At 41.9% G+C, this 256,209-nt stretch overlaps 8 protein-coding genes and 3 long non-coding RNA genes across 19 annotated transcripts; 5 read left to right on the plus strand and 6 right to left on the minus strand.

The window, feature by feature from the left end:
* Positions 1–77,708: 77,708 nt before the first annotated feature.
* On the minus strand, positions 77,709–88,029 carry wnt11 (wingless-type MMTV integration site family, member 11). 2 transcript variants are annotated; one of them, XM_026183045.2, is made up of 6 exons: positions 87,782–88,029; positions 86,025–86,220; positions 83,600–83,844; positions 81,475–81,752; positions 81,089–81,381; positions 77,709–78,733 (listed from the first exon to the last, which is right to left on the minus strand). In XM_026183045.2, the coding sequence occupies exons 2-6, from the start codon at positions 86,105–86,107 to the stop codon at positions 78,559–78,561; spliced, it is 1,074 nt and encodes a 357-aa protein (XP_026038830.1). In that variant the 5' UTR covers positions 86,108–86,220; positions 87,782–88,029; the 3' UTR covers positions 77,709–78,558. The 2 variants fall into 2 exon arrangements, with proteins under 2 accessions (XP_026038830.1, XP_026038831.1); XM_026183046.2 differs by lacking the exon at positions 87,782–88,029 and adding an exon at positions 86,614–86,754.
* A 6,086-nt stretch (positions 88,030–94,115) lies between these two features.
* On the minus strand, positions 94,116–107,365 carry LOC113030498 (uncharacterized). Its single transcript, XM_026182004.2, has 11 exons — positions 106,996–107,365; positions 105,179–105,299; positions 104,443–104,550; positions 104,305–104,341; positions 102,384–104,188; positions 102,252–102,282; positions 98,670–100,438; positions 98,533–98,581; positions 96,641–98,439; positions 96,403–96,439; positions 94,116–96,284 (listed from the first exon to the last, which is right to left on the minus strand). The coding sequence occupies exons 1-11, from the start codon at positions 107,088–107,090 to the stop codon at positions 94,750–94,752; spliced, it is 7,386 nt and encodes a 2,461-aa protein (XP_026037789.1). The 5' UTR covers positions 107,091–107,365; the 3' UTR covers positions 94,116–94,749.
* Positions 107,366–108,560: 1,195 nt separating this feature from the next.
* Positions 108,561–114,956, minus strand: thap12a (THAP domain containing 12a). The gene is made up of 5 exons (XM_026181758.2): positions 114,771–114,956; positions 113,846–113,963; positions 113,589–113,687; positions 110,797–110,833; positions 108,561–110,668 (listed from the first exon to the last, which is right to left on the minus strand). Exons 1-5 carry the CDS (start codon positions 114,854–114,856, stop codon positions 108,852–108,854), a joined length of 2,157 nt encoding a protein of 718 aa, XP_026037543.1. The 5' UTR covers positions 114,857–114,956; the 3' UTR covers positions 108,561–108,851.
* A 949-nt stretch (positions 114,957–115,905) lies between these two features.
* Positions 115,906–118,581, plus strand: LOC113030361 (uncharacterized). Its single transcript, XM_026181761.2, has 7 exons — positions 115,906–115,982; positions 116,251–116,331; positions 116,421–117,106; positions 117,195–117,513; positions 117,604–117,664; positions 117,741–117,996; positions 118,092–118,581. Exons 2-7 carry the CDS (start codon positions 116,290–116,292, stop codon positions 118,354–118,356), a joined length of 1,629 nt encoding a protein of 542 aa, XP_026037546.2. The 5' UTR covers positions 115,906–115,982; positions 116,251–116,289; the 3' UTR covers positions 118,357–118,581.
* A 441-nt stretch (positions 118,582–119,022) lies between these two features.
* Positions 119,023–125,987, minus strand: stt3a (STT3 oligosaccharyltransferase complex catalytic subunit A). 2 transcript variants are annotated; one of them, XM_026181759.2, is made up of 18 exons: positions 125,877–125,987; positions 125,045–125,165; positions 124,890–124,950; positions 124,679–124,800; positions 124,417–124,562; positions 123,870–123,960; positions 123,595–123,701; positions 123,345–123,509; positions 123,007–123,187; positions 122,767–122,922; positions 122,587–122,678; positions 122,187–122,342; positions 120,915–121,103; positions 120,667–120,783; positions 120,488–120,590; positions 120,107–120,295; positions 119,831–119,946; positions 119,023–119,382 (listed from the first exon to the last, which is right to left on the minus strand). In XM_026181759.2, exons 2-18 carry the CDS (start codon positions 125,130–125,132, stop codon positions 119,344–119,346), a joined length of 2,118 nt encoding a protein of 705 aa, XP_026037544.1. In that variant the 5' UTR covers positions 125,133–125,165; positions 125,877–125,987; the 3' UTR covers positions 119,023–119,343. The 2 variants fall into 2 exon arrangements, with proteins under 2 accessions (XP_026037544.1, XP_026037545.1); XM_026181760.2 differs by lacking the exon at positions 125,877–125,987 and adding an exon at positions 125,715–125,868.
* Positions 125,988–126,526: 539 nt separating this feature from the next.
* On the minus strand, positions 126,527–138,004 carry ei24 (EI24 autophagy associated transmembrane protein). Its single transcript, XM_026182450.2, has 11 exons — positions 137,832–138,004; positions 136,609–136,745; positions 135,070–135,215; positions 134,800–134,860; positions 134,590–134,656; positions 134,380–134,504; positions 132,115–132,234; positions 131,904–132,015; positions 131,383–131,494; positions 128,020–128,094; positions 126,527–127,936 (listed from the first exon to the last, which is right to left on the minus strand). The coding sequence occupies exons 2-11, from the start codon at positions 136,648–136,650 to the stop codon at positions 127,774–127,776; spliced, it is 1,023 nt and encodes a 340-aa protein (XP_026038235.2). The 5' UTR covers positions 136,651–136,745; positions 137,832–138,004; the 3' UTR covers positions 126,527–127,773.
* A 2,232-nt stretch (positions 138,005–140,236) lies between these two features.
* Positions 140,237–150,626, plus strand: LOC113030966 (beta-galactosidase-1-like protein 2). 4 transcript variants are annotated; one of them, XM_026182776.2, is made up of 19 exons: positions 140,237–140,392; positions 140,800–140,985; positions 141,073–141,141; positions 141,532–141,627; positions 141,974–142,082; positions 142,165–142,257; positions 142,339–142,420; positions 142,486–142,550; positions 142,637–142,721; positions 143,581–143,718; positions 143,898–143,981; positions 144,051–144,166; positions 144,261–144,407; positions 147,100–147,171; positions 147,290–147,368; positions 147,472–147,559; positions 147,643–147,754; positions 148,657–148,773; positions 150,383–150,626. In XM_026182776.2, the coding sequence occupies exons 1-19, from the start codon at positions 140,301–140,303 to the stop codon at positions 150,467–150,469; spliced, it is 1,917 nt and encodes a 638-aa protein (XP_026038561.1). In that variant the 5' UTR covers positions 140,237–140,300; the 3' UTR covers positions 150,470–150,626. The 4 variants fall into 4 exon arrangements, 3 of the variants coding, with proteins under 3 accessions (XP_026038561.1, XP_026038562.1, XP_026038560.1); XM_026182777.2 differs by having other exon boundaries at positions 144,054–144,166; XR_013911637.1 differs by having other exon boundaries at positions 143,898–144,166; positions 147,100–147,166.
* Positions 150,627–150,936: 310 nt separating this feature from the next.
* On the minus strand, positions 150,937–214,023 carry b3gat1b (beta-1,3-glucuronyltransferase 1 (glucuronosyltransferase P) b). Of its 4 annotated transcripts, none has more exons than XM_026181861.2 (7): positions 213,647–214,023; positions 177,462–177,567; positions 166,209–166,351; positions 164,705–165,216; positions 163,383–163,679; positions 162,932–163,037; positions 150,937–152,369 (listed from the first exon to the last, which is right to left on the minus strand). In XM_026181861.2, exons 3-6 carry the CDS (start codon positions 166,318–166,320, stop codon positions 162,951–162,953), a joined length of 1,008 nt encoding a protein of 335 aa, XP_026037646.1. In that variant the 5' UTR covers positions 166,321–166,351; positions 177,462–177,567; positions 213,647–214,023; the 3' UTR covers positions 150,937–152,369; positions 162,932–162,950. The 4 variants fall into 4 exon arrangements, with proteins under 4 accessions (XP_026037646.1, XP_026037644.1, XP_080163092.1 ...); XM_026181859.2 differs by having other exon boundaries at positions 177,467–177,567; positions 213,647–214,022; XM_080306966.1 differs by lacking the exon at positions 213,647–214,023 and adding an exon at positions 196,744–196,965 and having other exon boundaries at positions 177,467–177,567.
* LOC145431341 (uncharacterized) lies at positions 190,281–191,223 on the plus strand. Its single transcript, XR_013911638.1, has 2 exons — positions 190,281–190,435; positions 190,966–191,223. It is a non-coding gene; the product is annotated as an uncharacterized LOC145431341 (long non-coding RNA).
* On the plus strand, positions 199,986–200,788 carry LOC145431631 (uncharacterized). The gene is made up of 2 exons (XR_013911972.1): positions 199,986–200,548; positions 200,627–200,788. It is a non-coding gene; the product is annotated as an uncharacterized LOC145431631 (long non-coding RNA).
* A 34,494-nt stretch (positions 214,024–248,517) lies between the features above and the next one.
* Positions 248,518–249,111, plus strand: LOC113030861 (uncharacterized). Its single transcript, XR_003273662.2, has 2 exons — positions 248,518–248,909; positions 249,003–249,111. It is a non-coding gene; the product is annotated as an uncharacterized LOC113030861 (long non-coding RNA).
* The last annotated feature ends 7,098 nt before the right edge of the window (positions 249,112–256,209 follow it).

Consider the following 256,209-nt stretch of genomic DNA (forward strand, 5'->3'; position numbering starts at 1 on the left):
GTCATTCACCCTCCCTTTGTCAGTCCTAGGTCTCACTGATACTCTGTATCATTGTCATGACCTGTTTCCCATCACACAGTAGGCTCCGTGTCATTAATCCTGACACACTACACCTCAGACATGATGAGATTTTTCTATATTAGTTTATGGAAAGCTGTGGAAAAGGTCGCACATTATGTGGATCAATCCTCTCCTGAGAAGCTAAAAGTTTACATTTCTCAGTTAAATTGTTTATTTTTAAGCAGCGATTCCTCTGAAGAGAAGTTAAATCTACAAGGAATAGTTCAAAATGAAACCATCGTTCATAAGTCATAAATCACACCTTTTTTTAGCTTCATACACTCAGCTGTGCTCGGCCTAGCTGTGGATGATTAATGTTAGCGAGTGTTAGCAAACCTTGTTATGTGACGGGTGTTGATTCAGGTGACCAACACAAACCAGCCTCTCAGCACCAAGGTAACTGCTTTCCTACGGCCTTTATAACAATATAAAACATCCTTCTGTCACCTGATGGTTTGGTGAACTTTGCTTAAAACAACGTCAACATACTTTTACTCACATTTTTACGATGTTATTTTAGCATTTTCACATCCAAAAGCTTTAGAGTCTGAAATTTTGGTTGAACAGGGGTGTCAGGCTTAGCTTTACGTTGGAAAACAGGTGATTAAAAAAGTTAAACTAAATAACAACAGCAGTTGCCTCAAGGTGCTTTATATTGTGAACCAAGGCACTACAATAATACAGAAAAAACTCCCAAAATCAGACAACCTCCTAGTGATGAGCACTTTGTGACAGTGGGGAAAAACTCTTTTAACACTCGAGCCAAACCAACTTTATGTATAAAGTGCTTTAAAAACAGCAAGTGCTGAGAAAGTGCTTAACATAACATAAAAATAAAGTAAAATAACAAGAGGACCCTCCCTGAACCGGAGGGTCAGCCATCTGCTATGACTGCAGTTAATTGTTGTTGATGCATGTCTCTTAATTTTTAGCAGCCTGCATGCGACAGAAATTAAAACAAAAAAGAAAAGAAAGAGAAAATAAGATGCAGCTCACCTGGAACAAACAATCAAACAATAGTTTTGTGAAAAACTAAGAAGTCAAACACGACACAGCAAAACATTCAATTCAGTTTATTTATACAGCTCAAAATCACAACAACAGTCGCCTCAAGGGGCTTTATATTGTAAGGTCGACCCTATTATAGCACATACAGAGAAAAACCCAACAATCATATGACCCCCTATGAGCACGCACTTTGGCGACAGTGGGAAGGAAAAACTCCCTTTTAACAGGAAGAAACCTCCAGCAGAACCAGGCTCAGGGAGGGGCGGGGCCATCTGCTGTGATTGGTTGGGGTGAGAGAAGGAAGACAGGATAAAGACATGCTGTGGAAGAGAGACAGAGATTAGTAACAGATATGATTCAGTGCAGAGAGGTCTGTTAACACATAGGGAGTGAAGAAGAAACACCCAGTGCATCATGGGAATCCCCCAGCAGCCTACACCTTTTGCAGCATAACTAAGGGAGGATTCATGACTCCACGGTTCCTCACAGAGTTACTGGAGGCCAAGATAAGAGTAAGAATCTGGTTAGATACCATATTTCTAAGATTTTCATGGCAGAGTACAATAACATCAGTTTGATCTGAATTCTGTTCTTTGACAACAGAAACTGTCTCATTGTAAATGGATACACAGTCTCCTCTTCACACCCTGTAAATACTGAAGCATCTCTTTGTGTTTCAGTCTCTGGTAAGTAGCCTGGAGATGCAGTGGAGCTGTGTGATATGTGCACAAGGGGTATACTGCTATGCAGACTATGTACAGTATTCAGTGTTGGCTGTATTACTGAAGAGCCTGCATCCAAAGTCTTTAACTCTGAGGTTAACATTTGCACAAAGACATTTCATTGGTTAGTGAGCTGAGACCTCATACAGCGACTGTAACTCTTTAGCTGGCCGAGAGTCACAATATAGCTATTAGGGGACTGCGTTACAAGACAGCAGGGAAATGCAGCGGTTCCGGTGTCCTGGCTGAGAGCTAAGGCCAGTACCGAGTGGATTTGCTCATCTCGGCCTGTCCTGGGTCTGGACCCGGCTGGTCAAACTGGTTCTAGCCCGCTTCAGCTGTTTAAGCCATCTAAGAAACAAAACTGGCTGGATGAAATCCCAGTCATCGCTCCAGTTTTTACAGCAGTAAAGCTTCACTCCCCTCTATCACTCACAGTGTTTTCCTTTTAAAACGCAAGCCCAAATCTTTCCCAGCCATTCACCAAAGCCTGACTTTTATGAGGCTGACTTATTCTCTCCACATGGTCCAGTTGAACGCCTTAATGAAACGCAGTAGTGTCCAGCTGATTTCACTGCAGCAATATCAACTTTGGGATTCGGGGTGCTGTGAGTGCATAATTCTGAGTAAAAAAATAATATCACAATGAGCATGACAGATTTACTGTGGACTTGTGAAATGAAAGCCAATCGCTGAGAACTGATGTCATCGTGCTCATATGTGCATTTCATTGTAAATTCATTCTTGTTGACATTGTGGTTCCCTACAATTACCTTCACATCTTTTGAATGACGTAACTGACACCTGACATGCAGAGGAAGACACAATGAGCCTCAGTAACAGTCCCCCTACAGCTAACAACAGGATACAATAGGTAAAAACATATCACAGCACGGAGGGGAAGATTAGATTTTAGCCAGGTGATCATTTCGGCTTTTGAGGCATTGTGCTGTGTATGATGTACCTGTTCAGAAATAGGTGTTCTTGCAGGATAACATCATGTTTGCTCCTCTCTGACAGGAGAGGGATTCCCTTTCTCTGCATGCCTTTAAGGTACAGCCGTGCATTCGTTCATGATTCTAACCTTGCGACTAAATATACTCCACGATGCTCCCTGTGTCTGTGTTACTAAGTGAACCTCGGTGGTTTCATTAGCCTGTTGCTTAGCACTAATTAATAGATATGCATTCATATTCATTGGATATATGCAGTTTATGGCAGCAGCTCACTAACCAAGCAGTTTTCTTTACCTGCTAATGTAGTGCTGAACTAAACTAAAATGTTGAAGCCTGGGAAAGACGTCGCTGTGGAGATATTTATTTTTAATACACTGCCAGTGAAAAGTTTGGACACGCCTTCTTTTCTTTATTTTCATGACTATTTACTAAGATCACTTTGGCATTCTCTCGATGAGCTTCGTCACCTGAAATGGTTTTCCAACATCCGTGAAGGAGTTCCCAGAGATGCTGAGCACTTTTGCCTTCACTTTGTGCTCCATCCCAATCCATCTCCACTGGGTTTAGGTCAGGTGTGACTGTGGAGGCCAGGCCATCAGGTGCAGCACTCCATCACTCTGCTTCTTGGTCAAATAGCCCTGACACAGCCTGCAGGTGTGTTTGGGGTCATTGTCCTGTTGAAGAATAAATGATGGGACGCATCTGGCTACAGGATGCTGTGGTAGCCATGCTGGCTCAGGTTGACTTCAATTTTGAATAAATCCCCAACAGTATCACCAGCAAAGCCCACTCCTGCTGACTCAGATGAATTTATCCTCAGCAGCAGAGGCGACTCTTGGTCTTCCTTTTCTTTTCCACTTTCATTGCAGCACTTGATGGTTTTTGCGACTGCACTTGGGGACACACAAATAGGGCTGTCAGCTGTGTACCAACCTGACTTCTGCACAACACAACTGATGGTTGCAACTCCATTAAGAAGACAAGAAATTCCACAAATAAACCCTGACAGGCACACGTCATGAAGCTCACTGAGAGAAGGCCGAGGATTTGCAGCACTGTCAAAGCAAAGGGCTACTTTGAGGAATCTGAAATGTGAGACATTTTAAGAGTTACCATTTTTTTCTTTCCAGCATAATTCCATATATCTTGCTTGATATATTTAATGTCTTCAGCATGTATCTACAATGAGAAGTTGTGTCCAGACTTTCAACTGGTCCATGATTCCACCATACCCATTCACATAGTAGCATGTAAGTGTATATATATATATATATAAGTTAAAGACACCACTGTACATATAAAAGACATAAAAACCTGAACAATCAGACTGTGTGCACTTGGTGACAGTGGGATAGAAAAACCTCTTATAACAGGAAGAAACTCCTGGCAGAACCAGGCTCAGGGAGGGGCGGGGTCAGGTCTGCGGAGGAAGACGGCGTGGAATGAAGTAAGTGTGGACCCAAACGCAGACGACGGAGATGAAGGTGGATGCTGAACAAAAAACGAAAAGAAAACGCAGGGAGAGACACACAGAGGGTAACGAGGAAATGCGTAACAGAAGGGAGACACAGCTGAACCAAGTCTGAGGAGACGACACAGGGAGCACGCAAAACTCGTTTCGAAACACTATCCTTTGTTTAGTTTACTTTTTCTTTACTTTACAAATTAACAAACTGACATCACATTAGAGTCACGCAGGTTTTACTACAACACAAGCACTGCTTTATATTTATCTCTAACAGAGATAGAACTGGTAAACGTTATAACTCCTAAACATCACCTATATAACATTTAGCTCAGAGCGCTGCTGCGCCTCAGCAAAGCCCCGCAGAGCTTCTGGCATAACTATATGTGCTAACTGTGAAATACTGAATTTTCTCACAAGTATTCAAATAAAAGAAAATACGCCTGCACCCTGCAAAATCTGACAGGTTTAGGGTGTCGTTTAAAAGGTCACTAGCCAAAAGTTACAGCTCCAGGGAGTATACTGCTCCTGGAATATGTTACTGATGGGCAACAGACCTGAGTCGTGTACATTTTTTTATGTCATTTTGGCATGGACTGAAAGTCAGGTCCTACACAACTGTTAATCAGCTTTACGGATTTTATCCCCAAAACAACCCTTAAACAAGTCACACGCAAGTCATAGTGTCAGTTTTACCACGCGTGTCCTTTCAGGGCACTGCAAAGCCATGCTACCTTTCAAGTATTGAAAACACATGTTGTGCGAACTTGTATCATTACCATGTTGGCTTTAAAGGTAACAGAAAAATCACTGTATTTAATTCAGTTTCCAGTGTGTCTGGAGAGGCTCCTGCAACCTACATTCATTTCATTTTTAATGGCCAGCAAGCAGCAAAACAAACCAGAAATCAAATAAAAAACACACGTACCCACTTCTGTTACTACACACAATATGAATAAAAAGCACATGAGCTCTAACTTAGTAACCAGCTTTAAAAGGACAAAAACGTCACTGCCTCTGATGTGGAGCTTGATCACCGGCATTATTCTTCAGCACTTTATTCCTCAGCAGGCCTCAGCGCCACGGTGCTGCACTTAGCAAGCAGGTGCGTCTTCGAAACTGAAGTACAGCTCTTTGAACTGCTCATTGTCACACCAGCACAATTTAGTTTCTCACCCTGAAGCTGCTCTTGACCTTTTCACCCAAAATTCCAGAAGATACAAAAAAATCACTGATGTCAGGGTGTCCTCTCTCACAAACTGAGCCATTGTTGTTAAAAAACTGATTTGCAAAATTCTGTGGTTATATTGTTTGTTGCAACAACAAAACTGATCTGGACCGGTAAAAATGCTGCAGCAAGCGTCCTGACAGGGACTAGAAAGAGAGCAGATTTCTCCTGTTTTGGCTTCCTGTTAAATCCAGAATTCAAAATCCTGCTCCTCACATACAAGCAGTGTTGGTCAAGTTACTTGAAAAAAGTAATCAGTAACTAATTACTGATTACTTCCCCCAAAAAGTAATCCCGTTACTTTACTGATTACTTATTTTCAAAAGTAATTAATTACTTAGTTACTTTTTAAAAACACGATTTACAACCTGAAGAGGTGATAAAGCGATAGATCTTTCAGCCCAATTCTACTTTTTCTGCATAATCCATCATACAAAATGTAATTAAATGGAAAAGTCTCTTTTTAAAACTTGTTTTATTAGTTTTAACCTTTTAACTTTATGCATCAAGCAAAAATTTAATTATCTGCAACATTCTCTGACTTGAATAAATTAGTTTAACATTTAAACCTATTTTCTGCACATTCCAGCACATAAAATAAAATATTTTTTGTGTTTACACTCAGTCTTTCAAATAGATGCAAGTAAAACACAGCAGAAAATAAATAAAGTCAAAGACTCAGCAGTCCTGTTGCTCTATTTTCACCTGTAAAGCAGGAGCAGGGTAGGCGGAGGTTTACCCTGGTGCAGGTGTGCCGCGGTCAGTGGAAGAATCCGTGAGTTTCTCTGTGAGTTTCCCATTACGTCGTAGCTACTCGGTGCTTGCTTGGAAGTTTAGGGGTTTTTTCACTGTAAAAAGAAGTTTTCTTCCCACGCACAGCGGACACTAATGTTTTTGTCACTTTTTATGGAATCAAACTCAAAGTAAGGTCAGTACTTCCACGCTTTAAACGCTGCACGCTCATACTCTCTCCCGCACTCTATATGTGATCCACTGTTGATCTGCACACAGCTGTTGTCACCAACGTCGCACTCGCTTACGTCACTGTCGTGAGACATTCTCGCAAAAAAATCACGGTTTTAGTAACGCAGTAACGCAGCGTTCCTACGGGAAAGTAACGGTAATCTAATTACCGTTTTTGCAATAGTAATACCTTACTTTACTAGTTACTTGTAAAAAGTACAAGTTACGCGTTACTGCCCATCTCTGCATACAAGGTCTTAAATAATCAGGCCCCATCTGATCTTAATGACCTTGTAGTACCATATCACCCTATTAGAGCACTTCGCTCTCGCTCTGCAGGCCTACTTGTTGTTCCTAGAGTATTTAAAAGTAGAATGGGAGGCAGAGCCTTCAGTTTTCAGGCCCCTCTTCTGTGGAACCAGCTTCCAGTTTGGATTCAGGAGACAGACACTATCTCTACTTTTAAGATTAGGCTTCAAACTTTCCTTTTTGCTAAAGCATATAGTTAGGGCTGGACCAGGTGACCCTGAATCCTCCCTTAGTTATGCTGCAATAGACGTAGGCTGCCGGGGGATTCCCATGATGCATTGAGTTTTTCCTTTCCAGTCACCTTTCTCACTCACTATGTGTTAACAGACCTCTCTGCATTGAATCATATCTGTTATTAACCTCTGTCTCTCTTCCACAGCATGTCTTTATCCTGTCTTCCTTCTCTCACCTCAACCAATCACAGCAGATGGCCCCGCCCCTCCCTGAGCCTGGTTCTGCTAGAGGTTTCTTCCTGTTAAAAGGGAGTTTTTCCTTCCCACTGTCGCCAAAGTGCTTGCTCATAGGGGGTCATATGATTGTTGGGCTTTTCTCTTTATGTGCTATAATAGGGTCGACCTTACAATATCAAGCACCTTGAGGCGACCGTGATTTGATGCTGTATAAATAAAATTGAATTGAATTGAAAATGATGAAATGATGTTACTACTATCACGACTGTATGAGCTCGTGTCCTCTTAACTGTATGCATAACAGCCTGGCTACACTGACAAATGAGACAAAATTGCCGTACATACAATCCACATTACTGCTTCATAGAGCTCTAGTTTATTTCTAGTTCACCATGATAACCTTGACACAAACCACAGGGGTAAAGCCGTGGCTGCTTTGCTCATGCAGTCAAAAGCACGTTAGAACACGTGTAGATGAACTTTTATGAATCATTTTTATGAAACACAGTCTGAAATCCTCGTGTTGGTAATAATGTTTGGTCAGGATCAACACTGCAGCTGACCAATCACATTGTTATGATGTCATTTTGTTTCTTGAAAATACAATTCACAGTTTTTTTTAAATTTTGTAGTTTTAATATTCCTGGATGAAGTATCTTGTTAGGTAACTGAACATCCAGCATTTTGGGTTTGTCCCAACCCAAGTGTGCATGGGAACATCAAAACCGAGAGCAAAGCCACATCTTAGCTGTGCAAACACATCCGATAATGGGACACACATGGCTGCTGCCACTGATAATCACTAAAATCCGGCTTTTTATAAGGAAATCTTCAAGGTTGTTAAATTGGCTCAATGTTCTCCTCACTAATCACCTCGTCATGTGGGTAATTGTCTCATCTTGAACATCACAGGTGCGCCCGGTCTTTAGGACCTAGCGGCATTTATGCACATCTGATGTTCATTGCCCCCCTGGTAGGACTGGCTACACAAAAGAGGCAAGAAGAAGTGAAAAAGACGGAGTGAGAGAAATGAAAACTGTGAGAGAGCCACTCGAGTGTTGAGGAGGTGACATTTCCATTGAGGGAATATCCACCCAGCAGGTGGGACCGTCTCTCCTGTTGGCGGCACTCAAAGCCTCAGCACGCCTGGAAACAGTGACTGATTTAACCAGAACAAAGCCTCTGAAATCCTCTTCTCATCCGCCCCGTCTAAACCTACTTGCACACAGTCTTCTGTAATAATAATTCCACGTTCAGGGACATTATTATCTCACCACCATCGCTTCCTAAAGCTGAGAGCTCATGTAAGATATGTATCTGGTGGTCACATTTTCAGCTAAACCGTTCATCAGCCTGTCAAGTTCATTTCTGACAAACTGTCTCTGTTCCTCCTCTCAAACTTGCCAAAGCTCTGTGCGGAAACACAGTTCAACATTTTTAAGTCATTCTGGGAGAACTCCCAGTACTTCACCTTGGAGTGAAAACTCTGAGAATTCAGTGGGGAATAGTAAAACCTACTGGTGGTGAAACTCTAGTAACAGGGCTGAACGCTTAACACCCTTGTTAACAATTTCAGCATGTTACAGGAACAAACACAGTAAATGTCTGTTTATTAGGAGCAAATAAGAGGAAAAAGATCACTTCACACCAGCAGGGTTTAAGTAATTATTATTAAAATGATTGTTATGCTGAAATGACTGTTTGCTGTCATGCATGTTGTCATCGAAGTAATTCATAAGATTCAGGAACGAATAAGGCGATCCTAAAAGCTGCGACTGAAGTTTGGATAAAAGTTTTGCAGCTTTGTCAACAGAGCCCGTGATACATCCAAGCGCTCATTCTCCAAATGTAGCGTCAAAAGGACCTTTCACAGTCATGTGTTATGTTAAAATGGTAAACACTTTCTCATTGGCACGTTGTGTTTTTTCCACATCTGCAAACTCCTGAAGGTTTGCTAAGGTCAGAGTATTTTTTTTCAGGTTTTAACTGGATTCTCTTTCTGTAGATCACGTCGCTGGGCTCGTGAAGTGAGCCAGTTGAGCTGAACTAGAACATAGTATAATAAGAAAACTGCATTAGCACAGTATCTGCAGCTGTGCGCAGCTCTGTGCATGTCCCCAAGTCTGTTTGTGGTGTCTGCCACCTCTTACAGAAACAGCTTTATAACCTTCTCTAAGATCATTGCTGACATCTTCCCTCCAACACAACACAACAACCTTGCTGCAGACCAGCAAACGTCCGGCACTTGCTGATGATCAGTTAATCAAGTGCATTTGACTAGCAGATTAAGGTTGCATTTAGCTCATTTTAAGACACGCTAAGGACCCAATTATTTTTATTGTGTCCCGATGCATAAAACCTTAGAATTTAAATTGCGTGTGCTTTCTTTTTACCACCACTGTAAATCCAGAAAATCTTTCCAGGGTGAAGATTTTCACCCTGAAAGGAGTTTTTCTAAAGTTCTGTTTGAGCCCGTTTATGTATGAAAGAAAGGCCAAAGCGCCCAAGAACAGTACCAGCACCATGAACTGAATGATAGCCAGCACATGCAGCCTTTTAAGCCTTTACAAGCTTGAAATTTCCTTTTTCTTTTTTTCCGGAAAGAGCCAGTGTGACCGGTGGGCGAGACTAACATAATTCCCAAAGGTTGTTGTGTTGTGTTGTGCTCGGCCTCTTGTGTCGGCCCACGGTTGGCATCCTTCTCTCATCATTTGTCACATTAGGACTGGATTCATTTTGTTTGTTTTCTCCCTCTAAAAATTTAGTTTTATTTTAATGAATGCATAAAAAAAATCTTGGAAACTGTTTGTATTCCATAAAAATGTCACTTAACTTGCCAGAGGCCATTTATTTTTGCTAAACTAGAGAGGAGGAAACGCATTATGCACAGCTTGGCTCTAATAACAATAAATCACAAGGTGGATTTGCAGACAATAAAACTGGATGTGTGTGTTTCATGGCTGCAAAAGTTTGAGTATATAGTGAAACAATACTCGTTACTCTCTCATTGCCTTCACTTTAGTTCATCCACCACAGAAATCCTTTGGCTTAATGTCACAAACACATTTTTATTACTCTGTCAGTTCCTTTCAGTCAAAATGAGCCCGTTTAATGCTTTTCAATAAACCTTTTCATGGCAGAATTTTGTATTTGTACCAGCGCAAGTGCAGTTAATGGTATTATACTGTGTCCCTGTAATCAGGGACTGTGAAAAGCTGGAACTCAGGCGTTACTGGAATACTCCGGTGCCACGTCCACATCTCTGGTTCGGTGTAGTAGCTTAAACAGCATAAAGTTCCTTTAAGTGTCTGAGTGCATACATCAGGTCATCAGGGGATACTTTGTTGCACCTTGTCCCACTGCAGCCGGATGAGAGAAAATGTAAAAAGAAAAGCGATTTGGCACATTTGCAACATCATATGGAAGAAACAGGAGAAAACCTGGGAGAATTTCCATTGGCTCAACAATAAATGTTTTATAGTTCCATATGTTTATTGTCAGCTCTAACGTCCCAGCAACAACTATGCAGTAGTTGTGTCGCAGTAACATTATGATAAAAATGAATTATCGTACCTTTTGTTGAAGAAACAAGCAAGCGAAAAACATCATCCAATAACTATTCTGGCATACGCTATAATTATAGTATCAAAATGTTATGGAAATTGTACTATTTCCAGTACGACTGAAATAAAATACTGTTATTTGTCTGTGTAAAATAAACAAAAGGGTGTTTGTATTTGAAATGTAAGCAATGCAGTGAAAACAAGAAGCACTTTACTAAACCGCCACCAAAGCAGCTCTGGGCAGTTTTAAAGCAGTCGTACTGGGTTCTGGATTATTTAAAACTTACTTTAAGAAGACAGCAGTGCAGCAAAAACAACAGGCTTTTTTAATTTGAGCTAAATGTCTTCATTTTTTTTTATATGGATATAGTACATGCATAGCACTCATGTCATTGTTTAGTCAGATTTGTTCAAATGTGTGTAAAAAATATCAAGTAAAAAATATTTTTGCAAGTTTATTGCATTTAAAAAAAATCATACTCATTCAGGAATATTGTAAATGGCTACAACCTGTTACTGTCATGTATATAACAAAGTCATCATTTATACTCGTGGCACCACATTCCTGTTACCTGTTGTCATTTTAAATAGCTTTATGTATCCTTTTTATCACTTTGATCTTCACATCAATCTATTGATGTAACGAAATATTTTTAATCCTTATATGGTCGTTTCTACATGTTGACAGTACACACAACGCTAAAATCATAATTTACAACTTAAAGTTGGTTTTTTTGCCCATCAAGTTGACCTTAAAGACTTTGGTGGATTTCAGTGGTTTGTTAACATCGCCCCACTCGACAGACCTACAAGGTTTTTATTCAAAACCTTTCAAGCTGTCATGTTTACAGACACAATGATGACACACAAACGCTACAAAAACATTCGTTTTGGAGCTAACAATAAAGAGCAACAATATACTATACTATAATATAATATATATTTATTAGTTTTCACAGAATTATTACTAATAATACTGTGAAAACAGTATCTGAGGCTACAAATGAGTCAGTATTATTGAATTATTCTCCTGTTAAATGATTGTAAAAGTAACCAATGTAACTAAAGAGAAATCTAAAAGGAGCAAATCAAAGACTGAGACAAGACGCAACATTAATCATCTAATTTTACTTTTACTTTGTCAGGACATAGAGGACATATTTCCATTTGCAGGAAAGTCTTTTATATACATACTTTCTATATTAATAATGTGGATTTGACGTAGCGGGCCACATTAACTTTTTCTAAGTATAGTTTTAAAAATATGCTTCAAGGATATTCCTACATATGTCAACTTTAGGTGTGGAAAACCTGGAATTATCCCAATACAACAATTTAAACCACGACTGTGCCGTGACATTTGTAGACCTAACATACTTTCCAGATATTTCTAGCAGAATTTTGATGAAAATGTCATCATTCAATGACTTTAACTCAATTTAAATGTTCGTCTTCCTGTCCACCGATGCAAGTGGTCACCTACTCGCATACATCTATGCCTCAAATTAGTTAGGTATTAGTTAATGGTAGTGCAAAATGAAACAGGACCCCCCTCTCCTCCCAACACGACACAGCTGATTGACAGAATCAGCTGAAATAAACAGAAACAGTCGTATATCCAGAGTAAGAGTTTTAAACAACTAGTATTAATGTTTAATGAATAACAGCATCTTTTATTACACACTACATCCTTCTGTTTTTCTTGTGTACCTTTTAAGTGGTCGAACTCTAATTATATTACTGTAGGAAAGTCAAGTGCTAGTGACAGATAGATGAAATTTCAGAGTTCCAGCAAATTGTTCACAGACATAAAGTATTAGAGTTTATAGAGCCAAACACTCCTAACCAGACTGATTTTCTCCTGTGGGGCTTTTATTTAGTGCTGAAATTTATGTGGGTCAAACAGAATCATCAATTCAATTTTATTTATACAGCGCCAAATCACAACAACAGTCGCCTCAAGGTGCTTTATACTGTAAGGTAGATCCTACAACACAATAATTCCACCTGAAATATGAGGAAACATTTATAGACGCTTTGGATTATGACGATTTCTGATTATTAGTAAAATATGGAATCTGATTGTTGTTTAACAACAATTTTAAACAAAACCGAATTAATAGCACACAGCTGTACTTTTCATATCTGTATTAAACATTGAGTAATAATGTGCACAAATGATGACGGGAAATTTTTAGAAGCGACCACTGAGTCCACAGATCTCAGGCTCAAAGGGAGAGAGTTCCACAATCTGGGGGCCACAGTTACAAAAGCTTTGTCGCCTTTTGCTTTCAGCCTCGTGTGTTGGACAGCAAGCAAGCCCTGGTCACATGACCTCAGGGACCTGCTGGGAATGTATTTATGTAAAAGTTCACTTATGTTGGTGCTTGTCCATGCAGAGCCCTGAAAGTCAAGGTCAAAACCTTAAAGTGGATTCTGAATTTAACGGGGAGCCAGTGCAGCTGAATCAGCAGGGGTGTGACATGGGAAAACTCGGAGGACTTGGTCAGAAGCTTTGCAGCAGCGTTCTGAACAACTTGCAGATGCTCCAAAGAGGCTTTACATAAACAAGTAAACAAAGAATTACAATAGTCCAGACGAGATGAAACAAATGCATGAATGACAATTTCTAATTCTAATTCATGTCAGCATAGGTGGACTTTTAAACTGAAAGTGTAATATTTGGGATGAATCGCAGACATGCTGTAATGTTGGCATAGCATGCAAGTGCAAGAGTACCTGACAATAATGGCAATAATGATAAAGATTAACGTTTGGTGAGCTGGTTCATTGTGTTTCAGGGGTTCACTTAGAACTCAGCAGGTAACCCTGAGATCAGATGAGTGCAGGAGACATCACGTGTCTTTTGACCTCACGCGTTTTTCATTTCTTTGTGATTATCCGACCTCTGTTTCCACCCCACCGTAAATCTATTGCTCAACAATACAAACAAGTAATTCATTAAAAATCATCAGCCTTTATCTGTTGCTCACCAAGTTTTGATCTTTAGTTTTGTATGATTTTTTTTCCTTAATATGAAACAAGTAATCTATTATCACAACAACATTTGTTGCCAGTGTTGCCAGTGGTTGATGGTAAAGATAAAGAAAAATGATCAAAAGACACATGAAATAATTATCCTGAGACGTTCCAGTCTTTTCCCCTCGCGTGTTGGATTGATGTGCGTCTGGTGAGAGGCAGGCTTTCATTTGTGAGCGTGAGCCAACATACTTGATATCTGTTAGTGAAGTCAGACGTGAAAAAAACGTCTTGTGTTTGTCTAATATACAGTGTAAGCAGAAATGACTAGAACATGCTTTTCTGTTCTGGTCATTGCTGTAGGTCCAGGTTTTATGGCTTTCTTAGCTTTTTCTAGCCGAAGTCTGTTTGTATTCATAAATCTGGATGAGATATATTAAGTGATTTTACAGACTACACACATTTTATTATCAACAGGTAACTACAAGCCCCGAGGCACCCGAGGGAGATACATTTAGGCAACGTGAGATAAAAGTTGGAGCTGGAAAATACAGCTGCTTCAAAAAATTATAAGGACACTGGAGCATTAAATATCTGTGGTTCTGTTTGCATTTAATAGCACTGCTCCTGAGTCCAGACTTAAACTAGCCTCAGCCTTCTGACTGTTTCACTGCGTGTTTTCAGCTACACTGTAAGAGCAACATTTTTGTCATCATCACCATCTGGTTCTAGTAAAAAAACAGATTTAATTTAAATAGTCTCTTTTTCCCTTGCAAGAATTATCCCACATGCAACTTGTTCACCTCTAGCAGTAACTACTGCTAGAGTTAGCTAACAAACCTACGAGGCAAGATTAATGACATAAGAAGCTACGTCAAGCTTAAAGCTTTGTTTCTTTATCTGGCAAAGCTGCTGTGGTGACTTAGGCTGAACACATCAGCTGTTAACAGCAGGTTATATTACATGTTTGGGTGTAAAATCAACTGTAAGCAGATTCTTGCATTATGAGCAGCACAGCATCATATCACTACCTGAGGGCACCTGTGTCTGCGCCATCTGCTTCTGGGTAACAAAAAAAAAAACAGCGTGCTGATTGGCTGAGCTAACATGAAATTTTGAAAAAAAAATACCTTGAATTTTGAACTTATCAACTCAAAATTTTGAGTTATGAATAACATTTTTTCACAGTGGTGGAAATGTACTTATGTTATGAGTGACATTGCTGAGACATGCTGGACTGGAGTCTAATCTGCTGCTGACATTTTTGTACTTTAAGGATCGCAGTTACTAGAACACACACTACAAAGTACCCATTCAATCAATGAAATCGATTTGATTTTGATCTGTGTGAAGAAAAATCCAAGCAGTTTCCACATCTGATCTAATACGCCCCAAAGGACAGTAAGATTTCATATTTTAAATGTATCCAGTTTAATGTTTCAGATCTCCAGCCATCAAGTTGACGATTAAATCCCAAGATTAACAGTTTTATTCAGCCTTGTCTTGTCTTATTTCCAACAGTGTTGCTGCTTTATCTCTATGTTCTTTATCAACAGTTTGTAAACATTATCTGATAGCATCTCTGATTGGACAGTTACAGTTGGGGTTTTACTTCTTGTTGAGTTCAACTGTGTTGAATGTTGCTTGTAGCATAGTCAGGTGTGTCAGGCGTGGTAGGTTACAGGTACTGAATGGGAATGTTTAACACTGTTTCTTAGTCAAATCCACACTCTTAATGATGACAGTTACAGACAGATCATGGGACGTCTTCTCTTCTTTAGATTTTGTCAAAGAAAACCTCATTATCACAGCTCATGACTAAAGATGACCGTTTTTACTTCACTGACTTTCTGTGATTTAAAATTACGCTGTAAAGTTAGCACCAGTTGGTCCTTTAATCATTTTTATTGCTCTCATTGACTCTCCCTTTAATCTATAATTGTATAAAATAACATAGTTATGCAAATACGAAACAAAAGCTAAGCTCCAATGGACAGTCAGTCTGCTCAGTAAAAGGTAGTTTTGTATAAAGAGGACAGCATTTCAGAGCTATGGCAGAGAAATACTCCCCTACTGTGAGACACAGTGAGGATTACTTTGGTTCCAGGCACTGGGTGTTATTCTGGAGGGCCTCTCGGTCCAGTGCTGCAGCGAGGCAAAGAAACACGGCTGGCCTCTGTTTTGAGGACCCTTCCAGAAATCTGTTCCTGGGCTCCAGCTCTGTAGCCGCTCTGACAAACAGCCGTCACCACTCAGACCTTCACCAACCAACTTCCTCTTGAGATGAACCCAATCAAATTTAGGCCTATTAATATTCTTATCTAAGTAAGGGAAAGCATGTTTACATCAGGGGTGTGACTTTATAGCTTTTCAGGAGCAGAAGCCAAAGTGAAAGTGAATCAGTGTCTCGCTGGTGTCTTTAAAGTTATTTCTCAGCTGTTTGAAACAAGAATAGTTAGAATTCTAGAAATACTGAGGTTAAGCCACAGACAGAAGCTGAAGACGTTCTTTAGAGGAAACTATCCTGTGGAAATGCTTACGAAACCATTTCTAACTATATTTTCCAGGAAGTCCTTAAAATAAGCTTTTGATTGATGATTTGATTTCTCTACAACAGTCTCAGTTGTTTCAAAGCCATCTCCGCTGAAGACTTTCAGCTAAAAGTAGTTATTTGTATACAGTATGCAAAGCTCACAAATGCTGGCACGAGCCCAGCGTGTACATGTTTTTTTAATCTTAAATTTAAAGCGTTGGTCCTGCGTCTGTGAACTAGATTTATGTAGCCAAAAATCCAAATACCTCCCAAATTCCTGTCAGCCCATGTGATAGTTAAACACTGGTTTGCCTGTTGTTTCTTGCAAGTAAGTAATGTTGAGCAAATGTAATAAATTTGTGAGGGAAACAAAGTCAGCCAAAGCAACAGTAACAGTACTGAGGCTGCTGTGTCATGAAAAGCCGAGATTAATGTGAGATTAATAATTCACAACGTGAGGAAAGAATGTAGCGATTCCTGGCTCAGCTCAGACAATCCTCTGCAAAATAAAAACCACCAACCGCGTCCAAATTTTTATCAACAACACTCTGTATTACCATATGTTGTGCAACAGACATGTTTTTCCACACCCATACAGATCACAGCTGTAGGTTAAGTCTTGTTCGATAGCTGCATGTATCTGCCCCGTGTTTGGCGTTTCTGCTGTTAAACCAGTAGTCCATTACTGGCCCTTGAAATGGATACCCAGCCTCTTCTATCATGAAATAGTGGGATTACGCTATTAACATTGCACTCATTACCGGTTTAACACTGAAATCAGACACGGTATCAAAGTCTTTCTGTAATACGAAGAATGACATATTAGGTAATATCATCTTACCTAAGCTTAAGAAAAGCACGTAACAAATCCTTTTAAGGTGTTATTATGTTATTGTATTTTTCATTAGAGATGTCTGATAGTGTTTTGTGTAATTATCCAACCTTCTAGGGGAAAAGTAGTATATTTTTTGGAGATTGCTCTGTTCTGGAAATGTTTTCCATTTGCCCTCTGGGCTTCGTTATTGTTGGCTGGGTCTATGCAAAAAATGACTTTTATACTGTTGGTATAACATATATGTTTGAGAGAAAATGCAAAGTTTTGTGATAACCCTATTTATGTTGCTAACTATGTGTAGCTCTTGGAACTTCGATGATTGATGAGTCAACACTTTGGTCTGGACTGAAGTATGAGGACATTTAGAGACATTCGGTGAAGCTTGCTGACTTGGGTGACCTCCTTAATGCTGGATGAACATTCAAAAAGAATGTAAATATTTGTTTCTCATGTGCACTCTCTTTTCACCCAGCACCAGCTCAAAACTTTCATTTTCAATACTCAGAATCTTACCTGAAAAACATTTTGAAAATTCTAAGCTGTGCTTCATCTTTTGTGGTAGTTACAACATAGCATGATAATGCACCAAAATAAGGATTTATTCTATTCTATGAACATATGTGCATACTCACCAGCAGGAGCTTGGGCTTCTCCTTCCTGTCATACACTTTATCTGGTCTTTAAGTCTGACATCATCAGCTGTGTCTGGACCCAAACTCCGCTTCAGGTCCCAAAGTCAAACGAACACTGCGGCATCACTGAGAGTTACAAACTGTCTAAATTCTTTCATCTTTAATAAAATGATCAGCGTTGCTGATTTACCAGGTGTAACAATTAAGTTTAACATCCAGGCATCCATGAAAACAAAATTTAACAGAGTTAATAATTTAAAATTCTGTTGCTTACTTTTAAAATTACTAATAACACAGGACCAAGCTATCTTAAGGAACTCTTAAACTCATATGCTCCTGCGAGGGCTTTAAGATCATCCTCACAGTTATTGTTGGTTCAGCCCAGATCTCGTTTGAAGTCTAGAGGTGATCGAGCGTTTGCTCTAGCTGCACCTGAGCTGTGGAACAATCTCCCGATTGGCATCCGGGCGTCTGATTCTATTCAATCTTTTAAATCACGGCTTAAAACATATCTGTTTGAACTTGCTTTTTCTACCAGTTAAATCCTGGCCTTGTTTGCAGTGAGTTATTCTATTAGTTTTTCTGTTTGTCTTGCGTTGTCTATGTTCTCTATCACTGTGTTTGATGGTACAGCTTTACTTTGCTATAGCTATGTGCTATAGTTTACTCTTATTAGTGGTTTTTACCTGTGAACATAATTCCACACTTATATGACTCTGATGTTATAGTGTTAATTGTTTTATTGTTTTATTCTTTTATGTAAAGCACTTTGGCATGCCCTTGGCTTTAAAATGTGCTCTATAAATAAAGATTGTTGTTGTTGTTGTTGTTGTTAAAAGTTAGCAGGAAGTTAGCTCGCTAGCTTCCTGCTAAACATGATATAGCTTGTTCTGACTGAGAGATTTCTGAAAAATTCAAACGTACAGCTCTGCTATCACTTCCAACATAAATGAAGACAGAAAACTAAACAGCAGTGACGTTTGTAGGGTTACTGAAGTTGGGCTAGCTGGTATATAATGATGTGCTACATGATCGCTAGCGACACAGCTATGTTAGCATAGCATAAACACAGTGAAGCTGGAGGATGAACGCTAACAATTTTCCACTGGATAAAAGTTAACGTGAGGGTTCCTGATGGTTAGAGACAAATGCAATGGCATGGCAGGATGCTGTAAACGGACCAAACTTCAGTCAGGAGAACAACTGAGATAATCCATCCACAATACGAGGTTAGTCATTAATATACTGCTGCATGGGCTGGGCTGTAGCTACATTGTAAGGTTTTAAAAACTGAGCTTTAAAACGAATAGCGGTAATAAAAACCGAGAGAAGCCGACAGTGATCACTGACTGTTTTTAGGGGCTTGTTGACATTAAATACAACAAGATAAAAAGCATTAAAACATGTTAAAAACACAACAGCCTTACTAAACGCAGTTTGGACCCGGAAGCAGGATTCGTCACGTCAACAGTTAAAGAGCAGATAGCAGCATCTGCTGCCAGCTGCTTCTAAAAGCATTCAGGACAATGGAGGGACGGGTTGCTGTAGAACCCCAACAAACATGCCCATAGTGGGTATCTGTGGGTGAACTGTAGGGTTTATTCCATGTGGGGTAGCCCACAGCAATTTTGACATTGTGGGCCCCTAAAAGCACACGTGCTGTATGTGCTGTCTATGATGAGATAAGCTGTGTAAGCCAACACCAACAGGCAATATTGTTCTGTTGTGTGACAAAGGCTGGGCTGAATGCTATCAGGAGCTCCAACACAACACGAGGCTTAGCTATAGAAAAGAAGTATAGAGGAGACAGCACTTGAATAAGTCCTGCAGCTGTTACAAAGCATGTAAAACATGCTGGAATAGCTGGCTGAACTGAAATCACTTTTCAAAGCTTGAAATTTATTTTGCAACCCCTAAACAGTGTAACAGGGTCTGTTCCAGTGATAAATTGGATAAATGTCACTTTAATTTATATCAGCAGTGCAACAGATTTCATTATCTATCAAGAGCACGTTAAAGTGAGTGTAGACTGATTAACTGACTACCCACACGTACGTCACACACTGGCTGTAAAATAGCACTGGACCATTTTAAAGTGTGATTAGTGTCTAACGAGGAGATTGATTCAGTTCAGACTGCATGTCCACTGAGTGGACACATTAAATCATGAAGAGTCTCCAGATTAAGGCTCCTGTCAAAAAACTGTCTTGCTCGCAAAAATAAATTCATACTTTTTATATGTTCACTTCTGATTGAACCTTTAGAAAACGAATAAGCAGGTCAGAGTCAATATTTCGGACCTTACATTAAAAGGGATAGCTCAGTAGGTAGAGTGGTTGCCCCATGATCGGAAGGTCGGAGGTTTGAATCCACTGACCAGCTACCCCGAGGTACCCCTAAGCAAGGTACCGTCCCTACACACTGCTCCCCGGGTGTTGCTTTGGTGGCTGCCCACTGCTTCACTGGGTGAATGGGTTAAATGCAGAGGAGTAATTTCCCTATGGGGACTAACACATACACATGACATTAAGCAGAGCAGGTTAGTGGAGATGTTCTGCTTGGAGGAATAGCACTGCTTCGGAGCCCTATGCATTATTTGCCATTTAATGTATGATCAAATCTTGAGAATAGGGCACAATATTGTCCTGTTGCCAGATGTATGTAAAAGTGGTCTATGTCTGAATGACATGTCATCACTTTAAAAAGCAGGATCACATAAACATTCTAAGTTCACACAATCGATCACTCTGTGTTCCGAAAAGGTCGTTTTTCCCATCTAGTTATTGCTGGATTACAGTGACCAATCAATATCTTAGCTATCATGTACAATGCTAATCATGTCAGATGTGCGTGTGAGGTTTTCACTTTCTTTTGGTGGTCACTATGTTTTCCTGTTGAACTAAAGCATGAATTTACAGGACACAGTGCAAAAGGAGAATTAGTTTCCAATCTAAGTATTACTAAATGATCTTTTGGATAAAAGGCCACAGTGTTTGGCTTGTAAATCTCTGCTCTACAGGGTTGACTCACATGTACTTTTTAACTGCAAAAATGTAAAATGTGAGCTGGAATTGCTCCTGTATCTGTAAAAGTAACCATCAGTGAAAATTTAAAGCTTTGGATCCCGCTTAGGAACATGAAAACCTCAGCCTTACAGGGAATTTGGAGCTTTGATGGGAGGACCCAATAAATAAAGGAAATGTTTGCAGAGTTTAAAGGAGACACACTACAGAGTAGGAAGAGCGGACTGCAGAGTCACGAGACTTGGAGAGAAGACTAGCGAGTAGTGCGGTGCTCTGAACGGATAATTGGAGGTGAGCTTCCCTCCCTCCAAGACATCTACAGGAAGCGCTGCCTGAGGAAAGCGGGGAGGATCATCAAGGACTCCAGTCACCCCAGCCATAAACTGTTCAGACTGCTTCCATCAGGAAGGAGGTTCTGCAGCATCCGGTCCCGTACCAGCAGACTGAGAGACAGCTTTTTCCATCAGGCCATCAGACTGCTGAACACGTCATAGACACCTCAGCTTCACTACTGGAACTTCAACATTATGCACTCCACACTGTATATAAATGCCACTTGTTTTGCACATATTCAACTCTGTATATTTTATATATTTTATTATTATTATTATTTTTATTTATTTATTTTTTTTATTTATTTATTTTTTTTACTATTTAATTTGTAAAAATGTGTATACACACACACACACACACACACACACACACGTAGGAAAATATTTAGTATACACATCCAGAAATGCATACACTATTATATATTGTACATATATTTATTAGTTTCAGGTTGGCCATTCTTGTATTTTGCTCGTTTGTGTTGTTGTGTTTGCACATCTCTGTTGCTTGTGGGGCTCGCACACAAGAATTTCACTCGCATGTGCTGTGCCAGTGTGCCTGCACATGTGATGTGACAATAAAAAGTGATTTGATTTGATTTGATTTGATTTGAAGACTAACTCCAGCCCTGCTCCCAGAACCAGTAACATCTATACTGTGTGCACAGCTAATCTAAAGTTCATGTAGCTTAATGAAGACAAACATGCATTTATGGCCAGTATCAATGTATTTTACACAATATGGCATATTTTCTTTTCCTTTTCCCATCATGATCAAACCTTTGTTGAACCTCTAGTTAAGCTGTTAGTAGCTCTACAGACAAGATGAAAGCCCCCGTATTAGGTTACACGCCGAGTCATCCATCAGCTGAGGTAAGTTATTTGTTGTTTGTGGACTGAATGGTTCTTGGCAGAGGAGGGGGAGTGCAGGTATGTGGATTCCTCTGGAGGCGGCAGCTGGGAGCAGCCTAACAGCACTGCTGCAGATGAGATGGATGAGATAGAAGCTGAAACACAGGTCTAGTTAAAGAGCGGAGTGATGAGGGTGGGGTTGGGCTGAATGCTCTACTTTGAGAGCCCCAAGGGGCTGGGGCATTGATCTAGAGATGTTTCCTTCAGGCTCCTCATATCTCCTATCTGACTAATATTGACTTTGCCAGATTTATATCTCTGTCTTCTGATGTTTTGTTGGCTTTAGCTATGTCAACTTTGACCCTCATTTCCCTCCACTTTTTATTGGAGGCATATGTGGATACATCATCGGTATTGGTAATCCTTCTACGTAGGAAACAATCCAGCTGTTCCAGTTATGGTCTTTACGAGTTCAAGGCTAACTGAATTAGCACGAAGACACATGACTTTGTTCAAGATGGGCTTCAAATGGACTGAACTTTTACCTGTAGTTCCTCAGTGTGGCAGGAACTCAAATTACATCTGCGAAAACATCAGATCTAGTTTTGGTACATTGAAGTTCTCTGGTGGAGTGTGTGGATAAAAAACGAGTTAGCCAGCAAAACTTAAACTGTAAAAAAAAAAAAAAGGTGACTTATTGCACAATTGAGGATGTTAAAGTGGAAGAGGAATGCCTCGCTTATTTGATGCAGGGAAGTATTATATTACAGGCACACAAATACAGCCAAGATGGTGTGCAGTACTGGGCAATGGGTCAAACATTTCTAGAGTATGAAAATGCTCCATCTGATCACCTCTGTGAAAATCTTTGTAGTGAAGCAACATTTCCAGGACTGGATTCTGCAGTTCTGTGCACATCTTCTTCCACATCGTTTGTGGTGTGAAGGGAACAACGGTCAAGTTCAATTTGACATGCTGCTTTCTCGTATTTGAAAAGAAATGGCACACCAGAAGGCACTACAAAGGGTGATTAACACCGCCCAGAACATCATTGGGCGCTCCCTGCCTCACTAAAGACCAAAATAGACTCAAGGACAGTTTTTGCCCTAATCTGATCTGATTAGCTCCTTTTTTTCCACACACAAACACGTATATTTTTCTGTATGCATGTTGATTCTGATACCTGCTTGCCTTTCTTTCAGCAGCGATGTAGGACAGTACTCCAGTTTTGTTGTACTATTGTACAAAGTAGGATTTTGCAATAAAGTTTTAATTTATTTTAAATAGTAGCTAGCTGTTCATATTCTACTATGCAGTAATTTTGCTTCATAACTGATATATGGACTCAGTTTGGTAATAACTGAAACAATTAAATTTGATTGGAGCATCAAGAATGTGTGCTTTCATCAACACACAGGCATCCTAAAAACAGCCTACGAGTCCTCATCCTGAGTAAGAAGAGAACGAAATGTTCCTCTGTTGTTGCAGAAGCAAGCAGCTTGTTTGCATTCGCTATTGTGTTGTAACAAAGCTTGTTTGGTAACTGGAATCTTTTTAAAAATCTGTGTGGCTAATAAAAAATGATCAGCAGCTGTCACAGCATAAATCATTGGAAGATTAATAATGCACAAGGGTTAAAGCGGGATCAGATGTAATCTAATGCTGAGCTCTCCTTACCTTTAAAAATGAAGTCCCATCTTCCTTGTCGGTCTTCTTTTTCTTGCATCTTTTATCACCTCAGTATTGCACATACTGGGAAACGCAGCGACTGTAAAGTTAGCTGCTGGCTAGTACACATATTCTGTGACAAAAACAATTTGTTTCATGATATTTTCTGAGTTTTTTTAAAAGCTGAATTTGAAATTACCTGCAACTTAAAACACAGCCCAGTTATGCTCTGTCCTCTTCTGTAGTGCTAGCTAAATTCTGCTAAATTAGCTTGTCTTAGCATAAAGACCTGCTGTCCAAACTCTTCTTCAGGTCCCAAACTCAAACAAACACATCACTGAGAGTTTCATCTTTAATGAAATGATTAGTGTGGCTGCTCTACCAGGTGTAACAAAGTTTAACATCCATGCATCTGTAAAAAATATGATTTATTTAGTTTAACAGAGTTAGAAGCTTACTGAAGAGGAATAGGGCCACTGTCAGGCTTTAATCCCAAAATTCTGAGATTAAACTAAGACTTTAATACTGTTTTCTCAGAATTCTGAGATTAATGTCAGAGTTCTGAGAAAACAGTCAGAATTCTTACTTTATTATATTCAGAGTGCCGGTGAGAACCCGTACAGACCTGGGCAGAACATGCAAAGCTCCAAACAGAAAGGCGCAGGTAAAATGGTGCCATGAGGCAACAGTGCTGAACACCTATGCTGTCTAAAAGTTAAATAAAAAAACACAAAATAAATATCAATATATTTTTGATTATTTATTCTGTACAAATATTGCAAGTTCATAAATCACAATGTTGAACAATTTCTTTGAGCTAAACCATGACGAAGCTGATCATCTGATGAGCAACAATTCATCCCTTTATTCCTAATAACAGAAATCCCCAGTCAAACACTCTCCTTTGTGAGCCAGTTCCTGTAGGCCAACATGTAACTCCATGCGGGTGTGCGTGCGTGCAAAGATCCCTGTAACCTGCGCTGACCGCCCTATGGTTGTCCTGAGGCGACGGATGCAGTACTTGCTGTAAAAGCCACGATAGACAACATGTCACCATAATCCCACTTACAAAAGAGCTAAGAATAGAAGCCAAGTGGATACTGGAGATGGACACGAACAATGGTGAAGATGGGGGGAAATGTGCCCCAGTAGAGACAATGATTCATTTTATGGCTCGACATAGCTACATCATCCCGATTGCTTACCTTTACAGCACACCTTAAAAGCTCCCTTACATTCGTAGCCTCCAGTCAGATCCTGGTTTCCTGTGAATAACAGGGATTTGTGCAGTGACTGTGTCTGAGGGATAATCTTAAAGTTGGCTCTTCTATTCTGCCTGTCCGTTTTCTTTTAGGATGGATGTTATTGTCGCTGCTTGCCAGATGTCAGTACTTGAGTCGAAGCCCCCTGCTTGTTAAGCAGCTCAAAGAACACGAAAACCAACTGATATGTGCACCACGGCCGGCAGGCTTGGCTGATTGTAGGGTCAAAATTTTTTCTGACCTCTTTGGACCCTTAACAAATGGCTCCCAAGGCGTTGGGGCAGCAGTCATATCCGATGTGCTGCTCCGTCCATGCAAGACACATGTGCTACAACTTAAGTCTGAGGAATAAATCATCTTGTATGAGGGGAATAAGGAGGATTTCACATTAACCCCTGAATGCCTTGTACTCACATGGGATATCCTCCTGGCTACAGGGATAAATAACATCCAGGGAGCCCTATAAACTCTTACACAGCTGAGGATTTATTCTTCTTGAATTCCGCTTGCTGAATGGTAACGAGATCAGCCGTCCTGCAGGGTAAGAGGTAGACATGAATGTCAAGTGACGTCAGTTCAGCCGGACAACAATGCAAACCGCAAAGGCCCGAGGTGTAACACCATACTACCTGCCTGCCAGTCCCAAACATCTTTCAAGGTGGGGACTGCCTTTTGCACCAAAAAGAAATAAATCAGCTGTCAGGCTGGCAGCTACGAGGTGTGAAATACTAAGCTGAGAAAAAAAAGCCAAGGCAAAGATAAAGTCAAATTTAAAAGGGGCGGCGGGGTTCAAAATTCACCCAGGTGCAATGTGGGAAAACCATGAGGCTCCTTTTCCTGGTTGCCCAGGATGTGTTTGAGCAGAAGATGTATGTGACCCTCGGATTTTAATACCTCTCCATATATATACGCTGCTGCACAAAGGCAGGGGGCATGTGAAGTAGCTCTGAAATGCCTCTCTGTAAAGCTTTTCCATCTGCTGCTGTAACTTTAACTGCATCCCATCAACCACGGCGCTCAGCAGCCTGTCACTGCCGAGGCAGCAGCGTTTAAGAGCTGTCACATTGTACGCACGCAGCTCTCGCTATGTGGCTGTCGCTTTATCAGACAGGTACAGAGAAAACGCTGGGAAGAGAAGGAAGGAATGTAGAAAAGGAACAAATGCCTTAAAGAACTTAAAATGGACAGAACCAAAAGAAAGGAAACAAAGAAATAAATAAGAGGGACGGCACAGCTGGAAAAGGGGAAAAACAAGTACTGAAAGAAGACAGAATGAGGAAAAGGAATATACTGAATGCAAGAAGGGAGATAAATACTGAATACATTAAAGAAAGACAGGCTGAATACCTTTTTATGCTCGGCTACTTTTTGACGAGCAAACGCAGACTGTTTTCCCTCATTGATTTACTCTTCTCCTACTTAATTAAAAACCTGCAAACACGTCCGTCTCCCCTCCCCAGAGCATATAAATTTGGCCTCATTGTATAGAAGAACTCTTCCCTCCCCTGTGGTTGAACGCAGCGAGCAGAGTTTCTCTGTTTCTCAGACTAACAGCTTCTGGCATCTCCAGACAGGAATTCCTCCTTGCCCCTGTGATCGCAGCAGGCTGGGATTTCGACACGGAGGGAGCTGCAGAGAAGCATGTTATTATTATTTTTGTAGACGCAGAGTTCTGCGGCTCCGCATCCCTGATCCCTCTGTGCAGAGGGTTAAGCTTTGACAAACTCTAGCTTGAAATTCTTCGGCCACGTGCACATTAGCATGCATTAGTGGCATCTAAGCTCCTTCGGTCACCCCCAGGTGGTGCCGTACAGGCCGATCAATGCGACCGCAACCACGATATCACAGCTTGGCTGTTTCTGCGCCTGTTGCTGAAAATCCACAGGACTGAGGAAGAGAAACTCGGGGACATGAACACTGCAGCCGTGCATGAGGTGTGTGTGGCCTGGCTCTCTGTCTCCCACACACCACCCCCGCCATGACCGGTTGCTTAGCCAGGAAGGTGACCATGAACTAATAACAGCATACTCCCTCATACAAACACACGCTCATCCCAGGTGGGTCACAGCTGCTGAAGAAACCATTTGCTCCAAAAATACCAGCACTGACACAGGGAGGAAAACAAAAAAGCAAATTAATAAAGTCCTCCGCCCCCCGTCTTTATTTAGTGCCGCCGGCCACGGCTGGAGTTTTCCCATCCTGTGAGACTTCCTTCAGAGGCTACCTCACATTACTTTTTAAAAACCATTTCTCAACATTATGAGCTGAGCCGCTCCTGCTGTGAGGAAGAAGATGAAGCCCTGCAGCTCTGCAGCAACGCTCTTACTTCACTGCTCACTTATTGAAGAACAGCGTCGGTGCAGCTGCTATCTCATCGGCCAAGAGAGCTCTCGCTGGTTTTACGAACATGAAGAATGGGAGATTGTATCGGTGTAAAACAGGGGAGTGGGGAAATTAATGGTTTTTCAGCCATACACTGAGAACAGCGGGATTTTCCACTGTGGGAATGCATGGTGGGCTTAGTCGTAATACAGTGTAATGAGATCTAAGAGGGACCCTTGAGTGTGAAGGGGGCTGTCCACACTGCAGACTGGCTTCATGGACTGCTAGAAAGGTGAGATCAGGCTGGCACCACAAGTCAACAAGTGGAAAGCATGTGTGGGAGTGTGCGTGTGTGTCCTACAGGGAGTGTGTGGCATAGCAGAGCATCCCATATTTTAATTAAAACAGAATTGATCACCTTTATGGTTACAAGTGGGAAAATGTTGCAAATTTTTGGACTTTTTTGCTCTGCTGTAAACACCAATAAAACAGCTTTTTATGTGCACATTCACATAATGTACTGTACACACACACACACACACACACACACACACACACACACACACACACACACACACACACACACACACACACACACACACACACACACACACACACACACACACACACACACGAATAGCCAATAGCAGTGTTCCTCAATGAGAATGGCTACTACATGCCAGAGGGTATTTATGGAGGGAGCTGGTACACACACATAAACACACACCCACTCAAAAGGACATTAAAGCTCGGAGCTTAGTGTTAATTAGAGGTCATTCCAGTGACAGCTGGCAAAGGCCACACCGGGCTGTAGCTAGAGGAGAGGGATAAAACATAAAGCAAGCGCTCCTCTTGGAATATGTAGAATGCTGAGCAATATCTGCAAAGTAAACAAGCACCTTGCAACCACGAGGAATGGCTTTGTAAACAGGATCTCCCCTCCAACACCTGGTTTGCACTAAGGCCTGCTGTCAATATGCAACTTCATTTGCTTTCTGGTATAAAAAGGAAATGACAATGGCTGCCTGTAACTTAGTTTGTTATACCATCTCCTCTGGATGGTTATGACCTGTGCGATTTTTAACCCTGGGCAGTTGGAGCAGTCCGAGGGGTTATGTAAAGTAGCTCCACGCCATGAGGTGTAGAACGTTTACTCACAGCCGACCCGTCTCCAAGAAACGTAGCTTACACTTCATTTGTGATACGAAGCGCCAGAAAGAAGACACACGATGAAGAAATATTGATTCTTTTTCTTCTTCTTATCCAATTCAGAATCTCTCTGTGTGCCTATCAGCACTGTCAGAGGGCAAGAAGCAGGGTACACCCAGGTCAGCAGTCTGGGACAGACAACCATTCACACCTGTGGTCAGTGTAGAAGTTTAGTCCACACAAAAAGGCCCCACATTAGATTTAAGCCAGGACCTTCTAGCTATGAGGAAGCACTGCTAACCACCACACCATCTACCACAAACACCTCACAGACAATCCAGTGACTGTCATAACTGTCAATCATTCACTTAATCAATAAAAAAAGCGGAGAATGTCGATCCACAGAACATGCTCTTTGGCAAGAAACAAGTTATTTCCCATGAATAAGGAATTCTTAGTAATTCCAGGTCCTAGTAAGTATATATATATATATATATATATATATATATATATATATATATGTAATATCTGTTTTACACAGATGTCTGAGCAGTAAGTAGAAGCAATAGTTTTTAGCAACCCATTGTGTGCAGTCTAACTTTCCCTCACAGACAAATAATGGTTTTCTAAGTAGAGCGTCAGAGCCTATAAAACGTGAATGCCTTTTCAGCAGGTCATCCATTGGCAGAGTGTTTTATAGTCTTCTTCCTGTTCCAGATTTTCACAGCCAGTTCCTGCCTACTTCATTACACTTTCATTGTGCTCCCTTGTATGTAGTCATTAAGTCTTGAGAACAACTCTGGTTTGTCCAGTATTTCTTCTCTATGTGCAGATTAGCCATTTATTTTTACATACATTTACTTTAGGAGCAAACGAGAACATGCAGCGTATCACTGACTGGCTACAAATTAGGCAGCTAGTGTATGCTAATAAAGAGCTGCGTTGTACTCATCCTGTAAACCTTTTATTACACATTTCTAGCACTCTTGAGAGTCTTGGAAACAGATTAGCTACATTTCTGGCTAATTTCAGTGCGTACTATAACTCTTTTTTCCCAAGTTGTGTTTTGGTATTCAGTAGCTCCAAAGGAAATATATGACCATCTTACAATAAAATGCGTGCTATGCTGATTATCAGGCTATGTTTGGGTGTCTGTGTATGCAGCATGCACTTATTTTGGTGAAATACCAGCTGGAAGATGGTTTGCTTAACTTCTGAGGTCCATCACTGAAAGGTGGCTATACTCCCTCGTTAATGCAGAAATACTGATAATGGCTACCTAAGTTTAAATTTTGTAAACAAACTCAGTATACAGAAGTGAAACTACTCTTAAAACGATTGGTCTAAAATGAAGCTGCTCTTGAAGCCTTCTTTCAGCAGTTTTACAAAATGCTGTCCGCAGACTCGTGGTCAGAAGTGACGAAAACAAGAACAGCACTGCGACTCAGCCCCCAAGGCCGGCGACCAAGGGGCAGACCAAAAAGGCGATGGATGGACCGAGTCAAAGACGACGTGAAGAAGATCGGCGCCAACCTGAACGACGCCCTTGATCGTGCTGAATGGAGGCGGCTTTGCAGAAAATCGGACCCTGCAGAGCGAGAAAAACGCTAGGAGGAAGAAGTCCGGAGGGTGCTGAAGCTTCTCCTGTTTATTTACTGCGTCTTATAAACTCAGTAAAACGGAGGTCTATATCTAATGTTATTCTGGGACTTTTGAGCAGTATACATGTTTTTGGTCAATGTTTGCTTGGTTCCAGACCTCTGACTCTCCATCAACGGTTCAAATTTTGTCAAACAATTCAAACAATGTCTGCTCAGTCTGCATATCAGACTGCGTCAGCATCAGATTTGGGCTGTAATTCCAGTGGACCTTGGAAACCTTCTGAATACTTTAGGAACATTTCTGGCTTCTTCATCCTCATTTAGAAATGCAGCCAAATCAGATTGTAGTTGGAACCAGAGAAGCATGATCACTATTGAGACCATACGCATATTTGGAGGGTCTAATAACTTTAAAAGTGTTATACAGATGTTTATTTCAATATTTGAGATTTTATGGTGGGTGCTAGCATTTTTATGGATTTAAAAAACAACAAAAACAATTCCTCTGGTGGCTTTGGCTTAGATAAGTGTGGTGAAAGGTGAGCGAAAGGTGAGCTCTTTCCTTACACGGCAAGTATTGAACATTGTGCCAAAAAATTAGACATTTAACGAATAATAATGACTCAACTTTGAACAGCACTCACAGTGACAGGTGAACTGATCCTATATGCATTTCTATGTCGAGCACCTCTGATGAGGGTCAAACTGGAATCCGATGTTCACCGACGTCAGAGGTTCTCTAACATAACACATCCTTTGGCTTGTTCTCTGGATTCAGTACTCAATGTCTTTCAAAAGTACTCTAAAGAAAAACCCGTCCGCAGCTCTGAGCACTTACAATAGACCTTTCAGATCAGAGTAGACTGCAAAGTAACAGAAGACAAAAAAACTCCCTGCTGTGGACAGCTGGGTGTTTGAATGTCATTTACCTCGGGACGAGCACCATCAGAAGGTAGCAGATCTGGTATAATGCTCAGTTGACCAGTCTGCCTGTAAACCTTGGATCTTGGCTTTTCTGCAGATGCTGCTGTGAGCAAACAGTATTTCCTGATGACAGAGCTGAACCAGGGCTGGTGATTAATGTCTTTGACGTCCTAAATGTTTCACAGGGCCATTTTTAACACGTTCATGAATTACACACATTCATTATTAAGCAGCCTTTTTACCTGCCTGAAACCAAAAGCTATCGATCGACTCCAGACACCACAGTATCCTGTTGTCACATGACCCCAGGTTTAGTGTTTTTACTGCATGATCCAAATTAGTTTTAGAAATTCGTCACTTTTACAGATCTGACCTCACAGCTTGAGATCCTCGGGTCTTATCAGCTCCAGAAGCCTTTGGTGAAAGCTAAAAGGGACAGAGGAGCTACCACTGTGGCCTCTGGGCTCCAGAACAGCCTTTTCTTTATTTATAGAAAACCTTCCCTTATATCTGGATGAATTTTAAATATACGATTTCACAGTTTAAGTTCTTTTTGAGTTTATCAACTTTTTAAAGCCCTTTTCATTAGACAGCCCTTTATTTAGAACAAGCTGCAGTATTTTTAGTCCCAGTGTAGCCCTCATTTACTCAATACCATTAAATAAATGGGCTTTGGGTTCTTTTTCTAGTGTACTCTCGTACAATGTTTTAAATTAACTTCTCTTTTGTTTCTGGGATCAATGAAGCTTATTCCTTAACAGTAGCACTACACGCGAAAATTAACACTAGTGTCTATAGTGCAGTAAATCATGTCATACACCATGTAAAGTAGAGCATTGCAACCCTCCTTTAATTTACCAAACAATGAAAACAAGAAAATAATAAAATGGCAGATTTCAGTATTCAGGCAAACCAAAAACACACACAGCAATTTACCCACTGTACACAGAATCTCCACACATACAGTGTAAACCACCAGTGATAAAACAATTATAGTCCCAAACTAAACCTAAAGCCGGCAGAGATAAACCCTACGTTGCAGGCCTGTATTGCTCCAGTATAAATCCAAAACGATCTCCCAACCGGAAGTTCTTCACTCAACGAGCAAAAAATAAATAAATAAACTCAGTACCTTGTGAAACGTGCAATTCCCACCAGCTTAATCCAGGTAACAAGTTGTCTTCAGCTCCGTCAGAAACACTCCGCTCTGAATGCAGTAGCACAAAGATGAGGAAGGTCCGTGATCTCCACGTGCTCCACAAGCTACCTGTTTTAGCTTCCCACGTTGCCAGAGGTACTCTGAGTGACGCGGGCACTCAGAGTGACTATCTGGGGTGTGTCTGTCGTTATCCAGTTCGGTAACGATCCTCTGCAGCTTGTTACGTTCCACAACTATAGCGAAACGGCAGCCTACAGTAGTCCTTATTAGCGAACGGCTGGGTTAGCCTCACTTTAACTTAATGCGTGCACAGCCGCAAGAAACAAAGCACACAGTCCAGCAGACTCACGCTGAAACTTTACGTGTTATGTCACTAGCTTACCGACACTGTGACTTATCTGTCCGAAAAGTCAAAACACACTTACTCTTAGTACATAAAAACAAGGTAACTTCTCCGGATGCTCCGTGTAACTCACGCACCACCGCCCTCTCTTCTCGCGCTCTCGTCTCTTTTTCCCTTTTCCTTCTCCACCCTGTGTTACCTTCACCGACCTTATCCCCGTAGGAAATTACAGTTCTCACAAACAATTCACAAGAAAAGAAAGATAACTTATTTTAAACAATGCAAACATGTTTTTAATAATTTTACATGAACTTTTACCTTTTTAATAAACAAGAAAATTTAAATAAATGAACTCTTTGATATTTATATTCTCAGACTTCACTTATCTTTTACTATTTATGCATCTTTTAAACCCGGGTTACACCCTCCCCCCACTAAATGTCTGGTGTCCTCAACAGACTACCAAGGAACTACAAGAACTTGGGAAGTAGGATGACCTTTTTACATACTCTGGCTCTTGGTCTTTGCCTATAGTGATAACAACCCCTCTATGTATAATAGTGATAGGCTGATCTTTAGCTTTTCCTGGCTCATCATAGGTTAAACGAACTACTGGTTTAATCTGTCTCTTAGGCCTTAGTTTAGGAGTGTCACCCAACAAATTACGGTGTGTATTTGGTTTCTGAGTTTTGGCAGACCGGGCTGTTATGGGATCCAGATCAGGTTCTGGGGCAGAATCTTGATCATCTTCTTCATTTTGGTCAGACTCCTCCTGAATATCCACCATGTGGTCGGGCTCAGTCTCACTGTCCCGATTAACGTCTTCATCCTCCAGTGGCAGTTCCTCCTTTTCACTGCGCTGATCAGAATCCGTTTCATCACTGACGTCATCCTGGTCTCCTGCACAATCCTCTTGTGGCACTGCTTGAGATCTAAGAGCCTGTCTTAATGCTTCTCTCACTCTTTCTTGAGTGTAGTAGTATCTCTGAGGCTCATAGTATTCACTTTCTGAGGACGAATCAGAATCCTGTGACAGCTGAGGGTCAGACGCAACTGTGGCCTGCTTTGGTTTCTTGCCCTTTGGTTTTTGTCTGTCACAACAGTTATTGCCTTCTTCAGGGATTGGCAATTTCACATGTTGGCCAATAGGAAGGATATGGTCTCTGTGGATTGTTTTCAGACGACCACTCCCATTCTCTTTCTTTAGTTGGTAGACAGGAAGGTTGGGCATTTTTCCAACAACTTGGTAAGGTATTGGACTCCATCTTGTTTGCAACTTGTGCTTCCCTTTGAGACCCCAGTTCTTTAGTAGGACTCTGTCTCCTATCTCTAGAGACTGGAAACAAACTCTCTTGTCATAGCCCTTTTTGTTCTTCTGATGGACTTTGTCTGCCGTCTCGGATGATACGGAGTAGTGCGCGACTTCCGTATCCCCATGTTCTTCAACAAGTCTTTGATCAGACGACTCTCAAAGTCTCGCCCCTGGTCTGAATGGATACGAGCCGGAAGACCATAGTGGACGAAAAACTTATCCACTAGGATTTTGGCCACTGTTTGAGACATCTGATTCTTGGTCGGGAATGCCTGGGCGTAGCGCGTGAAGTGATCTGTGACCACTAAAACATTTCTCATGCCCTTGGAATCCGTCTCCATTGAGAGAAAGTCAATGCACACCAGATCCATAGGTCCACTGCTGGAGATCTGGTGAAGCGGTGCGGCTCTCTGGGCAGGAGTCTTGCGTGTTATGCATTCACCACAACTTTTGATATGGTCCTCAGTGTCTTGCAACATTCTGGGCCAGTAGAACCTTCGACGGAGTAAATCCAGAGTTCTCTCTATGCCGAGGTGTCCTGAGTCATTGTGTACTGATCTCAACACAACATCATGATACACCTTTGGCAGGACTAGCTGATGGACCTCCTCCCCTGAGTGACGTTTGGTGATGCGATAGAGCAGACCGTCACTCAGCAGGGTCAGCTTATCTTTCTCTCTTTTTAGGAGCGACAGCTCCGGTGTGTTGCCTGTCCATAAATTCTGTTGAACAGCTTTGACCGCTGGACCAATGACTGGATCCTCTTTCTGTGCCTTAGCGAGATCAGCTTTTGAGACGTGTTCCAGTGACTGTAACTCCATTGTAAGAGGAAATGCATAGATGTCAGGGATGCATTCCGGGGAAGCCCCGGTTTGGTCGACACATCTGGTGGGACACCCTGGGCTTTCTGAAACTTGTACTCTTTTGCAGATGGATTTAACAGCTGCCTCTGGTATAGTCTCCCATTCAGCATCAGTGTCAAAGTTTCTGGAGAGGATGTCTGCATCTATGTTATGCTTGCCTGGTCTGTAATGGACATCAAAGTCATACGTGGACAAAGCAGCTAACCATCTGTGTCCCACGGCATTGAGCTTTGCCGTAGACAGAACATAAGTCAAGGGGTTATTATCTGTTCGCACTGTAAAGCGCGCCTGTTACGTTTCGGTGTTGTCAGTGTGTTGTTTTTGGCGTGACTGTTATGTGTTTCCTGTTTACTTTGAAAGTCTGTGTTATCTTAGTGTTTTCAGTTTACGTTTCCCTGTCTCGTCAGTTCTAATTTGCCCCAGCTGTGTTTCCCTCCTGTTGTCCATTTTCCTGATTGCTCCCTCTATGTATTTAAACCCTGTGTTTCAGTGTGTCATGTTCGCGATCTCCCCCGTGTTGTAAATAGTTTGGTGTTTTGTTGTAAATAAATAGTTTGTTGTAAATAGCTGTAAATAGATTTGTCGATACTTTCGTTTTGGGATTTTGGTGGTGAGCTTTAGTGGGGTTTTTTGTGTGTGTGTGTTTTTTTTTTCTTTATTTTTACTTTTTTCGTGTTGCACTCCGGTTGCCTAGGCCGGGGTGTAACAGCGCCCCATACAGATAGTCATGAAAGCGATCAACCACAGCCCACTTTAATGACAGGAACTCCAGCTGATGTATGGGGTACCTCTTCTCAGCCTGACTTAACTTCCTGCTGGCAAATGCAACTGGCCTTAGGTCCCCTTCTTGTAGCTGGTATAGGACAGCCCCCAATCCTTTGAAGCTTGCGTCCACGTGGAGCTCATAGGGCTTGGTAGGATCAGCGAAGGCTAATACCGGTGCATGGGTTAGGCAGTGGATGATCTGCTGAAAGGCTTTGCTGCAGGCGTCATCCCACCGATCTCCGAAGGGTTCTGACTCTTTCAAGTAGGACTTGTTGATGTCTGGACTCTTTTTCTTGCTCTTTTGTGTCGGAGCATAACCTTTGGTCAGTTCAGTGAGAGGTCTCACAATGGCAGCATAGTTAGCAATGAATCGCCTATAGTATCCGCAGAAACCTAAGAACGATCTCAGAGTCTTTAGGTCGTGGGGCTGAGGCCAGGTGGTAACAGCCTCAATCTTCTGCTGATCAGGAGAGACACCTTGGGCAGACACAATATGCCCGAGGTACTTCACCTGTGGCTGACAAAACTGGCATTTGTCCAGGGAGATCTTTAGTCCTGCTTCTCCAAGACGATCTAGGACTTTAATGAGCCGCTCTTCGTGTTCCTCCAGCGACTTTCCGAAAACAATCAGGTCGTCCAAGTAAACCAGGACTTGGAGGAGGTTCATGTCTCCGACTGTTTTTTCCATTAGACGCTGGAAAGTCGCAGGTGCTCCTGTTATTCCCTGCGGCATTCTCTCAAATTGGAAAAAGCCTAGGGGACAGATGAACGCCGTCTTCTCTTTATCTTCCTCTGCCATTGGAATCTGGTAGTATCCACTACGCAGATCCAGCACTGTGAACCATTTGCTCCCAGACAAAGAATCCAGTGCTTCGTCAATGCAGGGGGTCGTGTACTGGTCTGGCACGGTCCGACTGTTAAGGAGCCTGTAGTCTATGCACATCCGTATGGTGCCATTTTTCTTTCTAACTATTACAATTGGTGAGGCATAGGGGCTACGGGATTCTTTAATGATGCCGGCACAGAGTAACTCTTGCAGATGTTTTCTTACATCCTCTATGTCTGCAGGTGCCAGTCGACGTGATCTTTGCCAAAAAGGTCTTGTGTCAGCCAGGCGGATGGTGTGCTCCACCTCTTTTGCAAGGCCAACGTCCCATTCATGGACTGAGAGGACGTGGGAGCGTTCCGCTAGTTTCTGTCTAAGCCGGCTCTTCCACTCTTCAGGCACAGGAGAGTCACCAAAGTCGATCTGGCTGCTGTCAAATGCTGTCGTCTCTGGTTCTTTGTTTGGCATGGAGATGACGCTTTCGGTGCGATAAAGGTGACCCATGACGGTTCCAACCGGGATAATGGTTTCCCTGGCGGACTGGTTCTGCACCAGGATCCTGAAGCTGTTAACTTGTACCGCATTGGCGGGCACAACCATGGGTTGAAGCAGGACATCACCCGGCAGAGGAGCTAAGGGAGAAGAGTCAAACATCAAGATCTCTTTGCCAACTGTCTGCTGAAAATGAACTTTGCAGGTTATTTGCAAGTCTTTTCCAGGGGGTAAGGACAAGGGATTTGAACCCTGCCAAGTCACACAGCCAACCTGGTCATCTTGAGAGCCTAGGGTGATGGAGTCTGTGAAAGTGGGTAGCGACTCCCTGTGAATTTGGATGCCCAGGCTTTTGGTTATGTCACGCCCCTCTTTTCTGCATTCCTGCACCAAATTGCGGACATGGCTGGTGTTAGTGCCAACAATGACAGGAATCTGCTCTTCTTTTGGGCTTGGACAGATCAGGGCAAGGACAGGTACTGTGTGTTTGGTGCCAGTCACTTCAGCCGGGTACTCAACATCTACCACAACATAGCCAAGGTAGGGGTAACTGACATTGGACTCACTTAAACCCCAAATGTTGAGACCGGTGACTGGATGCACTGGGGTGGAAGGCAGATGGGCTTTGTACCAGGACTCGAATATTATGGTGACCTGTGATCCACTGTCAAATAAGGCATTACAGGGCTGTCCATTCACTTTAAGTGGCACAATACTTGGGGGCCCAATCAGTCCCTCCGGAATTCCAGCTGGGGTGGGAGAAGTCAGAAGACCCTGCTTGACATGACAGTCAGTGTCAGGGGCATTACTTGTTGAAGTACTTGAACTTTCTTTCAGTGTCTTGACAGTTTGGATGAGCTTTCGAATAACTTTGCTCTGCTTTTCAGGATTTTGACACTTTGCGACAAAATGTCCCTTTTCCCCACAACGGTAACAGAACTGCTCATCCAAAGGCGTTCTGTTCTGGTAAGGGGGTCCTTGTCTTTGAGTTAGCCTCTACTGCTGCCATGGTAGCCAGTTTTAAAGAGGAGTCCGGAACAGTATCTCTTTGGGCTACTTTCTGCTGCAGTCTTTTCACTTGTTTTTTCAAAGCAGCCAGTTCCTTGGTGTCACTGGGCTCACTTGACTGCACTGAGGACGGGCCTTTCTCTTTGACATCAGGGGACTTAGTCATGCAGGTGGCTAACTTGGCCTTAAGCTCTTTAACTTCAGCTTTGAGACTTTGTATTTCTGTATTGTCAGTCCCTAAAGGTTTTGTCTGCACATGCTGGACTGAGGTATTGAGTTTCCTCCTTGATGCCTCATACTCTTCCTCTGTGCGAATCTCACTTAAGAGTTGGAGGAAAGTTGGGGGTTTGGACTTTCTCTCTCTCAGGCACAGATTAATTAGCATGAGATCGGAAACAACAGCCCCTCTCAGGAGTTGTTCTAGGCGAGCTTTGTCTTTGCTAGAAGCTGGAAATCCTCCTCTCTGAACAACTTTACTGAGGGCCCTCTCCAGACGCCTCAGAAAATCAGACAGTTTTTCACTTGATTGTTGCTGCATTAAGCGGAAAGCAAAATAGAGATCATCCCCAGACTCAGCACTGCCAAAGGTGCTTTCCAAAGCCTCCAGGTATTCAACAGGGCCCGCCTCAGGGTCTGACTCACGGACCGATTTGGCAATCTCCAACGCCGGCCCCTTTAAACTTTCCATCAGCCTGCGCCTTTTCTCCTTGTCTGTACAGTCACTTTCCTCTACCATGAGCCATGCCTGCTCAAGCCAATGGTCAAAGGGGTCTTCACTAGGGGGAACTGGTAAGTTCCCTGAAAACAGCCTCAAACGCCGATAACCACCTTCAGCTTGTGGTTTACGTGCCTTCTCCAAAAAAAAAAATCACCAACCGCTTGCAAGACAGACTCAGTGGAGTTTATGGAAGGATCAGAGCTGGGCTGCGGAGGAGCAAAGCTGAGAAATAAGCTTTGTATGTCTTCCATAGTCCTACCCTCAGTGTCTAAGAGACTCTTCAACTTCACAGCAAAATCATCACGAGCTGCACATTCATTAAGAGTCACTATCGGCCATCTCTCACCACTGTGCTGGTCCAGCACTTCCTTGGGTGCATTATCTTTAGGTATACTTTGTTTGCACTCGCAGAGAACCATTAGGCAGCTCAAGGGGGTGTGGAACAAGCGCCCTCTAACCCGGACTCGTCCTAGACACTTAATAGTCTCCAAGGTTTCTTCTATCTGGGCTATTTCCACTTCTTCTGGAACCAGAACCAAGAGTGCTTTAGCTTCCTCCAAACCTTCACCCCGACACCACCTCTTCAGCTCTGCAGCGAGCCCGGTGTGGTCTGCCATACTCATAATAGCCAAAAATACTAAGAAGTGTAAACTAGCTACTGTAGGTTAACTTTTAATTTATGTAGCGGCGGATGTGTAAAGCTGGCCCACATTCACGTAATGTAACGTTTGTGCTTTTGTTTTGGTAACTTCCTGTGGGACCGGAAGTGAATGTTTTAACGGTAAACGGCTTGATGTGCAGAAAGACGGAAGAAGGTGAAAAATTAATGCTAACGGAGAAAAGGGAGAGAGGGATATAGTTAAATTGTACAAAGACAAATGGTTCTAGCTACAGTCGACAGGGGAACAAGGTTTGTAATGTATAAGATTTAATTTGAGCAAGTTGAAATGCATAATATGTATTATATAGTTTAATAGATAACGGTTAGACCAGCGTAATGAGCGGTTAAGATGCTGTACATGAATAATATGGTAATTGTTTCATTTGTTTGTCTAGCTCTTACGTTGGTTCGTTGTCTGATACACGGCAAGGAATAATAAAGGTCATTCAACAACCATCAGTTCTGGCCTTCTCAGTTCGACTGGATGCTACAGTAAGAGCTTGACCGCCGCCATTTTGCTACACCACGAGGGCTCAAGGTTTAACGGCAATTCCCACAACGTCCAGCAGATGGCAGAAGCAGGTCAGAGAACAAAACGGCGAAAGGCATAAGGAAAATAAAGTTAAAATGGAGGATTCAGAAGAAGACATTAATGAACAGTTTGCAAACAAAGAACAAATATTAAATGAGCCACAAGATAAAGCTCAAAGTAACTCTGCGATTCCAAGGCGTTCAGAAAGAGCCAAGGTGCCAACCGAAAAAATGCTAACTTATCAGAAAGAAGAGATAAGTAAAAAAGAAAAAAGACTATTAACTCTTTATGAACACTGGAAAATACGAGTGCGAGAAACAAGAGAAAGATTAAAGTTGGACATTTCAGAGAAAGAAATGGCAGATCTTGCAGATGATGTAGAGCAAAGAAAAGATGAACTGCTAAAGCTGTACACTGAAATGAGAAGTCACATTGCACCTTCATCAGACATACGAAGAAAAACCGATGCATGTGAAGCAGTTACTCATGACATCGTGAAAGTCATCCTGGAAAGAATAAGCGGTGTAGATGGAGATTTTGATGGAGAATATGAAAGAAAACGTCTACGCAGACTATTAGAACATGATTATGCCCAATCCATCTATGGTTCAACTGCAGCATTGAAACGTAGCCAACTGTCTTCAGCCTCACATCTTGCTTCAAAACGAGCAGAGGCAGCAGCAGAACTAGCAGCAAAGGAGGCAGAGTACAAGATTGTACAAGAGGAACAAAGACAGAAGGAAAAGATAAAGGCTCTAGAAGAGGAGCATAAGAAACAAATGGCAGTTCAAACATCAGAGTTGGAACGCCTGAAAGCCGAAAGGGAGGTGGAAGCCGCTTGCGCCAGGTTGGACGCCTACAACAGAGAGTTGTCGCAACTTGATGATGCATATTCAGTTAAGATGGAAAAGGTGAACCCAGAGCACACACCCAAACACACTGTACCATCATACTCCATACCGGCGCCAACAACCCCTCCTAGTGTCAGCCAGCTTGCACAGGCGGTACAAGACAGCATAAGAATAAATAGACTCCCCACGCCAGAACCAACGATGTTTAGTGGTGAGCCAATAAAATTTATTGAATGGAAATCCACTTTCATGTCACTTATTGAACAAACTGGCATGTCAGCAGCAGATAAACTGTACTATCTGAAAAGGTATGTAACTGGCTCAGCTCGCAAGTGCCTTGAAGGGACTTTCTTCAGAAATGATGAAGAAGCGTATAACGATGCTTGGGCAAAGTTAAACCAAAGGTATGGCCAGCCTTTCGTGCTACAAAGGGCATTTAGAGAGAAGTTATCTAGTTGGCCTAAAATACAGTCGAGAGATGCTGATGGGCTAAGGAACTTTGCTGATTTTGTGAATGCATGCACACTTGCTATGCCTCACGTGAAAGGACTGCAAATACTCAATGACTGTGAAGAAAATCAGAAACTGTTGTGTTTATCCAGTCTGGCAATTTATGCCAGACTGGATAAACACAAGATGGAACAGGCATGTAACAAAGATACTCATGGGCGGTGGTGAATTCCCCAGCTTTAGTGAATTTGCCTCCTTTCTCTGCAAAGAGATGCAAAGACTAAAATATACAACAGTTTTTCATGCACACTGTGCCAAGAGTTGCATCCACTTATAAAGTGCCCAAACTTTCTGCAAATGACCCTGGAAATGAAAAAGAAACATGTAAAGGACAATAAACATTGTTATGGTTGTTTAAAGCAAGGTCATAGTGCTAAGGACTGCAAACGGCGCCTCACTTGTGAAACCTGCTCTAAGAGACACCCGACCTGTCTTCACGACGAGAACTACAGCATTAGTCTGCAAAGAGAAAAGCAAGCTCAAGTGAGTATAGACAACGCAACACAAGGGAACTCACCTGAAAGTGCAACAGCCATGGCGTTAAATGTCGCTAGAGCAGAACACACAGTCAGCACCTCCATGATAGTCCCAGTATGGGTCTCAACGGCTGCTAATCCACAAAGGGAAAAACTAGTCTATGCGCTACTAGACACGCAGAGCGACACTGTTTTTATAGATCAGGATGTAACACAGAAACTGCAAGCAAATGTGTGCCCTGTGAAACTCAGACTTACCACAATGATGGGTAAAAATGCAGTAGTAAGCAGCGGAAAGGTGTGTGATCTTCTAGTGAGAGGTTACAATTCAGCAACTGTGCTAAGGCTCCCAACTGCTTACACAAAGGACTACATACCTGCAAATAGAGAACACATACCAACATGTGACACGGCAAAACTGTGGAGTCATTTGTCGTCCATTGTAGATGAGATCCCACCGCTCCTCAGTTGTGAGGTGAGTCTCCTGATAGGTTATACTTGTCCCCAAGCTCTGGCGCCTAGACAAGTACTCTTAGGTAAAGACAATGAGCCATATGCCATCCAAACTGATTTAGGATGGAGCATAGTTGGCAACTCAGTGCCATGCAGTGCATCAGAGACAACAAGGAGTCTCTGTCACAGAATAACTGTTAAAGAAATGCCTCCATGTACTCCCGCAGATGCAATACGTGCACTAGAAAGGGACTTTAAAGAAAACGAAATAAACGAAAAGACGGTGTCTCAAGACGACCTTAGGTTTCTTGAGAAACTTGAACAAGGCATAACACAAGCAGAAAAGGGACATTATGAAATGCCATTGCCATTTAAAGAAAGGCTACAAATGCCAGATAACAGACAACTCGCCGAGAGCAGACTCAATCAGCTCACATGTAAACCAATGCGTGATGAAAAATACAAAAGAGACTATGTCACATACATGAATGACATTATACAAAGGGGTGATGCCAAAGAGATTGATGATAATGGACCTGAAGGCGAGACACAAAACAATACTACACCACAGCAATGGTTCTATGTACCGACGAGTGAAAACCCCGCTGACATAACATCAAGGAGCACATCAGTAGCGGAACTGCTATCATCAAACTGGCTCACAGGCCCTCAGTTCTTATGCGAAAAGAAGTTAAACCTTCCAACTAAAGAGTCTATTGAACTTTTGGTGGGAGATCCAGAGGTGAGAAACGTGCAAACACTCAACAGCCAAACTACAGAACACAGAAGTCTCTGTGACCGTCTCACAAGGTTCTCATCCTGGTCACACGCTGTCAGTGCCATAGCACGTCTCAAACGTTTCCTACTCAGAGACAAATCAAAGTCACTCAGCACTGTAACTGAAAGACAAAACGCTGAAATGGTGATTATCAAAAACCTACAAGGACTAACATTTTCAGATGAGATAAAGACATTAAGCAAAGGAAAGGCACTACATGAGAGCAACAAAATTTACAAGTTGGATCCTTTCTTGGACGAAGACAATGTGCTCAAGGTGGGAGGAAGGCTACAACACTCATCGCTTCCTAACACATTCAAACATCCAACTGTCATTCCAAGAGACCATCATACTACAAAACTCATAATCGCTCACTGTCACGAAAGAATAAATCATCAAGGAAAGAGCTTCACAATGAACGAAATACGGTCCAGCGGTTATTGGATTCCCAAGCTAAGTCAAACAGTATCAGACTACATCCGTCAGTGTGTGACATGTCGGAGACTAAGGAGAGCTGTGGAAGGACAAAAAATGAAAGATCTCCCCACAGAAAGAGTCGAGCATTCTCCGCCTTTCACATACTGTGGTATGGATGTTTTCGGCCCGTTCCTAACCAAACAAGCAAGAAAAGAAAACAAAAGGTACGCTCTCCTTTTCACTTGTTTCTATTTACGAGCAGTACACGTAGAAATGTTAGAAGACCTGACTACGGACGCTTTCATTAATGGACTAAGGTGCTTTATAGCTCTGAGAGGCTCTGTCAGACAAATAAAATGTGATCGAGGTACTAACTTTGTAGGTGCCAAAAATGAACTGTGTGCAGCACTGAATGAAATAGACACTGAAAAACTGACAATCTTTCTATCTGAGAAACAATGTGAATTCGTGTTTAACACACCCCATGCTAGCCACGCAGGTGGAGTATGGGAACGACAAATTCGGACTGTGAGAAACGTCCTCAACGCCACACTCGCTCTCGCAAAGAGACGACTCACCGATTCATCGCTCAGAACCTTTCTCTATGAAGCAGCTGCAATAGTAAACAGCCGCCCATTGACGACAGACAATCTCAATGATCCAAACAGTTTGAAACCAATAACTCCAAATCATCTCCTAACTATGAAGACCACAACAGCCTTGCCTCCTCCAGGACAGTTTGTTAAAGAGGATCTGTACGCCCGGAAGCAATGGCGTCAGGTGCAATACCTAACGGAGCAATTTTGGAGCAGATGGAAGGGAGAATATCTGCACAACATCAGGGTCCGGCAGAGATGGCATGTTGTTAAAAGGAATATGCAAGTAGGTGACATAGTGATGGACAAGGAAGAAATACTGCCACGATCCCAATGGAGACTTGGTAGGGTTGTGGACACCATAACAGACGAAGATGGACTTGTGAGAAAGGTCAAAGTAACCTTTGCAGACAGAAACCTTAGTAAAAAGGGTGAACGTTTGCATAAGATGTCTACAGTGGAACGCCCAGTTCATAAGTTGGTTCTACTGCTGGAAAGTTGTGAAAAACAAGATGCACTAAGCAGTTAAAATGCGATGAGAATTTGTTGTTGCATATACAAAGGTATTATCATTGTTAAGTTACCTGTTTAGAAATTATTTGTGTTTTATTTGTTTGTAACAGCAAATAATTTGGTGGGAGTGTAGCGGCGGATGTGTAAAGCTGGCCCACATTCACGTAATGTAACGTTTGTGCTTTTGTTTTGGTAACTTCCTGTGGGACCGGAAGTGAATGTTTTTAACGGTAAACGGCTTGATGTGCAGAAAGACGGAAGAAGGTGAAAAATTAATGCTAACGGAGAAAAGGGAGAGAGGGATATAGTTAAATTGTACGAAGACAAATGATTCTAGCTACAGAACAAGAACAAGGTTTGTAATGTATAAGATTTAATTTGAGCAAGTTGAAATGCATAATATGTATTATATAGTTTAATAGATAACGGTTAGACCAGCGTAATGAGCGGTTAAGATGCTGTACATGAATAATATGGTAATTGTTTCATTTGTTTGTCTAGCTCTTACGTTGGTTCGTTGTCTGATACACGGCAAGGAATAATAAAGGTCATTCAACAACCATCAGTTCTGGCCTTCTCAGTTCGACTGGATGCTACAATTTTTTTTTTTTTTTTTTTAGTGTGTGGCTCTGTTAATACTTCTATGAGACCCAAAAACATCCCAGCGGTGCCTCCATTTATGTAGCCCTCATTTACTCAATACCATTAAATAAATGGGCTTTGGGTTCTTTTTCTAGTGTACTCTCGTACAATGTTTTAAATTAACTTCTCTTTTGTTTCTGGGATCAATGAAGCTTATTCCTTAACAGTAGCACTACACGCGAAAATTAACACTAGTGTCTATAGTGCAGTAAATCATGTCATACACCATGTAAAGTAGAGCATTGCAACCCTCCTTTAATTTACCAAACAATGAAAACAAGAAAATAATAAAATGGCAGATTTCAGTATTCAGGCAAACCAAAAACACACACAGCAATTTACCCACTGTACACAGAATCTCCACACATACAGTGTAAACCACCAGTGATAAAACAATTATAGTCCCAAACTAAACCTAAAGCCGGCAGAGATAAACCCTACGTTGCAGGCCTGTATTGCTCCAGTATAAATCCAAAACGATCTCCCAACCGGAAGTTCTTCACTCAACGAGCAAAAAATAAATAAATAAACTCAGTACCTTGTGAAACGTGCAATTCCCACCAGCTTAATCCAGGTAACAAGTTGTCTTCAGCTCCGTCAGAAACACTCCGCTCTGAATGCAGTAGCACAAAGATGAGGAAGGTCCGTGATCTCCACGTGCTCCACAAGCTACCTGTTTTAGCTTCCCACGTTGCCAGAGGTACTCTGAGTGACGCGGGCACTCAGAGTGACTATCTGGGGTGTGTCCGTCGTTATCCAGTTCGGTAACGATCCTCTGCAGCTTGTTACGTTCCACAACTATAGCGAAACGGCAGCCTACAGTAGTCCTTATTAGCGAACGGCTGGGTTAGCCTCACTTTAACTTAATGCGTGCACAGCCGCAAGAAACAAAGCACACAGTCCAGCAGACTCACGCTGAAACTTTACGTGTTATGTCACTAGCTTACCGACACTGTGACTTATCTGTCCGAAAAGTCAAAACACACTTACTCTTAGTACATAAAAACAAGGTAACTTCTCCGGATGCTCCGTGTAACTCACGCACCACCGCCCTCTCTTCTCGCGCTCTCGTCTCTTTTTCCCTTTTCCTTCTCCACCCTGTGTTACCTTCACCGACCTTATCCCCGTAGGAAATTACAGTTCTCACAAACAATTCACAAGAAAAGAAAGATAACTTATTTTAAACAATGCAAACATGTTTTTAATAATTTTACATGAACTTTTACCTTTTTAATAAACAAGAAAATTTAAATAAATGAACTCTTTGATATTTATATTCTCAGACTTCACTTATCTTTTACTATTTATGCATCTTTTAAACCCGGGTTACACCAGTATATGAAAAGTTATGGGGCACAACATTTTTATAATCTGTGAAAATGACTCTCTGGTGTAGCTCTGTGCTAGACTTTCCACTCTTTAGCATCTCTCTGCTCTTTTAAACGGTCCCTCTGAAGCAGTTTTTTCTTTCTATTTGTAATGCGCCTCTTCAACAGAAAGCGGTGTCACATGACGCTTGCCATGGGGGACCAGCAGCGGGAAAGAGAAGAGATCACGTCTGGATTTGACCTGCAACGGTGCCTGAGAAAGAACAGACCCACTGTCACTCAGACTGTGGTCCTTTTCCTGATTGTTACCCCACTCGTCCTCCTGCATAGTAAAGGCTGTCTCCAAACATTCAAGGGTGACATTACACTTCTTTATCTCCTTGTCACTTCAGTTAGAAACAAAAATAAACTGAGCTCAAGTAGTCCAAACATGACAGCAGAGAGCGGATGCCGAGTAGCGGTGTCTTCATGCCTACGTCCATTAAAATAGTCCAAGTATTTTGTGCCAAAAATAATTGTGTCCCACATTTGCACCGTGTTGGTTCATGTGTAAAACACACTGATACACATCATGATGTTGGAACCAGCCAAAAGCAGCTACTGTAGCCTAAGGAAGGAATGACATCATGAATCATGGTCTTATTCTCTGTCCTGCTGAGACGTTGATGAAAAGTTTTGTAATACTTTTATATCAGTGCTAGGCAGTGTTGGGGAGTAACGGAGTACATGTACCGCCGTTACGTATTTAAAATACAAACTATGAGTAACTGTATTCCGTTACAGTTACCATTTAAAAAGGTGGTATTTAGAATACAGTTACTTTGCTGAAGTAAAGGGATTACATGGCGGTCTTTTCCTGTTTCATATGTTAGGCTACGCCCTCTCTATGTTTGGTAATTCCACGCCGTTGGAAACCCAAACAAAACATTAAGAGGCTCAAATGCCCGTGTCTCAATCTAATAATCTCATCTCACAATGACGTGAAGAAATATTTTTTAAAATGATTTAACCTGAAGGCAACAGGCAGAGTGTTACAGGCATCGCCCTAAAGCATGCAGCCTGATGGGCAGTGTAGTCCGTGCTGCAGGGAGAATGGACTGCCATACCCGTGATGTGTCTGTGAGCAAGGAGGGAGAAAAAGGAAAAGTAGGAGCTGGAAGCATGTAAATATAATAATAACCACTGCAGCCAAACAGAGAGCCTGACCAGTCCAGCTGTAAGTAAGCTGTTAAGACTCGACTGTACGCTGTGTTCGTGTTTTCCTCTGAAACAATAAGTCCCGTTGGAGCAGTCTTTCAACGCCTCTCTCTGTCTCTCGCTAGCAAAGTCGACCCAGACAACAAAGTAAAGCTAGTTTTCAGCTACGAGCCGACACGAACCCGACGTATCAGCCAGAGGTCCCTTTACTACGGTTCGGAGCCGCGGACCTGTTTTATATACGCGAGGAATAGTTTTCTACACGAGATCGCTGCAAAAAGTGCAGCCTTACCTAATGTCCACCTACTGTTACTCATTTATATTAAGATTTAAACATCTAGTTGGTGTTGGTGTGGAGAGTAACCTTCAGTAACAGTAATAAATCACACAGCAATAGGACATTCATGTAGCTGTAAAAAGCTTAATAATATATTAAGTAATCCAAAGTATTCAGAATACGTTACTCTCAGTGAGTAACGTAACAGAATACGTTACAAAATACATTTTGGGGCATGTAATCTGTAATCTGTAGTGGAATACATTTTAAAAGTAACTTTCCCAACACTGGTGCTAGGACTATAACGCTGGAGCCGAGAGGTCGTGAGAATTAAAAGTACAGGCTCTGAAGTTTTGAGTCTGTTTCCGTGAGTACAAAAAAAGCTCTGTTTTCTGTTGTAATACAGATTATTCAGGGGCTAAAGTGGTGTTTGACAGGAGGGAAGCCTGAGTTCGGTGCAGTACTATGAGCCGTACGAGTCACAGTGATTTCTATTGTGAGCCCAAGTCATCTCCAGGAAGATGTAAGCGAATGTTTCGCGCGTGGTGTCGCTGGTTTCCATTATCACCTTAAATTTAATTTGATGTCTTTAAAACAAGATGTCTGCAACACTTGAAGTAACTTAACATTGATCATGAACACCACGGCTGCTCGGCACCAGCCCAGCAAAGTGCATCGCTGTAAACTTCAACACAATACTGCAAACTAACCAGAGTGCAACAAACATGCAACCTTTGAATAACACAAACTTCATGTTTTAGAAATTGTGCTGCAGGATTTCACAATATCAAAAAAACTTAACATTAAGCATATTTATAGATACAATATCTTTCAGGAATAAAAAACAAACTCCAAAAGCACAATACTGTCACGGCTGCCGAGGCGAGCCGTGTGGAGTTGGAAAAAGGACCCAAGAGCAAGCAGTGTATGAAAAGATTAGTGGAGTTTATTTACAAGGTGTCAGTGGCAGGAACAGAAAACGAATAATGAGACAAACTAACGGAAACCTAAACTGGGAAAACTAAAGAGCAACTAGAAATCCACAGGACACGGGGTGAAAGGCAGAGAGACGCAGACTGACGGAGGATACAAAAACGCAGAGAGACACAGATGAATGCAGAAAAGCGCGGCCTTACATGGAGTAATACAGACGAACCGGCAACAGGCAAGAGAACACACAGGGCTTAAATACACACACCAGTAATCAGGGGATAAGAGACAGGAGGGCAACACAGCTGGGAGAAATCAGAGCTGACGGGACAGGGGAAATGTAAACTGAACACACTCACATCAGACATGAACCTTCAGAATAAAACAGGAAATTAACAGACAGAGAACCAGACAGGACACTGAACTTGACAGGCAGACTCATGAGCAGACACAATAACACCATGGACAGACAGAGGGAACACAGAGAAGTGGGAGCAGGCAGGCAAAGAACAGAAACCTAACAAATGGCAAAATAACAACAGAATACACACTCTGAATGAACAAAAGCATAAGGAAACACAAAACACTGAGTCCTCAGACTCAGGACCATGACAAATACATATAAGCTTTAAACTTCCAATTCATCAAATGTAACTGAGCAGTCACTGCCTTTCAAAATGATGGCTCCTCCCTGTTTTCTGTCTTTCTTTCATTTTCGTCATTCTCAGTGAAGTTGTCTTCACTCTTTTCACTCCCTGGGAAATTCAGCAGGTTTACCTTTAGCCTTTACCTTTCTCTTTCTGAGCGTTTTTGCTGTCGCCATCTAGTTTTAAAACATTGTAAAATGATAGGCTTATGTAAAGTTTTGCAACCAGAGTCATCATCTCCAGCTGGCATTAAAATCATGCAGGTTAAAGACGCTTTTCACACCATGAAGCTGCCCATAAAAAAAATCCTGTTTTGGTAGACGTTTGGAGCTAACGACGCCGGGCTAATGAAGGTGGATTAATGAGTGTGAAAAACAAAAGCTGTACCTTATAATAATGAAAGATTATTTTCACTTTTTACACTGAGGAGTGAATCTGCAGCTTAATGCTGTAGTGGTGGAGGGGTCAAAACAGCACACAGTAATGCAGACCTGCAACAAGGGCCGACCCCTGGAGCTCAAATATTAAGCATGAAAGGTGCTACTAGAGCAGGTGTAGGCAACTCCAGGCCTCGAGTGCCGGTGTCCTGCAGGTTTTAGATCGCACCCTGGGTTAACACACCTGAATCAAATGATTAGTTCATTACCAGGCCTCTGGAGAACTTCAAGACATGCTGAGGAGTCATTTAGCCCTTTAAATCAGCTGTGATGGATCATGGACACATCTAAAACCTGCAGGACACCGGCACTCGAGGCCTGGAGTTGCCTACCCCTGTACTAGAGGATTGCTCCAAAAGTGAGTCGATCCCCGTAGACTCTCATGTTCAAATGTCTACAGCACTAAAAAGCTCAAAGAACACTGGTGGGATAGTAGATAGATAACATAACATCTGATAACATGGGCTGATACGAATCATTTACCTGGATAATTGAAATAGCAGCAGGGCCAAGTTGATCAAGCTGTGCCCTGCAGCTCGCAGTCTGATAGGCTTCACCCGCTACTGTAGTCGTTCTTCACTGACTAATCTTATGCTTACAGTGTGCAAAGGAACATCATGGAAGTTGGTCCTTCCATTTTTGGTGAGTGAAATTCTACAATTTTTCTAGTCCACTATTTAACAATAATTATTCTATATGCGTGTCTTATACCCTTGAACCATATCAGTTAACTCTTGGCTGGAGAAATAGTCATAGTCACCTTTTATAGTATATATGGGCAGCTGTAGCATCAGAGAGGGGAGATTTTGCAGCTTACATAAACTGTACATTGAGATGGGTGGAGAATGTGGGTGGGTGTGACGCAGTGCATGAACTAATTTTTGCACCATTTATGCAAAAGTTATGAAAAGGTGGCTTCTGCATGTCCTGTACCTGCATCATCCCAAATGACGGGAACGCACGCCCCACCTGCCACAGAAATGTCACACGTGTCCCGTGACAGCTCACTCTACCTGTGGCAGAAAAGTGATGGAGTCATTATTCCAGGCGGAGCTCTACAGGCTGCTCTGCTCCTGCTTCCTCCATCCGCACAGAGCCGCAGGCTGCACTCTGAGTCGGGCAGCTTTAAATCACAGGAGATTTTCTGGGCTGAGCTGTACTGTGTCCTCCTTCAGAGCAGACCACGTACATTTGGACAAGGATGAATTAGACTATTATTAATTATCCAGCACACAGGTCACGGGCTCCATAAATAACGGATGACTGACAGGCAGATTTTAACCAGGGAAACAGGCAGGGTCTTGTGAACTTTAAGAAATCTGGATTATGAGGATATTGCTTCAGTGAAGTATTTTTTAAAGACATAATGAAAAATCCTTCAATTCAAGTCTGCGATGTTTTCTTTGTCTGGAGACGTTTTACTTTTTAAAACTTTTTCCTGTAGTTATCCCAAAAATACTTTCATATTGATAATAGTACATACTCATTTACATTAAATATTTAAAGGGCTGATTTCACAGGGTCATCAGGGTACAGCAGCACCATTCAAAGGTGAACATACTTTAGTGAATGGCTCGCTTGTTTGGAATTTTTTAGTCGAAATTTGCGGCAGGCAGCGCGATCACGCAAAATCCTGTAATTTTAAAGGTATGCTTCAAAAAATAACTGCTACAAAGCGTCCATCAAATTCGATCTCTGACAGCGTCTCAGTGTTTTTGCTCCAAACCTAGCCTGGCCCTGCTCTGGTTTTGTGTTTCCCACCCACCAAGGCAAATAGAAGGCGTGTGGGACATCAAAGAGCCAACACGCCCCCGGGGCACGGAGGGGCCAAAGCACGTCTGAGTTCAGGCAGCGTTTCACCCATACAAATCACCTCCTGATTATATCAGTCTTATCTTTCTGCATCCAGCCCGTCACTCATTTCTTAAAAAAGATAGCGATGACAGTGAGGTCGGGTTGTCCATAAAACGCTACACAGTAGGACACAAATAAACCCAGATATCCGTTTGTTGACTTGGTTCAGGCCATGATTTGTGTGCCTGCTTCTGGTCAGCGCAAGTCAAATATGAGGTCAGTACTATATTTTGAATCTGCAGCCTCCTTTTCAATAGCTCCGGAGCAGTGACAGGGCTTTCCGCCACACATTCAGCGCTAGGAGTCAAATAAACAAATAATTCCATCCTTGTTACCTCAAGGTGCTCATCGTTATACATGTTTAGTGAGGGAAGATTACAGTTTTAATAAGCGCGAGAGGAGAAGGCCTGTTGGCCACCCTGTGTCAAAACATTTATACAGCATGCAAAAAGCCCTGTGGTTTCTCCTGCGGTCAGTGGAGAAAGAGCTGATTTTTATTTCTAGTCTCGAGCCGCAGTGCCTCAGTCCTTCCAGGGCAGGACAGTGGGAGCATTTAGCGGAAGAGCCACACGGCTCAGACATGCGTATGACTGCGTGCACGTGCGGTGGGATGTTTCAAACTCGGAGCAGAGAAGGTGAAACACCTGCACAATGTCATCCTTGTCCCGTCTCGCTCACTGATGCAGTTTAATTCAGCGTGCAGCTCGGGAATAAACTGAGCCTTTAGGTAGAAAAACAAGAACATGATAAGCCATTAGAGTAGGACCGAGTCTGTTTAGGCTTCCTTGTCTCTTTCACCTCACCCCGACCAGTTACAGTGGATAGTTGCCTCCCACGAGCCTGATTCTGATTCATGGAGGGCTGCGTGATTGTTGAGGTGACTGTTGTGAATTGGCAATACAAATATAATATACAAATGAAATTAAACTGAGTCCACATTTCTTTCTTTCGTGCAAGTTTTATTTTTTTTAAACAGCTTGGGTTCATTTGTTTGTAGTTTCTGGACGTTATTCTCTGCTCAGAAAAGAATTTCTCTGGGAACAGGATGAAATCATGTCTAATGCAGAGCACTCACAAATGGAAAAATCAAGACAAAGATTCCCAGGAATGCCAGTGCAGCTGATCCTCAGGGGTCACGGTAAAACAGGTCTATGAGTACTGCCTTAAAATATTCTTGTAAATAAGAATACAACCCTTGTTCCTCTCACCCTGACCTGCTCGTGGTAGCTGAGCTGCCCTGAGCCTGGTTCTGCTGCAGGCTTCTTCCTGTTAAAGGAGAGTTCTTCCTTCCTACCTTTCTTAATATTGCCGAGCGTTTGCTCGCACACTGTGAAGGGCCTTGAGCTGACTGTTGTTGTGAGTTAGCTGTAAATAAATACAATTAAAAGTGAATTATACATTAAAAATTCATTAAAAATATCAAATTCAATGCACACCAGCACCAGAAACTTCACTTTTTCCCAGAATGAAATATTAAATTTGGATGAGCTCTAATGCAAGAACTCGTATTTATACTCCTACAGGCTGAGTTTGGATGGGTGGTCGCAGTCATCTTGTGGCTTACTTAAAAGGACAGCAGGTCACTTATCACATATAACAGTTCACAGTGATCTGCTGATCCGTGTTCACAAACAGGTGAGAATCATTAAGCTGTGATGGAAAAAAACGGACTGTTTGATGCAGCCTAAACCTCAAGCTAGCTAAAACGATGTCCACATTCCCCTGAAGTGAGTACATGCAGTACTTGGACGACTATTTTTATTTTCAGTACAAGATGAGCTGAAAATGTTTAGAACCGACTACCTCAAAAACCTTTTGTTACACAGTTGATTGACAGCTGTTTATAACAAGCAAACTGCAACCAAATGAGATTTCTGGGTTTCAGCTGAGTGCGAAGTGTGTTTCCTTGCAATCTTTTAGGGGTTGGATTGCACTAATTACAGAAGATCTCATTCAAACAGTTATTCGTCAGCAAGCTGACAGCTCATGCTTGGATTTGGGGTCCGTGCCAGTAGACTTGGCAGCTTAATTGCTAGTAAATGAGTACAAGGATCTGGAATTGTTTCTACTCTGTGTGGTTGAGCAGTAAATTTCATGCATGAATCATTATATCTCCAAATCTAATAAAACTTTCTGACAAGAACACTATTGGTCACAGACTGAAGAGGCTACACTGAGGCAAGTCAACCTTTAAAGACTCCCAACAAAAACAAAGCGTTTTTGCTGTGATTTGGTTACTATGTTGCCATATTTGCAGTTTTGCTCTCATATTCAGCGTCTCGTGGATGTTGAATTTCGCAGCTTGGCTAGTACGATAAGCAGTTGTGAGGAAAAGATGATGAGCAGACATTAAGCACAGTAGCTCCCAGCTCTGGTGGCTATTAGCCAGCAGCTCCCCACCAGTCATTCTGACAGGCTGTGTTTAGCAGTCATTCCTTTAGTCAGAGAAAAGCATCTCAGCATTTTCTCAAAGGAAGCGTCTTACAAAAATGGAAAAAGAGAAAAAGAGAAAGCCTCGACAAACAAACAGAAACATATATGTCTGTTGTCCAGAAAGAGATCGCAAGAAAAATGAACCAGAACAGATAAAACCCAAGACGTTTACTATCCCGCCAGCTCGTTTTGTCTCCGTGGGAATGAGCTGAACATTGACACCAAATGGGAATTCTGGAGCTGTTAAATGTCTGCAAAGGCAAAAATGTTTTGAAATCTGATGCTCTGCCCTCCTACAAAGAAACAGGCACCGCAGTTTCACGCATCCGTGGCTTTGACTTCATAGGATACTGCTTTATGGTCATTAGTAGGATGTTTTTTTCCATGCTGGAAACGATTAGCAAAGTCTGTTGTAGCTCTTTTCCAGGCCAAAAAAGACGATGTCAGAAACAAAGCATTTGCGGAAGAACGGCAGAAACGTGAGCGCCACAGAAAAGCTCCGCGCTCGCCATGTGCTGGCAGCCATTTTGGGTGCAACTGCAGCGCTGTGACCCGATAGGCCCTTTATGTGGCAGCCATTTTGACATACCATAGTAGGATAAACACAGGTGTGATCGATCGCTTTCATTATGCTCGTGTGTGAAAACCATTTTAGCGTGAGGCCATAATTAATGATATTAATTACAGCCGTGTTTACAGCGCGGTGATATGTGAAAACGGCCTTTTGCACACGTTGTGCTGACACTGTGACGTGCAAATTAGGTCGTAATGTTGACAGTAATTTAAAATAAAGTCTTTTGAAAGTTGGTTCATAAATCTCTGAAAGCACTGATGGAAGTTTAATGAAAAATAACAGCTATTAATATATAAATGAAACAACATACAAGAATGTACTGAACGAAAACTGAAAACATTGGGACACTGAACACTCAGACATCTACTATTCAGTTTACCTGCACTGCTAGAAGTACATGGAAGTACTGAGAAAGTTGTGATACAAATGTCAGTAAGCGTGTCCATTCGAATGATCTTCTCTGTGGTATTAAATGCTCTTAACAATCCTTAAACTCAACTTGGTTGGACTCTGTTCAAATCTGGAGAGACACCAAAGAAAAGCACGATGCAATTTTATATTTGGGATTTTTTTCTTCGGAGATGTTCCTGGAGCTGTCTCACTATTGTCCAAGTTTGTTTAAAATGGTTTCCAGCTGTGAGGATCCTCTTTTCTTCTGTTGCGCATTGCATTGTGGGAAAATCAAGTCTATCAGCTCCCTCGAAAAATAAGCGTATTCATTGTGTTTGCTGACATCCTTCAGGATAGGTTCTCTGCTGGTTTTGCAGTCTTAGACCGTTTTTTATTAAACTTTCACATCAGTTAAGACGCAATAGAGGAGGCTTGTTAACAGATTTTTGCTGAATGTTCAGTGCATGACTCTCAGACATTTCAATGTGTTTCCATATAAAACGTCTTCAAAGCGCTCACTGAAACGCAGTAAAGAGCGCTCTGCTTTGCTCACTTTCACAGAACGTCCAATCAAAGCCTCCATTACTGCAGTTAATCTGTTTCCTGTAAAGTCGTGGCAAAGACGTTACGGGATGAATAACACTTAAGGGCGACATCTCTTGCTGAGAGCTTACAAATAACTCCTGAATGAGACTAGATAATCCCACGCAGCTCTCCTGCTTCGCTTCACGGGGAGACATTGTGAAGATGCTTCTGTAGATTCCTCCGACCAGCAGCAGGGGAGGGTTGGCTGCAGCATGGGGTACAGAGGCACACAGGAGCGGCTGCAAATGTAATCCACAGTAGCTAAAGAGGCCACATAGAGTCTAAACTGATAAGACTGTCTTGGGGCTAACGACAGGCCACAGCAGGTACCCGTCCCATCCATTTCCCTGTAATAAAGCCTAACTTACAGCCTGGTCCCCTGAGGCTTCAAAGAAAGAGTCGGTTAAGTCAGGGCAACCCTGCTGAGGGTCACAGGAGCTGAGAAGAAACAAAGTTGCAAACCGAAGAAGGTGGTTGACTGAGTGTTTGACTGCTCGTCTATCTATCGGTCTGCAAATGACACCTGTGATATATGCGTCTCTGACCAGTCTCGTGGAGCTGATGGCCAAGGTACAAAGAAGCCATGTGGTGCTCCAGAGGTCAAGGAGGGATATCAGGAGGCCAGCTGCCCCCTGACCCCATGCCTCTAGAGGAGGGCTACAGGCCATTCAGCTCTTGGCAGCATGTGCTCACTCTGACGACTGCCGTGAGAAATAACAGGAGCAATTTTTTAGATGCTGCACAAACTGCCCCCTCGAGCCAAATATATCAGCAGGGAGAGGATATTCAAACTATGACTTCAATAGAAACAGACAACTTCACGCCTTCAATTACAAGAAACATTTGTGGAAACTTGGATCATCATGTCATGCGTGATAAGATGTTGTTTTGACTGAATCGGACCCACATATGAATCTAGAAATTGGATGGCGGCGTTGCTCTTTTCACCACTTTGTTCCAGATTGAAATATCTCATCATGCATTACCATGAAATTTGTTGCAGATATTGAAATTTCCTAGCGGAGGAATTCTACTGGATTGGCCATCCACTCTTATTTTGTTTTATTAAAATCCCTGAACAATTATAGGATGGATTGCTGTGCTGTTTGGTACAAATATACATGTTCTCTGGATGAAAGTGGCAGTAATTTAACATTTCATTTAGCACCATTATTAAGTCATTTTTTGAGTTTGATTCATTGTTAAACACTGTTTATGCCTAAACACACACAGTTAATGACAATTCCATCAGTCTCTATTATGCAGTACTTTAACCTCTGGGACTGAAAAACAAAGCCAGATCCAATAAGCAAAAACTGCAGTTCCTGCAGTCTCCACTTGAGGCTCCATAAAGATCCCCTGTGTTAAAAGTGGGTTGATCTGATATCCTCGTGTTGGTGTAGTTCCCAGATCATCATACTAAATGTTGTTCCAGGATCAACATTGCAAGTGACCAATCAGAATGTTGTGACGTCATACTTTTGCGACTTCGGGAAAAACCGGCGTAAAACAAAAAACTGTACTAAAGCTGCGTGAAACCGCCTCTGTCCGCCGATCAACGGACCCTAACCCTAACCGTAACCCTTTAATAAACAGTAAGCAGAATCGATATTGTCCTTGCAACATTGGAATTTCATAAATGCACGAATGGCTTGGCGCGCAAAAGAATAACGTCACAACAATGTGATTGGTCACTTGCAATGTTGAACCTGGAACAACATTTTCATGATGGTCTGGGAACAACACCAACACGAGGATATCAGATCATCCGTTAAAAGTGCGTGTTGTAGTCTGGAACAAAAATGGTTTGGACTGAGATTTCTCACATGATGTCGTGTGCACATTGCTCACAACTTCTCCACCATATTGGATGTGACCACCACTGGTTGCATGTTTTTCCCCAGCAATAAACTGATCCGACTGCGTGGCTGTGGAGGAATACTTGTTTTCCTCACCAATGGTGGTTGCCAGATTGCCGCCCAAGGACCAGTCTGCATGACAGGGGTCTTTATTGAGTTGATCCTGCACTGTCATCACGACTGTCACACGCCACAGTCTGTGGTTAGTGCTCCCTTGCCTTCTTTCATATCAACTGTACTCATTTATTTGATATTGTAAGGCCTGTTGTAAGTTCGGGAGCACAGGGTGGGGCGCTTGATTGATGGGCGTACCGACACAGTGGACTGTAGCTGTTAGCAGACTTCATTTTTAACATTAGCATGCCAAACTATGATGAACAAAAACATTTTTCCTGGATGTTAGCATGCGTATGTTACAATGCTGCTAGAATAGTATTAGTTTTATTGGTACAATAAATCTTTGTCTCTCCATTTTCAACTGTGTATTTATCGAGCTTTTTAATTCACGGGGGGAAAAACGCTTATATCTCCATCAACACTGTAGCAAGATTGCAATTACACCATGAAATTATAACGCAGCGTTGCTCTGAAAAATAAACAGAGAAATAAGCCACAGAGACGAGTCAAACTCTGCGAGGTAGCATGTATGCACCACCTTTATCACTGCAATGTGATTTATAACACATCATTTGGAGTGTGTAATTAGGACCTGTAAATTTGCTTAGAAAACACTGACTGCTTGTATCTGTGCGCAGATTAACTCCTGCAGGGTGCCTCGGGCAGTGGGTCTGAACCCTGATAGCAGCAGCTCCCCCACAGGGACACCAGATAGCACAACACAGCACCTCACAACAGGACTATCAAGAGGATCAACAGCTTTGGGGAAGAGTAACAATTAAGCACTGAGTGAAAATCTAGCATGGTGGGCACCGCAGGCCAAGCAAACATGCCTGGGAAACCGCTCCCTCATATGGAACCGTACTGGGTTTTATGATTTGAGCCAGTTTCTGTGATTTTAGTTCACGGGGGACCAGTAAAGCGCTTTGTAAAAATTCACAGAGTTTATGCAAGTGAAATTCTCTTGGCCAGCAACTCTTTCTCATCAGTTTTCCCAAGTTCTTGATGCACCTTAAACCACAGGTTAGACATGGAGGGGAAAAAGGTGAGAAAGAAGAAGATAAAGCAAAGTGTGTGGAGATAATCTGGTTCACATAGCAGAGCTGAGCTTAGTAACACAGACTGGCTGCGTTCACGCTGGACTGGGCGGACTTTGACTCGCAGCTTTGGATCACATTCAGGAGGAAGAAATGCATGCTGATGTCAGACAATAGAAGATCGGAGATCAGCAAAATGTTTGACCCTTCTGTCCGATGGACTTAAACACCTGCTGGCAGATGCTGACAGTTTCAGTTTATCTCTGCTTTGAGAGTGAAGCATTGCCATCATACGACCCTGTCCTCTGATCACAGCAGGATAAACAAATCCTTCCTAATTGTCAGTTCTGGGTGTTCTGACTCACAGAGCCCAACAGTTCTCTGCTAATAAGTGATATAACAAATGGAAAGTCATAAAAAAGGCTTTAGCACAAAAAGGAAAGCAAATTAGGACAATTCAGAAGCAGCAGAGACAAATTACATCCTTGTGAAAACACTCGGTTGTTGACAAAAGTATTAACTGGAACTGCTTCAGGTGAGAAACAGCAAACGATGTGAATGGCGCAGTGACAGCAACAGCGGTGGCTGAAATGAAGGCTGTGAGATTTTTTTCTGCAGGTGTTGCTCTTTTCTTTGTCGTCTGTGATTGTTGCTGTTCGTGTTAATCTCACATTTCCTCCCTTATTATTATAATGAAACCACTGCTGCAGCTGTTTCTGGAGAAATAAAAACATATCAAGAGGACCACAGGACTTCTCCCAAGAAAGACTGTTCAGGCATGTTTAGCAAAGCAAATATAAAAGGTTTCATGCACAGAACGACGGCTGATTCATCAACATTTTGACTTCAAATTGCCTGAAATTATTGCTTCCAGCTCCAAGATGTCAGCTGTGCCGGCTTGTATCGTGCCAGGGGATTGCACCTATTGTCTGTATTTGCATTTATCAGTGACCAGTGTGCTGCAGAGGAATGCTTTTGGGGGCAGGGGCCATCACCACAGACCTGCCTGACCTCCGCAGCTCACTCCAGTAGGTCAGATTGGCCTTCACCCCGTAATCCCACAACAACAGGGAGCAGCAGAGACAGCTCAGCTTCTATAATGGCCAGAAACTCCCTGCAGGGACGGCCTCCAATAAAATCTCTTTGTTCCCTAGTGAGCGCTACATCTCAGGTCCTCATCAGTGCTTTGGTTTGGGGATTTCAAGAGAAACTAAATACCCCGTGGCCGCTTTCTCCGCATGTTGTCAGAGGAGGGAAGGTAGGATTGGAGCGAGGAGATGCAGATTTATTACGCTGCTCACAGAGTCCTGACTGAGTTTATTAAAGCAGAGACCTCGGCCAGAGAAACAGACTTTACTTTCATGTCTGCCTCACTTTCATTATCGTCATCTTCATTATTATGGTTATTAGTTTTGACGCTGTGCTTTTGTTCCAAGTGTCATTATTTATTATTAGTAGTATTATAGTATTTTCATTCTCATTAAACATCTTCAGTGACGACATGTTTTTCATGTTTTTAATTGTTGGGATCAGGAGTAGATGTTCATGCTGACATAGAATAAATCATTAATATCAAAGTGCTGCACTGAAAGCACACAGATGTTATTGTGATATTAAAAATATATCACAATCAGTGATTGAAACCTAGAATGATTACAAACATTAAAATAGGTGAATAGTTAAGGGACAAACTCAGAGCCTGTATATCAAAGATGGCTTCACCCTCAGACTTCACTAACTGATTGGTTAATGAAGTGTAATTGCAAAGCCTCAAGCTTTCACCCTTCTTATCTTGGTCATTTGAAACTAAACATGAGTGCCTGAGGAACTGAGGAATGCTTTGAACTGAAAAAACTATAATTACTGGTTTTGGTCAAGCAGTAACCTGTTAGGTTGAAAGTGCTGATGTGAAAGTTTTAAAAAGTGCAGTCCTTCCCGTGGCCTCTCGAGGCAGGACAGTTATACTAGATAAACAAGTGAGCAGCCTCAGTGGGAACTGGATGGACTTGATATTGACTTTAGGTTGTGGCAAGATAAGACTTAGCAGGACAGTAGGGGTGCAATGATACACAAAATTCACGGTTCGGTGCAGTTCGATACTTTGGTGTCACGGTTCGATATTTTTTCGATACAAAAAAATGTTCATGCCTTTTTAATTTGTCATTTATTAAAATTATAAATTTATATTTTAACTCAAAAGTACAGTTTTTAAATTTAATGTTGCTGAAACAACAAAGTAATAAAATAATAAATCTATCTGATGGAGAAATCCCTCATCTTTGGAAAAGAGAGTTTATTACAGAGAAATGGCTCTTTCAAAATAAAAGCTATACTATACGCTTCTTCTGGGCTATATTCTCAGCAGCATATTAAACATATCAGGTCTCCATAAGGAGAATCCTGTGCTAACGGCTGTCTAAATGACTCGGGTAAAGTTTGTAGCATGCGTGCTTGTTGTTTTTGTCTGCTTCCACTTGTCTTTGCACTAGGATGCTGTCGGAGTAAATGTGCAGTCATATTCGTTGTGTTCCCACTAGTGCTGTCAGCGTTAATCTCGTTGAAATGACGTTAACGCCACAACACGGCAAATCTCCATTAACGAGCTACCGCGGATCGCCCCGTGCGTGGGGCTGGACGGCCAACACGTTAACGAGCTAACTGCACTAACGCACTAGCTCCCACCCATGTAATTAAGCATTGCGTGGCACATCCAACATACTGTTTTACTTTAGTCCATGACGCGCTTACCTTCAGGGTCATACGTCACATGAAAACCAAAATAATTCCAAACGCCAGATCTGAATGAGGGTGGGGGAGGTTCAGTTTGCCATGTTGCAACGAGCTTAACTTCTGTCTCGCTAGCTTGCGCTGCGCTCAGTGGATCTGCGCTCGACTACTCCGCCTAGGCTGCACTGTCGAGCGCAGATCCACTGAGCGCTCAACACAGGCAGCATCGTCAGAAGGAAAGTTGATAAAATAAATGAAAAATGTTGTATTGTTCGATACATATGCGTACCGAACCGAAAGCACTGTATCGAACGGTTCAATATCGATACGAGTATCGTTGCACCCCTACAGGACAGCTATTCGGCTTTTGCGAATTGCAGTCACTGAACTGGAACTGTAGTGTTCCTCCTTTTAGGAACACGGAGAACCATTCGACTAATAATGGTCCGCTGTGTGCAAACCTTACAAGAAGTTTGTGTTTCTTTTTTGTCGAGTGTTGCGTTTTATCATTACGTAGCCATAATTAGCAGGTGTCTGTGCCAATACCCCTGTACAGTTTACAGTTTGCGTGTGTTAGCTGATATATTAGGCTTCCACTCACATCGGATATCTGGCTCAAAACTTCTAATATGGCCTGAGGAGTAATGTTGTGTATTCACAATGAAGAGTCCAAACCAATAACTTGTGTCACTGTGGCCACATCCATCCTTTATATACAGTCTATGGTGCTGATGCAGCATCAGTCAGATTTCAAAGCCAAAAACATGATACTTCAGTAACAATAGTCCCTTTCTTTAATAAGAGTGCGTAAGGGCAGCTAGCTCACCTATTTCACCGCTCAGTTGTTATATTTACATGTATCAAAACTGGACAAACTAGTCTTGCTGTGTGGTCTGAAGTTCTTTTTAAAAAACTGTTATTTCACCTTCCTGCTGTTAAAAAATCCGATAATTCCTCAAAGGTAGTAAAGTTTGTAACCATGAGTGATGGCTTCTCTGTGTGACGTGAGATTTTGAATCGGTGGTTTGTTTGTTTGTTGCCATAGAAATGAAAGATGAGTGTTTATAGCTGAATACCAGAGGTCTGGCTTATCAGCCGTAGAGTTTGGTAGACAACGTTCAGCAACCCCCTAATCATTCTTGAAAACCCTTCGGCAGCACTTTGAAAACCGCTTTGATTGAACAGCATGGATTATAATAACTGTTCTTGTGCTGAGTGCTGCTATCCTGCAGTGATACCCTGGATATCTAAATATGATTCACATGACTATAATCAAAACCTCGAGTATCACTTTATTTGAAACGTCTTCCAGACTGCCAACGCTCTCTGCTTTCATTATAATAGGGGACTAAACACAAAGGAAACCTGCCAAATTCCATTTGTTAATGATTCTTCAGATGAATCTGTTTACAGCTATTGGATACCTCAGCATGTGAAACAGGAGAGGCCAGCAGAAAAACAATGGAGAGAGTAAATATTTGATCCATCTTTCTTCTCTGCTGTGTCTAGCTGTCATTACAAATAGAGGGTGAGATTCAAAAGATTGCATGCCTTGGGTGTATAATGACTCATAAACAGCTTGTGTGAGAAATGAAATATGGTTTTAATTGAAGTATAAATGTTTATGACAGTATGAGAAACATCAAAGCCATAACTTAGACTCTGTGTATGGCTGTGGTTGCTATCAGAGACTGCTAATAATGTTTACCTGAGTTGATGACCAAATTTTCATTGTTGCCTTTTTCAAGCAAGCAAACACATCTTTTTGAATGACTGTCTGTCAGTAGAGTGTGTCTCAACATCCACTTCTCATTATTCAGGTCATTTTCCATTCAAAGGGGGAAAGCGGGTTACAGAATGCAACCCCGCAAGCACAGAGAAACACATAAACAGCAAGCACCGGTGCACAGCAGCAAGTTGCAGCTTTGCACTGAACTTTTGCACCGCGATTCGGTAAAGGCGCAGAACAGAACGTATCTTTGTTCATTCATGCATATGCTTAATAACCGATCTCATAATCTTGTGAATTCAGTGTTCTGTAATCACTTCAACTAAAGCTCGGAGCTTGTATGCCTCCGAGTTGAACTCATTTTTTTTTGGGGGGGGGGGATGATTTGTCTTTCAAATCTTTTCGAAAACAAACCCCTCCACTCAGAATGTGCTCTGCTTATTGTTACCTGGATGCTCGAGCAGTGCAGAATGATTTATGCTCAGAGTTTAACAGCAAAACGCTGCACACACACACACACACACACACACACACACACACACACACACACACACACACACACACACACACACACACAGGCTAACATGGAATAGAGCATTACTAATGAGTCATTGTTTGTTAACAGTAAATCACTACAGCGGTGCATCAGTAACAAATACAGTTTGTTACTGATGTCTATTATAGAGTGAAACTGGGTCCAGTTCAGCTCAGGTGACAGTGACTGATCGATCGAGGACTTTGTGTGTTTGCGTTGTGCTAATTTATCAGATAAGCACACAGAAGGATGTAAGTTAGTTTGACAATTGCCAGTCGGACCCGCTTCACCCAGTAAGGCTTGTGCTTAGCGCCGCTGTGCTCTGCCTCAACGTCGCTGGCATCCATCTGTCTGAAAATTCTGCGCACGTGTAAACCTTGAACATGAGAAGGAGTAGATGTAATCCTAAAAATATTTTTCTAACAAAGTAATTGCACAACATATATACCGGACAGAAACATTACTCAAAGCAGAATGTGACTGCACGTGTTAAAGCGCAAATGTGAACGAATGCACTGCATTAATTTCATCAAGTAAATATATATAAATACTTTCAAATTGCTTATTCTAAACACTGAAATAATTAGATCATTAACAGAATATTTGTCTGTCATTTTTCATATCATATTAAACTATCAAATTCAAAACTCTTGCTGGATGTCTCCCTCTGTAATAATAAAGTCAGCTTAAAAAAGTCAGAGTCAAAGATGCCAAACCAAAGCGGATCAGTCATTGATTTTTTTTCCAATCAATAATTTTTAATCAGTGATTGGCCATGAAACATTCCCACTGTTATCTGTAAAAGGCTTTAAGACACAGCTTATACAGATAACATAGAGGCAGGGGTCTCAAACTCGCGGCCCGGGGGCCACTCGCGGCCCACGTCACCCCTACTTGCGGTCTGTATATTGACATGAAAAAATAAAACGCAATTTGACCCTTGAAGCTATTTTTTCTGTTTGCTGTTGAATGCAATGTTAAAATCAATTCTTTAAAAAGCAAAAAATGATTTAATATGAAGACGATATGAGCGGAGAGCACAAACATGCTGAGGGATTGTCTGTGTTAGTTCAGTGTGAGAGTCACAAACTCATGACTACACTTATGTCTGCATTTTGATTTTGTTAAATCTGAATTTTTGGAGTTTTGTCTTGTTATATAATATTTTAAATAAAAACAAAAAAATATTTTTGGGTTTTTTCTTGTTTTTTTTGTACTACCTGAACGCTAAAGTGGCCCTCCAGTGAGATGACAGTGTCAGCAGTGGCCCACAGCTCAAGCTTCTGTGTTACAGAATACTCTAATGACTTTTGAGCTGAAACTATTCTTTTTCTCTTTCAAAGTGCTCCGCAAATTAAAGGATGATGGTATTTAATGTTAAGACCAAAAAAAAGAGGGTGTGCTGCAATTATAGGAGCATCTGGACACTTTGCATCACACAGAGAACATACCTGAGCAAACACACGAGGCTGCGTGTTATCTCTACTGATGTTTGTCATTTTGATGATTACAAGCACATGTAGGGTTTAAACACACCCGAGGGAAGTGAACATGCTCCTCTGTGTCCCGGTGTGACATCCTATTCCACACTTCCACATGGATACTGAACCGAATAGGATTCAAGCAGCCTTTCTTTCTACTTCCCCTTCGGCCCAGTGTGAGTTTCTGGCATCGATCACGACTTTTTATTCCCAGAAGTGTGTGGACTTGTTTCCATTAGCATGTGGAAAAGCAAGTAATCTCAGTAGCATCAGTAACGTTGGAATATGCTGCTTATTTTAATGCGATAAGCTAACTGTGCCATAGAAAACTCCACTGTTGTTCGTCTAAATAGATCAAATAAGTTATGGAGGTGTAGGGCTGTGCATGCAGGTGGTGTGTTCTGGATTTTATTGCATCCAGCTGTTGCTTAACAATAACAGTTTCTCACCATAACTGGGACAATGGCTTGCAGAAAGATTATTTCTACCTTATGAGCTTTTAATGAGCAGCTCCCAATCAAGAGCTGAACATATGAAAGTGGAGACAACGCAGCACAAATCAGGATTTCGGAGTTCAAAAACTGGCTATGGTATGCTGGTAGCTATTTCTGTTTCAACATATTTATCGCCACAGTCGTGTAACGTCTAATTGTAATTGTAAGCAGCCACTTTTCGAGTGAGCCGCGCTGAGCGCTGGCCCAGGCGCACTCATTCATTTCTGGCTTCTGTGGACGACATGTGCATTTCAATTTGGATAAAACGTGAGCTACACGTTTATCTGTTCTGCGTGTTTTAAGAAGCACTGCTTCACGCAGTGTGTGTGTGTGTGTGTGTGTGTGTGTGTGTGTGTGTGTGTGTGTGTGTGTGTGTGTGTGTTATTTATTTCAAGAGTCAGAAATAACCCATTTTCCATGTAACCGCTAAACTCTTCTCCAAAGCTCGCTTCTCCTCACCACAGCAAGTCAGCCAGTCTGTTCCAGGATGTCCACTCTGAGTCACGGAGCAACACGGAGCTCGGCTTTGATATCACACGTAATGTCAACCTTTTGTCAAAGCAGTGGACTGTGTTACACATATATATACATTTGTACTGTACGCAATGTCTACTACTGTTTGACTCCTCAGATGATCATTTAATTAGCTACTCTGGGTGTTGTATAGCAAATAAATGTAAGTTTAGAGAAAAGAATAATAACATTTTGTCCTAATACATTCAACCACACTGTGTGTACCTACATTAATATTTACTCATTGTCACTCTTTGTTGGTGGTGTCAGCTTCCTTGTGTTTACAGTAAATAAAAACAAATAAATGTAACTGATGGATTATTAAAGCATTTTAATAGCATGAAAATTGTGTTTTTTCATATTATTTTCTTACTAATCTTAATACAAAATGTTTAGTATCTTAGAGGGCTCTGACCAAAGTCACTTAAGATTTGCTTCTTTTTTTTCATAGTTTTTGGTGAAACACAAGTGAAGCAACAATCATAAGGTAATAATTTCCATTTTAAAAGTAATGCTTCCCACTGCTGGCAGGCTGCAGGCAGGCAGAGCGCAGCCAGAGGGATTAGAGCCACTGTAAGCAAGAGAAAGGGCAGAGGGGTGCACAGGAAATGATCATTGCCCCATGGAGGCAAGTAGCACCAGACAAGCTGCAGCAACCCAGGCCTGAGGGAAACAAGGAAAGTGCAAGGTCAGTAGAGCGTTTAAAGAACGAAAATAACTACAAGAGAAACACGCAGAGACGTACACGAGAAAGTGGAAAGATTCAGAGCAAAGATTCTCCTCATAGGAGTTTCTTCATGACCTGAACACTAACGTTCAATTTTTAAACCCTAGAAATAACATCATCCTCTGGTCTGTATATGAGGTCAGGCGGGGAGACTGGTGCATAGGTACTCATAATAAATCATTTGTGTTAGGGATGGCTGCTCAAACACATTGCTCTGGCATGCAGAGAAGGAGGAAGTATGCTAGTTTGATTCCCTGGCATATCGCTCCATGTAGAACCAAGGTGTTTTCTGACTCACTGAGCTTTTATTAAGAGCAGCTGCAGCTCTGAAGGTGGTAATTGATTCTGGCAGAAGGACTATGGCAGTTAGAGCAGCATCTAAAAGTAAACAAGTGCTAATGTGGAATTTCTTCCGTGGCCACTGAAAGCATCAGCGCCATTCTAATAACAGAAGATCGAGAGAACGTCTGCGGGTTGTTTTAGTCCAGTTTCAGCTTCAGACAGACAGAGTATGAAGAGCAGACGACACTGAAAGCAGCTGATTGCCATCTATCAAATGGAATATAAGAAATAAACAAGCAAAGATGCAGCTCGAGATTCCAAATGTGCAGACATGTTTCCTCCCAGCCAGGGCCAGCAGTGATTAAAGCACAAAGCCATGCAGGGTCTTTCATGTGGGGACCATCTCATGTGCCCCTCTCAGCTTCAAGGCCAAAACTTCTTTTTTACGCTGACTGGCAGCCGCTCAGACAGATAATTTTTCCCTCCAACCATAAGGTTAAACTCGTGATGAAAAGTGTCGTTGCAGATAATTGGTTTCTCTTGTCCCTGTGCTGCCACAGCTGAAGTGCTTCAGCACCCCTGGTCTTGTTTGGCAGACAGAAGGACAAATCTGAGAGCAATTGAGGTTTTGCCACTTTCCAGGATTACGGCCCAAAGAAGATTTCCGACCTTCTTCTTCTTCTCGGAATCTATTTACCTTCGGCAAAAATCACTCACTTGCAGTTAAGCAGGAATGATATTCGTTGCCAAGGTTTGAGGCGCAGATGTTTGAATCTAATTTTACAAATTGAACAAATGCACACTGACACAGCAACAGCTGAAAGACTAAAGGAGAATTCAGGATCAATGGAAAAAAACTGACCGACTCTACGTTCCAGACTGAGGATGGCATAAGGGAGTACTGATATCAAGATTTCTGCTTTTAGATGCATTTCAAATGGTCTCCAGTCCTCTGTTAATCAGCTTTTATTAAAGCGGTTCAAGTAGCATCTGTGCTTTGACCTTCACCCCAATAGAAACCAGCCCACTGAAAGTGTGCACACATGTGAGAGTGTGTGACAGAGACAGCTCAAAGGACATATGCAAAAGCAACAACCTTTAACAATTTCCATTCCTGAAAACCACACTCACACCAGCGCACATCCAAAACGCTGCCAGAGTTAAGAATGTAAACACACCGATTAAAAGTCTGGCAAAGACGATCAGATAGACCAAAGGCGTATCTGTGAGATATTGCAAGGATGAATGATTCCGAGATTCATTCCAGGGTCCTCATCAAAGCACCCTCAAGTGTTCGAGCCAAAATAGAGCTGGACACGCAGCTGCACCTCGTTGAGCAGTTGGGCTGATTTAATCTTTGCTAAAACATGATCTAATTTAAAACTAATGTGAGTCTTGTGTGGTCGAACTGCGGCACATCTTCAGACAATCAGACTGATAAGAAAAAGTGACCTTTGAGAGGAAAGGAAAACATTGGAGAGGTGGTGGAGGGACCTCTCAGGGCAGGATGCCTCCTTTCTGTTCTCTCTGCTCATCTAGTTTGACATCTTTAATTAACTCGGTAAAAAAAAATGCATGCATGGCCTCCCAGTGAGCACTCAGTTCAAAGTGGCACCTCAACACCGCTGGCCCTGTGTCCAACTGTCACAGCCAGTGATTGGTGAGCAGCAGTAATTGTACCACGCTGGCATGAAAGCTCACAGGAAATCCCTCCAACAAAACGCCCGCCAGGCTGGAATGTTGGCACTGCGCTGGTACTCGGATCTCTCAGACCGAGCTGAGCTCGAGGGCCATGTGATGCAGCGAGGAATGCCGGAGGCCGACGTCGGGTCAAAAAGGGGAGACGGAGGGTCAGTGTTTGGAGGACAGCGGTGGGGAAACCGCAGAAGTTAGCAGAAGATTTTGAAAGAGGATTTGGGGCCAGCAGTCGAGGCTGTAGTGTTAATCCACAGCTGGCCGGCTGAAGAGAAGTGTGAGGACGCCTGTGCTGAGGGGGCCATCCATCACTGTGAAGTGCTCTGAGTCTTTTCTGTCAAACGCACTTAAGGCGTGAGGGATAGTCCACTTTGACGGTTTTCAGAGGTACACAACAAGAGGCTCATGTAAATCCCCTCTCATTTCAAACCGAGTAACTGAAAAGAAAGTAAAAGTCACACGCTTTTTAGCTGATTACATTTTATCAGATGGTAGATTTCATTCTTTATTTAAACTATTAAACTTTATTTAACTAGTTAAACTTTATTTAACTAACCAAACGATTGAGAAACTTGCAGAAAAAAGCACTCATGAAAGTAGTCATTTATACGAACACCAACATCATGTTGTGAAATAATGTGCCATGTTTATGCAAACAGAGCTGCTTGTTTCAGTGTGAGCACCATGACATAGAAATCTGTCAAAATCAGGCAAAAGCATCTACCGTCGGTCTCCATGAGCATGGCTGCCTAACCTGGACAGCTGTGAACTGTGGAGAGAAGATTGCAATTCAGATTCTTCGGGGAACAGATCCGTGTAGGAATGTGCTCTATCAGACCTCACTGACAATAATCTGTCTCTACCTCGGAGAAAAGAGGGAAAAAAGGAAAATGACAGAACTGGAAAACCAGAGGAAACAATCTGTCACGCGTCTTCATCTCAATTTGCCAAAGTTAAATGGTGTGATGGGAGGAGGCAGGGGTGCTGTAATAATAAACACAACACATGACAAATCTGTACACCGTTTATGACAAGCTGCGCAATCACACGTGCAAACCTCGACTGAGAAGACGGTGTTAATCAGACATCTGCGAGCTGCGGGCCGTTCCACACAGCGGAAAGTCGGCGTGTTCACGGGGTGCAGGTTCAGCGGCGAGAGAAAAGGCTTCCTTCATCATTTACTCAGCATTGGATAAACTTTGCTGCACAGAGCTAATTTACTGGCTGCAGATTCAGAATTCTGCTCTTTAGTCTGTTTAGAATTAATAAAGAGTTCTCTTATCTTAAAGATATGAATACACGCTCACACACACACAGCTACAAACTCCACACAGGGCTGCTCCAGCTGTGCCCTTTCCAAAAGTCACACAATGCCCCGAAAGGCCAAGTGTTTGTTTCACTCTGTAGAATTAATGAGAGCATCAGTTCCTGCCACCTCCATCCTCCGCATGGACCGACTGCGCCCAGCTCCCGCTCTGCCTGGGCTTTGAAAGCAAGAAGTAAATATTAGGACTTGACTATTTAGAAAGAGCTGGAAATGTGCAGCCTGCTGGGCCACGAGAGGGGCAGCGGGAGGAAAGAGGAGCGAGCGGCTCCGCTGGCAGAACATCTGAATTGTGCTCCCCAGCAGGACGTGACAGAGATGGGTGCTAATCGCTTTGACCCTTCACACCAAGTCGCTCCTCGTAATGGCACTCTGGTTACTCCTCTTCAAATACAGATTAGTCTTCCCTTACTTACTCCTCACCCCGCTCGCCCCGTACCTAATGCCTTTGCTCATTTCAAGTATCTTAGGAAGCAGATGTTCGCCGCAGCAATCACAAACCTCACTTCCCACCAGTCAGTGCGTGCAGAAGACGTACACATCATTTTCACATCAGTAACATCACATCACGTCTTCCACATAAATGACATTTATTGTGCTGCTGCTGTATGTGTTTCCTTCATTGTTGTGTGTTGACGTGGACTGAATTGGACCTTACTGAGAATATGATGTATATGAGTGTGAAAACACAACCTACTTGTGTTCACACACATGTTACACTGTATGCGTGTCTAATGTGGGCTGGAAGTACTCAGTGCTGTCCTGTACTTACTAACACTGCAGTCTTATGTGTTCCAAATGTGGTTTGTGTGATTAGATTCGCGGTGCATCTTGAATGTATTCGCACTCCTATTTTTAGCTGTGCGGTTGTCATCGGGTCCATGTCTAAACAGGTTCGCGTAGACTGCCGTGAAGCTCTTTGTGTAGTTTTAATGAGCATCGACACAAGATTGTAAGGCCACACACAAGCAGTGTTGATAAAACTAGCCAGGATGTATCAGGGGAGGTGAGGCTTTAGTGTAGCAGCCTGTTCTTGCCTGGCTACATCACTGCGTAGTTTTACAGCCGAGCCCAGGGTTCAGCCCAGTCTCAGGACTACTGTTGCTGAGGTCTCTAGCTCAGAGATGCCACAGCAGAGTCTTTCAAACAACAAAGAAAAACTTTGAATTGTCAAAAGAAGAAGAAGAAGCTGTTCAGGATATTAACCAGGGGTTAGTAACATACTGGTAGGACACGTGTTTGCTGCAACATTGTTAGAAGGTGGCTTTAGGTGGCTCTGTGGTGTAGTGGTTAACCAGTTCACCGTACACATGAGAGAGTCCCACTGTGAGACCAGCAGGAAACACAATCCTGGTCCCAAGCCCAGATAAACACATGAGGAAGGGCATCTGGCATAAAATATGTGGGTGCATCCACTGTGGCAACCAAACGAACCTTCTTTACTCTCAGAGGATATTTTCAGCCATCGCATATGTCAGATATTACATCAATTTGGCGAGGATGGTGTTTCACAAATACAGAGAGCACTGTAACTTCCTTGTCAGTTATATGCTTTAACAAATAAACACAAGTGAAATGAATATAGATATTATGTATATATATCCTGGAACTAATAAAGCACAGCAATAGATCGGCTGTAGTCCCAGCAGATGGATCACCGGATACCCATCTAAGTATCCACGGGGTGGCTGGTAGCTCAGGTGGTAGAGCAGGGCACCTACTAACCGGAAGGTTGGTGGTTTGATCCCCGTCTGCATGGCTGTAATGTGCTTTGAGTGCTCAAAGTAGAACATGTAAAAGAACCAGGCCATTTGGCAAACCTCACCATCACCACCTTCAGCCATGGCTGCTGTCCTCTGTGGTCGCGTTTTAACTGCAACTACAGCTTCTGTTTGTCATGCATGTGAAAGAAAAGACCTATGTTGCCATATACACACTACTGCAGATTAAACTAACCATTAGCTTAGATAACTAAGACTTAGCTGTCTTAGTTACACAAGTCTAGGCAATATTTTAGAGATATTGTACAATGAATGAAGGCCACCTTTATTTGCTTGCATGCTGAAGGACATGTCCCGATCAAAAATGACTCAGGAGGCCACGGTAATGCCAGTGAGTGTTATAGTAAGTGTCTCTAATATGTCTGTGGCCGTTCAAAGACTTTTCAGTAGCAGATTATTAATAATCGATGCTGGTTTCCACCTTGCTATTTCTTTAGCTGAACAATTTTTGCTCTTTTCCCACAATGCATGTCACCAATCAGACAATTCACAACTCAAATCAGTGCTGCAAACAGTGCTAATCACATATAATGGCTTTGCTGGCTGCCCTTCCTTCTCAGTCCTCTGCCAGATAAATGGTATTACCTCATACAGCCCGAGAAATATGGAAGCAATTAAAGCAAGCGGGTAATCTGGCTACCACTCAAAATTACCCTTATGTTACAAATGAAGGGGAGGCTGAAATAAATATGCGTGTATATAAAGTTGATTCCCTCAACACATCTATTGGTTTTTCTTCTGGTTAAAAAGAAAAAGAAAAGTTGTCCTTCAAATGAAAGCTCAAGATGAAAGATTTGCGAGGGCAAAAGATTGATTTACTGTGACGCGCTTGAACTGCAGCAAGAGAAGAAACGTCTGAATTATTTGCCTCGGCCATTTATTTGAGCAACTTGAGAGAACGGCTGCATTTTTAACTGCATGCCAGGCTCACATGGTTTATCTGCTTTAAGGCAAAGCTGTGCGTATGGATGAACGTACAGTTTTAGCAGTTGGGCCTGAACTCGTCCTCGTGCTCTAGTGGTCGCTCGGGTTGATGAAATACTTTAACGAAGCTGAACGGTGATCGTCAACCTCCTAAATTTTCTGATGCAAAAAAACAAAACAAACCTCAAAGAAAAATGAATTCAACCTTTGGGCCACAGTCACAATGAGAGTGGAATATTTGCTCAAAATAAACAGCACCCACATCTGTTTTCAATATATCAGTATATATGACAAACAAAGTCCTTTCCCAACAATATCCACTTGTGCATTTATTTTATAAAACTGGACACTGAAACAAAGAAACACAAAAGCTGTGCGGCACTTCAGATGAACATCCACAAATCAGCACCAAGTGGGACACTTAGTTTATCCCAAATGTTTTGAATCCATCCACTTTTTTCGTTTTTTTAAAACCGCTTATCAAACTAGCGTTGCAGTAGGAGGTGAGGAGGCGGGGTACACCCGGGACAGGTTGCCAGTCCGTTTTGTTTTGAATTTTTCTGTCATAAAGTCTCTGTCCTGTCTGTCAGAAATATGAAAACTGAGCCATAAAAAACCAAGTCTGGACATCTGGCAAACACATCCGAAAACAGAGAAAATATAATTGTCCTCCTCGCTTCCTTTGCATAAACCGACTGATGAAAAAGAATCCAAATCTCTTGCATAACCTCACCTTTGTCCCCATGTTTTCTATTATATCCACTCCCTCTCTGTTCTACATATAACAAGTTTCCTTTGATGCGCTTATATGACATCATTCAACTCGGTGTGACAGCTGCCCGTTAAATTAGGATACAGACGAATCCTTCATGCAGGGTGATGAAACGCCTCGCACAGGCGATCGGCCTGATAACTTATCTGCGGCTGGTGTGTGTGTGTGTGTGTGTGTGTGTGTGTGTGTGTGTGTGTGTGTGTGTGTGTGTGTGTGTGTGTGTGTGTGTGTGTGTGTGTGTGTGTGCCAGGCAGCTGATCTCGGCACTGCTGGCTAGGTGAATGTCTTTCATTAGTTCTTTCAATCTGGCCTCAAACGGTGGGAGGTTTTATGTCGGCCGCTGGCTAAAATATCCTCAACCATACTGTCCACATACAGCCGGCCTCACAGGGCACACACTTATCGTGCAAAGCACACCTCAGAAAGTGCCATTAAAGTCGTCTTTACATTTGTGATCCTGAATTCTTTCCATGAATCATATGCCGAGAGTTTACATAGTTTAACTCAGCCAGACACTGGGTAAACACGGCGGTGTTTCACTGATCTTCATGTGAATAAAGCTGCAACGCTCTCCTCTTTAACCCCTCTCAGTAATGTTAGCTGTTTCTTTCTCGGGGTTTGTTGACTCCTCGACCGAGGGCACAGCCTGCTCCGTTGGCCCCCCAGACAGATTTACCGTGATTACACGGACCAGTGTTTACTTTTCCCAGCATACTTAGCCGGCTGTTTCTTTTATTCATATTAATTCACTCTCGCTCGTTCCCTCTCCACGGCTCCCATCGTCTGTCCTGTCTCTGGTAGCTTTTACTGAAGCTCTGCCATCCAGATCAGAGCTGATTCATTATCTTTATGTTGAGATTATGAAAGTTTATAGTTTATCTGTTTCAGGGTTTTAAAATCCTGTTTAGTCTGAATATTACAGGAAATTTGTAGTTAAATGAACAACATGCCGTTTAGCTTTGGTAGTGTGGTTCTACTCTTACAGACGGTTTTTTACTTTATAGCAAAGTAAAAGTTCTTTGACATAATGTGCCAGGCTCTTGGAGATTACTCGTTTACTATGTTTGTGTGTTAAATCATAGGCTCAGTGTGACGCACTGTGATTCATAACAGGAAAATAATATGCGCTGGAGCCCGGCTTCTTTCTGAATAAATCCAAAGAGTTAAAAGAAATAAAGTTACAAGAGAGAACTGATATTATAAAGTTACACAAATAAAACACGAATAAAACGTCTCCTAGTTAAACTAGGAGATGAACCAAAATAAATGAAAATAAATAACTGATTTTATTTATTTTGTTCACTCTACGTTTCTTATATACTATTTCATGGTATATATGTGTGTTTTGATTAAACACATATGTTGGCCAGGATACTCGGAAAAGCAGTTTTTATCTTGGGCCCCGTTTGCTGCTCAGATGACGCTTAAACACTTTTTTTTTCTAAAACTCAAAGGGAAGGGGTTGTTTTTGCTACCAATAATAACCTATAATATCCACACTAATATACACAGAAAAGAAAACCTAAGCCAATTAGCACATGAACCTTTAAAAAGCCTATAAACAGACCTTTAAATGACCTTTAAACAGCTCAATAATACAGGAATAAAAACATATTATATTTTTTATTATTAGTATTATTTCTGCAGTGGAATCCAAAATCTTCACTTGCATTCACGTAATGTTCTTCTGTGACCTCCTGCCGCTGTCACTGTCTGTTTCTCAGCTACTCATATGGAAAAGAAATAGAAAAGACTTATAACAGACTTGCATCAGATGTGGCCTACTTCATATAGTGAATCATGTAAGGCTTAATATGATTTACTCATGAAAGTGGCCACTTTCTCATTACTTTCATATATTGTTTTAGGAAGTATCCAAAACATACAAGTTTCATTTATATAATTTTTCAAGGGATCTTATATCTGTTTTCACTCTTGTATGTTTTTCATACAAGTTTCACACAAGACAGATACAAACTTTATAAGATTTATATATATCTTTTCCATATGGGAGTAACTGGGTTGTTGTTATCTAGAAAGGCGCTTGCTTTGCATGATCTGCTATCTCCCAGCAACATGCCTGAGGACACGGACACACACACACACACACACACACACACACACACACACACACACACACACACACACACACACACACACACACACACACACACACACACACACACAAATGGCCTTTAACAGCACAAACTGCTGGGTTCCTTTTAAAGGCTGGAGGCTGAGGGTGGGGGTGGGGTCCTCAAAAGTCCATTTACAGTACGGGTCAGTACATCTCAAAGCCTTTACCACTCCAGCCAAATTCTTTGTTCCCCCCCATTCACAGCTAGTTATCTGGACTGCAGGCTGCACAAAAGCCAATTGGCATTATATTGTCCGGACTGACATTAACCCCTGATATTTCCACTGCTCTCTGTTAGAGTCCCCTTTTCCTTCTCTATTACCAGGCAATTCCCACAGAGCGAGAGGTCAGACCAACCGTGGAGAGATACTTAGATACTCTGACAACAACAGAAAGAAAGAAAAGAAAAGAAACATAAACTGCAGCAGCGATTAGTTCCGTTTTATCTTTGGCATCGTTTCGGACACAAAAGTGCTTAACGGGCCGGATGAAGGTGGGCCAGAACAAGCAGCTCATTCACGTCCAGTTTACTCACACGCTCACTCTTCTGCTCCGCCACATCTTTATGCAAACGGATGAAACAACTGAATAATAACTGATAACCACGGGCTCACAATTGCCGCGACACACTGAGGCAACATGAAATTTTTTAGCATGTGTCTAAGTGAGATACTTCCATAGGGTTAGCGAAAGGTCAGCCGAATAGTTGCACGGCTTAACGATAACAATAGTTGTTCACGGGGTCAGTTGGCTGCTAGCTCCAGCCTTTGCACACTAAAGCAGGTCAGAGTAAAGGCCTATCTAATCTTTAGACGTGTGGTGCACATACTCTTACGTCAGTATTTCATAACTATGTGTTTTAGGAGAATTTCTCAACTTCACATAAACATTGAAGTCACTTTTACAAAACTGTTAAACATGACCTTTTTTTAAATGCATTCAAATACTCGGGTTGCATCCTCTGCAGGAATGTCTCGTCCTCTGTGGAAGCTTCACTCGGCAGGTGAGGCTTCACATTTCTGCAGCGTTGAACTCGGTGACAGATGGCGGTGGGTGGGCTCGCAACCTATTCTCTCTAAATGCCAGGCTGAGGAATGCCATTGACTGAAGGGTCCTCGGGGCTGTTGTGTGCAGATAGAGCAGACCCCCGCTCACCTGAGCATAGCGCATCTTCCCTGCCCCCAACCAAAAGTTTGCAGTACCACCGCCGGTCACCGACTTTAGACTGTTCCTGCAGAACAGCAACCTCTGATCAAATGTTTGTATGTGTGAGACTTCTTAGGAGTTTGTTGTTCAGTCACTACCCTGAGTCACACTGTCAACATGCGTCATCTTTGGTTCTCTGCTGAAACACTAAAGAGGTTTGTGTCTTCAGGGCTCTTGGCTTTCGATCCAGAGTCACATTTCTCCTCATTACCTGAAATAGAAGTGGCTAATCAACTCTTCTTAACCTGCCAAGAATGAAGCTAAATTAAGAGGACAGCTCTGAAAGGAGGACAGCGTCATAAAAGAACCACTAAAATCTAAATGACTGCTGATAACATTCCCTTCAGCCTCACTTTTCCAGAGTATGCAGGGCTGTTTTGGCAGTTTCTCTGTGTATCCACAGGCTAGGGTCAAGTAGTGTTACAGCTTGAGTGAGCGCGCTGCTCGGCGCTGCAACATATCATGTGAGCGCCCAGCGTGGACTCGACGTCGTCCACGGCTATTTCTGTCAGTGTAAAATCATGAGAACCGCTTTATCCAACACAAGGCTGGTCAGAGGGTAATGTCCCTGCACAGCACTGAGTCTGTTCCCTCTAACAGGGCGGCAGGCTGCCTATATGTTCAAACTGAATTAGATTAGTCTTTTTTTAAAGACGCCATGTTTGCGCGTTGGAGGTCTGGGCCTCAGACAGATGAGTGTTTGACTGCTGAAGCTGTGGTAGGAGTGACAAAAATCCTTTTGCAATGGCCTTTGTGAGGAGGTGGAATGTCCAAACAAACAGTTTCCCAGGGTTTGGGTAATTCAGAGAGGGATCCCAATAGGCTGTTGAACTCTGCAACTCATTACTGACTGAGCTGAGCTGATTTACAATCACTGCACAATATGATTTGTGGTTAACTGGCATTTTATGACCTTTTGGAGTTGAAGTGAGCTACACCTAAATTTGCTCAGCGTAAAACTAATTACTCTATCTAATGAGTCTTGAAAAAACAAATACAGTATCCAAGTAAAGATGATAGTGAAGATCATTTAATTATTTTATAAATACTTCTTTCTTTATTTCAGTATACAAAATAACAGTATGTACATCCACACAAAAGTGGTTTACAAAAATCCATGAGTTCAGCTCATATGCTCTGAAAAATAGAATATATTTGGAATTGCCTGCATGTCAGACAAAAATGAGATAATGCACCATTTCAGAAAGTCCTCTCAATCCACAGGGATGCATCCATGTCACGATCCACACGGGATACATGCCGTGAGTCCAAACCATCAACTGCAGATATGTTCCGTGAATGAAAAATGCTCAAGTTCCCTTTATGTTGCTTTTCTTCCTCTATAGTCCATTGCTGAAGAGGAAAAAAGTTGGAAAAGTACCTAAAAAAAGGATGGATCCACGGGAACCCTTCGATTTCTGTGGATTAAAGCCAAACGTAAGCCTTTGTCTAGTCGGGAGAGAAGGCGACGTTCTCTCCTCCAGCATCGAATCCAATATTGTTTCTTTTTATTAGAGATAGAATGAAATAGACTTGGACCCAGTAGCCCTGTTTGGGGGATTTATAATCATTAATAAGAGAAAGAAATTACCCAGGAGGACGGCGCTCTTCGCATGAACTGACTGGCACTGTCTCCACACTCCAGGTTTGTGAAGCGCAAAAGCTCAGAAGCCCAGTTGGTAGTTCGGGGATTTTGGTGGGAAACAAAAATGACACTGACACAAGAAGGGACCGCTTCTCACTGAGAGACGCGTGCTAAAGCTTAAGACAGAAGTAAGCCTTCTCTGTATTTTTAGTGCTTTGGTTAATCGGAAGCCTCGGCCGGCTGGCTGCTGGTCGGGCCGGCAGGTTGGTGAACTCATTTGCAGACGTATCTCTCCACGTTGCGCTCGCACATCTTGCAGGTTACGTAGCAGCACCAGTGATACTTGCAGTGGCAACGCTCCACCAGCTTCTCTGTGTACGCGTTGTAGCCACGGCCGCAGCACATCAGGTCACAGCTGTCACTGCCTGACGAGGTTTTGTTGCACTGCCTGACAGACATGAAAAACATGCAGTTAGACTGTGACTTTAATTTTCCGTTGCAATAGCTGATTTCTGTAGCCGAGGCGAGGACAAAGGAGGCGCATTTTGGAGCGAGCAATCAGCCGTGAAAGCTAAAATATTTCCAGTTCCTGCCCGAGACAATTAAGCTAACAGCTCCATTCTAAAACGTTTTGCACAATCTCGCAGCCTGTCGAGAGTCAACAATAGTCCTTTAAAATGGTTTGACCGAACTCTGCGCTTTAACCTTTGCGCTCTCCTTCTCCCAAACATTTTTTTCTTCCATTTTTTCTTTTTGTTTCCTTGTCTTTGGCCGGTGGATGCTCTGGAGCCTCTCGTTTAGAAGCCCGGGGCATCTTTTAGAATGAGCAGAGAATAGCCCCGCCATAAATCACACCGAGTACACAGGCCTGCCCTCCCTCTCTTTATCTGGCCCTCTTCACATTATTGCTTTGTTTTATGATGGCAAAGTGTTAATGACCAGCAGGGTGAGAGAGCTACCGAGCTAATGGCTGCTGCGCTGCGAGTGAAAGAAGGGGAGGAAGAGGGACAAGAGTCATTGAGAATGCAAGACAGGTTTATGACATCGGTGGGAGCTGCCACCCCGGACAGTTATGTTTTGTCAGAAGTATCTTCTGTGGTTTCACATCTGCTGGTTTAAAGTCATTTGAGACAAAAGCCCAGCCTCTTTCAGGGGACGTGACTCTTTTGCACCGGTGATCACGCTTTATCCATTATTTTACAGAGTGCGGCTCACATTAACTTTGCCTGTCCCAGATTGTCTCAGAGAAAAACTGGCAAACCGTTGCTGCTGCTTTAGTCCAAAGACATGCATGTCAGGTGACTCGAAATTGGCCCTAGATGTAAGTAAAGTCTATAAAATAAAGAATGCAAGTAAATGTGGCTTGTAGTGCAAATCATGTTGAGGGTCACAAAGACTAGAAAAGTGCCTTTAAATGCTCTTTCATTATATATACCTGACCACAGAGCAGCCATGAGGACTCAAGCACAAAAACGCTTAAAGTCAAGCAGCTAAAACGATAAAGAACAAAACAGCTCCTCGACTATGAAGCCGGGAAGCAGGAAAAATCTGCCTACATACTAACAGAAATGATTAATAGGCACACAGGAATGCTTAACAGTTAGCATCAGATCAACACTTAAATTAATAACAACAGCAAAACAGCTGTCTGGTGACTTTGCAGGAGCGCTAATGCTGCAGACTGTGAGGCTGCTGCAGTTATCAGCCTGCCAAAAGGATGCAGCAAGCACAGTGAGTGTCCTTGACATGAAGCATGTCCATGTTTATCTGTACAGTGACATCAGGCTGAAGGACGCATGATTTGCTAGTCACATGCTATATGTGCACACATGTCTGGTGGTCTTATTTATATATTTATATCCTCCATAGCTCATACAGCCAGGATTGTATTCTGGTATAATGGAAGTATTCCAGTCCACAAAACTACATGTGTTCCTGTAAACCAGTGCGCATCTCGTCTCACATACCATAAAAGAGAGGCATGGCACTCCTGAAACCCTGAAATCTGCTGGGGAATTGTGCAACAACAAACATTTTAAAACCTTAAAACAAAAAAAGTCTTTTTGAGAGGCTTTTATAAGCATTCAATGGTCATTGTTCTTTTATCAGTTTAGCTTAAACGACACTTCTGAAAGGACTTGAAGTGAATCTGTGTAAGATCAGGTCTTTACAGCAGGAACTTTATCCTCCTGTACTGTAATTCACAAAGAAATAATGGACCTGAACGGTCTCCAGCAACATACACTAGAGAAATTAAATAAACTTATGTGTGTCTTATTATTCTGGCATCTCTTAGCCCAACCTCTCCCTTTAACTTCTAACAAAGGAGCACCCTCCCTGTCAAATACTGAAGGTGAGCAGTCAAAGTAAATCTTTATCTGTGTGGCGCAATGAAAGATTTCCCTGTTTGTGTGGCCCTCTCAAATCAATATCAGCTATAGTGCCCTCGGCCCTAAGAATAACCACATTCGTATTCATTTCAGATAGCGGGACAAGGACTCCAGTCACAGTGGGCCTTTCAGTGGCACATGCTCAGACACACCACAGACGAGGCTCTCTCAGGGGCAGGCACTTGTTATCAGCCAGCCTGTAAATCAAACACTGCCACCAAGCAGGACAGCACTTGAGTCAACATCCTGGATGAGCGGACATTCAGAGCTGATCATTTCCTCTTTGTCAGCTACATAGCTGTGGTGTTCATTTGACTCATGCTCAGAGAGCTATAATAATCCCCCCCCCCCCCCCCCCCCCCCACACACACACACACACATACGCACAAACTGGTGCATCGTGGCTGTCTTACCTGCCCTGCGTTCCAACAGAGCCCTGTTTTTCATTCCTGGAGCAGAAGTCCGGAGAGCTCTGCAGGTAGACGAGCTCATTGTCCCTCACCGGCCTGATGTCAATGTCTTTGGGCACCAGCTGCTTACGTGTCCCCATGGGCCGGTGAACCACTTTGGTGGCAGACAGGTACTTGGTCTTAAGGTCCATGGCGATATCCCTAAGGTCTTGCAGTCCTTTCCAGCAGGTCCTTATAGAGCAGGATCCAGACACACCGTGGCACTTACACTTCATCACTACTGACTCTCTCAGTACCTAGACATGAAGATGGAGGGAGTTAAACCATGACATACGGGACAGGCAAATATGGAAACGAGTCTGCATTTTTTTCACTCTTCTACTCTGTACCTGTCTGCCAACTTCACTGTTGTGTAGGTGCATCAGTTTGTTGGCGTGAGAGCTTGAGCGCTTCATCTTCATGGGAGCATCAGAGAATTTGGAGCCCATAATCAAACCGTAGTGCAGGTTGTCACCACAGCCGCCCCAGCGATAGCCGGGCTCTGGAATCTCAGCCGGGACGGGACCACACGAGCAAAGCCGCAGATCTCCAGTGGTGCACGCCCGCGCTATGGTGTGGCTGATGGTAGCCGCAGACAGGGCGTAGACGAACGCAGCCTCCCTTGTTCCTGATGGAAACAGAAACAGCAAAGGTGAAAAGGCAAAATATGCCACGTAAAATAGCAGCGCTGACATTCAAAGCAGTTCAAAAGACAACTTTTGCTCTCAAATCAAGTGTTTGGAAATCAGTAACCCTTGTTAGTATGAAACCAGTGATTACACTCCCTATCATCGTCACCAGGCTAAAGACTAGTGCGATGTCATCGGACAGCTTCTTCTTCTCCAAGAGTTTACAAACAAGAAAAATGAAAGTAATAAAACTTAGTGATACTATAATCAAAGAAGTAACCACGAGGTTTTAGGCCTGTGCTTCAGGCTTTCCTTTTAGTAAAGCTAATAGGACATACTGGGTCAGGTGACCCTGACCCTTTATTTTGTTATTCTGCTATAAAGCTCAGGCTGCTGGGGGGATTCCCACGAGTTTATAAGCCTTTACTGCTTGTTAACTTTTCTCTCTGTGTTTTGCCGTTTTCTTCTTGTCCTATTTTTGCCATCTCTTGTAAATAACTCCGAGATAGCTGCTCCTTCCTCACCATATCCCAACAAACTAAATGTGGAGCGCAGAGTATACTTATTTAGAGCAATGTATCACCAAATCTAAGGGTGAGTCTGAAATTTCGATATATCTTCGTGATAATGTGAGCTTCACATGTACTGTGTCGTGCTATCCTCCTGTGAAATTCAAAATAACTGAAAAAAGTAATAAATAAAACCAGAGAATCGCCTTCCACCCACTTCCCCTCATCTCAGTAGTTTTTGTTGTAGCTGGATTTAATTTTCTCTGTGGTAGTGGCCATCGCATTTATGCAGAAATCTGCATACATTCTGACTTTGTGGTGACTTGTGATTTTCTTTTGCACATAGCCAATGAAAATGTGGAGTCTTCTCTCATTATGTGGGACCTCACAAGAAAAAGTACCTTAAAGTCTATTTACACAGACATATAACGCTCAAATTTTCCGTATAATCGTTGCAAGATTATATAATGTAAAATGATTCTTTTAAACAAGACAAAAGAAAAAGACTCATCAGGTTTCTTCTGCATGGCCACCTTCTCTACAGTCTGTGTTCAAGCTCTCTATCTCTCTCTGTCTCAAACATCAGTGGTCATGCTCTAACACAGAGTGAGCGCTGATGTAATTGGTGGTGATGTGCGCACATGGGAAGCACACATGCTATAGGATGGGGGGCAATTGCAAATAAGGGGAAGAAATCACGTATGAGCGTGGGCTGTTAGATCAAAGACAGAGATGAGCCATTTCCTGTTCATTTGGCAAATGGCAGCCATGGCTACCCCTCTCGCCCCATCCAATCCCATCCACACCTGTTGCTGGTTCAAAAATACTTTTAGCAAAATAAAACTGTCACACTGTAAGCAATAGTGCAGCATGAATTTCTTTTTAGGAGATTTCAGAAATAGCGACATAATTTATATATCGCTGAACGTACAGCTCTGCAGGAACACATGCTGGCAGGAAAAGAAAGTCTTTAAACTAAAAATTGTTTACAAAAGGCCAAAATCTGTGTCAGGGGTTATTTTTAGACAGGAACCACATATGCAGCAGACATGTGTATACCTCCCCCGAGCCCGGACGCTTCCTTCTGTTAAAAAGGGAGTTTTTCCTTCCCACTGTCGCCAAGTGCTTGTTCATACGGCACGGCCTGATTGTTGGGGTTTCTCTGTATTATCGTGGGGTCTTTACCTTATAACATAGAGCAGCTTGAGGCAACTGTTGTTGTGATTTGGCTCTCTGTATCAAACTATATAGAATCGTGGGCATAAAACACGAGGAGCATGTTTTTAAAGGCAACAGCCCCTTCTGCCCCGTTCTTCTGTTCGGTTTATAAAGCGTACCTCGGTCGAGGTCTGGTCGGTACTTCGGGGCATCGATGGGTATGTCAATGGAGGAGCAGTTCCAGCGCATGTCGGCGAAAGTCTTCTGACACGTCTTCTTGACTTCTCGAGCAGCTTGGATGATGGTCTGCATGAGTTCCAGGTTGCTGCGACACAGCTGAGCTTGGGAGGACACCATGCCGGGCAGTTGCTTACAGTGCTGGGTCTGGTTGATGTGTAATGATGCGGGAGTATGAGACAGCGCTCTGCGTGGAGTGGAAAGAAGCAGAAACAAAAGCTTTTGTGTCAGCATACATTATTTAGTACTTATTCTTTTCATTGCCATGGTGACGGCAACAAAGGCTTGTTTTATGACTTGTTAAATTATCGCGTTTGTGGAAATGCAGGCACGCCGTGAGTTTTATTTGGAATGGTGTGTAAGCAATTTGAATTCCATGCGCAGGCACAATTCAAGCCCACAGTGAGACACGTTGGCTGTTAACAAACAATTGGAAAACTGCAGCAGATAACGCTCCGGGCAGGGAAACGTTTTTGGCATGCGTTGCAGCAGAAAACCATCTTATCACGGTGAGAATTCCAGAGGAAAGTCAGCTGCAGATTCATAAAATACACGTGACACGTTCTTGGTCTTTGGTTAAAGTGCACGAGAGGCCTCGAGGATATGCCAAAAAATCTAGAAGCCAGATAGAAAATTGTAGATCCCCTTATCGTCTGAGTGTTTCTGCAGGAAGCATTGCCCTCTGTGGCCTCGGTTTGACATAAATCACTATCAAAGGGAGCACATATTTGATTTGAACAATTTACTGGGAATGAATGTGACAGAGGAAGCACAGGTGGAGCAGGTTAGATCTGTGGGATCTGTCCCTTTGCACACTGCTGATTGGTTTGTGAGAACCGAGCAGGGCAGCCTGCACCATGGCCTGTTTTGCATTAGGAGGCCGAGGAGCCGCCGCTCTGTGCCCCATGAAAAGCTGTGACTCCACTGGGCTCGCAGTAACCTGGTGTTGTGCCGGTGTTGTGCCAAAAAGTGATCGTCTGCCAAAAACTGATTTCCGGTATTTGCCAAAAACTGATTGCTCGTATTTAAACTGCTATAAGTAACTTGTTGGACTATAATATGTGAAACATATGTCAAATGCATCCCTCATGGATGATATAAAGTTATCTTGAGCCACAAACAACATTCGTGTAACAAGGTAGAAGCTGCTATCAGTTTTTGGCAGCGACTTTTATATAACCTTTATTTATGCAGTTAAAAAAATCTCATTAACATTAAAAATGTCTTTTGTAAGAGTAAGTTGGCCAAGAGGAAATATTACAATAGTTCAGTAAAAATATTGTAAGTGGGGATAAAGGACCGGATTGGTTATAATGTAAGTACAATAACACAGAGTTATAAAGATACTTGAAACACAGATAATGTTTTAATTCTATATATAAGCCCCCTTTGTAAACCCTGTTCACCAAGTCTATTTACCAATATAAAGATATTACACAGAAAAAAATGACACAGAAACATTGGAAATCAGTTTTTGGCACCCACAGGTGTTTACAGCCGCATCCGTTTGGCATTGCACCTCCGTCCTTATGAAGACTGTAAGACTTCTCACTGGGACTTGGTGCGTGCCATCCCACCGCTCGTTGGCACATCTGCTCAAGCGCTCCCACTATGAGCATTGCAACTTTTCATTCTGATAGGAAGTCACAGATATTTTTGCTACAGCTAAATGCAGACTTTTCCCAGAAGGTCAGAGAAACAAGACAAACACCAAAAAAAGACGGAAAATGTTAACACACAAAGCGACATGAAAACGGTGAAGAAAACCTTCCAGGGTTCGTAAGATTGACGAACATAGATAAAACCTGGATGTCTGTGGACTTGTTCGTTGGGAAGTTATTGTTTGCATGTACCAGAAAGTAGTTGCAATGGTCCTTTCTTTCAGCTTGCACTGCGTCCTTCTGCAGCGAGCTGTTTTTTATGATTTGAGGAAAAAACTGGACAACACGCAGAAAGCAGTGACATCACTGTCTGCGCCACCATGAGGCCTCGCCAGCCCGATTTTATTTCCTGCTCTCTGCCTTTGAATACTGTGGATGGTAAATTAAAACTGAAATATTCATGCAGTCTTTTCTTCTTTTTTCTTACTTAGGCCACATTACAATCAATAACACAAAATAGTTGCTGGCATGGTTTCATACGCTGGAGCACTCATCACCACACATGGACAGAGCTCCCCACCACCGCCACCACCACCAGCAGAAACAGTGCAGGAATGCTGGGGCCCATTTCAAAGCTGCCATGAGCCCTCCCCTCTATGAAACATGCAGCAAAGAGCAGTGTGGTGTATCTTCATGATGTCATCTGTTTTGACGCTCCTTGAAAGCAAAGCGTTGTGTAAAAATGGCAAAACGACAGAATACTTACAGCCATTTGATGCCAGAGCAGACCTGAGACAGCATCAGAGCCGCGATCACACCAAGAGGCAGGACATGAGAGCTGCCCCTCATGGTTGGACAGTAGCTCCGGCTTACGCAGGACACAAAACACAAAAGACTCGATGAACTTCTCGGCTCAGACTCAAAGGTCAGCGCTCACGGCACGATGCCCCTTCTTCTAAACCCTGTGATAAATCACAAAGAAAACATCAGTGACTTAGAGCTGCCGTGATGCGCCAAGCTGAAGCATTTCCAGACTTTTTGTGAAGAGGGAGATGAAAACACTGCGTGTTTGAGTTTTGAAGCAATGATCATAAAAAGGGATGAGATGAGTTTTCTGACAGCAGTCTCACACACGCACAATACCAAAGACAGACAAAATGGAAATGAGTAAGCCTGCGCTTCTTAAGAAAACAGTTTGGCATCAATGTAAGCACTCAAGGACAGGACAGAGAAAATCCATTCAGCTTAAATATGCAGATACACACACTAGAAACTAAAGAAGTCAAAATTATTTCTTGCCTACTTTTGGTTATTTTGGAAAAACCTGGAAAAGACAGTTAATCATTGATACTAACCACAAAGCGCAGGATCATTCCTGATGTGATGTTTAGGGAGATATTTTTTTTTTGGTTCGAGGCAGAAGGAGAACCTTTAATTAAACGCTCTGGAGAAAGTAATATTTTTAATTTTTATATTTAAGATTTTTTAGTTTTTTTGCTCTCTTCGGCTGTAAAAATTGCGGAAAAATCTCAACAATTTAGACTGGCATTAGGAGAACACCAGCGAGGATCAAGGCAGAGATGGGGGGCCAGCGGACAGGGAGCGCGTCACAGGCGTTTATCTGCCCGCTGATTTGAAAGCTCTTTGAAGGCAGCTTAAAGTGAGCGCGTTATCGCTGCAGGTAATAAACGGCTGATAAACGGCGCTCTGTGAAGGCACAGTTCCGCTCCTCGCCGCTCACTGGCCCCTTCAAAATTACACATATTAATTAGCGGTGTGACTAATAACCTTTCAAACGCCTACTTTATGCTCTAAGATTTTTTTTTTAAATCGAATAAAAAAAGTTTCCAGAACAGCGTCGGCCCTTGTTTGCAGTTTGGCGTCAAATGCGTAATTCCCTCTGTCCAGATTTACTTCTGCGGGCCCTGCTGGTTAAAGCGGTCTAAGGGGCAGCTCGTGTTTCTCTCTACGGCTGATAACCTTTTTTTTTTAACTCTCTCTCTCTCTCTCTCTCTCTCTCTCTCTCTCTCACACACACACACACACACACACACACACACACACACACACACACACACACACACACACACACACACGAGCCCCTCATCACGCCGAGATAGGCTAAGCGAGCCAGGGCGCATCGTGGATTATTTAGTCCTTCTTTTCCCCCTCGAACGACTGTGGCCTCTGAAGCTTGGCTACTAACACTCAATGCAAAACAATCATATTTTAATGTAATTAAATCTAATGTCATCTTATCATCAGTCTGTAACGCTGTTAGTCAAATCTCACGACGCACGCTGATGTCGACGTTTTTATATTTTAAACACCAAATTTAAATTTTAATCTGTGCCAGCAAACCAAAGTAACAGGGTTCAATAGTCTTCATATATTTTTAGTAAAAATTCCTCCTGCCGTTTTTTCCCAGCAAAAACTCCCTTCCTCTATTTCTATCCTAAACTTTTACGCACTGAGTTCTCAGACAGCCCGTGGGGCTTTTTCTGCAGCCAAACTGGGGCTCACCTTTGCCGTCGATCTCGGCTTTCCCGTTCAATAAATCAACAGAAGCGGAGAAAAGTCCAGTCCCAGTCTCAGTATCCTTTCAACAGAGCTGTCCGTGGCGCAGTCAGCCAGACGCTTTAGTAAAATCCAGCACGGGGTGGCAGAATAGCTCCGGGCAGGTACGCATGGTGTGTACCACAGCCGTGTCGGTCAGTGAGTGCGAGCGGGACAGAGCAAGGTTGGGCTAGAGGAGAATGAGTGAGTGAGCCTGAATGAGGGCAGACTCAGCTCTAAAGTACCCCTGCCCCACTTTGATCTCACTGCTGATGTCAGACCTGCATTAGCATAAGAAAGCAGTCCAGAGCCGAGCATGCAGGGCTACTGGGAAATGTTGCTGGACTGAAAGTGCTCCGGAACAGGGAGCTGGACTGACTTACAGCGTGTCACTGATGATGAATGGTCCACGCGCTGATCTTATTTTAAAAGCATTTACAGTGTCTCAGGCTTGTCATGCTCCCGACATCCCGGTATTCCTGAAGCTTTTTAAACACAGCCTGTGGCTGCTCATCAAGACCCGCGGAAATATTCTCACCTCAAATATTAGACTTCATATGAACAGATTGTTTGTGGATTCTTATTCTCATGCCACAATCCTGCTCTGTTCTCATGTTTTAAAGTAATAACGTATTTTATTATGACTTATTTATTATATTAAATGTGGTTAAAAATAGAAAGAAATTCAAAAACTGTGTCAAACTGGTGTGTGGACACTTTTATTTTCTATACTTGTCTCATGCTTTGCATCAAAGTCAAGTCACCAACTATACAACAGGGGCATGGCAGGAGAATATCTCTGTTTGGTCCTTCTCTCTTTTTTGTGTTTGTAGTAAATCTTGGAAATAATGGAATAAAGGAAATGTCCTAGCGGTGGACACGCCCTGACGTGAAATATAAATCTTCACTAAAACTTTTAAATTGGAACCAGTGCGAAAGGTAAACGATGCTCTGAATTCACAGTGACAGCTTTTATTTATTAAGAGTGGATCCCATAAAAATGTTACAATATATATACTATAATACAGTGTGACATGATATTGTGGTACTCACACACACACATATGCACACAGACAGAAATGCGCTCCAGCTTATATTATTTGAGAAAAAAAAATCAAATAAAAGCCTCCTAAAGTTACAGCAAGCTTTCCCTCACTGGCTGATTTCCTTAAATCTTAACCACACTGAAAGTGATACGTCGCCGAGCCAGCTGTGGGAAAGTAATGTATAGTTTCCCTGAGACTCTCCTGCACCTCCAACGCCCAGACAAGAAGCCAGTACTGAGCTGTTGTCCAGACCTTGACCTTGCAACTGGTGCAGCTAAGCACGGCTGGCCTGGTGCACTGCAGGGAGCAGCAGGCCAGGTGCTGTCATGCTGTCCTCTGGAGCATTTACAGACCACAACGAGCCCTCTGCCTCTGCTCTCTGTAAAAATTTGTTTGCCAAACAGATCAAGGCATACGATAGCGTTGCATGTATGTATCTTTTTCACGGGACAAAGGTATGCGATCCTCGGTTCCAAGAGAGATTCGATGTGTTTTACATGGCAGTCAACTGTGAATGGGCACGGCGTCGGGGTGTGTGTGGGAGTCGTGGAGCTTCCAGCAGGACCGGGCCCGTCTACAGAGACATTTTACACACAGGCTCTCCATTCCTGAGTTTAAGATCAACACGCCGGCCCTTGATCTCCACATCTTGTCTTCCAAGCAACTCTTCTGACTACAGAAGAGAGCCACTGGAGTTCATGATAGCGAAATAACTCATGTCATATACCAGCAGAGGAATGACAGATAATCTACATCTCAGATGAAAACCAGCTTTACGCAGATAGGGTTACACTTACACGCTCTTTTTTTTAACTGTCACTGTAATCAGCTTTAGACATGCTGGGATCACTGGTGAGCACCAGTGTCTATGGAAATACCTTCTATAATTACAGTTCCCAAAACCGGCATTTGTATGGCACTGTTGTTTAACCCAGTGGTTTGAGCCTGAGCTTGGGAGTTTATTTTCAAATGAGCCAAGCAGCAAATGAGATAAATCCCCTCAGATTACAGTGAAATACTTCAAAAAACCAAAACATGTAAAATGTGCATAAATAGAAAGGGTCATTTATCAGCCCCGGAGAAATATTGTATGTGCAAATTGCACATCGCAGTTTTTGTTTTGCAAAACTTTCACCACAGTGTAAATGTTTGAGTTTTTTCTTTCTTGTTTTTGCTCTGTCGCGGAGTGGCCCGACTCCGGCTCAATAAAGTATTAATGTCTGATGAAGAATGAGTCTCACAGCGCTGGGCCATTGTCTCGTGGATCTCAAGAGGATCGAGCCAATATCGTGAGTCAGGAGGCTCACTGGGGGAAGTGGAATAAGGACACTCGACTTTCACCCAGGAGGATCAGGGGCTGAATGGGTGCAGAGCTGCTATTATGCCTGGGGAAAATATTCCCATGCTGCTGCTGAGTTGCAAAACTAAACCTTCGACCAAGGGCGCAGTGCAAAAGAAAAAAGTTTCATGTTAAAATAAAGCGCAGAATTAAATCACGCGTTCTTAATGTTTCAAGATGATGTAAAATAAGATGAGATCTCTTTGATTTTAGTACAAATGAAAAAGCTCAGTCATGTTTTTATTTTTTAAATCTGGTCCCTTTCATTTTGTCTGTTTGCTAAAATGACAGAAATATGCAAAGCGCTGTGATAAAAACGATAAAGGTTTAACTGATGAGGTGGCCCTATACACATCTGCCTGTTCACCAGTGTAATTGCTCTCACAACAGATAGCATTCCATATTCAAATTCAAACCAGGAGTCTGATTAACAGCATTCATGATGAATGCAATAAAGCCAAAAACTTGAAAGGGAACGTTCAAATGGAAACAGTGAACCGTATCGTTTAGTTTTCATTTTGCCTCTCATCACCAACCAAACACTGAACAGCGCAGGGCTCTGCTCTGACTGACTGTCGACGAATAACGAGAACGGGATGTCAAAGCCTCCTCGGAGGGGTGAAAATCATCCAATCTGACGTGGCGAGAGACCGTGACAGCTTCACATCAGTCAGGTGAAAATCCCATCACTCTGTGGTGTCCCCGCTGTGAAGGCCTGCCAGAGCTCACAGTGGGGCTCACCTCAGAAACGGCGACCTTTGTAAAGTCTGTGCCTCGCAGCACAAACCTGGGCCCACATCTTTCGTTTGCCATGTGTTTACAACCCTGGTCTGTAGTGGGCTTTGAAGACGGGGCCCTTTCATCAAGCGACAGATGGGATGCACTTTTTGAAACATGTCATGTGGTCCTCCAGGAGCGCTCGGACTGCGCTTCAACCACGATGAGCTATGTGTTCGCGAAGCCACCGCACGATCATTCCCGAAATAAATACCATCACTATGGATGCGGTGACCTGAGCTTGGGGCATAAAACTCGCCTACATTATGGGTTAACCATCCAAAGGAGGAGTGGATTCCAGTAATGCAGCTAATCAAACGCATTGCAGGCCTGCCATATCATCAGAACATCATAAATATCAGAGCTAAACGAGTCCAGTTGTGGCACGGAAAAGAGCAAACACGCTCAAATACTTCTTTTTCTCTGCAGTGAGCACAAAACACTGTCACCAAAGATGGAAATGAGAAGATCAGGACAATTAACGATTTCATCACAAATGCCTTTATCCTCTCCCGCTTCACGTTATCCGAGCTATACTTGAACACAGAGCCGCAACCTACAGCTGCGAATTACAATGTGTGTCTATAATCCATTAAAACGTCTCAGGGTCTGTTCTGTTATTTACCGTCTACAGAGCAGCTGCAGGATTTGTCTCCTGACATCACCGCTACAGTCTGACTCGTCCCTGCTCGGCCAGTTCGAGCCATCAATTAAAACGGAGCTCGAAAACGAACAAATGTGGATTCTGTTTTTCGGGGCTTGGGGGGGTTGAGTTCCCCCTTTAGAAAAAGAGACATTTTTCCCCGTGTCGAGGACAGCAGCGCCGCCTCGCACGGATCCTTAATCACTGCGTGTGTGACGCCATCTCAGTGTGTCTGCAGAGGTGCTGCTGAAGAGCAGCAAAAGGTGCTGAGGGCAGAGGGGATTGAAGTGAACCCTGTGGGTGGGGAGATGACTTCAGCAGCTTGGGACGCGCCGTCTCTCCGCCCGCACCCCTCCTGGTAAACAGAAAACCCAAGAGCGATAGAAGAATCACTAGGACAGGCACCAGCCTGGCTGCAGGCCTCCAAACAGCACAATAGATAAATTGTGCAGATACATCTGGTTCTTATGAATATACCCCTTTAGATTGTGGTTGATGGAGGCGTGAGAGCACCAGAGCATCCTTATAAATGATCAAAGCCAACTTCTTCAAGGAATACAAAAGAATTTGAAATTGCGAGCTGTGTGCCCGTTGCTCTGCGGAAACGGTTCAGGGCAAACACCAAGTCGCGCTTTGCGCAGGTTCAGGAAGCGAGCCGACCTGACACGGGTCACTTCAGAGACACAAATGAAGCTTGTGAGCATAGAATCATTATTCATGATCAGAGGATGTCTTCTACAACTTGCTGGTAAAGGAGCACACTCAAGTACAATCCTCCACATATTACTTACTGTCTCAAACAATATAGTTTTACAATGGCAAGTACAGATGAAGTGTTCTTGAAAAATAAAATCAATAAGCTGACATCTGAATAATTCAAACCAAAAGTTTTGCTCTTAGTACAAGAAGGATCTGAATTCTTGCCCCTGCTGCCAATTTTCCCTGAAAGGGAACCTTGAAATAAAATCCACTTAAGCCCTCTGTCTTTCCCCCCAGAGTGCAGTTAAATCCTTGCTGTGTATGGACATAATTACAGAGTGTCACGGATCTTACATCAGCGCAGAACCCTGACTTCCAGCAGGAAACCCGGTCCACGGGTCAATTAAGGCAATAGGATGTGCTCTTTATGCTCAAACGTACGGGCCACACCTGAGAGTAACAGCGTCCAGCTCCACATCCAGCATGTAAATAAATAAAGCGCAGCTTGTAGGAGGTGTACAGCTCACAGGGGAGTGTGGAGAGTTATTGCAAAACAGCATATATACGTGCTGCTGCAGCGAGGCCCTCAAACCCTGTGGCTGGTGGCCCACAGCAGAGGCAGAATCAGCAGCTGAGAGGGGACAGAGAGCCTCCTTACACACCGAGCTGGGCACCGACAATTGGGCCATTGTCAGGGAGACGTGCTGTTCCTGCTCATAGGAAGAATACATGACTATTTAAAAAAAATGTTAGATGATAGAAGCTTTTCATGTCAGCAAACGTGTTTCAATAAGTCACGAAACCTGGAAATGTAGCCACTTTGTCACAGAAACAATCAGACACAGAAGTCATTTAGTCAAATCAAAACACAAACTGAAAATCTGATCAGATCTGAAACAAGCTCTGGTGTTTGTCGGTATAGATTCTGTCAGTAAATAAGCAGGTTCCCAGGAAGACTTGGAATAACCCAGAGGAAATTAAAATATTGTGCAACGCCACTTTAAATTTAGTTTATAATGTGGAGCAACAATATTGCCATTGTTCCAACAGCCAGACAGAAAGTATTAACCTACTGCTCAAACAAAGTCTTAAATGCTAACAGCTACATAACCTTGTTTCTCCAATTTTCAGCGCGGCAGGGTTTTTTTTTTGAAATTTTTGCTTCTTCACCATGTTGGAATTAATAGCAAATAATTGACAAGAAAGTCAGACAATGCCCTGCAGCAGACCTACACAATGCATCTACACTGAAAGCATCACACATTAACCAAAGCGTAGTTGTAACAATGCAGGCAAAGAGCGCCGATTTGCATCACTAGCGGAAAGTAGCCGGCAGTCTCTTACATGCCGAGCGTTGCAGTGCTTTTACTCATAGCTGGAGGACAAACAGAAATTGTGTAACACACATTTACCTGCTGTCCACAGATAACTTAGTGGTTGTATGACCTTAATAACAAACCTCCCTTTAAACCCACATCCTTGTTGATCAGTAAGTGAATCATGCAAGTCACGCTCCACTGAATACAACAGTCTGACCAGCATTTAGCAATCATGGATGTATCATCAAGTAGCTTCAGGAAGAACGCATAGTTATTATAAAACCTGGCTCAGAAGAAAACATACACATTATAACCAACCCCACACATCCCAGCATTCATCAGTCACTTCATACCAGTCAAGTATTTCTGATGGCCCCATTGCGCCATCTTGTGTTAACACACTGATATGGCAACAGGCTTAAAGCAGTTCTTACCTCATGTACAAAGACAGGAAACCACAAGTCCAAGACCCAAAGCATCTTTTTGGAGCATTTTATTACTTTTTTGACAAATATATATGAAGGTTTTCCTATTAAGGAAACATTCTTTCAAAGATAAGTTTACAGCAAATTCATTCCTGCAAAGAGACAGGAAACAGATATGATGGAGCTAACCATTTCTATTTGTGCCCAGTAAAATGCAAGGGTGCAATTTAATCATTAGAATCAACTGATAACAGTGACACAAAAATCAGTATAGTCATTTCTGATAATGAAAAACAAACAAACCCAAAAAACAAGTATTTTTGAATGCCAATGGGACGTCTTTAAACATCCGTGTTATGATTTGGTGGGGTGAATTATTAGTTTTGCATCAAGGCACACAAGCATTGATAACTGTCAGTGGAGCATCATTTGTTTTCTTGATTTTTTTGCCAAGACACTGGTCCCACTTGGCAGTACAGCTGTACAAACTACAGAATAAAAACAAACCAAAAAAGCATAAGATAGGACATTGCATGATTATAACCAAAGGGAATCTCAAAGAATTCGGATCGATAAATGTACACAGCAATATTGAGTTCAGATCTTGGGACCTCCACCTGTGTCGAGTTCTTCAGTATGGTAGGGGGTGACATCGCACTGACTCTCACTGCTCAAATGTGCTAGCCGCTACAGAGGATGCAGCTCAGCGAGGGATCTCTTTTCCTGTTCACAAAACTCCTGTAAACTCCTCCTTCCCTGCCTGAAGTTGCTCTCCCTCCTTGAAAACGGTAAGATGACCTGAAGTCGGAGGAGAGTTTCAATGTTGCTGAAACTTCTAATGTGTGACGTCTTGAGTGTGTCGAGCACAGTAGTTGGAAGATAGCCTGCCAGAGGATCCAGCCATTTCTCCTTCCATGACTTCATCTCAGAGTGAAGGGAGGCCTGATCTGGCAGGTCCTCCTTGTACAGGCGGAACACAAGACCACTAAGAATGCTGGTTTCTACTTTGGACATTGCGTAAGGCACAATCTCCAGACACCTTAAGGTATCCAACACCTTTTCTGCAAAGAGGTCATCGATTTCTGCTATTGAATGCTCTACAATTTTCATGCTTAAAGATTCTTTGTAAAACTCGCTCAACGGCTCGAGGAGCGCTGAATGCAACATCGTAACGTGGAGTTTAGACGCCAGGGCAACAGCTTCCTCAAACCACACTTTGTGATGGCTGTCAAGATCACTCTTCAGTTTACTGAGGGATGCTTTGACATCAGGCAAGTTGTTCACGGCGAGCAACATATCTAAGGGTTTGCCCTGAAGCGACTGGCTTAGCTTTTTTGTAACAACCAAGACGTTCTTCTGCACCACCGTTGACAGAATGAACTCAAAGTTTCTGATTGTGTCAAAGAACTGAGATGCTTGTTGCTGGTTTGAAGTACTGCCCTCCACTTTCAGCTCATTCAAGCACAGCATGATTGCTTCTAGGATATCTACAATCACCTCGTGCATGTCGTGACTCTTCTCCCAGTTCTTCATGAGCCTGTCCCTCAACTCGTTGCCCTTTCCCTCATCGCGCCGGAACACTTGAATGATCACGTCTTCCAGCTTGTTCTGGCGTTTCGCGTCTTCTGTGAGCCAATGCAACAGCTTACCGATGAGAACCGCTCCATCGGCTGCCTCTTCGGCGGGACAAGACCTAGCGAGCCACACGTTGAGAGACAAAGCAGAGCTGACAGTTCTAATGGCATGCGGGTATTTCTTAGCTATCGCTAAACTTACAGCCCTCATCTGAGCTCCCACTTCACCAACACTCAGCGAGGCCTGACCTCTACAGTACTCCATGTTGAGCCCCCACTTCTCCGACAGGGCGTTTTCGATAGCATTCGCAAGGGTGGCTGGGTCTTCGCTAAAGGGGATAAAGGCCAGCGTTTCCTCACACTGGATGTCCTCTTTGTTCAAGTACCTGATGCACAACGGGACATAGAGCTCACCGTCAATTGCAACTGATTGCTCAGTTATAACTGTGAAGAACTGAGAGTCCCAGAGTTCCTTGAGGATTTCTTCACGTAGCTGGGGTTCGTAGAAGGACACGGCTGTTCTCGGTCCTGGAACCATCTCCGGTATCACGTCATCCTCGGCGGATTTCACCTCACCGTCTTTGGCTTTCTCTGCTACACTGGAGCCATCTGACTCTGTTGGGGCTGCTGGTTTTCTTTCAATGGCGGCTATTTAAAAGATAACAAATGTATTCAAATATTAATTAACACACACACACACAAATTTCTACTCTTGGTGTCTGTTAGAACTACTCTACCGATATTTTGTTGCCAATAAAGCACTTACCGCTGTCCAGCCTGTGTTTTTGCAGAAATTCCATTACCTGAAAATAAATGTACAACCATGTGAGTTGTTTGTTGTTTGCAGTTTGTTTGTTTGACTAATGCAGCTATGGCTGCATTAGTCGTTTGAGCTATAAAATAGCAGCTTTTTCCAAACTGGCAAAGAGTCTTGACTTGAACACTTGGTGGGATGAATTAATGGCAGAGCTAGTTAATCAAAATGAAGAGTGTATTAAAGTTACCTGGGACAGGCATGGGCTGCTCTCTGGATCAACCTCCACGCACTTCTCAATGACCTCTGGCAGCCTCGTTAGTGTTGTGCAGTGAGAGAGGAGCATCACATGATCTGTTTTGCTTCCTTTGCATACAGTGTTTCTCAACAGGTCCCTCATCGAATTCAGGGTGGTCTTCATCAGATCACACTCCATACTGACACTAGGCAGGACAGCTACTAGCCTAAGCAGTAAGGTAACAGTTGGATGGCTCTTGGACTCGGGGTGGACTAGCGTTTCAGCGATGGATGTTGGAAGAGCAACATCTTGGTAGTTCTCCCTCCACATGGCTGCCCAGGTGTTGAGCTCTTGTTCGGCAACTTCGGGCTCGGGTAGATCTGTAAGGTAGAGACTGAAAGGCTTGTATGTGGACTCGGACAATACAGGCTGTGGATTGCAAGAAGGCAGCAACGACAGGACTGACAGAGCCTTTAGGTGGCTGTCTGAGAAGCTGTACTTCATTTCATCAATTAGACTTTGCAGAAGAGGGATGCTGAGATTTTCTCTGTAATATATTTCCGGTGATTCATAGCTGTTGGCTTCCTCTGAGAAGCACACTTGCTCCGGAGCGACCCTGGTCGCCAGCTGGAATGCTTGCTCAAACCAAGTGGAGTGCATAGCGCTAACATTTTCTAACATTTTGTTGAGAATCTCTATGACGGAGGGGATTTTTTCCACTTCACAGAGAATATCAGCAGGGTTTCCACAGCGAAAAACAGTGCTACAGTTACGAAGAGGAGCGCACGCGTTCTTCAGTATTACAAGGGTGACGATGTAATCCATATTTCTCAGAGCAGTAGACAAAACTTGCGCATGCATTGATTTGGCACCTGTGGCAGTAGAGCTCACAGCGTCTAGGCAGCTAAGAACACCCTCTAATGTGTCAGCGAGTATGTCAAAGAAGTCCTCCCTCTTTTTCCACCTCGAACAACAGGTTTCTGGAATTTCCTCCAGGGCCTCCCTCGGCATATTTAAAAGCCCGTCGATAGCCTGTGCCAACTGTCTTTCCAAACTCGGAGACTCGTCAAAGAACAGCAGCAGGTCTTCTGTAACATCCAGCATTTTTGCAACCGATGAGCAAGGCACACTTCTCGCCAGCCAATGGGCAAGGCCACAAGACTCACTGGGTGTCACAACACAAAGCGGGTAGCTCCTGAGGAATTCCAAAGACATTTTCTTCAAGCTTTGATAACCTGGGCCCAGCTGCATGAATGCCTGCCCCCGGCACTGCGACATAGGCAAGCTCCAGTCTTCCGTGAGAATCTTTGCAAGGTTGTTCGCTTGTCTATCAACATGGCAGTTTTCATCGAACGGCAGAAAGCCCAGGAGCTCGACTTTTGGAGCCGACTCTCCAACGTACCTCACAAAAACAGGTAGATGGGTCTTGTCACCAATTTTAACAGCCTTGTCTGTGATGAGCGAGAAGAAAGGAGACTCCTGTATTTCTTTCAGTATGACGTCTCTGATTCCATTCATGAGGAGCTTCACCATTTCGTCACTGCCTATAGAAGATGTGTTTTTTCCCTCACATCCAAACCAGTGACACATCCTTAATTCCTGGACAAAAAGTTCTTGGTCTTCTTCTGAGAGCTCACAAAGAGTGCTATTCTTTTTCCCCAGTAGTGCAGCCAGCCGGAAAAGTGTTGCCAGACTCTGACGATTATCACCTTTGCTCCCATTCTCATCTGCCAGTTTCAGCTCGGGCTCCTCCATCTTGTCTGGAGATTGGGGGATTTGGAGCTCCTCAGCCTCCACCTTTATGTATTCAACTAATAAACGAGAAAAAAACAACAACACAGTGACTTTGACAAGTATTAGAAACATGGCAAAAAAAAAACCATAATGTCTCACAGCAACCGTACCTTCCATATTATTTTCAGTGTTCTTGTTGAAGCTCTTGGATTCCTTATCCTGTAAGAATACCGAGGTATATTATTCCAGTGTTCATTAAAGAAACCCAAAATAAAACAAACTCTATTAAAAAAACAGAAGCACATACCAGACAGATACCCTCCAAGGCTTGTGGCGTAACCTTCAAACACTGGGTCACCATGCGGTCCAAGTCTCTGCTGAAGTCCGTGCCCACCTGCAGCAGAGCCAAGCACGGCGACCTATCTTTGGGATTCGTATCCCTCAGGTACTCTTGGAACTTCTTGTGGCGCATTACAACGCCGCAGTCCTCCAGCGCTGTGCTGGGCAGCACCGACATAATCCTCAGCAGTGTGTTGATGTTCCCAAAGTACTGCATGAGCGGCAGGCGTAACGTGTGAAATATGGAGCTCGGGATGGTCACGGACGCCACTTTGGTCTTCCACGTCACTCTCCAACAGCACAGCTCGGTGAAGAAGTTGTCAGCGTCGGGCAGATCGCTGCTGTAGAGGGGCGGCTTTGATTTCAAGCTCTCAAACACGTAACTCACTGTGACCGAGCACGGGACCAGGGACAGGAAGTTCAGAGCTTCTTTGTGGTCTTCTGAGAAATGATCCTTCACAGTATTGATCAGGTTGTCTACCAGTGGCACGCTTAGGCCATCTTTATAATAACCGACCGGCTTTATCATGCTGTCCCGTGGTAAAGAGTTCTCAGGCACTTCAATCTGCACTCTCAGACTCTGTGCCATCGCACAGGCCTCGTCGAACCAGTTCTGGTGAAACACCTTCATGTTTGTTTTCACTCGGTTCAGAGTGGCCACAATACCGCTGATCTGACAAAGCTGGGATGCAGCAGTGAACTGGTCCTTCTGGATACCAGCACTCAGCTCTCTGGTAAAAGAGGACGCGTTCTTCAGCACCACCATGGCGATGATGAAATCAAACTCCATGACCTTGTGGAGAAGTGCTCCAGCTAGTTCCGATACAGACGCTTTCCATCTCTGTGGGTTGTTTTTGACTTTCTCCAGACATTCGACCAGAGGCTCCAGCATCTGCACAAACACCTCGTAAGAGTCGTGCTTCTCTTGCCAACAGGAACAGAACTTGCCCTGCAACTCCTGGACTTTTTCGTAGCTCTCTCTGAGACCAAAGTCTATCACGTGGTCGAGCTGCTTTTCTAGAGCAACGCTACTGCCAAAAAACATCAACACCTCTTCAAATGTATCCAGGGCTCTTTTAACAGCAGGCACTGGGATGGATTTTGACCACCACGTGTTGAAAGAATAGCAGGAGCAGTGTGTGCTTATAGCCAGAGGATACTTCTCTTGCACTTTGCAAGCAAAGGCTTTCAGCTTGTAGGAAACATCACCAGAGCCCAGGTACGCTTGACCTCTGCAATTTTTCAAATCGAGATGCCACTCCATGGTGACTATTCCCATAAGACGCTGTACCATGACATCGCATTCCAGATCCGCCTCGAGGAATCCCATCAGCTCTAAGCGCATGACATCGAAACTGTCCACAAACCGCAGAAAGAGCGGAAGATAGTCTCTCTCGCCCAGCTTCACAACGCGGTCAATAAACAAGGAAAAGAACGAGCTCCCCACCTCCATGATGATTCCCTCCCTGACAACGTTCTCGCACACACTGAGAACTTCTTTCATTTCAGACTTGGTCACGTACTCGACTTCTCCATCCTGAGGAGGACAGGCGTCACCGTGGAGCCTGCTTTGGCTGCTGTATGCAGAGGTCACTGCAGCCTGTAGCGCCGACTTCAGAGCTTCTCTGTCGGTTTCTGCACATTTCATCTCCACAAGCCTGTCTGGATCCATCTCCAGGTTTATGAGCTGCAGTTCTTCCTCAGTGTCCTTCTCTGCGTGGTTTCCAAAGGAAGTCACTGAAACAACAGGAACAATGTTTCTGATTTGATTTTGAAAATTTGAATTTGAAATATAAATGAATGTAATCGGAGTAAAGTTTTACACTTCAACCTCATTGAGTTAGTTTGGAGTTAGGGCTGTGCGATATGACCTAATTTTTTACATCCTGATATAAGACATTTATCGTCCCAACGACGATAAATAATCACAAAAATTTTAATTTTTTTTTTTTTACACTCGACTTGCATGAAGTGTTTTCAGCTGGGCGTCATGTACCTGGCGTCGAGCATACAAACTTATGTCTGAAAAAGCATAGTTTTAACAGCCATTTTCTTTGTGAGTCTTTATTACACGGCGTGCTGCGGGGAAAAAGCGTGCTCTAACGTTTGAGTCTGAGGTTATCTGGAGCACCTGACGGCTCTTTTTTTTGCTTCTCGTCCGTAAACTCTCTCCACACTCTTTCACGTGATTCCTGCATAGGTGGTTGAAGAGGTTTGCTGTGTTTGAGTCTGAGGTGGGGGCCGGCTTCCTGCATAATTTGCAGAGCACAGTTTTCTGGTCCGTGTCAGACTTTTCATAACCAACCCATGTCCGTGCTACAGAGGCAGCCCCTCGTTTAGGAATAAGGTCCTGGTTTGTTTTTACTGGTTTTTCCGTTTGTCATCATTTTAGTTTATTTTGAAAAGACTCAACAGGATCTTCAGCTTTATTGTGAAAGGTTTATGTGGAAAATAAACAAGGGGACGGCGGAGCCACACGCTGGGTTTATCGTCGTTGTTGCTAACGACAACACATAAAAACAGTCGCTTGTCCGTCCGTAGTGTGGTTATTTTAAATATAAGAGAAAGAGAGAACTTTAAGAAATTAATATAGCTGCTGCAGTGACCATCAAAACGATAAAATATTGCCATAAATAGTTTATTTTGTGACACCATGAAACAAACGATAGCGTGATATGAAACGATGTTTTTATATCGTCATCAGATACATATCATCATATCGAACAGGCCTATTTGGAGTCACCAAAGTTAAATAGCAAACAGTTGATTTAATGTGGTTAATTTGTTTTATTACATAATGAGATTACTCTATACTCTAAACCAGCAACCTTTCTTTGTGCTACGGACCAGTTTAATGTCGGTCAATATTTTCACGGACCGGCCTTTAAGGTGTCGCGGATAAATACAACAAAATAAAATGATACAACAAGACAAAAACGCTGGTATTTTGTAAATATAATAATAAATGCGAATTCAGTGTGTAATTGTGTAACTTTATTAGCAGCGCCCTCCTGAAATGCACCAACAACACTGAGAGTAACGTCCTCCTCTCTGCCCCTTAATGCTCTCTGGACGCTATGGTAACGTGTAAATATTTCTTAAATAAGACAACTACACCAGGGGAAAAGACCCAGGGAAAGCGAGTTAATGATAAAAACCCTGAAAACCATAAATTTCACACCTGAGCCACAACTCTCGCAGCCCGGTACCGGTCCGTGACCCGGTGGTTAGGGACCGCTTCTCTAAATGATGGTGTGCATATTTGGCTTACATTGTTGAGTCAGTGACTCGTGTACGTTGCAGTAGTTTCTTGGAGGAGGCCGAGCATGGAGCTGGTTCAAGTGCAGAGGCCAACCATGCTGACCGTATTTTGTTGTGAATAAAGTTCTGTTTAGTTGACTTCTGTTACAGGACCACTTACTTACTTACATTGTGCACAATGAGCACTTTTCCTATATACAGCTGCATTTAACTATATTCAATGGCTGATAAATAATGTGTGAACAACAAGCAGAAAATTATTTCATGATTTGCTTTTTCATAATCTCACCTTGTGGAGGCTTCTCTTTTGTATCATCATCCTGTAACACAAACAGGCACCAATGTGACGTCATGTCAGGATAAATAAACGATCACCACTGATTAAAGTCAGATATGAAATTTGCTCAGCTTATCAACTCACCATTTTCAGCATCAGTAGGATGTCTGGGTGCTTCTGGACATACGAATCCACCATTTGTTCAACACTGAAGTGCACGTCCTGGTTAACGTAGACGTACGCCATGCTGCACTGTCTTTGATCATCTGGCGTGGCTGTCAGGTACGAGTGGCAGCGCTCCAGCACCATGTGGTATTGACCATACACGTCTGCCTCCGCGTTTACGCAGGGAACAGTTCCCAAGACCCTCAGCAAGCTCTGCACGTTCGGGTAAAATCCGATATCTGGAATCTTGAGGGTAGCAAAGACCGTGGTTGGAAGAATCCTGCGCTTGCTCGCGTGCCTCCACTTCACTTCCCAGCAGCCGAGCTCTTCGTAGAACGTGTCGGGCCGCGCGAGGTTGTTCAAGTTGGCGTCTGCTACTTTATCCCTGCGGATGCTGAAATTATGGTCGGCCATGTAAGACGGCACCAACGAGAGCCATCTGAGAATCCTCACCATCTCTGTGCTGAACACTCTCTTCACCTCTGCGACGAGGTACTGCAAGATGGGCCGGCTCAGAGTTTCTCTGTAAAAGTCTTCCAGCGGCGTCTCGGTGGCGTCCCCTTGAGCCATCTCCGGTTTGGTGACCTCCACTCCCAGCTTCTTCGCTCGACCGACTGCGTCTGAAAACCATTTCCTGTGGAATATTGCAAGCTCTTGTTGGTATTTGCTTACCAACTTTAAGGCATTGGAAATTGTGTACTGCAAAGTACTGCTGATGCTAATTATTCCCCTGAGACTTGAGTTGAGTATGCTCACACAGCAGAGGGTGTTCTTCAGAACAACGAGTGTCATAATGAAATTGAAATTCTTCAAAATGGGCTTGAGCTTGGCCATCTGCTCAGCAGTGTCTTCATCTACCTTTGAAATGATCTCATTGATGCAGTTCAGGAATGGCTCAAGAATATCTAGCATGGTCTGGAAGCCATCAGTGCCGTATTCCCAGTTCCCACTAATAGCTGCCTTGATCCTGTCCACTTCCCCTTTTATGTGCCCGTATGTCATCTGGATCTTTCCCTCCAGTCGCTTGCACAGCTCTGGTGTTCTCCTGAGTAACGAGGCCACTTCCTCTACAGTGTCTGCAACCGTCTGGATGGAGGGCACGGGCATGCAGCGAATGATCCATATGTTGAAAGCGTACGGGTCGCTTGGCGACAGCACGACTTGTGGAAACTCCTGCAGAATTCGGCAAGTGAGATCTCGCATTTTCTGACACATGCTACCTGTAACGAGATAAGTGAGTCCTCTGCAGTGCTCCATTCTGAGCCCCCACTTGTTTCGCAGCTCAGACAGGAGCATGTAAAACAGATTCTCTCCATCCATGTCGCACGGCAAGAACCCGACGAGGTGCTTTTGTGGAAACCCAGCTACTGTGACGGACCTGATGAACACCGGGATCTGCTCCTTTCCTTCTATCTTGGTCACATCCTGAAGCAGAATGGAGAAGAACCTTGCCAGCCTGAGGCTGTTCTGGATCTCCTCTCGCATCAGACCTTCGCTGAACTGCAGGATCTCTTTCTTGTCGATCTTTTCCAAACAGACCTGACTGAGCGCCCGCTGACCCCTCGCGCCTCCGATCGGCTCGTCGGCATTGATGTTTGCACCGTTGATGCTGAATCCCGTCAATGCCAGGATTTCCTTAAAGTAGACTTTCAGAGTCTCTTTTGCTTTGGAGGTGGCTGCATCCTCTTGGGTTTGGTTTTCTTTTTGCAGTTCACTTGCTGCGCTGTTCTCTCCACATCCGCTCTCTTCTTTCGTCTCCTCCGTTACTTCTGCGGCTGTGTTTTCTTAAGCATGAGAAGACATACTGATTTCAAAAACACTTATTCAGTCCGTCAGCGTTTACAACACGAGCACATTCGTTAAAATACACGAAAAAAATGAATCGAAGCAGTTACTGTACCTTTTGTCTTTTTCACAGCAGTATCATCCTCTTCTGACTAGTTTGGTGAAATGGATAATTAAACATTTTTAGGATGTTAATGTTTGATTTAAAAAACATTCCAACAAGAGCAATTCAAAGACCTGGACAGACACTTACAGGATCTCTGGCTCGCTTCCTGCTGTAGGTCGACTGATTGTTCGCAGGCCTTGTGACGTCAAATATTGTTGGAACAGCATCTTCCTTTAACACACAACTGGATGAACTCTGACAAAACAAACATGCACACAAACAAAAATATGAAGCATCACACTGATGCATTTCTCTACTATCAAAATGTCAATACAGGGGATTATAACAAAGAAATCAAAATGATCTGACATTTGTAAACAAAGCAGATTTTTGCACTTATAGTTTGAGTGGTGTTGATAAAACTGAAGAATCTTTTATAGTTTTATTAAGTTGCATTATGCTGATTGCACAGATGTGCTTGCAAAAAAGCACTTGTGTTTGACATCAATAAGCTGCACAAACATGGGGATTTTTAATCTCCTGTTGTATGATATCAGGCTGCCCACGTGTACCTAATGAACTGGAATTCTCTACTAGCACCTACTCGCCCCACACCGAGTGTCACCTCAGTGTGGGTGGGGCTGAAAGCCCTGTGACATCATTTGCATACTACATCCTTACAATCCCTCTGGATTCTGTCGGTGGCACAAAAACCTCTGCTTGCTTGGAACCCCGGCTGTGTAGGTACTAAAACAGTACCCGGTACCAGGTTCTACCACCTAATGGAAAAGTCTAAAAACCGAGTAGGTGTTACTGCAAAAGAGCCTTTTGTTTAGTTCGTTGATCTTAACTGAGAGCAATGAGCAGCAGACCCGCTTCTCACCTGGTGAGAGATCATAGACGGCTCAAAGTGCTTTGCACAAAGTCTGTAAAGCTTATGCAGCTGTTCAGGAGGTTCTGAAGCCAAATCTGGACGAAGACAGTTCTCCAACCATTGGTTGCAGCTGCAAAACACAAGAGGACAAAGGTGTCAGTTGTTGGAGGCACAAACAAATACAGAGTAAAACGGACACCAGCGAAACACCGAGCAGAAACAAAAAACCCATAAAAGCCCCCAAACATCATTTGGGTTCTCAAAGCATTGAAATGTCTTAGGATGTACTTAATTATGCGCTGTATCCAAGCACGGCCGTCACCCACCCAACTCCCCTGATGAACTTCACTCACAGTGAGCATAATGAACAGTTTGTCACAGCGCCCAAACCCGCCTCTCTCTCACACACACACACACACACACACACACACACACACACACACACACACACACACACGTATTTGGAAAGCTCTCTTAAGGGGCACAATGAGGTTCATGATTTTATGCATTGTGGTTTAACTGAGGCCATTTCTGGAAGCAGTGGCACACACACACACACACACACACACACGTCGCATAGATTAATGAATTACTTAACGCAGGACAGCAGCTGCTGAAGAGCATTTGGAGTGTAGTGTTTGGGCGCTGTTCCCGTGCTATGCTCAGGCTCACCTAGCTGCTAGGTGATCACAAATAAACTGGGGTCCACCTTGTAGATGTGGCACAGTTCAGATCACCTGGCCTAAGCAGCTCCTGTTTACTTTCACTTCAACGCTGTTCACTGTGAAGCAGAACTATGACTGCACTGCTTGCGTTTTTATGAACACCGAAACTTACAGCCAATGCAGTTTTATTCTTTGGCACTACTGGAACAAATTAAATGAATTAAGTGTGAATGACTGCCATGGCTGATTCACATGCGCTCGTTTCCCTCTGACACAGCCTTATTATTATTCATCTCTACTAAATTGCTTTAGTAGTGCATTATTAGCTGTTTTGACATCAGATGGGCGCTTATTTACACTTAAGCCAAAGCTGAAGGCAAACTCCTTTAAATATGTCTTAGACCTCATGATCTGCTAGTAGGCAGTATTTCCTCTGGCATGGAGGACTTCCTGTCCACAGACACTGTACCTTGATTCAGTCAGCTAGCGTGCATCTGTCACTCAGCCACAGTCCTTATTAATTCTCGAATTTATTTGTAAGTCGGTCAACAGAGCCAGTTATGATTCACGACAACAAAAAGCTAAAAGGACGGACGAGATAACTATTAATTCACAGGGCGATCACGTGGACACTGCTTAAATATTGTAATATTTATACGCTACACAATGAGCTGCGATGGAAAATTACTATGGAAGTGCGCAGCTTTGTGAGCAACAACCAAAACACCACCAAAAGCATTATTAATTACAGGTGTTTTAATTGTGCTAAGCTAACGCGAGTCATTCTCATATTGCCGCACCGCTGGGATGGTAAGTGCTGTGCACTGATGGTGATTTAAATAGAGCACAAAAAAAAGTTTTTAACTAAGGCTTCTCAGCGTGTGTGAAATGACTGAACTTAAAGGAAATTCCCAAAAGGCCGTTTTTCACGTCGGTGTCCGTTTCTGAGGCTGAACGAGTGACCGGAGTGTTATTTCACACGGACTTTTCTTTCAGGAGTAACGTTAAGTCTGCGCCATTTTCCACCGAGTTGTGTCACTATTAGCCAACATGATGTTAGGCTAACGCCAGTGCTAACAGCCTGTAGCCAACACATTTATTCTGCATGCTCAGCGACTCGTTTCTCTAGCTGCATCTCAATGAAATAAGCATAAGTCTTACCGCTCCGGATCCAATGGAAAGCTAAAAAGTGGAGTGGTCTTTTCGGATCCCCGCTGCTGGTAATCACAGTTCGCTGCGGCGCAGCAGTCAGTCATTTTGGATTGCAATGAAGCTAGCAAGCAAGTTAGCTAGCTTAGCTGGCGGTTGCAAGCTGGCAAGCCTACTGTGAGCAAACCTGTAGGACAGTCTACAGAGTCATGCCTTGGGCAAAACCTGCAACCAACACAGTTGACTTTCACTGTTATTCTCGCTTATTGCCTCTTTGCCAGACTAAGAACCTACTAATTCCATGCTTTCAAAAGTTGATGCTGCGTGCTGAGCCAAAGTCGCCAAAAGCGTGTTATCCCATCAACCAGGAACTGAGTGCTGCAATAAAAATATTCACCAGCAGAGGGCAGAATACCATGACCAAAGAGCCTTATTGTCAAGATGACTTACTCCCTATTCTGATGTAGCCTGAAAATGCGCGCAGGAATTAAATAAAAGTAAGGTTTGTTTTGTTGGGATATACAAATAAACGAGGTTTAAATTCACAACTTTTGGCATGGCGTCGTTAAAATCCTCCGTATGCATCAGCTACTGGTACAGTTCAATAAAATGGCATTACACAAACATCAAGCACAGGTGTCGTACTTTTCTTGTTCTAACTGAACACTCTTTGAATTTGACTTGGCGCTTCCTTTTCTTTGAGCACATTTGATTGTTTCTTTCATTTCAGTGAAATACCTCCTGTCTGTGAAACGCCAGACAATTCATTAAATAAAATGTGGAAATAAATCATTTATGAATAGTTTTCCAAAATAAGAATGAATACAAATTTGACATATCTAATAATTTACATTTTTAATTACTCAATTGTTTCTGTGCTGCATCATGAATTAATTCTATCCTTCGACCTTAGCCATCAAAGTAATCAGCCTTTGAATTGGCCGGGACTTGTTTTTTTTCAGTCGGCGTTTGTCAGTTTAAAGTGCAGAGTTTGTCCTTGCATACTCGCTAGTTCCTCTTTGGCAAGTACACTCAAGAGTCCAGACTTCTGAGGACACAGCAGCAGGTTTGATGACTATGGCTCACCTTAAGTATACTTTACTGGCTTTTTACCCTTATAAGTAATATTTACAATGAACATAGCATGTAATTGACCTAATTGTCTTCTTTTAGGTTATATATACAATTCTACAGGCACTCCAGCAAGTTGTTTGGCTATAAAAGAGTCCATCCATCCATCCATCCGCTTACCCTTTTCAGGGTCGCGGGGGGTGCTGGAGCCTAACCCAGCTGTCATAGGGCGAGAGGCGGGGTACACCCTGGACAGGTCGCCAGTCTGTCGCAGGGCCAACACACAGGGACAGACAATCATTCACACATTCACACCTAGTGCCTATTTGGATTTTCCAATTAACCTATCCGCCCATAAAAGAGTCACTGATGTTAAATTATTATGGAGTGAACACTGGGTTTATTTAGAAGAAGGCGATAAAGAACTATGCCAAAATTCTTCTTCTGCTGTTTTAAATGTCCACAGTAAAAGGGGATATGTTCAAGCAAGAAATCACTCGTCTGAATAATTTTATGGCTTTATTTTTTTTAACAAAGAAAATGCATCCAAATTATGGAAACCTGTGTAAGAAAACAAAAACAAAACCTGAACAGCGTTCAGGGCTGCACTCAACGTTCACCAAGCAGCCACGCTGCAGCACAGGAGGCCGTTTTCCTGTAAAGGGAGGGCCGTCATCGGCAAAACAAGATGGTGAACTTGTCATTTTTTCTTCAGTTTCTGGAGCCAGCACAGCGACGCTTGTATGTGTTAGGAAGTATCTAACACCTGTCTCTGCTCCGCTGAGCGTGATTCCCGACTACGACTCCTGCTGCACCTCAAGGTATGTCTTCACGTAGGTATCAGCCAATGAATCCAGATCAAACCTAACATCATAGTTAATGTTCAAAAGAGCAAGGCTTTTGGACTTAAATCTGTCAGGCGTGCTCTCCATGTACATTGTGAAGCGCTTGTATGCCACGTTGCAGTTGTCCTCTAAAGCCAAGGCAGGCAGGACACCGATCAGTCTGAAGACCGCCAGCATGTTTGGGAAGAACTTGACGTCAGCCAGCTGCAGTGTTTCATGGAGACTGGAGGGAAAAGTCTCACCTTTCCCCTTTTTGTTCCATTTAACCCACCAACAGTGCAACTCTGCAGAAAGGGTTCCTGCATTTGGGATGTCATTATTAAATGCCTGCACATTCACCTCTTCGGGCTCTGTGGATTTGTGCTGCTCTATGACAGCAGGGATCAGCGACAGACACCTAAGAAGCTTCAGGTGGTCTTCACAGAAGAGTCGATTCATTTCTCGGATGGTGTGATTCACCACAGGAACAGACAGGTGTTCCTTGTAGTAACTCTCTGGCCGCATGGATCCACATTCTGCCTGATGCTTCCTCAAGAACGACCGAGGAAGCTTCGCTGAAATTTCCATGGTTGCAGCTATGGTAAGAGCCTCATCGTTCCAGAATTCGTGATACACGTCGATGTTGTCAGACACCTCTTTCAGAGAATGCAACACAGCTTTTAAACTGGCTGCAGCTAAATGGGTTTCTGTTGCGTTCCCTTGTATATTTTTCCCAAAGGCTTGGGTGAGCGTCATCACGTTTTTCAGAACAACCAACGCTATCACGAACTCAAAGTCGGTCAGTGCTTTTGAAATCTCTAAAGCGTTTTGTGAGACTTGATCACTCCATTTCATATCTTCATTGTCATGCACGCTGTCTATACAGAGTAGCAGTGCCTCCAGGATATCCACTGCCACTTCAAACGCATCATTTCTTCTGGTCCATCCGGTGCGACAGATCTCTTTCAGTTCGTTGGCTTTCTCCTCGTTGTCAGGGTAGAAAATCGAAATTGCGTTCTCGAGCTCCAGCTGCAGTAACGCTGACTGACCGAAAAAAGACTCAATCTTCTTAAAGGTAAACATGACAAGCTGAACCCCTGACTGAGCCATCCCACTGGCCAGCGACATGTTCAAGGACTGACTGGAGCTCAGTGTGAGCACAGCCCTCGGATGCATCTCCATTAGTTTGGCAGCCAATATTTTTATTTGATTAAAATGCGTCCCTGAGCAGGAGTGAGCTTGTCCTCTACACTTTTCCATATCTAACCCCCATTTGTCAGTCATTTCAGACAGCAGTTTCTCTGCAAGGATATCTCTATCTCCTTCGAAGTTCAAGAATCCGACAAACCTTTCCCTCTGAAAGTTAGACTCGTCCACGTAGCGAACAAAGACAGGGAGCTGCCATTCTCCCGAGATCTTCACTGGATCACCAGTGAGTAAAGAGAAAAAACTGCTTTGTTTAATTTCCTCCACAAGCTTACTGCGGACGAATTTCTCACACACCTCAATCAGCTGATTCAGCTGTTCGGTGGAGCAGCACTCCTTGTTGTCATTGTACCTCTTCTTTAGGACTTCATCTCCACACATGATGCGATTATCTAGCAATGCCTGAAAGCTGCTGGACCCAAGGCCTTGGTCCTTATTATTGGCAGGCCCCATAGGAGGAATGCTTTGCTCTCCCAGCAGGAGAAGGACTTCAAATAATGACTTCAGATACTCTTTGTATTCTTCTTCCTCTGATAACGTCGGGATGTCTTCCTTAGCTGTTGCTGCTTGAGACTTTTTCATTTCTGAAAAAGAAAAGGAAACGCTTGAAGGAAAACTCAACAACTCCTCTGTAACAAATGAGCCTGTGGGATGTTTATAGTGCCATTTTTCATTAATAAATATCTGTGTGTGTGTTGATGTTTCTACTTACTCTTCCTTCCCTTGCTTTCCATTTCATTGTCTTTGGTCTACCAAAAAAGATATAAAAAAAGAGTTAATATATACCACTTAAAATGCCACTGAGATACAATCATAATATACACATGTGGTCAGAAGTTTACAAACATGCATGATTGTTATGGTAATTTTAGGCCTTTAATAATTCTTTTAAAGTGTCCTTTTCCTAAGATGAATAACAGAGTACTTAACTGACTGCCCAGCTTGAGGAGCTTGTGCTAAATAAAAAGCAGTGCCTGTTATTCAGACACGTTTTTAGCTTTAGTGAAGATAACACCAAACAAAAAGAAGGAAACAAAACACTTGCAGCACAATTATATTACAGAAGTCTCCCAGCTTTAGTAGAGTAAGCTATTCACAGTAGAAACCCAGTGAACTAAAGGAAAGAGAGTGTGCATGTTGATGTGTTGATGATATTGCACTGTGGTGTGGCTAAACAGAGTACGATCAACAGCACAGTGATTCCTGACACACATGAGAATGTCTTCCTTCGTGGATAAAAGCAAGGCCCAAAGCCCAGAACTGAACCCTCCTGAATATTTGTGGACTATAGTAGTAAAAAACAGCTCCATGCCAGGAAGCCAACCAGTTCTGCCAAGAGTGATCAAATATTCTACCAGAACTATCCTAGATGCTTGTTAATGACTACCAAAGGCATGTGGTCAAGGTGAAACTTGCTATTTAATCAAATATGTCCAATTTCAAACCTGTGTGAATTAAAGAAAATTCAAAAGAAATTCAAAGTTCTGCACCAAATTCTTGTATTTTCGGAATTCATAACAGATGTATGCTGTAATGAGATGCTTTTTTTTTTTAATATGAAATAAAAAACTATACAGAAACATGAGATATCATGTTTCTGTATAGTTTTTTATTTCATATTTATATCCTGTTCATAGCTTGTACTCACTACAGCCTGTACATACTTATAGTTATAGAATATTCACAACATACTTCATACCGTGTACATTATAACATACCATAATAGACCCATTTCTGTAATATACTTACATATCTATATTATTGCTAATATATATTGTAATATGTCTATATCATGGCTAAAGCACTTCTGGATGGATGCAAACTGCATTTCGTTGCCCTGTACCTGTGACATGTGCAATGACAATAAAGTTGAATTCTATTCTATTCTATTACTACAAGATCCAGATGTTTAATTATGAAATAAGGTATGTGTCCTTTCTCAGCTGTCTTTGTAATGAATATTAAAATCTTTCCTCAATTTTAAAGACATAATGTTAAACATGAATAAAGTCTTCATTTGTGTAATGCTGGTATACATTTTTTGTGATATAAAAAAAGTCATTTTTCGACTTCATTGCTATAACACAGCCATGCGTTTACATTTCATACTGTGCAACCATGAGACAAGCGCAGACATGTCTGAGAGCTGCGTGTCAGCCTCTGTTGATCATTCACTACAAACAAAGCACATTACTTAAAAACACACCATCATATACAAATGACTCCACCGAGCACTGCTGGAGCACAAGAGAGTTACACTCCATAGGACAGGAAGACCAAAAGGCTCATGGAAACTACTGTTGCAGTTAAATGGTGGACATGCAGGGCTTTAAGCAGCTGGTTAAAAAGCTCAGCCCAAGATACAGCATCCTAATCCCAATATTTTCCAGTTTTATTGTGTTACAATATTGTTCAGGCTCCTGAAGAGTTAGACGTTTACTTTAGTTACTGTTTAAGTGTCACGCAGTTATTTTCTACTTAAAATGTGCAGCAAAAAAACTGCCTACGCTTACATTTGTCACTGGATATACTCCTGTGTCTTTATTATTGCACTATAACGGTGCTGTTGGGGCCGTGTGTCAGTAGACTCACATTACAAATTAGGCAGTCTGTCATAACTGACAGTAGTTCAGTGGAAAAGAAGGATGGAAATATCGTGGCTCAAGAGTTGGGAGTTCGCCTTGTAATCGGAAGGTTGCCGGTTCGAGCCCCGGCTCGGACAGTCTCGGTCGTTGTGTCCTTGGGCAAGACACTTCACCCGTTGCCTACTGGTGGTGGTCAGAGGGCCCGGTGGCGCCAGTGTCCGGCAGCCTCGCCTCTGTCAGTGCGCCCCAGGGTGGCTGTGGCTACAATGTAGCTGCCATCACCAGTGTGTGAATGTGTGTGTGAATGGGTGGCTGACTGGATATGTAAAGCGCTTTGGGGTCCTTAGGGACTAGTAAAGCGCTATATAAATACAGGCCATTTACCATATAATTTTGGAGCTGTATTGCTCACTCTTATTGCTCCATACAAGAACTGTTGACTATCTTTTGAACCACGTTGTGTTAAAAATACAGTAGTTATTCATTCTTTTTGGTTTGTATAACATGCAACGGCTACTATTATCTTCACCCCTTATATGCAAACACAAAATGCCTCTCTCACTTTGTGAGAGCACAGAATGACTGCTTTTCCTCTTCCTCTCTTTTTGTGCTGACACACACTAAATGTCACGTGCCCCATGTAACTGCATTTATCTCATTTTGCTTTTGGTAGGCATTTCTGTCACAAATATTCCTCTATTTATCCTCCCATCCACCAAGATGGTTTGCTCGTTTAGTTTTTGGTATGCTCTATATCAAATATATTTTCATGTATATTTATTCTTTTAACTTTGGTGCATTAAAGCCTGAGTATACTGCAAAACCAGAATAGATCATCAATAATTAAAAATGTCTGACTTTATCAGGGATTCGCATCCCTGATGGGAATCCCTGAACACTTCTGATTAATTTAACCCACCGTCGGTTTAGTGCGCTTCGCCTGTCCATTCTGAGGTTGGCTTGACATATCAAAAGCAGTTGGTATGGAATCATCCTTCAGCACTGTACTCTGAGCATCCTGTAACCAAAACACATACGATGACCTCGTTAATGAGGTAAAACCTGAACTACAACAAAAATAAACTGAAACCCCAATTTATTTTTTCAGATTTTATATAAGGACTGAAAACTCCATTGTTTCTTGTAATACGGACAATTTGGACCAATAGTACTTACACTGTCAATCAAAGACGTTTCAAAATGTTTCCCACAAACTCTGTAGTATCTGTACAGGTGCTCTGGTGATCTGTCAATCAGGTCTTGCCTCTGGCATTTTTCAGCCCACTTCTTGGACCTGAAACAAGGAACCAAACTGTGGACAAACTTCAACAGTACTGTATACTAATTAAACAGGATCCTTTATTGCACATTTGCAGATATTAAAATGATACAGAGACTGACTGAATATACAATGTTGAAAAACAGATTTTTATTGAATTTGGAAACAATTGCTAGGTTGGGTTAGAAGTATAGTGACTGTCTTACAAGAGATGCTTTTACAATGTTTTGAATATGAAAGCTATGAATGCACACAGAAGCTTCAGTGCATATAGATCACACAAGGCAATTTTCAAAAGCTTCCAGTAACAAATTCAACGTTATAGCTTTGTGTATTCTCGAGGAACGATGCAGGAGATCGGCAATTAGTTCTTTATTGTATACTAAGTGAACCAACATGCTCTACACAGGATACTGCACATGATACTTCTTTGTGAGACTATATGTCTCACAAACTATAGAAGCTGCTGGTAGAATTCAGACACTAATTAAAGTTTTACAAGGATTGGCCGGTGAGTTTGAACACCTAACTGCCATTGACTCGTTGATATTTACATTTTTAAAACTTTATTTCCTACCCTGCTTAAATCTTGTAACACTGCTTTTACCAAACTGTTATGACAAACCGTGATCTTCCAGATGTGCTTAGCAATATGCAAAAAAGCAAACCTACGAACATTTTTACTACCAAATGCTTTTGAATAAAAACGGTACTAAACAGTTAAATGCAAAGGTTGCAAAAAGCGTGCCATAGTTTCCTCTATAACAAAGTCTCACTTCTTGCTAGCTTGGGGTTACTGTTTGCGATGCTAACATCAGTTACCTTTCTGCATCATTCGGGAACCGGAAGAGGGGCTGAGGGTCAGATTTGCCACTGGGACAGTTCGGCACAGCGCAGTGATTTTGCATTCTATATATTTTACGAAAGAAACCCTTTTTATAAAAATCGTTTTATTTTCAGAGGGTAGCAAAAGAACTGCTAACGTCAATAGCGGAAGCTTAAAAGAGCTTCCGAGTTGTGCTTTCAAAATAAAATACTTTGGGCTAACTGGGTAATAATTCTATATAATTTTATAAAATACTTTTAGTATTTTTAAGAAAAAGATTTTTGTTCCTTATCAACTCAAAAACTACTGTACTTTACAGTTTTCAAGGCTTTTTTAAAACTACTCTATATTTCTAGCTTACGCACAAAAAAGGTTTATGAATTTAAATAGACCTAATGAAAATGCCTAGAACGCGACACATATAAGCAAACAAATAACAAATGCATGGATAAAATTATAAATTGCCGCCTCGGTATGCAATATATGCCATTATGTGCTCATACGACTTTATTCTGAAGGCTGTTATTGAGTAGCTTGACTTGGAAAATAACGTGCATCAAATGAGCGCGCGTTTCTTTTCTGTCCCATAATCCTCAGCGGTCTTTTCAAACTCTGAAAACATGCCGAGGCATAATCCCAAATGTATCTTGTGTTTGTGCTGAGGCGTGGGATCCGTAATATTAATATATCACACACAGTCATTGACTGTTATGCTTATTTTAAAAAGATAATTAGCTTTTATGTACTTGTGCAGAAAACAAAGTTAAAGGCTTGTGAAGACTGACATAAAAGCACCGCTTAATACAGTAGAGGCTTTCATAAGTCACACTCTCGTGTATTCGTTTGTTCCAACTCTATTTCCTGACAGCTGGTGTTTAACTGTCTCGACTTCTTTTTTTAAGGGCAACATTGGGTGTGTATCGGTCAGCACGGACCGGTATTACAGGAATTTTATTTGGGTTCAAACATTTAAACAGAAGGGGGGGATAAAAACCTAAGGGCTGGAAGAATAACGTTATCTGTTGTTCTCGCGCTTAGTTTGGAGATATTTTATTGGTTGGTTTTGGTTTCTCGCGATACAGAGGTGGCCAATTGGAGCGCTGCAGCGCCAAGTCAAATCCTGAAGAAGCAAAACGAGGCGTGTTTTTCCCTCAGATTGAGCTGTGGAGCTGAGGTGGAGGGGTTTCTTGGAAGATTATAACGAAGGGGTAAGTCAGTGTTTCATATATAAGCATTACTTTAGCCCACTATCGGAGACTAACGGCAAATTTTCATTATGTCCAACTTGTATTCTTTAAGGTTATATTAGCTAGCTAACGTTAATTTACGACAGAGTACTGCATATGCGTATTCAACACGTAAAGTGAAGTTTAAGTTCGTCGGTTTTACTAAATTATTGAGTTTCGAGCACTTCGCGTGCAAGATGATGTTAATAACTAATCACGCAGTGTATTCCTTGCTTTGCTCACATTCCAGCATTCCTGACTGATTTAAGCAGTTTTGAGGGGCTACACAATGGAAGTTGCAGTTTCAAGACGGAACCACATCAGTAAGAAAGTAAGCTGACATAACATGACATTTTTTTGAAAGCCCATCTTGAATTTAGAAGATATCATGATGTAATGTTGTTGTTGTTTTTGTAACAGGAAAACAAGGAAAATGCCCAGCCTGCACATGAAAGAAAGTTAATTATAAAAGGAGAGAAAACCTCTGTTGTGCCATTCCAACTGAAAAATGGCCCAAAACAGCAGACCCTACCAAAGAGTCAGCCCCTTAGAGCTAAGGCTAAACAAACTGACACTAGGTCAGTGCCTGAGGCCCAGAAACTGGCACCAGCTGCTGTGTCGTTATCAAGGAATGCTCTAGGAATGTATAAAGGAAAGATTGTCCAGTCAAAAATTGGGTCTATTTGGAAGGCAAGTGCAGGTATGATGGATCCTAACCCATCAGCACTGAAAATGGAGAACCAAAGGCCTGGAAAAATGGCAAGAAGAAGGTCCAAATCTGCTGCTGAGATGCAGAGACATGGTACTCAAAAACCTGCACCAGTGAGGTCCAAGTCTGTGTCTGATGGACCTGCTCAGGTTTCCAAGCCTGCTGCCAGCAGTCGTCGTCCTGCTGGATTCTCCTCTGCTCGCCCGCCTGCAAGAATTATCCCAGCAACACTAACCACTGCTGGCTCTAGAAACACTACTGTGGCTCCCACCAAGGCAGGTGGGACTCACAACCCAAAGACACAGATTTCAGAACCTGACAAGAAGGTCAGCAAGCCTCTTGCCTCAAACACTATCAGTCAATACAGATTTACTATGGAGACTGCAGAAGAGAGAAAGTAAGATGTTCCACACATACATGCGATGTTTGCTATATAACAATTAAAAAAAAAAAAAAAAGGTAATTTATTTGTGTGCTTTCTACAGAGCAAAACTGGCTGAGTGGCTGGCTTCAAAGGGTAAGGCTCTCAAGAGACCAGCCATGTCGACAGCAAAGCCCTCCAAAACCAACGTTTCTACAAAACCTGTCGTCAAACTTCAATCTCAGCCTGCTGCACGCCACATGCCTGAGCCAAGACTGGAAATGTACAACGCTGACACTGCTGTAGGCACTGTTTCCTGTGGAGATACTCAGAGGGCAGGACCAACAGCATCCAGCCAAACTCCAGTGATCATGAACACTACACTAGACCTAGAAACTTCTGATGGGGATCTGTCTGCTGAGTCACAAGACAGAGTGGATGATGTAAGCAGAAATGGAGCATGGTTTCATCCTCTAATTAGCTCGATTAAAATGTATAATATTGAACATCAAAGATCTCCCTTTGTTTTATAGATTGTTGTGAATCTCTGTGATGCCTTGGAGGCCATGGAAACGCCATCGAGATGTAGCAATGGTAAAATAATCAGCATTATGCAGTTCTTTAAATATCTGATGCCTTTGTTTACATATTTGTCATTTGTGTTGATAAGAACTCACAGGTTTGACAGATAAATGCAACAGTGAAATGGAGGACAGCATAAATGAATGTAAAGCGGAGGAACTGAAGATTGACATGCCTGAGGATGCTGGTAAGCAGGTGAAGGATGAAGCAGAAGAAAGCGATGATCAGAAAGTGGAGATGGATTATGTAGAAAGTGATGATGACGACGTGATAGAGACGACTCCAGAGATGGAGGATGCATCAGTGATCAAATACAGCGTGAAAACAACGCCATACTTGCAAAGGTGAGCCGGTCAACTTTGTCTTGCAAATCTATTCAGTTGAGTATTTGAGCCACTTCGTTCTTAACTCTTACAAAATGATTCTCTCAACATTTCAGTGTCAGAAAAACAATTGAAGGCGAGGTCGGCACGAGTGCATCCAGGAGAAAGAGCAACATTAATGATCTCAAGTTTCTGACACCTGTGCGCCGCTCCTCCCGCATCCACAACAAATCCAGCCAGCTGCCCAAGATGCTCGTCGATCACGATCCCTGCGTGTCATCGCTGGCTGAGCTGGTGAAGCTGGATGATAATCCTAACGCCTACATCTACAGAAAGAACACTGCACTCGTCGCAGATCTCCCGGACAAGTCCAGCCTCTAAAGAAACCTATATTTGTACTATTTCTAAGGGGGGGTGTATTCAGCAATGCTTGGTACTCAACCTAATTGACACTTTAAAGATGATTTTAATATTGAATTGTCCTAATATGAAATATTTTACTGTATTTATGTTCATGCTGTCCTGCTTTGTTTCCTTGAATACTAACTTTTCTAAAGTTAACACTTTATGACAATTAAACACTTTTCTGAAGTTGTCTTTAAAAAATGAAGTCTTGAGTGCATCTTTTTATAGAACCTATGTAATGAATTGAAACTGTCTTCCATCTATAAAGTGAGCAAGAGTTAAAATTATAAGTAACCCTACATTCTGGCAGCTAATTGGCTGTTGTTCACTGATGTCGGACCATCACATTTCAGAGCTTCCAGAGTAGCTCATGGATAATTTGTTCCCTGGCAGAAAATGAGTGGGGAGACTAAATCCAATCATTTTCTTGCTTTCCATATGAACCATTACCTGCTCAAGCGTGGTTGGTCAGCAGTAAACTCTACAAACATTTTTGCTCCTAGCCTACTGTTCAAAGCGTGAGAAACAAGAGGATCGGGCAGCCAACAAAACTGATCCAACTGAATATCAACAGCTGACTACAGCCTACACTGCATTTCATTTCAATGACGGGGAAGGAAAAAAAAAAGACACTCAGTTGTATTCCGATTTAATCCCACTTTAATTGACCACATTGTAAAAATTCAACCGCTCACAAATGACCACCTCTTGGCAAAATACACTTCCTAGATCAAACTGGACGTTTTGACATCATCTCCCTCTGATCCCAGATGAGATGTTTCATTATAAACAAAATTTAAAAAATGAAAATCATCTATAAAGAAAAAGGAGACATGTGTGATGCCATTTTCTTCCCCCAAACAAAAGGCATATAAAAAAGGTACTCTTTTCCCGCTCGACTGCTGACCACAGAGGAAGGCGTTCAGTGCGCTTAAAGGCCGTTTTCACTGCTGTCTGTGCGCCTTATGTCCTTGAAAGACCCCGATTGTCCAGATCTTTCACCTAAAGAACAGGAGAACACTTAGCTTAGAAAGTTCTGTTCTGAAACTGATTTTAGATGTTTACACAGTTTAACTTTAAACTGTGGAAAGGTCACTTTATTAAAAAGACAAAAAACAAAAAAAGCCCGTCCTCAAACAAACTAATCTTTGAGTGATTTAAAAGGTAAAATCACAAGAATTTGCATTAATCAGTAAACTTAAGCTTTTATAGTTTAGTCATATAACATTTCATTAAATTAAAAACAATGTTTACTATAATGTAAGATAAGCATGTGAGAAGCTTGATTCAGTTTTAAGCAATAATTCCCCTCATATTCTAATAATCAGAAAAACAAAGTGATAAAAACTGAAATGAGTAAACCTACAATGGAAACAATCTGGAACCAAACACTCAACATGAAAATACAGAACTATAACAACTGTTATAGAGACAAAGTTAGCTTGTTTACCTTGTATATCCTAACCAGCCAGTGCTCTGTTGTGTAAGCCTCCTCCAGTACATCCAGTTCAAAGTCTTTGTTCCCAATCTCGGCATTCCTCACTCTGTCATAACCAGGTGGGCGCTCTGCAAAAGAGGGAACCAGAATTAATCAGAAAAACCACTGGCTGTGTATTTGTTTTGTTTTTTTAATTTCTGAATCACATTCCTCCAGTTGGAATTTAGGAGGCTCATATAAAGTGATAAATAGATCAGACTAGGGGTAGAAGGTACTAGAAGCACTCACTGGCCTCTGTGTAGACCTGGCCAAAGCGGTAGTAACACATCTTGTACATGAGGCAGTTAAGCAGGACTGGCGAGCCCTCGCGGTCCACCCTGAACTCTCCGGTGGGAGTGTAGTAGTCGTGCTCCTTGATATGCTTGCCGGTGTCTGTACTTCCTCCAATACGGACCATCCACAGAAACTTGTTGATGTCTGTCATGCAAACACATACACCAATTAGAAAGGTGCTCATAACCGTCCAAACAGCAATGTCTTACTTCATGTGCTGAATGTTTAATGAGTTGACAAAAAATGGAACTCCTAAAATTCAATTTCACTTATTTAGAAGCTTAAAAACACAACACCTTACATGCTGCACTAGTTATAAAGTATTAGGCGGCGTACCATCTGAAGAGTAGCCCGTCAGCCCTCCAAAGATGACCAGAACATAACTGACGTCGAGCTCTCTCATAATCTCGTAGGCCCTTTCCTCTGTCGATGCCATGGCCTGCAAAAGAAACGGCAGCATGGTCAGCACAGCAGCATTTCATAGACAATTTCACCTTAAAGGTCACCCAGCTCACCTGTCCAACTCTGGAGATGTGAGTATTGTTCCATGTGTTGTTGTCCACTAGAATGGTTCGATTAGCCATGGCAGTTATCTGATATCCGTAATCCCACCATGACATGACTTTGGCATCCTGGATAGGAAAAATAACACTCAGACACGTAGATGGGAAATCTGATCAAACGGCTGTGACTGCTGATCACTCATGACAACGATCTATAGTTTAATGATCAACCTTTTCTTCCTCACGTGGGATTAACTGACCTCAGGTGTGTTGTGGCGGAGCCAGTAGTAGGCCTCTCTGAAGTCATCAAAGATGATGCGGCTGCCGTCACCTCCACGGGCTGACAGGACAATCGATGGAGAGGAGTAGGCTTCGCTGGTCACCCAGGTAGAGTGGAACGTGTACGTGATGAGGAAGAAAGCCATTACCAGAATCATCCCACTGGCAACCTGGTAGGTTTACACAGACCATGTCAACATGCTTTTATATTCATTATTACTACACTTTATTTGGGATCAGGTAGTTTAAAACCAGGAACTGGGCCACTTAACGGGTAATGGAATAAATTGAGGGAGTGTGAAATAAAGAATGGGAGGAGATTTCTCTGATCTTTGAGTTTTGTCTCAAAGGTGAAAACAGCCAAATACTCAAGTGAGAAAGTGTAGAGAGAACCTTCTAAAGTCTCATTTGTGTGTTTAATTCCCTCTAGTGAGTAACGTTGTTGTTGCACTTATAATTTTTGTGGGAGTGTCTGCATTGCTCTGCAGGCACAAGTAAAATGGAGTGCTTATGTTGACTTGGAGCAAACAAATTTTGAACAACATTTACTGACACTGAGACGCACGAAGGAGGAAACACTGAGTCTATACATTTTGTCAACAGCACATCAAGACTGCCAGGATACTAACATTAGCACAAACTAGATGCAATTGCAGCAAATTCCATTTTGTTTTATAGAGGTCTCATCTTTGTGCTGTCAACACACTGAGGTCACACTGCATATTACCATCAAGCAGATCTATCATAGCTGTTGAGATCTGTGTAAATGCATAGTTATATTTCTTGGCAGGTGCAGGTCAGACTGGTGTAGCTTTGCACCCATCGCTACACTGAAAAATCATCTAAATCATGAGGAAGAATCTCAACTAAACACATTTATTTGGTCAAGGTTGTGAACCTTCAACAATGCAGTGTACCTATCCCACAATTGTTTGTAAACCTAACAGTAATTATACAACAATTCACCTTTAAGTGTAGTATCTGTTTCAAGTTGCATGAAATATCAAATACAAGAAGAGAAGAAAAGGTTTGTGTTCTCTTGGACAAGATTTTAAACATGAAAATCAAGACTATAAAACACTGAGCTGAGAGCTTGACAATGATGGATTATTTAAAATAATCAGTAGTTCTTTTTTTTTTGTACAGGTTCAACCTGTCCGAATGCACAGATTTCATGTCACAACACGACCATGGCATAACAAAAGTCACTGTCACCACCTTACACAGCAAGCTTATCCTGTCAGCCAACTCACCTCATTTTTGATTGGGTAGGTGGAATCCTGCTGCTTCTTGCTCTTTTTGTCTGGCCGGCTGACGTCCAAATTCTTCATGTAAGTGGTCAGAACCTGGGACACGCCGATGCCTGACAGGATGCACATGACCGGAGCGAGTACCAGCATCAGACGCACCTGAGGAGGAAACAAGCAGTGCAGTTAAAAAAAACAAAAACAACCAACATATGACACAGACGGGGTGCATACAACATCCTAGACACCATTTCTTGTTTGCTTCGGTTACATTTAATGGTGTAAAAGTGATGCTATCAGGTTGCTTTTAAAATCCCAGAAGCAAACAACTGTCTCAGATGGCATGTGTAACACACACACACACACGTTTACAGAAAATAAAAGAAGGGCATTTAGGCAGCAGTACCATGACAGCTGAGAAGTACATGCTGGTGACGCCGTACATGATGATGAAGATCCTGGCATCCGACAGGTTGTTAAAACAGTAGTACAGACCGACTGTAAGAAGAGAAAGGTAAACTGGAATGAAATATAGAGTGATTACAGAATATTAAGCCAGTGCTACGCTGTGCTTTTGCTGCCTTGCCTGGGAACATGAAGACTAGGAGCTGCAGATCAAAGTAGTATGAGGACCAGGTGGTAGGCTGGTGCTCGGACACAGAGGCGATGATGGGAATATTGTTCTTGGCATAGGAAGGGTCCAGCAAGGAGTAGAAACGCCCGGTCCACGGAGAGATTTTACCTGACAGAAACGTGCTTATCATGTCACGTCAAAAGCTTTTAGAAAGGTTTTCCCATTCATTACTGTTATTGTTAATCCTCTTACCTGTCAGCATGAGAACAGCACCTACAGACAACAGGATAAAGCCCACCAGAGAGATGACGCTCTTGAACAGCACCTCAAATTGCTGAGCATTGAGTTTGCTGCGCAGGTAGTCCACAAAAGCATGGATCTGGCACAGACCAAACACGCCAAAGGCTGCCATGTGCTCCGATGACTGCACCGGCTGGTAAATGAAAAAAGGGAGACAAGGAACTGAACAGTGTGATACAAAGCAAAGTGAAACTTCTCATCATGAGAATATCACTACTTTTTAATCTTTAACAAAAAACCGTCCTGGAAGGAGGGTGTGTCAGGTGATGAAATGAGATTGTTCTTTTTACCTGGAAACCAACAAAAGAGATTTGCATGGAGAGGATGGTGCCCAGGCAGTAGACTGTGCAGTAAGCCACATATATGCGGTGTGAGAATCGGCCTGTGAGCATCAGAACCAGGACGTGGAGGGGAATAAGGTTGATGAGGAACACGTAGCCACCCCAGGAGGAAACCTAAATGCACACAGAGACCATTTCATGACCAAAGTCACCTCGTAATGCACTCAGTACAACATGCAGATCAGCTGCATCTCCTCACCATGTAGAAGTAAGCCAGCGCACACATGGACGACCAATACACTGAGCCTGTTTTCACAGCCTTGATCCACATGTAGTAGGTCAACAGCATGCAGAAGATGGCAATACCTGAGCAGGGAGGATCATTTTCTTATTATACTGTTTTGCACTTTCGGTGTATATCCTCTAATGCTACAGCTTTACTTTCATTATTGACTGAATATATAACATAGTTTACCAGGGAAAAAGCACTTTCTGACTGATGAATAAAATGAGCAGCCACTGAGTTTCTGTTACCTTCATTATCGTAGGAGCCAGCAACAGAACGAGAGATGTAACCAGGTACCACTGCAATCATGGCAGCTGCCAGGAGCCCAGCACCTGCATCCTGAAGAGACAAAAACACACTTAGTTAAAACTAGTGTAGGTTAACACCACAGTCCTGCAATAAAGAGTCTTTACCATGTTCAGTTTTGTTCTAACAGTCTTAAGCCACTTTCACACACTTTCATTTAAGCTCTGTGGGAGCTTAAGTCTGAGAGGGAGAATGGACCCCCTAATGGTCCTCTACCTAATCACATGAGCCAAGGTGTGAAAATGGGTGTGGGTCACAATCAGCCAAGGTTTTGGGTGAGCTCATTGGGAAACCTGGCCCCACCCTATCATGCGATTTCCTGAGGTCAGATGGCCCAGGATGTGAGTAGGAGTTAAGGCGTCTGGGAAGGATCTCAAAACTGGATTATAGATGGCAGACAGTTGGTGTCGTAAACCACCGCCTCTGTTTTCCTGTAACATGATTCTTAATGAACAATGTGTCTGTGTTATAGGGTGATTTTCTTTTTACCTTCAGCTCCTTGGTTAAGTGGTACGTGACTATGGCGGTGAATGAGGAGAACAGGGGAGCCAGGAAGACGCAGACATTACGGATGTCAATTGTGATGTGGAAAAAATGTAGGACATGGTACAGGACAGCAGACGTGATCATCAGTCCTGGAGAAAGAAAACAGAAGCACACCATCATAATTTGACGTGAGCCTTCAAAAACTCACGTAACACACAAACTGCTCCACACGACAGGAGAATCTTACGACAATTTATGGTCTTACCCGGATAAATGGTGCCACCAATGATCCTCCCCAGAGGATACCAAGCCCTGTCATCAAACCAGTTGTGAAACTTATAAAATCCTTCTTCTGCCAAGAAGCGGGTGGTACGGTAGTTGAAGTACCTGGTTGTGACATTAAGGTGAAGGTGAGACAGGACTCTTCAGGAGGAAAAACTATTAATGTAATGAATGATGATGCAGACAGTACTTACGGATCAAACTCATGGATGACACTTTCAAACCTCAACACGGAGAAGAGCCTGGTGGAGAATGCTGAGGAGGGAAAAGAAAGATTACATGGATCATTGTGATGTGTGTGTTGTATAGTGTTGTCCATGCTATCATATTCAGCGAGCAGAGGACTCACAGAGGACAGCGGCCATAGACAGGATCAGTAGCTTCAGCAGCGTGTCCTGTTTCTCATAGGACAAACGCAGGAAGCCCAGCTTGGTCATCTTGGCGAGGTTAGGGAAAGCTACCCGTACTACCTAATGGGAGAAAGACAATGGTTCTAAGCACAATAGAAAAGGCACTACAAATGCACTTTTAGACATATGTTTATGCATGTATAAAAATCCCGCGGAATATGTTTCCAAGTCAGGTTCTAAGAAACAGAATCAGCAATCCAGATGTCAGGAGTTAACTTCCACGTCCAGCCCAACCACATAAGGCCACGCACTAACGTGTGGCGTCACAAAGCAGGAAGTAGACACTCTGGAAACCGTTTGCATGGATTTGTGCCCGTCTATTTCACATGTGCATTAAAAAGGTTTTACGAAAAGTGTCGAACCACTAAGCTCCAACGAGCCCTCATGCTTTCAAGACAGCACCACTATCAGAACGAGCCTCAAGTGCTGACAGCTAACCCACATCACCGAAAGAGCAAATGAACGGCAGCTAATACGGTTAAACCAGATCTCAACAACTGCACATATAAAGTGCATTCAGGCATAGTTGTAGTTTGTGCAGCGTCTTATTGCTAGTTAGCGTCAGGCCGGCTTGCATCCACTTCAAAGTGTGTTAGTTGCTAGGCTAACCTGCTAGCCTCTTTTTAATGAAAACCACAGTCACGCGCCAACTCCCTGGCTTATTTTTTAAAAAGAAGTATCTGCATCTCCTTCATATATAGCAACAGAAAATAAAAACTGGTAGTCCTGGAAAAGCTAACGCTTTTTAATATGTAATCTTCAGACACTTACCCGCTCCGCTCCTGCTACTCACTTTTCACACACAACCCTCACCAAGAGCTAATCCCGCCCCGACTAGAACATACTGCGTGCTTATTGGTTATGTGTCATTCAACGTTTTATTTTCTCGTATCTTATTGGTTCTTTGGATGTCAATCAGATTTTGTTCCTTACCCCGCCGCTGTAGTGTAGTGACGTGTCCTTACCGAGAAAAGAACACAGCCCCCTGTTGGTTGAAAATACTTTCACCTCATTTCGTTGGTGTAGATTCATTCTCATTATTTTTCACGTTGTTTCCTCTTACAAATCAACGTGTTACTTTTGAGTAAAGTTTTTCTTTCTCTCTCTATTAAAATAAAACTGCCCAAAAATAATTAATCCTCCCACTGTATCTTTTGGTGATCAGTTAATCACAGGTCTTTTTTAGCTCAATCAAGTACAAAAGTCCATCTGCATCTGTGTTAAGCCAGTTTTCAAAACATCTCTGATACCTTTCTGTTAGATGCCTGAAACATTTTTTTTTTATCAACCATGAACAATTTGGAGTGTAACCCAAGGACCTAATCTGATTTTCAGTGATATAAATCCTTTATCTATCCTTATCTTTGCAATGCTGAGTTTGAAATGTCGTAGAGAAACAAAAAACACAGAAACACAAGAGCTCAAATATTGAATACTGACCAATTTTATTCAAATTAGAAGTATTACTTTTACAAAACCTCACTCACAAATATCAGTCTGCACAAACACTATGCTCTTCTTACAATAATTGCACACTGTTTAAAATCATGGCCCCGCTCCACATCCACGAGCTCTGATGAGACAAAGGTTGGGGTGGGGTCACTGTGTGGCGCTGGGCTTCTGACTGAACATTCAGGAGGTATTAACATTATGTACAGCACAAATAACCAAACAGCCAATGATATTTGGGGATCAGTTATATTTGCATCAAGCTCTCTTTAAGGTGCAAGGGGCACTACAGCAAGCGAGTCGAGGCTGATCACCCGTCTGTTGTAAAGCTACGAGCTACATGACTCCTTTGTGACAGAGCTTAGCGTTGAAGAGGTCAAAGTAAAGTTAAAGATGCAGCGGTTTGGCAGTGTCGTCTCATCTATCAATACACTAAAAGCTCTAATGAAGCTTGCCCTTTGCCGGTGTAGCCGTGTGTATTGTGACGTTAGACAGCAGAATCCAGACTTTTTATTTTTGGGATGGGACGCAGAGGAACAGTTATGTCAATGCACACAAGTGAATTTCTGGTTGATTTCCGTTACAAAAAGGTCACTCTGCCTTTTAATAGCAGCTCCTGAAACGATGCTTGTACTCTACTGAAAACAAAGCTGTGGGGATTTCAAACTAAAAAGCCTCCCTTTATAACTGTACAAGGTTGCAGACGGGACTGTGAGGAGAGCAGAATTTAATAGAGAAACACGTCCGTGTGCAAGAAAGTGTTGGATCTGTGAGGGAGGAATGTGACTTTTAAGAAAACACACCTGTGCTTTGCTTCTGAACACAAAAAAGCCCCTTCAAAGAGAAAAATATCCTTCTTTAGTCACGTTTGCTTAAAGAAATTAAAACTTTGTGATGTCTTGTGCTGTAATTTATTAAAAGGAGAGTCACTCAAATGGCACATTATGCAAAGAAAGAAAGAAAAGTAAAAAGAAGTCTGGATCTTAGTATTTAAAGTGTTTTGAGTGTGAGGCACAGATCAGTCGATTTTTGTGCCACACAGAAAAGGTGGATAAAAATGAGTAACTGAGGCGGCACAGATTACACAAAAACATGTAAACCCTTTGTCCTGAACCACATGAACCAGCTGAACTCATCTTCATTAAGGGCGATCCTTCTAGAAAAAGAAAAAAAAATTTTTTTTCAGTGAAACCGCTTGTTGGTGACTATCCTATCTCCTTCACTGGGTGGGCAGCAGCCTCTGGCGGGTCGGGGAGGTGTGAGGTGTTGACAGCCTCTCTGTGGAGGCAGATGACGTCAGTGATGACTGCAGGTGGACAGTCTTGTGGAAAAGCTTGTTGCTGATCAGCACGACCAGGGAGAAGAGACGCAGTTGGAAGTGGCTGGAAGAGTGAAATCGACATCAGTCACTTGTGAAATAGATCCTTTTATTTATTGTTCTTACAGTGTGTTGTTGGACACTCACTACAGCTTTGTTGGTGTCTTTGCCTCATTAGCACTGATGATGAACAGAGGGAAAAGGATGGAGAACAAGCAACCGCTGCATAGGAAACAAAGATAGCATTTAAAAACCATTAAAAACAGAGCAGAAGGTCCAAATTCCAGATTCCTCTCTATTAGAAAGTTCTGACATGTTTGTGACCATTCACTATATTTATTTATAACTAATTACTCCTTTGTAATATATTGTAATTATAAATAGTGGAGTTCCTCTCCTTCTCAAAGTGAAGGGGATGAGCAGACTGTTTCCTGATGAAGCTCAGGAAGCTTTAATGAGTGCAGCAGGATGGTGGAGATCTACCAGTCTGTGGTAGCGAGTTACATCTGTTTTGCTGTTATATGCTGGGGAGAAGGGTCAGCAACAGACCCAGAGATGCTGGAACCATCACTGACCAGAATCTGGAGGCGTTTGAGTCAGTGAGGTTTAGGAGGTCGCTGAACAAACTGCTCTCCATCATGGACAGCCCATCTCTATTGCGCACTTCTGAGGCAGCACAGCTCCATCTCCCTCAGAATAATTCAACAGCGTTGCCATAAAGAACACTTCAGGAAATCATTCCTATCATTATCTATAAAACTGTACAGTAACTCCTCCTTGTTACGTGTGAACACACCTGCCAGGCATCAGTGTGGACTCTGATGTTTGCTATTTGTCACTGCCATACTCTGATGGAGATGAGACAGCATAAAGGGTGGAGGTAGAAAACTTGTCCCGGTGGTGCTCAAGAAATAACCCAAAGCTGAACGTCCTTAAAACATAAGAACTCATAATGAACTTCAGGAGACACAGACAGGTCCACCTCTCATTATAAACGCAGAACAGGCGGAATCTGTCTCCACCTTCAGTTTTCTGGGCACGCCACATCTCCGCTGATCTGATCTGGACCCACAACACCAATGCGCTGGTAAAGAAGGCCCAACAGCAGCTGCACTTCCTCCTGTCCTGAGGAAGAATAACCTGGACCAGAAGCTGCTGCTGGCCTTCACCGCTCCTCAGTGGAGAGCGTGCTCTCCTACTGCCTGGGTGTTTGGTACACAGGGGACAATAATGAGAACAGGACGGCTGTACTGAGGGTAATTAACACTGCCCTAAAAATCACTGGCTGCCCTCAGCCACCCCTGGAGGCCATCACCAGATCCTCCTGTCTCAGGAAAACCAGGGCCATCCCACGTGACCCCTTGCACCCCGCCCAACAACTGTTTGACTCGCTGGTCGGCACCTCAGGTCAATCAGGTCCCACACCTCCACTCTCACAAACAGCTTCTTCCCCTGAGCCATTCGGACTGTTAACAAACACTATCCCCCCACCCTCTTCACCAGTCGGAGCCATGGTCTTAGTAACCCCCATCACTCAGGCCACTCACATACGGACTCTCTACTCAGACCAAGTCCTTTGCACCTACTTCTGAGCACTTTGTTCTCCAATATGTGCCTTTCATTAGTTTTGAATATATTTCTGTAGTTTGTGTGTGTGTGTGTGTACACTATATATATATATATATATATATATATATATATATATATATATATATATATATATATATATATATATATATATATATATATATATATATATATATATATATATATACATATATATATATATAGACACACACACACACACACAGTGGGGCAAAAAAGTATTTAGTCAGCCACCGATTGTGCAAGTTCCCCCACTTAAAATGATGACAGAGGTCAGTAATTTGCACCAGAGGTACACTTCAACTGTGAGAGACAGAATGTGAAAAAAAATCCATGAATTCACATGGTAGGATTTGTAAAGAATTTATTCGTAAATCAGGGTGGAAAATAAGTATTTGGTCAATAACAAAAATACAACTCAATACTTTGTAACATAACCTTTGTTGGCAATAACAGAGCTCAAACGTTTACTATAGGTCTTTACCAGGTTTGCACACACAGTAGCTGGTATTTTGGCCCATTCCTCCATGCAGATCTTCTCGAGAGCAGTGATGTTTTGGGGCTGTCGCCGAGCAACACGGACTTTCAACTCCCGCCACAGATTTTCTATGGGGTTGAGGTCTGGAGACTGGCTAGGCCACTCCAGGACTTTCAAATGCTTCTTACGGAGCCACTCCTTTGTTGCCCGGGCGGTGTGTTTTGGATCATTGTCATGTTGGAAGACCCAGCCTCGTTTCATCTTCAAAGTTCTCACTGATGGAAGGAGGTTTTGGCTCAAAATCTCACGATACATGGCCCCATTCATTCTGTCCTTAACACAGATCAGTCGTCCTGTCCCCTTGGCAGAAAAACAGCCCCATAGCATGATGTTTCCACCCCCATGCTTCACAGTAGGTATGGTGTTCTTGGGATGCAACTCAGTATTCTTCGTCCTCCAAACACGACGAGTTGAGTTTATACCAAAAAGTTCTACTTTGGTTTCATATGACCACATGACATTCTCCCAATCCTCTGCTGTATCATCCATGTGCTCTCTGGCAAACTTCAGACGGGCCTGGACATGCACTGGCTTCAGCAGCGGAACACGTCTGGCACTGCGGGATTTGATTCCCTGCCGTTGTAGTGTGTTACTGATGGTGACCTTTGTTACTTTGGTCCCAGCTCTCTGCAGGTCATTCACCAGGTCCCCCCGTGTGGTTCTGGGATCTTTGCTCACCGTTCTCATGATCATTTTGACCCCACGGGATGAGATCTTGTGTGGAGCCCCAGATCGTGGGAGATTATCAGTGGTCTTGTATGTCTTCCATTTTCTGATGATTGCTCCCACAGTTGATTTTTTCACACCAAGCTGCTTGCCTATTGTAGATTCACTCTTCCCAGTCTGGTGCAGGTCTACAATACTTTTCCTGGTGTCCTTCGAAAGCTCTTTGGTCTTGGCCATGGCGGAGTTTGGAGTCTGACTGTTTGAGGCTGTGGACAGGTGTCTTTTATACAGATGATGAGTTCAAACAGGTGCCATTCATACAGGTAACGAGTGGGGGACAGAAAAGCTTCTTACAGAAGACGTTACAGGTCTGTGAGAGCCAGAGATTTTCCTTGTTTGAGGTGACCAAATACTTATTTTCCACCCTGATTTACGAATAAATTCTTTACAAATCCTACCATGTGGATTCATGGATTTTTTTTTCACATTCTGTCTCTCACAGTTGAAGTGTACCTCTGGTGCAAATTACTGACCTCTGTCATCATTTTAAGTGGGGGAACTTGCACAATCGGTGGCTGACTAAATACTTTTTTGCCCCACTGTATATATAAAGTGTAATAAAAAAAACATGACTGGAAAATGGACCACAAACAAAATAATACTTGTAATAATGATCACAAAAAAAATCACGCAGTGTTAACCTGATGATGTATGATGAGGGCATGGCAGTCAGCAGAGCCATGGGTAAGCCGAAGCCAAAGTAATATGGCCAGTTCCTCTCAATGTTGGACAGCCGCTGGTGCATCTCGATGCCTTAGACAAACACAAAAAAAACACATCGTTTAGAGCATAGGTGTCAAACTCTGGCCCGCGGGCCAAATTTGGCCCACAGCCTAATTACATTTGGCCCGCGAAGCCATACCAAATTACTATTAGAGCTGGCCTACTGGTATTATACAGCTAATATATATATTGTTTAGTATTAAGCTTTGCTTGTTCCATATTCAGTTTTTCAGCAAAACTTGTTTGAGTACATAAGAAAAGATTCATTCTTACATCTGGAGGAAGATTTTTTTTTTCAATAAATATTAATGTTAGCCTGCGACTTTGTTCCATTTTGAATTTTGGCCCACTGTGTATTTGAGTTTGACACCCCTGGTTTAGAGGTTCCCATTGAATTCAGATGAGTCTGTGTCTGTATAGAAGCTGACAGAGGACTCACCATGGTTGAACCAGCGATACTCAAAGCAGTACAGGGAGTAGAGCAGAGACATGTGGAGGAGGCTAACCATCTGTCCAATAGCATCGATGGGGAAGAGACTAACGATCATACCCTGGAGGACCACAAAAATACACACAGCGACACTCGTTGGAATAAAGTGAGAAACACAGGCAGCTATGCAGATTTATTTTAAAGAAAGGATAAAATGTACCTGAATGAGGAAGAGCGCCTGGAGGAGGAGGTTAAAAAGCATGTCTGCGATGATCTTACTGACGCTGGGGAATGGCTGAGCTTTACAGCCAGACACTTCAAATGCAAGGTCAGCTATGTCCTATAACACAGAGCAACGTAATGATATCAGTGTCACTGCAGCCAAACAGGACGTATAACTGCTTTTAACTCTGTAATGGACATCTGACCCTGCTGGGGAAATGTTTTCCAGTTCTTATTTTCGAATATCATCCTCTCAAAATAACCACAACAACAAATGTTTGTCAGAAGTTCATCGACAGGTCTGAGGTTTTGTGCTTTGGCATTATCGTGCTGAAAACAGCCCGGTCTTGTTTGACAAAGATGCCCTTTTTTAAGATCTTAATAGAATGCTCATTTCACATTGATTTTCAGCCTTGTATATTGTGCACAAAGACTTGAATTAATAGAGGGAATATTTGAATAATATTATGTGCCATATTATTTTACATCCCATAGTGCTTCTGCTTTCTCCTGTCTCTTCATGTATCACCCTTTCTGCAGCTCTGTGATTGAGCACAGTTGGTTTCCACTTGCTCATCAGAGTCAGGAGTATGAGACCGATGAGAGTCGCCGGCAGCACCAGTGGGCCATTTCTCTGACAGTGTGTGGCACTGTGCTTGTTCCATCAGCCAGAAGAAGGGTGTGTGATTAGCCCTTTCTTGTGGAAGCAGGGTGATTAATCTGTTTTAACCATTAAAAAATACTTTACAATATTTTCGGTTTTCTGTTGTTAGTGTGGTAGTCACAAATTGATTCATATTCAGTTAGATCAAAGACATGATGCACACATGCCACTAGGTTCTGCTGAATCGGTGAGTGCTCTGGAGACCTCTTTCCTTTCCCTGGCTCATCTGCTCCTACGTGTGGAAATCACACCTGATGATGAGCTGGTAGTCTCCTCTGGTGGTCAGCAGTGTGGTGTGTTGGATGTGCTACTTCTGGTGTTGGGTTGATTAAAGTTATTTTTTTAAGCTGTGGGACCCTAGCATAAACCAATCACGACTTTCTTTACTGTGAGAAACATTATTCTGTAACCGTATGGTTGAGTTATTAAAAATCACGACCCCATTCTAACTTACCAGGATGCTCTTTTACACTTACTTATCTCTTGCTAAAGAACATAGTTATGAGGTGCACACAGCATTGCATAACTTCAGGGGTTTTTTATTACAACATTTTTTAGTTTGTAATAGTTGCTTTTATAATTTGCAAATAATCATATTTAGCTTTTATTTCCATTTTACACAATATCCAAATTTGTATTAAAAATAGTTGTACAGGAAGGACACCAAAAATTTAACCTTAGACTGTTTCTGTATAATTAAACGTCACATATGGCCTCATCCATGAATAGAAGCAACATCTGTGTCTACAGCTTCTTTATTAATAAAGCGCTGCAATACCATCTAACAGCTGACTTTATTAAACACCAATGTTCCCTCTAATTTTTCATGTGTCTGAGCGAACACACAAACTCCCTGAGCGGACACTTGGACCACTGTGAGCAACAGCAGACGTGTGCACTTTTTCCGTCAGTTGTTCCGTCTGTCCTGCTCACATCTCCAATGGTTGTACACGTTGTTATTAACGTGGCTTCACTCCACATCAGCCACTTTGCTAAAACACCGGCGTCGGCACATAAGGACGCTGTCATAGCCTGTCAACCACGTTGATTAGCTGCGTATATACGAATGTGAATCGCATTATTGGCTGGATTATGGGATAAGGTGGCATCGTTGTAATCCCATACGGGAGCAGCCAGTCACTCACTGACTAACACTGCAAAACAGAATTGTTAAAGTTTTAATTTTAATTTCAATTCAGGTTAGATTTTTTTTTGTGTGCAACGCAGATTTTCTGTGCGCAGAGACCGTGCCAGCAGTGCGCAATTGTGCACACGCGCAGTTTAGAGGGAACATTATTAAACACCCCTTCTTCTCTGTATCCTCTGTCTTTCTTTACATTTTGGGGCTATTTCTGATGAGAGAGCAGTCTGAACTATTGCAAAGGAAGAGTCAGCAGCCCTTGAGGCAGCGCTGGCTTTATAAATCTCAGCAGCTGACACTGATTCAGTATAGTCTACTGCGCTGTGAGCTAAAGTGGAATGCTACTACAGAAAATCGTACACCAGAAGTAATAACAGTCTCCGATGCCTGAAGGGGACAAAAAAAGTTACCATCTCGTGTGCATGGCGTGGAAGTCTGATTTTAAAGAAGGGCCTGACCTGGAACCAGATGGCATTGACGATCTTGCTGAGGACAAACAAGGGGAGGACCCAGAGAGCACTGAAGACGGACGTCAGGATGAACTCTAACCAGGACCACACACTGCCATGGAGGGAGGGGTCACCTGGAGTAAAAACAGCTTTGTTAATTATCTGCTTCCCGTAACACACCGGAAAACTTGGTCCAGATTGAGCAGCAGCCATACACACCAATGATTTTTGCCGTGAGAGCCTGCAGGAGTGGAATAAACACCCGGTAAAAGAGAAACAGACTGAGCTGAGAAGAGAAAGAGAAATACCTTTGTTATTCTTTAACTTGTGCTTCCCTGCATAGCGTGGTTGTTTAACTTTGGTATTCAGCTTTGATACTTTAGTGGATAATGATGTTTCACATTTGAGGCAGTAACAGTTTAAGCTTACCCAGAACACTCCTCCATTCCAGGCACAGCATTGAAAAATCCTGCTGGCTACTTTGGGATCACTAGAAGAAAAATGAACAACACTAATGTTTCACTTTCGCATGACTTGATTTCATTGCTTCTAAACAAACTCCTGAGAACTGTCAGCGTGCTGCAGTTTGCAGGGTGGATATGATGATGGCCCCAACTAGATAACATATTGTAATTCACACATTATTATATTTACTAGTGAAGAAAACAAAATGCGACCAAAATGTGTTCGGGTGCTTACTTGTCCGGTTTGCGCTCCTCACTCTGTGCCCGTCTCTGTGCCAGGGCCCCGCTGGCCCTTCTCCTCCGCTGCTCTTCCCTTTTCTGCTGGATACGAGCATCCAGCTTGGAGATTGTTCCAATCCCCAATATGGAGTCCTTGATCCCCTGTAGAGCATAAATACAAAAAGAGACAGTCGGAGCATTTCTACAAGTCTTAAATCTTCTCTGTAATGAATGATCCCCGTGAGGTCAGTAAAGAACATTTGACATTATTTCAAAGACAAATATTATTTCTGGAGGCTCTTGAAGTAACCCGGACACGTTCAGGCTGCACAGGTTCAAAGTATGGCTTAATAACACCGTCACTGGAGCCCAGCTGTAGTTACAGTAGTGCCAACTGTGCTTTGCATGGTCATGGCCACACATCTTAATCTTTGAAGTCAAACACTGTCAGTCTCATGGCCATGCAGTCTGGTTTTACCAACATTTGTAAAAGAATGAGTCATTCTAAAGACCTTACTGAATAATGCCTAAACATTGCCAATGATCTGCTGAATCAGTAACTGCAGAGCAACATCCACCTCTGGCATTAACATCAGCTCAAACTGTGTGATGCAAGCTTCATTGCATGCATTTCCATGGGTGAGCTGATGATGTCCTGATTTGACCAATGCCTGGGGTTTTAGGTTTTGTGAAGCCAGCTAATCCACAGAAAACCTGGCTATGATGAACTTGCTTCACAGTAAAGCTCTTTAGAGAAACATATGCAAACATTATTGTGTCTTTGGAGGTTTTGTCTGGTTGAGTTTCTCTTCTTCTTACACTTCAGTCACAGATTCAATTTCTGATGAGTATTTCTATGCACTCAGTGAGTGCTGAAACTGGAAACAACCTCGTGTTTGCACAGATGCATGGACACAGCAGAGGTTTCAACACAGTTTCTGCTGCATGGAGGCACCTCTCTCTGCTCGTTATGTCCCTACTGTGGATCCACATTGTGAATTAGCATGACATTTGTTGAGTAGAGAAGCTGTTCATTTTGGCTCTGCACTGGACCGTTACTGAAGCATTAATGATGTTAAACAGTGTAACTTAAGAGGCAAAAAAGCTCTTTAAACTTAGAGCAAAGTTTCCAAACTTGTGAAATTGTTTTTATTGAATATGACTTGTGTTTCTGTACAAGCAGTTTTTCTGTCCCAGTGACCACTGAAATGATCGCTCGACTTTTATTTAGAAAGAGACTTAAAAATGAGAGTCTGGGCTTATTCCAAGATGTCGGCTGCCAAGTTTCAAAACTGGCTACTCGCAGAACTTTAACATCCAAAACTCTGACACCAAATGGATGGAACATACTATCTACATTAAGATTGCTAAATCATGTGTATGTCACAGAAATCAGTCAGAATTACGATCTTCAGCTCGCTCTTTCTACTGTTTCAACCAGCAGGGCTGAATGGGTCCATTGTTTTGAATGTTTCTGTTTCAGTTTGCATACACTACATACTTGCACATTATGTCATAAATTATTTATGAGTGCAGTGTCTTTGTGTTTGCTAACCGTCGCAACATCGCGGAGGAAAGCCCTGACGCTGTCTGTCATCTCTGCACCAGCTGCAGATCCATCAACTGCAGAAGGAGGGGGGGCTGGTGACCTGGTGGTCCGCTCTCATGGCAGGGAGGGGCTCACCCAGTAACCTGCAACAAACCAAAACCCAAGGAAACAAAGTGAGGGGCTGAATGGAAAACCTTCAACCTTTGAAATGCAGATGCTAACAGCTCTTGCTACTTGCTTTGCTAAGACACACAACTGCTTGAAGACCTATTTTCTTGTGATTTTTGTTAACTCAACTGTCACATAATATTTAATGTTTTTACCTCTTCAATGAATCAGCTACCTGTATAACAAGCTTATCATTTGGCTTTTACAAACAGTAGCCTTTCTAAACCTGGTAGTTTTCCATGCACATCCATAAAAATAAACCTCCATTAGTTTGTGTTTTACATACATCAGAAAAAGCCTTCTAATACTAAGAAAGTTCAACAATACAATGTTTGGCAAATTCTCTCAGAGTTTTGATATTTGGTCACCGTTTTTAGTGTTTCACAAGCTGATGATGATGTAAGTCTTTATTTTAAAAACCATTATCAGCAACATTTGACATATAGATATCTATATCTATATAGATATAGATATATATCTTTCTAAAAATACTTGTCCGCACACTAAACACGTGCTCTTACAGAATACCTAACGAGTTTCATATAGATCACAACTTAATAACTTCTGGACAAAATCTATCAGCATCTAATGCCTTGCTAAGAGAAGCAAAGCTTATGTGCGTTTCATAAACGCTGCTATCGTCTTATTTGTTGCATGGTGACATTATACACCAGCGATGTCCTCTCCTTTGTCTTAAGATGCAAACGTTTGTCCACCTATTGTCTCTGTGCGATACTGTTTTATTCAACGCTAGCAAGCTGACTCAGTGGGTTAGCGCAAAAAAGATGATAACACACACTCAGGCTAACTGGCTCATTGTGGTCTGCTTAAAAATCCTCTAAAACTGGCATAATCTCATATATAGAGTTCAGCATGTTGACTATGGCCCTGTAATCGATGACTTTCGCTTCTTTAGTGTTCAACTAGCTTGTCTGTTTGTGATGCTAGCTAAATTATCGCTCAACAACTAATTTAACTGTAGACTTTTTCTTCCTGATGACGTCCATACAAATGATTAACAGACAGATAGAGCACACATTTAACAAAGGTCTGGTGCTTACCTCATGCGACAGCCACGGTGTTACAATAGCTTGGGAAATTCTTTCTTTCTCTTCCTTAATGTAAACACAACAAACAGCATACAGCCACTGCCAGCAGCTAGGGCCGTGGAAAACAAATTGCGCAAGCTCCAACCTCGAAGGAGCATGGGAAGCGTAGTCCTCAGTACTGGAAGGCGAAGACAGAAAGTGGAGTAAAAGCTCATTAAAATGCTAAGGGGTGTGTCCACTTTATGACGCATGTGTCGAGCATTCATTACGTATTTATAATAAGTTATTAAGACGACAGCGATATTTTATTTTCTATATCTCTGATGTTATATGATTGTGAGAGAAGCTAGATAGCTTTGTTAGCTTTGTTATAAGGTTGCAGAATTAAGTTTTGCTGTGTTGCTATCGGCTCACGATGGAATAAAAGGAAATAAATTTAGAACATATCCACATGCAACTGCAGCAGGTAGTGAATAAAGCAACGATTAGCATGACAAGATAAATGGAATTTTTAAATCTCACACGCAAAGTACGTGGTGTTAGAAAAATGCAGCACAGCTGGGCCTCGGGCTGTATAACAATGAAAGTTAGCATATTCAAATTCACGTGTGTGTTTGAAGTGAGGACGCCTTGGAGAGACCTCATGCAGAGAAAATGTGTGAAAGCCTGGGAACTGACTGAGGAGCAGATAAAGAAAGGTTGAGGTTAGGGGTGGAGGTAAAAGACTAAAAGCTGCAGCACATATGAGCTTGTAATTGAAATGGAGAAGCTGCAGTGGGGCAGAGAAAGAGCAAGCTGCGTTTGAAACGCTGACCTAAAGCTCCTTAAATACCTGCAAAGTGTCTTTTTTTGAAGCACTGACAACTTCAAGGACGAATATAAAGCTAAAGAAGAGGCCTACAGTCAATTATTTAAAAATACTACAACAACAAACATAACTAATGCAAAATGTGTTATGATCAATCTTAAATTCGATTTGATTATTTTAATAAAGCGCCCAAGAACTTTATATAAATTTGGAATGTAAATATGGGAGTTTTATTATAATAACTTGATAAGGAGCCATTTCTATCACAGAGACATAAACAGCATATTGCTTAAAACTGAAAATGCAGTGTTGTCTAGCTGCTCCACCTTTGTAATGATGGTGGGTCCGTGTATAACATATGAACTGTGGCCAGACATCATCTTCTTTTATAAATTAATCCACTGCATACTTTCCTAAAGAAGGGAAAGAAAGAAAGCAATGAAGCAGCATTCCTTAGTTTTTAGAGAATTCCACCAGCTCTTGTGGCCATGCAGATAATTCCAGGTCATGACAATTATTTAGGAACCTTCCTAAATAAAACTCATTAAGAGTTTGAGAAATTTTATGAGTGAGTGTGTTTTCACAGTGGAAGAGAAAGAGCACACCAAAAAGAAAAGGAGGGCAGGTTTACACACGTGACTCTAACAGCTTCTACAGCTGCATATTGAAAATCGACACGACCACTAACCACCACAAAGTTACGTGTGCAGGGCTATTCCGACTATGAAACCAATAGAAACAATTAGCTGTAGCTAGTGGCTCTAACAGCTAACCCTGGTTTGTCTTCCTTTGCTGAGGAGCACAAATAATCATCTTTTCTGTCTTGAAACCAGAGCAGTAGCAACTAAAGTTGAAAAAACGCATCAGGAAAGTATTTACAGGGGTCATAAGATAAGGGATCGAAGCGCCATTTCCCACTTACAAGAGTTGCTGCTTGCTGGCCACTAGCTAAGTCATATATGAGTGTTGTGGTGGTACAGAGCTTGTGGGAACCTGGGTGGATCGTGAGTGGCTGGGAGAGGTTAAGAAATGTACAGGCCTGTGTAGAGTCTATTGGACTACTAATGGCACTTAAAGGTAGGGATAGTAGAGGCAAACAAAGCAAAATACCCCATTTCAACATGTGTCAAGTGAAGAACATGAACTGGGCACCACTGTGGGGTTGTTATGGTCCCCAGCACATGTAGAAATAAGGAGCAACTCCATAGAATGAGTTATGAATGACGAATGAAGGGCAGCAATATGCAATTAGCTCCACACATCTAGACAAGTTTCAAAAGAAGATAAAATAATGAACACTTTGGAGATATGATATAACTTGCCGCATTTCTCGTTATTTTTATATTTTAGATTACTAGACACTATTTTTAAGATGGAAGAAACTTTTTCAGGATTAAATGTTTTCATTTTGTTTGTTGTTTTTTCTGGTAAAGCTCTAAAAAAAGAAGAAAAGAAAAAGGAAGCTGTGTAGTAGTTCTTACAAGCCAAACAATACCGAAGACAAACCCTGCTGCTAATGAGGTGAGTTAGATTTCCATGGCTCCGCGCAGAGGCACTCCCACGAGGCGGTGCACTGTTCAGACCAGCATCATGCGTTCATCTGCACACAGATGCTGCTGTGAACTTAACTCGACTGTTGCTTATGTTGCCAGAAGGGATCTCGCTCTCCATCCATGGTTGTCCTCAGGATAAGAAATGTGCACAAAAGGAAATATGCACTCATCTGCCTGTGCATTGCTGGATTCATCATGTACAGATATCTTGGGTAAGTTCTTAAAATGTTACGTATGTTCCAGTAAGAGGCTGTTGTTTTCCCCTCAATGCAACGATTCAGTTTGATGTAGTTTTCACAGACACACAATTCAAACAGTCTCAATAGTAATATTGTTTGTGTGGCTTCTATAACAGTACAACAGTGTCATTGTATTACACACAGTTTGACGGTTGTCATAAGAAACTTTATTTATTTTGGGAAGTGAATAATAAGAAACTAATGGATGATGAAGAAAATGTAAAAGAAGCTCTTATGAGTTTACTGAAGTCTGATGTCCTCCTGCTCAACTCAAGACATCTGCAAATTCCTGCCAAGCATGTCATGTGGTCAGTTAGAGTACAATAGCCTGTGTTAGGCATTAAGTGACTGTGACACACTGAGTGGAACTCCTCTTCCAGCATGTCGGGAAGGGGGAGGAGGATGAGCCGAAAGGTCGGCTTGTGTGCCAACACGTCCCAGTTCACCCTCGAGGGAGAGCCCTTCCGCATCATTGGGGGATCCATCCACTATTTCCGTGTGCCCAGGGCCTACTGGAGGGACCGCCTGATGAAGATGAAAGCCTGTGGGATTAATACCCTCACTACGTACGAACACTGCTCCAGTGATTGAGTTTAGAATCACAAGCACTGTCACTGCTGAATGTTAACTGTGGGCGCCCTCCATCCTTGCAGATATGTGCCGTGGAATCTGCACCAGCCGGAAAGAGAGGTTTTTAGCTTCCAGACACAGCTGGATTTACAGTAAGGAGAATGTTCTTATATGATTAATCACCACACAGCATCCTTCACACCACCTTCCTAGCTTCTCTAACAATATTACCTGCTCTAAGGTATTTTGGATATATTCTTCATTTTCTCCTCATCATCTAAGTCCTCAGTGCTCAGGGGAGATGCTAGAGGCAGAGAGTCCCACCTGACAACAGCAGCATCTCCATAACAAAAGCAGCTTATCGAGCAATTAACTGCACAGCGATGATAAGCGAAGAGAGAGGTCCTGCCTCTGCCAGTGTTGTTGCCAGGCACTTTTCACACTCACCAAACAATAAGAAATGGAGCCTCACTGTGAGTCTAAACTTTGGGTTTGCACAGGAAAAAGTTGCTTGTTGATTTTCTTTTCTGTTTGGATTTCAGAGCCTATATCAGCCTTGCAGCCGAGATGGAACTGTGGGTGATTTTGCGTCCAGGACCCTACATTTCCTCTGAGCTGGACCTAGGAGGACTGCCGAGGTAGTCACGGTGTTCTCTGTATGTAGGTTTATGTAGAAATTCAGAATTTTTTTGTGTGTATATTCATATGGTATGAAAAGGGACGTTAGTTTAAACTGCAAGTCTGTTCAGTGCCTGTCCTGAGTAAATAGATTTGTATTTAAGTGAATTTAACCGGACAGCACAAGAGTTACTTGATCTAACGCACAAAGTGCCATTTTTGCTTTCTGAATGAAATCAGGGTGGAAGAGTCGCATCTTGTTTAAAGTAAAGGCTTGCTCAGTGTCTCAAGCTTTGTCCAGTATTTTAGACTCACTGTGGCTCTGTTGTTAAGTGTTAACTGAGCATGTTTTCTATGTCTTTGCAGCTGGCTCCTCCAAGACAGCAGCATGAGACTGCGGACGACGCACCCAGGGTTCATTCAGGCTGTCAACACTTTTTTTGACAAGCTGATACCAAAACTGGTTCCATTGCAGGTCAGGCTGGAAACATACCAGCTGAAGCAGAGTCTGTTAATCTTTTTAATTAAAAAAAAAATGCTTGTTTGTGTTTTGCTAGTTCAAGAAAGGAGGTCCAATCATTGCCGTGCAAGTGGAAAACGAGTATGGCTCCTTTGCAAAGGATCAGAGTTACATGCTTTTCATTAAAGAGGTGACTACACATGAAACTTGATGGGATAGAACGGATCAATAGGATTATTTTCACTTCTTCCTTTGTGTTTTATTTTGAAAGGCTCTGCAATCCAGAGGGATCAGCGAACTGCTGCTCACATCAGACAAGCACAAAACGTTAAAGTCTGGGGGTGTGGATGGAGGTATATTAATAATCACACACCTAAACATAAACATGCACACACAGAGTTAACCTAATCTCGTGTAGCCCTCAGGACAGTGAAGCTTCAGAAGCTAAATCAGAGAAACATTCAGGAGCTGACTGCTATCCAGGTGAGTCTCACCTTTCCACATCACTTGTATCCATCACTGATGACAGTAAGGAGATGCAAGCTGACTGTGTGCGTGCTGCTTTTCAGCCCAACAACCCCACCATGGTGATGGATTACTGGACCGGCTGGTATGATATCTGGGGAGAGCTCCACCATGTGCTGCCCCCAGAGGGTAAGGAGGGTTCTCTGTGCTGCTAGTGGCATGTTGCTCCCCTGCTATTCATAATCAGCCTGGGTGGTCTAACAATGGAGTGTCGCTCAAGGGAGTCTTCATAATTCAGCGAGGTGGTAAAAGAAGCGTACACATCCTTCTCTTAGTATCTCTGAAAGCCAATGCTACATAGTGATGTTACATTAGCAAAAAACAGGCATAAAGTGTCTTGTGCAAATTGAATTCTTCTTATATTTTATAAAATGAAAAGAAAAATATTGTGGAAATCATTGCCTGTAGTTATTTTATTAGTCTTTCATTCATTTTTATACATTTGTGTGCAGCTTGTGCAGTGAAATACAAATCGGTCTAAATCTCCTGCTTCAGAAACCAAATTTGGAAATTGAAATCTGTTGGGTTTTTGTCTTATAATTACTGCTTTAAAGCAAATTTGTTTTAAAAACAGTCGTTTACATCAACCAAACCAGTAAACATGGAAAACCTGCTTGTGAAAAGAAATTTGGATACAGAAATCTATACTCTTACTTTACGAATACTTTACTAACCCTTGAAAGAAATGCATATATGAGTAAAACCAATCAAAGGGTAGCGTTATTGTCTGTTTCACTAGTGCTACTCTATCTCCAGTTCCTCTAAACTGCTGTAAATGTGCTTTCTTTCTCACCCCAGTGTAGATTTTTGCATGAGAAATGGCAGCTACATGCCCACAGTGGACATGCAAATGTCAGGGTCATGCTGCTTTTGAATGAGTCACTTAAAGCATTTAAGAAAATGAGTCAGAAGAGTTTCGGGATTCAAAATTTGTATTTGCATGAATCCATTTTTCTAAACACTGTGAACACGTCTCATTTCTTGTCAGATATGGTATCCACTGTAAGGGAAATTCTGAGGAGAGGCATGTCTGTCAACTTGTACATGTTCCACGGAGGATCCAGTTTTGGCTTCATGAGCGGAGCACTCGCCAATCCCTCATACAGAGCTTTAGTCCCCAGCTATGGTTGGTTCCTTTGTACTGTGCTCAGTCTCAAATAGACTCTCATGCAAATTCACAAAGACGTTTGAGTGATTAATAACTGCCGTATGAGAGCTGGAAAATGTCGTGTTCTGTACTGTTGACCTTAACACCCAGCAGGTGGCAGCAAATGACAGTTTTCGCACACTGTTGATGTTCCGCAGATTATGACGCTCCTCTGTCTGAATCTGGGGAATACACTTCAAAGTACCATCTTCTCAGGGATTTACTTTCCCGATACAAAAACAGTAAGAAAAACACGAGATATGCAGCACATTATTTTATTCAGTTACTGACCTCTTTGCCTCTCTGTGCAGCAGGAGGCTCTGACAGTCTCCCGGACATGCCAGTCCTGCATTACAGGGAGGCTTATGAACCAGCCATTATGTACCAGCACCTTTCATTATGGGATGCTTTAAGCTTCACAGAAGGAGTACGTTTATGTGAGATTATCTGTGACGTACGTATCCTGCAATGTAAAGAATTTTGCTTTTCAGACAGTTCAACTGTTTCAATTGTCTCTGCAGCCATTTAAGTCCACCAAACCAGTAAACATGGAAAATCTACCCGTGAACAACAGAAATGGGCAGTCCTATGGCTACACTCTGTATGAGACTATCATCACGAGGGGAGGGCTGTTACAGTCAGGGGACAATGTCAGAGACCGTGCCCTGGTGAGTTAATGCACACTATACATGTGCATGATATTTATCCATAAGCTAATTGCTTAGCTTCCATAATGTGTTTGTAGCTGCTGAAAACAAATTTATTAAAAACAAGGAAGTCATGTCTTACTGCTAAAAGATATATGTCTGTTAAATATGAACTGAACTTTAACTGAACAAACACACACATCCACACATGTGCAATAACACTAAGTGCAATAATCTTTTCTGGCATCGTTGTATTTTTACTCAGTTGTATATAGCATTCGTATTCTATTTTTATCTTATTGTATATTTTTATTCTATTTTATTCTACTGTATATAGTATATTATTTTATTCTATTCTGTACAGCTGTGTACTGTATTTATTCTTATTGTATTCTAATTTTTGCGTCATAACTTTTGCACTGTCCACTTCCTGCTGTGACAAAACAAATTTTCCACATGTGGGACTAATAAAGGTTATCTTATCTTAAACCTAGTGGCATAAGATAGTCAGCATAGAAAAACTGCAAATATGGGAAAACAGCTAACCAGACTCTGTCCAAGGGTTAAAAATATCCTCCTAATAGCTCATTCATTAAACATTTTTGATATTGTTCATAAAATGAACAGCAAATAAATAAATAATAAGAAAAAACCCTGCAAGAACAAAATGATTCCTTCTTGCTGAAAATTTGAACGATCAAATATAAGCAGGAGCCAGAGGACAGTTAACCTAGTTTACATCAGTCACACAGGCCAACAGACAAGTTAACAACCACGCGGCAACTGCTGGTCATTATAAGAAAATTAATATTTCGCAGCCGGCTGTGAGTTGTTAAGCTGTTAAGTATAAGCTATTCATTCCTGAAAAAGACAATCAGTGACTTCATGGTAACCAGTTATCTGAGTGCTGTGATTGCTTTGGTCACTGTTGCCAGGGCCACCTGTAGTTTGTACTGAGATGCCGACTTGTCTGCAGACACTACCTCTGAGTGGTCAGCTAGCACATGTTGGGGAATATACATTTTATACACTTTCCTCTAGAGTTTGCCACTTTAGCCCTGACTGAGGTCTTAGCAGAGCAAAAACACTGGGAAACAGTGACTCTGTCCAGTTCGCTCACTGTTACTCAAGATTACAAAATCTTGTAGTTCCATTAAAGGCACATATTTCAGTTGTGAATTGTTTACCAACAGCTTACTTCAGTTCGATGTCAGAACTGCTTACGTTATTCAACAACTGAACAAATGTGATCAAATGTCACACTGAAGTTATAAACCTAAACTCATCTGTTTGACCATCTTCACAAGTTCTTATGTATTGTTTACAGCTCTCTGCTCGTGGATGTCGTTTCCAGCTTTTTCCTCTCTCACTTTCATTTGTTCCTGCGGGATAGTTGCCCGCTCTGTCTCTACACTTGATGGGCTTCTCTCCCTCACATATTCTCTGGTGAATTTTAAATTCTACCAATTTTCTCAAAGTTAATGTCAGCCACAGCTATATCTGACAGCTCAGGTGCAGCGCAGGATTGAGCCAGAGGAGGACTGCTTTATGACAAACTATTCCACTGTGTAAATCTGAGATTTGTGCTCCTACGGTGTGCAGAAAATCTTCAGACAGTTCATTGTTTTTTCCACAAATAAAAAAAGGATTACAAAATCTTGTAATTCCATTATAGTTCCTGACCTGTCTGGATATTGCAGTTGTGCAAATTACCATTGTTTATATATATATATAACATATAATGCTAGATATTTATTAAAGTAAGCATTAATTGGATCAGTCAAAGCTGAGCACACTGCTAAAACCTTGGCCCTGTCCTCGACCTGCATGCTTGCAGACTCCCTTTCAGTCTATTATTTAATTGAAACCAAACAGAAGTGAACTGAACAGTGTTTTTAGTCACATACATAGAGATCTAAACATCTCTCTGGTAAATAATGTTTAGTGTTCTTCTGCACATCATGCAGGTCCCATGGTTTCAGGTTAATTCAGGGTTATGGTTTATCATAACGCCGCTCTCCTCTGGATAAATCCTGAGGTCCACCTGAGGCTTAGTCCTCAAACTCACACAGTTTTAGCACTTTCACAGATGAGTTCCCCCCAAAGAAAATCATCCTGATTCTTCTTCCTCTTCTTTTCATTTCTCTACATAGTCACACTGTTTTCATAAAGAACCATGTGTACAGCATTAGCTTAAATTGTATTATTTTTGTCAGACTCTCATTCGCTTCTTTTGCACTCCCTCATCAAAGGCCTTTATTTTTAGACACTAATTCGTACACCTCTTGTCAGGTAATTACTAAAATAAGCTGACTGCATCTTTGGATATAAAGATAGCTCACTGTTTGCATCACCATATGATCTTTCCACTTCCATGGACACACTTTTGTAAATGCATCATCATGCTAATTTGCCCTACAGCACTGACACTCGGCCTTTTTGGTAAGCCCTAAAAGAGGGTTTAGCACTGGCCCAGATATTAGTAGATCTGGTTTGAGATATTAAACTGACAGGTTTGACCACTCATGCTGTCTTTACCAGTTTTATTGCATGAAATGCTCTTAGAGTGAGGACCAACCAATTAAACTTCGGCTTAAGTGGATATTTCATTCTTCAAAGAAAAAGGGGTGGAGCGTTGCTCTGGTGCCTTCCAGCAGGACACAGTTTAAACTAAATTACTACAGTTATTTGACACTAATGTTTTTTACTCCAGGTGTTTGTAGACAGAAGCTACATTGGCCTTTTCAAGCGCCAGAGTCTGGAGCTGGCGGTTCCTGATGGTAAGGTATGATATCAAGTTGAACAGTGAAGAGAAAGGCTTCATTCAGTGTGATGGATGCTGGCGAGGCAGCTGTCTGGCTGTTAAAACGATCAAAAAACATAAATGTGATTGATCCCTACAGGGACGTCGTACCTTGAGTTTATTGGTGGAGAACTGTGGACGAGTTCACCAGGGAAGGGAGCTTGACAAGCAACGTAAAGGTGACTGACTGAAATTTTTGCTGTTCATCGCTCTGCCTGCTTTTAAATCACTCAAGCAATCAGTTTGTAGAGGGCAAGCCAATTTCGATTTGTGTTTTTGCAGGACTAGTGGGAGACATTTTATTAAACAATATCCCCTTGAGAGATTTTACAATATACAGCCTGGATATGAAACCCAGCTTCCTTGATAGGTTTGTAGACTTTATTAAATCTAATACGCTGCATATTACTTACTTTTGTCTGTAATAGTGTGTTTGATGTGGCCTTATTTCAGTCTTTATCAAGCACCCTGGAAAAGTCTTTCTGAAACACCCAGCTTCCCTGGATTTTTCATGGGCAGACTGTTTGCATATGGGTATCCAAGTGACACGTTTGTGAAGCTGCCAGTAAGTAAACAGCTATGTTAAAAAATAAGTAAATGACATTTAAATGAACGGAAAAGACTAATCACATTGTTACACCTTGAAATCCAATAAATTAGAAGAAGGAATTCCGATGACTGAAACCTCCTTGTGGAGTAGCAGGTGGAAACTGACTTTTAAATGTCTGTCATTAGGATCTTTTGTGCTCTATCCTGTTGAAGTGTCTGCCTGTGAGTCTTCAGTCTGGAAGAGGGTATAAAAAGCTCTTCAAATTATTTGAAATAACAAAATTAACTGTAAAGAAAATCAAATTACTGCCAGTTCACCGCTGGGTAGCTTGCAGGCATTGATTCAGCTTTGCATTCTTCAGCATCGCCTGAATATACAGTAATGTGAATCCGTTTATCTGAAAAGTGAGCTGAAAGTGGACCTTTTTGAAAGGATAATGATCTGAAGCACATTCGTGAAAGAATGGCTCAGAAAGAAGAAATGGAAGGTCATGCAATGACTTGGTTGAAAATAATAAAACCTTCAGTGTCACTGAAATGTTGAATGGGCATTTAAACCAAGGAGAATCATTTTACAGGGAAGAGAGTTTAGAAAGCAGGTACTGGTGGACGTACACAAAACTCCTACAAGGAGTGCCAATGGGGGCAAAATGAGCTTCTGATACTGTGGGTGTAATTTATTTCATTTTAAACAGAAGTATCTGAGATCTGTTGGTAATCTTATTCAATGAACCACTGAAGAATTATCATTTGTGCTGTCCTTCAAGTACTATAAAACATCTTTTTTCTGCAGCATTTTTAAAATAGTCAAATGTTTCCTCATCTAAATATGTTAAAAACATTCATAAAGAAGCCAGGTGTGTTTATACTTATTTTTTTTAATTTGTTTTAATAAATGTATGTGTCTGGGATCCGCAGGGCTGGGAGAAAGGTGTTGTGTTTATCAATGGGTTGAACCTTGGGCGCTACTGGTCCATTGGCCCCCAGCAGACTCTCTACCTCCCAGGTCCTTTTCTCAATAGTGGAATCAATCAGGTATAACTGTTCAGAAGCAAATGATGAATTATGATGATTGTAGCACTTTGTTAGTCTGTGTGAGCGCCGCTTACAGCTACATCCAGAGTCCGTGGATGCATCCTTCAGGTCGGAGAACAGCTAATTTTAATAAAACGAGCTTGTAGTTTGATATCTGCTGTCACAGTATGATTGTAAACAGCTGTTGTTGGCGTTTGTAATGTTGGTTGAGTTGTTGATCCCAAAAGTTCAAATATGTAAATGTGTTTCACATTTTTTTCTCCTTAGTTTAATTAAGAATTTTAATTATTGCTTTTGTTTCTGTATCTGACAACCGTGACCTGATTTACTGTTAAACTGTTTCAGCCTTTGTGTTTTGTTTTGCTTCATTTCTTTTCTTTTTTTGCTTATATACTAAGTTAGCTTTTGCAATAGTGGCTTTGTATGATTGTTTCCCTGGATGCAAGCGATTATCATTTCATATAAGAATTACAGCAGAAGAACTGAAAGTAATTTAAATAAAAAAGTAGAGCAACACAATTTTTTAGGCTAATATTCTGTTCTAGAATATTTTTTATTCTCATAAATACAAAATGGTACAGCGCTTGTGTCCTTTCTTGTAGGTCTTTAACTACACAGCCAAAGCAGACGTGCTTGCATGCAGTCCTCCAAAAAACCTCCACATAGCTTCATCGATCATTGGCGATGATGCTATGTGGAGGCAGAAAGATGATTGGTTTAAAGGTTTGCTAGAATAGGAAATAGATGACAAAGAATTTCTTAAAAAAGTATAAGACAGAATATAGACTTATGTAAAAGATGGTTGCAGCCACCATGATGTCACCCAGGGATGGATCTGGCTGTGTAGCCATCTGGTCATAACTACTTGAGACTGATAGCAACTGTAGTTTGACTAAAACATGAAGTGTAATAGTTGTTAAAGTGTTGTAATAGTGAAAGTTGTGCCACACAGGTTACAATGTGTCTTATTTTCTCCGTTTCCATATGTTTGCATCTAAAGTGATGGCACAAGGACATACTTCTGATTGGATCACTCCCACTCGTCCCATCTTTCTACACAACTAAATTAGTTCTGATTGGATTTCTCTCTCTCTCTATAATATCTTCATCCCGTTTTAATCATTGATGAAAGAGTCAATAGACATCATCATAGTTTTTGTCCCTGTGACTTTAGCTTTTATGTAGTTATTGTCTTGTTTTTGTCAGAAAAAAGGTTGTTGACTAAAAATATGATGAAAATTATTGGTCTACAAAATTAACACTGCTTACTTGCTCTCTCTTATCTAGTGTTAGACGAGAAGACTGACGATATTAATGTGTTTAAGTTTTCCAAGGCTTCCAATAGCTTAGCCCAGCCTAGGATCACCATAGCTAATTTACATGTTGTTTGTTGTATGTTTCATTCATATTTGCTTGTAAGATGATTTTGTTACCTTCTGGGCGACTCAGGTTAGCCGTTTCCTCCTCTTCACACTCTTTATACTAAATATCTGCTGGCTCTAGCTTTGTAAACTGCTGTACTCTTAATGTATTTTTGTACTATAATTGCAAAAACCAAACAAATCTCTAACACTTGTCTGTGTTTTTTTTTCACACTCAAATAAATTAGGTCATTGTGTTTGAGGAACAAGAGGGAGACTTCAAGGTCCACTTTGAGGATCAGGCTGATCTTGGCATGGCTGCTGACATCCAGTGACCAACATCACGTCACAATTCCAATGTTTGTGTTTATGTGTGTATGTATGTAAAATTTGCATTTCTTTTGTATTACTAGGTGTTTATCATATCAGGAGGAATTGAAATACAGGGAAACAATAAATTCTGTCAAATCCAATAAATTTCACCTACATATATATTGGGGGCTCATTCGGGATTCATTTTGAATATGGCACAGTTTAGTCTGGTAGATTTTATAGCTAATCCTACTTTATAACAGCTTGATGTACGAAGGAAATATGATTTATGTGCAGTTGCCTCACATTTTGAAATCTCTGTGTCTAAATCCATGAAAAGCGAATTTAGAACTCTGGTGAAATGGGCATATACATATATGCACACACACACACACACACACACACACACACACATATATATATATATATATATATAGAGAGAGAGAGAGAGAGAGAGACATGACTCTTTAAATCAAAGACAGAGTCACGATTGTATGGGAGCAGTTTAAACCTATGTACATACAGTACCCTTATTTACAATAAATCTTTACACATACAGCAGAATTATTAAGCAATGATCACGTTCTGTGAATTTACAGTCTTAGAGTAACAATTTTAGGGAGTCTGGCTGTGGCCGGTGTGTCAGATTGTTAAATCTGTATTGCCTATGTGAATATACTTGAGTATGTATCAAGTAGCAGTTACTGCAATCTTAGGTCTGTAAAGCAAAAATCAGCTTCATGAGGCAGTAGTTTGAGCAGCTGTCAAATGAAACACAAGCAACATAGCAGTAGCATCAGACCCTAATCAAGTCAAGTCAAAGTTCAATGTTTCAAATGTCTGCAAATTAACACTGAGAACTGACGGAACTCTTAAAACGATACAAAGTCATACAGAACATTTGCATTCTTAAGTGGTGTTGCTGCAAGTCAGTGGAGTATGAACTCATTACTCGCAAGCCTTCCATCCACGGTGAGAATAATTAGAATGTATAACACAGCTATTTGAAAGAATGCACTTCTGATTTTCAGAGTAATGGCTTTACATTCCATCGACTCTCACACGTACTGTTCACAACTAACATACCAATGCTACAAATTACTCTGAAACAATAAATAACTGCTAAGAAACCTTCACCCAGCGCAGTCTTAATTAGCTTATGAGGAAGTCTTTGAGTTTGACAGGCTAACAGCAATACTGGATCCTCTTTTAAATATGAGTGCATGTCAGCGCTGTTACAGCATGTTAAGCTTGTAGTAAATGAATGCGAGAGAGGACGCTGCTGTTAATAAGCCACTGCTCCATGTTTTTGTGTGCATGTGTGTCTGTGAGCAGTGTGACAGCTCAGTGTGCGCAAATGTATGTTCAAAAGTAGCAGGGCTCCTAATTAGTACTGGGTTCACTGTTGTACAGTACAAAAAGGGGGAGGGCTCAGATCCCATCAGTGCTGTCTAACAGTCGGTGCTGACTCTCTTGAAACAAGGACTTCTTTTATTTCCCTGTGCAGCTCTTTCCCCGACAGCCAGCTTGCATCAAAACAAAAGGGCCCCATTCAGTTCTGATTGGATGGTTGGCTGGTGTTGATGTCGCTCACAAGGCTCTTTATTGCTTGCTGTACCATCTCTTCCTGCAGCTAAGTCATGTGACATCCCTTATCTCAGAGGAGACCTCAGGTGGCAAACTCCTTTCAGTGCTGCTCCAGAACACACCAGTCGTTTTTGTGCAGTTGTGCTTTGATACTCTGTGGTCGCTCAAGCACACATGGCTTTGCTCTGCCTCTTCAACTGGACACGCGTAGCTTCATGCTAAGCTGTGGTGAAATACAGCTGCTGCGTCCTGGTAATACTTTTGACCGTGACTGTTGCTTTTTCGGAGCTCAGGTTGGTTTGAATCCAGGGAGAGCTCAGTAGAAACATTCCTCCCCTGAAACAAAAAAGTTTACACTTAATAAGTGCAATCAGGAAAAAAAGAAAATAAATTATTAGCCATGATAGAGGCCATGTAAAGCTTTATCAATGCAATATGATGTTCAAAATATCATACTCCCAAGTTTCCAGCATGGCAGTAGCATGCAAACTGACTTCCATGTGTCATAATTACAATGCGAAACCTCAGATTTTTAAGTACAGGTTCTGCCAAACACTGTTTGTATATAATCCCTTTAAAAATACAGCAATATAATCTGTGTGCACAGGCTTTAAATGACCTGTTTCTAATATTGTAACTAATTTGTTTTTATAAGTAATCCATAACTTGTCCAATGATCCATGTGAGCCTGCATCCTAGCTGATGTAGGGGAAGAGACAGGCTCAGTGGTCTATCACAGGGCTATGTTGTTTTGCCACTGCATGGAAAAGAATTACCTCGGGGAATTTGTCTGTAGATGCTCGTAAAGAATCATAAATATGACATTAAAATCATGTATAGAATTTACAGGTTTATTTTTATAAACCTGTAATTTTCACAAGTGCAAATGGTTCACATATTAACAAGCGGTAATTAGCAGTCTCCTTTATGTTTGAAAAAGATGGAGATGGCTGATATTATTATGCAAGAATGGCAACGTTCCATCTTTTCTTTTCTTCTTCTCATTAATATATATTAATAATGGTGAAATTATTACCAGATTTGCATATATTTTCAATCGATTTCTTTTTACTGTGTATGCGCCAAATGCTAACATAGCTGTTTCAACAACACCTGAAGGAGTGTTCATTTAAATGCAATAAATTAGGACTTTTGTGGTGCCAGCTAACATTCACCATTTAAATGATTGCTGAATGTTCATCAGCTGATCTTCTTTCTCATTATCTAATCTTGGTTGAAAAAATTATTCTAAAAAGAAAGTTTCACGGGTGTCTGCAATACCATGTCACTGTATGCTGGACAGCCTTCTTAAATGTTGGCTGGACAAACTGTGCTATGCATCAGGGTTTTTGTCACTTTTTCCATTTTAAGGATGGGTTCAGTTAAAGTTTTACAGTCAGCCTTGTTTATGGTTTCTTGCATTAGGTTCCTCTTGTATCTCCTGTGAGAGCCTGTCAGTCCTTTGTATATGTTTCCTGTGTTATGTCCGTGTCTCCCTCTGTGGCTCGTCTCCCTTTCCTGTTCCCATGTTCCCCTCCTTGTGTTTCATTCCATGTCTTCCCTGCCTGTTATGTGCATGCATGTCTGTACTTCCCCCAGTTCCAGTGTCAAGCCTGTGTGTTTTAGTCTGCATCTCAGTATGTTTCCTGTTTTATTCTGACAGTCTCTCATCCAACGTTCATTTTACCTATGTCATTATGTTTATTACAACACTCTGTAGTTGAGGGTTTATCCAGAAGGCTATGCGTGCAGTTTTTCCCCATCTTTTTTTCTCTCAAGATTTTCTCTCATGATACTGCATCTTTATTGTTTATTTCTTTCAGGGACTGTGTTAATCACACAAACAGAAAACATGATTTGTATCAGATTAAGCTACTGACTAATTTATGAGGCTAGCTCAAGCTCTAAATATCACAGGAGAGCTTATGAGACCACAAACTCTCTGCGGGAGCCTCTGAAAGAAAAAGACACAGAAGAACAAGACAAGGAAGAAAAAGGACTTATTGCCACCGACTGTCTCTACATGACTCTTTGCAAAGAAAGACAGACAGCAAATTTATACTATCAAGCTATCTGAACTCGAAACTGAAACTAAATAAAAAAAGAAGAAGCAAAAGTGGCTGCTTTGGCTTTTCACCTAACTCGTTTCAACATTGTGTCTTAAAAATCATATTTATATACAACTACATGTTTATAGTAGAGATGGCACGATACCACTTTTTTATGTCCGATACCGATATCATAAATTTGGATATCTGCCGATACCGATATGAATCCGATATAGTGTTTTTTAATCAACAAAACTGTTTTTTAAATATCTTGCTGCATTTTGTATAAGTTCATACTCAAGTTTAAAACAACAACTACACTAAAGCTATTCTGTTATACCTGTATGCAAAAAAAAAATTTTATAGTTCAGCAATACTGATCAATCTAATAAACTTAAACCTACACCATCCTCCCTATTCTGGTATTTTAAAGAGTACTTAGCGTAAATATTAAGCAACCTAACTAATAGTGTTCCAACTCCCAGCAACAACAAAAATAAATAAATAAAAAATAGGGAACCACCCCTCACGCTCCACCTCATGATGCTTAATCGACGTAATCAACCTTAATTTGATGCAGTGTGGAAAAAAAATGCACAGAAATCAATTATTTTTCAAGAAATATTAAATAGATTCAACATCTTTCTTCAACAAAATTGCAGACTGCACAGATGGTACCTTCCCAAAGGAAAAAGTACTATAGCTTACTAGGGTATATATATATATATATTAGACTTAATAGTTACTATATACAGTAATTGACTTCTATTCATTTTGCATCAAATTAAAACTTTGGGTGTCAGATAATTATTTATTAAAAGCTCGACATTTTAAATGAGAATAAGAAAGAAAAGTATGTATGTTTGTGCCCCCTTTTCCCTGTTCATGCCCTATCGGCCCCCTGGCTAAACTTTGCTAGATCCGCCCCTGCACAGTTACCAGCCGTCAGCTACGTAGAAAAAGATCCTGGTGTAGAAAGTAGAGATAGACCGATCCGATATTACGTATCGGTATCGGTCCGATACTGACCTAAATTACTGGATCGGATATCGGAGAAAAATAAAAAATGTAATCCGATCCATTAAATATCACGAAAGCACCTCACAAAACTTGCCACACGCCGTAACTCACCTCAGAACGTTAGCACTCGGAGCAGTATGCATCACGTGATAGAGCGGCTGTGGCATGCGGGACCTGTCCGTGGTCTGGATAGCATTTGGAGCTTCGCTAGCAACCCGGCATTTCATCTCCGACAAAGTTATCCCGAGAGAAGTAAAGCAAGTGTGTAAGTCCATCTCTGAATGTTTGTAAAGCATTCCTGCATTAAGCTTAACAAGCGATATATGGAGCGACTGCCTCTTCTTGCTGCTACTTCAATCATGAAACTGCTTAACGATCAGCTGATCGGCTTTTCTGTCGTGAGTCTCTCTAGTTTGCTTTTGGCCCACTTTGCACCAGAAAGAGGAAACCAGCGGCTGAACAACAGCAGCACGTTTAAGCTTGATCAGCTGTTGTTAGAATTTATTTATTATTACTTTCTACTCGAGGATCTTTTTCTAAGTAGCTGACGCTGGTAACTGTGCAGGGGCGGATCTAGCAAAGTTTAGCCAGGGGGGCCGATAGGGCATTAACAGGGAAAAGGGGGCACAAAGACATACTTTTCTTTCTTATTCTCATTTAAAATGTCGAGCTTTTAATAAATAATTATCTGACACCCAAAGTTTTAATTTGATGCAAAATAAATAGAAGTCCATTACTGTATATAGTAACTATTAAGTCTAATATATATACCCTAGTAAGCTATAGTACTTTTTCCTTTGGGAAGGTACCATCTGTGCAGTCTGCAATTTTGTTGAAGAAAGATGTTGAATCTATTTAATATTTCTTGAAAAATAATTGATTTCTGTGCATTTTTTTTTCACACTGCATCAAATTAAGGTTGATTACGTCGATTAAGCATCATGAGGTGGAGCGTGAGGGGTGGTTCCCTATTTTTTATTTATTTATTTTTGTTGTTGCTGGGAGTTGGAACCCTATTAGTTAGGCTGCTTAATATTTATGCTAAGTACTCTTTAAAATACCAGAATAGGGAGGATGGTGTAGGTTTAAGTTTATTAGATTGATCAGTATTGCTGAACTATGAAATATTTTTTTTTGCATACAGGTATAACAGAATAGCTTTAGTGTAGTTGTTGTTTTAAACTTGAGTATGAACTTATACAAAATGCAGCAAGATATTTAAAAAAAACAGTTTTGTTGATTAAAAAACACTATATCGGATTCATATCGGTATCGGCAGATATCCAAATTTATGATATCGGTATCGGACATAAAAAAGTGGTATCGTGCCATCTCTAGTAGAAAGTAATATTAAATAAATTCTAACAACAGCTTATCAAGCTTAAACGTGCTGCTGTTGTTTATCTGCTGGTTTCCTCTTTCTGGTGCAAAGTGGGCCAAAAGCAAACTAGAGACACGGACTCGCGACAGAAAAGCCGATCAGCTGATCGTTAAGCAGTTTCATGATTGAAGTAGCAGCAAGAAGAGGCAGTCGCTCCATATATCGTTTGTTAAGCTTAACGCAGGAATGCTTTACAAACATTCAGAGATGGACTTACACACTTGCTTTACTTCTCTCGGGATAACTTTGTCGGAGATGAAATGCCGGGTTGCTAGCGAAGCTCCACATGCTATCCAGACCACTGACAGGTCCCGCATGCCACAGCCGCTCTATCACGTGATGCATACTGCTCCGACGTGCTAACGTTCTGAGGTGAGTTACGGCGTGTGGCAAGTTTTGTGAGGTGCTTTCGTGATATTTAATGGATCGGATTACATTTTTTATTTTTCTCCGATATCCGATCCAGTAATTTAGGTCAGTATCGGACCGATACCGATACGTAATATCGGATCGGTCCATCTCTAGTTTACAGTGGTTAAAAAAATTACGTTTTGCACCCAGAATTGGGTGCAGGAAAAAAAATTGTCAGTGAACAAATCACTGATGGCGCCCCTCCCTGAGCCTGGTTCTGCTGGAGGTTTCTTCCCATTAAAAGGGAGTTTTTCCTCCCTACTATTGCCAAGTGTTGCTCATATGGATCTTTAGATTGTTGGGGCTTTTTTAAAACCAACCACTGGCATCAAATTTAGGACTTAGCAATTCATCATAAAGTTGAGGTATTATCCTCAAACATATTTGCGAGTCCTTTTTAGTTGTATATAAAAATGATTTCTAGGGCACTAAGGCTAATCACACACTAATTAGAACAATTGGATAACATTGTGAAAAAGAAAAAGAAAATAATGTTTGAAAAACTAGATATGTAATTTTTTCATATAGATTTCAAACAACATACTATTTGATGTCAACATATTTTTGTTACATCTGCTGTGCTCGTTGGTGTGTGTGAGTATATCCTTCTGTCTTGCTTCACATTTTACTTCTGCTTGGCTAGCTTTAGCCATGCTAGCATCAGCACAGGTAGAAACAGATATACATCAGAGAATCGGCCATGCATCTAAACTCAAAAGGAAAACTATAAAAATAAAAATATGGATAACTTTCAGATTAGATCCACATTTCCAACAGTAAATACACATTATTTCATATTATGCTAAAGTCAATGGTTATCCATTTTAGGCTACGTCCACACGTACACGGGTATTTTTGAAAACGGAGATTTTCCGTTTTCGTTTTAAAAAATAATCCCGTCCACACGTAAACGCAGAAATGAAGGAAAACGGTGCTAGGAACATGCCAAAGCAACAGGTGGCGATATATTCCTAACCTGTAGAAATGTTGGCCAATCAGAAGTCTAGAAGCCTCGGTGGGAAATAGTAAACAAAGCTGGGGCATAGAAGCAGAACCGAGTCGTATGTGTGGAGGGACAGTAACTGTGGGTATATGTAAGCATTTAAACACTGCAGAGAGTAGAATTAACAGTATTGTAGAAATTCATTTCACCGAAACAATAACGCACTGTGTGACGTCAAAAAAGGCGCACACCTTTGACGCTGCGTTTTCTGCGTTTTTCTCGTCCACACGTAAATGCAAAAACGGAGTTTTCAAAAATATCCACCCTGGCCGGAGTTTTTAAAAAATCTCAGTTTTCAGTGACTGAAAACGCCGTTTACGTTTGCATGAAAGGCGCAAACGCATAGAAAAATCGGCGTTTTCAAAAATACCCGGGTACGTGTGGACGTAGCCTTAGAGAGCTCAGAAATGGCTTCAGGGACTTTGTTGTGACAACAATTTTCATCTGACGTTTGTTTACTGAAAGTCTACCCAGTCAGAAATACAAACTGAACAACACTCATACAAAAGTCTAGACCAGGGGTCACTAACAGGCGGACCGGGGTCCGAGTCCGGACCCAGTCGCCATCCTATATGGACCCGGACCTATAGTTAACAAAATATTAAATTATATTTAATTTTGACGGGGCGATTCAATTTTAAGCAGTAACCTTACATTGTATTAGACCAGGGAACATGCTGTATTAGACCAGGGAACATACAACAATTGTGTGCGAGTTACGCCACCCACGTGACACTACTTAGCCAATCACATCTGCGCATTCAAGGCGATCGCAACGCTGAGTGCAGACACAGACAGACAGAGGAAAGACATGGTGAGAGGTGAATGACAAGCGAGACGATTAACGATACAGTGAGACAAGACGTGAGCGGGAGTCACAAGAGGTAAAACAACTATGGCGCTTTCAAAAAAGAGAAAAGTAGACACCGAAAATAGAACTTTCAAGACTGAATGGACTGACGCATATATGTTCATTCTTCCGGCCGCAAGCAGCAAACCAGTGTGTCTCATATGTTCAGAAACCGTGGCACTGATTAAAAGTGGCAATGTCAAACGCCACTATGAGACAAAGCACAAAGCTTTTGAACAATCATACCCACCCAAGTCTGAACTCAGGTCCCAGAAAATTAGCAGTCTCAGAGCCCAATATGATCAGTCCACAAGGATCTTAACCAGTTCTTTCACCGCCCAACAACGTGCTCATGAATGTTCCCTCAGAGTTGCTTGGATTTTAGGTCAACACAAAAAGCCCTTTGCAGGTGTTGTCAAAGAGTGCATGAGTGCAGTAGCAGAAACATTACTTGAGGGTAAACAAAAAGAAGAGCTTCATGACAAAATAAAGCAAATACCTATGTCAGCATCAACAGCCACAAAGAGAAGTGAATTATTAGCTCAGGATGTGCTATCCCAGCTGGAAGAAGCTATTCATAAGACACCATGTGTAGGCTTGGCTGTAGATGAGTCCACTGATGTGTCTGACAATGCTCAGCTGTTAGTTTATGTAAGGTTCTTCAACAATGATAAGAAAGAGTTCTGTGAAGACCTGCTAGGTGTAACTTCCCTTCACAGCACTACAAGAGGAGAGGATATTTACCTGGCCATTAAGGAAATGTTAACAAAGCGAGGAATAGAGCCAAACCAAGTGGTTTCAATAACCACAGATGGAGCCCCTGCTATGATGGGGAGAGAGAAAGGAGCTGTAGCAAGAATGAAAGAGGACAATCCCGAGCTAATCTCTTATCATTGCATTATTCATCAGTCAGTGTTATGCTCCACCCTGTCAGACGAGTATGCTGAGGTGATGAAAACAATGATGAAAATGATTAATTTTCTCAGGGCATCTTCTTCTTGTCAGCATTACATGCTCAGGGAATTTCTCAGAGAAGTTGATGCACACGCTGATGATCTTCTGCTTCACAACAATGTGAGATGGCTTAGCAAAGGCAGGGCATTGGAGCGATTTTGGTCCATCAGAAGTGAAGTAGCAGCTTTCTTGGAAGAGCTGGAAAGTCAAAAAGCAACAAACTTTTCTCTCTTTTTAAATGATGGGAAAAACATGGATATTGTGGCCTTTTTGGTTGATATCACTTCACACCTGAATGAACTGAATTTGAAGCTGCAGGGCCAGGACAATTCAATTTGTGAACTGATGACAGCTGTCCGCTGCTTTCAGAGGAAACTTGAAGTGTTCAAAGAAGACCTGCAAGGAGACTATGCACACTTCCCAACAGTGAAGGAACAGGTTCAGGGACAGAGAGATGTGTCCTCTTTTGTTGACTTTGTTGATAAGCTGATTGAAAACTTCAGCAAACGTTTTGATAGCTTCAGCTTTGGACAGCAGCTCACCATGTTCATAAAGAACCCATTTGCCATCACTGATGTCAGAGGGTTCTCAAAGGAAGTCACACAGCACTTCAAGTGGGCAAATGCTGGGCCTCTTCAAATGCAACTAATTGATCTCCAAGCAGATGTGGCCCTGAAAGAGCAGTTTGGAAGAACTGAACCTGCCACTTTCTGGCCCCAATTGGTCTCTGAGACAGCTTTCCCAAATCTGAGGAAAGTAGCCCTGTACATCTTGACCATGTTTGGCTCCACATACAGCTGTGAGGCAGCTTTCTCCACAATGAACATAATAAAAACTAAATATCGTTCCAGGATCACCAATGAGCACCTACACATGTGTATGAGAATGGCCCTGACACCATTCCAGCCCAGATTTAAAATCCTAGTAGAGCGAACTAAAGCTCAGTTCTCTCACTGAACAACAGAAAGTTGGGACGTGGAATATAAGGGGGAAAGAAAGAGAAACTGTAAAATTGTTAAAATGTTTTGAGGTTATCTGTTGAAAATGTATTGAGACTGTTTAGTCGAGATGTAAAATGTAAAGAAAAAGGGAAACTTTTTTTTTCTGAAATTAAGGACTTTGTTTTAAGATGCACAATTTAGCCATTTTATTTATTTTCTCTAATTCATTTTAAACAGCAGCCCTATTTCTAATGTAGGCCTACTGTGTGTTTCAGTGTTAACAATAAATTTTGTTGAAATGTTTTAACTTGTATTTTCATTGATTTGACAGTCTATTGTTCATACGTTCAGATATAAATAAAAAAAATAAAAAAAAGGTTGCTTCTCTATCACAATCATAACGTAAGTTAGACATTATGATGTCCCGGACCTCTGCTTGAGAAGATTTTCTCCAACTGGACCTCCTCAAATTTTAGTTTAATACCCCTGGTCTAGACCATACGTTTCCTCTCAGCTCAGTAACCTGGGTTTGGTAAATGAAAAGTGGTTTTGTTACATATGCTGACACTGTCCCTCGTTTCGTTTCTGACACTCCACTCACATATTCACATCATACTTTTCTTCTGTATGGAAGAAAAGTATGATTTTTTACATGCTGTAGACAGCAGAAAACAGTCAGCTGCCTGTGTTCAATATATGTTGTCTGACTTGTTTGAGAAAAATAGTGTAAGACATGCAAAGCCCCATGGAATGAACTATGACACCATGTTGGAGGGTATATTGTCAAAATAATTATGGTGCCCAATGTCCCAAAAGTTATAAACCCACATTAGAACCAAGGTCAACATGACAATAATCAAGGCAACTTCAGTGATCAACAGTAGTGTGAAAGCTTTAAGAGAAATGTGGAGAAACAGCCTTTCAAAATATTTCTGTGGGAATAGTTTTTACAACTCAAAAGAGTTCTATAAGCAAAATATGAACAAAGAACAAACTATACTGTATTACAGGTTAATATGTGAATAAAAGCAGAATCTATTGATTTGCATGTCATAAACCTATATTTTATTCACAATAGAACTCAGAAAACATATCAAATATTTAAACTGAGAGGTTTTGAAAAATATTAGTAAATATTTAAATTGTGTTTTTATTTATATTGTTTAAATATTATTTTTTTTAATGTTTTTCATTTCAATAAAAAAACTTCTAAAAAAGCTTCTAAAAAACATTTGAAACAACCTGTAATATCTGTGATTCCACGCGTGGGAAAATATAAGAGAAGGGAGCTCATCCAGGTCACTACTTCTGTTTAACTATGGATATGTATCACACATTTGTCTCAATAGCTGCAAAAATTCTAGAAAACCAAATTTATTGAAAATTTAAGGCAAAATTTGACTTCCTGTGACATTTCTGTTTTGGCACTGATAACAATCTGGAGGGGCAGAATATTATTTGGAGGCTTGAATTTATTAAAATACAGCAGAGCTAAGAGAAAAGCCTCATCCAACAAAGTAGATACTTGACCTAGAAACAGGGTTTCTATTATGGCTGTCATAAAAAAAAATTCTCAGATACCAATAGATACTAAAAATGTAGATGCTCATTTGCAATAGTATCAATAACAACAGTGCAATCTTTGCCGTTTCTATTTGACATAACTTCACACAGCACGCTGCAGACAGGCAGACACGCAGCTCCTCTCCTCTCTAGCAACTAAACTTGGTGACGTTAACAACATTGAACAACAGTTTGAAGAATTCTGGGGGTCAGTACAGCTTCTGTTAGAAGAACAATGAGATACAGATACGTTATCATAAATGTTAATCTGGCTGAAATGGCATGTAAATGTTAGCTGGTTAACAATGAGCAATTGCCGCATAGTCACAAACCCAACCTCAGGGGGTCACAAGCTTCTTGTGCCAGACCCACGCCGAGATACTTGGGCAGACATCCAATGCGGCAGCCCCTTTGGAAATCAGGGAGCGGCCAGTCTGATAGCCGTATTAGCCATCTGTTCAGTTATCATTAAAGTCTTATAGTGGCAACTATGACTAAAAACCCCGGTGAACTATTTCTTCAGGTCTATGCACTGATGGTCCACTAAGACAAAATGAATTGCTTTGAAAATGTATTACATACAAAGGTCAGACATTCATTTCAAATTAGGTGTGTATTCTGGGTGCCCATATTCTTTGGGTTTGAAGTTGCTTTTCCATTCCCGCACACCCAAAGTAATCACTGTGTTGAAATGCAGTAATTTGCATTTCTAAATCTCCGTTATTACCTGTGTCACGTGAAGGATGTCATATCTCTACGTTAGAGTCTGTAAATCCTTTCTTGCCCTCATTTACCAGCACAGGCTTCTCTGTCCTTGTGTGCCATACTAATACCTAGAGGTAAGGAGAAAGGCATGGACGAGCAAAAAAATACTCAATATGATGAGATACTAATACAGACATTTTGGCTAGAAATGCTGTTTGCTGGTAATAGGCTGCCTCATATCTGCTACACAATATCCAGACGCAGAACATAACATATTTAAAATGAGCCTCTGAGCTTAAAGGGTTGGCGCTAAGCTGACAGTTTAATGACTTTAAGAACAAATTCTTCTGACAACACAAGATCCTAAGACTCGTCTTCTTATTCTACCAGCATTTCCAGATGCAGCTTGTTTCATTGTCATTTCACTGGCATTGCATGACATTTTAAACATATAGAAAGCCTCCTCTTCTTACCTTAGTACAGTTAGCAGCTTTAGGCTCCAAGTCACTGAGAGTGACCAGCTCTTTTAATAAGCTGCTCTCCTGATATCCTCCCTTTACCCCACGCAGCTTGAAATAAGCCTGAGGTTTGGACAGAATGAGCTGCAGGTTCACCGCAAACCCAGCCATGTCAATAGCAAAGGGCCGGTGCGGGTCAAATACAGTTTTCCAGCCAAACACCTTCCCCAAGGTGTTTACTTTGGGTGACTCATAACGCAGGCCACCCACAAAAGCCACGGGCCACACCGACACCTTTTTAGTGGAACGCATCTGTTAGTTGAAAACAGACACAGAAATAAACCACTTATGCAAGTCATTTAAAAACCCATACAAAAGATTACATTTAGCTAAAGATCACAGATGGTAAAAAATGGACGTAGTGTGATGTCAGTTTGTGAAATCTGCATCACAAACTTGGTGTTTAGAAAAGGGACTTAAAAAGTTAGAGCTGAGGACACTGCAATGAGCACGGGATGGTGCTTGTCAATGACGTGCTAATGCACACGCCTACTGTCCTCTAGTTGCTTTTTGACTCTAATGGAATCATCATTTAGAAAATATAAGAGTTTTAAAGCAAGTCGCACAGACCTGTCGGCAACCATCTGGCAATCACCAGTCACTAGGGAAAAATGTGCACTCCCCTGACCAGCTGTTAGTAGTTGCTGAAAGAAACTGTTTGCTAAAGCTCCCAAAAACGCAGGGCTGGAGACAGTCACTGACCTGCTGCTAGTCACTGGTTGCCAAAGTAAAAGTGTTTATTCTGCAAACGGTTAGGGTGCGGTTTCTGGCAGTTGCTAGTGTGAAACTGGTTATAAAGAAGAGTATAAAGCTGTACTGAAAGTCTCTTTGTTATTGCTTATTATTAACATATTATTACATTTGCTTGTAGTAACATGAAAAATGCTAGCTTGTTTGCAGGTACTTTCACTAGCTACGCAGCAGTGAAGTGTGTAGCAACACAAAACATTGAGAACGTTTACTTCTCCTGTTTGTTGTGCAGAAACCTCTATGCAATCATTTTCACATAACAGAAGCCAGTAACCTTCTGCAAGCCTTCATCAATTACTTGAGATATACACATTTTTTCCTTAGCTACTGGAGGTTACCTATGCCTATGTGAGGTGTAACACACACACACACACACACACACACACACACACACACACACACATATATATATATATATATATATATATATAAAAATAAGACTTGTAACTAGCAACTAAAACCATAAACTCACTGGAAAAGTGTTTCATGAAGTCGTAGATTAAGAAAGCCAAATTAAATTTCCTCACCTCCTCAAACAGCTCCAAGCTATATGTGTTGTCATCATCTGCAAAGTAGACAACCCCAGGCTGGCTGTTATTTACGCTGAAGGTCTCCCGTAACCACCGGAGAGCTAGGTTCCTCTGTATGGTACCACGTGGTATTCGGGGGTCCCTGGTGTCCCCGCGTACCTTATAGTTCCTAGGTGTCTCCACATTGAGGTGGGTGTAGTTGAGCCCTGTGTTGTGGAGAAGATGACTAACCAGACTGGTCCGCCTCTGGGAGTCTTCTACCAGGATCCAATGCAAGTTGACCACATGAAGCAAAGTGTTGGCCAGCCGTGTCAGCTCTGCTTTCTGCACCGGGCGGCTGTAAGTGGGAGTGATGATGTGGATAGTGGGCAATATATCCGACCAGGGTGGAGGGCGGCTGTATATATATTCCGTGCGTACCACCTCCACAATGTCCCGGTTCTGAAGCGAGCATGACTCCTTAAAAGCAAAGGTGTTTCTGGAGTTGGAGTGACCATCAGTCCTGTCATCTAGTCAGTAAGAAAACACATTACAATGAGCTTCTGTGTGCTCACAAATATGGATTGGCATTCATGCTACAGTATATTTCTGTACAGTAAGATTTATTTCTTGATAATTAATTTTACTATGTGAGACAATGTTAATACTCTTTGATCAGATGCTAAGCTGCATCAATAAAGAGATGTAATATTTTCAACACTTGCTGAGGTACACACTAGAAGTAACTTACTTTCCTGCGTACAACTTTGACGACAATATAAAAAATATGCACTATATCCAACCTGGTCTCCTAACAAATGCATTCCTGTATAAGTGAAATACATTCACAATAACATTTAAAATGTATTTTCTCTCCAAAAGACAAAGACTGCATTAGGAGGCGGAAGACCTTCCTCCAACAGACTTTTGTTTTCCATACTCTATTTGTTAAAAAAAACATGATTACATTTAGGAACAGAGCATGCATTGGGTGAGAAGAGACCCTTGCACATTTTAATCACTTTCAGTAGCTCTCCAGTTTCTTGGTATTTTGAGTAAAACGAGTAAGAAATGACAAAATAGCAAAAATAACGGCATGTTGATAACAAACATATTTATATGTCACATATAGAATCTAGGAGAAATGCATTCCACTCAAAATGTAAGCCACAAAGGCAGTCACAGCTCAGGCCAAATCAGTTAACACTTGTATATAAGATTTTCCAATGAGCAAATCTAATATAAAATGCATGCTTTAAGGTTCTATAACCTGCTCACAGTTGTTGTACAACTGCAAGCTACTTTGTAACCTGCCTCTAGACCAGCTGTTCCTTTAAATCTGTATCTGACTTATTCAGTGTTGATATCTCTTTCTCTGCTATATACTGGGTCTTGCTGCCTTTGACATACTATACTACACTAAGCTACACTATGCCACAAAGTTTAATTTGCTGCAGATGTAAATTTCAGTCTTTTTTGACTGTCTGAACTTAAGTTTTTTCAACACACATTTTTTTTTTACCCTTTCGAGTGGTAAGCAGAGGAGTGAGGGTGCTCTGGTGCCAAACAGTGATGAGTAGTGTCCAAGGCAACACGATCAATATAATGGCAACGATGTCTCGTCTCTTCGGCATCTCCAGGGTCAGACCTGAATCATGTTCCTACCTGCAAGGGTGTGTAACACATGATGGGTGCACAGTTATAAGAACTAGAAAGCTGTGAATTGTCTGAGATCATACTTGCATCTCACTGAACCAATTAAAAGGTCTTTATTTTGTTTCCTATATTTAATACATTGAATAAACTGAGGCATTCATTATGACATAAACTAATTTTACGTCAAAGGTGGGCAGGTGGGACCCAAACAGAAGTCACAGACAGATACGAATAAACTAAAAAACAGCCTTCTATTAGCTGGAATGCCAAAGTCCATAAATAAATCCAAAATCTCAAACAGACACACAATACACAGGCAGGAAACTGAAGATTGGTTAACAGACACTCAGATAAAGAACAAAAGAAAATTGGGCTAGATATACATCAACACAATGAGGACAAATTATTGTTAGTGGAAACACCTGGAAAACAATAACAGCTGAAACTAATCATGACAAGACAAGGGAAGTAAGACGAAATACGAGACACAGGAAACAAATAATTACCAAAATAAAACATGAAGTAACTAAACAACACATAAAAAAGATATTGGGGAAAATAAACTCAAATTTTAAAGATCAAAGTATAAACAATAGTAAAGTCTAAAAGAAAACCAGATAACAAAGGTAGCAAGAACAAGAAACTAAACACAGAAACTTTACAATAATAAAGAGAATTCCAAAAAAAAAACTCAACTACTTGTAATAACTAAGTCTTAATGTAGTAATGCTAAGTAATACTAACACACAATACTAGCTAAACATGAACAGTCCAAAACTCTGAATTCTGGGTCAAGGACCCAGGACCACGCCAATATGTAAGTCATTTCAATTTGTATTCCAAGGTATACAGGAAGTGCAGAATTATTAGGCAAATGAGTATTTTGTCCACATCATCTTCTTCATGCATGTTGTCTTACTCCAAGCTGTATAGGCTCGAAAGCCTACTACCAATTAAGCATATTAGGTGATGTGCATCTCTGTAATGAGAAGGGGTGTGGTCTAATGACATCAACACCCTATATCAGGTGTGCATAATTATTAGGCAACTTCCTTTCCTTTGGCAAAATGGGTCAAAAGAAGGACTTGACAGGCTCAGAAAAGTAAAAAATAGTGAGATATCTTGCAGAGGGATGCAGCAGTCTCAAAATTGGAAAGCTTCTGAAGCGTGATCATCGAACAATCAAGCGTTTCATTCAAAATAGTCAACAGGGTCGCAAGAAGCGTGTGGAAAAACCAAGGCGCCAAATAACTGCCCATGAACTGAGAAAAGTCAAGTGTGCAGCTGCCAAGATGCCACTTGCCACCAGTTTGGCCATATTTCAGAGCTGCAACATCACTGGAGTGCCCAAAAGCACAAGGTGTGCAATACTCAGAGACATGGCCAAGGTAAGAAAGGCTGAAAGACGACCACCACTGAACAAGACACACAAGCTGAAACGTCAAGACTGGGCCAAGAAATATCTCAAGACTGGTTTTTCTAAGGTTTTATGGACTGATGAAATGAGAGTGAGTCTTGATGGGCCAGATGGATGGGCCCGTGGCTGGATTGGTAAAGGGCAGAGAGCTCCAGTCCGACTCAGACGCCAGCAAGGTGGAGGTGGAGTACTGGTTTGGGTTGGTATCATCAAAGATGAGCTTGTGGGGCCTTTTCGGGTTGAGGATGGAGTCAAGCTCAACTCCCAGTCCTACTGCCAGTTTCTGGAAGACACCTTCTTCAAGCAGTGGTACAGGAAGAAGTCTGCATCCTTCAAGAAAAACATGATTTTCATGCAGGACAATGCTCCATCACACGCGTCCAAGTACTCCACAGCATGGCTGGCAAGAAAGGGTATAAAAGAAGAAAAACTAATGACATGGCCACCTTGTTCACCTGATCTGAACCCCATTGAGAACCTGTGGTCCATCATCAAATGTGAGATTTACAAGGAGGGAAAACAGTACACCTCTCTGAACAGTGTCTGGGAGGCTGTGGTTGCTGCTGCACGCAATGTTGATGGTGAACAGATCAAAACACTGACAGAATCCATGGATGGCAGGCTTTTGAGTGTCCTTGCAAAGAAAGGTGGCTATATTGGTCGCTGATTTGTTTTTGTTTTGTTTTTGAATGTCAGAAATGTATATTTGTGAATGTGGAGATGTTAATAAACTAATCCGTAAGGCCAGTAATGTTGTGGGGATGGAGCTGGACTCCCTCAAGGTGGTGTCGGAGAGGCGGATGCTGTCCAAGATAAAGACAATGTTGGATAACACCTCCCACCCACTCCATGACATGCTGGTCAGTCACAGGAGCACGTTCAGTGAGAGACTGAGATTACCGAAAAGCACCACTGAACGACACAGGAAATCTTTCCTGCCTGTGGCCATCTCCCTGTACAACGCATCCACTTAACACACTGGTTATTGCTACAACTACACGTTTCTTTTCCAGCTATTTATTTATGAGTGACTTATGTATGTATGTATATATATGTATATATTATACTATTCTTAGTTAGCGTATTGTCTGTCTTGTCTTAATGTTGGTTTATGTTGGTTTATAATGGAGCACTCTAACAAAAAATAATTTCCCCCAGGGATCAATAAAGTATTCTGATTCTGATTCTGATTATATTGGTTTCACTGGTAAAAATAAATCATTGAAATGGGTATATATTTGTTTTTTGTTAAGTTGCCTAATAATTATGCACAGTAATAGTCACCTGCACACACAGATATCCCCCTAAAATAGCTAAAACTAAAAACAAACTAAAAACTACTTCCAAAAACATTCAGCTTTGATATTAATGAGTTTTTTGGGTTCATTGAAAACATGGTTGTTGTTCAATAATAAAATTATTCCTCAAAAATACAACTTGCCTAATAATTCTGCACTCCCTGTATAATTGGGTTTGAAGTGCTTTTCAAACATTCCCTTCTTTCAAAAGTAGTAGCAGATTCTCTTTAACATGAGTGGATGAGCTGGTTTTTGAGTCTGTAGATATAATGGCCCTTTGCTAGAGGTGGATTACATTTTGAAGTGTATGTTGCATAGAACACGGTGGCCCTCAATTTAACACTGTCATGCTGTAGCTGCAAGGCACAAACTTCAAGGAAAGAGGAATTTTGTTAATAAATAGTCACAGTCTGCTGGAGCAGGCCGAATATAGGTCAGAGACTGCTCTAAGCTTCCTATTTTATCACAGCTGAAGATGTACTGGTGTACTATTATAGCAATTAAGCTAATGATTTGAAGAGGGCTACCGTGCTTCTCAACACAGTGGGCACAGACAGACAGTAGTTGTCATGAATTCACAATGAATATGTATATACCCATTACACATTATTACATCAATATATATCAATATATATCAATATATATATATATATATATATATATATATATATATATATATATATATATATATATATATATATTTATATTTATATATATATATATAAACACCCAGCACGCCCCTGCGAGCGGTTTATCCTTCAAGCTCGGGTCCTCTACCAGAGGAGATATATATATATAGATATAGATATATATAGATATATATAGATATATATATATATATTTGTATAGTTTAAAAGTGAGCTGACTTAAGCCTTCTTTCCATCATAGCAGTTATTACCATGTTAATGAAGACCATCTTGGACGAGACTGTGGTTTGGGCAAGGACTCAGTAAGGACCAGAGCCAGCATCCCCAAAAGCAGTGATAACTGAGTGTTATGAAGAGTTTGAAAATTGTTTTGAATATATAACTGGTAGGCTTACAATGACCTTGGTCAGGTGGTCAAGGATCTCCTTGTATGAGGCAGAGATAGAATAGAATAGAATACAGTGGGGCAAAAAAGTATTTAGTCAGCCACCGATTGTGCAAGTTCCCCCACCTAAAATGATGACAGAGGTCAGTAATTTGCACCAGAGGTACACTTCAACTGTGAGAGACAGAATGTGAAAAAAAAATCCATGAATCCACATGGTAGGATTTGTAAAGAATTTATTCGTAAATTAGGGTGGAAAATAAGTATTTGGTCAATAACAAAAATACAACTCAATACTTTGTTATTGCCAACAAAGGTTATGTTACAGAGGTCAAACGTTTACTATAGGTCTTCACCAGGTTTGCACACACAGTAGCTGTTATTTTGGCCCATTCCTCCATGCAGATCTTCTCGAGAGCAGTGATGTTTTGGGGCTGTCGCCGAGCAACACGGACTTTCAACTCCCGCCACAGATTTTCTATGGGGTTGAGGTCTGGAGACTGGCTAGGCCACTCCAGGACTTTCAAATGCTTCTTACGGAGCCACTCCTTTGTTGCCCGGGCGGTGTGTTTTGGATCATTGTCATGTTGGAAGACCCAGCCTCGTTTCATCTTCAAAGTTCTCACTGATGGAAGGAGGTTTTGGCTCAAAATCTCACGATACATGGCCCCATTCATTCTGTCCTTAACACGGATCAGTCGTCCTGTCCCCTTGGCAGAAAAACAGCCCCATAGCATGATGTTTCCACCCCCATGCTTCACAGTAGGTATGGTGTTCTTGGGATGCAACTCAGTATTCTTCTTCCTCCAAACACGACGAGTTGAGTTTATACCAAAAAGTTCTACTTTGGTTTCATCTGACCACATGACATTCTCCCAATCCTCTGCTGTATCATCCATGTGCTCTCTGGCAAACTTCAGACGGGCCTGGACATGCACTGGCTTCAGCAGCGGAACACGTCTGGCACTGCGGGATTTGATTCCCTGCCGTTGTAGTGTGTTACTGATGGTGACCTTTGTTACTTTGGTCCCAGCTCTCTGCAGGTCATTCACCAGGTCCCCCCGTGTGGTTCTGGGATCTTTGCTCACCGTTCTCATGATCATTTTGACCCCACGGGATGAGATCTTGCGTGGAGCCCCAGATGGAGGGAGATTATCAGTGGTCTTGTATGTCTTCCATTTTCTGATGATTGCTCCCACAGTTGATTTTTTTCACACCAAGCTGCTTGCCTATTGTAGATTCACTCTTCCCAGTCTGGTGCAGGTCTACAATACTTTTCCTGGTGTCCTTCGAAAGCTCTTTGGTCTTGGCCATGGCGGAGTTTGGAGTCTGACTGTTTGAGGCTGTGGACAGGTGTCTTTTATACAGATGATGAGTTCAAACAGGTGCCATTCATACAGGTAAAGAGTGGGGGACAGAAAAGCTTCTTACAGAAGACGTTACAGGTCTGTGAGAGCCAGAGATTTTCCTTGTTTGAGGTGACCAAATACTTATTTTCCACCCTAATTTACGAATAAATTCTTTACAAATCCTACCATGTGAATTCATGGATTTTTTTTTTCACATTCTGTCTCTCACAGTTGAAGTGTACCTCTGGTGCAAATTACTGACCTCTGTCATCATTTTAAGTGGGGGAACTTGCACAATCGGTGGCTGACTAAATACTTTTTTGCCCCACTGTAGCATAGAATTCAACTTTATTGTCATTGCATCCGTCACAAGTACAAGGCAACGAAATGCAGTTTGCATCCATCCAGAAGTGCTTTAGCCAATATAGATATATTACAAAATATATATTAGCAATAATATAGGTATATAGATATATTACAGAAATGGGTCTGTTATAGGGCAGCACGGTGGCACGGTGGTTAGCACTGTTGCCGCACAGCAAGAAGGTCCTGAGTTCAATTCCACCATCAGACCGGGGTCTTTCTGTGTGGAGTTTGCATGTTCTCCCCGTGTTTGCGTGGGTTCCCTCCGGGTACTCCGGCTTCCTCCCACCGTCCAAAGACATGCAGCTTGTGGGGATAGGTTAATTGGATAATCCAAATTGCCACTAGGTGTGAATGTGCGAGTGAATGTGAGTGTGAATGGTTGTCTGTCCCTGTGTGTTAGCCCTGCGACAGACTGGCGACCTGTCCAGGGTGTACCCCGCCTTTCGCCCTATGACAGCTGGGATAGGCTCCAGCGCCCCCCGCGACCCTGAAAAGGATAAGCGGAAGCGAATGGATGGATGGATGACTGTGTTTTGGATAAAGCAAGTGTCTTGTAGTGGAAAGAGACAAATTATGAGGGACATTTCTAAAGGGGAAGAAATCCCACAAACCTTAAAGTGCACTTGAAAAGCTCACACAAGAAGGCTAACCTAGCTTACCTTGAGAAGGTAAGGGAGCGCACTCAAACCTCATCCCCAGAAAACAGAAGCTAACCCCAGGCAAGGCAGCGTGATGCATCCCGAGACAACAGGACGGGGATATCTACATAACTGTGTGAGTCAATTGCCTTCAAAAGGTTTATCAATTCACTTGAACCAAAATTACGAACACCCGGTGCTGCAAGAGTTAATAGTCTCATTGGGGCCAAGATATAAATTTTATATTTGCCTGGTATCAATGGTTGTTCATCTGCCTTTATTTATTTATTTAAAGAACCCATAGGTGGGAATGTGAGTTGTCTGTCTCTGCGTGTTAGCCCTGCGACAGACAGGCGACCTGTCCAGAGTGCAGGGTATGGTAGCTTGAATAGCAACATACCCAAGGATAAGCAGAAGAGCATGACTGATATGATGAAACTGGGATTTTGTTGCACTTAATTATTGCAAACACAACTAAAACTATAACTGAAACTAAGGATTTTCAAAAAAATAAAAACTAAACTAAACTAGCAAACAATTGGTAAAAACTAATTAAAACTGATATAAAATTGAAAATCTGAAGTCAAAACTAAATAAAAATAAAAACTAATGAAAATTGCAAAACTATTAAAACCCTGGTCTGTTGTTGGTGATAGAGAGCCGTATCTCATCCATTTTGTTTGCCAGAGAACGGACATTGGCGAGGAAAATGCTGGGTAAAGGCAGCCGGTGTGGTGGTAGCTTTAGCCTAGCCTGTAGCCCTCCGTACTCATACAGAAAAAATGTTGGGAAAAGCGATCAGGAGAAATTCGGGACAATGAAAAAAGTTGAAGTTTGAGAGAAACTGAATGAGGAAGCAACCTGGCCATACCTAGTGGTAAACAGAGGATATGAAGGGGAAGCATGATGACATTTTAAAGCTGTTGGTAATGGGCTCGAGAGGGCTCAGGAGTAACTTTCTGTTGACATACAATATGGACAGGGGGTGCCCTGACTGGTTACTTCTTACTTCTTTGGAGAATGTGAGGCAAACATTTGAAGATTAAGTGAAGGTCATTGATGTAGAGGTGATGATCTGAAATTTGTAATTTGGTCAAATTACAAAGATGAAGAGAAGTTGAAGGGAGCTTCTGATACTGGAGTTTTTCAATGAGTAGTGATAGCTGAGGTAACGTGGAGAAATAAGCAAGGGGAATCTGTGAGAGATTTTGAAGAAGAAATGCAACTAAGGTAAGATTTTATTGTGGGGATTTTGATAGAAAGGGTTTGATGTGTATTTGAGGAAAAAACTACGCAATGTAATGATCTTGAAGGACGGAAAGAGTAGGTTGAAACAGGAACGAAAGGAATGAAATGAATTCCAAGAGGTTCAGTCAGTGGGCAAAGTGCTGTGAGTAAGGCTGTTAATGATGGGTTCCTGAGATTAAGCTAATGACCTCTGCAAAGCTAGGGTTTAAATCTTAAATATTATGGGTGAATATTAAAGTACTTGGATTGTGTCTAATTCTGCATGTGGGGCAAGGATCTGTCTGGAGAAAGAGACAACAAGAGACGGCCTGGAACATCATCTGCTCTTTGTAAGAATTGGTGGGTGACCGACAGCCACGTAAAGTGATGCATGAAGGACATGATAGATGGGGAGTTGCTTCAGCCTTTGCTATTCAAATTCAAAATTCAAATTTTATTTGTCACGTACACAGTCATACACAGTACGATATGCAGTGAAATGCTTAGACAACTGCTCGTGACCTAAAGAAAAAAAAAGGAAAAGGCTATGAATAAGATAGGAAATAAATATGAAAAATTAAAAAGGGTCAATTTAACTAGGAAGGAATAAAATATAAATTAAGGTTAAAAATGAAATAACTGTACAACACAAATTAGAATGAAGGGTAAATTTAACTGGGAAAGAATAAGAAAATATATAAATTAAAGTTGAAAATAAAATAACTGTACAACAAAATACACAATACACAGTATAGAACTATATAAGAATGTATGAAGAAATATAAATAAATATATATATATATATACACAATAACAGCAGCTGTACAAGTATTAACTGGAAATGAAGAATATAGTGACCAGTGTTGTGCAATCCACATTATGTCTTGTGCAGTGCAAATATGCTTAAAGTGATTTAAGTGATGAATGGTAAATGGCCTGTATTTGTATAGCGCTTTTCTAGTCCCTAAGGACCCCAAAGCGCTTTACACAACCTGTCATCCACCCATTCATACACACATTCACACACTGGTGATGGCAAGCTACAATGTAGCCACAGCCACCCTGGAGCGCACTGACAGAGGACAGATGAAGTGAAGACAATGTCCAGAATGTCCAGTGTGTGTGTGTAAGAACTCTATGTGTGGGTCAGTACTGTGTGGTGGTGTGATTGAGAGACCGTATCGCCTGCGGGAAGAAGCTCCTCCTCAGTCTCTCTGTGTTGGTCTTCAGGGAGCGGAATCGCTTTCCTGACCTCAGCAGAGAGAACAGTCTGTTGTTGGGATGGCTGAGGTCCTTCACGATCTTCCTGGCCTTGGTCCAGCACCGCCTGCTGTAGATTGAGTGCAGGTCAGGGAGCTCGGAGCGGATGGTGCGCTCAGCTGACCACACAACCCTCTGTAGAGCTCGTCTGTCCTGCATGGTGCTGTTCCCGAACCAGGTTAAGATGTTTCCCGTCAGGATGCTCTCTATGGTGCACGAGTAAAAGTTCCTGAGCACCTTGGAGGGCAGTTGGAAGTCTCTCATGCGTCTGAGGTGGTAGAGACGCTGACGAGCCTTTTTCACCACGGTGTTGATGTGACAGGACCATGACAGGTCCTGCGTGATGTGAACTCCGAGGTATTTGAAGCTGTCCACTCTCTCCACTGGGCACTCGTTGATGACAGGGGTCTGGTAGTTCCTCTCCTGCTTAGTGCTGAAGTCCACTATCAGCTCCTTTGTCTTACTGACGTTTAGAAGGAGGTTGCTCCTCTGGCACCAGTTCTCCAGATTCCTAATCTCCTTCAGGTAGGCCGTCTCGTTGTTATCAGAGATCATGTTTAGTGAATAAGGATTAATCTTTCTGCTGCTGTTTGGTGCAAGAGTGAGCAAGTCAAAAGTTTTTGGGGGGTTTAATGTCACTGAGTTTCTCCAAGGGCATAGAAGCCTGAAACCAAATAGTGTTGAGGGTCATGCCAGGACACTACAGGGATGTCCAAGGGCCTTCTGTTTTGTCTTCTGACAAGAGATTGCTTAATTAAGTGAAAACTGACATCAGGGTGGTTAACCCTTGCGCTGGAGGTGATGTGGGAGGAGATAAATCCAGGCTGATAAAAACTCGAAAATCATCAGATGGACCAGATTGTTGTCTTGTTGGTAATTATCCAGCACAAGGCTTTGGAAAGACAGCTGAACATTTTGGGGCTGCTGTCTTTCCAAATGTAAGCCCAACTCTAAAATAGCAAACTGCCTTCCATTTGATTCTAAAGAGGAACCTGAATTCAGGGTGGATTGGCAGGACTTTGAAGGCGCTTGTAATTTTGACTAGCGTGACCTACGATTATTTGCATTTCAGGGAAAAGTCATCTCTAGGAATTAAGCTATTATTGTTTGGGATGAGTCTGATATCTATAATGATTTTTTTCTGGAATATTTTTTTGGTTGCAGTGCCTAATAAACTGTTGAGAAAAGGCGATTAAGGAAAGGCCTAATCATGAATCCCTCGTAAACGTCTTTCATGAAAAACCTTTTATTGAAAAATTGATGAAATATGGTTTAGATAATTTTTTAAGGCTTCTTTCGTTGGTTGAATACTAATAGTAAGTTGTAATTGCTTAGTGGGAATGTGTGTGCAGGCTGGGCAGAAATGGCCACTGGAATGAAGGTAGCAACACTTTGACACTGAGCATCCAAAGTTGTTGAAATTACTGCAAATTGTGCAGTCTCCGAAGTGCATGGTGGATGTAACATTCTGATCTATACTTTGTTGCAGTAGCATGCTATCTTGCTAGCATGCTAACAATATGGGTTCAGGAGTTTTGGGAGGGCACTTGGAGCTAAGTGGGCTTTTGAGTAGGATAATGGAAGCTGTAGTTGGATGGAGGACTGAAAAACTGGAATCTGGGTGTCAGATATGGTAGCAGAGGAAAGCTGTAATGGAGGAATGGTTAAGAATGGAACTGATATTGTGGGGCCAACAGCATAGACTGAATTAGAGGTAAGAGGCAGCTGCATGTAATGGTAGATAGCATTTTGGCAGCTTGGTGGAGGGGAGAAGGAATCTTTTTCTGTTAACTAAACTTGCTTCAGGTTGCTTATGAAGCTGCAAGGCATGCTCTGCTTTTGCCTCTACCTGGAAGAGGATCAGTTTTATTTGTTGTTTGGAACGAGAGTTTTGAGATGCTAAGAATATCTGGAAGAGTTTTGCCTTGTTATTGGAGTTAAAGCTAATAACTCTCTCTTTTAGAGCCAGGCTATGGGACAGTCGAAAATTCTTGATGGCTAATTATTTTCAGGATAATGGAGAAATTTCTGAACCCAACACTGAGATGAACTTGAGTTTCAGGAGAGTTTTATATAGTGAATCATATATATATATATATATATATGTGTGTATATATATATATATATATATATATATATATATATATATATATATATATATATATATATATATATATATATATATATATATATATATATATAATAATTTTGCATGAATTAGTCTGATAATGGAAATACTTGAAAAGTATTCTAACTACAAGTCAGGCAAATTTATCTGTAGGAAGACTCAAATGTATACCTTGTGTACCTTGTATGAAAGCTACTTAACTATTATAATGGGTCACAATACTGTGGTTTAGGATTGAACCCATTAGTTTAGAGTCAGTTATTTGTGTGTGTGGTACAGGAATAAATAGGGATGAATGTTGTAGGAATGGATGTTGTATACGTAAATATACAACAACAAATAATGCATGTATGTTGTATAATTATGGATGAATGGAGTCCATAAATGCAAATGCGAATTCTTACCTTACCTATGTTTACAGCTAACAGACATGACCATTCCAACAACAGATGCTGCTCCACTCCGTATGCATAAACTTGAGGACCAGCAGTTCAGTGATGTCATTTAACTCTAGAAAGAAGAAAACATACAGAGGGTTTAGATTCAACTGATGGCACAACAGAAAATTAATGAGACAAAAGATCTGTTAAAGAGCATTCTTGGTCAAATGTCCTGCATGATCAGCATTTCAAGTCTTTAATTAAAATGATGCGATCTCTAATAAAACTAAAGCTGCTCTCAGACATCAATGCCAGGAAATGATGGGAAGATCAGGGTTTAGACATTGTTCAAAAGTCTCACAGCTAACAGGACAAGGGTTCATGTGTCCAGCATATATGATGTCGGACACTCGTTGTGAATTCTCCTGCTCTGTTCTCAAATGAGGTCATCCAGACACTATACTGACTTTCTAGTAGGGAACCCTCAGAGAACCTGTTAAATGTGTTAAAATGAAAGTATTTAATGACCTGAACTGACTGCATTTGATGCATAAAGCAAATGCATGTCGAATATCACCTAGAAAGGTTTGGGCTGCATTGCATATGTGATTATATTTTATAATTGGCTCCCTCTAGACTTCCATATGTGAACCAAATGTTTACCATCCCGCTTAAAATAAGATAAATCACTTTTTCATTAGCATTTTTTGTGTGCTTTTGGTGAGATTCATTAACAGAAGTGATTTATGTTTGAGGACTAGTCCATATGGATGATTGCAAAAACAAATGCTTTATAGAAGACTTTCATCATGTGTACTTGGGTGTTTTAACTGTTTTCTGCAGTCTAGGCCCCACAGCTTTCAATCTACACAGATATCCTGACAATACAGCCATCCACTCTGTATGCTTTCATTTTCCTCTTCTCTTTAGGCCTCTCTTCATGAGGCATATCCTCTGCTGGTTAATCACAAGTCTTTAGACATCATTAATCCTTGATTAAAGAAGATCAATCCCAGTCTGAGATCAAAGGTTATGCCAGCTAATTAACACATCAGAACAGGACTAATACGGTCATGTTTGAACAGCATGTCATTGATACAGACAAGCTAATTTTCTATACACATCAAGCTGAAAAGCAATGACTCCACCTCACCACCATTTTGCAGCCCTATTTGAAGCCTAATTAAGCTCATGGTTGAGAATAGCCACAGATGTGAAATGATATAACATAAAGGTGTCAGCCTAGCAGTGACAAAAGGTTTAATCGCCATCACATGGCTGTTTGCCCTTTCGTGGTAAATGGACTGGTTCTTATATAGCGCTTTTCTACTCTGTCTGAGCACTCAAAGCACTTTATACAACTAATTCATTCACACAATCACTTCTAAGCTTAAGTGCTAAGTATCTAACATTCATACACATCCACACTCCGATGGATGCATCGGAGAGCAACATGGGGTTAGTATCTTGCCCAAGGATATTTGGCATGCAGCCTGGGATCGAACCGCCGACCTTCTGGTTAGTGGCTGATCTGCTCTGCCACCTGAGCTACAGCCACCCCACAGCCACCCCCTTTCAGCCCTTTCAGCTTCAGCAGCATGGTTTAGATGGAGATTCTGAGGCTTACCATGCACTGGAGATCTCCCCTAAAAAAGACTGCACTTTTGGAGGAGAGAATGAAACAAATGGAGCTTGATAATCTCTGTCAACAGTTTGAAGAGGACTCAGGCTGATTTGGAATATCAGCAATGTTAGACCCAGGTGAGAGAAGCTCAATGAATGCAGGAGGAGGCACCACAGGGCAGGGAGACCTTAACTAAGCGCTTTGACAGGAGTCACTGTTTAAAGGAAGCAGAGAAAGAGTTGGAAAGAGCCAAACCTCTTACTTCTCTCCTCAAGTCAGAGAGGAGCGATATCTCACCAGAAATGCCACAATTTTCACAGACAGCTTCCGTACGCTAGCTTCACCCTCCCAAATAAGGACAGGGCATGCTCAAATTGCTATGAGTGTCCCCCAGTTTACCATAATGTTCCTACCAATACTGCTAAATGGGAACATCTGTCCCAACACCTGCCGCTGGGCCACTGGCATTATTCATGAGAGGTACCCCTGCGGCCTCTGTACAACACCCACTGGGTCCTGAAGTTATTTCTCCAGGGAGGTCAGCTGTGGCTGCATCTTCAGCTACTCGGTCACCTGGCTTGGCAAGGCAAATCGACTCTGGACCTTTGGTTTCCATCTCCACATCCGCGAGCATAGCACCAGTCCCACCGGTGGCTCAGTCTGTTCAGTTCAGTTCAGGCCAGCCTTCAATCATCCCTACTCTTCAAACACTGCCGGTTAATGCTGTCTATCCCTCCATACTAGTCATATTCCATCCGCTGGACCAGAACTTCTAATTGCTTCTGTTTATGGCATTCCCAGACCTACATTACCGGTATTTGAAAGTGGAAGGGAGAGTGATTTTGCTCTACTCAAGATGGCATTGGACGACCTGCTGAGTAGTCACACCCACCTTGGTGAGCAGTATAAAAATCAGGTGTTTCTTAGCCAGGCATTTAAAACTCCCTAGTGCTTTACAAATGGCAAACACAACTTGAACTTCCGGCTTGAGTCAACGCTGGTGCATCTGGCTGTCGCTACTCACCGGTACATTTTCGATTATTTGGATTATTTGGATTCAGATTTGAATGAAAAGGGACATTCACACTCAGGCCAGATCAATCTCTGCCAGATATTGATTTGTAACAATTTTCCTCAACGTCTGCTATTTCAGCTGAATGTGCTCTGACATCTTATTCCCAGTGAGCTGCACTAGCTTAACTGTTTGAGCTATTTTAGACTACCCATTCATCGCTCCGGCCAGCACGGCTCCTTTTCCTCCACATCGTCCAAGATGTGGGCGAAGATGTTTTTGAGCTGGTCGGCACTATTGTGGATTCTCCTGATGCTCGTCTGGCTCCTATGGCTGGACTGCTCCGCTATACGGCCACTGAGCTCCTGCGCCTTTGCGGTCAGCTGTCGCTCCCTTCGCCGGCAGAGCTCCACTACCACCCGGACATCACTTTCCAGCCTTGTTGGAGATACATCCATTGTGGGTCCCGCAGGATTTTCCTCTATCCATCCATCCATTCACTTCCGCTTATCCTTTTCAGGGTCGCGGGGGGCGCTGGAGCCTATCCCAGGCTGTCATAGGGCGAGAGGCGGGGTACACCCTGGACAGGTCGCCAATCTGTCGCAGGGCCAACACACAGAGACAAACAACCATTCACACTCACATTCACTCGCACATTCAAACTTAGTGGCAATTTGGATTATCCAATTAACCTATCCCCACAAGCTGCATGTCTTTGGACGGTGGGAGGAAGCCGGAGCCACTAGGTGTGAATGTGCGAGTGAATGGTTGTCTGTCCCTGTGTGTTGGCCCTGTGACAGACTGGCGACCTGTCCAGGGTGTACCCCGCCTGTCGCCCTATGACAGCTGGGATAGGCTCCAGCGCCCCCCGCGACCCTGAAAAGGATAAGCGGAAGCGAATGGATGGATGGACGGACTTCTATTCTACTCCTGGTGATTTGTTGTTATATTATAATAATTGTTTACTCAATGTCCTTGATTCTCTGGCTCCTGTAAAAGCTCACTCTGTTTCCTTCGCTCGCTCTGCTCCCTTGTTTACCTCTGACCTCCGAGCATTGAAGGCCAAAGCTCGGCAGCTAGAGAAAGAAAATGACACCAGGTAGATACAAGAAATCTGGTTTAATTGTTGATGCAGAAATCTACAAATTCCATGTACTTCAGTATAAAGACTCCATCAACAAGGCCAAACAAAGTTTCTACTCAGGTATTGTCAGTTCTTATGAGGGTAACGCAAGGATTTTGTTTTCAGTTCTCAAAAAAACAAATTCAACCCCCCAGCGCTTTACCACCACACTTCTATTCTTCTGAAACCCGTAACTCCTTGATGCTGTTCCTTTAGTACAAAAATTAATAACATTCACCAGCAACTCAGTTCAAATGTTGTGTCTATCCCCTCTCCAGAACCTTTTCTCTATTTTGAGCTGTTTTCCACTTTTCATCTTCCTTATTTATCTGCTATTTCTGAGTTTATATGTAGGTCAAAGCCTGCCACATGTCATCTTGACCCTATGTCTACAGGGAAATCCTGCCTCTCTTGCTTACTCCCACTCATCTTTGCTATCATCCAGTCTTCACTCACCAGCGGTATCGTTCCCTCTTTATTCAAGATTGCTTCAGTCACTCCCATACTGAAAAAACCTTCTTTAGACCGTAACAACTTTAACAACCTCCGTCTGATTTCTAATCTGCCCTTCATCTCTAAAATACTCGAAAAAGTAGTTGCAGCTGAACTTCATTCACACCTGGTTAATAATAACATCTATGAGAGATTTCAATCTGGTTTTCGTTCATGTCACAGTACAGAAACTGCTTTACTTAAAGTCACTAATGATCTTGTAATCGGAGCTGACTCTGGTCTTCTCACCATTCTCATCCTCTTGGATCTGAGCTCAGCCTTCGACACCATCTCTCCTTCCGTCCTTGTAAACAGACTTTCCTCTCTCGGCATCTCTGACACACCCCTAGCCTGGTTTCAATCATATCTCCTTGACCGCTCCCAGTTTATTCAACTGAAATCATTCTGCTCTTGTCTATTCCTGGTCACTTCTGGTGTACCCCAAGGTCCAGTCTTAGGCCCTCTTCTCTTCATAATATACATCCTCCCTCTAGGTACCATTTTCCGCAAATTTGATCTTCACTTTCACTTGCTGATGACATCCAGTCATATTTCTCCTGCGGACCTGATTCCTCCCTCCCACCTTCTCTCTAACAGAATGTCTATCTGAATTTAAATCCTGGTTTAGCTCTAATTTTCTTCAAGCTCAATGAGGAAAAACTGAAATCCTCCTTATTCTCACCAAATCCAACCTTTCGAAGGCGAACCGTTTCTCACTCACTATCCATAACTCAGTTTTCCCTTCTCCTCAGGTTAAGAGCCTTGGTGTCATCCTAGACAATTCACTTTCCTATAAATCTCACATCACATCTATTTCCATCTATGCAACATTAACAGATTGCTTCCTTCTCTTTCCACCCAGTCTACATCCATTCTTGTCCACAGTCTTGTTACCTTCCGTATTGACTACTGCAATTCTCTTTTGCATGGTCTCCCCCAAAAATCCCTCCATAAGCTTCAACTGGTTCAGAACTCTGCTGCTCGCATTATCACCAGAACCCCTCCTACCAGCACATCAGCCCTGTTCTTCAGGAACTTCACTGGCTCCCAGTGAAATTCCGGATAATATACAAACTTCTTCTGTTCACCTTCAAGGCCATTCATAACCTCGCACCTCCTTACGTGTCTGACCTGTTAAGCGCTACCTTTTCTGACGCTCACTTCAATCTTCTTCTTCTATCCAGCTTTCTGTGCCTTGCTTCCGCCTCACCACCATGGGAAGCAGAGCTTTTAGCTGCTCTGCTCCCAGGCTGTGGAACTCTCTACCCCCACATATAGGAAACACTGGTGCCCTCTCCCAGTTTACATCTCAACTCAAAACCCATCTGTTCACATCTGCATATTCACTGTGAACCCACTGTTTGTTAATTTTATCTTGTGCTTTTGTTTTATTGTTCTTCATTGTGTTATTGTTCTATTATGTGTTTTTATCTATTGTATAGTGTCCTTGCGTGTTTTGAATGTAGAGCAGAAGTATGGCCAGCCAAGACAGCCAGTCGAGTCAGAGTTGAGTGCAATCTGAAGCACTCCAGCACTGAAAATAGGAGATGCAATTGCCTTTGATGCTTTTGCATTATCTTATGCCAGACCTTTGCTGCAGTGGACACCCATCACCAGTCTTTATGCCCCAAAGGAAGCTGTAATATCTAGTCTTTGCGGCACTGAATGTAGGCTTGCTTGGGTCCCCAGCCAGGCAGATTCCTGCTGCTCTGAAATCCACAAACTGGAACAGGAAGACTACGTAGCCAAGATCTCATTGAAAGAAGCTGGCCAGACAGAGGAATCGTGTTTTATTGCACATCACATGGTGCAGCATAATGGTAAGAACAGGATAGTCTTTAACTGTTCATTGCAATACCATGGTCGGTCACTGGATGACCAGCTTTTACCAAGGCCCTAGTTCCTTCACTCCTTGGTGTACTCATTTTATTTTGCCAGCACGCTGTGGCCGTGAGTGGCGAAATTAAAGGAATGTTCCACCAAGTACGCCTATCACCCCAAGACAGACCACTCTTGCGCTTCCTCTGGAAAGAGATGCACAGAGAAGAGGAGCCATCCGTATATGAGTGGCAAGTATTAACATTAGGGAGAAATTGCAGCCCTTGTTGTGCAGTATAGGCCTTTCAACGCCGTGTCAAGGAGAGCAGGGATGTAACCACCAACCTGGCTAACATAGTCGAGTCATTTTATGTTGACAAAAATGTATGACCAAAGCAGAAGAGGCCAAGTGCTTGGTGGACAGCCTGGAACAGTTGTTAGCAGAAGGAGGATTTGAGATAAGTCAATGGTCCTGTAATATTTCCGCTACCACTGAACATCTTCCACCTGCAGCCAGGTCCACAGCTAGTGACCTCTGGCTGTCAAAGAGCAGTAGTGGCCTTCAAACGCTAACCCTTGGCATGCAGTGGAACTGTCTCACACTGGGCTATAAACAACAATCCAGTGACTTTGCGTCTGTCAGGAGTTGCAGTGCGGATGAGGGAAGGAGGACCCAAACGCTGGACTCACAGGTGGGTGAAGGTTGGTGTTTATTGTAGACAGAGTGAACAGAACAGAAGTAGGAAATGGCTGGTTGGCTGGACGGCTGACTGAATGAAAGACTGACTGACAGAACTGACAGAACTGGGACAACCTAACAGCAACAACATAACATCAATGACGCGACAGTGAACAGAAGGAAACTGAGGACTTAAATACTCTGACTGATGATGACGATTGGAGACCAGTGAGTACACAGCTGAACTTAGTCTGACTAATGATACATGGAAATAACTGGAACACAATACACAGGCGGTATGCTGGCACAGAAAACAGGAAGTGAGAAAACTGAATGTGGGAAATAAACTGAACATGATAAAACTGAAAACGCTGGGTCAACGACCCAGGAAACCTGACAGCGCCTACTCTCAAGAAACTGTATAAGACACTCGCTAGCCAGTGTGACAATTGTTATCCGGGATCTCTGGAAACAAGACCTAGGCTGGGATGACCAGATTAAACCGCAGCACTTTCTCGACCAGTGGTTGACCTGACAGAGGGAACTTGCTCATCTTCCGCACCTACACATTCCCTGACAATACTCATAGACAACATGGACAACTTCATGTATTCTGTGATGCATCAGAGAGGGCCTATGGAGCTGTTGCACTTTGGTACATGAAAATGGAAAGACCATCTCTGAATGAAGGAGGGGGCCTAAGGGTACATCTTTCGCCATCTTACAATGCTGTGATCGCAGCCATTAACCCTTTAAGACCTACCATAGAACCAAGTCCGCCAGAGCTTATAGTATATTTTTACATGCTGTGGAGCCATTTTTTGGAGCATTTCAAGTTGCTATACATCAATACAACCATTATAGCCCAAATTTTAATAATATGTCTGCATTAAGTGCATAGTAATTACATAAATTGCAAAAAAGTGCAATAAACTACAAAAAAAATTTAAAATCATTTTTGTTTTTTTAACATATATTTCTAGCTAGAGAAATTTAAGAGGCTTATCCCTCAAAACTGTAAATACAAAAAAGTTGCACAAACTAGTTTCCCACCAAAGGAAATTTATTTTAAGTGTCTTCATAGTTTTATTTTTGAGATACACCAATTTTCATATACTGCAGGAAAAACGAAAAAATATATTATCGTGCAAATTTGCAAAATAACAGCATCTGCATCAAAATAAAATATTTCCAGCAGTGCAATATGAGTCCTCAGCATCCCAGAAACGACACAGAAAGTCATAAAGTCAAACATAACTTTTAAAAACACAAGTATAGGCTCACAAGGCCACGATGGTAAAAAACTACATTTCCGCAAAATGACGTCACTTCCGGTTTCGGGCAGGTCATGCCGGACATGCGATAGTTCACGCTGATGGATCTAGGAAGTGTTACAAACAGCTGATCGGATCGGCAAAGCGTGTTTCTGGAATATTATGTTTTTGTTGCTGCAAGTGCTTTTTATGCAGTTTTGGCAAAGCTATATGTGGAAGCAAACTGTGACCTAGGACAAGCTAACGGTTTCATATGCAAAAAAAATTATTGCGCTAGCTTACGTGGTTGCAGTGCTACCAGGATTTAAAAATAGTTACGCAAAATGAAGCGTGTCCGCTCCGACCGGCTTTAAAGGGTTAACCAACTCTCTGTGAATGTCTTTGATCATTGATCAATGGTGTTTGATCAGTGGTTGTTGATCAACGGTCATGAGAATTTGCATATTAATGATCAAGGAACTGACCTCACAGCCCATTGTTCATTCAGTGGGCTGGTTTCAGTCATTGTGCAAATGTACTGTTTATAAGGGAATGCTATGTCCATATAAACAGAATTACACACACACACACACACACGCACGCACGCACGCACGCACGCACGCACGCACGCACGCACACACACACACACACACACACACACACACACACACACAACATTTTGGGATAATATTATCATGTTAGCCATTCTTTGTATAATGTTGGGTGCTAAAATTTTAGGGTTCGTCTGTCTCTCCATGTGATCAGATAATGAACATGCTCTGTCACTCTGAGGAGAATGCAATGTTGTTGAACATTTCAACAGTTGTTGAAATGTGGAAGACTGCCAGCAACTTTAAAAAGGCAAGAAAGAATCACCCGCAGATAAGATAAAGAAACACGACATTTAGCTAAAAATGACACAAGATGCTGTGGTCAGAGCTAAAAAACATTATTGAAATTTTAAAAAAAATAGCAGAAACTTTAAAAAAAGCAGTGTCCTGGTCCTGCGTCTATTACCTAAGGTTTTGAGTTCTACTCAGGAGTTTTCTAGTTTACTTATATTATAGTTCTGTATTTTATATTTGTTGTTTTCAGGCTTGTTATTATGTGGTTAAATTGGCGTTTCCTGTCTTCTTATGTCTAGTTTCCTGTGTTAGTTATTGTTGTCTCTCTTTGAAGTCAGTTTTGTCGCTATTTTAATTGTCTGCCACTTCTGTCATGTGTCTGTGTTATCCATGATGTTGTTTTATGAATGTCAAGTTTGGTGTCTCTGTCTCTCTGTCTCTTTGTCTCCCTTGTCCTCGGTTCTCTAGCGTTCGCTCGTGTCTCTAGCTCCCTGGCTCTGTCTGCCTTTCAGCTCTGTCTGCCATGTTTGTGCTTTTGTCTTCCCTGGTCAAGTTGTGTGTCTTAATGTGCTCCTGTGTCTGTTACTTCCTGTTTTACTTTGATAGTCTCCTGCCTCATGTGTACGATGTTCAATTTTGCTTCCATTGTCTCATTAACCTGGATTTGTTCCCTCATTATCCTGTGTTTACGTATTGTCTGAATTTCCCTCTGCTCTTGCTCATGTCATCCATCTAGCTGTGTGCCTGTGTGTCTTGAGCCGAGTAGTTCCAGGTTACAATTGAATTTCAGTTTTTTGTATCTTGTGTTTTGGGAGAGCTCAGCAATAAAGCTGTTTTGGACTTACCCTTGTGATTTTTGGAGACCTGCGTTTGGGTTCTAATCTCCCTGCCACACATCCGATTATGACAAACAGACAAGAGCAGCCAGCAGATAAACTAAAGCATAACAAAATTAAGCTAAAAATTGCAATAACTGGAATAATAAGAACTGCCTCCTCCTGAACAGCACGAACACCAAGAAGCTGCTAATGAAGTTCAGGACCTAAAATACTGTGCCGGTCAATCTGGATAGACAGAGAGCAGATAGACACTGTGCAGAGTAGATGAGGAGGAAGTTAACCAAGATATATATTGATATTTTGCTATATTATGCAATATATATAAAATTTGAAATATTCAAAGCTGAACTTGGTGAATGAGCTTAATTGCAAAAGATTTTCAAAATATCAGCTTAAGTGTGAAAACTGCGAGTACAAAAAAAGAGAAAAATATGCTAAATAAAGCCAACAAAGTATCTAAACTGAGCATTTAGTGAAATTTACATTTTCAAAAAAAAAACAACACAAAAAGATGCAAAACCTGGAACTGAAGCTCATCAAGATGAAGAAGAACTGAAACAAGTGCTGAACGAGTGAAAAAGGCCTGAAATAAGCTCAGCCTGAATCTCTAAACTCTAAACAGGCAGTTTCTGATTGGTGGCAGCTTGTGAACACCCCTCTGACACAAACGCACACGCGTATACATCTCCACCAAACAATGTTTACAAATATGGACACACACACGCACCATGGAGTGAACAGTGATTGTGAGAGTGTGGCCTCTGTGTTTCAATGCCAATCATGTCTGAATCAATGTCTGCCTTCTATACAGTCGTTGGTGTGAATCTACTGAATTTGAATCCACCAAGCAGAAGCAGCTTGTTTACTTTTTCGCACCAAAACAACTGTGGCTACTTCATTTAGGAGATGGGACGACTGGAAATAGAGACTTCCAGCTCTGGTTTGAGTGAAATTTGTATCACTTCCCTTTAACTCCCACATCAATGTATCAAAACATAAAAACCTATGTTTCGGTATATAATTTGTGTTGGACGAGTTAAAATTGAGCGAGTAAGAAGAATTTATTTGGACATGAGGAACAGATTCAGAGAGAGTTGTGCACTCTAGCTTAACTGCAGAGAAAACATAGCAAATCACGTGTTTTATAAAAAATCATCATGATGCGACAAAAAACCTGAGCAGGGATTTTATGAAAACGGTAAAAGATAAGCAAAAGCTGAATTATGCCATAATAACCAAATAGTTTGAGAGCATTTTGAGTTTAAATAGTGCTTCTAAGTGAAAGGATGTGGAAATAGTGACGTTTAAAAAACAGCCACGTTTTAACAGATTTCTGGAAGCTTTCCATAACGGGGGCAGAAAATCCATAAAAACCTGAATGTTTTAAAAAGTATAAAAAGTCAGAAATAGCAGAAAATATGACCAGAAAGAGCAGAAGTAGCAAAATACTGTAAAACTTGAATTGCTAAAAGTATGCAGAAGTAGTTAAAGGGCCCAAAACATACGAAAGCTACTTGAGGACGAATAATACTAAAGAATAAAGAGAAACAGGAACACAAAAGTGCATTCATACGATTGTGTTCCTGTTTCTCAACTAGAAAAATAGCCATTTCCTGTGAAAATGCAGTGTGAATTCAGTAATTTATAATAAAATAAAACTTTTTCAGCTGAAAACTGCTGAAGAAGCTGAAGTTACCGCTAAACAACTTGTTCAACTGTGAGAAACTGTCAGAAAAGTGGGAAAGAACAGCCAGCATATAAACTGAAGCATCACAAAATTCAGTGACTGGAGTAATAAGAACTGAACAGCACCAACACCAAGGAGCTGCTAATGGGGTTCATGAGCAGTCTGCATAGATACAGAGTAGAACGACTGTGCAGAACAGATGAGGAGGAAGTTATATATTGATATATTATGCAATATATATTAAATATTTTAAATATTCAAAGCTGAACTTGAGGAATAAGTTTAATTTAATTGAATAAGCTTTTCAAAAATATCAGCCATCTTAAGTGTGAAAACTAAGAGCCAGTGACATTTTATTTTTCAAATGAAAAAAAAAAGATGCAAAATCCGGAGCTGAAGCTCATCAAGATGAAGAAGAACTGAAACAAATGCTGAACGAGAGAAAAAGACCTAAAATAAACTCAGTGTGAATCTATAAACGCTCTATGTAAACAGCAAGCAGTTTCTGATTCAGGGCAGCTAAACACCCCTCACACACACACACACACACACACACACACACACACACACACACACACACACACACACACACACACACACACACACACACACACCATGGAGTGAACAGTGACTGTGAGAGTATGGTCTCATGGCCTCTGTGTTTCAAGCACTCTGAAGTCCGCTGCTTCCTTGCTCGTCTGTACTTCAGTGAACGGGAGAACGCAGCGCGATCATTCTGCAGTTGGAACAGCAGTGTACTTGATATCATCACAGCGCCGCTCCAGTGTTTTTTCTGCCAAGCCCCATAAATATAACTTTGATTAATATTTGCAATGGAAATCACACATGATATCCAAAAATTTGTTAAATTAATACAAAATTTAAGTAGAAAATTTGCTAAGGAAAAAAACTCTTTTAAGCACTTTGGCAAAATTTGCTTTTACATACAATCTATTTCATAATGTCTAATAAGCTTCATATAGTTAAGCATAATTACAAAATGGCGCCGGTGAGGTCGGCTGCCGTGCTGGATGCTCTGCCCCAACTTCTCCACTTTTTGCAGTTTTTCGTCACTTTTTGCTATATCTGCGATAATCTTGCATGGGCATCATGCAAAACACACAAATCCGCTACAGTAGAGACACTTTGGTTTCTATTGGTCTACAATACACGAACATTTCACCATGTTTAACTATATATAGATATATATATATATATATATATATATATATATATATATATATATATATATATATATATATATATATATATATATATATCTACACAGCAAATTCAAAAGTGTTAAATTTTTTGGTGTTAATAGTCTCCTTGCAAAAGTAGAGTTAATTTTACTCTAAGCAGAGTCACATTCTTTTAATGTAACTCTGAGGTGTAAAATGATAGTAGTTAAAATCGAGTGTTAAAAATGAGTGTTCCTCTGTCAAATCTGGAGGTGTTACAATGGAAACATTAACTCTTGACCTCTTAACTCTGAACTCCTACAGGGGCTATGAGACCAACAGAGTAAATTCACAGACTCCGCCCCCAGCACGGCTCCAATCGAAGCTGAAGTGAAGCCGTTTCAGAACATTTTGCTCTACATATTTGAGTTGTTTGCCATGCTTGGTAAGTCATTTTTTCAAAGATTGTTTCAATTATTATTATGAGCTTTTACTTCTGTGGCTCTTTGGAGTTGAGACAAAGCTGTGTGAAAGGCATTAGCCATGTTGCTCGGTGATAGCATAATATTCTGTTTTAGCTAGCTGAAAGGTATTGTTTGCGGGCAAATACCACAGCCTTGAAAAAAAGCTTGCATGTGAATTTTCAGTCAAATCTTTGGTCAAATACACCTAAAACAATGTCTAGAATGTGAAATGTTGGTATAATGGTGCTACTTGAAGCCTGAAAACGATCGCCCATAATAAAAAAAAACGAGCAAACAGCAGTAGCTGACGTCCTGACTGGATTCTACGTTAGCATCGATCCCTCCAGAGTTTTGTGCACACGGTTTAGGTAAAAATGGAAAAAGTTTTACATTTAGTTCAGTATTACCTGGCTCAAAGAGGATTCCTTTTTTTTTACTGTGCTGCAATTGTTTACTGGATTATTTGTGCCATTAATTAGTGTCAACTAATTTTTATTCAATCTCCGCACAGGATATGCTTGTGAAGATGGAATATGGGGGAGAGCAGAAGTGCGTTGAAGTTCCACAAAGGGATGAATGAAGGACATGCATATTGTATTGAAGAAATAAGTGTTGAGAATGCTGTTATTTGCATTTACCAGCTCACCTATGTCAGACCTTTTGATAAACAAAATTCTAATGAAAGTGAGAACATGTACACTGTTACATCTTTCAGAAAATGTTTTGAAATTGTGGTGCACAGTTCAGAATAAATGTTTTTCAAAAACCATTGCATCTTTTTAGTAAATGTTTATTTCCAAAAGAAATTTCTAGAAGTTCAGAACAGTAAAATTCCCGCTTTTTAGAATGAATTAGAAGATAACTCTTACGTAGTTAAACTAAAATACTCTTTGAGAGTTAATATATAAACTCTTAACACCAAGTGTTAAATTATCAACTCCAGACAGATTTGGTGTTTAACACTAAATCAGAGTTAACGTACCAACTCTCCAAAAAGAGTTAAATTAACACTCTCTGGTGTGGACCCATATAGACACTTTAATAGTGTTGAAATCAAATCCGACAGTGTTAATTTGGACATGCTGGATTTGCTGTGTATATATATCTATATATCTATCTATCTATATATATATATATTATATATATATCTATATATATATCTATATATATATATATATATATATATATATATATATATATATATATAAAAAAAACACCCAGCACGCCCCTGCGGGCGGTTTATCCTTCAAGCTCGGGTCCTCTACCAGAGGCCTGGGAGCTTGAGGGTCCTGCGCAGTATCTTAGCTGTTCCCAGGACTGCGCTCTTCTGGACAGAGATCTCCGATGTTGTTCCCGGGATCTGCTGGAGCCACTCGCCTAGCTTGGGAGTCACCGCACCTAGTGCTCCGATTACCACGGGGACCACCGTTACCTTCACCCTCCACATCCTCTCGAGCTCTTCTCTGAGCCCTTGGTATTTCTCCAGCTTCTCGTGTTCCTTCTTCCTGATATTGCTGTCATTCGGAACCGCTACATCGATCACTACGGCCGTCTTCTTCTGTTTGTCTACCACCACTATGTCCGGTTGGTTAGCCACCACAATTTTGTCCGTCTGTATCTGGAAGTCCCACAGGATCTTAGCTCGGTCATTCTCCACCACCCTTGGGGGCGTCTCCCATTTTGACCTCGGGACTTCCAGGTTATACTCGGCACAGATGTTCCTGTACACTATGCCGGCCACTTGGTTATGGCGTTCCATGAATGCCTTGCCTGCTAGCATCTTGCACCCTGCTGTTATGTGCTGGATTGTCTCTGGGGCATCTTTACACAGCCTGCACCTGGGGTCTTGCCTGGTGTGATAGACCCCAGCCTCTATGGATCTTGTGCTCAGAGCTTGTTCTTGTGCTGCCATGATTAGTGCTTCTGTGCTGTCTTTCAGTCCAGCTTTGTCCAGCCACTGGTAGGATTTCTGGATATCAGCCACCTCCCCTATCTGCCGGTGGTACATACCGTGCAGGGGCCTGTCCTTCCATGATGGTTCCTCGTCTCCCTCCTCTTTCTTGGGTTTCTGCTGCCTGAGGTATTCACTGAGCACTCGGTCAGTTGGGGCCATCTTCCCAATGTATTCTTGGATGTTCGTTGTCTCATCCTGGACTGTGGTGCTGACACTCACCAGTCCCCGGCCCCCTTCCTTCCGCTTAGCGTACAGCCTCAGGGTGCTGGATTTGGGGTGAAACCCTCCATGCATGGTAAGGAGCTTTCTTGTCTTTATGTCAGTGGCTTCTATCTCCTCCTTTGGCCAGCCTATTACCCCAGCAGGGTACCTGATCACGGGCAGGGCGTACGTGTTGATGGCCCGGATCTTGTTCTTACCATTCAGCTGACTCCTCAGGACTTGCCTGACCCTCTGCAGGTACTTGGTGGTTGCAGCTTTTCTAGCGGCCTCTTCATGGTTCCCATTCGCCTGCGGGATCCCCAAGTACTTGTAACTGTCCTCTATGTCTGCAATGTTGCCTTCTGGTAGTTCAATCCCCTCAGTTCTGACTACCTTCCCTCTCTTTGTTACCATCCGACTACACTTCTCCAGTCCGAACGACATTCCAATGTCATTGCTGTATAGCCTGGTAGTGTGGATCAGTGAATCGATGTCTCGTTCCCTCTTGGCATACAGCTTGATGTCATCCATGTACAGGAGGTGGCTGACAACTGCTCCGTTCCGTAGTCGGTATCCGTAGCCAGTCTTGTTAATGATCTCACTGAGGGGGTTCAGGCCTATGCAGAACAGCAGTGGGGACAGAGCATCTCCTTGGTAGATCCCGCACTTGATGGTGACTTGTGCTATGGGCTTGGAGTTGGCCTCTAGTGTTGTACGCCACATCCCCATTGAGTTCCTGATGAAGGCTCTTAGGGTCCCATTGATCTTGTACAATTCTAGGCATTCCAGTATCCAGCTGTGGGGCATTGAGTCATAGGCCTTCTTGTAATCAATCCAGGCAGTGCACAGGTTGGTCAGTCTGGTCTTGCAGTCTCGGCTGATTGTTCTGTCTACCAGTAGCTGGTGTTTTGCGCCTCTGGTATTCTTGCCAATTCCTTTCTGTGTCCCGCTCATGTATTGACCCATGTGCCTGTTCATCTTAGCCGATATGATGCCTGACAGGAGCTTCCATGTAGTACTGAGGCAGGTTATTGGTATATATATATATATAGATATATATATAGATATATATATATAGATAGATATATATATATGTCAAACCACAATTGCGACAAACCCCTCACGGAGCATCGGGGACTCAGTAAGTCGACCTCGGACACATCGACTGACGCCGAGGGGATTGCAACAAACTGCAGACCTGTTAACATCACTGAGAACCTTTACACAGGTCCTCGTTTCAAGGACTTGAAGCCTCCCCAGGAGTGACAGAGAGAGGATGAACGTTTACAGAGGTTTCTGTTAACATGAATGTTCCAAATGTTCAATAAACATATTAAGTTCGTATATTTTCCCTTTTTTCTCGAGTCTGTTTGCTTATGCAAAATGAAATCTGATTAATATAGAATAAACATGATATTTAATCAAAATTAATCCACAGTAACCCTGTGATGAATCTGATTAAACACTTTAATTGTTTGGCAGCACTAATATATATTATATATTAATGTATACTTACCTATTAGTATATAGGTTTTTAAAAAAGTTGCATTTCACAGGAGAGAGCCTGTGCTAACAGACTGAAGAAAACTATTCAAATTCTCTTTGAATTTAAGCATTTAACATTCTTTATGTTTATTCTACATTTCCTTCATTATATTGCATAAATGTCTGTTACAAGCTCAAATATAAAGTTGAAAAAGTGTAATTGCAGCCAGGCTATTGATTGATTAATTGATTGATAATACTTTATTCATCCCGAGGGAAATTGGGTTAAGGCTGCCAGCCTTGCCAGCACCATCTTACCCTTCCGACCATACATACATTACACAAACATCACATGGGGAAGGCAGGTCAGAGAGGTATAACAATGGAAACTGCACAACATGAGGAAAGACGAGGAGAAAAAAAACTCCCCCAGACTGAGCTCCAACAGGGAGATCAATTTGAGAACATCACAAAACACCTCATCTATCCATACATCCATCCATACATAGATATATGGTTTCCAGCTGCCTGAGTCCCTTTACTAATGTTAAACCCACAACGTTTAAGTATTTACAAGTATTTGCAATTAAAATCAAATAGCTGAAAGTGTGCGTTGGTCTAACGGATAAGGCACATACCCCATGCTGTGCCTGCAGCTTTCACTGTTCCTTCCAGCAGGTTGCATGTCATACCCTTTCCCTGTTTCCTGTTTCCTTACACCAACAACTGACAAACAGAGCCAACAATGTCAAATAAAAATTATCTTAGGAAAAAGAGAGTAAACAAATGATATTTCTGTCTTTATAAAACTATCAGGCAATCGACCCAATACTGCGACTGATAAGAAAACATTAAAAAATGACAAATACAATATTTCTTATTGAATAATTTTACATGATGAAAATGCGCATAATCAAAGACATGGCTCATGACAGTACCGCTACCATCGCTACTGGAAGCACTTTGAAGGATAAGGAGAAAATAAAATAACATGGGTCGTGCTGGCAGTGTTTGTTTCAAATTGATTTTTTCATTAAATCCCATCAGCTGAGAAAGTGCTCTCTTGATTGGTTTTCAGAATCCTCTTGGCGCAGCACCCGTGTCCATACACATCACTAAGCACACGGGTCTGCCACTTGCTAATGACCTTTGCTGGGGGCAGATGAGTCAGCACACGAACATTGCATGAAACTCAGACATAAAACAATTTTTTAACAATTTGAAGGTTCTTTCATGGAATGATTCATTTTTGATCCATCTACATAATGTAGTATTATTTTCTTCAGCTCAGCCGTGAACAATAGCACTGTGTGCGAGCACTGAAGCATGCCGATGATTGTGCCTGTTAGAACACCAATCAGCAACAACAGGCTGATAGTTTGTTTATATAACACACAACTGACCACTACTACACATTTACTACGGCACCAGTGTTTTAATGTGACTGCAATCTTCTTGTGTTCTTTTAATGTGCCTTTTTTATGGCGTTACCTATAAGAAATGATAGAATAGCTGTAAATCAATTCAAGTACATAATGGGACTTGGCAGTAAAGCTGTGCTGGAAAGAGACGCACATCTACAAATCAAACCAAATGATTCTAATGCAGTGCTCATTATTGATAGACTCTGACTGGTTTAAAGAGCAATGAGTGGAAGGAGGACAGGCAGGCCTCATGCCGCACTTAAAAGGATTGAAAGTGTCTGACCATGTCTTTAAAATGTATGGACGAGCTCATAAACACTATAAATAGGTCTCTCTTGGTATCAAAACTCCCTGAAACATAAATTCGGTTTCAGCTGGGAAATCCATACAAATGTTGTTTGTGCTAATGAGAGTCAAATGGCAGGCACTGCTGGGGGCTATGTGACATGTACACACTGAAGGCATACTGATGAAAGAGCCACAATTTAAAGGGTAACAAGCCTTACAAGCACTGTGTCGCACAGATACACTCATGATATGGAATTTCAATAAATAGCACCACTGACCACAGCTTTGCATTTCTGTGAATGCCCAGCTAACTCTGTGTTATAGCATCCATGTATCCACGGCAAATCCTCATTACAAAGCAGTTCCTATTCCCACCCTACAGTCCTCAAGCCAGGTGGCACACAGACAGCCATAACGGCAACAGTTATTATGTGCTGTGTATTTAATAAAAGTACAATACAGGTATTGCAAAGTAAATTCACTTATCCCTACCCACATAACTGCATAATAACCTGAATCCAGATCTGTGCAGGTGTCCGTGTATGACAGATACCTGCATCGCTGCAGGTAGCCTAATGCATTACTGTTTCTGGTTTTTGATGTTCCTGTGTTTGCACTCATCCCTTTCAGCTGGTTTGAGGTATAAAACTTGAGCTGGGTGCCTTGATGTACTGCTGGCTTGGAATTCTAATAATGAGTGTGCTTTGGGATTTTAAGGATGAGTCTCTCTGAAATAGTTTTTCACTTCAGTACCTTTCATTTCAGCCTCCTCTTATGGTGCTGCTAAAACCTCCTCTTTTCTTTTCTTCTAAAAAGGAAGAAATTAATTTGCCCTGCTTGGCAGTTGTTAAGAACAATAATATAATGATCACTGGAGTCCTGACTCTAAAGTATATTGTTAAAAACTACGGTTAAAAAGCATCAAATGGATACTCACAGAAACGAATGATGATCCACAGAGTTGGATCCTGTGTTCTGTGCTAATGGTCCTGATAGCGGTGCTGAGGCTTGGGAGCATCAGCTGGGATGAACAGAGGGATCCCTCGAGTTCTCTTTCTCGGGAATGAGCTTGTGTTTGGCGCACATGTGGGCAGCATTGGGGTGACAACTAGTGGATTTCATTCACAGCATCCGGCGGGTGCTATCCAATCATCGGGGAGGGTCGTGTCCCCAGTGCCAGCCTCTATAGAGACAGAGGAGGTCATCCCTCTGGAAGAATGCTGCTTCTCATTGCAAAAACAAAGGCTGGGATTGTCAAGCTGATGGCAAGGGGACGAGGTGGAGGGGCAGCAAAGGCCGGGGGATTCGGGACAATAGAATAAATCACATAAAAAATGTCACAGCCACACAAATGGAAATTTTGCTTGGGGATGAAGCTGGATTTCAAAAAACTGAGAGTTGTTTATCTAAGGCAAAAGAAAAAAAAGCTAGTCACATGGCCCACTAGTCAGACAGTAAGGGCATTTCTTTTCATTTCCTGACAGGCGTATGAAAGGAGTGCACTTTGAATAGACTCTTTTTGCTTGAAAACTCCTAAAGAGAAATAGGGTAAAAATATGCCTACAATCTGAGGAACGCTCATATCAGGAACTAAGGAGGACTGGTACATGGCTGATGGTGCTTACAGCAGGTGGTTTAGACAAGAGACTCTAACTTCAAGCCTGCGTAAGTCTTTTGACATCACACATGGGACACTGCAGTCATACACGTTTGTCTACACATACACTATGGGAAGAAAATGTATGGGGAAACATGACATTGGTAAAATCCCAGATGTAAAGCCACATTCAGGCAATATCAGTAAAACCACAGATGCAATTAGCCAAGAGGAAAAAAACTTACTAGTTCAGCCTTAAAATTGGAAGATACCAGGAGCTGCCATGTACTTTGTGAAAACCACTCATTATGGACAACTGCATTTAAATAAAAGGCAAAAGCTAATTTTAAATCAACAGACATCATCAACAACAGTTAGGTCTGTTTACAAGTAAACAGAGGTATTGGTCCAACTGATAAACCTGTGACAGTGCCTTAGGCGATCAGGACTCACTGATGAACTTGGGAAGGGGGGCCTGTGTAGTCTGATGCCATGGCAGAGATGCTGAAAACCTTAGTACCGTATTTTCCGCACAATAAGGCGCACTTAAAATCCTTTAATCTTCTCAAAAATCGACAGTTTGCCTTATAATCCGGTGTGCCTTATGTATAAATTCTGGTTGTGCTTACTGACCTCAAACTGATTTTATGTGCTACACGGCGCTCAAAAATCTGTCAAATGTTTTAGTACGACTTTGGTGGCACTGCGTGATGGAGCCTCGCTGAGTAATCTGGGTCCTAAACTCCATCGACCTTCAGGTCCCAAAGTCAAACGAACACTGCGGCATCCCTGAGAGTTAAACACTGGCTAAATTCTTTCATCTTTAATAAAATGATCAGTGTTGCTGCTTTAACATCAAGGCATCCATGAAAACAGAATTTATTAAATTTAACTGAGTTACACCCAGCATTTGTTCACATCAGTTTAAGAAAAAAGGTCAAAGACACAGATTCACAGGGGTAAAATTGTTGGGGTGCCTGAGTCGCTGACCCAGTATTTTGTTTTTAAATATATTTCTTTATTAATTCTTAGGTTTTGGTTGTGATTTCCGTGTTCCCTTTGTAGTGTCTATGGTTTCAGTGTCTGCCTGTGAGTCTATGTATACAAGTTCAGTCTGTTATGTTTCCTGGTTTACTTTGAAAGTCTGGGTTAATGTATTGAGTTTTGCTTCCCTTTGGTCTCGTCATGTATGATTTGTCCCAGCTGTGTTTCGCTTCTGTCTCTCATTCCCAGAAAGCTCCCTCTGTGTATTTTAGCCTTGTGTTTCTCTGTGTCAGTGTCGCGATCTACCCTCATTCTGTACTGTGTGTTCTGTTTATTTTGTATTCTAATGCAGCCAGTTTTCTGTTTTGCCGTCCAGCATTAAAGCTGTATTTAAGTTCACCTGCACTTGACATAAGATCATGACCAGAACATGGACCCCGCAGATTGTTCCGCCTCTGAGGTTGATTCCGAAATGGAGAGGTTGGTTAATTTGCTGGACCGCATCTCTCAGGCCGATAGCTTACAGGCTATGTCTGTGGGACTGAGCGCAGTGGACGCAATGATTAAGAACAACCCCGGCTTCATCAATTCTCCTTGAACACTAAACTGAGCAGCACCATAGCTGCATGGAGGGAGCACGTAAGAGCCAGTGAGCTAGCTATCTTTCTTTCCACGCCAACACAGCAGCACCAGACAGAGTTCTCTGTGAAGCAGCTGCGTTTGCCACAGCAGGACGGCGTTTCTGCTGGAGGTTAACCGCTTCAGTGTGAGGAGCCGGAGGATTTGCAGCCCGATCAACTGGAGCAGTCGCAGCTCAATCCGCTGGATGACTTGCGAACTGGTCCGTCCTCTCTCTCGCCGCCTCCCCCTTCCACAAGGGAAGGCGTCGCTCACGCCGCTGTCACTCCAGGGCTGCTGAGCTAACTTCATCGGTGAGTAAGAGTGACTGTTTGCTGAATGTTCCGCTTGAGCATCCCGGTCCCGAACCTTCTGACATTTCATTCACTGTGAATCAGACTGTTTTCCTCTCGGGATTCAGTTCTGCCCGAACCAACAAACTCAGACACTGTATGTTTGGATTACATGAACATTAAATCAATCAGAGACTAATCAATTAAGTCTGGTCCTGCCTCATCTGGTCCTGCTGCTGCCACGCCGTCGTCTGGTCCACAACCTGGCTGGCTGTAACTCAGGACGTAGAGCAGGTTAGTTGCTGATCAGAAGGTTGGTGGTTCGATCCCTAGCTCCCCCAGTTTGCATTAGGGCTGGGCTATATCATACCGTTCACGGTAATACCGGTGTAATTTTGGGCAACGATAGGAAAATGAAATATTGCAATAGAATATGGGTAAAACGCGCATGCGCAGTGCCTTTGTTTACATACGCACATAGCGGTGACGCAGAATGAGAAGAGCGTAAGCGGATCGTTAAATGTAACTGATGAACCAGAATTGGTTTGTAAAAATCCCGGATTTGCCTCGCCTGTGTTGCTCCGGGCAATCCCCGGAGAGCTTTATGGACAGTTTTTTGAGTTCCAGTGCTCTTCACGGACTTTTGGTTTTCTTGAGCTCCTCGGCTTCTTGTGGACTTGTGTTTTGTCATTTTGTTTCCGTGAGTCTGCACTAGAGCAGGGCGATATGACCAAAAGTATTTATCACGATATACGTTTGAAAATTTGCGATAACGATATAACTGACACTAGACAAAATACTTTACAACTCCACAACTTTATTAGTGCAAAAAACCCCATCAATGTATTTTCACTTAAACAAGCAGCTGTTTTTTATGTGCATTAAAGTTATATAAAAATGTAACAGTGCAAATGCAAATTCCTCGCTGACAGTTTAACCAAAAGGCATTTCCAGTGGAAACTGGCCGACATATCCTGAGCATAACCATGTATAACATCCACAAAACTTAAAAAGGGGTTATACACACACAATACGGTAATATTATGTCATGGTCTCCGTGCCTGCCCGGTCGGCTCCACAAGGCTACAATTGCTGTTTCTGTTCTCTCCCTCTCTGCCTGGGCGGAGCTCACTGTGGGCTCCCACCCTTGGCCCACACACACACCTGACAACACTCACCCATCATCACCGGGAGCACTATTTGAGGCTGGAACACAGATCCTCTCGTCGCTGGATGATTGTACCCCTAACGTTAGTGTTCTCACAGCTCTTGTGCTTCATATTCGTGATTTGTGATTAGTTGGTGACCTGCCTTCTCGTCTGCCTCAGATCTTCCCCCCCCGGGACCTGCGACCTCCCTGCTGCGGGAACGTGTGTGAGTGTGAGCGAAGAAGACGTGAGCGAGTTACCCTGTGATTCCCCCGGAGTTTTGGATCCCTTCACTGTACATATATTGCACTGGCACTGTAAATAAACTACACCTTGGAGATACCTTACCGCTCTGCGTTTGAATCCCTGTACCAGATCGTGACAGATTATGTTGAAGCACAGTACGTATCACTCCGCGAGGCTCCGCCTACGATAGCCGTAACGCTCCGACAATCCATCAAGCGGTGCGGCTTCGTAGCTTAGCAAAGTTGTACTGAAACATTTGACAGATTTTCGAGCGCCGTGCACATAAAATCGTTTCGAGGTCAGTAAACACAACCAGAGTTCATACATAAGGCACACGGGGTTATAAGGGCTCTGTCGACTTTCAGAAAAATCAAAGGATTGATTTTAAGTGCGCCGTATTTTCCAAACAACACGGTAATAACGACGGCCCGCTAGCATGCTCTACCAAAAATAGTGCTTTGTTGTGTATCTGACGGACGAAAGCTAAACCAGTTCCACCAGTGAAGCTGCAGCATTTTTACAAACCAGTTCTGGTTCATTGTTTCATTCAACGATCCACTTTCGCTCTTCTCATTCTGCGTCGCCGCCATGTGCGTATGAAAGCAAAGGCACTGCGCATGCGCGTTTTACCCATATGCTATCGCCATATTTCATTTTCCTATCGTTGACCAACATTACACCGGTATTACCATGAACGGTATGATATAGCCCAGCCCTAGTCTGCACTTTGGGTCCACCATTCCTGCCTGCACGCACTTGACAAAAATTGTATCGTGGCACCACTAAGGTGATTCCCAAAGAGCAATTAGTCAAAGGTTTAGCAGGGTGTCCCTAAAAAATTCAAGGAAACCGGACAAGTGGTGGTCAGTTGGCAAGTTTAACTATCAATAGCTGATGAACAGTATCTGAAAGTCATATCTACATACATCTGGATTTTCAATTGATATATCTACTGTTTACTGAAGCCTGATCAGAAATACTCTCAGTTCTCGGCTTTCAAGAAGCCATTCTTAAAGAAGGGAAACCAGGAGAAAAGCATGACGTATGCTAGTTTATACGAGAACTGAAATGAAAACCGATCTTATGGAGTGATGAATCTTAATTTGAAATTTAGTTCAAATTGTCATCAGCATATAAAGAGGAGGTACAACAGTGAGCGTATCTGTCAAACATGGTTGAAGTTTGGTCATATTTGGGGCTGCATGTCAGCCAGTTGTGTTGGCGACCTAGTCAATATAGATCAAATTTAAATGAAGACAATATCTGCTATACAATACCATTCGGAAAAAATCTGATTGGCATCAATTTCATTTTTTAGCACGAAACACAATCCAAATGCAGCAAAAACATGGATGGATGTCAGTGCCTCCACATTACTGAAGCAGCGTGGGATCATCTTGATAGACTGGCACAAAGACCAGCTTTGAATGTCCTTCAACAAGCCTGGAGAACTATTCCTGAAGTCTGCTTTAAGGAATTACGAGAAAGCTTTCCTAAGAGTGTGATGGAGTATTAGGACCACATTAAGAAATAAAAATGTATTGTTCATTTTGAGAATAAGGTTGAAACACTATAACATGAAGATTAAAGTTAGATTGTTATTTCAGGTCAAACAACTGATGCTGAATTATCATTTATCCTTTTCATTGGCAAGCTTAAATATGAAAATTATTCATTCTGAAGATATAAGGCAGCAGTATTCAGGCTCAGTTTTCTTTCAAGTGAATGAACCTTTCATATATTCAGTGTCTGTATCCCTGCATCAAATTCCATTCAGTCATCAACAATATTTCTTATTCATTAAAAAGACTGTTTAGAAATGTGTACAGATGATCACCTGTTTGGATTTTTATTATGTGTGTCAGCCTCATTTTCAGCTGGAAACACCTTCCTGTGTGTTTGTGCATGTTATTAGAGAGCAGATGATGGTGTTTAGAAAAAGAAACTATTCAAAATAATGTGCGCATATAAACAGACTAATCAGAGAAGAACACATCTCAGTCCTCTTGATGTGGGCTTCTCTTCATCAATCAAGAGTGTGAAAAAAACTGTCTTTTTTTCTTTCTTTTCTTCTTTTGACATTTCACTGTGCTTGGCATGTTGAGAAGGTTTTTGTTAATAAGGAAAAGTTGAGTAAAATTATGCACAAGTTTAACCTGCTAGGAAAGAATGTAACATCCTGTGATTTTTATTCCTGAGGTGAGAATTTGTCAGATCAGATTAATGATACTGTGATACAATTTCAAAGGTGTCATATAGAGAAAGAAGAAGCCTTGATACAGTATTAAAACATAAATCCCTAGTCTCACATTCAATAAATATTTTCTTAAGCTGGCCATGACAACACTGACATGTGCTTTTAATGGCAACATTTCTTCCTCTGAAAGTGTTTTTTCTGCTTTAGAATTTGTATAAACACTTATTGGTTTGCAGAGACGTAATTATTGCATCATACATACAAATCTAGCTTCATTGTTGCAGGACGCTGGAGGGGGTATTCATTTTTGGGTTTCTGCTTCAGAAGCCTTATTATGAATGATTGCATGATTGAATCGACACTTTTTTATTATTTTTTACATTTTTGTTAATTTACCAAAATTAATCCAATTACAGCATTAGAACAAAAGTCAGGGAATCCGGAATGTTAAAATTTCCTAGTAATACATTTTTCTTATGCTTATGCAGAAAGCTTGAGTTACATTTCCTGGCAAACAGACTCACACGACTCCATTCATGTTACAGTTTTAGGATTTGAGTTTTGCAACGAAGCAGCTATATTACCTTTTGTCAAGAACTAGAAATATTCTTTTTGAACTTCAATGCATTTTATGCCCCTGTAGAAATGCTATCTTCAAGGATAGCAGTGCATTTTCTTGAAAAGACAATAACAAAGACTTACATGGACAGACTTGGAATTTTCATAGACTTGATAGACTTGATAATGTAATTTAAATACTAATATCAGAAAGCTTATGCTTAAAATAAAAATGCTTACATGTTGATGTATAGAAAGTAATTTCACTTAATTAAACACAACAACATAGGATGGATGAGTATTGCATGGGAATGCCACCAGTAGCTGGAGTCAGAAACCAAGGTGCAAAGTCTGAATGATGTCTTTAAACTGTTTTTTTTTTTTTCATCTTTAATGACTTTCAACTTGTGCACACAACTGTTGCTTTTTTAAACTCACTGAAAACTTACACTATACAATAACATGCTTTTGATTGCAGCTGTGGATGGCTAATGAATGGGCAGTTAAATGGTGACTGTATTAAATCAAGTGATAATGAACAATCGCATTACTGTTCAAATCACAAGGCAATTAAGGACTTATGAAAAGTTTAGCATCCTGAAATCCTGATCTGCTGAATCTACATTGCACTGACTTTATTCTGATTATACCTCATAGATGAAGCCGTTAACTCTGACCTCCACATACACAAACTTTCTACAGATGAACAGCTCGTATTGCCAACCTGTCCTCACTTGTCAGTAGGACACTTTAGAGTGCATCCTGGTTTGATTTGTTATCATTGTGGACTCAACAGTGACAGGTAAATAGAATTACTAAAGTGAATTTCACATCAGCAAGTGGGATGTTTGGGTTTGGAGGGGAAAAATAAATCAGATAAGCCTGAGATATCTAAAACCTGAGAAATAGTTTTAAAAGAATTTAGTATATATGAGTTATTAAAAAAGTGTAGCAAGTGAGAGTTTAATAATTTTATATGTGGGTGTATGTGATTACAGCTTTCTACTGTGAAGATGTTTACAAGTACAGACGGTGTGAAGTCTAACATTTCAGTGAAAGCGTTAATGAGTACCGGATAGTGCTGTGCCAACAGTACATTTCACAGCTCAGACAGGCAAAATGTTCCTACTTTCAGCACAGTTTGTGTTTGCAACAAGCATCATCTTATTAGTTTAATTAGAAAATCATCAACTCTGGAACCATACACCCTGCAGTCGGGAACCGATGAGATGTATATATCACAGCTCATAATGATACTGAGATTGCTATAAGAAAATATAGACTAAACAATAAACACCGTGACACTAATAAATGAAGTCTTTACAATATTTGTGAAAGAACGTGTTCTAAAGAACATACTGAGAGTGGTATTATAATAGGATACTACCATTGCAACTAGTCCGTTTGGGACATTTCTTCCTTCCTGGTTATTCCAGCATCAGCTTTAAGTGGTGTTATTGCAAAGTGGAAGCATTTAGGAACCCCAGCAACTCAGTGGCAGACCTCATAGTTACAGAGCAGGGTCACTGTGCTGAGCTGTCACCAACACTCTGCTGACTCAATGATTGCAGAGCTCCAAACCTCCTGTGGTATTAACATCAGCACAAAAGCGGTGTCCTGAGACACCTTGGCATGAGTTTTCATGGACGAGCAGCTCCTGTAGGTGTAATGTGTAAATGCACAATAGCGTGAAATTTAAGCTAAATTCTAAAGAACAGTAAGGAAGCATTAGCCTGAAATTGTAATTATAACATTAGAGATCTGAAGCCTTGGCGGCTCTGAGGATTCATTTTCTGTCCACCATTTAACAAGGAAACATGCTGCACTGTTACTGTATCTAATTATGCACACGACCAGCCTCCTCATAGAGTAATGTATTGCCAGCTATCAGCCTTTGGAGCCTGATATAAACAGCAAGCCAAAAACTCCAACTCTACTTGGCAATCAAGTACTTTTTGGCCACTACAGTCCTACATATCAAGGCAAATTGTACACATGCCATTCTACATCTACAGTTTGTTGTGAAAAACCCACATAGCATTGTAATAATATAATTGCCATTTAAAATCATATGTACCAAAAATAAGATGCCAAAGCAGTTGTCACACCTCAGGCTGGAATTAACTGAGAGCTCAGGGAGAGCGAGCTTCTCTGCAATACCTTTATGTAGTCTCATCCTCGCATGATGGGGAACCTTCATCAAACACTCTTAATAAAATTCGTTCAAAGATTTATACAGTCATTTGAAATGAAATGTGGATTTAGATTGTTGTCTGTTTTCATTTCCTCTCTATAGAGAATGCTGAACAACCTTCTTGTGCTGCCTGGGCAAAGCACGAGGCCACCCCACTGACACTAACAATGAGAAGATGAGGAGTGAAAGTGTTACACTGTCAAATAGCAGCAAGACCTTGATGCCAGCTCTTGCTCTTGACGAAGGCGGTCGCACTTTTCTCCTCCTCCTCTAACTTAGCTTTCCTGCTTAGCCTCTTATGTCCTTGTCTAGTCTCGTGTTTTTTGTATTACTTTTCCCTGGAACACTCTCTCACAGTCTGTTCTCTAAAACCTAAAAGAGGAATTATGGATTTGATCAACTGGTCCCTAAATGCAATTGACACCCTTTTCTCAACGAGAAGTTTGGGCTTGGGTGAGCCTGAGTGCTGAAGATATCTACCTATTTGGAACCATGGTAACAGGGTTCTTGCTGATCGGAGCTGGCTTGGCCCTGACTTATCAAAGAATTAAGAAAGCGGAACCGGCTGTTCAAACCTCCACAAGGCTGCCCGCTGGGATTGAAACGATGGACGAGGCGTGAGTTTCTCAAAACGGGCTCATTGAGTGCAGCACGGATAAGATCTTGGAGAAGCTTACAGCTGCCGTGAATACTCAGAATAAGATCTCTGAGTGCAGACTGGATTACATCTTGGGGAGGCTCACTGTGGTCGTGAGTTCTCAGAATCGGCTCTTTGAGCACAAGAATGACAACATCACTGAGCGCAAGTTTGATAACATCATGGAGAAGCTCACGGCTCTCCAACGGCAGATTGAGAGACCAGTGTTGGACTGTTCGAACTGCTTTGAAATTCATATGAGCTGTTCGCACTAAAGTAAAAAGCACCATCACTTCATGCGGAGACCCTTCGGCTCCCGCCTTGCGACCGCAGCTGCCGCCGAACAAAAACACCCTGATAACGACTGTGTTTAGACTGTTCTTCCCATTCCATGCAAGGCCACCTGGGTTGGCTGGAAGACTGTTTACTTAGCCTAGCAGGGCGAAGGACACTGTCTCAGCTGAACTCTGGACACACACACACACACATATACACTGATATGCACACACTCATCCCCCCCTCCCTTTCCTTCGATGCTTGTTCCCTCCTGGGAACACGGCGGGTCTGAGCCCACGCTGGAATGGTAGCGCTGGGCAGGATGGCTGCTGTGTTTGCTTCGGATTACTTCTCACCCCCCACCCGACCCTGTGACTTGTCACGCGTTCCATAATGTTGTGCTGTGGACATTTATGTGCTTTTTGTGCAGAGGAGTTTTTTTGTTTCCTGTTCTCATGCTGTCCTCCCAGGAGCCCAGCATGAGTAGAGGTCTCTTTTTTTCCTCTTGTACTTTCCCATTGTAGTGTATATTTCAGTGTTTTTTTCTGTAACGCTACCGATCTCCGACCTGTATCCCCATGTGATGTCTGTGTTGTGTGTGTAAGGTCGGGGGGGGGGGGGGGGGGGTGCCCTATTTCACTGCAGGGCAACCTGCACATGGCACCGTCTACGCCTACTCTCATTCACTTTGGTTTTGGGCACCCCATAATCCGATTACAGCCTCTAGTTGGAGTCCTTCTGTTAATATTCCCATTTTTTTTTTTTTTTTTTTTGCTGTTTTGCATACTTGCATATTTGATGACGGAGAAAAAATTTATCTGCTTGTTTTCCCCGAGGCAATCAGTATTCATCAAAATTCATGTCTTATCGGTGTATCAATTAATTTAATATGGCCTTAATGAAGTAGTAATTATTTTAAGCTACTTATGTGACCATTCTTATAACGGAAATCAAATCAGCAGCCAGAGGCAAATGACAATCAGTTCCATCAAAACTCAGTGTATACATGAATTGTAATATTCTGCAAGACATGTAATGAGATAATCCAATTATTCTTATGATCAAAGTGAGAAACAACAAGTCTCTGCAAGTGGTTTATGCTCATTTAGCAGCTAGTGAGTTGCAGTGAAGTGACATCACAACATGCTTGTCTTTACATCTGAAAGATAACTGGTAATATTCTCTAACAGGAGATCAGTGCAGATTGGGATGAATTAAAAACCAGTGCTGTCCCGACCTTTAAAAAGAGAGTGGTGCAATCAACATGAAGTACAGACTTAAAACAACTGGAAAAGTCAAACTATAGGGATAAAACCACATGTATTATTCATGTGTGTACAACCCTCATGTTAAATTTAAATAAATTAGCATTCACTCACATTTCGCTGAATGGAAGTTTGTCCCCACCCCCGATATCCACACATAGAGGCAATTTTATCTTTCAGTGGCTTTAAAAATAGACTCAAAACAATCAGAAGCACATATACAATCATCCTACAATCAAGAAGGAAATGTATGCACACAGCCGCAGCCGTTTCCATTATATACAGCCACTTTATCCATGCCACTCATCCTGATTACAAAAACACATAGATACACAATATGCATACATTAACTTGTTTACTAGTTTCCCGGTTGTTGCGATTGCTTCGGGGGGGGACTTTAAAAGTAGTGCAATAACTTTTAAGTAGACCGATCTCAGATGCCAGAATGGGTCATTTAGTGGAAGAAGGACACACTGCTGCTCCACTTCACCGATACTGAAGAGGGGGTTTATCCCATTCAGGCCCCGGCTCCTTCAAGTTCAGCTTTAACTGGATGTGGAGGATGTGCTTGGCAAACAGACACGCTGCTGCAATGTTGTTTTTGGAAAAGCAGAATCATTTTAATGCAGCGCTATTACTGCACTACACAGTATCACAAAGCAGCTGATAAACTGCAGCATCTGTTTATCGTTTGTTTCATGTTTAATCATTTATAAGTATCTGGATCGTTTTTGAGTGTGGGAAAATTTGGTCGATTTATAATGTTATGTGACCTCAGAGCAGCTTGGTATTTAGGGGCAACAACACTATGGGGAAACTGCCAAATGACACTTTATCATGCTGACATAATGAATAACAACTGGCCTAATAATAATTCATTTATTTTTTTAAAATATGGATGATTCGAAAAAAAAAAAGAACAAGTTGAGAAGTGGGCTGGGTAATAAATTATTTGTAAATGTAGCAAAACTACAATATTAAAATAACAAGTCAGGCTAAAGACCCCAATGATCAGCTGATCCCCTATGAGCATATGATACACACATGTAGTTTTGTAGTCTTGTGTAATTCTGTTCCTGTGAATCAAAATTACTTCAGAGATGTTACATTTAATCAAATCTGAGTTCTAAAGAAAAGGGCAGAGTGTAGTTATAGGGGCTGAAAACTGCAGCATGTTTGAAATAAACTCAAACAAGACTTGGCAAACGCATCACACCATTACACTTACAGTATGTTATGCCTATGTTTAATTTGGATGTGTGAAAATATACATGTTGTTGCTCGGTTTCAACACTTTTAATTGGAATCATCAGCCAGAAAATGTGCAATGACACAACCAATGATGAGCCAATCAGCAGTTCCCAATAACAAAATGTGCCAAATATTGTGTTTTCTGTGTTAGTGATCCATCTTGTGAACTACAAAAACACTAGCCAAATAGCACCAGCATGTCCTGTATGAAATGTATCAGACACTGCAATACCATTAGCCTAGATTAAAATATTGCTTTGTTTCTATTTAGCAGGTAAAGTGGGTGCAGTTTTACCATAAGACCTCACAACTTTAGTGGCAAGCTGCTTGTCTCAGGACTCTCCCTGTCTCCAGCCATGTATTGTTATCAATATAATGCAGTCATATTATAAAATCATCCCACAAAGAGCGTGTAAAAATAAAATAAGAAAAGAAATAGTCAGCTTTAGTAAGACATTTGCTCACGTTCAGAAAAAGGCCCATTTTCTGTCTTCCCATGTGTGAAGCTCGTTAGCTCATCATGAATCAGCAGGATGACGTTCTGTATCTTCTTGGCATTTGGTAAGACTGAGTCACAGTCGGGCTGAACACTTTAGTGTCAGTACAAATGGAGAATGCTGCACAAATTTGAGTGTAATACAAAAGAAATGCATTTCTCTTATATCGTCCAAGTCTAACATAAAATGCATTGAATTGAATTACAAAGCTTTCTGGCTGCTGCTAGCGTAGTCAGTCGGGTTTGTAGGTTTGCATTGTTCTGGAGGAGGTGAGGGCTATCTAGCTTGTCAGTATGTTACCTGAACCATACTCTGATCTCCAGCACTAAGTATGCAATTGGTGGTTGCCATTTGTAGTCAGAATATGCAAACTCAGCTCCTTCCTCCATCCTAACACCAGTGGAAATGTTTGTTTGTTTGTTTGTTTTTTACAATAATGTATTTAAATTTCAAATATCTTCAAGTTTTGCTTCTATTTTCTTACCATAACACAAAGTTATTTTTGTAGGTTGACTGTTTTAAGGGAAATCGGGTACTTTAGCAACCTAACTAAAATAACTAGCCACTTCCAGAAAGCTAGCCAGCTACAACTCAAGGACCAAGGAGAAGGTTTTTAGGGCACAGCCTGCAATTTACAAAACAAAAACAAAAAAGTGTTTTTTTGACAGTCACATTCTCACTCACAGAACTCTCAGTCAACATGCTGTCATCCAGCTGTCAACAATAAAATGTCCTGTAACATCCTCAAAGATTCAGAGGAAAAGTTTCCAGTGAAAATAACATGAACTCTGGCATGTTTGGGCCTTAATACAATTCAAGCTCAGTGCTCACACCACTTTCCAGATATGACTCCCCATAACTTTTTTCTCCAAAATAAAATGCAAAAAAAGTTATTTTGATATCGTAATTAATAACAAATTTACACCTACAATTGTTCACAAAAGGACAACCAGGTACAGTGTTTGCTTTCTGAAATCGCGCCCTCACAAACTGTGGTTCACAGTTTCAGCAGTGATCAGGTTCATACTCTACAAGAACTATGGGGAAGCCCTATTTTGAGAGCATTTAATTATACAGAAAAGTACATGATGGAGTTGAGACAAAAAAATTGAACCTTATTAACTAAAGCTGTCAACAAATTGTGAAGAAGTGATTGACCTTATGTCAGAATGGTGGCCTGGAAAAGGCAAAGCCTCTCAAGGAAATGATAAACTAAGAAGAAACAGCAAAACATAACACAACAGCAAGCACACATCTCAATAAATTTGGACCCACCACTAATAAAATAATCTTGCTACTTCGCTGACCCACTTCCACTACGCTGCTGTATGCAGCCACATATGCTGATGCCATAACACTGCCTCCACCATGTTTTACAGGTTATATTATTTCCTCTGTCCAATAAAGTGTTTCATAACTCGCTTTCCGATGGCTAAGAGTGAAAACAGCTGCACCTTACACCTTGTCGTAACCGTTTGTATATCCATTCATGAATGCACCCTTTTGATGTAGACCTTGACAATAATATGCCAGTTTCCTTCAAAGTATTCTTGAGTGCAGGATTTTTCTTCAGCCTCTGAGCTCAACATTCACTTTGTGACTGTTTGATTTTGCAAAGAGTGTCATTGTCCAAAATTCTATAGATCTGTGCTCTTGCTTCGTAGTCATTGCACACAAAACGCTCACTCAGTTAGCACTCTATTGTCTACACTTTTTTTTTCAGTGTATCTGACATGAGAGAGTACAGTTCAGAGTAAACTTCAGAGGACCTGGCATCCTGCTTCATAGCGTGATAGTGCTGGTTTGGCGAGGAACCGCTCTGTGTATTGATCTGCTCATGCACTATTCCCTCTACTTCGTGTGAGAATTTGCCTCTGATCTGAACCAACTTTCAAGTGGGTAAAAACAATCTGACTCAAAGGCACTTTTTTTTGTAATGTACATCAATAGAGTAGCAGAGTGTGCAGAAAAAAAGCAAGCCTCCAATAGTGGTTCAAAGGGTAATGATTTACCCTCTGAATGGCCTATCCATCAGAGCTACCCTTAATTCTGCTTTATACCGATCTAACACAAGTTGATGCAAACTCAAAATAGTTCAGGAGGATTTCAAAGTGAAATGTCATTCCATTGGGGCGATTGTGGCTCAAGAGTTGGCAGTTCATCTTGTAACCGGAAGGTCGCCGGTTCGAGCCCCGGCTTGGACAGTCTGTGTTGTTGTGTCCTTGGGCAAGACACTTCACCTACCGCCTGGTGATGGCCAGAGGGGTCGATGGCGCGATATGGCAGCCTCGCTTATGTCAGTCTGCCCCAGGGCAGCTGTAGCTACATCTGTAGCTGCCTCCACCAGCGTGTGAATGAATAGTGGAATTGTAAAGTGCTTTGGGGGCCCCGATAAGCGCTATATAAATCCAATCCATTATTATTATTAAATTTCCAGACAAATCTTAATTCCAGTGAAGATTTTTCAACAAGACTCATTTGTTCGACAACAGAAGGTGAAGCACAAATGGCGAGGTAAATTATTGAACATCGCTACAAATCTTAGTGTGATGATAGTAGTGTATGTATGTATACATGCACCCTATCTCCTACTTAAAAGGTTGAATCCTAGTTTGCAAGAACATCGTCACACATACAGCGATGATTAACATCTATATGTTATTACAAAAATCTTTATATTGATTCATATTCATCATCCCTCAATGTTACACTGTCCACTTGTATCACTTGGCACATTCAGTGTGGAAATTTGTTCAAGTCACCAGTACAGCGATTATTCACACCTCTGTGTTTTTAAAAAGAACTATTATTACAATTATTCAAATATTTATTATAAATATTTTAATAATTATAAATATTTTAATAATTATAAATTTAATATAAATTCTTTGGATTTTCCTGTATATTATGTTCATATTAGTGCTGTCACCGTTAATCTGGTTAAAATGACATTAATGCCATAACCGCCCGTGCGTGGAGCTGCACGGCGTCAAAGCGTTAGCGGGGTTAGCTTGTTTTAACACGATAACTCGCTAATGGAGATTTGCCGCGTTAATGCAGTTCAACCGGTTGTGCAGTTATGGCATTAACGTCATTTTAATGAGATTAACGTTGACAGCACTAGTTCATATGTTTTTACCGTATTACCTAATCAGTCTGTGTTTCTTTCATGTGTCATGCTCAGTGTTTGTCGCCCGTAAAATAACTTATTTCTAAACGTGCTGCTGGTTACAATAAAGATAATAATGTACTGTAACTTTTTACAACAAGTTTTCCTCAAGTAATCAGCACACTAATAATTTGCTCCATCATTTGATAAATTGTTGGTGATACTTGAAACCATTAAAGCCAACTTAATCTTTAATGTCGCAAAACTGAAAGTTTCAAACCTGCAAATGAGCAAAACTGAAACACTGACTTGAATAAAACATCTTAATTAGCTCTGATAATATCTTTTTTTTTCAGTTTGATTTACATTTTTAGTGCAGTTTTCTTTATTTATCTTTATTGCTTTTACTGTGCTGTTTATGCCAGTGGTTAAGACACAGTTGATGGCAATATAGTTTTATAATAGTACATCTAAAATGCTGCAAGGCTTTGTGAAACGGTAAAAGATGCTTAAGCGTTATACTGCATATTCATCAGTGCCAGTATTTTGAGAAAGACAAGTTGGCAGCTAAGACTCCTTGAATATCTTCCAAAGTCTAATTAACAGACGTAGATATCAGCAGTACTGTGCAGTCAAAGATGACAGACTGTATCACAAGACACGAATCACTCGGTGTCACTCTTTATTTCAGAATCAAAACAGATTTAATGATCCGTAAAAGTATAAAACATTGACCCCATTAACTCCTAACTGACGCACCTGTGATCCTCAAAAGTTCTCTGTATTTGAGCTATTCAGAGCACCGGAGGATTTGTCAAGATGATCTCTATTACACTTTAGTCTATAGTTCGATAAGCACTGACACGGCGTGAAAAACCTATAAACATGCAGAAAACGTGTCTTATCTGTTGATCCTACATATTTGAAAAGATGGATGACTCAAAGGAGAAAAGATAAAAAGGGTTCAAACCTTAATTGCAGACCGGAGCTGCTCAGCATCCACTTCTCTGCGTGTTGCCTTCTCCTGCACTGCTTCTGCTTCCAAGCTCAAACGATCTTGCCAAAGCAGATTTCAGACACTCTTTGCTGCAGTCACTGCCGTTCATACACAAACGCTGCAACCCTGAATGAATGAATAGAGCTTACAGGTGTACATGTCGGGAGAGCGCTGCCAGAGCTCATGGCGTGCTCCAGCGCTCACAGACTGAGACGTGGAAGAAGAGAGGGCAGCTTATTTGGCATTATCATCCCACCCTCCCTCTGGTCTACTCTCCTCCCGTTCCTCTCTCTGTCACTGTCTCCTCTCTTATTCACCTTTTTATCCCCTGCCTTTCCCCTCAAAGCAACTGCTCGGCTTCCTCTTGTCTTGCTGTAATTATGAGTGTAAGTAATTGTCTTATTCCAGCAAGACGGTGTACGTGAGAGAGAGGCAGACACGACTTGAAGCAAGCCATCTGTGAGAGAGTATTTATATGAAACTGAAGGAGAATCTCCGCTTTTGAGGGAAGGACCATCCTCTCTGAGACAAACAGCTACTGGCATGTATCAGAGAGGGATGAACAGCCGACTTCGTACAAGAAGAGGAGAATGAAAGAGCCTCCCGTGTCTTCGAGATCTAAGGTGCACACAATGAGGAGCTGGTGATTTAAAGAAGCATAAAATTACCTTGGACACAATTACATTTTTTGACAGTGAAGAATCACCTCTCTGGAACCCTTAAGTGCTACTTTTCCTCTTTTTGAAAGGTGTGACATTTAGAAGAAATGCTTAGCCACTAAACTTGAATCTAACCTTTACTAAATAATGGATTGTGGCTGTGAATCATGTGACACCTCAGTAATTGAAAAACAATATGAAAATTCCAGAGGTTCGCTTCGACAGTTGTAAGTCCACAGCTGTGTGCACTTTAGTTCACTCAGTCATGTATATTTATTAAACGCAAGAAAACAATGTTGCTTTAAAGAAGACATGCGCTCCAGTCTGGAAGCGATGAGGTGAAATAACTCTCCTAAAGCCATCAGTCACGTTGTGAAATATTTCCACTCTGACGCCATTTTTGCTTCGCTTCACATACACACACTTCTGACTAGAAGCATTTAAACATCTATGAGAGTCTAAATGATTGTCTTTTCCATCTATTATGGCAACATATGTCCAACAAGGCTGTTGCTTAGTTTCCAAAATAAAATGTCACGAGTAGTTGTTATTTGTGCTCTGTCTGGTTGTGTATTTTCTTTTTAAAGCAGCACAGGCATCATCCATCTAGTTTCATCAAAATGAGCCTGGACAGTGCAACAGCTGTGGCATTTCAAACTTTGAATGTTGAACTTTAAAGTTTGTCCCCAGTCACAGAGATTCGTAAGTAAGACTAAATGTGATCAACTTCACTTGTCTTCAGAGATGGGCAGTAACACGTTACTTGTAACTCACAGAGTAACGCGTTACTTATAACGCGTTACTGTAATCCGATTACACGTTACTGTAATCCCTTACTTTACTCAAGTAACGAGTAAAGTAAGGGATTACTATTGCAAAAACGGTAATTAGATTACCGTTACTTTCCCGTAGGAACGCTGCGTTACTGCGTTACTAAAACCGTGATTTTTTTGCGAGAATGTCTCACGACAGTGACGTAAGCGAGTGCGACGTTTGTGACAACAGCTGTGTGCAGATCAACAATGGATCATATATCGAGTGCAGAGAGAGTATGAGCGTGCAGCGTTTAAAGCGTGGAAGTACTGACCTTACTTTGAGTTTGATTCCATAAAAAGTGACAAAAACATTAGTGTCCGCTGTGCGTGGGAAGAAAACTTCTTTTTACAGCGAAAAAACCCCTAAACTTCCAAACAAGCACCGAGTAGCTACGACGTAATGGGAAACTCACAGAGAAACTCGCGGATTCTTCCACTGACCGCGGCACACCTGCACCAGGGTAAACCTCCGCCTACCCCACTCCTGCTTTACAGGTGAAAATAGAGCAACAGGACCACTGAGTCTTTGACTTTATTTATTTTCTGCTGTGTTTTACTTGCATCTATTTGAAAGACTGAGTGTAAACACAAAAAATATTTTATTTTATGTGCTGGAATGTGCAGAAAATAGGTTTAAATGTTAAACTAATTTCTTCCAGTCAGAGAATGTTGCATATAATTAAATTTTTGCTTGATGCATAAAGTTAAAAGGTTAAAACTAATAAAACAAGTTTTAAAAAGAGACTTTTCCATTTGATTACATTTTGTATGATGGATTATGTAGAAAAAGTAGAATTGGGCTGAAAGATCTATCACTTTGTCACCTCTTCAGGTTGTAAATCGTGTTTTTAAAAAGTAACTAAGTAACTAAGTAATTAATTACTTTTGAAAATAAGTAATCAGTAAAGTAACGGGATTACTTTTTGGGGGAAGTAATCAGTAATTAGTTACTGATTACTTTTTTCAAGTAACTTGACCAACACTGCTTGTCTTGCAAGGCAAAGAAGAAAAGCTGCAGTCGTTTACTGACATTGGTTGTGTGGAGCTAAAAACCTAATTGCTATTTTTTTTTTCAGCTGTGAGGCCTCTAGTTGTTAAACCATTGTTTATAATGAAAGAAAAGTATTATATAAACGTCAGCCTGTGGCCACTGGCTAAAACGAGTGACTGCTCTGGATTTTTCAATATTAAACCTTTTAAATATTTGATTACAGTTTGTAGCGGGCCAAACACAGTCAGAATGTCATTTTAAAGTTATTTTAAATAATAACTCACCTCACTTACTCACCAATAAATATATGTCTAACAGTTTTTTAATCTCACTCTTAAAGGGGAAAAAAAGCAAATTACTAGTTGTGTTCAGAGAGGAAGGTTTGAGTGCGTACAGCGTGTTGTGTTCACGCTAGCTCAGAATAATATCATATTGCTCTTTTTAGAGTGCTGGTGGTGGTGAAGGATGGCTTTACAATTGTGGAATATTTTCAGTGTGTCTGTTTCTCTACAGTTTGCCTTGCAAGAAGAACAAGTAGGTCAAAGCGCCTCGGGACTCTGTAAGCATTTTGACAGACTTCCAGATCTTCTGGAAGTTGGTCTCCAGAGGGGTGTAGGCAATATTTAGGGCAAACCCCTGCACAGTAATCTCCTTCCTTCAGCTAATGCATTAAAAAACTGGGAACATGAAAGTATTTCAAATAAAGGGAAATAAATGCTCAATGTGATAAAGCTAGGCTAGCTTCATTAAGGTAAGACATACACATGAATCGCTGAAGCACTCATCTGCTTGTTGAGAGATGATACGCATCATTATTATTGTGTTACTGTAAGTACGGTACAATCATTGCATTGCTAATTCTAGTCCCTCACTAAAAGCAAAACCCACCTTGCCACTGTTACCGGACAACAGCTTGCACAAACTGGAGCAATGGTGGTAAGAGGGGCTGCATTGGAGAGAGAACAAGGAAAAGGAAGTTGCAGGGGAAAAAAAGGCTCAGCCTTGCTGAAAGGCCGGGTATTTTGTCTCTGCATGTCTCAATGGGCAGCCCACAATGTGTGTTAATTCATCCCTCACAAAGAGCCTTGAAGCGAGGCTTTCCCAAACCAGCAAACAAATCACTTCTCTCCCTCTCCATTGGTATTCTGAGGATGATTCTCAGGTCTTTGTGTAGGGAAATGAGCAGCGGAATAAGAAACAGATTTAAGTTGAAGGTGCGGTTTACTCAGGGATCGCTTTGATTGAAATACCTCACACACGAACAGAATGTCCTCGTTTTGAGTCTATATCATTTTTTTCCTGTCTATATTGAGACAAATACCACCTCTGTGTTGAGATGAAGTAAACTATTCTGCCGTTAGCAGTCCATTTAAGTAAAATTTAATTAGCTGTTAGCAGCCTGTGATTCCACTCTTTCATTTCATTCATAAATCCTCATTTAATATCTGTTTTGGGAGCACTGCTGCTTAATTTATTATGATATAGCTCTAAAAATGTCTTTATTATAACTGTGTGAGAGAGTGGATATTTTTATAGGCTCTTATTTAGTGCTAATTAAGTTATCCATAAAACAATGCTAAAGGTTAACGTTTTGCTAAACCACATTCTAGTCAGAGTCTGGTCTAATCTGGTTTCCTGCAGCAATAAAATTATTTAAAGTTAATAGTAGCTCAGAAAACCACTGTCATCACCTCATTCATTTTCAGTTGTTTTAACATCAGTTTATTGTTTTGATGTTTTACTTTCCTTCACTATTATTGATTTAGTTCACACTACTCTAATGAGCATCATGAGTTGTTACTGAGATGCAGGTAAGTGACAAGTCAAAGGTGCTTGCAAAGAAAAGCGTCTGGACTTCTTTAAGTTGCTTGAAGACGTTTCAAGCGCCTTTGGCTACGATGACCTGGATGACTGGGAACCTTCACAGACAGGTAAGTGACAAAGCGTTTTGACAAAGGATTCATTCAAGTTTTGGATCCAGTTGCACTTTGGTTTGGGCTGCACAGCTAATTAGTCAAAAATGACTTGGTTTGAGTTAGGAAATGATCATTATAGGTAATTATGATTAGCAAACCTTTTTATGTTACTGGGGAGTGACGTTTTTCACATGGGCCATTACCTATGACTGTAAGTTTGTTTTCTAAAAGCCGCTGCAACACACTGTGCACCTGCTGCACAATTTTATCAAAAGATCTGGAAAAAATAAGAATATCATCCAGATACAAGTACACAAAATTATTCAAAAAGTCCTGTAACACATCATTAGTCAAAGCCTGAAACACTGACGGTACATTAGTCAGACCGAAAGGCATTACCAGGTATTCGTAATCAGTGATGGGAATAATGGCATTACAAGTAATGGCGTTACTTTTTTCAGTAACGAGTAATCTAAGTAATTACTATTCCTATCGTTACAATGCTGTTACAGTTACTAACAAGAAAATGAGCTCTGTTGCTATTTTTCAACAAACAGACGATTGAAGCTGTGTTCAGCTTGCTGCATCTTCAGCTGCACAGAAGTAGCTGTAAGTAATGTGGACGCTACAGCTTTGAGCAGCTTCACGCTCCCGCGGACGGTAATCGCGATCACTGTCTAGCACAACACCTGGAGCTCAGGGGGCAAAACAATCGCATGAGTGCTGCTGTTTGACTGAGGAAGAATAAAGTAGTCGTGGTAAGACAATCACATGACCACTTCAAGACAAAGCAACAAGGTGACATATACCAGTTTATAAACTGTGTTGATAGGCCACGTAAAACCAGAGTCATGATAAACAAGATATGCGCCTGTTTTTCCTCAATAGTTTCGTCACGTTTACTGTCTAAGGACAGCGCAGCGAGACCTCTCTGCTTATGAGCAAAAATTAAAAACGGGAAGTTTTAGGAGTGACGGCGAGAGAGAGAGCAGAAAAAGAGAGAGAGAGAGTTTTGAGATGTGAGAGATTTGTGACGTTTAGCGTGTTTGGAGTGTGTCGTTAATGTGTTGTCTTGTGTAATTAGTGTGTAGTGTTGTGGACAGTTTTGTGTTGTGTGTCAGAACAATGAGGCGACTGCTGTCTCCAGGTAGAAACAGACACCTGCTGCTGTCAGACCTGCAGGAATCAGGCTGTGATGTTCTCCTTTATAGTGGACAGAAATTATGTTTTTGGAGTGGCACAAATAATTTGTGCGGCATCTTACTGAATGCAGAACAGCTGATTGTTCTGTAAATAGTTTGAAATGGTTATTTAAAAAATCAAGGTAAAAGGTAAATGGATGTAAATAACTTTGTCTGTGAAGGTTCTCAGTCATCCAGGTCATCGTAGTCAAAGGAGCTTGCAAAGAAAAGAAGTAAGTAAAGAAGTCAAGACGCTTTTTTTTGCAAGCTCCTTTGAATGCAAATAACTTTGTTTGCAAAACTTGTGCATAGGATTTTAATATTGACAATTTATTTTTGCGTTGAAAGTTACGAAATATGATTCATTAAACATGTTTGTGGTTGTTACAGTAAAAATATAAATTTTCTACTCTGATTTTATGTTTTTTGTCTGATTTTAGATCAATTGTGTTAACACAGTAGTCAAAATGAAAACATAACTGTAAATTCAGACATGTGAGGTTGTGCTGAAAAGAATGACACCAAACAAGACAAAGTAAATCGTTTTTAAAGCTAAAATGTGGAGGGAAAATCTAAAGTAGTTAAAAATGGCCAATTATACCCTGGACCCCAGAGGGTTAAACGTTTTTTTTAAAGTAACGCAATAGTTACTTTTCAAGTAATTAATTACTTTTAGCATATTGTAACTCAGTTACTAACTCAGTTACTTTTTTGAAGAAGTAACTAGTAACGATAATTAATCACTTTTTCAAAGTAACTTGCCCAACACTGTTCGTAATGTCCTCGAGGAGTGTTGAAGGCCATTTTCTACTCATCTGGATATGCGTTCCGAAGGTCCTTTTTTGTGAAAATGATGGCTTCCTGTAGAGGTTCAATAGCAGAAGAGATCAGTGGGAGGGGATATTTATTCTTCACAGTTATTACACTGAGACCCCGATAGTCAATACAGAGCCTGAGAGATTAATCTTTCTTTCCTACAAAGAAAAAAACCACCAAAGGCAAAGGGGACAGGCGAATTAAGCCCGCCTCCAGCGACTCCGTGATATACCTGTCCGTGGCCGCCTTCTTAGGGTCGGAGAGGCCGACTGGTAGGCAGCTGGTCTCCAAGTAACAGTTCAATGGAACAGTCATATCAACGGTGAGGGGGAAGTGAGAGAAAACAGGCCCCAGATCACCTCTGGTACGGACAAAAGATCCAAAGTCTCAGGTTCCAGCTTAGAACTGAAGACAGGTGGAGGTAGTAAGGCAGACTGTAAACAGTGTGACAAGCAGGGGCTACTCCAACTCTCAATATGGCGGGTGGACCAGTTAATGTGGGGATTATGGCACTCGAACCATGGGTAACCTAAAACGACGGGAAACTCAAGGGAGGAAAAACAAAACAAAACAGAGAAGCTTGCGATGATTACTGGAACGTGTTAATGAAACAGGTTCAGTCTCGTGAGTGACTGTGGGCAGCGACTTGAGCCAGCGACTTAATGCGGAAATTGATGGAAAACTCGGCTACCGATTGACTGCCCTGCCGGAGCCCGAGCACCTGCCACGTGGCTTCGCCAGTGCGCAGCGATGAGGAAACACGGCCTTAAAACCCTGAACAAATTGTACATAGGTGACAGTCTCGAGAAGATAGAGGGCGAGATACAATTCGGCCCTACTCAGAGCACGATCATGGAGGGCACCGATAATATGCAAGATCTTCGATACTGAGAACCCACACACAAGATCTTGGAGGTGTTATCAGAAAACGCATGAGGGAAATGCTGAAAGAGCAGGGAAACCTGAATCAAAGAGTGGTTGGAGTATTCTGTTAGGTGACTCTAACGGGTGGACTCAAGTTGCAGAAACACACAGAGGCTCAGGAAGTTGCAGTGAATGTTGTTTATTTGCAGTGATAGGGGTATTTACAAGGGTTGGGGCTATTTACAGTGGTACATGTGGGACGGGGAGAAAGCAAAACACAGAGCCAGGGTGTGTCGGAGGATTGGTGGCGTACTGGAGCGATCTAAGGAAGAAGGACAAAACAGAGTTAAGGGGGTGACTCCGAAAGCCGAGCACAAAACGTGTGCCAACAGGGAGAGTTGGAGAGCTTACTTGACACACTGAAAATACAGACATGGACCGTGACCTTCTGCAGCCACAGGCAGAGGCGAGGTAGATTTCTGTTTTAGTTCAGGGAAAACAATCTCCAAAGCAACAGGCAGGCGAGCGGGTAGCGGGACAGGCTAGTGCAAGGAAACACAGGCAAGGAGACGAATCCTGAATACTTAGCAGATGTAGCGTCAGTCTTGAGAGTCTTTATGCAAAACACGTTTCTACTTGTGAAAGCAACAATACACCGACACCAGACGTCCGTCACAGAGCTCTTTAAAAACTCTCCCTCTGATGACGTCTGATGCGTGCCGGGGATCCCGCAAAGTACAGCCCTGCCTACCTGCGCCGAAAAAGAAAAACAAGCCCAAGAACGCCACACATAAACACACCAGCTCCTAATACCTTTCACAATAAAACAGGAAACTGGGGAACATGACACAGAGGAGTGAAGAAGAGGCAGATGAGAGCGAGACATGGTGGACTGGGGAAACATGGATAAACCACAAGGAGGGGGAACAAGACGCAAATACAAATACAGATAGGGAGCAAAGACATGAGGGGAGCCTAAATGTACAACGGTAAACATAGTGGTAATCCCGAGATTATTCTAGATAAGAATAGATTAATAAAGAATAATAAATCATAACACAACAAGTCATAAAAACAAAAGAAACACAAAATGCTGGGTCAAAAGGACCCAGAACCATCACAATCCATCCATATTCAATAGGACTATCACCTAATTATCTAATCATCTAACATCTGTCTTGTCACAAAAATATAACACTTTTCCATTCACCTATGTTGGGTGCTTCATACAAAGCTGCTAAAGTCCCAGCTAAGATATAAAGTGGTGCTCCAGTAAAAGTGCTGCACATTCTGAAACACTGGGCTAACTGGCTCTTTAGCTACAATGCTAAAGCTGCATACAGTAAACAGACAAAGTGGTGATTTTGTAATAAACTTGGTAGTTTAATTGCTTACCTGATGTTGACATGAATTTATTGGCTGATCCCTACAGTGCCAACATTTTTTCTTTTCTTTGCATAATAACGAGTATGTGATTAAAGGAGCAGTTTTTCCCTGGTACAGTAGACACTTGGAAGCAAAACAGAGCAAAACAGAGTCACTGTGGGTCTCGTTGGTATAAAACTGTTTTATTTTTTGTGTGCATGCTGTTTATTTTCTACTACAGCTATTAATGACATGCACAGTAATATAGTTGCTATACAGCCTCTGCTCCCAGCAGTATGTGCAATGTGTCTATTTTTTCTTTGCTCAAGCATCTCAGAATTGAACATGTTGGTCTAAAATAAGCTAAATGATAAAAACTGAAGTCTAGTTTAACACTATGTAGCATCTACAGCTTACAAATTCAAGCACTGCTGGAAAAAGTTTAGGTTTTTGCAACGTCTCTGTCAGGCTGTCGCTTTACACTTAAAACAACATTAGGCTGTGTTAGGATGTGCAAAACCCCTGCAGCCAAGCTTTCAGAAACACTGATCTTTATTTCTCATTTGAAGAGCTTTAAATTACACAACCGGTTTCACAGTTATCTGGAAGGTGTCTATGTCTTGTTAGAAATGACACCTCTGTGAATGTTCTTTTATTTTTCAGGATGCTGTGTAGCTGTTTCATCTGAGTCTGTTTCCTGGCACTCATAATTTTTTTTTCTGGTTGAAAAATGGTGCTTAACTTTAAAGCAGAGCTCCACAAAAGTGATGAAATTTAATTGGAGTGGTAATTACACATATTCAAAAGGTATTGGTGTTAAAAAGAAGCCAAATGCAGAAGTTTTCAGTTGGCTCTGCCTCTTGTGTTTGCTGCAGTAAAACCACAATCCAGCTGACATTCTTATTTCATCTTTTTAGCCAAGGCTAAGCCCAAGGTTATTTTCTATTGTAGGATAAATTATTAATGAACCAAATGGCCTAGCTTCATTATTCAATAAGAAACAGTGTCTGTCTTGTCCATGTAGATGTGTTGTCGTTTTGGGATCGTGTAAGAATCAAGCCCTAGGTAACAAATCAATATTTTAAAAAAACAAAACTTTTCATGACTGAATTTTTTGATAAGTAAACTACATTTTGAGCCATTCTGAGTTTGAATTTAAGTGGGGGTTTTTGCACCTGTTTCTTTTCTTCTTCATTTTTGCATCATATTTTTTATGATTTTTGTCTGAAATTGCCATTTATTGTGAGCTTATGAGCAATTTTTTTTATATCTACACAAGTTTAAGTCTTCTATAGGAGCAAACGTGGTTACCAAGGAATTTAAATAGACATGTTTAAGTGTAAGATGTGACTCCTTGCATTGCTGTCTATGTTCTTAAAAGATTTATTTCTTAAATCACACTACAGCTCAAAGAGTCATTCACACCATTTTTTGACATTGGAGACATGGTACTCCATGTAACATGATTTTTTATTATTACCAATCAAGTGCTGCCCACTTAAATGGTTGGATGGGCACTTGATATAAATCAGACAGGTAGGCTGTCCCCAAAACAGCTTTTGGAGTAATATCAGGATTTAGTGTCCAAAAACAGTAATTTGATGTTATAGTCCCTCAGTGTGTGTTTACTTCTAAGAAAGAACATTTGTAAATTTGTAGTTTTGATGTGAAACAAAGTCTGATCTGTTATGTTTTGTTAGTGTGATGTAAAATAAGTGGGATCAGTTGTTCTATTACCTATTAGCCTGTTACCATGACAAACCTGCATTATATCTCAGTCATACTAGAATAAAAATACCATGGCAACCGTGCGTCAAGGTAAAATTGATGGTTGTCTGATGATTGCACTGAATTTTTGTAACTTTCACACCACTTTCAATCACAAGGAAATTGCACAGGTGATTGCAATGCATCACCAAACAGCTGAGGTGCATTTCGGGCTGGCTGCAATCACTCTCAGACAGATGGTTGACAATTGCAAGTACATGCTATGTAGTTAATAATACAGATATATTACCAATACACTGTAATTGATCATTACCTAATTCTACAGTATTCTACAGCAATCTCTTTGAGACAACACAGCAATAAATTGTGATAAATCGGCAAAAATCGCAAATGTGGGACTGTCTGTTGCAAATCTCGTTCCATCGACACAAATAGAAATTCACATTAAATAGAAAAAATTACATTAACTAATTACATTCTAGCCTGAAGGACAGCAAATTTTATTTTGTTCTGTAATATTTTGGCATTTGGAATATAACCAGTCAAGTGCCCTACTGCAAAAACATGCATTACAACATGTATGCGATTATACCCATCAGTGTAGATGGACTCAGACTGACTGCAACATGTTGGGAAAAATGCTATTTTTGATTCTGAGTCACAATTCTGAGAAAAAAGAATTCTGGGAAAAAAGTCAGAATTCTATCTTTCCTAATCTTTTAGGTATTGATAGAGAGTAAGTGTAAAAAAATTAGCAGGATATTTTTCATCGATTGTATCACCAGACCTGCGGCCATATGTTTTGGACACTCAGGTAAAGAGATGGGCTGAGCTGTTTGATCAGATGGCGGGGGAGGACGCTGGACAGACCCGATGCGCCTAAACTTATAGTGAGGGTGCGCTGGGAACACCTAGCAGAGGCCCCAGTTCGAAATCTTCAACGCACACCTCCGGCAGAGCTTCAACAGTATTCCGAGAGAGACTGGGGACATTGAGTCCAAATGTACCATGTTCAGCATCTCCATTGCCGAAGCTGCTGCAATGAGCTACGGTCGCAAGGTGGTTGGTGCCTGTAACCCCCGAACCAAATGGTGGACACCAGAGGTGAAGGGAGCCACCAGGCTGAAGAAGGAGTCCTATTGGGCTTGATTAGCCTTTGGGATTTCTGATAGGCAGCTGATAGGTACCGACAGGCCAAGCGGAATGTGGCTCGGGCAGTGACTGGAGCAAAAACTTGGGTGTGGGAGGAGTTCGGAGAGGCCATGGAAAAAGACTTTCAGACTGCCTCGAAGAGATTCTGGCAAACCGTCAGGCAACTCAGAAGGGGAAAGTGGTGCTCTCCCTGTACTGTGTACAGTGCTGGTGGAGCACTGCTGACTTCGACTGAGAAAATTGTTGGGCGGTGGAAGGAATACTTTGAGGACCTCCTTAATCCCACTGACATGTCTTCCGAGGAGGAAGCAGAGTCTGGGGATGACTCGCCAATTTCCAGGGTTGAGGTCACTGAGGCAGTTAAACAACTCCTTGGTGGCAGAGACCCTGATGTGGATTAAATCCGCCGCGAGTTCTTGAAGGCTCTGGATGTCTTAGGGCTGTCCTGGCTGACACGCCTCTACAAGGTTGCGTGGAGATCAGGGGCGGTACCTCTGGACTGGTAGACTGGGGTGGTGGTCCCCATTTTTAAGAAGGGGGACTGGAGAGTGTGCTCCAACTACAGGGGGAATCACACTGCTCAGCCTCCCTGGGAAAGTCTATGCCAGGGTGCTGGAAAGGAGAGTCCATCCGTTAGTCGAACATCGGATACAGGTGGAACTATGTGGTTTTTGTCCTGGTTAGAGCTGGGCGATATGGACCAATATTCATATCTCGGTATTTTTTAGCTGGATGGCGATATAAGATATATATCTCGATATTTTTTTAGTCCCATAAAGTAAGAGCAAAAATGAGAGTTCTTGGTCAAAGGTACTTGTCCCAGATGTCACACATGTTACTTTTATTAAGATACAACTGTAGATGTACTTGAAAAAATTGTCAAAATAAATTGTCAGCATTTATTAAATAATAATGCTCCATTTTTTTTTCTTTTCATACATAACAAAAAGCTAAAAATTGTAAACTAAATGTAAAATGTAAACTAAAAAGATGCAGATCTAAAATAACAAAGTCATTTTGCTCTTTTAAAAGTGCTTACACTGAAGTGAGGTTTCCTAAAGTGCTTCTTTGTTTGTATTCCTGAACAATCATCTGGTACTTTGTGCAAAAAACAAAACATGTAAACAGATTGAATGAAATTAACAAAAAAAATTGTTTGAAAGTTTTGTCACAACTAAGAGCAGAAGTCTAATCCTTTCTCATTAAGCCAAAGATTTTTATGGACTTTTTGTCCAGTTACTCACAAAACATGTTGGGTACTGCAGCTTTAAATATGTTCTTTTTTTTTTTTTTTTTTTTTGGCCTGTCCCGTTTGGCTCTTTTGCCATCAGAATTGTTGTCTAAAGGCAAAGAAAGATGCCCAACGGATTTACTTTACCAAACTGACCATCCCAGCCTTGCCGTAATGGTCCATTTGATTCACCTTTTATTCTTTATTTTATTTTCACTTACTGAATACGGGACAGACTTGACTGGGGGAAAGAAGGGGAGAAAGAAAGAGGGAAAGAGAAACAGCTGAGAAGAGGGACGGGGGAGAAGGGCAAAAAACAAAAACCAACAGAACGGGCAGAGATAAAAAAAATGCATATATCGATCACCTGGATCACCTGCTGAGAAAGAAAAAAGAAAACAAGCAGAAGAGAAGAAGAGTAATAGAATAAACAGCATCACAATGATATATGGGAATATGACAGTAAATACTAAATGTTAAACATTATTGTGCAGCACATAAGATCAACAGAACACAGTGTGCTTTGAGGTAGGAGCCAAAAAGGGTGTAGTTTGTGGGTGTGATCACCCGTGTGTACACCTGTGAGCATGGACGCGCTTGTTTTTTGTTTTTTAAAAGGTTCCTTCATGTAATAATCTGCTAGAGGGTGTGGGGGGGCCACAGCCCCGTCCTCCAGGGCGTGAAGCAGGTGTGGAGGAGATCAAAACTCCAGACATCCAGAGGCCCCCAGAACACAAGAGACCAAGGAAGACCAACAGAGGGGCAGCCGCGCCACTGTCCCAGAAAGAGCTGAGGAGAGTCCCAGATGAGGGCTCACTCAGCAGCCGCGGAGCAGAAGCCAGGGGGAGTTGCAGTGACGCGCCCGTGAGCTCCGCCGGCAGCCAGCTGCGCCTGAGTGACCGAGCCCCAGGCCGAGAGGCCGGGGGCACCCCACCTCCGAAGTGGCCCGAGCGAGCCCCAGGCTCCAGGCCCCGATAAGCGGCCGCCAAGGAGTGAGCCGGTGTGTACCTGGACGCCCATCCCCGGACACAAAGAACCACCAACGCACCGATGTCTGAGGGGGTCCGCCACTGGCAGGGGAAGTGGTGGTAGGGGGAGATAGGCCTCCAAACCTTGGAGGGCCTGAGATGTCCCCAGAGAGGTGGCGCCTGACACCCAACCTGACATATAGACACAGACATACAGGCACACACAGACACAAACATCCATTCCCACCCTCATGCTCTCATATGCACTTACTCCACACTCAACCAACGTGGAGACAGACATAAAGAGACGTTGTACACACGATCACACTCCCCAAGCGTACTCTACAAACCGGGTCTAGGTGCCCTTGCCCCTGGAGGGGGGAACTGCACCCAGACCCAGGTGGTGTTTCCCTTTTCCCTGCGGTGGGGGGAGGCAGACCTCCCCGACTCCGCAGCAGCAGGAAGGCTCCACACTCCAGACCGCAGTCGGACGGCCAACTCCTCCTCCTAGTCCTAGCCCCCCTGCTCCAGCAGGTCGCAGAGAATGGGGGTGAGAGAAGACTCCAAACCTCCCTCCACCCGCTCATTGTAATGTTGATGCATGTGTGTTCTAAGGTGCATTTAAAACCCAGGAGGGCATGGAGCTACCTGCCAGAGAGCAGCAGGTAAGCGCATGGTCCCTCCTGCTAGCCCTCAATGTCTACGTGTATTTAAAATTGAGAGGTGGGCAACGATGCCAGGGGTGAGGTGTACACCCTGATGGTACTTTGGATTCCGTGTATCGTGCCCACCCCCAAGATCCTATATGTATGTGTAATGAGAGTGTGAGTAATGTGAATGTCTAAGTTGTGGGATAAAATTGAGGCAGAGGCAGCCAGAAGGGGACAGAGGGGGGGGGGGGGGGGGGTAGGCCTCCTCTGCACCCTGGTGACATACCCCTACTCCAAGGCCCTGCATGTGTGGGTGGTTGTGGTGGAGCGGGAAGAGGGAGGCAGCTGGAGATGGGGAGGGAAGGAAGGGAGGGGCAAGTGACCCCTCCCTGGGGCCAGCTCCCCCGCTGACCTCAGTAGGCACCCCCATACTCCGCGACCCGCCAGGGAAAGGGGGCCCAGGCCCATCCAGACCGGGCCCAGTGCAGCAGCGCCGCCCGGCCCCACAGAGCCGGGGACAGTCCACCCAACCCCACCACAGAGAAAACTGCACCCACCCCACCATCCACTCATCTTCCAGACTACATAAGACAATAGACGCCCAGGCTGAGATCTTCCTCCACCTCTCCTGTATCTCCCCCTCCTGCAGAGGGAGCTCCTGAGGAGAGGAAAGCTCCTGCAAGATGTGACAATCTCCCCCACCAGTTGAAGAGCCCCCCAGGTGGCTCGACGCACCGGCGGCACCCTGCTCCAGGGCTGGGCCCCCATGCACCCACCCGCCCACAATCCCGGCAACACACCAACCAGGACCCAAGCCCCCGAGGCCCGGCCCGGGTCCCAGCCCAGAGACGGAGCGCCCCCAGAACCTCACGCCCATCCCGGACCCACCCAGGGGCAGCCAGGCTACCAGGTCAGTAACCCACGTCCGTCAGCACAGACCCTCCCCTAGCCCTGCTGCACGCAGCCGCGAGGAAACAGTCACCTGAGAGCCAACAGAGCCCCTAACCGGACATGACCGCTACCCCGGGTTGAGCCCCCCAAGGAAGATGCCTCCGGGGAACCCCCCGACGCCCTAAGCCTGTCCCTACCCCCACACCAATCACAACAGTGAAGGCGGGACCAAACTATGACCCCCCACCCCCACTAGGTGATGGAGCTGATCAAAGGAGCCCAGAGCAATTGATCTGATGTGGTGGCAGAGGCTGTATCAAGACTAATGTAATCTAATAGATAATTTCTATATTGGTTAGAATTAAGATTATTTTTATTTTTCCAGTTCATGAGGACTGTTTTCTTGGCTATGCATAGGGCAGTGAAAACCATATGGGCGATATTCTTTTCTGAAGTGACATTATCTAAGCTGCCCAACAAACACACTAAGGGGGAAGTTGGAATGTTACATTTCAGACACTTCGATAAGTCTTCACATATCTCGCGCCAAAACTTCTGAACTGGTGGACAGAACCAAAGAGCGTGGATATAATTGTCCGGTGAATTGGTTTGGCAGTGTGAGCAGTTGTTGGTAGACGTAAAGCCCATCTTGAACATCCGATGACCTGTATAGTGCACTCTATGTAATATTTTGTATTGAATTAATTGAAGACTGGGATTTCTAATTAGATGAAAGGTTTTTAAGCAAATCTGAGACCAGAAGTTTAGGTCTAAGTTAACTGATAAATCCGCTTCCCATTTTGCAATAGGAAGTGATGTTGATTCATCTGTTTTAGAAAGCATTCTGTATATTTTGGATAGTAATTTGGGGGTTTTAAGAGTAAGAAATTGAACCACACTTGGTGGTGTTTGTAGTTCAACTTGACCCGGTTTAAATTTCTTTTTTACTATGGATTTAATTTGCTGATATTCTAAAAATCTTTTCTTGTTGATCCCATATTGTGTAACTAGTCCGTCAAATGAAATAAATTCTGTTCCTTCTAGTATATGTTCTAAATATTTGATTAATTTACCACTCCAATCTGAAAAGTTTATCATATTATTGTTTTGTAATATGTCAGGGTTGTTCCAGATAGGTGTACGTTTGCATGGGATTAATGAAGACGCCGTCAATTTTAGAAACTCCCACCATGCTGTCAGAGAAGAGCTGATGTTGATGCTTTTAAAGCATTCATGTCGTTGGATGTTTGAGCTGATAAATGGTAGGTCTGAGATCTCTAGATTATTGCAGAGTGCTTGTTCTACATCTAGCCAAGGTTCATCTAAGAGGGTATGTTTTAGCCATCCTGAGATAAACTGAAGCCTGTTGGCTAAGAAGTAGTGCTGAAAGTTAGGCAGTTCTAGTCCTCCTTTATCCTTGGTCTTTTGTAGTGTTTTTAAGCTTATACGTGGGGGTTTATTTTTCCAAAGGAATTTGGACATACATGAATCTAGAGATCTGAACCAATCTTGTGGCGGTTTAGTTGGGATCATTGAGAATAAATAATTTATTTTTGGTAAGACCATCATTTTTATAGCAGCAACCCTTCCCATGAGTGATATGGGTAGACATTTCCATCTAGCCAGATCATCTTCTACCTTCTTTAAAAGTGGGATATGGTTTAATTTAGTTAGATCTGCAAGCTTGGGAGAAACATTAATACCTAAATATTTTATATTTCCCAATTGCAGTGGTGTAGAAGAGGAATTATGGAAGGAGCAATTAATCGGTAGAACTGTAGATTTTGACCAGTTAATTGAGTAATCTGATATTCTTGCAAAAGAGTTTATCAATTCAATCACCCCAGAGATATTGGTTTGTGAATTTTGGAGAAAGAGTAACACATCATCCGCATAAAGGCTGATTTTATGTTCCACGTTCTTGCATTTTATGCCCTTAATTACTGACTTCTGTCTAATTGCTGCTGCTAGTGGTTCAATAAAAATTGCAAATAGTGAAGGGGAGAGTGGGCATCCCTGCCTGGTGCCCCTCAAGAGACAGAAGCTGGAGGATGTCTGGTCATTTGTTCTAACACAAGCTGTTGGGGAGTTATATAATATTTTTAACCAGTTTATGAAAGAGGATCCAAAACCAAATTTGTGTAAAGTTGCAAATAGAAATTTCCAGTTAACTCTGTCAAATGCTTTTTCTGCATCTAAAGAGAATATTGTAGTTTCTAGGTTTTTACTGTATGAGTAGTCTATCAAATTAAGTAATCTACGTGTATTTGTTGATGAGTGCCTACCTTTTACGAAACCAGTTTGGTCAGGATGAATTAAGAGGGGGGTTATTTTCTCCAGTCTCTTTGAGAGAGCTTTGCAGATTATTTTAAGGTCTACATTTATAAGGGATATTGGACGATAGCTTGAGGGATATACAGGGTCTTTGCCTGGTTTTAGCAGGAGATTAATGTTTGCAGAATTCATATTTGATGGAAGTCTGCCCTTTTCTTTAATTTCCAACAACGTTCTGTAGAAAACTGGTGCTAGAATCGACCAGAATTCTTTGTAGAATTCTGCAGGAAAGCCATCTGGACCTGGAGCCTTATTATTGGGCATACTTATCAGGGCTTCCTGGAGTTCACCTGGTGTCAGTGGTGAATCCAGTGCCATTGCTTGAGTGTCCAATAATTTTGGAAGAGTTATGTTGTCCAAAAACTGATCAATTTCTTTTTTAGATGGGTTTATTTGTGGTGAATACAACGTTTTATAGAAATCCCTGAAAATGTTGTTTATTTGTATTGGATCATATATTGTGTTCCCAGATGAATCTTGAACAGCACATATAGTTGTTTTTTCTTTATTTATTTTTAGCTGGTTTGCTAGAAATTGACCGGATTTATTACCATGTTCATAATTTTGTAGGCGTAGTCTTTGTACTAAGAATTTTGTTTTTTTTATCAATTATCTCATTTAATTCTAGTTTTGTTTTGCGTATTTTGTTCAATGTTTCCTGATCTTGGTGGGACGCGTAGGCTTCTTCTAGTGATTTGATGTTTTTTTCTAATTCCTGAATATTTTTGTTTTCTTTTTTCTTTTTATGTGATGAGAAAGAAAAGCTTTAAATATGTTCAGTAGTAGATGCTGAGTGGATAGTTATAATGCAAAGACTGTTTAACAGAATTGTCACTGTTCTGTGCAAAGATTATAAATATTTTATGTTTTATTGCCTTCTTCACTCTCACGTCGCTTTTTATATGCCTGCAGTCCATCCCATATGGAAAAGATATATATAAATCTTATAAAGTTTGTATCTGTCTTGTGTGAAACTTGTATGAAAAGCATATAAGAGTGAAAACAGATATAAGATCCCTTGAAAAATTATATAATGAAACTTGTATGTTTTGGATACTTACTAAAACAATGTATGAAAGTAATGAGAAAGTGGCCACTTTCATGAGTAAATCATATAAGTTTTTACTATTTCTTTTCCATATGGGATCACATGTTTACTTTAATAAAGCTCTGATATCAACCTGACTGTGATTGTCCGCCGTTTCAGCAAATGGCAGAGTTGTTATAAAATCAATAGACCCAGCATTCCTGCGCTACTGTCCTGGAAAATGATGATGGATGATGGATTTCTGGTTAATAAAGCTGCTGCTGTTATTGCAGTATAACTCTAAATTGGATTTCACTGTACTAAAAGACAAATGACCCAGCAAGCTCCCGCTACTACATCTGCTTTTTAATATTTAATTTGAATAAAACATAACACTGTAGTTGCCCCACAATGAGTCAACTCTGTCTGTTTGTTCACTAATGCCATGGAAATTCACAGCAAGCACAAATTTCCTGTCTTTTCCTGTGGACACAGGGGCATGGATTTAACTTTAGAGGCTCATTAATAAAACATATCCTAGCGGCTCCTGTTTGATGTTGGATTCAGGAAGTATAATCTCATACCTGAGCAAACAAAGCCTCTAAGCAACAAACAAAACTTAGCAATGCTCACTTCATACCTGGAATATATATCACGCCCTCATGGCTTAAAAGTGACCTCTTTTCTTATACAGGTACATTTGGATAATTGAAATGATCATGTAACTGGGGAGGGAAACTTTAACAGCTGGATGAGACGGTTCTTCTGTTAGATGAATAATAAACACAGATGATCTAATAATGCATCCTCCCCTCTTTCTGGAAAACAGATGATTTGAACAAAGTTGGCAAAATGTTCTTTTCTTTTCTTTTTATTCAATTAAATTAAATTAATTTCAGTTTTATTTATACAGCAACAAATCACAACAACAGTCGCCTAAAGGCACTTTATATTGTAAGGTAGACCCTACAATAATACATACAGAGAAAAACCCAACAGTCATATGACCCCCTATGAGCAAGCACTTTGGCGACAGTGGGAAGGAAAAACTCTCTTTTAACAGGAAGAAACCTCCAGCAGAACCAGGCTCAGGGAGGGGCGTGGCCATCTGCTGCGTGGGGTCAGAGATGAAAGACAAGATATTTTTATGAGCATAGGGAGATGTTAGGTTAGCAAAGTAAAAACCTAAAGCTTTTAAATCTAAAAAAAATCTCCTAATAGCCCAAAAGAGCACTTTGCTTTCAGATGGCAGGCTTACTTGTGCTTTCTAGACTCTCCAAAGGTATAAGTGAAGAAAGAGTATTCAGCTGTCTTTTTCTCTAACCTTGAACAGTCAATTGCATTATTCAAAGGATTAAGTAGGCCTACTAATCAGAGTGTTACTCAAAAATACTAGTTAGCAAAACAAACTGACCTTACATAACGAGAGAGAACTCAGCCATATATCCTGGTGGAGCCAACTATTCACAAAGGGTAAAAACCACAGGGACAATAACGAAATTCAATAAAAAATAAACTCAGTTTCACCCATGCTGTCACAGCAGAAGGTTCAGTGCTCCCCTGTAACTGTGTGGGTTGTCTCTGGGCTCTCTGGCTTCATACGTATGTTAGGTTAATTGGTGGTTTTGAACACATTTCTTTTTGTGTAAGAACCTGAGTTTCCATGAAATTAAATGTTCTGTTTGAATATAATTTCTATTCTCTCTTCTGTTCATATTCAAGGCACAGATTTAGTGGTAGACAATTTTTTAGGTGTACAGACTGTAAACCAGGTTAAGGCGAATTTAGATTGCATCACCCCCTTCACTTCTTCTACCATTTCCAGATCATGAGTGAAAGCTGCCATCAGACCTAATCTCTCCTTCTCCACTGGCACTTGGATTTGACATAAAGCATTCGATATAAATGCTGATAAGAGGTCAGTATGATGAGATTTGGCCAATCAAACAGGCAAGAGTCCTAACCCAAGACCTTTACACCACTCCCACTTTTCTAACTGAACCACCATGGGCACCATGGACAGGGCTGGCATCTTTTCACATCCTTGATTCACATCTTGAAAGATGCCGGCTCTGTCCTTCACATGGCTCTGTAAAATGAGATTAGATTAGATTAAGTGGTCTTTTTCATATTCAGTAATTTCTCCAAAGTAGAGGAATGAATTTGCTTATAACTTCTTGTAAAGCATCTTGCACCAGCCTCGTGTTGTCCTTTATTGCCCGACAACAAGCTGCTTTCTAACTACCTTAAGTTATGCTCATGCTCAAAATGAATAAGCGCCACATTAAAGTAGACCCTTAGCTGTTATTTTCACCTCCTCCTCCAACATTAGGAGACAAACAACCCTGTGTTTAATAATGAGAGGCCGAGCAAGAAGACCTTTATCTCGGGAGAAGACTGGGAATATAATGGCAGTAATTAACTGAACGTTACCCCTCAGCAAGTCCTCCTGAGAACCCTGGCAGTCTTTCCAGCCACCTCCTCCTCTACCTAAATTGACATTGCTGTCTAGTTCGACATGCTTGCTCACAATGGTGACTGTTTTCAAAGAACGGGAAAGCAAAGTCGATAATAGAAAACCAGACTGCTTTTAATGAAGTACTGGATCTGTGCTTGCATTTACTCTTCGTATTTTCTTTTATTAGATTTGAATTTGCTATAGCGTCTGTTGTAAAATCCACCTTAAATGAAAAACAGAATTTACACAGCAACGGTAACTTAAACTGCGTCTCAGACATGAACGAGGAGAAATAAGTCATCTTTGTAAAATCATCAACTTGGAGTTAAATGTTCATTTAATGCTATAGCTGTGTCACATTACTGCGGCACACCTCGTGTCACTGGAGCAGCCTGCAATAAATCACCATGTCTGGATAATTTATGAATACCAACAAAAAGGGAGGCGTGATCATTATCTTTTGACAGCTCACACAGCATATATTAGATCAGCCAGGTTAACGCCTTTATCTAGGCCACTTTACCATGACAAATAGAGGCGCACAGCTGCATGGCTGCTTAATGTGGAGGATGGCTTTATAGTTTGTTGTAGCTTACGTGCAATAACTACCTTTGGCCACATATGATTCAGTCCAGAAAAACAGGCAACACACAGCTTTCCACATTTCCTTAGAAACAGCATGTGGTCATGAGAGGAGAATGTAATATTGATTTCAGTACAGTCCTCAGCTCTCGAATAAAAACATGTTGAAAGAGTCTGTTGCTTGAAGAGCTCGAGACATCAGAAGCTCATTGCAAATTAGCTTGAAAGTTTGGCTGTAATCAGCTATTGAGAAGTGGGTTATTTTTGACAAGGCGAGCATCCCCTGCTGTTTTGTAAATGGCTCTGCTATCAATGGTGAAAACAGGTCCAGAAATCAACCTGACATTTTCCTCCTACTGCATGTGGTTCGCTGCAGGAACACATGTTTATCATCTACTATTTTGCATTATCATCACCCTGGCAATCTATTATCGAGCTTCCAGGAAATTGTTGATGTTATTGAGCCTCACAGCTTGAACTGTTATTGTCATTTCAATAACATCCCTTAACTCAACAATCTAACTCATTCATCCTACAGCATTTTTGTCACGCTCTCCTCTTTGCGACAATCATCTAATGCAGTTCTCATACTGTCAGCAGGGATTTTAACCTCCTAAGACCCGAACTCTTCCACAGCATGCATTTTTAATTTCTCTTTGATATTTGGGCATATTGGGGCCTGATGAATGTAAAAACAAAGAATTACCAGATTATTTTTTTTACCTTATTTTTGTTTTTAAGAAAAATGAGAGCCACATATGAGGATATTCGTTTAAAATTTTGATAGAACAGTAGCAGTATAATGTCCTCGTAAGTGGATATCAGGCCCTTGTAGAGCAAAATTGAGTATTTTAGTCTAAATAACCCAAAATGTGATGTCCACACATGTGGACGCAGGTCCTAGGAGGCTAATGTAAGATAAATATGTCTCCATATCACTAGTATGACTATTTCACACTGACAGCCTCCCACAAACACGGACTGAAATTGAAATGTAATCTGTCAAATGTGAAAGAAGCTCTTGTGACAGCTGTCATGTCATGACAAGTGTGTTTTTATCCCCCCCCCCCCCCCCCCCCACACACACACACACTAGTTTTTTAAACTCACACATAAGTTAACAGAGGTTTGAAGTGACTACTAATATGTCTCGTGAGAAAAACTACAAAATCCTCAAGAGATCCTCAAAGAGATTTGAAACAATAATAAAATGATACAGAGCAGGCAAATTATGCAAAAAAGATTCAAAACAAGCAACAACAAAAAAGAATCCATACAAAATACTCACAATTTGATGCATAAAAACAGGGAGATGAGAAACGGCAAGAAATAGATACAAAAGAGATACAACAAAATTCAAAATAGTCAATAAGATGCAAAACTACAAAAAGAACCAAAACAACCAAAGAGATTCATAACAACTACAGAGAGGTGCAAAACAGCCTCAAAAAGATCCAACAACAACAAAGAGACACAAAACAGCCACCAGAAGATGAATAACAACAACAAAGAGAGCAAACGAACAAAAGAGAACTTCAAAACAGCTGCAACGAGATACAAAATAAACACAATGATATGCAAAACAACAACAAAAAGATGCATAACAGTAACAATGAGGCGCAAAAAAGCCAGATATAGAGTTTTTGAAGCCATGCAGAAATGCAAAATAAATACACCGATGAGAAAGAAGAAGAAATTCAATTTAACAACCAAAGGGAAATACAGAGATGCAGAACCCTGTGAAACCATGTCAGAGACACAATAAGCACAAAGAGGTGGAAACATTTCCTGTTTCTACACAACTAATCTCACATTGAGCACACACATTTTTCTCAACCGTACATTTTCTCTAGCACTGTCCAATTTTGAGACAAATTTAAATGTCCTGCTTTATATTGTTTATGTTTATTATTATTATCATCAGCATCATCACTGGATACTTGTAAAATACAGCCACATATCTAAACACAAGTAGATTAAGAAGTTGAAACATGACATCAAAGTGCAAATCTAGACACAGTATGTTCAACATTTTCAGAACTGGAAATGTATTTCTCTTATATTGTAAATATAATGCTGCTTTCCTTTTTATTTTTTATGAAGGATTTGTATATATTTACATAAGCACTGTCACAGAGTGCTAATTTTAGTTAAGTAAACAAAGCAAACTTCCACCCACAGTTGGAATCTAGAATAATTTAAAGGCCACACAAAGGCAGCCTCTATTTCCAAAGCTGCTGTTGTTTCGATAAAACAAAGCGAATATCTCTATCAGGGGGAAACACATTATTTGCCAGCCCCACACATGTGATCCATTCTTCTCCATCTGAGTTTCTGACACACGTAGGTAACAAATAACATTGTCAAACTGAGAGGGCTCAGATTCGAAGAAACATGAGAATACATCTTGCAGCACAAAACAGGCAATGGGTGTTTAGGACACCTTTGGACATGACAGCGCTACTGCATCACTGTCAAAATGATTCATCCCTCTTCTGACTGCATTATATATCGCTCCGAGGGTTTCAGATTTTGCACAGTAAGCTATTATTTTATCCATTAAGAAGAGGCTCCATGATGTGGAAGCTCTCAGTAGGTGCAGTATTACCACATTAGCATGTTGTGGCAGTAATAATGTGACGAGTGGACTTTATAAGGGCACTTTATGTGTCCACACAAGCCACTGAACACTTGTAGAGCACAGCTAACGCTCCTGTAGTACCAAGCAGCCTCCCTTTCCATCCGTAACTGCCATAAATAATTTTTTGACCAAATCAAGAGTATAGTATATTCCTTCTGTTCATTAAATGACGCCATAAGCTTTGTTTGTTATCTACTAAGGTACAATTTAAGATGAGGTCCATTAAACATTTTATTAGTTATTATGAGATCATTTACTTTGTAGTAAAATGTAATACATCTGCTCTCTTTTATTACCTGGATTAAAAATGACTTGACAGGTTCATGAACCTTAATTCAGCTTGAAACACAGAACACAAAATAGGCAAAAACAATCCTGTGTAGGCCAGGCGACCGTCAACGAGCCAGCTGGATGGCGGGGAGTCGGATGGACGGCACAATGGGCTGTTGTAGACGGGCTTGACCTGGGAATGTGCGGCGGATGCGCATAGATGCTTGCAGCTTGAATCTAACTGCCAAAGGGCCTCGATCTCATACGGTCTGAATAAACCGTGAGTGCGCTTACGAGAAGGGTTTTAGAGGAATGTCCTTCACTGCTTACCACACCTTCTGTCCAGGTTCATATCTGGGAGTGGGTGTTCAGAGGGGATCCGCAGAGTGGTGCCGCCAATCGACGGTGTGGAGTGGGGCCTCCTGAATACGTGCCCAAATACGTGAATTGTATGTGTACTCTCCCCGTGGGAACTGTGAGGACCAGGTGGCTAGGTTTTGAGTTGTAATGCAGCCGATGCCCGATTCTAGCTCTTGATTGAGCCTCTCAGTTTGGCCGTTGGTCTGCGGACAGAATCCAGAACTCAGGTTGGCCCAGTGCAGAAATATTTCCAGACTTGGGAGGTGAATTGAGGGTGCCTGTCTGAAACAATCTCCAGAGGTATGCCATCAGAATCAGAATCAGAATACTTTATTGATCCCTGGGGGAAATTATGGATGGATTATGAAATATATGGAGCCTGAAAACACCGAAAACATGATCAATTTCTCCAAGGCTACAAAATGTGCGGATTTTCAGAATCTGTCTATTATGGAGAGGATTACGGTCGTCCCGGAGAAAGATGGTAGACCAGTAATGAAGTCGAAAGCTGTGTGGGACCAGGGCCTTTGAGGCGAAGCTTGTGGTTGGAGCAAACCCAAAGATCGTTGGGAGTTACTGCATACACAAATGAAGCATGCTGCTACGTAGTCTTTACCATCCCAGTTCATCCAAAAGTTGGTGGGAGGTGGGATCGTGCTGAAAATCATTTATACAGGCTACATTCATACTGCTTTCAGCTATGTGTCAGAAAAAAACAGCCTCTTCATTTAGTTTAATAAGGTCCCTGTTTTTCATTTAGCAGGAGTGTCAGTGTTGTTTAGGACATACTACATTCACTGACCTTTTTGGCCTCTATCTGAAAGAAAACTGCTTTCTACTTCCATCTCTGTTCCAGATTTCCCACACCTGATTTCCACAGCTGGACACCGTTCAGATCATTCGTGAGAGGTTCACATATAGCTCCAGTAGCCATTTGGCTACTGGGCTCTGAGAAGTGTGTGGCTGCTGGATTAGTGTTTGTATGTAGATATATAGTGATAGATAGAATTGAAAGTATATATTTTTGTCCTGTTTTGTGGCCTGCCAGGGAGACTAGGCAGTATATGTTTGGTTTTAATCGGGAGACGTTTCTTTTCTTTCTAGTAAGAGTCGGGGTTTCTTATTTTGGCCTTGGAAACCGTGATGCTCATTTGCTTCTTTTCCCCCTCCTATTAATTTTATGGTGTTGGGTAATTGTACATAGTTCAATAATTGTAAATAGTTCATTGTAAAATTGTTACATGAATTCCTTTGACGCATGGATAATTTGTTTGGAGGCTCAGTCTATGGTCTGCACTGCTGACACTTTGTGTTACACTCTTTGTGTCTCCTAGACGTTGCAGGCGAGGGGGGTGTAACAGGACAACCTTAGAAAAGGAAGTATGCCATTATGCATTTCATGCTACAAGGCCTTGTTAGTGGTGTGCTAGTATCTAAGGTATTGTCATCTTGACAGGGGGTACTTTTTTGTACCGTTATAGGAACCTCTGAAAATTTTGGCAAGTAGAACATTTAAAAGTGCAGGAGTAGTTTATAATTGTTATTGTACACTTTTAATCTTTTGTACACTTGGAAATGGCATTTGTATATCACTTTTCTAGTCTTAGTGACAGATCATCTCACAGATGTACCTATAGTATGGCCAACTGAAAATTACAGACAAACCTAACATGCATGCTTTTGGATTACAGAAAGAAACAACGGCACAAAGTCCACTAGGCACACAAAGGTTCAGGAGTGTCAAGATCTGAAGCAGGCAGATGGTGCGAGTCCAAGAGAGAACCCAAATGCAGATGCGTGAAGACAGGAGTTAACAGAAGGCGAGAAGACCATGACAGATGAGACATGACAACAAGACTGACATCCACAGGAGACACTGAGGACAAAACACAGGGAAAGAGAAACCCTAATGGAACTAAATCAGAACCATAAGCGATAAACACAATAAGCAGAAAACTCATAAGCACAAGAAAACTAAACTAGGAAGCATAAGTCACTCTAAGAATACAACAATAATGTCAAAAACCTTAACGCTGGGTCAAAGATCCAGAACCATGACAGGAAGGGTGAAATGCAGAACATCTTGCTATGATGCAGCAGTGCATCATCACAAGTATGTAAGCCTGAAACAGAAGGAACTTGCTAGAACATATTAGGTGAAATATTAATTCGTTTCACCTAAATAAATAAATGAACACCAAAATCTTCAACATGATGCTGGGGCAAAGTTCAGACCAAGGTGTGTTTAGTGCCTGTGAACCATGCATTGCTTTTGTGTGCAACAACATATTCAGTTTTCAGTTTTATTTGTCATATGCAAGTTAGCACAGGGACAACATCGCAATGAAATGTATTTGACGAGCAGAAGACAGTCACTCAGCAGAATGGTACAGTAGAAAAAAATAATAAAAATAAATAGAAAAATAGTAAGAGCAAAATATTAATAAGATGTAGTAAAAGAAAAAAGAGATTTTCAGTTAACTGACTAAATATATATTTATATATATATATATATATGTGTGTATATATAAATATATGTACACACTAGTGATTAAATAAAGAAAATCTTAAATAGGAATGTGGGGGGGGGGGGGGGGGGGGCAGATGGGATATTGCACAGGAATGAGCAGCAGTACAACTAAACAGTGCAAAAGTTTTTGTTTTTTGTGGCAGTTGTTACAGTATTGCACTTTTTAAAAAAATATAAATATCAGTAAAGTGGAGTGACCAGTGCGGATTAAACAGAGTACTTGTGAAGCTGCAGGGTAGCTTCTGAGTGCGTCCTGTGGAGTGTGTGTGTTTAAGTGTTGTGGTTGAGGTGTCGTATGGCTTGATGGTAGAAACTGTTTTTAAGTCTTGTAGTCCGAGTAGACAGACTCCTGTAACGTCTGCCAGATGGTAACAAGGAGAAGAGCTCTTCTCAGCTGGATGTGAGAAGGAGATGCCATCAATCAATAACATTGTTGCACCACAGCACGGGGAGATTTTGCTCTGTGTTCAGAGTTCAATAGACTAAATGTTTGGGTGGGACTGCATTTGAAACACAACTTTTTTGATAATTTTGCAGAATTTATGTATGTTTTATACTTGCATAAATACTATAAATACAAAAAAATGATCACATTATACACTTACATGTAGTTTGCACATTCAAATACGTGACATAAAATATTTGTTGCACTGTCTCTCTTCTCGAGTGAGCTGAATATAACCAAACATATTTACACCACGTATTGAAACGATGTGGTTGTCACAGCAACCAAACCCTCTAATGAATTTATTGGCCTGTTTGATATAAGCTTGGAGAAAAGATTGTACATTTCCACAGAGGGTGTGTAGAGAAACACCACCTCCCTTTATTATCACAGGCACTTTTGATTAATTTAAAAAAATAAATAAATAAATATTAATGAACATGTCACAGCATTATTCAGAGATAGGATGTTGCTTTCCACTCACGGACATTAATGAAGCTGTCATATAAATAGCTTCAACAGGTGAGCACTGTATATGACCAGGAAATAATGTTGCTGAGCTGAGGCTTGTGAAAAGGCTCACACATCACCGCAGGTCATTTCACAGGATTTTACTTTGAAAATGCTCTTGAAAACAAAATCGGTCCCTCTGTGAAAGCGTTGACCTAAATGCTTTTCACCAGGTGACCAGAAAATAACCCAAGATTGCTGATTGCCTGATATTTTACGTTCCTCTCTCACAGTGACACCATGGTCCTTCCCTCAGTGAAACACTTTATTGGAAAAATATTTTCCTTCAGTCTGCTAGAATGGATGATGGCGCCGTTGAGTTCGGCTGCCGTCCTGGTAGCTCCGCGACGACTGTGCTTTTATTTTGCTCTATCTATGTTTTTCATTGGTCTTTTTGCTCGTGCTGCACAAGGTCTGACTCAATATGACCTTGGCACACTACTGGACATAGGACAATACTTCCCACTTACCTCTGCTACGGTGCTTGATACAACGTCGTGGCCGAAAGAGATCCTCCGTGATGAGAACAATGACCCCAGAGGTCGCCGGAGTCAAAGGAGACGGCAACACAGGGGACGAAGAGCAGGGGTCCGGAACAGGCTGCGTACCAGAGCACACCGTCCTCCATTGCCTAGCATATTGCTAGCCAACGTCCAGTCACTTGAGAACAAGCTGGACGATATTAGGGCGAGAACCAGGTACCAGCGAGACATCAGGGACTGCAACATCTTCTGCCTGACTGAAACCTGGCTGACCAGCTCTGTGCCGGACCACGCGATAACCCCGGCGGAATCATTCTCTGTTTTCCGCACGGATAGAACCGCGGAGTCCGGTAAATTGCGGGGTGGAGGGGTTTGCTTTATGGTCAATAACAGATGGTGTAACCCTTGGAATATCACGGTCCTGTCCCGGTCATGCTCACCCCACCTGGAGCTTCTCACCATTCTCTGTCGGCCATTCTATCTCCCCAGGGAGTTCACTGCTATGATCATCTCTGTGATTTACATCCCGCCACAAGCGGACAACAACTGCATACCACACTGAGCCATCTAGATGAGGGATGTGGGAACTATGTGAGAATGCTGTTTATAGATTACAGCTCAGCATTCAACACCATAGTTCCCCACACCCTCTCGGGTAAGCTCCAAGATCTGGGATTCAGTACATCTTTGTGCAGGTGGATTTATAGCTTCCTGACCACGAGACCACAGTCAGTGAGAATAGGGGATGTGTACTCCCATACACTCTCATTGAACATAGGGGCCCCCCAGGGATGTGTACTGAGCCCCCTTCTCTACTCCCTCTACACCGCGGACTGCACGGCCAGACACCCCACTAATTCCATTGTGAAGTTTGCTGACGACACAGTGGTGGTGGGACTCATCTCTGGGAACGACGAGACGGCCTACCAGAGTGAGGTGGATGGACTAGCAAAGTGGTGTGTGGCAAATCACCTCTCCATGAACATCAGTAAAACAAAGGAGATGGTGATTGACTTCAGAAAACAGAGAGGAGAGAAAACTCACACCCCAATTCAGATCTATGGAACCCCTGTGGAGAGAGTCTCCAACTTCAAATACCTCGGTGTCCACATCAACGAGGACCTCACTTGGAGTACACACACGGACTTCCTCATTAGTAAAGGCAGACAGTGCCTCTATCACCTGAGGCGTCTAAAGAGGTTTAAGATCTCCAAGAATATACAGAGGAGATTCTACACTGGTGTCATTGAGAGCATCCTGTGCAACAACATCATGGTGTGGTACGGGAACTGCACAGTACAGCAACAGAAAGCCCTGCAGAGGGTTGTGCGCACAGCTGAACGCACTATGGGAACATCTCTACCAGCACTGCAGGACATCTATGCTGAAAGGTGCAGATCCATGGCCATCAGGATCATTAGGGATTCTAGCCATCCCGCCCACAAACTGTTCAGGCCACTGAGGTCAGGGAAGCGCCTCTGTAGCCTGAAAACAAGAACAGAAAGGTTCAGGAGGAGTTTTTACCCACAAACTGTGAGACTCCTCAACCAAAACACAAACCGGACAACATGATGGACAATCTCACACACAGTACATAATTTGCACTTTATCTTTCTTCTCTGAACCTTATCCGTACCTTATTATATACATCTGTACTATGTAAATATGTATATTTTTATAGTCTTCTCATTCAACTCATTACAGTGCAATATCTTGCACGTCATGGATATATATTTATAAGCACAAACATATGGACTTTTACATTGTTTTTTTATATATTTTTTTACTTTTAACTTTTGTTTCTTTTCCTTTTTTTCTTAGCTTATGTAAAATCCTTTTTAGCATGTTTGCACAGTCGGGGGGAGTACTTTTTTAGCCAGAAAAAACATTTCACTGTATGTTGTACCAGCTATAACTACATGTGACAAATAAATAAAGAATTGAATTGAATAGAACTTTATGACACTTTATATGAATCACTGGGGAAGGAACCCAGATGTATTACAGAAACCCCATATAGTCAATATAAACCTGTGGGCTACCTGCTACGGGTTTTCGTGTAAGTGAAATGCTCTTAAAGACACACTTATGTGTCCAAATATGAGTTTTTACACCAGAAGTAATTTCCCCATTCTCCCGCTCAATTAAAATAGTTTTTCAAGGGCCGTGTACAAACCTCATCAATCTGAAACAAGGACGAGAGACTTTCCATCACATGGATGAAAAATGTGGACGTACTCTGGTGCTCCAGCTCTGACTGCAGTGACTTTAATGGCAAATGAAAAGATAAAAACCGTTTTCTTCTTTCATCATTGCAGCTTTTCTGTGAGGCTCCATTAAGATAAGATAAGTAGAGGCAGAAGGTTTTTAAGGTTTTCATTAAAGGACTCTCTCTACAAAGAATGTGGAGCCTGCTGCTCATGTGGATACATGCACCTGGAAAATCACAAAACAATGACTATTGATCAAAACTATATTGACTGATGTCGCTGCTTTTGCACCACTCGGGGGCTCTTTCAGAGGTACAAATAGAGACTCATAGTGGCAAATTTAAGTGTAAATGGTTTATCTCTATGTCCAGGTTTTCACTCAGTGACAGCTGGATAAGTAAAGGATGAATGTAATGCAAATGAACACACATGTTGTCAGGGTTCTGGGTCTCCTGACCCAGCGTTTTAGTTCATTGTGATTTTTGTATTATTGTACTTGGTGTGAGTTTCTAGTTTCGATCCCTTGCCCTTCATGTTTCTCTATGTCCCCTCTGTTCTGTGTAAGTCTGTGTCTGCATGTTTGAGTTCCCCTCTGTGTCTCTCGGTTCTTAGAGTCCTCTGCCTTATGGTTTATGTCTCTGTTTTTCTTAGTTGCTGTCTCCACTGTGTCAAGTTCGCGTCTCTGTGTGATCCTTCCTGTTTTACTTTGTAGGTCCGTGTCTTATGTGAATGTGTCCTGCTTTGCTTGTCTCATCAGTTCTAATTTCCCCCAGCTGTGCCCTCCTTCTGTGTCTCATTCTCCTCGTTACTTCCCAGTGTATTTAGTCCCTGTGTTGCGTCGTACCCTCAACAAGCTGTGTGTGTTTTGCCTCCGTGTTACCAGTGTTTTGTTTCCAGCTCTAGTTCCAGTTCAGTATTTCTGCTTCAGTGTTTTAGTCCACCAGCGTTTTTGTTTGTCTTTTGGTGAGTTTAGTTAGTAAGAGGTTTTCCAGCAATAAAGCTGCGCTTTAAGTTGAACTTCTGTGTCTGAGTCCTGCATTTTGGATCCACCACTCCTGCTTGCCCGCCTGCCACACAGCCAACCATGACACATGTAGGCAATAAATAACTGATAAATCATTTAAAGTCTTGCTATGTTGCTCCCTGATTAACTTAGGAGAAACATTGTACCTGGTTTGAATATGTGTGCTATGTAACCCAAAGTACAGTTCACTTACAGTGCTGTGAGATAGTATTTGCCCCCATCGTGGTCTCTTATTTTTGGCATACATTTGTCGCACTTAATTATTTCAGATATTCAAACAAACCAGATATTAATATTAGAAAAACATAACCCAAGTAAATGCAACATGCATTTTTAAATGATTTCATTTATTAAGCACAGATCTACCTGACCCTATGTGAAAAGGTAATTGCCCCAAACCAAAACCTTTGTATTGTTTTTGTTTTTTTGAGCCATTCAGGTGGACTTGCTGGTGTGTCACAGATCGCTGATCTGCAGCACGGCGCGAGTGCTCTTAAGCTTCAGAGCATCTTTTTCTTGAGTTAATTTTTTTTAAGGTCTTATCTGTCTTTTTCCCCAGTCCACGTATAATACTGCATCTCCTGTATGGACTGACTGCCATGACCTTAGTGGGCTGCAGATAACATCTTTAAAAAGTCAGAAGCAAAATTCATAAACTTTGAACTTGGAAGAACTGTGAGATGAATTCTTATTTGTTTACTAGAATAATCAGACTAAAATATGAAGTCTAGTTCAGCAGTTTTCCTGTGATACTGGGCTTACTTTTACTGCAGATAGAACTGGCAGTTTTGCATGATAATGAATGAAAACCAATACATACAAATCAATATCCTAAAGTGGAAAAAAATAACATAATCCTACCTCAGTGATTCCTGTTCAGTATTTATGCACCAGCTGCACCACCCACGTACACACAAACACAGAATGTGCTGCAAATCTGTCCCAGTCACGGACCCGGATCCGAGGACTCGGGGTCCGTGAGCAGTGGGGCCTATTATCATTATTATTATTAGGGATGCACCGATACCGGTATCGGGTATCGGCCTCGATACCACATTTTCTAAAGTACTCGTACTCGTTAAAAGTCCCCCGATTCCGAGGACCGATACCACGGTCTGAGACCTGTCTATGTTTGAGCGGCATGTAAGGGGTTAATCACAGGCTCCGAGTGCCCGCCCCCAGGCCCCGGCTGCAGCTCAGAGCGGGGAGAAAGCGAGGCGAGACATATTAATAATAATAATAGATTGCATTTATATAGCGCTTTTCAGGACCCCTCAAAGCACTTTACAGTTCCATTGTTCATTCACTCTCACATTCACACACTGGTGGAGGTAGCTACAGTTGTAGCCACAGCTGCCCTGGGGCAGACTGACAGAAGCCAGGCTGCCATATCGCGCCATCTGGCCATCACCAGTAGGCGGTAGGTGAAGTGTCTTGCCCAAGGACACAACGAGCAAGCCTGTCCGAGCCGGGGCTCGAACCAGCAACCTTCCGATTACAAGACGAACACCCAACTCTTGAGCCACGATCGCCCAACAGCTGTGTGGAACTATTTCCAAGTGAACGAAGACACGAAAACAAAGGCGGACTGCAAATTGTGCTCAGCGAAATTGTCCAGAGGAGGCTCTAAAGGTAGCGCATTTAACACAAGTAATTTAATCAAGCACCTAAAATCCCAACACGACAACGAGTACAAAGAGTTTACCCACACTTATTTACCCACGCTTATTAGCACAGAGGAGCATAGCTGATGCTATAGCAGTGGGACGGAAAATAGTTGGGCATTTTAAACATTCCGCCTTACCTACTCCCGCCTCGAGGACATTCAGGGACAGCTCAACCAGCCAATAAAGAGACTGCAGCAGGACGTACAGACGCGCTGGAACAGCACGTATTACATGCTCCAGTCCCTCATTGAGCAAAAGCGAGTGCACGAACTCCCTGACTATCTCACCGCTCACCAATGGGCTCTTATGGAGACGACTGTTGCCATCCTCGCCCCCTTTGAGGAACTAACTAAAAAAGGGAGCAGCTCCGATGCACTAGCCTCTGATGTCATCCCAGCTGTGACTGTGCTAGTGTGACTTCTAAACAGAGAAACAGACGAACAAATTTAAAATTAAATTTTTTTTTTTTTTAATTATTTATTCTGTAATATGTTGCAGACAACATGCTTTTCTTTTTTTTTTTTTTTTTTTTTGCCTGTCCCGTTTGGCTCTTTTGCATCAGAATTGTTGTCTAAAGGCAAAGAAAGATGCCCAATGGATTTACTTTACCAAATTGACCATCCCAGCCTTGCCGTAATGGTCCATTTGATTCACCTTTTATTGTTTATTTTATTTTCACTTACTGAATATGGGACAGACTTGACTGGGGGAAAGAAGGGGAGAAAGAAAGAGGGAAAGAGAAACAGCTGAGAAGAGGGACGGGGGAGAAGGGCAAAAGACAAAAACCAACAGAACGGGCAGAAAAAAAATAAAAGAAAAAAAAGGAGAGTCCCAGATGAGGGCTCACTCAGCAGCCGCGGAGCAGAAGCCAGGGGGAGTTGCAGTGACGCGCCTGTTACAGAGTATAGCATGGTGGAAAAGGATGGAGAGAATCCCCCACTAAGCTTTTGGGTTGGCATTTCTTTAGATTTTGTTTTGTATTAATTGCATGCTTTGGTGTTTTTTTTGTGTTTGATGTGAGGTGTGGGCCACACCCATGTGGGAGTGGAGATTCTACTCTAGTCCAGCTGCCAGCTATTTGGAGTTGAATACAGGGAGCAGCTGATTGGGGAGGATTGGAGCCCTTCTCTATAAAGGGGAGAGGAAACAGGAAGTAGGGGTTGTCGTTGTTTTTTTAGTAGGACACTGGTGAAGCAGGGAAGCCTCGAAGATCCAGGATGAAGTGTGCACATTTTAATGGAAAAGATTTTTAACCTGGCCTGGTTTTGCTTTTAAAATAAACTGAGGATGTTGGAGGGAGGACTCATTCTTATTGGGATGTGAGTGGATGTGCTGGAAGGCAGGAAAACAAACACTGGACTGGAGACTCTCTGTGCCCCTGACAAGGAAACTAGACCAGTTTTGGGGAAGTTCCAGCTCCCAGGATGTGATGTGGAGACCCAGCCTCGAACGAAGTCAGGCCTGAAAAGGTGGGTGGCAAGCCTTTTTGAGGAAGCTGCAGGATTGATACGTTTTGGCTGCTTGTTCTTCCAAGTGACCACCTTTCCCCTGTTTGTAACCAGGCTAACAACCCTGACCGCGGTGGCTTTGGGCCTTGGATTCCTGGCCAGAGTTGTGTCTTCAGCCAGTAGTTTTACCCGGAGAAAGAACAAATAAATCTTGTGTAACCCATTACAGTATGCGTGTGGTGGTTCGTTACTGGTCAATATTAGAACTACTACTTTCTTGTACGGAGGCCATTTTGGGCCTTACGTAACACGCCCGTGAGCTCCGCCGGCAGCCAGCCGTGCCTGAGTGACCGAGCCCCAGGCTCCAGGCCCCGATAAGCGGCCGCCAAGGAGTGAGCCGGTGTGTATCTGGACGCCCATCCCTGGACACAAAGAACCACCAACGCACCGATGTCTGAGGGAGTCCGCCACTGGCAGGGGAAGTGGTGGTGGGGGGAGATAGTCCTCCAAACCTTGGAGGGCCTGAGATGTCCCCAGAGAGGTGGCGCCTGACACCCAACCTGACATATAGACACAGACATACAGGCACACACAGATACAAACATCCATTCCCACCCTCATGCTCTCATATGCACTCACTCCACACTCAACCAACGTGGAGACAGACATAAAGAGACGCTGTACACACGATCACACTCCCCAAGCGTACTCTACGAACCGGGTCTAGGTACCCTTGCCCCTGGAGCGGGGAACTGCACCCAGACCCAGGTGGTGTTACCCTTTTCCCTGCGGTGGGGGGAGGCAGACCGCCCCGACTCCGCAGCAGCAGGGAGGCCCCACACTCCAGACCGCAGTCGGACGGCCAACTCCTCCTCCTAGCCCCCCCTGCTCCAGCAGGCCGCAGAGAATGGGGGTGAGAGAAGACTCCAAACCTCCCTCCACCCGCTCATTGTAGTGTTGATGCATGTGTGTTCTAAGGTGCATTTAAAACCCAGGAGGGCTTGGAGCTACCTGCCAGAGAGCAGCAGGTAAGCGCATGGTCCCTCCTGCTAGCCCTCAATGTCTACGTGTATTTAAAATTGAGAGGTGGGCAACGACGCCAGGGGTGAGGTGTACACCCTGATGGTAATTTGGACTCCGTGTATCGTGCCCACCCCCAAGATCCTATATGTATGTGTTATGAGAGTGTGAGTAATGTGAATGGACCCACCAGGGAAAGGGCCCCCTTTCCCTGGTGGGTCGCGGAGTATGGGGGTGCCTACTGGGGTCAGCGGGGAAGCTGGCCCCAGGGAGGGGTCACTTGCCCCTCCCTTCCTTCCCTCCCCATCTCCAGCTGCCTCCCTCTTCCCGCTCCACCACAACCACCCACACATGCAGGACCTTGGAGTAGGGGTATGTCACCAGGGTGCAGAGGAGGCCACCCCCCCGTCCCCTTCTGGCTGCCTCTGCCTCAATTTTATCCCACAACTTAGACATTCACATTACTCACACTCTCATTACACATACATATAGGATCTTGGGGGTGGGCACGATACACGGAATCCAAAGTACCATCAGGGTGTACACCCCACCCCTGGCGTCGTTGCCCACCTCTCAATGTTAAATACACGTAGACATTGAGGGCCAGCAGGAGGGACCATGCGCTTACCTGCTGCTCTCTGGCAGGTAGCTCCAAGCCCTCCTGGGTTTTAAATGCACCTTAGAACACACATGCATCAACACTACAATGAGCGGGTGGAGGGAGGTTTGGAGTCTTCTCTCACCCCCATTCTCTGCGACCTGCTGGAGCAGGGGGGCTAGGACTAGGAGGAGGAGTTGGCCGTCCGACTGCGGTCTGGAGTGTGGGGCCTCCCTGCTGCTGCGGAGTCGGGGCGGTCTGCCTCCCCCCACCGCAGGGAAAAGGGTAACACCACCTGGGTCTGGGTGCAGTTCCCCCCCTCCAGGGGCAAGGGTACCTAGACCCGGGGCTTAGAGTACGCTTGGGGAGTGTGATCGTGTGTACAACGTCTCTTTATGTCTGTCTCCACGTTGGTTGAGTGTGGAGTAAGTGCATATGAGAGCATGAGGGTGGGAATGGATGTTTGTATCTGTGTGTGCCTGTATGTCTGTGTCTATATGTCAGGTTGGGTGTCAGGCGCCACCTCTCTGGGGACATCTTAGGCCCTCCAAGGTTTGGAGGCCTATCTCCCCCTACCACCACTTCCCCTGCCAGTGGCGGACTCCCTCAGACATCGGTGCGTTGGAGGTTCTTTGTGTCCGGGGATGGGCGTCCAGGTACACACCGGCTCACTCCTTGGCGGCCGCTTATCAGGGCCTGGAGCCTGGGGCTTGCTCGGGCCACTTCGGAGGTGGGGTGCCCCCGGCCTCTCGGCCTGGGGCTCGGTCACTCAGGCACGGCTGGCTGCCGGCGGAGCTCACGGGCGCGTCACTGCAACTCCCCCTGGCTTCTGCTCCGCGGCTGCTGAGTGAGCCCTCATCTGGGACTCTCCTCAGCTCTTTCTGGGACAGTGGCGCAGCTGCCCCTCTGTTGGTCTTCCTTGGTCTCTTGTGTTCTGGGGGCCTCTGGATGTCTGGAGTTTTGATCTCCTCCATACCTGCTTCATGCCCTGGAGGACGGGGCTGTGGCCCCCCCACACCCTCTAGCAGATTATTACATGAAGGAACCTTAAAAAAAAACCAAAAAAAAACAGCGCGTCCATGCTCACAGGTGTACACACGGGTGATCACACCCACAAACTACACCCTTTTTGGCTCCTACCTCAAAGCACACTGTGTTCTGTTGATCTTATGTGCTGCACAATAATGTTTAATATTTAGTATTTACTGTCATATTCCCATATATCATTGTGATGTTGTTTATTCTATTACTCTTGTTCTCTTCTGCTCGTTTTCTTTTTTCTTTCTCAGCAGGTGACCCAGGTGATTGATATATGCATTATTTTATTTCTTTTTTTTTTCTGCCCGTTCTGTTGGTTTTTGTCTTTTGCCCTTCTCCCCCGTCCCTCTTCTCAGCTGTTTCTCTTTCCCTCTTTCTTTCTCCCCTTCTTTCCCCCAGTCAAGTCTGTCCCATATTCAGTAAGTGAAAATAAAATAAACAATAAAAGGTGAATCAAATGGACCATTACGGCAAGGCTGGGATGGTCAATTTGGTAAAGTAAATCCGTTGGGCATCTTTCTTTGCCTTTAGACAATAATTCTGATGGCAAAAGAGCCAAACGGGACAGGCCAAAAAAAATAAAAAAATAAAAAAATAAAATTGAGAGGTGGGCAACGACGCCAGGGGTGAGGTGTACACCCTGATGGTAATTTGGACTCCGTGATTGTGCCCACCCCCAAGATCCTATATGTATGTGTTATGAGAGTGTGAGTAATGTGAATGTCTAAGTTGTGGGATAAAATTGAGGCAGAGGCAGCCAGAAGGGGACGGGGGGGGGGGGGGGGGGTAGCCTCCTCTGCACCCTGGTGACATACCCCTACTCCAAGGTCCTGCATGTGTAGCGGGAAGAGGGAGGTAGCTGGAGATGGGGAGGGAAGGAAGGGAGGGGCAAGTGACCCCTCCCTGGGGCCAGCTCCCCCGCTGACCTCAGTAGGCACCCCCATACTCCGTGACCCGCCAGGGAAAGGGGGCTCAGGCCCATCCAGACCGGGGCCAAGTGCAGCAGCACCTCCCGGCCCCACAGAGCCCAGGACAGTCCACCCAACCCCACCACAGAGAAAACTGCACCCACCCCACCATCCACTCATCTTCCAGACTACATAAGACAATAAACGCCCAGGCTGAGATCTTCCTCCACCTCTCCTGTATCTCCCCCTCCTGCAGAGGGAGCTCCTGAAGAGAGGAAAGTTCCTGCAAGATGTGACAATCCAGAGGTGTGGACTCGAGTCACATGACTTGGACTCGAGTCAGACTCGAGTCATTAATTTTATGACTTTAGACTTGACTTGAAAAAATGTTCTAAGACTTGTGACTTGACTTGGACTTTTACACCAATGACTTGGGACTTGAATTGGACTTGAACCGGTTTACTTGAAAAGACTTGATATTTTACCCCAAATATAAAATTTAACATGCATATTATATAGAGATTGAAAATGTGACGTCATTCACGGGTAGAACCGCAAAGGATTCTGGGAACTCGTGGCAAGCGGTACTAGCGCACGCAGGCTTTCAATTAAAATCAGTTATACAGCGATAAAAAGAAACACAAAAATGTCAAGAAGCTGTTGTATTATTAACTGCAATAGCCGGTCGCATGACAGCCACGGGAAGCCGACGGGTAAAGAGATCGGTTGTTATCGGATTACGTCGTTGAAGAGAAATTGTTCGAGCCATGTTTCCGAAGTAACAAAGACGTGACGGGTGGCCTGGATTGCAGCCATTCAAAGATCAAATATAACGTCCCAGAACACTCCAGCTCACAGGTTAGTCTGCTCCAAGCATTTACACGAAGGTCAGTGTTTTTTAGTAGTTAATACGTCATTTTCATAACATAATTAGTGATATAGGTTACAAGCAAGTCTGGCGCTGAACAGAAATTGTCGCGCTATGCTCCTTTGTTTATTGTGCATAAATAGTAAATTGTCCTGACACAATATTGCGTTTCGCTTCTGTTATTATGGTACATTGACAAAAACATATACTTTTATTCACAGGATAAAACAGGTTTTTTGTATCACTAATTGTCCAGTACGATTACAGCATACAATATTGTTGTCACTGCTACATTTCTGTGATGCTACCAGAAATTATTTCCACTACTAATTAATTACCGTTGAGCTCAAAGGTCCTATTAATAAACGGTTAACGAATGTGTATTTATGACGACAGTTTGTGAGACTGGTAAACTTATGATACGTACGATGGTCTTTACTTTCTACACGGTGCATTTCAAGGTCCTGCACCCATCCGTCGGTAAACTGTACCTGGGCTTGTTGCAGTGACCTGAAGTTACTAAACTTCACGAGTGTATGCACTCACTCCAAGAACCGTATAATTATAAATATGCATATAAATATGCTAAGATGAGATAGCTGACTTCATCTAACTAGCAAATGTTGTCCAGGCTACGTTGGTGATACAGTTTTTTTAATGTGTATGATATTTTTGTCATGCGATTTTAAAGCCGGTCCTACAACCGCATCCAAGAATAACATGCAGCTTATCTCAGAACTGTCGGTGAAAATTATTCTTGGAGCTAAGTTTAATTGAGCTGCATTTTAAAGAGGTGCAATTTCACAATTTGTGTATATTTTCTAAGTTCACTATTTTGTCATGTGTTGAGAAAAACACAGATTTTAAAATTACATGGTCTAATATTTACATTTAGCATAACTGCAACATTATTTTTTCGTTTTTTTTTTTTTAAAGACTCGAAAGGACTCAAAGTTTCAGACTTGTGACTTGACTCGGACTTTTACACCAGTGACTTGAGACTCGACTCTGACTTGCCTGACATTACTTGAGACTTGACTTGAGACTTGAGGATAAAGACTTGAGACTTACTTGAGACTTGCAAAACAATGACTTGGTCCCACCTCTGTGACAATCTCCCCCACCAGTTGAAGAGCCCCCCAGGTGGCTCGATGCACCGGCGGCACCCTGCTCCAGGGCTGGGCCCCCATGCACTGCATAGGGCAGTGAAAACCATATGGGCGATATTCTTTTCTGTAGTGACATTATCTAAGCTGCCCAACAAACACACTAAGGGGGAAGTTGGAATGTTACATTTCAGACACTTCGATAAGTCTTCACATATCTCGCGCCAAAACTTCTGAACTGGTGGACAGAACCAAAGAGCGTGGATATAATTGTCCGGTGAATTGGTTTGGCAGTGTGAGCAGTTGTTGGTAGACGTAAAGCCCATCTTGAACATCCGATGACCTGTATAGTGCACTCTATGTAATATTTTGTATTGAATTAATTGAAGACTGGGATTTCTAATTAGATGAAAGGTTTTTAAGCAAATCTGAGACCAGAAGTTTAGGTCTAAGTTAACTGATAAATCCGCTTCCCATTTTGCAATAGGAAGTGATGTTGATTCATCTGTTTTAGAAAGCATTCTGTATATTTTGGATAGTAATTTGGGGGTTTTAAGAGTAAGAAATTGAACCACACTTGGTGGTGTTTGTAGTTCAACTTGACCCGGTTTAAATTTCTTTTTTACTATGGATTTAATTTGCTGATATTCTAAAAATCTTTTCTTGTTGATCCCATATTGTGTAACTAGTCTGTCAAATGAAATAAATTCTGTTCCTTCTAGTATATGTTCTAAATATTTGATTCCTTTACCACTCCAATCTGAAAAGTTTATCATATTATTGTTTTGTAATATGTCAGGGTTGTTCCAGATAGGTGTACGTTTGCATGGGATTAATGAAGACGCCGTCAATTTTAGAAACTCCCACCATGCTGTCAGAGAAGCGCTGATGTTGATGCTTTTAAAGCATTCATGTCGTTGGATGTTTGAGCTGATAAATGGTAGGTCTGAGATCTCTAGATTATTGCAAAGTGCTTGTTCTACATCTAGCCAAGGTTCATCTAAGAGGGTATGTTTTAGCCATCCTGAGATAAACTGAAGCCTGTTGGCTAAGAAGTAGCGCTGAAAGTTAGGCAGTTCTAGTCCTCCTTTATCCTTGGTCTTTTGTAGTGTTTTTAAGCTTATACGTGGGGGTTTATTTTTCCAAAGGAATTTGGACATACATGAATCTAGAGATCTGAACCAATCTTGTGGCGGTTTAGTTGGGATCTTTGAGAATAAATAATTTATTTTTGGTAAGACCATCATTTTTATAGCAGCAACCCTTCCCATGAGTGATATGGGTAGACATTTCCATCTAGCCAGATCATCTTCTACCTTCTTTAAAAGTGGGATATGGTTTAATTTAGTTAGATCTGCAAGCTTGGGAGAAACATTAATACCTAAATATTTTATATTTCCCGATTGCAGTGGTGTAGAAGAGGAATTATGGAGGGAGCAATTAATCGGTAGAACTGTAGATTTTGACCAGTTAATTGAGTAATCTGATATTCTTGCAAAAGAGTTTATCAATTCAATCACCCCAGAGATATTGGTTTGTGAATTTTGGAGAAAGAGTAACACATCATCCGCATAAAGGCTGATTTTATGTTCCACGTTCTTGCATTTTATGCCCTTAATTACTGACTTCTGTCTAATTGCTGCTGCTAGTGGTTCAATAAAAATCGCAAACAGTGAAGGGGAGAGTGGGCATCCCTGCCTGGTGCCCCTCAAGAGACAGAAGCTGGAGGATGTCTGGTCATTTGTTCTAACACAAGCTGTTGGGGAGTTATATAATATTTTTA

The sequence above is a fragment of the Astatotilapia calliptera genome, chromosome 10 (assembly GCF_964374335.1).
Source record: "Astatotilapia calliptera chromosome 10, fAstCal68.1, whole genome shotgun sequence".
NCBI lineage: Eukaryota > Metazoa > Chordata > Actinopteri > Cichliformes > Cichlidae > Astatotilapia > Astatotilapia calliptera.

Coding starts and splice junctions, on each gene's coding strand:
- wnt11 (XM_026183045.2), bottom strand. CDS start 86,107: ATGAGGGGCAGCTCTCATGTCCTGCCTCTTGGTGTGATCGCGGCTCTG. Junction 81,753..83,599: donor CCGACCAGACCTCGACCGAG/GTACGCTTTATA, acceptor TGTTTCCATCAG/GAACAAGGGAGGCTGCGTTC. Junction 78,734..81,088: donor TCTGTTGGAACGCAGGGCAG/GTAAGACAGCCA, acceptor CATGTCTGTCAG/GCAGTGCAACAAAACCTCGT.
- LOC113030498 (XM_026182004.2), bottom strand. CDS start 107,090: ATGACTGACTGCTGCGCCGCAGCGAACTGTGATTACCAGCAGCGGGGA. Junction 98,440..98,532: donor CACTGAAAATAATATGGAAG/GTACGGTTGCTG, acceptor CTCGTTTATTAG/TTGAATACATAAAGGTGGAG. Junction 96,440..96,640: donor GCAGCCCATGCCTGTCCCAG/GTAACTTTAATA, acceptor ATTTATTTTCAG/GTAATGGAATTTCTGCAAAA.
- thap12a (XM_026181758.2), bottom strand. CDS start 114,856: ATGCAAAATCACTGCGCTGTGCCGAACTGTCCCAGTGGCAAATCTGAC. Junction 113,964..114,770: donor TTCCCGAATGATGCAGAAAG/GTAACTGATGTT, acceptor TCCTTGTTTCAG/GTCCAAGAAGTGGGCTGAAA. Junction 110,834..113,588: donor CGAAGCGCACTAAACCGACG/GTGGGTTAAATT, acceptor CTTTTTTGGTAG/ACCAAAGACAATGAAATGGA.
- LOC113030361 (XM_026181761.2), top strand. CDS start 116,290: ATGGAAGTTGCAGTTTCAAGACGGAACCACATCAGTAAGAAA. Junction 116,332..116,420: donor GGAACCACATCAGTAAGAAA/GTAAGCTGACAT, acceptor TTTTTGTAACAG/GAAAACAAGGAAAATGCCCA. Junction 117,514..117,603: donor CACAAGACAGAGTGGATGAT/GTAAGCAGAAAT, acceptor TTTGTTTTATAG/ATTGTTGTGAATCTCTGTGA.
- stt3a (XM_026181759.2), bottom strand. CDS start 125,132: ATGACCAAGCTGGGCTTCCTGCGTTTGTCCTATGAGAAACAGGACACG. Junction 124,801..124,889: donor GTCATCCATGAGTTTGATCC/GTAAGTACTGTC, acceptor TGTCACAACCAG/GTACTTCAACTACCGTACCA. Junction 120,784..120,914: donor TCCGCCACAACACACCTGAG/GTCAGTTAATCC, acceptor TTTCCTATCCAG/GATGCCAAAGTCATGTCATG.
- ei24 (XM_026182450.2), bottom strand. CDS start 136,650: ATGACAGACAGCGTCAGGGCTTTCCTCCGCGATGTTGCGACG. Junction 134,657..134,799: donor GGAATGGAGGAGTGTTCTGG/GTAAGCTTAAAC, acceptor TTCTCTTCTCAG/CTCAGTCTGTTTCTCTTTTA. Junction 127,937..128,019: donor AAGACACCAACAAAGCTGTA/GTGAGTGTCCAA, acceptor TCACTCTTCCAG/CCACTTCCAACTGCGTCTCT.
- LOC113030966 (XM_026182775.2), top strand. CDS start 140,301: ATGGTTGTCCTCAGGATAAGAAATGTGCACAAAAGGAAATATGCACTC. Junction 147,369..147,471: donor GCTTGACAAGCAACGTAAAG/GTGACTGACTGA, acceptor GTGTTTTTGCAG/GACTAGTGGGAGACATTTTA. Junction 147,755..148,656: donor ACACGTTTGTGAAGCTGCCA/GTAAGTAAACAG, acceptor TGGGATCCGCAG/GGCTGGGAGAAAGGTGTTGT.
- b3gat1b (XM_026181861.2), bottom strand. CDS start 166,320: ATGCCGAAGAGACGAGACATCGTTGCCATTATATTGATCGTGTTGCCT. Junction 163,680..164,704: donor GCTTGGAGCTGTTTGAGGAG/GTGAGGAAATTT, acceptor TTCAACTAACAG/ATGCGTTCCACTAAAAAGGT. Junction 163,038..163,382: donor AAGCTGCTAACTGTACTAAG/GTAAGAAGAGGA, acceptor CCTTACCTCTAG/GTATTAGTATGGCACACAAG.